This window comes from Salminus brasiliensis, chromosome 7 (assembly GCF_030463535.1).
Source record: "Salminus brasiliensis chromosome 7, fSalBra1.hap2, whole genome shotgun sequence".
Classification (NCBI taxonomy): Eukaryota; Metazoa; Chordata; class Actinopteri; order Characiformes; family Bryconidae; genus Salminus; species Salminus brasiliensis.
Genome location: NC_132884.1, coordinates 26,025,501 through 26,313,858, shown reverse-complemented (window position 1 = coordinate 26,313,858; position 288,358 = coordinate 26,025,501). Strand labels below are relative to the sequence as shown.

At 39.2% G+C, this 288,358-nt stretch overlaps 5 protein-coding genes across 8 annotated transcripts; 4 read left to right on the top strand and 1 right to left on the bottom strand.

Annotated features, from left to right (window-relative positions):
• Positions 1–33,776: 33,776 nt before the first annotated feature.
• Positions 33,777–51,573, top strand: rgs8 (regulator of G protein signaling 8). Of its 3 annotated transcripts, XM_072684361.1 has the most exons (7): positions 33,777–34,006; positions 34,101–34,231; positions 35,553–35,922; positions 45,970–46,074; positions 46,213–46,274; positions 49,185–49,351; positions 49,806–51,573. In XM_072684361.1, exons 4-7 carry the CDS (start codon positions 45,974–45,976, stop codon positions 49,998–50,000), a joined length of 525 nt encoding a protein of 174 aa, XP_072540462.1. In that variant the 5' UTR covers positions 33,777–34,006; positions 34,101–34,231; positions 35,553–35,922; positions 45,970–45,973; the 3' UTR covers positions 50,001–51,573. The 3 variants fall into 3 exon arrangements, with proteins under 3 accessions (XP_072540462.1, XP_072540461.1, XP_072540460.1); XM_072684360.1 differs by lacking the exon at positions 34,101–34,231; XM_072684359.1 differs by lacking the exons at positions 34,101–34,231; positions 35,553–35,922 and having other exon boundaries at positions 33,778–34,006.
• Positions 51,574–59,003: 7,430 nt separating this feature from the next.
• rgs16 (regulator of G protein signaling 16) lies at positions 59,004–60,907 on the top strand. The gene is made up of 5 exons (XM_072683041.1): positions 59,004–59,103; positions 59,321–59,401; positions 59,522–59,583; positions 59,850–60,016; positions 60,149–60,907. Exons 1-5 carry the CDS (start codon positions 59,060–59,062, stop codon positions 60,350–60,352), a joined length of 558 nt encoding a protein of 185 aa, XP_072539142.1. The 5' UTR covers positions 59,004–59,059; the 3' UTR covers positions 60,353–60,907.
• A 36,890-nt stretch (positions 60,908–97,797) lies between these two features.
• On the top strand, positions 97,798–109,351 carry rgs5a (regulator of G protein signaling 5a). Its single transcript, XM_072684358.1, has 5 exons — positions 97,798–97,934; positions 99,779–99,892; positions 103,712–103,773; positions 106,652–106,818; positions 107,354–109,351. The coding sequence occupies exons 1-5, from the start codon at positions 97,891–97,893 to the stop codon at positions 107,513–107,515; spliced, it is 549 nt and encodes a 182-aa protein (XP_072540459.1). The 5' UTR covers positions 97,798–97,890; the 3' UTR covers positions 107,516–109,351.
• Positions 109,352–120,749: 11,398 nt separating this feature from the next.
• rgs4 (regulator of G protein signaling 4) lies at positions 120,750–123,597 on the bottom strand. Its single transcript, XM_072683039.1, has 5 exons — positions 123,478–123,597; positions 123,105–123,215; positions 122,725–122,786; positions 121,917–122,080; positions 120,750–121,820 (listed from the first exon to the last, which is right to left on the bottom strand). Exons 1-5 carry the CDS (start codon positions 123,519–123,521, stop codon positions 121,575–121,577), a joined length of 627 nt encoding a protein of 208 aa, XP_072539140.1. The 5' UTR covers positions 123,522–123,597; the 3' UTR covers positions 120,750–121,574.
• Positions 123,598–156,064: 32,467 nt separating this feature from the next.
• nos1apa (nitric oxide synthase 1 (neuronal) adaptor protein a) lies at positions 156,065–275,922 on the top strand. Of its 2 annotated transcripts, XM_072684356.1 has the most exons (13): positions 156,065–156,583; positions 156,890–156,961; positions 189,798–189,890; positions 190,741–190,794; positions 192,807–192,865; positions 220,720–220,828; positions 225,103–225,244; positions 226,713–226,870; positions 248,732–248,893; positions 255,736–255,901; positions 257,676–257,825; positions 268,739–269,015; positions 273,199–275,922. In XM_072684356.1, exons 1-13 carry the CDS (start codon positions 156,479–156,481, stop codon positions 273,818–273,820), a joined length of 2,169 nt encoding a protein of 722 aa, XP_072540457.1. In that variant the 5' UTR covers positions 156,065–156,478; the 3' UTR covers positions 273,821–275,922. The 2 variants fall into 2 exon arrangements, with proteins under 2 accessions (XP_072540457.1, XP_072540458.1); XM_072684357.1 differs by lacking the exons at positions 268,739–269,015; positions 273,199–275,922 and having other exon boundaries at positions 257,676–262,708.
• The last annotated feature ends 12,436 nt before the right edge of the window (positions 275,923–288,358 follow it).

The following is a 288,358-nucleotide window of genomic DNA, read 5'->3' as shown; positions in this document are numbered from 1 at the left end:
GAAGATGGTCCGTGAGGGCAGGAGTCTACCTATTAGAGGCTGTTTTTTTATTTTATTCCCCACCGCTGGGTCCCATCGTCGCTCCCCTCCTTTCCACAAGAGTGCTGAAATGAAACTCAAATAAAAGTTTGCTCATTGCTCACTGAAAGCAAATGCCACACAGCTGTGATTCACTCTCGCCAGAACAATAATTAGCCCTGCTATTCTCCACTCCTGCACTCCTGCCTGTGCTCGTCAGGTGCTCTGCTACACTTCCAGTCCTTCAAAGAGAAATGGTGTCTCGCAGCTCACTCATACACCACATGTCAAATGAAGGAACACTTGTAAGCATTTAGCATTAGAAACCCTTCATTAAGCCTACTCTATATGTATCCTTTCTAAGCCTACACCTTTCTGTAAGTTAAAAGGCCTTGGCATAGCTTTAGCTATTATAAATGACCTTTTCATTCTCCAAGTAATTGATGTGGTGAAGCTTACTCTTTACAAAAGGATCCTACTATATGGCATGAATATATCACGATACTTCAGGAAATACACAAATTTTTAGGGCAAGTTTTCATTTAAAATGTATTGATTTAATCATTTTACATACTGTGCTTGTGCAAAATCTTGCTTAAAATGCAAGGAAAGTTTTATCTTTAACTTTCTGCCTTGGTAATCAGTTCATCTTTTACTGACTTAAATATTCCATAAAAAACATTTTACCATGGGTGCACTTTTTAAAAACTATTTTTTCTATTTACCTACAGTTCATGGTCGTGTAAAAAGGTAGCATCATAAAATAAGATCTATGACAAGCCAAATTATGTCTAAAATGGAAAAAAGTAAAATGTAATTTGTACTGGAAAAAACTCAAAATTCCAGATTTCTGTGATGCATTTTTGCCTAGTCGAAATTCTAATTTTAAATATCAAGTATTTATGTACATATCAATGTGTACAAATCTATAAAACCACTTTTACAAGTTCTGTTGGTTATATAATGAGTTATATGGTCAGCATATCCTTAATATCCTTTACATTTAAGATATGTTTATGTTATATTTAGTAATTCATTCTTAACTATTAAGTAATCTATAATTACATGTCATAGTTTAGTTATCTACAGACACTTTTTTTCAAGTAAAAATTGTAATCGCAGATATCTAACCTTTAATTCTGATATCTACACTTCAAAAGTCCAGATCCACATATACTGACTTTTCTGACTATTCAAATGTTATGCTGATATAATTACTAGTTAAAATTCTATTGAGAGACAAAACACTCATATTTAGAGAACAGCCAACATGGTTGTCTGTTTTGCATTTTTTTTTTTTTTTGTGAAAAATTGCAGTTAATTAAACAAACCAATTGAACTAATCCTGGATTTGATCATTTCTCACATGTTGATGTGAAATTTATTTGCATATTGGGCATGTCCCCACCTCTTCACTTACTGTCAGTATGTTTAAAAACAGCCTAAATGATTATGTATCTTTACGACTCATTTACCAACCACAACTCATCCAGCAATTGAATATTATGTGGTATTTCTGACTAACCAAAGGCACATTTAACTAGCAAGTGTTAATGCATGTGGCTAAAATCTTAGCAGGGTCCAGATACTGGTCAGATGAAGTGACCAGTAGGGGTAATAAGCTAAAGCAGCTTGCCACATACATAGTAAAATTAAAGGAAGACCCTGCTTTTAATGACTTGAACAGGTTAAGTAGAGTAAAAGTGCACAAACATTGGTGACTACTGAGTCTTCATATTAGATCGGTATCAAGATATATTCATGTCATGCAGGTTCCAGGTTAGTGTAGTATTAGCCTATCTGGCTAATACCATACCATCCTGTCTCCATGTCTCAGAACTGTTGTAATATCTATGTCCTCTAAATCTCCATGAAGACTGCAGGGCTCTAATGATTACTGTCGAAACAAACCCTATAATACATTTCCTCCATATACTCCAGACATCACGTCAGATGTGAGAAAGCAGTCGAGAGAAACAGAAAGTGAGTGAAAGGAAGAGAGATTGTCAAAGAGTGTCAAAAGCAACCTGTCTAGCAATGAGACAACTTGCTAATGAGGAACTTCCTCACATGCTTTATTAATTTACTGCCTAATTGCTTTAATGGAGAAAATCGGTGAAAGGTTAATGTTTCCTCTACATTCTCAGTATGCATGTCCACCCTTGTTACACTCCCTGAGAGAAACAAATTGGAGGTACATGCACTCCAAGTTAGACTGCTCAGTCCAAGCAGGAGACCAACGCCAGCTGAGCCTGTCCAGACAAGACTGGGCTACATCTCACTGAAAATACTCTCCAACAACTCGGGCCTGCAGCTCCAGAATTGCCGTAGAATTTCATCTTGCCCTGCCTAGCTTTGACAAAAACAAAGGAAAAAGAAAATCAATTATTCATTATGTTGAGATAATGCGTATAATCTGACGATTTACTCTCACTCTTACACTGTGAATATGAAATAGAGGAGCCCCGCTGTATCCAGGATCAGGTTGCCATGGTTAAATCTTTACCTTGTGATCACACCGTTGATATAGACCCATTAGATTTATCTAAATTGCCGGTCAATGTGACTGCTGAACACTGATTTGATTTCAGAACATAATAATCCTTTTTTCTTTAGTGGTTGAAATGATTGCAGATGCTGTGTACCTGCTCAATATTGTATCCCCCCAAGCAAAACATTTTAAATCAATGCTGCTTTGTAACCTAAAGGAGGCTAAATTTACTCTGAGCTTTTACCACTTAAGGTGTAATAAACACAATTGTGTATTTCAGGCCATGTGTTGCTCAAAAATTGTTTCCCAGAGCTAAATAAATCCACCTATGAACTCTGAAGATAAAGGAGCAAAAAATATTGCCTGTAACAGCCGAGACTTGAAGGTGGAATCTTGGACGTGTAAAGTGCATTAAACCCCAGTCTAACAAATACGATTACCAAAGCTACATCCCAGGCACCACAGTGACTATCTGTAATCAGGGCAAAATTAATTACGTGTTTACATAGCTGCAGCTTCTCAGGTGTTTCCAGTGATTAGTGCGCACTGCTGGGGAGTGGGGCGTGATGTAAGTGGCACGCAGAGAAACGAGCAGTGAAAGATGGCCTGGCTCGATGGAAACTGACACACAAGCTGACTGCGTGTGATGTCCTTCAGTCATCATTGCACAGGACATGAGTTACGGGCAACGTGACACAAGACACTCAACGAATGTCCACGAATATTAGACTAGCAGGATTTCTTCATCATTTTTGACAAAGGAATGAGGCGAGTGGAAACAGTGGGATTAGATGAAAGCCCGTCACGGAACACGGATAATCAAATGCTGCAAATGTGTCGATCTGAAGGAAAGCCTGAACAGATGTCTGCGCTAGCTTTACATTACTGTACCGTTATGAAGAAAGGATTGCAGCAGACAATGAATCACTGTTGACAGGGCTAGACTGACATTCCATGAAATGTTCTGGAAATGTTCACATTTGCAAAACTTAACAGTACGGCCTTGTGCACATTATTTAATGACATGCCCAGAGGTCTTATGTCTAGCATCATGATTAATCACACGTCCTGTTGAAAATGTTGTATTACATCCAAAAATAAATCCTTGTATGAATTTAATTATGCCCCCCAATTTCCATTTAATCAAAGGCCACTTACAGATGATGCAAATCATGTTGGTTACCTCCTAACAATGATGCATGTCAAAGTCTAGGATACATTAGACAATTAATGTGTAGTCAAATCTTTCAGTTGACATGCTGGATGGACAAATGGCTAGTCAAGAAAACCTTTGACAAGGGTCAGTTATGACCAGATGGCTCCACTGGAACATCTTACAACATGAGGTGAGTCTGAGTAGGTGCAAACTATTAACCGATAAGGCAAGGAAAATGAAGGCTATCCTATCCGGTCCCAATTGACAGATAAGCTACTGTATGCCCAGGTCACAGAAATGTTAATGACAGTTACAATAGGAATATGTCACAATGGGCACATGAGTATCTGAACAAAAGAAATATGCCATGAATCCTGTTTTCTTTCATATTCAATGGATGGCTACATTACCTGGGGAACAGATGGCAGAGACAAGCCAGTGGAGGAGGTTTAATGCACTGCTGGACAACCCTGAATCCCAGCATGCACGTAAATGTTAATTTCACACATACGAGCTAACTAAACATCACTGAAAACGTGGTGCCCCCCTAATGGTAGTAGTATTCCCCAATGGCAGTGACCTCTTTCAGCAGGAAAATGCACCCTGCCACACTGCACACAAGGTTCGGGAATGATTTAAGAAACATGACATGTTCAAAGTGTTTCCTCTGCCTCCACATTTTCAGATCTGTGGGATGTCCTGGAACAATAAATCTGTTCTGCAGTGGCTCCACCTCACAACCAAATAGTGGTTGGTGTGGCGCAACAGATAACCCCACTACCTGCCACTGAGCTACCACACCATGTGGGAGACTGGGGTTCGATTCCCAGGCTGGGTGACTATACTGCGCTACGCCAATAAGAGTCCTTGGGCAAGACTCCTAATACTACACTGAGTTACCTTGTAAGTCGCTCTGGATAAGAGCGTCAGCTAAATGCCATAAATGTAAATGTAAACCTGGACTTTGAGAGTCCATGTCTTGGTGGGTTAGAGCTATTTTGGGACAAACCAAGCATATGGCCATGGTATATTATATATACTTATACATCATATCTAAGTCAGATAAGATATAGTTACCGCAACATAAAATGCAATTGAAATTATTGTTTATTTATTTTTATTTTGTAAATCTAACCAACCCCTTTCATTTCATTTGTTGAGTGTACAAATGGTCCAGTTCCACAACCAAGAGTAATGAGGCCCTAAAGACAGACATGGTGGCTAACCGATGCACAGACAGACCAAACACACAATCAATAACAACAAAATCTGTCCTGACGTCTGTGCTTTGGATAGTGAACCAGAGAACAGTGCAACTGGCCTTTGTTTGGGGGTGGGGGGGGGGGGTAAATAATAATAATCCACTAGTCACCTCTTGCCAAAATGTATCCATCTGGGTCTGCCCAAACCAGTCTGATGCCCAATATGGTGTGAGGCTGTAATTAACCAGAATGTTGTTACATGTTTGATGAAATTGGCAGAAAGAGAGGCCATGGCAGCTCAGATGAGCGCCGCGTTATGAGTTGTCGCCCGCCCTTGTTTTTATGAACGCCTGTGGATAGCACTGATCTGGCTGAGGAGCGACATGACAGCTGTTGACGGGCATGTTATCTATGACCTACCTTTGAAAAGTCTCCAACACGGGAGGAGGAGGAGAATAGGGTATTTAAATGCGGAGATGGAAAGCATAGACTGGGAGTGGCTCGGGAAGAAATAAAAAAGACAGAAAGTGTGATAAAAAAGGGAAAAAGGGGGTCGAAAGAGTAATAGAATGAAGGCCAGATGAAGCGCAGGAGATAGCGGCAGCAACGTGGAGATAGCAAATAGATGAAGGACAAAAAGAAAAAAAGGGGGCATTTGGGATGAAGAAAAGGGAGAGCAAAGGCGTGAGAGAGGGGCTAAAAGAGGAGGGGTTGGGGGGAGACTTTGTGGAAAGCTTCGGAGGAAGAGCAAATGGCTTTGGCTTAGGAGGACAGACATCAGAGAGGAAGAGAAACAGCCAAGGAGTAAAGTGAGTCCTGAAAGTTAGTTAGCTTGTAGGCCGATATGATGGCAGAGATATGGAAGCTGGCAGCTGTTGAGGAAATCTTGCCAGCAGACAGCCCAGTGTCCCTCACAAGACCTGGCTGAGGAAAGCAGTTAGAGTCCTAGATTTAATCAGCATGTCGTAAGAAAAGTCCATAAAATTTTATGCGAGCACCTCTTTTTATGCTCCTGCGCAGCATTTTTTTTTACTTCATTAATTCAAATGCCCAAAAACACTGGAGGTCACATTTAGAAGAGAGATAGATGCTGTTGAGTTGATCAGTGTTCTAAATCACGATGACCTACATCATTCATCATCATTCATCATCATTCATTGGCCTACATCACTGTCATTTATTACACATGTGCAGCTGATATGGTATACACCACACTGAGTACTGAGCACTTGGTTATATGGACAGGCACATTCTCACTGTTGGGCTCTATGTATCTATGTATCTCCTGTCATCATAGACACCAGCTAAAGGGGTGCATTGGGTCATTCACCTCCACAAAACCTAAGCAGGGATGCAATGCCCCTGCCATTCGAGCACCAAGCTCAAGAAAAGCTATGGCAGTGAAATTGCTTGGAGAGTTGTACAACAGCAGCAAAAGTGAAACTGTATTAAACAGCTGGAGAACAGTAGGCCTTTTAAGCTGCAGAATCGCTGCGGCAACGAGAAGCACAGCACTGTTCTCCATGTGCACACATTTCACTTGCCAGTTCTTTCTTCTGCAGTAACATCAGCCAAGACATGTTTGGTATCTGATAGGTGCTTCTTTAGTTTAGAATGGGACATGCTGGACTAACATTGCTAACAAATACTGGCCTTAAATACATACTATGATCCAAATTAATATAATTCAAAACTATCTAAAAAAATACTGTATTTTGTAAAACAGCATTCATGTACAGACCTAAATCTAAAATAGGAACAGTAGCTAAAATAGCTGTCCTACAATTTAGCTATGCATATTTTATAATATTTTATTATATAAATATATTTTATAATAAATTATACTTTATTAAATAAAGGCATACTGTTTTATGAACCAAATCAATTTGTCATAAACATAAAACAAATGAAGATCTGGATGTATTTTCAGAGGGCTGAGAGCCATTATTGAGTAAGTATTTATCCCAATAAGATTGATGAAAGTCCAAGTCCAGTAATAATTAGCAATGTAAGCATAGCATCTCCCATTCTATGCTAAAGAAGTAATCCTCAGATACCAAATATGTTAAAGGTGCTGCTCTGTGCTACATGGTAGGCAAGTTAATTGGCTAACTGCACCAAATTAAAGACATTTTGGTGGCCTGTCTTCCTGTCGAGTTGTAGGGTGGCTCAAAATGTCTAGTTTAACTGTAGCTTTATTTTTGAGGCACTTGTCAAATGACTATCAGTTGATTCTGCTAGCAACCTAAAAACAGACCGAGGGGGCAAAAAGGCAGCTTTGCTGACATGTCGCTGATAGCCAGCTTAAGGCCAACCTCATTTGAATCTCTGGTAAAAATGTGCTCCAAGCGTTTATGAACAATTCAGCCTAAAGTGACATGCAAACATGACAACTAACCCCACAGGTGCAGTTAATGTGTATAAAATATGTGCATCAAAATACGAAATTATTTAAATGTTAAGAGTATTAAGCAAGTACATTATTATAAACTGAACAAAAAATTAGCAGCCCCCCACCCCTCCACACACACATACACTGCTACACAATGCATCACTTTCAGTATAGCTTAAGATGGATGCACCTGAGTTCATTAGTCTTCTGTATCAAAATGACCCCCATTCATCGCATGAGAGTAAAGCTATGTGTAGTTCACACCACATCTTGAACCAGCAGAAGATACTAAAAGCTCTTAGCAATCTGATGAGACATGGCAAGTACATTGTAATTTGGTTATTGTATCGACGTACACAGACACATTGGTACACAACGCATTACGTACTGTGCAGCTGCAAATCCAAGATACCCTTCTTTATCTCTCCACTTGCAGATACATTTAATGGATTGTTGCAGTCCTCTGTCACCCATGCAAACATATACAGAGATGATTTAAAGCCCCTGGTCAAACCCATTGTTGCAAAAATGATGTTTTACACCCGAGTAATGAAGTATTACCAAGCCTTTCTTGGCCTGCAGAGTTGGCTCTCCAGGTTGTTTTTGTCCATTGTTCAAATTAACATAATCGTGTTTATCAGATCCATGATTCATATGATGGCAATTATGTTAAATAAGGAAGACAAAGGATTCCATCAGTCACTTCTGGCTGCCCAATACAAATGACTTCAATTGCAAAACATTTAGTTTCTCTCTCTCTCTCTCTCCACAGCCCCGTCCTGCAGCAATGTTTCAGAAACTTACCGAGCGTGGGTAATAAGCAAATATGTTCACACTGCGTCGAATACTGTCACACTCCACAGCCATGGTGGAAAATCATTTAACCTTTTCTGGCAAATTCTCAAAAGTTTCATATAACAAAAAAAAAAACATTGCATTAAAAGTTTAATCTGCATTTATACGGAATGGAAGGGTGGAGAGTGTTTTTCATGGTGAATGAAAGAATTCAGGTTTCCTCTCTACTAACAAAAAGACAAGGCAGAATTAATGGCTGTGAAACCGCTGGACAACAAGCTACATCCATGCTGCGCTGCAAAAATAATTGTGGCCTATAATATATATCCACCTATCCCTCGGGCGAAGGGAAATTAATGAACAGGACATATCTCCTTGCTTTCATTTATGGGATGGGAGGAAAACATTTATGAATCGTCTTAGCCTCATCACCGGTCGGAGACACATAAATCTGCCGGTGAGTGCATGCCACAAAATTAATTGTTCTGACTCAAGACTGATGGCTCAGATGAAGTCTCGCGCAGGGAGGCTAATTTCAGCGCCGTATCAACAACAACCTCTGGTGAATTCAAAAGGCTCCTCGCTCGGCGAAGGCTTAAAATGCATTATATATGCTCTCATAGATTTAATTGAAACTGAAAATGTTATGTTCCACTCTAGCGCTCCTCTAATAAGCAGGCAATCGCCAACCAATGTTGTGGCGCTATTATAGGCCCCCCTCCTCCCCCCTCCCCAACTTTACTTGGTCAGGCAGATAAGACAGCAGGGGGAGGCTCTCATCTCTACCTGACTGAGCTCATAGGGGAGGAAAAGAGGCTGAAGTCCAGCACTATTTATAGGTCCTTTACCCTTATCTGGCAGAACAATTCATCAGTATACTGTGAGTGTGTTCACTGTACTGGCAGGCTTTATAGTGGATAGCCTATCGGCTTTGTTGCTTTTCCCCAAAAAAACAAGAAAAAAAACAAAACTGTGGTTTGGAAAAAAAACTAAAGGCCTAATCATTATGAAATGAGATTGTATGCCTTTGCTGCAGTGGGAAGTAGAGGACGGCATCAATAATTGTCAGATATTTATAAAGGCTGCTACACTAACCCAGTGCCATAAGCAGTGATGTAAAATGCATGAATGCTCTGCCACCACTGGAATGTGAATGGCTGTGCCTCTGAAAGGACGTGGGCAGGTCTAAGAGAGAATGTGGGGGGAGTGGAGCCATCAATGTCATTTAGCGAACTTCCCTAAATACCTGGGCCACTTTAATGAAAAATCTAATGCTGGCCTGAGAGAGAATTCGCAACCTCAGTGAGGCAATAGAAAAAAAGAAGAAAAAACAACCAAAAAAAAAAAAAAAACAGGTAAGTCCCCCTCAAAGAGTTGAATATGCTTAATTAATGGTTTATTCATTCAAAGTGTATCTGCCCCAAGCTTAATGTGACCTTATGATTCAGCGCAAAGTCCATTTAATTATGATAATTAACATTCTGCAGATACGCATTTTTCCTATTGATTGTTTCTCTCTCGCTTTCTTTGTAACTACTTCCAATTATCATTTATTATCAGAATTTAGTGTTCAGTTCCGTTGCCTAGAGAGCCAAATAAGAGACGCAATGTCCTGTTAAAATCCATCTCTTTGCTCCTCAGCTCCTGAGACCTACTCTCCAGCACCTTATGCAAGATTATTAAGAGCGCTCCTTATTTATAATATCAAAGACTCTCAAATGAAGCAAGCTGCAACTCTCAAAGGAAAGAATGTGGAGTGATCTTCATCATACTGCAAGAACTATCACAGCGGATTAAAGCAGAAATCAGCCACTCCATTCATGAAGATCATACAACCCCCCTCGGTTTATCATACAGTATCTCTTTCTTGTGTAACCCATAGGCCACCCGAGGAGCAAGGGAAAGGTCTCAATCAGACATCAAGGCGAGGCATTATTTATGCGGTGACCTTGACTGATTGAGTCATGATCATCTGCCGCATATTAATAATCTGTAATGAAGTTTAATGCATGACTTCTAATAAACACTGTTAACAGGCGTGAATATCACCATGCAAAATCTATTTTACGAATCATTTGCAGATTAAAAAAACTTGTAATGCTTGAGGATTGGGGCAGATCGTATTGACTTAATTTGGGTAAATAACACATTGAAGCTGGCCAAGACTGACCGCTTAAGGCCAAAATATGATATTTTGATATTTTAATATGTATTATTCAGTGTTAGCCACTGGGGGCAGCAGGTTGGCGCTACAGTTAGTACATGTGCCGCACAGCTCCAGAAGCTTGGGCTTGTGGGTTTGATCCCTGCTCTGGTCACCGCTGAGAGGAGTGTGCTATGTTTTCCCTGTCTCCAAGTGGGTTTCCTCCAGGGCTCTGGTTTCTTCCCTCCTCCAAAAAACCACACATGGTAGGTAAATTAGCCATGCTAAAGTGCTCCAACGTGCAAGTGAATAAGTATGTGTGCTGTACCCTGCATTTGACTGGTGCTCTGTCCAGAGGGGTTTCTGCCTTGCTCCAATGTTTCTAGGTTGCCTCTGGACTGATTGCAAATCTGACCAGATTTATAGACAAAAATATTGGGACACCTGCTCATTCATTGTTTCTTACCAAATCAAGGGTAGAGTTTATCCTGCTTTTGTTGGAGTAATTGTCTCTAATGCCCAGAAAAGGCTTTCTACTAGATTTTGGAGAATTGCTGTGAGCATTTGATTGCATTTAGTGAAGAGTGTTGGACGATCACTATCCCTCTTAACCCCGGCCATGCATTATACCCCTCTAGCCCACACCTGGAATTAGGCATGGGGCTAATAAGTTCATGATTATCTGCTCCAAAGAGTCCTATTCTATTGGCAGTACCTCTGTACAGGGGATAGACAATCGATGTGAATGCATTTACACAGCTGTGTCAGCAATGGGTACAACTTTAAGTAACTGGGTGCATTTGTTACAGGGAGTGTCCATCTTATATGGTGCTATGGTGACTCTTTTTTATCAATAATTTCCAAGTAGTTAGGAGCAAAGGAGGATGTTATCTCACTTGTGAGTCTTGGTTCCTCCCAAAGTTTCTTCCTCCAAGTTTGAGGGAGTTTTTCCTTGCCTTTGGCTTGCTGACTTTATGCTTTTTTATGTTTTATGATTTGTTAATCTCTAGTCCTATCACTGTATTCCTTTAAAGCTGCATTGTGACAACATCAGTACAAATAAATTGGAAAAGTGAAATGGAGATTGGATAGGGTGTCATTGCACCTTCAAGAGTTTATTACACCTTGCCCCTTCAAGAGTTTCTCCACGTTTTGCCGCACTATTGACTCTCAGTACTACTCTTAACTCAAGGCTGTTTATTTGAAATAATAATAAGCACCTGTTTCTGGTTTTCCATAGAGCCTGTTCCATACAGGAGCAAAAGAAGGCTGGGGAAAGGTGAGCATTTTGTAAACCTATCGATTAATAATCCCCTCATGCTTTCTCCACAACTGTTTGTGCAACGTTAGTCAGGTGTTCAAACATTTACTCCCTTACTTTGCTCACTACACACACACACACACACACACACACAGACAGACACACACCAGTCACATCCATCACATGCTCTAGATCAGTCGCACTCAGCCATCCTCGCGCTGGACAAATACCTTGAGTAAGCCTTGCCACACAAATGCAGGTGTTTGTCGATAAGTGGCACTCACAGCAAATGTTAACTGACCCTATGGTACATCAAACAAAATGTCAAAAGAGCTTTTGCTGGATTCCATCGCTGCTGTTTGCTTAGGTTTGTTGTTTGTTCTCATCCATCGCTGTGGACTCAGTCAATACTCAACCTCTGCAGTATTCCATAAACATATTCTCTTCAGTCTTATGCATGATACACTACAGCATAATAAGCACAATCTCACCTAAATGTGAGACCTCCAGAGGGGGAGCAGCCCAAACGGACAGGCCACACTCCTCTAATTCAGTCACAGAACAACGGTACAGTTAGAGCACACTGAAGTGAAATTACTCCACCAGATGGCCCAGACTGCTTTTGAAGGAACACTGGATCTCAAACAAACATTTGGAAATCAAACGTTTGTTAAGCTCTTCCCGTGCATATCTGTGGTCGATCCACGGATGTTGGCAAGCTTGTCCCACAAGGTGTCTCAACAGCACCCCCTTGTGAAAACAAATGGTCTGTGAGGCAAAGTTCTGTTCCTTGTGAAAATGTTATTTTCTGATTTCTTTCCAGTGAAATCTCACTTCTCACAGGGAGGCTGTTCTACAGAGCTTTGCATAATTACTTTAATTACCGGATAATTGATTCACCTTTGTTTCAGCACTGCAAGTGATATAGACAGATGTCCAGGGCTGTATCTGAATAATGTTTCTAAAAAATTATATAAAATATAGTACATGTGAACAGCATGTAGTATTTTAGATGTTTCAGTATATTCCAAAATGTAATCCCCACATGGCAGAGGAAGGCCATAAGAAGCCAAGAGTTTGTGCTGTGGACTAATAAAAATCAAATTAAACTTTTGGCCACAATCAGGTACTTTAGGAGATAAAAGAAACTGCATTTAATGAAAAGAACATCTTGCCAGCTGTATGGATCTATCATGCTTTAGGGTTGTGTTGCCTCCAGTGGCATTGGCAATATTGCATGGGTGAGGGGAACAATGAATTCTCCAAAATACCAGCAAATTCTGGATGGAAACGTCCATCTGTTAAAATGTTGAAGCTAAAAAGAGAATGGCTTCTCCACCAGGGTAATTATTCAAACTATACCTCCAAATCACCATCGACTGCCTGAAGAGACACAAGCTGTAGCTTCTTAAATGGCCCTTACAGTCCTCTGACCTGAACTTGCAGGTTAACCTTAAATATGCTGTGAATGACCCAATAATATCTCAGAACTAGAGGCCCCCTGCAAATAAGAGTGGGAAGAAATCCAGCAGAATTAAAAGCACTTTCAAGGTGTGATTTCTGCCAAATGGGTGTTAAGTAGTACTGACCTTGTAAGGTGTTCAAACCTTTGCACACGAAACATTCACAATTTATATTTTTTTAATGAAAAGAGTGAAGTAACTGTCTATTAGGTTTCGCTGGACACATAGATTTTAATGTATGTATAGTTATCGAGGCTGTGTTTACTACTTCATAATTAAAAAAAGAAAAAAAATATGACAAAAACATGTTATTTCCTCAACCGTGTATAAACATATGCATGCAACTTTATATAATGATCTACCATCCAAGTACTAGAACACACAGAAATGCTCCTAATTATAATAATTAAGAATCCTACTCAAAAGTATGATCAATTAACCAACAAATGCCACATTCAATTTGTTCTAACAGACTTATTGCAACTTATAATGAAACATTACCAGTGTCTATTGTTAGCCATGTGTCTAAGCATGTGTCTGAGTGTGTGTATGTAGGGGAGGCTTTGTTCTCGAAGGCTCTCCGTGGGCAGACTGTCTGTGCACATTCTAACACCTGCACAAAGCCATCTGTCCGCTCTAACACGATTGTGGCGACATATCATCAATTTGAGAAGGCAAAGCAGGCTCGCGTCACGACCAGCAGCTGACAATTGCCAACAGAACATGGACAATGTCAGGCGAGAATTTACAAAAAAAACAGCCCCATTCATCTACAAGCTTCCTCTCAGTGGGCACTCACGGTTCTGCTTGCGTTCTCACCTCACCGTGACAGTTTATACCTCAGGCTCCAGAGTTTTCCGTCGGACTGGCGTATGTCAGGGCTGGAGCGAGGCCAGTAGGCAGGGGGTGTGATAGGTGAGGTGTGGAAGGTGACGGGACAGGCACTCCTCGACACACTCTGCAGCCGAGAGGTGCGAGAGGAGGTTGCTGGTGTCACCCTGTCACCATATAAGTGATTATTGAGTCAAAAGGGAGCAAAGCTATTGCCTTTTGAACAAGCCTTGACACATTTCACTGTTCATCTTGCTGGGTAAAGCTGCAAAAGTTAAGAAAAAGGAACACTGAGAGACTTTGTACGATGGTAGTTGCAACTCAGTGTTTAGTATTCTGCAGGAGGTGCTCAGAACAAGATGTTACCGGTAAAATACTCAGGGGGGAGATGCTTTGGATATTAAGCTTAAAAAAACAAAAAAAAACAGACATACCACTTTCATGTAAATACTCCCAATGAGTGTCCAGCTAATTCACCACATCTGCTCCATTTGAGTGGCCCAAATATGCAGAGAACAGACTTACTCCCACCGGAAAACATCAAAATGCCATAATGGTAAAATGTGCAACTAGTCAAGCACAGTGAGGCCTGAGTCCAAAAACAGCAGGCAATAAATAAACAGGTTCCCTCATCACAGCAAAAATTAAATGCACAATTTCCTGAAACCATCTGAACATTTGATTCAAGAACCAACTTTATGGAAATTAATTCCATTATCCTTCTCTGAAGAGTTTAAACACTTTAAATTAAGTTCATCTGGGCATCTGTGCAGTCCATACACATGGAATCTATGCAAACAGGTCAGGCATGTTTGGTTCAAAATGGTTGTGATTTTAAAACCATGAACACAATTACATATTGCCTGGTCAGCCCACAGAAACTTAGCCAGCTGATCATGGTAAAGCATGCTCGATAAGGCGTGTTGTTACTGCAGACAATCTGAGGCAGAGTTATTGGAGCAGAAGTTGCAGGATGTTCATTCTGTCAAGAGAATTTATCACAACTAAAGGGTCTACAGAAATCAGAGGGATGTTTTTTTTTTTGTCTCTGAAGATGTGTTTTTATTAACCCTTAAGTCACACTAATACATACATTTGTGACAAACATTGATTAAATTGTGTTCTTGGATCTTCATTTACCAACTTTTTTTCAGATAACTCTTTCAGAAAGCAGATACACAAGTCAACCAGCTGGCTGACTTACAAAATTACGATAATTCTGGGCATGAACTTTCAAGCATTACAGACCAATCTTTAATACAATAAAACTACAATATAATCAATAAGATTTGTAGCTTCCTACCTATCTAAATAACTGTAGCTATAGCTATTTAATGCACATTGTCCTTCAGTGAGATTCAGCTATGATGGATATGGCAGAAATAATAAATACTACTAGCTCATATTTTATTACGTAAATGGTTTTGAAGAAATGCTAATCGGATGATGAAGCACATACTTTTCAGTCTAACAGGGAAATTTGTGATATGATCTTATACAATATGCTGTTTCCTCTAACTGGGCAACCCAACTAAGCAGTCACACATGCATTTTGGGCTAACATAGAGATACATTTTATTGTCACATTTCTGCTATTTAACAAAAGTCTAATTGTTAGGGGTTGTAAAACATGACATTTTATCATTTTATTTTCTTATGTCAACTTTATGTGTAGCTTGAAGTAGATGTCTGAAGAGACACATGACACCAAGACACATCTGAAAAGACTAAGACACATGAGAAAAGCAGACAATTGCAAACCAATCTTTTTGAGTTTAAAGATTTGGCAAAAGGTTTAAAGAAGACAAAGTGTAAAATATAGCTGATATAATTGTCATTCTCTACTGAACTTTGCCCCACATTTTTCTTTTATTTTATTCATTTTTTTATTTTGAGTAAGGTGTGTAAGAGCAAAAACAAGAGCAAAACACAACAAGAAGTATGTTGTGTCAGAGGTTCACAGGCCTGATTATGATCCATTACTAGAAGATCCATCAGCTCACTGATGTTCTACCCTAGAAGAGCTGCTGAGTTATTTCAGAGTCCATGGACAAATGCGTTTGTTCAGACATGCCCTTGGTCTCGGCCCCCCAGCTCTCGAGTCCATTTAGAGGGGGACTTTGTGAGTTACTGAAGAAATTTCTGGTTGGAAAACTGCATTGCCCACAGATTATGACCATCTTCCAAGTCCATCTTCAGCTAAACGTACCACGCTTTGTGGTCTGTGCAGATGCAGACGATCAAGGTCGTTAAACAAGGTAGAATTAGCACTTAACTAAAGTAGGTAAAATTAAGTTCTGCAACATATATCCAGAATGATGACCTACCATAACTAATCACCACAAATGTGCCTGCGCTTATTTGATTTCGCTTAATGCTATTATCGTATTCTTATGAAGAGATTAAATTCAATGAGAGACTATTAGTAGCTCAATCTTCTGACCCAGTTATTGCTTGATCTTTGTTGCTGAATGAGATCATCTCCATTAGTGCTTATTATTTTCATCTGGGGCATAAGGATTGATTGAACACACTTCTAATAGCATGTGGTCAGTGCCACTCACCATATGCAATTACTATTGATTTGCTGAGGTGGGATGGGACAAGGAAAAATAAGATTTACTCCCAACAACTGGCAATATTCCATTAGTATCAAAGAGCACAGAAGAAATGTAATACGTCTTGTCGTTCTTTGAAAGTGTATTTCTTTCATGCTTTTTGGATTATGGATTAATAATTCATGCGGAATGAAGACTCAGTGTTGTTCTTATATAGAGCCTTCAGGGTTTAAATAAAACCCTAATCAGAATTTTTTAACTGGCAGGTTGCAACAATAGCAGCTTTCAAGAACAGCAGTGTCATGTGAATTCAACCAGGATATTATATAAAGAATATTTTTTGGAAGCTTCCAGAGGGTAAATCATGTGTGTATGCATCCCAGTGCACAATAAAGCTTTAGAACTTTATTAAACAAAGCTCAAACCAAATATCAGTATTCATCTGTTTGGAGAACTGTCTCTCAAACTGGAAGAAAACAGAAATATCCAATTAATTTTATACTCTAACACAAGCATTCCTATTTCTGTTTTTCTGACTGTATCATGCTGAGATCACATGACCAACTGCTGTGAAACACTGTCACTGAACATTTTCCCTAACATTATGTTGCAATCTGCTATTTTGCTGTCACTTACTAAGTTGTGTATGCGGTTGCAATGTTGCAAGGAACGTTAATACTGTCATGAGTTACTTCATGAGCATGTAGCTGTTTTCAGTAACTGTGTGAATGCATAAAAGAACAATCCACTATTCACTGTTTTTATCACCATTGAATCACAGCTGATGCAATTACGCTTTGATTTCTTGCTGTGTGAATGCAAGAATAGGAAAGTATGGAAATGAATTCCTTCATCAGTTATCAGTCCCTATGCTCCCTGTTACAATGCTAGGGTGGTCATTGTACTATTACTGCAATTCTTCTGGGCACATCTCAAAACAACCTCAAATTATTCAGTGTTTCCCAGAGGTAGTTTCACTAAACCAAACATTTCTAAATGTTGTTCACTTTGCAATTCCATGACGGCAGACAGCAATTAGCGAAGTTCACTAAGAGCTTAGCACTCCAAATGAGTTTGGTAACACTTAAGAAGATGAGGCGTGACATTCATAACATTCTACATAAAGCCTTCTTCATAAATTCCTGACTCTTGCAAGCCAAGAACACTCTCAAGAAGGTAGGCATGTCATTGTTACAACTACAGTCAAAAGAAGCCTCCATGAAAGTAACCACAGGGTGCAGAATGCAAACAACTGGTAACATGCCTAGTTTTGAACAGATGAATCCAAGTTCTGGACTGATGAAACTAAGATTAACTCAGTCAGAAATGGTATATGATCTGACGCTTACCATATCTGTCAAACATAGACTGTTATGGCATGTATGGATGCCATTAGAACGGTGTGACTAGTGTTAATTGAGGAGTCATGTCAAAGTTAAGTCAAAGTAGCAGGAAGACCTAAACCCAGCTGAGCAGATTTTCACTGAATGTAAGCAAAACTGAAGGTGAAAAGATCTACAAATAAGCAGCCAGCTGAAAGCAACTGCAGCAAAAGCCTGGCAAAGCCAGGAAGGAAAACTTCATGGGTTCCAGACTTCAAACAGTCACTGACTGCAAAGTATTTGCATCCAAGTATTATTTTTATAATAATATTTGTTTGTCTTTTAATCACATATTGCTCTAATTGTAATCCATTGAGGTGGAGGCCAGATGTTTCTGCAATTTAACATATGGTGGGAGAAAAGGTTACAAACTAACATAGGGGACAATGTAACAGATTTTCTATATAGTCAAACATGTCCAAGTAGAACATCCTTTTGGACAACAGTGCATATGTTTTAAGCAACATCATAATAAATGGCAGCCATACGGACAAACCAACTCCAATGAAAATGCACCAGTGTGATTATTACTAAAGATACATGTATAAATAACAATGTACCATGTGGGTTTTGGAAACTGGTTAAACTGATTAGTATTATGGTGATCTCAGTTGATGCTAAAAGTTTGTGAAGAGAGACTCCTAGTGGTATATATCAATCCACACAGGCTCTCTGTTGATCTATCTAAGTATGAAAGTATGTTCATACTTTTAATGTTGGAGAGCAGTCATGCTGTGGAGTTGTACCACTCTGCAGAGCTTAGGTCCAACACACCTGACCCAGCTGGAGGGGAAAATATGTGAATAATAGAAGCAGGTGTGTTACATTAGGGTTGAAACTAGAGGTGAAGTGAGGCAGATATCCAGGAGCATGGGGTTGGGCATTTGTGGTATAGATGCCAGAAAAGCTTGGCTTAGGGGTGAGAAACAAAGCAGATATGTGTTGTTCTAGTTAGAAAGTGCATACCTTAGTAAACACCTTTTGTCTCATTGGTAGAAATATGATTAGAAATGGAGGATCCCAGCTTTTGGGTTAGTCCTTTGTAACTCCCACGTTAACTAGAATATCTAGTCTTTAGAGTAGTCGAGACAAATACATGTTCATGATGGCTGTAGTGAAATGCATGCCCACCTTGTTTTATATCACAGTAAAAAAGCACAATGCACATTTATTGTTGGATGCACTTGTGTGTGTTTTAGAGTGAGTGCACATACTTCCTTAAGAACAAATTCAGACAGCTAGGGGCTTATTTACTGACTTCATTTACTATGACTTTCATCATTGGCTAAATTCTGAGTGACATGCTGTGACACCGAGAGACCGAGCAGTGCAGGAAGTCACCAAATGTTCACTCAACAGCAGTGCGTGCACCTTCATTGACCTCCTAAATTCCACAGAACCTCCAGAGGTTCTAGGCGTAAACTGCTCACTACTTTAAATTAAGAAGAGCTGCATTGTTGCATTGTCAGCTTGCATTGTTTCCCACAAAATTACTGATTAAAAGTTCATTATACAAGTCTCTAATTTAAAACAATGGTTGGACATCACACAGCATGTCCTCTGCAATAACCTATAAATATGTATCTCTAATATTTTAAGTTCTAAAACACTAAGGAATCTTGTTAAATGTATAAAAGCAGCAATACTTCAGCACTAACGTGTGACTTAAGGAGAAACTTTCAAGGAGACATAAACCCTTAACAACATGTAACAAAAAAAGATGATTAAGCTGACAACATGCTTAACCGAATTCTGCTTAATTTTTCACGCTCTCACTGCTACCAAACTATTATTCATCTTTCTGTCACTGAGCATGTAATGTGGAATGTGGGTTTACAGAGAGATACGCTGTGCATAACAATTAAGCTCTTCCCTCTAATCAAACCAACACAAAAATGCTGGTGGGGACCATTCCTCTGCATGTAAAGACACAACAGGACATCAAATATGACATTGGGTGAGTGTAAGAATTTTAGCAGCAGAATGGATGTAGCAGTCATTTTGACGGAAGTTTGCATGGTTATTTAACAACTAATAAACAATAAAAATAATGCTTTATGTTACTATAATACAAAAAATATAATAACACTGTAATGAATGTCAGGGAAACAGTAATGCCATTTAACATTAAAATATATCTTTTTGAAACCACACAAATCTCAACACAAAGACCCTGACCAGGAAGAAGCCGATAAAAAGATGAATTAATGAATGAATGAATAACACTGAGAAAGACAAATATTTACAACTGAATGGTTTAGTTGCAAAAAACTTTTTCATCAAATTCAATGTTAATGTCAAGTGTAATATGATGTCGGGAGACAGATTTCAGCTACATGATCCTTTGGAGCATTCTGGGACAAGCATCACTCATGCACATATTCACTGGATACAGTAGCTTACCTCTGGAACACTGCTATATGTAATGTCTACCCGTACCCACAAGAGTGCAGAGCAGCTTCAAGAATCACCTTGATGTTCAAGAGTCAGAAACATCAGTAACATTAGTGTGCTGCACATACTGCTCTAACAGTGTCTAAGATAGACTGAAAATAGAGGTTTATGCTTGATCCTCTCGTTTACAGTAATGATGAGTCTTAACAGCACTGTTCAACATCTTTAGGTTATTTAATTGCAGGTTACTATAGTACAATTGATCCCTCCTTAGACTAGTAGTAAAACTGTTAGCACTAATATAATAATTAAGTTGAAAATTCATTCTTTTCATCCTTATTCTCTACTCATTAATCTCTGGTTTCAGTGGTAAAAGCTTAGCAATTGTGACCAAAAGTGTAGAATTAGACTCTATTTAGAATTAGACTCTAATTAGACATCTATTTCTCAATTTATTGAATTCTATTAGTTATTCAGAATATAGGGTCTAGCACTTATTTGGTGTGCTATCTGGTGTCAATCAGAGCAGAGTCTTGGTTCCTTTCAAGATTTCTTCCTCTAATTCTGAGGGAGTGTATAAGCCACTGTTACCACTGGCTTATGCACTTAGGGCTTGGAGCCAGATATCTGCAAAGTATACTGTAAACACGGAAAAGGTAAGAAAACACAACGTTTCAAGGCAACTTACTGCACTCGATTTTTGAGTTTTGAGGCCTGTTTTACAGGAAATCACAGACAGTTGTGCCAACTAATAGTCTTTTGTTCAGATTATCTTTCACATGTATAAACACTTGAAATATTAAGCTTGAAATATTAAGAAATCTAAAATATTTTTCTTACATGTGCACTATATCAAAATCAGTTTAGTTTTTAGTTGGTTTAATTTCTACAAAATGTGCTTTATATGTCCTGCAGACAACACTAGTTAGTGCAACTAAAGATGTTACATAAATTTACTGACTAGGCATTTCAAGGCATGACTTTTCACTTTACTCTTTAATTGACTGATACCTGACCATGTTGTCTTGTGACAATGCAAGAGTGACCTACTTAGAGCTTAGCAAGCAACTTGCTCTTACAGCCTACTAAACTTTAGCCAACAATCAACAATAACATGACACAAGCAAGCATATTTAGGAGAATTTAGCCTGTGGGGATGACAACAAACCGACGGCGAGTGAGCCAAATATGCAAATAACTGGTGCCAGGAGCCAATGGGATGGGTGTGAGTTTTACTCTAATAGATTGTATTGCACACCCAAACCCACTGTATATTACTGGGACTGAAGCACAGCTGATTCAGTTCCAGGTATTTGTTAAGAAAAATCAAACTGAGAGAAATGATTAAATCCAACCCGCCAGAATAACTCAGAACCTGTTCAACTAAAGAGTCAAAATGAGCATGTGCAAAGTAGTTGGCCTGGCCTCAACTAGGGTTCAACCACAATTTGTATTCAAATACACTACTCCCTACAAATCCTCTAGTCTTCGTTCATTCATGCTAATCGAAGAAGTCTATATGGCCTTTTTGTGTATTAAAAAAAACAAACAAAAAAAATGGCTGCTAAGTTATAAACACTGTGAAAAGTTAAAAGACTATTCTGAAGTTTTATTTTCAGGAAAGATAATTCACCTTTATATGTGTAATGGAAAAAGGGAAACACCCCTAATTCGGCTCCTCAAATTAAACCACCTAGACAGCAGCATTCCAACTAAATACTGCAGCATATGTGTTTCTGAAATGACTCAAATATCCCATGCCATGGAAACAACAGCTAATTACATTCATGCTGTCATTTCTTTCACAATGATACTTAATAGTTGTCAAGGCGACTACAAATCTCGGCCACATTTCAGTAAGAACTTTTCTTGAGGGAGCGATAGATCTAAAAGGATAATCAGTGTGGAAATTATGTATAGTCATGCTTTACACATAATTCTCCATTAAGATCTATGCTCATTATGTGGTCTGTGGGTGTGCAAGTGCTGTGGCTTATTATACGGCCAGGCAGCAGGCACCCTCAGGAGAGAGTCTACATGCATTCACTATTCACATTCTGTTCATTAGCATCAAACTGCCCCTTATTCTCTTCACCCTCCTTTAAATCTGCTGGATGGGTGCATGACACTATTCAATTGAATTTGTTGCTCATAATAGTTAAAGATCTTCTTTGAGTATGGTGTTACCTAAATGCTATTATAAAAATGCCCCTTACTTTACAGCATGAATACAAACTGCCCCAGTCCAAGACACGTTCAGTTCAGTAGTTTGCCTTCACGAGGTACGTTCTGGCAGGCCACTCCTACACATAACTTTCATTGGCCCCTGATGGTTTGGGGCTTTTGAGGGTAGCAACTTTGATTAGTCAAATACACGCCTTTCCCATTAGATATAGGAGCTACCTATTTGCATACTGGGTGTGTCCTTCTCTCCTCACTCACCATCAATGTGAAGTCATCCCCCCGTGGTACCTTCTCTTAATCATGCACCAGTATTTTCATCATGACAAGATAATTAGTTTGTACTTGCTATAGTGGGGCTTCTGTGTTTTAACACTAAAGCTGATGAATAGTAAGTTGCATCATATGGGTTTGAGCAGGCAAGTTGCTTAATTGGCCTGGAGATTATCTAAGACTAGAATAGAAAACTCCTACTCAATACTACTAGTCCGTAATGAATTTTAAAGCCTTGTTTGCGTCCCTGCGTTGCACTGCTACTAAATCATTTAAGGTCAAATTGCATTTTTGTGTCCCAGTACCCTTGTTGTTGTATTGTTTTTACTAGACGATGCATGCACAATTATATTAAGACTTGACTTTAAACAGAAACTGGCTTCCATTCAGTCCAAGCATCCATTCTTACCAATTTGTTCATGTGTTAATTCTTTACTCCTAACGTAATAATAACATTTGCATTTGAATAATTGATAATGCATTATTAATAATATGTTTAGGATGTTATGAGCTGGTATATAGTTTATAGATCTATAAAAGAGCTCACCATGATGCTTCTGTAAATATAACGTCATTGCATCTGCCTATTGTTTGTCCAGTGATACTATAATGTTATGGCAACTAAAGGTGGACGTTCTCATTGCGTCACTGAAAGAAGAGCCAAAAGTCACAGAGGAACTATCTGTCAAAGCAAAGCAGCTTGCCTCAAAAAGGAAAGGTATTATGGAGAAGCTTTCTTTGATGGGACAAACCACCATACAAAACATTCACCCTCGTCCAGAGTTTCCTGGAAGTGACACAAGGAGCCCCCACACACTACAGTAATATTTAGAAACATGGATAAGACTTGGTTTGGGGGTTTCCCAGTGCAAAGTGTACAGAATGTCTTTTCCCATTTTGTTTTCACTCCCCACGTGTGGGTGAAAGGACAGCTGTTTTCTTCTGACTCCAAGATTCCAAGAGCCCCCAGCATTCACTGGAGATCTTACAGAAGACTACAGATACCAACTGACTGAACTCAACAGCAGAGTTAATGTAATGTCTCTGTGCTTGTGCTAATTATAGAGCGAATAAATACTCGTCTTAGAGTGCAACCCCAAATTAAAGCGGGGAGTAGGAGGCAGTTAAACACTGTGATCGATGGGCTAATAGAAGAAAAAGAGTCGTGATAGGGGAGCACATTGTTGCGTAACAGGTGCTGCTGTTTTATGTAGAGTGTCACATGAGCAGCCGGATTAAACTAGCATGAGCTTCGGACTGTTGGGCATTTTGATATCTGTTCTCTTCATTAATGAAGGAAGCCACTGGAAGTCACTTTAACTGATATACTCAACAATTGCTATAGAGTCTGCCCTCCATATGGCTGTGGTAACATTTTCAATGCTACCTTCAAGAAAATGTTCTGGCCAAATGCAGCTTACTAATGCATCTCTTCCAGTGTTTAAACTAGAGGAGAGTAACAAGTAGCACAAATATTGTCCTTTAAAAAAGCATTCCTAGATGACCTGCAGATTCTAACTCATCGTCATATCATCGTCATATTCCAAAAACAGTGATGAATGCTCTCCTGCACACATGTGAGTAATAAAGTTGTTTTTATGAAGTTTCCACAGTGATGTTTAGTATACCAGTCACTCTTTTGTGGTTGGTAAAGCATAGTTTTTTATATAGCCATTTTTCCCAGCTGGACAAGCACACCACTCTACACCAACATCCTTGGGCAACACTCCTACATTAGGCTACCTCTATAAAACATTTCAAATGTTAGTTGCTCTATATGAGTGCCAGCCAAATGCTGTAAATGTAAATATGCATATTAATGACCAACATAGTTTGGGTGCCAAAATGGAATAACTGATCATTCTACAGCATAAATTATGGTGTCCATAGATTGTGGAGTGAAAAATTGTCAAACCACAATAACATAAATATATTTGCCAAAACATGCATTTTATATGTTATATTTTTATTGCAATATTAAGCTGTTTTAATAAGCATAGCAGCTCTGCTTTCGGAAAAAATACATTGCAATAAAAAAAATAATAAAAATCAAATAATCAGAAAATATATGCCCAGTATGCAAATAGATGGTCCCAGTAGTCAATGGGAAAGGTGTGAGTTTTACTAATCAAGGTTGCGCAGCTGAAACATAAGGCACATGAAATTATCACCAAGCCGAAAATGCACAGCCAATGTCTAGTTTGCAAATAGATAGTGCCAGGGGCCATTTTGTTTGTGTGGGCCATTTTAAACTCAAAAGAACCAATTACTTTACAGTTGTCAGTGGACAGACTAAACTTAGTCTGTCCAAATTATTATAAGTTGATTCAACTTAAAGATCTAAAAAATGACCTCAAATATTCACCTAACTAACACAGTTTTGTTAGATATGGGATGTATCCACATGACAGACTTCATTTATTTGGGTTAAAAACAACATTTACAGTGTGCAGGGATTACAGTGTATGTAACAATTATACACATTCATCATAAAGCAGAGCCTTGCGAGGGATAAACCACCTTTGAAGCTGATTGAAGTGGGTGGCTGTTATGTCTGATCAGATAGCCCAGCAGGCCTTCATCTGTCTGAGTGCTACTCTACTTACACTCTTTGTCTGGCCATATCTCTGTTGTGCTCCCGCCTACAGGGTGCTTTGCAGATATTTCCAACACGACTTAGTACCAGGAGATTTACCTCTAGCCTATGTTTGGAACTAGGGTTATAGGATTGTATAAGACCATTAAATAATGAGAAAAAGGCATAATTCCACATTTGATTCAGCCTGCCATCAATCCCAGGTCAGTAAAGCAGTCAAGCAGGTGAACCAGTTAGTTTGTTTTTCTCTCTCTCTCTCTCTCTCTCTCTCTCTCTCTAATGCATTTTAGAATTGTTTAGTGAAAAAGTGTCAAACTTTGATAGTAAAAGAAATACATTGTTCCAATATTAAATATTCGTACACTGTATTTATAACAGAAATATTCCATAATATTTATAGAACTGCCAACATTTTTGCATTTCCATGTTTTGCATACAGTTGCATATATGTTTTGCATACAAAAATACATTAAAGGCTAGATAAATAGAACTAAGTCAGCCGTGCTGTTTCAGTAATATACAAGGGTTTGAGTGTGCATATTGGGCACCCCCTTCACTCAACATCAGTGTATAGTGATTGTATTATCATTGGATAGTGACTGTCTGGTCATAATATTGAAGGTTGAAAGAGCACATTGCATTTTTATTTTTATTTTTAATATTTTTTTTTGGGGGGGGGGTACTGGCTGAGTATTGCAGTAGGTATTTGTTTTGGGCAGCTACTTAAAACCAATCAATGATTGGTTGGATATTTGCTTCACATAATTCTTTTTAGTATTTTAATTTGATCTTTCATATCACTGTATTAAATATGGATATATTCCTCCAATGTATTCATTTGTATATGATGATCTGATGATCTCAAGAAAAAAATAATATAAAATATTTTTAAAAAATCCTCTGGCACACAGTTTATAATAAAATATTCCAACATTTTTGGCTGTTTTGCATTGTTTTTCTATGTCATGCCATAGCATTAAAATGTACAGTTGCCAAAAAGCATACTGTAATATCTTATCTGGATTTTCTTGTAAATGAGAAGAAATGCTGAATGGGTGCATTTCAGTCAGATTACTGAAAAATATAGCAGATTCTATTTACACGTAGTATTCATTCCAAGTATACATAACTTTAGACTATTTAATCTCTGTGTATTTGAGTATTTGGTATATGATTGTATTTGAATGATGTTACTATCTAGAAACTGCAGATAGTCTAGACTCTAGCAAAGATATGGTATTTACACAGCCATTTTTTAGCTTTTGCAAGTGCAGCAGCTCAGTTGTCTGGTGTGCCCTCGAGCATGGCTTGGTCAGTTAGCTGAGTTACCAGGGTTACAGCCTCAGTAACAGTACAGTCACTCATTTATTGCCTGTAATAAAAATAGCAAGGCAGTAGTATTCCCACACATGAACATAACTAATATCAGCTTACCCTATGATTGCACATTTATTGTACCTTACAGATGTAATTGTTGTAGGAATACAATTCACAAGGTAGAGCAAAGGCATTATCCCAAACTTATATTTCCCCCACATTTGTTCACAAGAGGACGTGTCACTGACACAGGCCTAAGGAGTGGCGTGTTCACACTTATTTAGAAGGTGTGAAACAAATGTTCAAAAAAGGCCATTTGAGTTATTCTGTCAATGTCGAACATGACAGCAAAAACTACATAAAAGTTAGAGCCCAATGCATCTGGCCACAGAGAGAGGGATGCCATGTGAGCTATAAACCTGTGCCAGTGCAGCAGAGCAACCGCACGCGTGACCCTGCCCTGAGAGAGAGAGAGAGAGAGAGAGAGAGAGAGAGAGAGAGAGCAAGCTTATTACGCCTTAACATCTGACTCAGTTGAAGATGCTTCAGAAACGAGCAGCCTGGGTAATTCGACCGCTGGGGAATTTTCCTCGTCCATTAGTCACCCCCCCGAGAACCCAGCAGAGTCAGGATTTAAAGGCTGAGGTGAGCACACACGCAGAGCCTTTCAGAGGCTGGCCTTGGGAAGCCACAGTGGCAGCCATCTCGCATCACTCCTTTTGTGCAGAAACACCTCCCTCCATCATTCACGCACACCGAGCAGCCGTAAAGACGTAGGAAGCTCGGACGCTAGTGCTCAAACGTATCGGTGACTTGCATTGATTTTCAGGAAGGTAACAACTGCGCCATTCAAAAGGTCAAAGTCAGAAAAACAACACTGCGCTATGAAACAGCACAGGGTGCTAGTTGGGTGGGAGTGTGCAGGATGCCCTGAAAATGACACAACAAAAGATTTTGACGTTAGCAGCATTTCTCTCACTCTGGTATATACTGCAAGGAAAAAATCAATGTCTAAAAGATCACTGCTCCCACGCTGCGGCAAATACACATTTCAGAGGCGAGCAGCCGCTCTGTTGCTAGGCGATTAAACAAACTCTCAGTCCAAAGGCCTGTATCAAGTCAGATTAGATGACAAGCTAACCTGTTTGTATTGAGACGTCCACCAAGCGACTGTTGGAAGTGACCATGTACCCGAACAAGACGTGAAAGCAATGTCTGCAGAGCAACGTTTGTCATACTTCTTTTTGAAACTGAATATTTCTGTTTTAGTCATGTGATCTTTTGGAGCAGCCAAATTGATGGCCAGTCTTCGGCTGTGTCTCAGTGGGAGAGCACACAGAAAAATCACCAGTGTTAAATCAACATTCACAGAGTTGATTTGAACACTCTTAAAGTGTTTCTATAATTCTCACTGGTTGGAGTTTATTTAACACTCTTGTTAGTGTTAGAAATGTAACTCTGTGGTAGTGTTAGAATAGAAAGTCTGGACTCACCACATATCAGTTACAGTTTTTATTATAACAATTCTAATGCTTTTGCAGTGTTTATATACAATTTTCACTATAATTTTATAATGTATGATTAGTTGCTTCCACATACAACAGCACATTTCATTAACTAAACCAGCTCCGGACAATTAATGCTGTGTTTTAACTAATTGGCTTTTCAACATCCAACATCTAAACAATATGCGAGGGTTTAACACCACAATAGCTCATAAGTGGACACATGCAAGCCGCCTGCACTGAAAGCAGAAAGTGTTAACACTAAAGCCGAAATAACACTAAAGCAGATATAATAAAACGTATGTAGCATACATAGGTACCCCGATGATAAAGTAGCCTAGAGTGGATGACAACACAATGATGGTTAGTACGAAGAAGGAGAGACACACCCAGCATGCGAATAGTTGATGCCAAAAGCCAATGGAAAAGGTGTGAGGAGTGTGGGAGGAGCCTAAACTAACTAAACTCTGCAACAGGTCTAGAGTAGGTCACACTGGTGTTTTTGCAGTGCAGTATATAATAACTACTTATATATATACTTATATATATATATATATATATATATATATATATATATATTTTTTTTTTTTTTTTTTTTTTTTTTTTTTTAGAAAAATATATATTATAAACTAAAAGTCTACATTCTGAAAAACTGACATGTATAAAAAAAATTACAATTACAATTATGTTTTTTGTCAAATGTTACAAGCTTTCAACTGTTTGCAATAAACCAATTAAACAAGAATAATTTAAACAGCTCAACACAACTAATATAACAAGTGCTTTCAAAATGACAACCGACTCAATCTATATTGCTTCGGAAAAAACAATACAGTCTTCTGTTTCTTTCCCCTTGTTCTCAAAGGCTTCTTGGAGCAATTGTGAAATTATTCAGCCTCTGAATAGAATCTCTCATAAAAGCACACATTTGCAAATTTTGGGATTCTGTTCTGTGGAACAATGAAACATGGGCCTAAGGATCAACACCCAACACCCGTACAGTGATGCATGGCTGTGGCTGTGGAGCTGCTTTCATCTGACACTGGAAACCTGCAGCATCTGGATGGGAAATTTGATTCCATCAAGTATCAGGAAATCCTTGGGTGTCATCCGACCTTCCAACAAGACAGTTTTCCCAAACATACCTCAATGTCTACCAAGGATTGATTTTAGAAGTCCTAGTTCCTAGAAGATTCTGGAGAGGTCATCACATTTTCATTGCAACTATAGTTCTCTGTAGATACTAAAATTTGGAAATATAAAATGGAATGAGCTGCTCTTTTCGTCCTCTGCAAATCATATCATAAAATCCTGCAAAAAAACCTGCACCAATTGAGAGATAAATTGTTCAGTAAAAAGGGATCTGTTAAATTTAGAAGAAGAATTAATGTCACTGACTCAAAGTCAGGACCTCCAGAGACAGGTGCTATATATATATATATATATATATATATATATATATATATATATATATATATATATATATATATATATAGTGGAGTACAACTACCTACCATCGACAAGCTTCAACACCAGCACTGTGTACACAGAGCATGCAGCATCATTAGGGTCTCCTTTCACCCAAGCCACTCACTGTATAACCTCCTAGTCTACCCTCGGGGAGGAGATACAGGAGCATCCATGCCAGAAGCATGGAACAGCTTCTTCCGTACATCAGTTACACTGCACTGAACCCCACCCCACACTGCCTCATTATACTTATGATGCACTACTCATTTGGCAATAGTTCCTTATTTATTATCATTTACTCTTGCACTTTGTTCTATATATGCACAATTCAACAATTTCTGCACTGTGTGTGACTGCACTATATGTTTTGCAATTTTTGCACCATATAAGTCATTGAACAATACTGCCACTTTCACACTGTCTGTCATTGCACAATACTGCTATGTTGTCTTGTACTTGTACAGAGCAATTACAAAGCTGAATCGATCTATCTATCTATCTATCTATCTATCTATCTATCTATCTATCCATCTATCGATATATATATCTATACACATATACATAGATACATACATACTACTTTGTTTCACCCAATCTTTCTGAAGATTGCTGTACTTTTTGCATTAACCATGCTGGTTCCTGCTTAATTGGTTTTCCTGGGCATTTTCAAATCTCATTATGCTACAGATTACAGGTTCACACATACATACATACATATATAAACACACAACTTATGATGTCTCTGACATAGTTGCTGTATTTGTTTTTTGTTTTGTTTTTTTGCATTAGCCATGCTGGTTCCTGCATGTACAATGTCAAAACATTGTGCTACAGTTTCCAGGTTCAACATCATGTTTTGTCAAAACGGTCAGAAACAGAATCTGAGGTAGGTTTACTCTTGTTTGATGGGTGTGTCAATGTTACCCAATAAGCAGTGAGAGGCAGAGCACACAATGAATTTTAATAACATCCTCAACAAATGAGTCCACTGCAGAGCAAATATGTTCAAAGGACCACCATTTCTGTTTAAATATGCAATGTGTTACGTTTTGTTGGTGCTGAATACAGCTCTGGTTTTTGACCCTGTGATTTGTTGGGTGTGGTTGTGTGGTGTATGTTTTTGGTGGGTGGGTGGGGTGGGGGTAGTTATAATCCACTATTTTAACAGCAAAGGGAAAAACAATTGCACGCACAATATGTAATGTTATTTAGATTGCTTCAAATTACATTGGATGTCTCCAGCTCTCTTTCCCAACATGCCAAGATCACCTGAAGCGTCACATTACTTACACTATATGGCCAAAACTATCAGGACACCTGCTCATACATTGGTTCTTCTAAAATCAATGGTTATGAAAGTTTATCCATATTCTTTTGTAACATAAGTAACTGTATCTACTGTCCAGGGAAGCCTTTCCACTAACTTTTGAAACATTGCTGTGAGGATTGAATTGCATTCAGCAACAAGAGCATCAGTGAGATCAGCATTTTGGATGATCACTACCCCACCCCAACTCACCCCAAACGTTTTATACCCCTTTAGCCCACGGCTGAAATTAGGCCAATATGTTATGTTAATCTGTGTGCTATTCTATTGGCAATACTTCTCTACACTGGACTGGACAAGTTGTGTGTGCATTTGCACATCTGTGTCAACAATAGGTGCAACTTAGAGTAGCAGAATACATTCTTTAGAAGGGGTTTCCACAAACTGTAATGTATCAGTCATTGACAATATTGTGTTGTCTTATTACCCATTTACTAGAGATATTGGCCTACAGCACGTGGTGGATACACTTGCTTTAGCTGCCTCTAATCTGAGGTGAAGCTTTTTCACAAAAGAATATTTATGAGAATATGAAACACGTTTGAAACCACAACTTCCATTCTGTGCAGCACAGTAGCAGTGAACAGCTGCTCCACATGTGCCTTAGCATATGAGGCTATACATCTATTCACACATAACTACACCACAGAGTTCCCAGAACAAAAGCTGCTTAGCTCCGATGTGCAGAGCAGGGTGCATTCCCAAGCAGACCACATACCACTCTTATCCTTAAGAAGAGCTGTCAAATGAGGCCAGCATGTCCTCACTCTAAACCCAGCACCAAGGGGAAGGTGCTTCATAGAAAGCTTTGATGCCTTAGCCACCTTGTTTTGTTCTCACTCAGCAACCCATATTACCTCTGCAGCAAAGCAGGGACATGTCCTCATTTCCCAGCACACTCAATCATGCTTTTACAGCATTTAGCAGACACTATACTCCACAAAACTTTTAAAAAGTACAGTTGTCCGCGAAAAAGAAATTCCTAGCATTACAAATGGAGGCTAAAGTCTCAGAGTGTTTTCACACCTGCACTTTTTAGTAGTGAGAAAGTGACCTCGAACTGGCCAAACTATGAAGTGTACTCTGCAACTTTAGGATAAAAGGCTCCCACAGCCATTAACCGAGTGGTCCAGTGGGCTAAGACACTGTCACTATGGTCGGAGGATTAGCAGTTCATTTCCCAGTATAGGGAACATACCAGCACTAAAAACACCATTAACCTGATATGTTACCCACAATTACCACAGCTCCTGCATTTAGGCAGCACAGGTGTGTTCAATTAGCAGAGAGAACATTCTCATGTTTGTGATGCAAATTGGTTTTGCTTTTGGGTGGGAAAAAAGTAGATAATGCTCCAACATTACAAATGAACATTTAGAACAGAGCAAAACAAACTATAGGTATGAAAATGCACTGGCAGTAACTAGTGTTGAACCAACTTTAGTTTTGCAAGTCAAACCAGCTTTGGCTGGTAACTATTAAGATTCAATATGATTCTACGATTCATATCGGGTAATCATTAGATCCACAGGCATGTGTGATTTCAGCCATATTAACATTATTAGTCATATGCAACACTATGAGATCAACTGTGAGATCAACATGTGACATTTTAAAGTTCAACATAATGAACACAGAGGAAAGTAGTGAGACAAATGCTTAACAAAACAACAAAGCGACACATCACAAAAAGCACACCATGAAAAAAAAAACAGTTCCACACTAGAATCACTCTAGAAAACAGAAGACAACCACACTTGGGGTGGCACCCATCTTTTAGTCTAGAAACCTAAACAGAGCAGACTTTCATGTTGTCTGGAAAGTACAGGTGTCCCTATCTTACTCATTTTCAGATTATTTTAAGATCTGCTTTTCATTTTAACAAAAGCAGATAGAATGATAAACTACAACTAATATGGGTCTTCATTAAGGAGAAGTTGGATAATAGTTTTTTAATGAAGATTTTTTTGCTTCATTACTAACTACTTGCATCGTTTCTAACACAAGTCTTTCCTAAGAAAAAAGCTGTTTATTTTACTGCCCTGGTAAACAACCTTCAAATACACAAAAATACAATGTACCTACATTATTTTTTTTTCCGGTTGGCTTTTTACTGTAAGATGTAGCATTTTGTGAGACACTCCTGCAAGAGTTTAATGACTATAATGACTAATAACAATCAAGGACAGAAAAATATGTAAAAAAAAATATCATTATGTGTGGCTCTTATGTTTTCAACATCGTTTAGGATTGAAAAAATACTAAAGTGTGGCCAATCATTAGGGGTGTTCTTCAGAAGTTCAAAATGCTGGCCTACTTGAGACTTCTTCTGAGATATAGTTCTAGCTAATCCAGCTCCTCAACCACTGCACCTCAGGTTTCAGCTTCTCTCATCAAGGAATCACCAGCACATGCTGTCACATTGCTAGAATATAAAATAAAATATGTTTAATAGGTTTATAATCCCTCATTTAAATGTTTTCCCAGCATTTCCCACCATTTTTGTAATCACTGATCGACTTTTATTCATGAGAACCTGAAACAGGCTTGAAATTGCAACTCCCGTTATGTATATTCATATTGATTAAGATTCATTAAGATGAGAAAAGCAGGAAGTCTGAATTATAGGGCATAAACAATATAATAGTCCTAAAAAAAGAATGGCATTAAACAGACCAAGGAAATCAACATAACTACAGAACCAATGAGAAACCTTAAAACAACACCAACAACCTTCACAAGGCAGGGGTGAAGGTATTACCATCAATTGCTCCAAGAAGCCTTTGAGAACAAGGGGGAAGAATCAGAAGGCCATATTGTTTTTTCTGAAGCAATATAGATTGAGTCGGTGTTTGACGACAGTAAGGGTCTCAGGTGTTCCGATAATCAGGTTCTTTAGACAACCAAAGGTGGTTCTTCTATAATATTGTCCTAAAGAACCCTTTTTGGTGCCTTTGCTTTAAAGAGCTTACAAGGCAGCGTGAATTTCCAGAGAGACCAGCATTTTCACAAAGCTTCTCGCTCTTCCACTTCTCATCTCTCTCCCTCCTCTCCCTGCTCCTCGCTCCCCCACGCTTTCACACCGATGAACACACCGCGTTCTAGCTGCTATATGTGGGCAACTGTAGATAGCACGCTAGAGCAGAAGCAGTGCCTCCACAAGCCACAGAAAGCCAGTAGGAGCCAGGCAACTACAGTACATCTGGATTCAGAGAGTAAAACCGAACCCTGCACAACAGCACACGGCTAAGGTAAGGGTGCATATTCATAACCCTCTCTAGCTGTTGCAAATGAGGGGTGTAGCTGCTGCTCACTGGTTTTGCCTTTCTCGGTTGTTTATCACAGCACACCATCTGTCTAGCTCTCATCTCAGCCGATATCTGATGTGCCTGCTGTTGCCAAGACGGCAAGAGAATATCGAGAGAGAAAAAAGATTATGGTCCTTTCCACAGAGCTTATTAGTTGCTCTATGAATGGTACCCGACTTTGCTGTTAATTAACTTGATTGAGATTCAAATGTGATTATGAGGAACATATTTAGATAATGCATTGTGCATGTCAGGAAAAAAAAACAGCAAAGTTTTCCTGCGTGCACGTGTTCATCAAATGCACATCACCATGATTTGCTTACAGAGCTTTGAGGGATAGTAAATGTCATGAGGGAAGGTGACAGGGATGGGGATGGACTTTGATGCACCCACTCATGCACCCCACAGCTTTTTTTAGCCAGGCGGGACAGTGGGGGGGTTCTCTATATTTTGTAGTAGCAACATAACAACTGCTCCCCCGTTTGGAGTAATGTTTGAATCCAATGGCATTACATAATGAAAATGGTGTAAGAGGGCTTTCCTATTGAGAACTGCTGTGACGTGCATGTTCAGAATAATCCTTTCTGAACTGCATACAACTACACTGATTATCATAATGTAATGACTTTTGTATGGGGTCATAAATGCACATTGATTATTTTAATGCAATAATCTGTGTATGTTCAGATGCCACAGAATATCGCCAGTTTCACACAACAACCTTGTATCTCCAAAATGGCAACTCAACGAAAGAAACGTTCAAAGGACATCAGTTTAAAAAAAAATTATCTCGATTCATTATGCAGCATTTCTATTGGGCCATTCATCATGAAAATTTAGCATACTTTAAATAACAACTCAAACTTATGTTAAACAGTACAATAACAGCAAAAATGGACAATGTTTTTTGAGTGACAGCAATAATATATTCATCAGTTTAATTACTGAGAAAATAAGTAGTCTATATTATTCTGTCTAAACACAAAATCCAACTATGCATCTATCCTCTACTGAAACCCACACAAATGCAGCACAAACTGACAGAACATTACAAATGATCTCGAGGAGTACAAGGGCAGTTCACTGTGCTGGATTATTCTGGGCCTTGGGCAACCTCATACTGTAATAGTGAATAGCCTAACAGTGCCACAACACTACCACAGGTTCTCCTCAAGCAAGGCCACCATCCAACAGGACAGTGCCAGATTTGCAGTATTTTGTCTCTGTACTGTAATATAGTATATTTTAAAACAAACAGTGATTGTAAGCTTAAAGAGAAGAGTAAAACCTAACCTTTAACCCAAGGGCATTCACATCTTTACTGACAGAACCATACAGGTAAACTACAGACCTTTTTAAACACAGTCACACATTGCAAAGGTCCTTGAATAATTGGATTTGCTGCTCAGTTGTTTTGTAGCCAGCTGTGTGTCATTACATCATTGCTTTCGCATAAGTGCACTAACAAATGGACTGCACTTCGTTCCAGATGTGACATTTGCATCTGGAGTCTGTTGCTGTTGTCTCTCAAAATGAAGACCAAAGAAGTGGCTGTGGCAGTGACAGTGGCCATAAAGCAGACCATCATTAGACTAAAAATGAGAATAAACCTATTGGTGGTGTTAAAATCAAACATTAAGATTTAAGTTTTAAGAACAAGAATGCATTGGTAATTATATAGCATTATCCAACAACCTTTAAGTCCACTAAATAATAATCTTGGGTGATCTAAGAATGCTTATTTAGAACACTAATCAGGACATAGACTTTGCTGGGTGAAAGCCTTCCATAAACTGAAGCTAAAATTACCTCAGAAGGTTTAACCACAAACTGCAAAATACTGTAAGAGAGAAGAAAGGGTAAGTATCCATTTTTTTCTATCATTGTGTTATAATACGAATGTGAAAGAAACACATGGGAAATATTTTCTGTTGAAAACAGTGCAGTGGTCAGTGCCTATGCAGTGGTCAGTACCTACCAAAAGTGGTTAAAAGAAGGACAACTGACAACCAGGGCTCACTGGACATCCAAGGCTCACTGATATGCATGGCGAGCGAAGGCATACCTGTCTGGTCCATACACACAGAAGAACAACTGAAGAACAATATGATAAAATACTCTATGTTAGCTATGACTTGTGGAGTTCATGCCTTAACAGGTGAGAGCAGCTTTGGAGGCACAAGAGGGACATACACAATACTAGGCAGGTTGTTTTAACATTATGACTGATTAGTGCATATTTTTCAGAAGAGATCCCACTGTAAGTATTGCTAAAATAGAGAGTGTAATACTGTGTGTGATTATTAGCTGACTAAACTTAGTTCTAAAAATAGAACAAACATCCTTGTTACAAAGAAAAATTTTAAAAAGTTGTTACCCCCCCCCAAAAAAAAAAAAAACTTTTTATCAGAAATGTATTGAATTGAAATTACATTGCAATGAATAAAAGCAGTGAATAAAAGTATATTCCTGCTAGTAGATAGTAATCATAGGTAGATCACAAGTCATAAGTAAAATATATAGAATTACACACAAGTTATAAGTAAAAAAAAAAAAGTGCATGACCCTTTGCCTCCAGTAGTTTCACACACAGAAAAGCACTTCCAGATGTGGCATGTGATTTTCAGCAAGCACAAAGACAAGCACAAAATCTCATTATGACAAAGACAAGGACAATTTGATGTTTCATGAGTTCTAAATATAACACAATTGACCTCGGCCACAACATTCTGTTGAGCAAAATATGATGTGAAGTGCCAACGGCCATCATGTGTCATAGGTGGGCATCACGTTGAAAGGGCAATGCCAAAAATAGAGAGAACAGCAACCTTAGGAGGGCCATGACCCAGCCCTACCCTGCTCCTGTCATGATAAAGTGTGAAAAAGGGTGAGAATGCAGGCATTTACTCTGAGGCCTTCTGCACCTGGCTAATGGAAGGACTGATGTGAGAGAACCTGTAAACCCAGTGGTGATGACCTCTGCGCTTTGTATACACACTTATGGCAAGTCATGTAAGGACTTGTGCACTATTTTGTCTTTTTTTTTTTTTTTTTTACAAAATAAGTGCTAAGTGTTGGAAATGAATAAAAGTGTGAATTGGGCTAACACATAATGTGAACACTGTTAGCACTTGCTATATTGCAGTGCCGTGGGAATGAAACCTTCAATATGAAAACCTTAAACAATATACTGTTGTTTAAGATTAGCCGCTAAAAGAACAAATACATTTTAAGGAGGTTAAAGAACAGCTCTATAAACAACCTGCTTTCCCAACCCTTGTTTTAATTGTGTAAAACTGTCTGCAGTGGTAATGTTCATCTACAGAAGCACTTCAGGCACAATTTTACACAAAGTACTAGAGCTAAACTTTCAAAATAAGTTAACCAAAATAAGTTGAAAGTGTCTTTAAATGGAAGAACATAACTGAAAAGTACAAAAATTAGGATAATTAGGAATAATCAAGTCAAGCTCATGACAGATTCTAGACAAGTTAACACTTCTTGTATGCAAAGTCAAAATGAAGTTAGATAGAAACTAGTCAACTGGACTAGTGCCATAGTTAAGCAATCAGTAACAAGAGATTCTGTCCTGCAGACTGATGCTCATGCCAGCATCACATATAAAAAAAGTATTTAATAGAATGTAATATTATATTATTAAATTAAAGGCAAATCTGCATAGCAGATTAGGAATTTAGAAGGTTAAAATAAAACTGAGGTCCAGAATGTTTTTATATTTTAAACATGGTGATCAAATCTTGAATAAATATCTAGATGCATATCCCTTGAGCTACTGTATATTCTTTATGAATGAAAAATACTGAATGCATTAATTAAACATCCATGCTGCATAGATTACACAAATTAAATCTATAATAATATATATTTAGAATCATCATTGTAAATAAAATAAAGATTATTGCGAGTTTATTTAATTTAGTATTTATTAATAATTATTTTAGCATTTAGTTACAAACTATCTAATCTATGTTTAAACAAAAAATAAATAAATCTATTAATGACTGAATAAGTGTTTTATATAACAACATACTCCAACATGATCATGGTGGTGTTCAACCATACTGTGTTGTTGAAGCAATGTTTTAGTTATATAATATAATATAAAATAACACAATAAAAACAACATATCTGTGTGCATTTCAGACTGATGTGTTTCACCTTTTAACATTATAGCTAACTAAAACTCTATGTGGGCATGGCTGGCCATAATACAGTTCCTCCATCTCCAATATATTTTATTCAGTAAATCATTCATTTTACTCTAAGTACACAAAGTGTATTTAATGAACAAAACTCCAGTTCATTTCTGGTCTAGGATTAGTTGGTCTGTTGCCGGAAATAATGGCACCCTAAATTCAGAAAAGGTTTCCCTCAGCCGTGGAAGCAGAGCTCAGAAATAGCCTGAGCGAGGGAAGGAGATCAGATGGCATGACACATTAACAGTGGGCAGAAGAGGCTCTGCAGAAAGTAATCTTGCATCAGAGAGTCACACTGCAATGGGTTCACACTGACTGGAGAATATGATGTCGTTCTTATAAGATGAGTTAGCTGTAAGGGATCCCTTAAATTGGCGTGCAGAACCACATGCATCATTTGTCACTGATTAGGCATTCTTGGTCCATCAAGTAAACAAAGTTAGCTTTGGGCCTTATGTCTAAACGGCAAAGTCATTCCATGTCTTTTAATACTGTTTCTGCTCATGTGCATTTGCATTGAGACGGATTAGCCATGACAAAATGCTTCAGTTTAGTGCACTGAATCAGAAAATGACTCAAGGATACAAATTATAATACATAATCATACATTTCTCTTAATGCCCTAAGATCCCACGTTTACTCAAATCTACAAATTCCATTTCAACAAGTCCTGATAGAGAAGAATATTATATTTATCAGTATATTTATAGTTATCAGTGAAGAAGAATGAATTGTTCTGTCTTAGGCCTGTCTTTGCCCTCTTGCCAGTTTCTTCTATTTGTCCCATATCAATGTTTCAGATCATCTGACTAATTTTAGTAATAGATAAAAGCAACATGAATTTATTGAAGATTGACCGTTGATGACCATTTAACCAAATTCAAAACAAGGGACAGTGGTTAACTTTCCCAGGAGTGACCGGCCTACCAACATTTCTCCAAGAGCGCACTGATGAAACATCCAGGGGCTCTCAGAAGAAAAGAACCCAGACAAACATTTAAAGAACTGCAGGCCTCTCTTGCCTCAATTGAGAGCCATGTACATGATTCCACAATAAGAAAAACACTGGGCAGAAATGGCACCAATGGGAGAGCTGCAAAGCGCAAACACTGTTGACCCAATAAAAGACAATGGCTTGTCTTGCATTTGCCAAAAAGGATCTAGATGATCCCCAAAATGTACATGTAGCTTTTAGCATTTTTAGTATTTAGGATAGTATTCTGTGGACTGATGAGTCAAAAGTGAAAGACATGAGCCCAGTTACATGTGGAATGCAGCTAACACCCCATACCACCATATGAACATAATATTAACTGTCAAACATGGTGTTGGTAGTGCGATGGTGTTTTGCTTCTGCAGAACCTGAACAACTAGTCATAATTAATGGAACCATGAATTTGGAGTGGCCAAGTTAATGTCCTGACTTAAGATGCTGTGGCAAGACTTTATAAGCGCAGTTCATGCTGAACCCTACAAAGTAGGTAAATACAATCAATTCTGCAAAGAAGAGTGACCCAAAATAGAAAAGCCTCATCTTAAAGATTAGATTGACATAAGTGTTGAAACCTTTATCTCCAAATATCAATGCAATTATCAATTTCTATGTGTTGCCTTTATCTGATATCAAAATTAGTTGGATAATCTGAAATGTAAGAAATCTGAAGAAATACAAGAAATTGGGAGTACTGTATGATAGAGCTTGACGTGCTGACAATACTGAAGAGAAAAAGCATCAATATAGAATGAAAATCTAGGACAATCCACTGGCGATTTGCATGTTGCAAAACCAAAGACTTTAGCATCCCTAGGCAGCTAAAGAACTGCAATGCGCAGAGCTCACATCAAAGAGAATTTTTGACTATCCACTTGCTGACAAGCAAGATCTCTCCAAAAAAGAAAAAAAGAAAAAAGGAAGGAAGGGAAACGTTTGTCGGATTTAATTTTTATGAGACATCTCATGAGAATTTCATAAGGACGAAATACTCAGAGCATCTTTTTATAGAAGCCCCTCAAGTACTTATTTTTGCCGCATGGTTGAATAGTACATGCACTGGGTTCTCTCTGACTAGATGGATTTGTCAGTGTGCTTTATAAATAGCATGGCACGTGTCTGGAGTGCGAGGGAATGATGCCACAGCCTTGAGTACTCGGCTGGCTGAGAGAAACAGCTTCATCTGGAGACGACTGGGATTATTTCAAAGGATTATTAAACTGCTCAGTTAGAATACTTCTTACAGTGCCAACACATCTTTTTTCACATGAAATGTTTCCTTTAGCATGAATTTTGTAGAGAACAGCACATGAACTGCATCTTAAACCACAAATCACTTCATTGCAGTATCAATAAACTTGGCATTGACCACCATTCTACAAACACATTTCTGCAGTAAACAACTCTAATGTATGCTGCAGAAACTGCTGCAAAAATAACCTTGACGATCTCAATTCTTAAATGCCTAATAATGAACAAAACAGAACATAAACAGGAGAATAATTCTAGCACTGCATGTGTGAACTCAGGGTGGTAGGCTTTCATTTCACACTCAATTTTAAATACCTAACCTGTGAAACAGGATAAACAAGAAGCATATTATTGAAATTATGCAGAAAGCAGGCTAATGATGCTTTGCCATGTTTTTCCCAAATTACCCAATTAGCACACACACGCCATATGCCTAAGGCTTTAGTATTGTTGGCACTTATAGTGCAGTCATTTTACATATTATGAAAGTATTATTATAAAATCTGTGATTTCTTTTTCGAAAGCAACATTGTGGAGCGTCCGTTCCCTAAAACCGCAGCTTCAGAATCATTTTGATGATAGACTGACTTATAATAAGGAGAATGACATCTCTGTCATTGCTACTTCTGTCCAGAATTCCAGCTACTGTGCTGTGTAACCTGACTAAAGCTGCACAAGACCTCTCGGCAGAACTGCATAACACCGCTTGACATATTAGTGTCAAATCTTGAAATATTACTCTACCACGTCAGTCCACATGCTTCTTTAACTTCATATACCAGTTATGTGTCTCTCAGCTTGCCAACAACTGCATGTTTATAGATGTCCATAAGGGCTGTTCTTAACACAATTTGTATTGACGGGCAGTGAGGTAAAAGCGAATTACCCTCCGCAACTGTAGGGGGAGGTAAAAAAAAAACAGTTATCATATAATACTGCTATAAATAAAGTAAAAACAAAAAAGGAAAGTGTAGAATTGCTTTGTGCTTTGTGAATACTAACAGAAATTCCAGGGTAAATTGCAGGTATTTTGCACTGTACAAAAATGGTGATCATGTCAAAAAATGAATGCACAAATCTTTTTTCATGCAAACACCAGGGCAAAGAAAAAATGGTCAATCAGACTTAAACACTAGAAAGTGCATCTTTAAAAGCACAAGCAAAAGCAATATTTGTTTAATCACTCATTTTTTTCAGTTTGAGGGCTGGGTACAGACAAAAACTGCATGATACAACTAGTGGTATAAAGAATTAAAGTTGATCTGTGATTCGTATGAATTATTGCCCAAGGTTCAGGCAAGCATGTGGTTTGAAGATTAACTGCCAAGTTTACCATAGCAATGTGGAATAGTTTTACCACTGCTGCTGTAATGTTTCACTCTGTTTATTCAAGCAATGATGTTCAAAAAAAGATGTTCAAAAATATGTTTATTGAAACAGAACCCACTTTTACCTTTTAACAAATGTGTGTTTCCGTCCATTTCGAAATAACAAGTGTTGTGGGAGGTTTCCAGACTGTCATGCGCACTGTGCCGAACAAAACATCCCATCAGTCTGGCAGTTATTTATAATACTCAACTCAAATTTAGCCAAAACAAGCTAGTGGCAACATTTTGTCTTTTTTGCTGATGCACAACATTATCATCAACAACATCATGTTGGGGATAACATGGGTGGAACGTGGGCTAGTTCCAGTTGGGCATGGACTGGGTTTGAGTGGGTTTGTACATGTGTTGTCACTGGGACTGAGTTGGGCTTTCCAAATAGGCTCTATTGTCACAGCCCACCTTAATCTCACATGGGTGTCATCTAGGCCCTGTATGCAGTGTACAACCCAGATAGGGCTAATGTTTAACCCCTCCTGGTCCCATCAATGACCCTGGTAGGCATCTATTCGAGGGGCCAACATAGAATCCACGGACAAAACTCTCTGGTACCCATACTGGCCTTACATGGGCATGTTATCTGAATACATAACTAGTATTAAAGAACTGTACTAAAGGTCTAGTTCACTCTATAGGGTTCCTCAGAGCACAGACCATCTGTGTCAGGCAGGGGTCAGTGTGGTCTGTGGCTCTAAAAATAATGAAATGTAAAAAATTTAATGATGAGCTTTTAATACTCTTAAAACGATCTACAAACATGCAAACAGCTAAGTGATTTTTAGAACGGCCTACACCTTCAGCTCTTTTTGGAGATTTTGGGAAAGTTCACATCTCATAAATGATTTTATTTTCATTTTGATTTGTTCTAGTTTTAGAGTGATATAACACCAACAGTGTCTCTCAACCTTGGTTCTGATCTCCTAAAACTCTTTCTGTTGGGGTGTTTGTGCAGGAAAACACTAAAGTGTGCACACCGGCCGTATAAGCTTATAGGTTATTTCTCTTGTTTATCATGTAGATGAGAACAGGCTGTGCTGGGAACTGATCCTTTAGATGAGTACAGAACTGTCTGATGTTTTGAAGTGCCTTTATGTGTGTATGTGTGTGTATGTGTGTGGGGGGTGCTATGAAAGGGTGTGTGTGTATATGTGTTCTATGAAAGAGTGTACTTGAATGCAAAAGCAAAACAAGGGGAGTGTGACAATGGCCAATCTGGCATCTGGCAAGGTGCTAATTGAGAAACACAGAAATGGTGTGTTTACTAACACATATTATGACCCCTCCAAAAACCTAGGGTAAGCACCTACTGTTGACTGACTAATGTATTGACTGATTTATATATATATATGGTCTCTATCATCAGACAGGTGGATTATGCTACAAACAATCCACTATACTTTTTTGAATGTTACTCTCACCTGTCCTTAACATTGATCCACTGTTTACATCCTCTTCCTTGCATGTGTCACTGAGGGCCCGCTTATGCATTACCTGTTTGACTTCATCTTTTATGTGTATATGCCACACTTGTTTTTAATCTGCCATTTGCTTATCAAGAGCATTGTCTGAAATCCGCCTCTCTTTGACCCTCTGACGGAGGGATCTGTTAAAGCACGTCAGAGCATTTAAATATTTACATTCAAGTTGGCATTTAAGCAAACAGGCACTTGTTTTTACAATAGGATTTTCTGTTTATGAACCTCTGCTTCCTATATTCCTGTCACTTCGAATGACTTCAAATGTAAATGCATGTAAATGTGCAGAAACATGTAGAAACATCAACCCCTTTATACACTCAAAAAAAACTAAACATAGTAATGCTTCCCTAAACCAGTTAAATGAAATTAAATTACAAAGTAAATTAGGCTCTCTGAATGTATATATACATTATATGCACTCCCAAGCCCCAAACTGTCAGTGGGCAATAAAATTAGTTGTGGACATGACCATGTCAGACCGTACCATACCGTAATTGGTATTACAGAAATAATGAAGTATCATTAACAGCTTGTTTATTTAGGTTAGAAAAATACTAAATGTTCAAATGCAAAACAACCGATGTGTCACACAATCATATTTTCTTTGTTAAAAACCAACAGCCACGCAAGACACTTTTTTGAGTGTACTCAAGAAAAAAAAACATTCTCTATTAGTATTTAACCATCTGTTACCTTGGGGTGGATTTGACATTTTAAAAATGTAAAATGATAAAGTCACTAATTACAGGAGTCACTTCAACTAATTTCTTCTAACTGACATTTTCTTTGTTAGAAATGTGAGTTATTGGTCAACAATTAGCTTTAAAAACTTTTAGTAAACCTGCTACAGCTAAACCTTTCTATCTGCTCTATAAGATTTTTAGTCTGTGTTCCTCTCCCTTAATTTGTTTACTGTACTATCAGTACTATCAGTCTAACAGTCTAACGGCCTGCTCATCGAGTGATACTCACAGCACTTTTACAAAAACGGTTCTTTATGGAACTAGAAGTGATTCCACTATGGCATTGCTCAAAGAATTGCCCTTGAAAGCAGCTTTATTTTTGAAGAGTGTCTGTTCCGTACAGCTTCATTCTGGACTTATCTCAGCCAGGTCTTCAACTGATAAACACTCCATGTGCAAATGTACAAATAAGTCACATCTTGACATAATTTGCTAAAGGAAATGACTGAATTATATTTAAAGCATGTGCTTCCTTTTCCTAATTCAATTACATTGTTGCTATCAATCCAAATTAGAGAACTGGCTGGAAATCGAAGCTCAAAATAAATGTTCAGAAGCTGCATTTGTTTCCTTATAATGATGGAATTATTTGTTTGATTGAATCCCTGAATAGATCAAGATTTTGTCATAGACGACACCACTGTTCTTGGTATGACAAGCTAACTCTGCACATTGAGCATGTTTGAGCATTATAATGCTGGTTGTGTCCATGGATTCTTGCTGTTGGCTCCAAATTATGTCCCTGCTATCTTTATGACTTGGCTGAAGTCGAGATTCATCAGACCAGGCTATGTGTTTTCTTCAGCTGTTCAGTTTTGGTGAGCCATGCTAACTGCAACCTCAGCTTTCTGACTGTGGCAGACAGAAGTGGAACCTGACATGGCTTTTTGCTGTTGTAGCCCATCTGCCTCATGATGGCCTGTGCTGGCCTGTAAATTGCATAGATGTGTAGGTAAACAAGTCTTAATTAATTAAGCTGAAGTACTAAGGCTGAAGTAACCTTCCAAAAATGTACAGTATAAGAAAGTTAATCCAAACACAATTCAGACATGAGACATGTTAATGCAAGGTGTAAACAAACTCTAATTTTTAAAGAGAGGTGACAAATGTGAGGAACACATCACTGAGATTTCAACCATTGTTGAGAGCATTTAAAAGATTTTTTTTTTTTTTTTTTTTTGTCCTGAGCACCTTTCGCCCAGGACATCCATCTAAGCCTGGAGTGTTTTTGGAGGTCATCATAAAAAGCACATAATCCTTGTTGCCCCTAATACACAGCTGCAGAGTACATTTATGTTCCATGTACTGTATGTCTACTCTCATCTGGCAAAGCAGAGGGCAGACAGTAGTCTGGGAAACGTGTGGCATTTCTCTGGAAATACATCCAAAGCAGACAGATTTTTTCAGGGTCTTTTTTTGCCATCTTCATCTGCTTATTCAAATGGAACACAGACCCTTTGATACCTAAACCTAATGCCATAGGTTCTCAGTTTGGGTTCAGCACCATGCAGCAATAGCAGCACAGTTTGATTTATAACCAAGTCAACATCATATGACCTTCATTGCTGTGAGGTATCTAACCTGATGGCCAACTGGCCATAAAATAAATAAAATGCTCAGATGATACAGCCCACAGTGTATTATTTACTCTCTCAGTTCCCACTGGTATGTAATGTAAAGGGTAGAGATGAGTTCAATCCATTTGTTCATTGCTCAGTTATCTTAGTATCACTGCAACTCTCCACATATTTGTCATCTGTAATGTTTCCTGTGGTCAGGGCTTGTGTCCTGGCATCCTTTTTATGTTCATTATCTGACAGTTTCTCCTTTTTCATATCCAGAACCATGAAAACCAGACTTGGATGTTTGTCCAATAAATCTGACTCATGCAGCGACTTCTCTGAATTTTTGCCTCCTGGGCCAGAAAGATCCACAAGATACCTAAAGTAAGTAATGATCAATAATGAATTAAGCAATGAATAATAAATATGGAATTAATGAGGTTTATTTACCAAATGCAATGATAAATATAATTGCAATGTGTAGAGTAGAATTTTCCTCAGTCATGTTTTCCTTCTTCTCAGGTTGTCCCCAGATGAAGTAACTAAATGGGCAGATTCATTTGATGTTCTTCTGTCAAACAAGTGTAAGTTATGCTAAGTGCAAGTTTAAGTTATTTCTGACCAACCATACAACAACGTCTCAACACTGTAAAAGCCATGTGTTTATTTATTCCCACTTTTATATTTAGCTGATCCAGAATCATTCAGCACAAAAATGTAAGAAGGTTCAGAAAATTGATTCAATTTCCTAATCCTATGCATCCTGAGAGGCATCAAAATGTCAGTTGTTTATATGCTTGGTTTTCTCATTGGTTGTCTCACACATCTTGTATAAGACATTTACTCTCTATACTGATGTCGAGGATTTCAATTTCACACTGACTCATGCATTTGGCAAAGAACGCTGTCAATCTCACTCAAAATGACAGATTTAATTTGCTCAGTCTGTTTCCAGCATCAATTAGAACAGCATGTCTGTATCCTTTTCCTGGTACTCACACCCATTTGACAGTCCAGAAAAGAAACACAAATAGCCTCTTGCTGTGCAGCGAGCAGCAAATCGAGATCACACTTAAAGACAGCTTAGAAAACAGCTAAGAATCTCAGGTCTGCAGTATTATTATTATAAGTGTAAGCAATTCCCATGGGAACAAATACAAAGATTCGATAAGAATTGAGATTAAAAGTTCAATTAAAAATGAAAATTGAGTAACACTGTAATCTTTGGAAAGCTTTGGAGAGCTTTTTTGCTCTCCCTTTTTGACACTTCATTTTGTCACATAATGTGAATCTGGCAGTTGTTTTTTTACATTGTGTCAGAATTTCATAACATACAGTCCAACAGAAATTCTCCTATTTTTTAACATTGACTTTTATTGAAAGTTGCCACTTATTATACACAAAGGTTTTGCATCATAGCAGCATTATATATAAAAAAAATGAATATTTTACACAATGTAGCCCAGCAATAACAGTTTTACTTGTAAAAAACAAACTCCAGATCACACTAGAACAGATGCATGTAAACATAAATAAACAACAAGTAAAAACAATTTCTCCTTTTGAAGAAAGTAGTTGATGTCATATGAGCTAGATTAAAGAACAAAGCTTGGTTTTAGGGCAGCCAGAGCATGGATTTAACATAATCAAGCACTAATTTAGCAAGCCACATCTGGGATGAAATATAAATAATACTAGACTCCCATGAGGAGAGCTCTGGAAATGTTTTAATGAACACAGTCACCAATGTAGAAGTACTAATTTTTGTTATTATTATTATTATTATTATTATTATTATTATTTGTGTTTTTACATTATACAGCAAACAACATGCACAGTCATTTGTGGTGTGGCAAACATATGTAAATCAAAGAAAACACATTTGTTGAGCAATGTAATAGGTCTTCTAACTGACATGTTAGAAAGGCAGGAATTTTACTCCCTACAAACAAGTGTATCTTTAAAAGGTTAATTATAGGCCACAGAACAATCATGAGCCTGATTTCATTGCACTGTGCCTTAAATACAGACAGTCAGGAGGGCAGAACAGGGCACAACAAAGTCCATTCTATTTAACATAATAGTTTTATGTGTGTACTATAACATGACTTTGAGGCTGTTATTTTAAACTATTTTTGTTGCTTTAAATAAACTTAATAGCTGCCCAAAACTGTGCCCTATTCATTATATAGTACACTATTTTGGGGTTCCGCCATCCCATAATGCTTTAATAATAATTATGAAGATTTGTGAAGATTTGCTTCCGGCGTAGACCGACATTCAGACTGTTTAGAACATTTCTGTTGGTCTATTCATCCAGATTATTTACACAGTGTACAGAGCAGCTACAGGGTTCAAAGGTGGAGAAAAACTAGGGTTAGGGATTAGGGACTAGAGATTTAATCAAATGTAAGCAAATCTGCCAAAAAGCTAGTTGTGTTCAAATGTATGCTTAGACTGGAAACATAATTACCTGCTTCCAGTTGCTATGGAAGTGGCAAGCTGGAAAAGTGAAAAGAAAATGAGTTGAGAAATACACATATTATTAATGCAAACTGAGTTTACTAAGTTGACTAAGTTGACTGATTGAGCTTTGCCTCAAATGCTCTTTTATTAACAAAGATATAGGTAAAGAAGTCACAGTCTGGATCTATGATGCTTTGACACAGTCTAGAGAAAACAGAACTATTTGTTCCTTTGGTAGCCAGGGGACACAATGCCACTGTTCTCACTTCTTGATTGTCCTTTTATTGAATTTTCGGAACAGCACTGTAATTACATTTACCAGCTCTACCACTTGTACGAGATTTAATTGTATCTGAACGAACTGGTCCTTACAAATAAGCCTCAGAGCATAAGATGTATGCCTTTGTCCTGAACGGTCCTGAATACATAGCGTGGAATCAATCAATATTTTCTGAGAATAGTCTATTGAAAATATAATTCAAAGCTGACATTATTGTTCTCCCAGCTGGTACATCTATGACCAGGAAATACCTCTCAGACTGAGAGTTAAATTATGACATAACGAAATTCGAATACCATTCACATAAGATCTGTGTTTGTTAGACCCATGCCGAGCTCCACTTCCGTAAGAACAAAAAATCTTTGATTGATGAATGTGAGTGTAGCACTCCCCTAAATAATGGGAAATAATGAGCAATCCACATGCTGGGATGCAAGCACTAAACAAACAACCCCCTGCGTAAGGACGGATGAGGAGGAAACAACAAAACTCCAGAAAATCAACTGGCAAAACATGACCTCCTAACATGCTGTCACAGATGTCACATAGATAAATGAGAACAACAACAATTGTGCCCTTGTGAGCATTTCCTGCAACCAATATAGCCTAGTCTAAATGCAACCAAGTGTAATCTTTGATGAATGTGACAAGGTTTTGAGGCATCTAATCAATAAGAAATGTCCAAGATCACAAGATTGAATTGTTATGTTTGTATATTTCCTGAAAAATGCACATATTTGTTTCGCAGATGGCCTAGCAGCGTTTAGAGCGTTCCTCAAAACAGAGTTCAGTGATGAGAACATTGAGTTCTGGTTAGCCTGTGAGGACTACAAAAAGATCAAATCACCTGCTAAGCTGGTGTCTAAAGCCAACAAAATCTACAAGGAATTCATTGATGTTCAAGCACCTAGAGAGGTATGTTGAGTGTGCTCTCTTAAATGCTCTTAAAAATAAAGGTGCTACCTAAACCTAAAGGGGCCTACATGAAGAACCGTAGAAGAACGACTTTGGTTACATAAACAATATGCTTATAAAAGAGATGTGTGAGTGTGAAGAGCATTTAAATGGACTCTTAAAACCTTTAACAGGTTCACACTCACACATCTAACACATCTCAATACAAATATTTTAAGACTTTAAAACCAAAAGTTGCTCTTCTGTGGCACCCCTTAAAGAACCATTGTAGTACCTTTATTTTTAATAGTATGAGAAGAAAAATAACTGGTAGATCAAATATTTATTTTGAAAATGTTTATGGTTACTAAAATCACTAAACATAAGGGTTTGCGCTAGTCTCTTAATACAGTCATTTGTTTACACAATTCTTCATCCTTGATCATTTATACATCACTTGTTTCCTTCCATCAAGGTTAACATTGACTTCCGGACCAGGCAAGAGACCAAACAGAAGCTTCTGGAGCCAACCTCGTCCAGTCTTAATGAGATCCAAGCCAAGGTGTTCAGCCTAATGGAGAAAGACTCCTACCCTCGGTTTCTGCGATCAAAATTCTACCAGGAGCTACTGAACAGAACGCAGATGTACTGTCAGAGGAAATCTGTTTAAGGATCGAGTCTCTGGATTGTTTTGCTTGTGTGTAAAACCTATGGAGATGTTAGTACAGACCTTTACTGTTAAACATATCAAAGAAACTCCTGGGTTTACTGAATAAGTCATTGAATATGCATTGTAGAACTGTGAAGCTAGTTTGCACTTGTATAGAGTATAATCCAAACTGTTACTGTGCTCCTGCACATGTGAATTTAACCCTTTCCCCCCTCCCAACAGTAATGTAGATTGATGTATTTTTATTTAAGCATGTGTTTTAAACGTGTATCAAACTGGCAGCACATGTCAGTGGTTCTCAGTTTCAGTGTTGGGCCACTGTTTACTGCACAAGCTCAATGTTTTCCCTGCTCTAACACACCTGCTCATGAAGAGCTTGAAAATTGCCAGGTGAGCTAAATCAGGTGCATCAGAGCAAGTTTGGGCACCCCAGATAACTTTTACCCTATTCTTAGAAAACATCATTTAATTTGTTAGAGCTGTTTTGTGTTTACAGCTACCTTTAGACAAATCAAGGTAATACAAATTTCAAAACTTTTTAAGTAGTGTCTTCCTCAGTGTATAATATAATTAAGAAATAACAGTTAACTGAAATGGCGAAGGCCACATTAAAGAAGACAAATTCAGGAAGAACTGATTGTTACAAATGCAAATCAGGAACTTAAGGAAGGAAGTTGTAGACACTGAAATGGTGGTGCACTATTCTACTGTGCAGTGACATATGCACAAATATGATCTTCTTTGAAGAGTTAATAGCAGAAAACCTTTCCAACTGTTAAGAACAAGGGTCGATTGATCATGCTACGGGGCTTGCACTGGCACAATGGACTACCTCAACATAAACTACAACTTGATTAAAATATTAAAGAAATTTGCCTTCTTTAACTTTATCCCTTTTGAAAATCAGGTCATCTTTTACTCGCCTAGCTGTTCACAGTAACAGAGGGTTTGACCAGGGGTGCCCAAATGTTTTGCACTGTATATATCCATTTAAATACATAATACTTCCAGGTCACAAAACAGCTTTGTGTCAGAATTTTTGCCATTCAGGAAATCTGATTTATTTGTTGCTGCATGTAAATCTCATAAATGAATTCAGTTCAATTCTTTATTCTTTTATTGTAGTGTTTTATCAGTGTTTGTGAAGCATGTCCTTCCTAATGACCAAAATCATTGGATATGGCATACGCAGAGTGAATCTAGGACAAACCTCAATATTCTCATAAGATTGATCATTTTCCTTCACCTACTAATGGTAGTCATTTTGAAGCTGAACGCCAATGACCAAATGTGGGACAGGCAGTCTTCTTTTCACCAGACACAGCATGTGAGCATATGTAGGTCAGCTAAGAGTAAACAGAGTACAGTTTTATCACAGTCAGTTTACTAACAATTCATTCTAGTGTCAACTGCTATTTCTCTTGTGGCGGTTCTTGTGGCCAATAATATTACAAATTAGTAGTAGTAGAATAATCTGATACTGTTGTTCAGATGAATGCACAAATGTTTTGACTTTGATGTATTTGATATAAAGTAAATATTCCATAAATGTAAATTAGAATGCTTACTGAAATGTATTGTGTATGTGTGTGTTTTTTATAGTCACAATTCTAACACTTAACATCAAGGAATATTTAGAAATTTGATTATTCATGTTAATTCACCCATCAATTAATTAACAATCCACAAATCAGTTTCATTCATGTTATTTATATTCAAAATCATATATAATAATAATACTTGCACACAATCTTCTGTACTCATTTTTACTTTGCAACATTCTATAGAGCGTCTAAAATACAACATAAATGTATGTACTAAAACTTCAACCCCAGATTAATATATCATTGTCGCTATACATCTTTTACAATTGAGCAATCAGAAACATCCATAATTGTGTATTCACTGGAACGAAAGCCAATCTGCTGTTTCAGAGTTAGTATAAAAACACCTACATGAGCTAATGTACATAAAGAATCTAGCAATCTAGCAATCTTTGACTGTGTAATGCAATAGTGACAGACACAGGACTGAGGATGCTAAAGGAATTAAGGAAAGCACAAACATTTTTTTCCCTGGATGCATCACATACATGTAAAGCATTGCAGTTGATTCTCCAACAACACAAGAAGTCTATTAACAAAAGTGTGTTTTTAAACTGAGCAATTGTTTGCAGGTCAGCTATTATAATGACAGATCCCACTGTCCTTGTAAACTTAACTAAATCAAAATGAAAAAACACTGGTGAACACCAGGAACTTCATGAAAACTGTGCAAGACATTTTTTTCTTAAGAACAGTTGGTGAGTAAGGCCCACTGATCTTCACAGAGTTCACAGCTCTGTTTCCAGGCAGCCCCCTCACTTGGATGCTAAGCTAGGTTGTCGACAGTGAGTGCTTTTAGTGCTGTGGACCATCCTGTGAAGTGAACTGTTCAAAATGTTTAGTGGAATAATGGGGATTTTCCTGAAGTTTCTCATAGGCCACCATGTCCTACCTGATGAGGCAAGAGGCCAGACATGTGCTAGTCGTTACCCTTGTAGTGTTAGGGGCATTGCTAGTGTTGGTGTAACATTACAAATACATAATTTTAAATATATATATATTTAAAACAGGCCTGATGTAAAATTGTTTCCCACTAAGAACCTGATTTCACAGTGTTGTTGTTCAAATTATTTTATATGCAGAAAATATGACCCAACAAAGCCAAAAATCCAGTGTTCCAACATGAGAGTCATCCTGCTGTGTATGTGATCAAAAACCCAGAACTGCTTAGAATCCAGATTTGACACAGCCCTTCTGGAAAACCACAGCCATGGCTACAGTAGACATGCACCAACTTGTAGCAGATTTATGCAAGTGACGCAAGTATAAGTGCAATGGGTTAAACTACTAAACTTATTATTAATTAGATTTATGATTTAATAACTACTATAAACAACTACCATAAAACAGTATACAAACAGTGGTGGACAAAGTACACAAAGCTTGAGTGTAGTAGAGGTCGTCCCCTAAGAGTTATAGTTGAGTTAAAGAGGAAGTAAACAATAACAACTTTTTTTAACAACATCTACAGGCATTTTCACATACATTTCCCCCCGATGAATTTAGTTTAAACAAGTGATTTGTTCAAATGAAGCCATTTTATGGCGATATAGCCTGGCTCATGCACCTCCGAAAGGTTCAAAATTCAGATTGGCTTTGTCAGTAACTTCACCTCAGTTGATGATGAAATACTGAGAATCTTACAGTCTATTGAGTGGCATTACAAGGTTGTTAAAAGAGAACTACTACTAGCTTTCTAGCTTCTGAACAGGTGCAACAGGTTTAACAAAAACAAACCCTTCCTTCATCTGATAAGCATAAGAGCACACCATGTCAACAAACAAGTTTTTAATGACCAAAGTACACAAATTAGCATGTGAAAGTCTTAATAATGTTAACTGTTGAATCAAAATATAAAAACTTTCAGAAAATTAGATTACATACATTTATAGGTTACATACAAAACACTGTAGTAATTTTAATTCAACATCCTATATCAATTCAGATATCAGATTAAACAAAAAAAACTACTTTTAAACAAACAACAGCTTTAGAATATTTAGAAAAATCAGTGTAAGGTTCGTTCAGGTTAATAAGTACCAGAAGCAGCATTTCTATGTACAGTATTAAAGTACATATGTACATACACACATTTAAAACTGTGCTCAAGTAACAAAACATGAATTAAAACATTACTCAATTACTGGAATTGTAAGCCTTTATGGATATTACATATTTCTGAATGAACAGGTGTAGTTGAAGCTTTTGCTAACAAACTGGCATTCAAGGCTTCCTAAAACAAACAGAAAAACAGTGATGGGAAGTGCTGGCCTGGCCTTTAGCAGCTGATTCAGGAATATTCCCGTAGAACTTCTCACTCACTGCCTTTCCCCACTAATTCACACCATTTAACAGGCATTCGAGCTGACAGTGACCTTGAGCTGTGGCTTAGCACTCAGCTGTTTTTTTTTCCACATTGCTAGGAAACAGGAGGCATGGCATGAAAGGTGGCCGACAACTGCACTGAGCCTAGAAATCAATTTACGTAAAAGAGGGTCACGTACATTATAAAAATAAAATACTGATTCCAGTATCTAACTTTAGATGACCCACTTGAATACATTTGTATGGTGAAGACACAGCCATAGAGTAAATAAGAGCAACTCACTGGCACGTTGCAGTGACACACACAAGGCTTTTTGTGTAACTCTGTTGTATAAGCTAAAAGACAGCATGAAGCAGCAGCCTTTTCAGCTTCATGAGATTTATCTAAAAATCTTAAAGTGCTGTAGGGATAAATCTCACAAGATCAGGAAATAGTGTTCCCAACATGCCTCGAAGTGCTTAAAACAAGCAGCTTTCTGTTTAGAAAGGTTATTTCTTATCAGTGTGGCCCACAGACCACTCATACGGAGGATGCTAAAAAAATGGGCTCAAACAAGTTGAACAAACTCTTGTGGTCTGGGCTTCATATGGTTGTTTTAATGAAAGCCTATAATATTGGATTGGGGTTTTAGCCATATTCAGTTTCATATTCAGAATTCCTCAAGAGAAAGAAAGCAACAATTCAGAGTGTTAGACACCATATGGCTTGGCTGCAGACAATGGAGAATTTGCAAGACAAATTTGGCATTGTTCAGGGTGTGTTTTCACACATTAAGCATTAACAACATTTTAGAATCCGCAATCTTTTAGTTGCTGGTTTCAAGCACTGAAGACCGAGCCAGTGGGAAGAACAGCGAAAGAACATGGTTAGAACATTATTCAACAATTTAGTGCAAACATTTAACAAATGTACTGTTAGAAGGTTGTTTTACATATTCATGCTTCCCTCTATTCTTGTGCATTACCTTAAAGTCAGTAGCCAAGATTCAATTCAGCTGTCGAAATAAATTAAAACAAATGGCTGAAATGGCTCCAAAAATGATGTGAATAAGGCTGTCTGCATCTGTAAAACTGTATGTCGCATTTCTGAGAAATATCAAGTGAGTTTACTGAACCATATTTCCCAGATAGATACAAAGATGGCTTTATTGTCCATTTCTGGAACTTTGCCTTTGGCTTCATGTTAGCTATATCAAGATCCAGTTTGTGAAAAGCTTCATTTTATGCATTTCATGGCTGTATTTTACATGGTAAGAATAAGTCAGGCAGGAAATGTCGGCAGCAGACAGCTGATCATCTCTGTCTAATGTCACTGTTATGTATTTTTTGTCTCTGGTAAGATAAAGGATAAGATAAAATACACTTTTTTTTGTTTGGCCAAAGGCCAACTACCCTCTGCCATGTTTTGTAATGCCTAGACACAAAACCAGAAACACCTGATCAGTCGTATGACTTTTTTTTTTGCAGTTTAATTCAGAAAAAGGTGTTTTCGACTTTATTTATCTATTTTTTAACATATGTTATTCAATATTTGCCATTTTAGCTCTTTCTATCCAATATATCCAATTTTCCAAGAGGCATATAAAATATAAGGATGGAACTGGATGAATCTATTTTCTAATTTAGTTGTATCGCTTCAGCTGTCATGCTGCTGCCATACCAAACTAAAACAAACAGTTTTCCACTATGATAGCTAAAGAGCACTCAGGTTAGACAAAGACACACCACACCAACAGGAGTGAAAGGTCAACACTTGTTAAGTATGTCTAAGTAAAGTGTGAAAATCAAAACATGTAAAATGTAACAAAAAATGAAAAAATAACATAAAAAACATCAGAAACAAATGAATTTACATGGGATCTCTGGGTAATTCTCTCTTTCACAGGTGCTTCTTAATGATTGATCATGTCTGTGTTTTTCTCCCTCCTCTAAAAAAATTACAGGCTGAATTACCTACTGTTTTTCACTGAACACAGCAGTGGTCTGATCCTTTTAGTCCCGTCTGGATGCACATCTCTATGTTTTTCCAAGCAGATGTCACCCTGTGTCAGAAAAAAATCACATATTTGGGCCACTGCAACATGCTACAAGTTGTCCAACTGTTGTGGAAACGTTGCTTTGCTCCAGTTGATATGAGGGACAGTGTTTTGCTTGTCCTGTGTTGATTTAAACCTAACTACAGGGACTTCTGTACAAACTGGTGGGGTTATTCTTTGGTAATAGGGGTTTGTAATAACACTTGTATTAACAGGTTATTAACCCTAGGCTTTTTAAGGGGTTAATACTTGTCCTATGGTGATATTTTTATCACTGAGGACGTTCTCCTGATAAACTAACCCAATACAGTTTTCATCCAATAGGTAAAAGAGAATAAAGCTCTCTATGAAACATCTGTAACAACAGTTCTGAGAAACATAGAATGGGTTTACAAAGAAATCTTTTAAGAGACAGATAGATGGGATAGATAGCTAACTTTATTATCCATTTCTGGAAATATGCCTTTGGCTTCATGACAGCTGCATCACAATACAGTGTTGGACAGGTTCTCGTTGCCCTTTTCGTTTTATTTTATGGCTGTATTACACAGAGTAGATGTTTTCTTTGCTATAAAAAGTTGGTGTCATTGAATTCGATTCATGTACACTTAGTTTCATATTAAAAGACTCTTTATTGGTTTTCTGAATAGATACGAACCATCACGTTTATTTGAGGCCTCTGTATGATTCGTGAAATAATGTCATGGAAAACAGTACTAAACACTTCCTAATTTACAACAGGTGATTTCCAATATGTCATAATTATGGGCTAAGGCTCACACCCACTACAATGTCAACACTTTACGATCTGCCCACCACTAAATGTATTAGTGCCAAGACTTGTTTACAATGTTTAAGGTGGAAGCTTTGCTTTAGTTTCTGAAAGTGCGAATATAAATATACATTTATATTAAAGAATTAGTAAGAATTAAGGAATGTTCATTTTGGATAATTTGGTAGTCGGGAATGAATAACCCTTGCTACAAACCTGTAGTACACTCAAACTAACAATGCCATCCCTGATCTTTCTGGCACTGACACTAACAGAATTATAGAAGTTCAGATAAGGCTGACAGAGGCATTTAAGGTCTCTCCTCAGATGGACTAAACAAGTCTTTATCCTCACTGTTGGCCTTCTCAGAGCCATCTCCTCCATTTCCTGCAGCAGTAGGTGATCCACTCTCAACAAGCAAAAAGCTCCAGTCGCCTCTCCTTACCATGACTTTGGTGTGTCAGTATAATTGTCCTGATCTAGGGCACATTATCTCTTGGAGGAAAAGGGGCCTTTGGAGGAGGAAAACAACATGGTTATTTTCCACGCTCTGCATGTCTCATTCGGGTTCGTTTTCAAGCATGAGGACGATGGTAAGGTTCTTACATCACAGCAGATGCGTAAACATCTCAAGGCCAATGTGTGCAGGAGTGCCTTGTCCTAACATAAGCATATATCCAGGTGAATGCACAACAAAGCATGTCAGGTGAAATTGTTTCTGTGTCCAGTGACAACACCTCTGACCACCCACAGGTTCATTGGTAGGATTCCCTGAAGCCCTGTTCTATTATGGCACATTAGAAATAATCAAATGTTCCATATTGTGAGCACAACCTGAACATGTTAGGTAAGTCTCAAATCAGTACCCCTCTCTGGGCAGTTAAGCAGTGGTTGAAGGTTGGCACAAATCTCATCTTAAAAGATTAGGCAAAAAGCTCACATTCACATGTGGCTCTCAGTCTATTTTATATACTTTTTACGGACATTCTTTATTTATTAATTGACTTTTGGATGCCATTAATATAGTATGATCTCTATAGACCAGTAAATGTCTTCAATTGCACTATCAAGCCAAAAACAGTCATCGTTGTAAAACACATTAGATGTATATGGGCTCTACTCTGATTGGCTGTTTTACAGCAAAGTACTATAGCAGTCGCAACATTAGCCTTGTCAGAACTGCCAGCACAAGTCTTAGCAGATAGTGCTGCTATCTGTGTGGTTCACCCGGCTTGCTGAATGGCATCGCCTGGACTTCTGCTAGGCTAGGGTTAGCTTTTAGCCCAGCAAGGATACCTGCTCACTTGCTGCGTATTCTTTTCCCAAGCTATTCTCATCACACAAAGACTGGTTCATGTAGCAAACCCAGGTCATGTGTTTTACCATATCTTGTAGAGACCAGTGTTACTCATGCACATTGTGAGCATTATTGTCAGAAAGTGGCAGCTGTGTTTTTACCACATCGCAATCTTGATTGCTAGTGTATGCAAAATGTAGGGAAGTAAATAGTAAAGAGTCAGAACTGTTATGAAACAGTTTTGATGTTTTGAAATTGTCCTGTTTTCCAGTCCTTTTTGTTTTTTGTCCTTTACCAGTTTTTTTTTGTTTGTTTTTTTTTTTGTTTTTTGTTTTTTTGCTTTTCAAAGAGGACACATCTCAAAGAGAATACTTTTTCATGCACCGAATTCTGCTTATTCAATTATCCCAAGGTGAATACAGGTTCCCATTCTAAGGCCCCTTTAAATTACATTTTTTAAATCACGTTCTAGTAAACTGTTGGGAGTGAGAAAGGTTAGTGCTGTAAAATAGTTCCAATGTTATCAGAAACAAAGATGTTTTTGTTGTGTTTAGAGGCGTATTACACTCTATATTTAATACCATAGGATTGAAATGAAACTTTAGAAACTCAAACATAGCATTCCATCCCATTTAGGTTAAAGAAAACTGGGGGAAAATGATAAATATGTTACATATATAAATTCATATGATAAATTGACACCTGAGTGAACAAGGATTTTCCAGTAATGTTGTTGGCATTTCCCATTTCCCTATTTACTCCTTTTTGCACCACACACACATGCACACACAGTCTCTCTTTCTCACACACACACACACACACACACACACACACACAAACAGTACACACTCTCAGGCAGTGGGGCAGGGAGGGTGCAGCCGTCTGATTGGCTGAAAGGATGGATGATGCTTTGCTTTCTGCACTATATAAAGCCCCCTCCTACCGCTCTATAAACCAGACCACTGATAAACTCTCACTAAAAGCAACACCGTTCGAAGGATATTCATCTCTTCTTTGGGTTTACAATGTGCAGAGGATTAGCAGCACTGCCAAATACTTGCCTGGAAAGGTACAGATTCCATGCTAATGCTTTACCGAAGTTTTTTTTTCACTAGTCTATTTGTTAGGAATATTTTACAGTATGTCATCTGTATAAAATGGATCATTTTATTGCTGTGTAAAAGAAAAATCAGTGAGACAATATTTAGAAGTGACTGGCATCAGTTCTGTGTTCTACATGGCAATGAAAATGTATGTGTTACAAAAGTGTTTTCTGCGCATCACAGGGCTAAAGGATTAAAAGCACGCGTGAGCAGCTTTCTGGACTGGAGACTGCTGTGCTACGCCTACAAACTGAGGAAACCAAGGTACAGTTGGACTCTGCATCTGACATTTGTTCCTTGTATTTTGTATAAATGCCTAAAGAATGAAGCTGACATATTAAATGCAATGCAGCAAAGCTGACCAGACTATGTCTTGACTTGCAGACTGACCTTGGAGGAATGCCTAAGGTGGAAAGAGTCTTTTGAGAAGCTCCTGTCCAGCAAACGTAAGTATTATATTATCTTCAGAAAGAGAAACTCTAAAAACAGATGTTGAACTGTGCAGATAAAAGAACTTTAGAGATGACACTATGCCTTCAGACAGGGCTAAAATAGGACAAGTAGAATGTGCAATGGTGTGTGGGTAAAAATCTCATCACAGTAATGGGGTTGCTGCAGTGCACAGATGTGTGTGTGCTGTCTGATCTGTGTGGGATGCACTAAGCTGATGCAGCATGTTACACAAGTAATCTCTTTTTTTTCCCTCCATCAGATGGACTGTATGCCTTCAGAGCTTTTCTGGTGTCTGAATTCAGTGAGGAGAACATTGCCTTCTACCTAGCCTGTGAGGACTACAGGAACACAAAGTCTCCAGCCAAGCTACGGTCTAAAGCCCAGAGGATTTACAATGAGTTTATCGGAAGTGAAGCACCGAGAGAGGTGATGAACATTTCGTGTTAAATTCCCCTTAGACTCAAAGTGCCTGCACTGGTGACTTCTTCTGGAATTAATATTTTATGGACCCTGTCAGGTAGAATTAAACTCACTGTGCTTCTTCTTCCTGTCTTCCAGGTTAACATTGACCATGAGACTCGAGACATCACCCAAGCCAATGTAAAGAGTCCCACACCAACCTGCTTTGACTCAGCCCAGTACAGGATCTACATCCTGATGGAGAAAGACTGCTACCCACGATTTCTTCGGTCATCCGCATACCGGGATTTGGTTAGCCAGTTAACCAAGAAGAACGCTAAAGCTGCCACCAAAAAGGCCTGAAGGACTTCAATCTCCAGGAATCGTAAGGAGCCTAAAAGGAGAGTTGATGTTACGAAGGGGTGTCCGTCTGATGAGGTAAAGGTCCAGGCAGTGAGTTGGAATGGTCGGTATAGAGCCATAAAAAAAGACAGAGCAGGCCTGTGAATGAAGGAGACGGCAGATCAAGGTTATGAAGAGTACCAACACGGAGCTGGGAGAAGATTACCAACCTACCACATACAATTGTGCCCCACTAATGGAATCAAATGGACTTGAAAAACCTGGGATTACTAAGGAGATTATAAAGAGGACTGTGAAGCACCTAAATGACATTAAAACCCGCCGGTGGAAACACACCATTTTTAATATGCACAAAAGCTTGTTATTTCTTTTCTATTAAAACACATTTTTAATAAATGTTCAACTATTTATTTATTTATTTCCCTTTTTCCATTTGCAATTCTACCAGTACACTGCTGTAATTCTCAAAAATGTGTCTTTGAGAGGATGCATGGAATGCTTTCTTTTCAACCTTCTGTACTCTGTCAACATGTGTAAATAAAATTTTGGTTCAGATATCTGTGAATTTTTTTCACTTATGTTATAAAAGACACATCCCGGTCTCACAGAGTCCCATAACATACAAGAACGTAAAGCTGAAACAAGCACATACAGTGGTAACCAGTTAAGCTAAAATATACACACACAAAATGCTAACTTCATTCCACTTCATTACTCTTTCTCCTTTGAAGCCACACAGCAGTGTATGAGTAATTTTACTGCTATGTGAGAGACCATACCACACATTTTACCTTGTGGTAAACAAGCTCATAATGATGGAGCTGCTAGCTTCTTTCATATTAAATCTCCACTGTTCAATAGCAGAAAGGGTTGTCCAGTTTGGGTTTACAGAGTCACCAAGGCAACTGTTTGAGTCTGGTTTCCAAAGCAGAAAACACACCATTTCCTCACTTGTCTTTCTGGCCTTCTCTCATACAGAGACATCAGTGAGAAAAAATATATAAAAAAAAGATAGTGACTCAACACACTGATTCTTGGAAACAGGAAATCCATTTGATAAGGTATTTGCGTCTTTGAAAGTGCTATCACAAAGGCCTGTCTGTGTGAGTGTTTGCTCAAGCAACAAGTCACCAGTAATTACAGAAATAAAGCTGTCATGTCCAGGGCTTGCCTATGAGCCAGCGTGTCACGTAGAGAGTCATCCAACTGTGTTCACTAATTTTAACTCTAAAACTCACTCTAACTCTTTAAACATGGAGCCAAATTTCAAGCTCACAATTGAGTATGGTCTGCTCTCATGATTCATTTATGGGATTAATCATTATTATTAACAATGACATTATTTCTGTCTACAACAGCCAAACAAAAAACAAAGCCCAAATGCTCAGACATTACAAATCAGACTCGTGAATATTTCAATTTCATCAGTTAAGAGGGCAGTAACAGATGGCACAGTGGACAAATTTGTAATATTCAGCATTGGCCACAATGAGAACATGTAGTCTATGGCCTTGATGCCATGTGTATTGTCTGTGGGTTTCGACTGAAGGCATATCTGCTCCCATTCAGATGTTCCAGTAGATTACAGGATACACACATATTCTGGAGAGCAGAATGATGATTGGTAATCTTGGTAATCTTGATCACTGTAAGAATGATTTTTAACATGATGGGGCTTTAGAATATATCACCTAAGAGTTAGAAGAGTTATGTCATGTAAAATAGGGGGTGCATTTTAAAGCACCTCAAAGAAAATTCGTAACATTTTTAAAATAGTGAGTAAAGTTGGTGAAATGTCTTTTTGTGATATATTATATATATATATATATATATATATATATATATATATATATATATATATATATATATATAATTTATATTCTTAGAAGATATTCTTCAGAACCTGCAGTGCTATAAATTCAGTCAACTGAAGTTCACACTACACAATTTTAGCTCTGCTTTTCTGCTCGACAACAGGTTTTGGAAGTTAACAAAAAAAAATCAGCTTGAAGGCAAATCTGTGTTTCACTCGGAGCTCAAAAATAAGCTATAGATCGCTATATGTTCAAAGACACAACCCAACTCACGTTAACAAAAATATCTAGCATGCTAAATATCTGGACATGCCATCGAGTCGAAATCCTGTTGTGTGAAAAGTGTCAGTACCAGGTTATGACTGGCAGTGAGTGCGGTGTCGTGCTCCAGCCAATGAGAACGCAAGAAGAGAGGAAGCTGAGGAAGTAGGGAAAGGACTTCATTAATCCAGTCTTATCATGCATCTACATGTGTGTGGTGCAGGGGTGTAATATAGTTTCTATCAGAACACATTGGCATACACTTAACCATATTACCTATGTTTTCATTGCAAAAATGTAGATTTATTTAACAGGATTTAACCATTCGCTTCTTGCGGACATCCACATCCATGTTTTCATGCTCTGCTTCGTGCCATGTTCCGGCACTTCTCGCGTGTGTTTTCATGACAAATCTAGAGCAGACAGACTCATCTGCGATTTTTCCAGGAATGGCCGTGTAGCGTGTGACCTGCTGTCGTTAAACAGTCGTGTAATGTGCAAATCACAAGGAGTTGAACATTCACAATTACAAGAGATCAAGTTGTGTGATTTGAACAGTACAGCGACCTGACGACTCTACAAGTCTGATGTCTTCTTTTTCTAAACCTACTTACATTAGTACTCAAGAATGCTTTGAAAAGCTTTGAAAAAGTGAAATTACCATGTTTTCCAATGTTTTCAATAGTTCAAAGGCTTTCAGTACATACAAATAAACTAAAGTGCTAAAGAATGCATTTATTTAGTATTTTGAGTTGTTCTTTGATGTATGAATTGGTTGTGGCTTTGGTTGAGATGAAATGTCTACTTACCACCCCGTTATTGTAACTCATATTTCCATAACTATCAAAGTGTTATAAGTAGAGATGTGCTGCTCCCAGGATCAACAATTATTATTAACAACATCATATTCTCCTGAAGTTGTTGACGTATTTCACTGCTTCACCAGCTTTGAGTGTGTCTTTCACTAGTGGACTGGGTGTATGTTATCAAAATGTCTTGGGGTTTTGCAATTAGTGGTGGAATTGGCAGCCTGGTTTTCTTTTCTTCCCCACTGTTTCTCTGAAGCACCAACCAGCTGTAACTGTTTTATCAGAGCTTATTAGCTGTACAGTTGTGTTACGTTGTGGTACATATGCCTCATTGTCCTGATTGGTTGAATATTTGTCACAGTATATGATCAAATGGTTCCCACATCCGTAATCTCTAATGCTCAAACTGGGAATGTCCCAGTCCAGTTTATTTCTCCCCAGTTTGGTTCATTTGTGAATTGCATTTGGTTCATTTGTAAGGCTTACTGTACAAACACAGGTGTGGTGAACGTAAAAGAGGGTACAGGTCTCTACCAAAACTTAAACAACATAAATCAGCGTTACCCCAAGTGGACTTGAAAGTGGATTCTTAGGTCTAAATGACTTGTGGTGTGAACAGAAAGTGGTCTGAGACCTAATCAGCGTTGAAGAAGGACAGAAAGAGAACAGAATCATTTTTGGAGTTTATCAACTTCAAGTTGGTTCTCTTTTAGATTTAATTTAAAGAGAACTGGGTCTCATACCATAAGATCACACCCATAAGATGTCACACTGAACTGTTGCCTTGCTTTGTTCTTAATGTGGGTGGGGAAAATCAAGCACTTGGGGGTTCTGATATTGGAGAGATTGAGAACACCTTAGGTAAGCTATTTCACTAGTGGTTTTGGTCCTTAAAGAATTATGTTGATCGGAAAACAGCTTGCTGTAGCTTTGGTGGCTAAAAATATGTTTAATAATCAAATCACTGTAATTTTCAGGTCACATTACACAGATACAAAGGTGAGTGACAAACTTCATTTAAAGTAAAAAAAACATATTTACAAAATAATACTAAATAATAAAAATATTAATACTAAATACTGGACATGCTAAATATTTATACATTATCCTATACTATACATATACACATTTTACACTCTATACATACTCTCTATTTGCAATATTCAGAATCAGAATCTCTTTACTTCGCCAAAGAATTTTACTTAGTGAGAGCAACACAAATATGACATGTAACAAACAAACAAACTGTTAACAAGTATTACACTGAGAGAGTGAAAAAATGAAAAATAAACAATAAATTAATTAAGAATACTAAGTTTAAAAAGAGCTGAAAAAACTATTATGTACAGATATAATTATATAAACAAAAAATTAACATCTGTACAGCTGTGAAAATAATCATAGTGAAAATGTTATGCATGTTATGTAGCAGTACTGTGTTGCAGTTAGGTCCAGTTCAGTGACATTTAGAAGCTCAGTTCAGTTATAAATTAGGTTTATAGATTATAGTGTAAGATGTCCACTGTGGTTTAGGAGCTGTTAGCATGTCGTGTTGTGTTGGTTTTGATGGAGTCTACCAGAGGGGAGTGTCTGGAAGAGGTGATGTCTATATTGCACTTTAAGTGAGTTTAAAGCAATTTAAATGTACAGGGTTGATATAATCTGAATGTTTACATTATTTACAAAAGTCACTGGACAGCTGTGAATACAAGTATAGTGTGTGAGGAGAAGTCTTTATGGGTGTAGTGTGAAATATAGATATATCAATATAGAAATCTACAATATAGAAAAGCATTCCAGGCTGTGTTCTGCTTACTGATGTGTTTGTAGTCCAGCAATAACAAGCAGCTTCTGCATTTTTTACATCATTTTCCGGACAGAAGTGAATACAGTATCATCCTCTGTTTTTTTGTTTTGTTTTGTTTTGTTTTGTTTTAGTGACTCATGATTCAGAGGTTTGCAAACACATGAGGTTAAGGTTCATCTAGATAAAATTAGTGCAAAATAACCACTAAACCACAAAGTTAACCACTCCCAGAAGCTAGTGGCTTTTTCATGTTTTACATATTGTAAATATGCTTAAATACTGAAACCATTCTATGACCCTCCAATAAATAAATAAATAAATAAATACTCCACATTTGAGAAGCAATGTCATGAGCAACAGTCAAATGCAGATATTTGTAACATTATGTCTTTCAACAATGTTTCTTACATATACAGGGATGAACATATCTATATTTGTAATATAGAACAAATCCTCCCACAAACAACACGAAGAACGTGGGACAACAGGGTGAACAGTAATAGTGTTTTTGGATATTTTGTGAATATTATGAGCTCTGTTCTGACTGGCTAGTTCACCAGATAGTTCTGATATCTTGGCATGGTATGCTTTTAGCTGGCTGAAGAGATGGTAAAGCCAGTCAACTAGAGTTAGCTTTTAATGCAGCATGGATACCCTGTTTCTACTATAGAATTCTGAGCTCTTCTGTGGACACCAGCACAGGCAAAGCTTTGGCCACAAGGCCTGATTCATGAAGCAACCCATTTTCTGATATCCAGCAGTCTGGCAGTGATGTGCGTCTTTCCAGTGTCACTGATGCATAATTGTGACAAACACTGTCTCAGAAAAAAGACAAACACCATAGTAACAGAAACAGCATATTTTCCCGAAGTGGCCTTTGCATTTTACTCTGTCACAGTTTTAGTAGTCGAAAGGCTTTTGCTAGTGAACTGGGTGCATGTAAATCATGGGAGCTTAATTAAAATGAGCTGTTATGTAACAGTCTTGGGGTTTTGGAAAGGGCACGTATTTACAGATTTGTTCTGGTTATGCTTGTTTTTTATGTGAATAGACAGTAGTGATAGAGGTTCACAACATTTCAGCTTGGTGTATAGAACTCTTATTATTCAACTATGCCAAGTTTAAATATTCATAAAAAAATAATATAAACTATTAATAAAAGTTTGCATGATTGTAAAGACTGCTTCAACAAACATGGAACAACATTGCCTCCCAGTGGGAAACTGACAATGTAGCACCACTTTCACAGTACAGGAGTATTCCAAAATAAGGATGCTATTTTAAACTAAATCACTTTGGCTGATGCTGGTCTGCTTTTTCTATTGACCAAAAACAACTATTTTCTATTTTTGTAATGTTTCAGTATATTTCATAATTTATAATACATACAAAAAATAATAGCAATAATACAAAAAATAACAAGACATATATAATATCAAAATAACAAGACATGTTAGACCCCTGGAAAGTTTTTTTTCCGAACAAGAGTGTGGAAATGTGATTGCAAGGAACATTTGTGTCAGTCGAAGTGAGTAGGTACTGTCTGTCAACTGTATCTAATGTATTCTTTGTACTTTGTGCCTAATATGTGTAATGTATTTTGTCACTGAATGAGTTCCATGGGAATGCAGGTGGATTGCATTATTTAAACTACTTTTAAGAAAGGAATTAAGCAATTGACCTAAAGATTGTGCATGGTGCCCAGAAATTGCCCAAAACATACTTAGAAGGGCTCAAGCAGGAAATAAGATGTACGTCCCCTTTAACTTCATTACTGCTATTCTTCAAAAATCTTCTGAAGATTTTTCAATAACTATAACTAGTGGAAAAAAAAATCTTAAATAGCTTCACAATTGTCTTGTAGACTGTAAGAGTTTAGAAGGTATATCTCAAAATTTATCAAAGCTTTATTACTAGAATTATTGTCTACTTTGTTTCTCAAAATATTTCAGCCGACTGCAGCCTTGCCTCAGAGGAGAAGATGCAGATGACCAGCATGCAAATGTAAAGAGATGTGAGCCAAGTTGTACAACTGAGGGTAACAAACTTAACTAGGATACCACTTCCCAGCCTACTGCTAACAAATGTCTCATTTGTCTGGAGAACAAGCTGGACGGACTGAGACTCAGGCTCACAACAGATCGTCAAACCAGGAGTTATTGTGGCTTCATAGCATTCCAGACTTTGCCATAATGCTACCGAAGCTAACAGCGCACAGCAGCTTCATTCAAAACAAAAGACTGTGTGTGTTCATCAATGACCAATAGTGCACCAACTCAGCTGTTGTTGAGCACCCTGGACTTGTAGCAGGTGCACAAAGCAATGCTACAATAGTTCTAACCATGCTAGCTGAGGCTATTATAAGCAGCAGTTCTGCCACCCCACTCATCATCTTGGGGCATTTTAACCAGATGGATCTTAGAACAGTGCTCCCCAAGCTCCATCAGCACATCTCCTGCCCTACACAAGGGGAAAATGATGGATCACATCTAAACAAACATCAGGGAGGCTTACAGCAACAGCCCCATGCCTTCATTCGCTAAGTGTGACCACATGTCCCTTCTGATGAAGCCCACATACGGCAGCTGCCGAATTGTGTTAATGCAGTGGTTAGGACAGTGCATGTGTGGCCTGAAGGGCCAGAGTGAGCGTTACTTGACTGCTTCGAGTCTGATGACTGGGATGTCACCAGTGCAGCCACTAGTGAATCTCTTGTTGATGTAAATGAATTTGCAACATTTGTCACTGGGTTCATCAAGAAGTGTGTGGATGATGTGACTGAGATAAAGCTAATTTGCACACTTCCAAACCAAAAACCATGGATGAACAATGAAGTCCGCTGTCTGCTGAAAGCACGCTCTGCTGCCTTCAAATCTGGCAACAGTGAGGAACTCAAAGCTGCCAGACGCAACTTCAAGGCTGGCATTAGAGCTGCTAAACACAAGTACAGCACACAAATCACAGCCAACATCAACGCCAACTCAGACCCCGATGTGGTAACGAATCCAAGAACTGATTATAAGAGCAGAGTCTGCAACACCGCAGCGTCCACAGATGCTCAGCTAACGACCACTGCCCTGCCCTCCCCCACAGATGAAAAATGTACACAAAGATTAGTTTATCCTAATGTATTTAATAATTTATAATACATACAAAATAATAGCAATAATATGCAAAATAATTCAACTATACAAAAAATGAGTTTATTCTGTATTTGTTTTCTCTACTGCCCAGGAAAGACTTTCTACTAGATTTTGGTAGAATTATTTCACTATTGATTTAATTGCATCTAGCAACCAAATCAATAGTGAGGTCCGGACCAACCTCATCCTCAATTCCCCACATCATCCAAAATGTTTTGGATGAAGCCCCATCATTCCAGTGAACACAGTCCTTCACAGTCCATCATTCCAACTTTGTACTCCTCTAACCCATGTTTGTCATTAGACATGGTGTCAATAGGCTTATGTTTATCTGCTCCAGAGAGTCCTGTTTTATTGACCATACTTCACTACAGGGACTAGACAAGCTGTTTTGTGTACATTTAACGTCAACAATGACCACAGAGTAAATTAGCTGAAAGCATTCATTAGAGGGGGTGGCCACAGACATTTGTGTATGTGCACAGTGTTGAAAACAGTGAATTTATTGAACTTATATTTAATTAATCTATTTTTTAATTTTTTAAATGATGTAATAAAGGATATTGGACAAAAAACATCAGTTAAATATATATAAACATATTTAGTATACAATCTTTTGATGTTTACTTAACTCAAAATATGTACTGTAAAAAAGGAGCTATATATTATATAATATATATTAACAGTGAAATACTGTTATTACTTTTGTTATGCATACTGTATCAAATGAAATCCTTCATCAAGGTGTGTAACAACTGTTGCCACTGACCATTCCAGCCAGCATGATGAAAGAATGACTCTGATTCTGGTTGTCATAATGATGATGAGCATGTGTGTGTGTGTGTGTGTGTGTGTGTGTGTGTGTGTGTGTGTGTGTGTATGTGCTTGTGTGTGTGAGAGAGAGTGCACTGGGCTACAGTGTGTTTTTTGTGCCTAATCTGTTCTTTATGGGGCTGATATGATTTTCCTACTGGAATTCATGGTGAAGGTGTAAATAGAGCCGTGTGGTTACATCTGCAACACTGGGCCATGGGACCAAGATCATTTTGGGTCCTCCAAATCTACAAGTACAAGTAAGTTCATCACAATATTCTTCCATTACATTTTAAGGGAAAAGATCTTTAAAGGAATCCTAGCTCTGTAACCCTCAACATGAGTAAAATTATCCTCAACTATGCAAATATCAAGATGTTTGATGTGCCTCACTTTTGTACACAAATTGTATGTTGTAAGAGAAGTGCCATTTGTCTTTGTTGTCATTCCTGTACTTTTAACCTAAAGTCAAACAGCAAACATCTAAACACAAGATGAAGAATTTCAAAGAGGCAGATCTGAAGAAAAAGAAGATGCAGAGAAAAGAACAGGAACAGCTGCATGGGAGTCATTCAGCAATTAGCTGTATATTGATGAAGTTATTAAGTTGGAAAAGATGCTTTCCTTATCTCAGAGGATGATAAAGATTGCACAAATGTTTTTTTTTTTTACAAATGTTGCACTGTTTCCATCTCCCACAGGCAGAGCATTTCCACAGACTTAAAAATAAAGGATGAATGGTACTGACAGCCCTGACTTCGTATAACCGAAGGATGTCCGCACTAGCTTGACGTGGATAGATCTGCATCTGACCATGCTAGACAAGAAGGAGGAAAACATGAGAAAGCAGGTAAATCCTTTTGATGCTTGTTAAAACTCTATGTCTCTATTTAGCACAGCATGGTCTGACTCATTTTAAAGCAGCATGTTCTTCTGCAAAATAGTGATCTCATAAAACAGTGTAAATGATATATGAATAATACAAAAAATGGATCAACTGTACTAGATGTGTAATTGCCCACTCTGCTCTGATAGAATGCATCCATGTATGCCACTCTGATAGCCATGTTTATACACCCTGCCCACCTTAAAGAATACATTTTCAATACGTCATAAGTGTCCGTGGTACCAGAGCACTTTAAGCCAAAAGCTCAGTGATCAGATTCTAATGTCATATCTGATGTGAGGCCATATGTTTCATATGAATTGTGCTGTGCTGTCAACTGATCAACATCTGATGATCAGTTTCTGCTGATAGCTAACAGCAGCCAAAAAAGGTTGCAGTTTTGGCAGTGGTAGAAGTAAAATCTAGCTAATAGGTTGAGTTCAAAGAGCCCACAGAGAATGACTTTCAACCAGCCTTAAGGATGTTCGGAAAAAACACTCTGACAACTCAGGCTAGAAAGCAGGGACTCTGTCCAACCTGTGCTCAGTAAGGGCAACGCAACTCTGACTTCAGCTCAAGATATTGTCAGGTGCTGGAACATATTGAAGAACTCCTAAACACAAGAAACAAGCCTTCTGGAGGGTTCCAGGGAATGAGAATCCAAATCCATTACTCTGGCTGCAGTCACTGAGGTAGTTGGAAAGCTCCACAGTCGTAAGGCACAGGGAGTGGATGAGATTTGCCCAGAATTGTTGAAGGTTTAGGAAACTGAGGGTCTGTCTTGGATGACACGTCTCTTCAATGTTGCATGAATCTTGGGAACAGTGCTTCTGCATTGGCAAGGTGGAGTGGTTTCAGTTTTAAGGAATTGGGGCCGGAGTGTTGGCACAAATACTAAGTTGTCACACTTCTCCCTAAGGGTACAAGAAAGTTTCTTGGCATCTTAACTATTCATTTGAACTTTGATGAGTTCAGGAGGAGCAATGCAGATTCTGTCCTGGCTGTGGAACAGTGGACCATCCCTTCACTCACTCTGATAGATGAGGATGAATGTGGGTTAACCACCCCAGTCTATGTGTTTTGCTGACTTGGATGCTCTGGTATAGGGATGGCGGAACTGCTAATGCAAGCCATCCTTGTACTCCTGCTGTCAGAGCTGTGTCAGTCTTGGCTTCCACATGCAAAGGCCTTTAGCATGCACTTGAACAGTGTACCAGGAAACTTTGGAGGAGACCCTGAGGATGACCCAGGACTCACTGGACAGATTAAATCTCCCAGCAGGGCTAAAAGGACCCCCGAGAGGAGCTGGTGGAAGTGGCTGGGGACAGGGATTCCTGTGTTTCTTTGCTTGCTCTATTGTCTCCATAGCCATAAATTGAACTAAGTGGATAAAAAATATGACTGTGAATCAGGAGGATGGGTTCCCCATTTTAGACTTGGATTCTCTAAAGGTTTTTTCCTCCTGCTCTGATGGAGTTTTTCCTTGCCACTGTTGCTTTTTGCATTTTGCCTTACTCTTACCAACAATGTGTACCAACGATGGAGCTGATGGTATATATGTTTCTTCATGTTTTAAGCCTATCTAAAAGTACCATGATTCTGACACTAGAGGGCAACAATCATCACAAAAATGTTGAGTCAGACAACACTTCTTGAAATTCAGTAACTAAGTTTGCCTTAAATTGCAACACTAGAACTATGTATGTATGCATGGTTTGATTGGTCTTCCAGAAGTCTCCAGTCTCATTTGGGCTCATAATGAACTTCTTCTCCTATTTTGTTCTCATATCTAGCCCATGGTATACATCACTCACAGTCAAGTTCAGAAATGTGCAAGGTTTATTGCTGGTTGAACATAAGTTTTTAATTTTTACTTTTATTTGTACTTTCTGCATTATCAAAAGGGGCTATAAAAATGTCTTGTCTAAGTTTTTGACCCCACAACACTCAGTTTAGCTTTTCATTCTCTGTGTGGAACAAGGACAGCCTGTCATATCATTTCATTCATTGCCTTAATGGAAGGGGGAAAAGGTCAGTTTGTTTTCTCACAGAATCTGAATTACACCTATAGCACCTTTTGAGGGATTTTCTCAACTGCAAAGGCAATTTTTTATTAAAGTTAAAGTTGCACACTGAACACTGCAGTACTCAGCCAACACAGGTACACTCAGCCAGTCAGAAAATGGTAACTTGAAAAGGTAGCCTGTGTGGGGCAACCACACACTGACTGTGAGTGAAGGGATGTGGGGACACATCCAATGTGCAAATACATGATACCAAAAGCCAGTGAGAAAGTTTCAGGAACTGCTGTTTAAAGCTCCTGGTGTGCAAAACTAAGAAGCCTTGTAGAATTTGTCCATGTGCTTTAGTAACACAGTGGCATGGTGCAAGGCCCTTAACTGTGAAGGCTGTCCATCGCTTCAGGGATGTGTGCTCACTGTTCATTGTGTTTACTTACTAGTGTGTATGTGTGTGTTTACTGTACGGACGGGTTAAAAGCAGAGGCCAAATTCCATCTGGTGAACATGGTTGTCTTTGTCTTTATTGGAACTAAAACATGGTTAAAGGTACACATATTTGTCACTGTACAGTGAAATGTGTCCTCCGCATTTAACCCATCTGTGGTAGTAAAAACACACATAAGTGAACTAGGAGCAGTGAGTACACACACACCCAGAGCAATGGGCAGCCAACTCCAGCACCCGGGGAGCAGAGAGGGTAAAGGGCCTTGCTTGAGGGCCCAACAGTGGCAGCTTGCCAAGCCCAGGAATCAAACCCACAACCCTGTTATTGATAGCCCGGCACTCTAACCGCTGAACCACCACTGTTCTTCTATGGCTTCCCTCAAGGAATCCTTTGTAGCATCCTTATTTGTTCAAGAGTTTGTTTGTAATTTTGGAAAATACTTCTTTCATATAGGATCCCTTACCCCTGCATTTTATAGAGCCTTCGTTCTGAATTGTAGTGTAGTGTAGTGTAAGATTTCCTTCATCAACAAATCTGTGAATAGGAATAGGTCGGAGGAGGAATTAGTGTTTAATAAGTTCTATAAGGATAATACTAAATAATAAGTTTAATGTAATAATATATCTAAATATCAGTATAAGATGATATTTCATTATTTTGAAAGCCACTGCATTTATATAAATCAATTAAGATTTCTTGGCACATTCTGCAATTGCAGAATCACTATTCTGCAATATACCCTACTACTTCTGCAATCCATTATAACTAGCATGGGACAACACTGTTACATTGTCCCCAATGGTGGAAGGTCAAATTGAAATGTCCAACATTATCCTTTAGTTTTTGGTCTTGGATTAGTGACATTTTCAGATATCTAACACCAGAGGGCAGCAAATATCACACATTTAAACTGTTCAGTCAAGACTGATTAAAATTCAGTAACTAAGCTAGAATTCCATTTATACACAAAGGAATAAGATGTGGGGTCTGAGACTATATTTAAAAAAACAAAAACAATGTTATCTGACCCCCAAGTGTGGGAGTGTGAGAAACCTGTCCAAGTTTTTAGTTTTATTAAAAAGACATATTTCTTTTGTAAATAAACCATATTTCTACTGTAAATAAATATAGTTATAACAGAAATGTACGTAGAATTTACATATATCTAATACAGTCTAGTCACATCAGTCTCATGTGGTTCATTCTTATTAATGAATGCAGGCACTCCTCAATTTCAACCATGGATGACCTTCTGAGAACAGGACACGGACACTCTAAGAACAAACTGTATGAAAAGATACAACAGTCCCTAGATACCCATAAAAATGAACATTCCAAGATGAGCTTAGAAATTGTACTCTATCTATCCCATCACATCACATCACATTTCCTCATGACGCTGTGCTCTGAAATACTGTGATTCCTTCTCCATGTTGCATATCTCCCATAACACTGTGTGGATGATGCACTATGGTGCGTTGTCATACCAATTATACAAAGCTCCCTTTGGGGGTCATATGTTCAAACAAATGGTGCTTGTGAGGATCACTAGTTTCATCAACCCAGGCCCCAAGAGACGGAGTCCACTGCATCTTGCACTCCAAGCGTGGGAAAAGGCTTCTGCTTGTCCCCTGTGAATGAGGAAAACGGTGCTATCCACTGACCCTGCTCCTCAGGGTTTTGGAGCCTGGTCTCCAGTGGATTATGGCTTTCACAGTCAGAGTTCTAGCCTCAATTTCCATGTCTCATTTCTGTTATGTCATCATATTAACCCAATGCCCAGGACTAAGGTATGAATGAAGTCTACATTTTGAACACTTCTGTACTTTTTAAAAAATTGCTTAATAACATATTGAGTTAGGAATTAGATTCACATTTGACTCCCACTCTGTATTTATAGTATATTATTGACAGCATTTATTGCAATAAATGAATTAAAAAGTATCTAATGTGACCTTGACAGTGCCTTTCATTGATTTCAGGCTGGTGAGATTTTACTTTTAGTCACCTACAGCCTGCTCTGCTGCCTTAGTCATAAAGTAATTAAGAATTAAACGAGCGAATCATAAGTTCTATTAGCAAATATTTTTTTATTAATCTGAACGTTTTCATTTCAGAACAGTCGGATGTTCCTCTTTTCATGAGGCTTCAGCTGCTTTTTTTCCCCAGTCCACTTAAAATGATGAAGCAGTTACACAAATGCTGTGCAAACACTACATGATATTGTTCATCTTAATCATCCTTTTAACCTTTGTGTTGTTAAGGTTCAAAAGGTGACCTGCCACTATGTTTAGCAGCACTTTTTCTAGTGACCCCAACGTTAGAGAAAGTAAAACACCACCAAGGTACATAGACTGTCTTCATTTGTGACCCAGAGGACAAGTATACAGGGGAAGTATACAGTATGTTAGGACCACACAAGGGTTAAGGTGGAACGTTATGCTAAACGTTAAATATCTAAATAGTAGCAGTTTAACTTTGTCACCCCAGCTTAGTATAAATATCTAAAGTTCTCTGGCTCACTGTGTCAATGAGCGATTGAACAAAGTCACAATACATGTACATACTCTACTTCATTTTTCAAACCATAAACATCTTAGAAATTGCTGGCATGATGCAGGTGTGACACAAAGGCTCAATTGACACAGGTAGACAAAGTCTAAACCTCTGTGGTTTTAATAGATTTTTGTAATGTTTTTGTAACATACCTTCAGTCATGAGATTCAATAATAGCTGAGAGAAATCAGTACAACTGCAACTGAGCTGTACAAGCGGAGTGGAGTTGTCAGCTTCTACATCAGATATTTTCTCAGTAAACATTATGAACTTTTGGACCTCGGTGGTACTCGTTTTGGGCACAAGCAAGCTCCGGCTGTTTCACCCATGATTTCAAATCATGCAGAAAAAAAGCGGTTTGCCTGCTAACAGCACGGCGGTGGCACATGACAAAAAGCAAAAAACAGTAGACTGCATTATATTGTCACAAATCTAAATGACCACAGCATTCCACAGTCAGTTATCATCCCCCTAACTGACAGTTTCAAATACACATCGCAACTTTTTCCATTTGTTGCAGTGCCGTTAACAACAAATGTGGCACAAATGTGAGGTATATTTCACTTTCCACAAAACCTTACTGTACCTATAACTTTTGATCAAATTTAAATCATAATAAAGCCACCTTTCCAGTTGCCAACCTAAATATGGACTGCAGGTTTAGTTGTCAACAGCACTAATTTGTGAGTAAATATGTGTTCTCAGCATCTTGCACTTGATGCATGTTTTTAATTTGAGCTCAGTACTGTAACAACGTTTCTTCCCCATGTAGGCATCTGCATGAACCTGAAATCACAGTTTGAACATTTTGTTCTCAAAACATTGCAAAATACAGCCAAGAGACCACCGTCATACTCTGTCGGTTCTCAAGGCAATGATTTCCTTCTCCACCTGAAAGAGTAACGTCAACAAAGAACCTCACAACACACCACTTCAGATCACTGGACCCTGATAATCCGCTTTCAGAACCAATCTGGGAAGCATGCGACACAGAGGAATGTTTGCAGACAGCATAATGGAGAACATATGTTATTTGAAAACAACTGCTTTGAATTCATGCTTCATTTCTACAACAAGCGCGAGCAGACTTTGAGTGTTTTCAGGTTGAGCACCACAAAGAGAGGGTGAAACCCCACTTTTGTCCAGAAATCACATTCTTATGCTGCAAGTATCAAGGGGCCTATTTACAATTTAACGCTACTTCCATTGACATCAAAGAAGAACATTTTTAATTATCTAATTAATCAAAGTTTTACAAGGTTTCAGTATTAAATGATCATTATTTAATGTTCCAAAGGTCTTGTACATCATGTACAATTGGAAGAATAAAAAATGGACCCCAAATCAAGAAGAAAACGCATCATCCATCACATCCTCAGAACACGTACTGTGTGTTTTCTAAAGACATTACAATGCAATCAGTGGAGGCACTCTTTGTTTTAGAGCTTTTTTATACTCAAAAAGTGAGTCACTAAATTCCAGCCCGAGATGGGAGATTAGGGAGGTCCACAGGGTGGGAGATATTTATGTTTCCCACAGTGGGGTTGCTGGACAGAGATTAGACTTCCGTTGTTGGCCATCTCTTCAATCTAATGAACACTAAACCAGACTGCACTGATTTTCCATAATGGATTACCTTCAGTGTCAAATTTAGTTTGGCATCTCTTTTTTGGCAATGTGTCATTTCTGCTTCAAAACTTTTACCTTGGAAATCCTTAATCAGCCTTAATTACCACAAATGCTAAAGATATCATGTCTTATTCTTAACTTGAAAAGCCACCAGGATATGCCGGTATTATGTAACTGGAGATGTAGGCTTGGTAAAGTGCTGATCAGTTCTGACAGAGCGTATGTGTCTGTCACAGTCAGTAACCCAAGCAAATGCACTGAAAGTCTTTATAATTAAAATGATCTTCACCCGGAGCAAAATAACAGATAGTCAGGGCATCCTGGTTTAGGGTTTTCATGCCTCTGATTAGAAAATCTACTTTGTCAATTAAAACTGTAGATGGAAGGCCTGCAACTCCATAACTGATTAGTTGGTCAGCTGGAAATTCTATTAATCAATTTTTGGTAAGTAAGAACACATTATTTTAAATGAACTTCTGAGGAAAAAATGTACTCTTCACTAATTTTGTAAATACACAATTTCATTATTACAAGTCTGTTAAAGTGATTTGATTTTCAATAACCAAAGATGAATGAATTTCAGCATATTGTCTCAAGTTTGCTCTGTAAACAGTCTGTAAACAGTCCCCCATTATCATGAATTAACCTTATTACATGGGAGTTTTCACATATTGTCTAGCACATATTGTTCTAGTGGTGCTTGGTTACTTCTATTCACTTTTATATAACCTGGTTTTATCTGATTGTATTCAATCTGTGTTTGAACCCTGCAATACATTAATCAATGAGTGTAGATTAAGTGTCATTTCAAGTCCAACAGGTTTGATTTAAACCCATGTTATTACATTTCACACCATTATCATGAATAAAAATGTTTTACCTGACTACGTGTGCTAACACATTCATTGCCCTAATTGAACCTGATATTACCTGATTTTACTGTCTGTGCTTGAATCAGTTTAAATTTTTAGATCAGATTTAAATCCCTTGTTCAATACATTTCACCCCATTATGATTTAAATAGTGATAATAAAATCAAGTTGGCTCTAAAATGCCTGGGTTTTAATCTTGCCTGAGCTGCTGTTACTAAACTCAAACTTGAATTCAAATATTTGTCTATATATATATATATATATATATATATATCTTTATACCTGTGTAAACATGTTCTATAGAATTATATACATATTATAAACTTTTATAACATAGATAATTATTTATAATGGTTTTCTAAACTCGTGATTGGTTCCTTACGTTTTCTATATTTATACTGTCTTAAACAATCAGTGTTCATTGGGACTGTTTGAATTTTTTTTATTTACATCAATTTCATCAGTGGTAATCTGACTGTAATCAAATCATGTTTAAATCTGTTAATTAACATTAGCATTATACAGCCTAAACCCAACTTAGCTGTTTGACATGAATTCTGAGTGGCAGAGAACCTGACTGGTGGGCCAATGATTGTGGGTTCTGTGAACTAGAACATTCTCTGTTTAAAACCCAATTTAAGTTTCATTTCATGTCTAAGTGTCTAAAGTGTCTATTTCTACTAACAAATAATATATTTACTAAAATTATGGCTCAGTGGAAGATTATCCATGTGTTGGCTTAGTGGTTTTGGGTTGGAGTCCCAGGTTGGAGTTGCCCACCAGAACATTTTGTTTTTGACTGGCTTATGGTTCTTGTTTCAATATGATATAATATGTTTTTTCAGATGATCATGGAGTGTTTTCAAGTAGTATCTATTGTGACTAGGCTAACGTGATTGTACACAATTTTAACCAATTGGTGCTTGGACCCGTTGTATTGCTGCTTGCAGTTGTATTTCCTTTTCTAACTGTTTTAGTAATCTAACATATGTTTTGATTGTTCTCCATCAGAGCTTACCAAATCAGAGCTTAGAAAGTGTAGACTATATGATTTCTCCTAAAAAAAATTTTTTTTTAAATGTCTCACATCATAAAATGAACAGTAGTGGCAACTCAGTGTTCTGTTAAGATTAAGGTATACGTGTAAATATATTTGAGATGTACTTTCGATGTTTTTCTTTAAACCTTTAAAAGTTATTTTTGCACTACTACGCATTTGATATTCACTTTTCATTCACTTCAAATATTTCCATTTCTACCAGCCACAACAAAATGCCACAATGCATTCAAGGACATCTCATTGCAAATCTCCTCTAGTGGAAACTCATTATTTCAGTTGGAATTCATTTGTTTCTCTAAGGATGGAACTGGCCTTAACTCCTCTACGCTTGTTTATTTATTTATTTATCTATCTATCTATCATGTTGCATAATGGAGCAGCATTTTAAATTAAAACAAATAAATTTGTGAAGTGAATTCTTAATTTATTAAGATGGGGTCCAGTAGAAAATCCCTGCAAACAAACGAGTTAACATAAACAATTATTGGAGCTGTGGGAAAACGATGTTAATTTCCTCCGGGTGCCGTGTGATTGTGCACAGTGTGAACTGAGACATGCAGGAGCATCCAGAAATGACTGTTGACACTGAAGAGCAGGCAGCAGTCACTCTGACACAGTGGGTTCCTCTCAGCATGCAAACTTTAAAGAAGGATGAACACTGGAATAAAGAAATTCTTCTGCCTGAACTTTGCTCCTTGTCTGGGCATGTTCCACTTTAAATGTCTCCTGCAAAAGAACACAGGTTAAAATAACAGCATCATAGTTACACTGTGCTCAGCAGGTGATCGTAATAATCCATCAGTTTTAAAAATGAAGGTCCAACAGTACCCGCATTTAAGTTTAACCAGAACTAAGAAGTGTGTTTGAGTCATATTGAAGAAAAAAAAATACATCCAACAGCCTTGACATCCCAGCACATATCTCACATGCCAGTACCTATTATGACAAATCACTTACTGACAGACATTATTGAAGCAGTTCCATTCATAGGTATGTTTACACACTTCCAACATTCATATCTGCTTAACAGAAAAGGAGAGTTAATTATGGGCAGTCAATGACATGGTCTCAAAAGATTCATACCTGTATAAGGATGAAGGCTACACATAATCAAAACATACAGTTCCAACTGTAGTTAATGAATTTCCATTTGTCATCTGTTTGACATTTCTGTAGCAAACCCCCCCCCAAAAAACTTACAAGCAGTTTGAAAAAATGTGGTCAGACATATAAGTATTCTTTGAAAACTATTTCATGGATCCACTTCATCATTAACTGTGGACTGACCTTTTATTTTCTGTCGCACCATCTACTGCTGAAAAAAATATTTTTGGACTAATCCATACACAGCACAGTTGGAGACGGCTGTTCGAAATATGTTGTATCCTATTAACACGGGGTTGGCTGGTCTCATAGCAACACAGATATGGAAGTCTCACACCATTCAACTACCAAATAACTTAATAGCAACGGCACACTGGACGCATGAGATTCCAGAGATCAGACATGGAAAGAGACATTAGTCAACTATATTATATATAACCATTATTTCTTTGAAGTTGGTTTAGGTCAGTGGGAACTGCTTGATACAAGCAGGGCAACATTTAGACGTTTTATCTACTAGAAACAGTAAGGCTGGAGTTAGATTCTGATGTACCAGCTTTTTATCAGTTTGTAACAGTTTTTTTGCCAGCTTCTTACAGAATCCCATATCTTTGACAATAAAAAAGGGCTGGTTATCTAACACAAAAAATCCTTTACCTTTCTGAATTGTGTACTTCTGGTTTTGGTATTTACAAATTCTGCAAGTAGCTTTGGCTAAGCCTAAGGCAGATAAATATTTTTGGACGATGTATTCCAGTTGTAAGTACTCTTGCATAATAGTCTTAAATAGTGTGTTTATAATAAAAATGTTTCATAATTTTTAAAGAACATTGGATTTAATCATTTCTCACATGTCGATGTTTCTCAACAAGTTGAGTCAGCAGCGTTGGCTGTGCTGTTTCAATAATATACAGTGGGTTTAAGGGTGCAACATCGTGAAGTAAAACTCCTGTTATCCTATTGGCTCCTGGCATCATCTGTTTGCATATTGGGTGTGTCCCCACCCCCTTCACTCACCGCCACTGTGTACTCTACTTTTAGGTGTACACTTGCGTTTAGTTCAATGGTTGACTGTTAAGCCTTGGTGTTAAAGCTTGTAAGGATGCGTTGCCATTTTCTGTGTAAGCTGTGCAGTGTGTCCTTGTGTATTATGCTTTTGCATTATCACAGGGTTATTCAGTCAGTCTTGATACTAATGTGCCAAAATGCTTCTGTGTTTTTATCTTGGATTTGGATTGTTTTCAGCAAAGGCTGTCAAAAATGCTCTGTAATATGATTAAAACTGTACCAAATTCAAGTTCCAAACAATACAGAATAACCATGCAAAATAAAAGAGCTTTTGTGTACATGAGATATGTGAGTGTGAAGAGCCTTTAAAAGGTTTTAAGAACTCTCACACAATGTAAAGATTTTCTACTACATGATGATTCTTCCTTTACCACATGTGAGGGTCCTTTAAACTTTAATGAGTTTCTTCACAATCACATGCTTCTGCAAAGTGTTTAGGTAACCAAAAGCGGTCCTTAGCAACGAGAACCTTTTGTATTTTTTATTTTGTAAAGAGTGCATACTGCACAGAATTAGACTTAATATGACATATCCCCATGCTATGCAAGTATAACACTAAATCGCTTTAATTCTGGACTAGATGTTTCGTTTATAGCTCTTCTTATCATAATTTTTATGTTCCTAAAGTAGATCCTGTACCTCCCTGCATCCCAACAGCAATGCTCATTATTTATCAAAAGTTCCTGCTGTTTACATTTGATTTAAAAGGGAAATGAAAAAAAAGTCTGAGGGTCAGCCAAAACCTTGGAGATCAAACCAAAGGGTGATGTTTAGGCTGGCTGGAATTCCCAAAGACATGTTACAACAAGATTTTGGCAGCAGCCTTTTTTTGTGAACATCTAACTAGTTTGTATCTGATAAGTGCATGTTTTATTTAGCTGCAAGCAATACGGTAATTGTGGTACCCACAAATTTCTGCACATAATTGGCATCATCATTTTAGCATGATGTAGAATGCACTAAAGTCTAGAAAGTTCAGAACCATATTCGGAGCAGTGACCAACCAAAGAGTTACACAAACAAGATAAAATCTCCAGCAGGTTTCAAGAATAAGTGCACTGTCAAAATAAGTACACACTTGGCTTGAGTGAGAGTACACAATGTTAAAATCTGTCTCAAAAGGTAAAATACTGAGAAATACAATCATTACATAAATACACATTTAAATAGTGCTTAGGCGACAAACATAGTGGATTATGGCCACGGCGTTTATAATAAAGTCTTCCTATTCATATTCATCCCATGAGAAAAGAAAGAGTGTTTGAATATTGTACAGAACAATTCTGAAGAAGAATATTACCTAATATGGCCTAAATAAAATGTAATAAACATTAACAAACTCTTACCTTGGAATGGTCAAAAAGGAATGAGTGATGGACCATTTAAAAACACTGTCAAAAACTATATTACATTTTATGCACCATTTCTCACTGCACTGCACTGTGATTAAACCTCCACTACATGCTACAGAAAGTAGGGATCACTTAAGCTGATTAAAATAAACAAAATCAAAACTGAATGTTTGAGATAAACACTGTTTATTTGTGTAATATTAACTTTTTGGCAGATTTCAACTTGGTGATTTGAGTAATTGCGTTATACTGACCGAGTTAACTGAGATGTTCCTGCTGTGTGTGACCTTCTGCTGACTGTGTTAGCTTTTACCACAAGATTATATCATCAGTAAGTTTTATAGATTGATCAAGTCTAGTCAACAAATCAATTCACAGTATAAGCTTAGAGCCACATGGAATTAAAAAAAAAATAGTAATAAAAAAGTTTCATAATAATAGATTTTAAATAAATATATATAAACAACTAAAATAATTAAGAAGTTAAAAATATGATGAAGATTAATATGAAATAACATATTCAAACAAAACATTTACAAACACAACTAGTAAAACCCTAGGAAAAATGAGCAAGTCAAGCTACCTTGTTTCAGCTCACTGGTGCACAATAATTAAAAGCAATATCCAAAATATACTGTAAGAAACAAAATATCCATCTCTACTGCACTATGCTCTGTTGTTAAACTCTATTATTAAAGATAAATTAAAATAAAACAAATAAATAAAGGATACATGAAAACAATGAGTTTGGAGTGGACATAGAATTTTATGTCACATCACTGTCACTGAGCCTGTTTAAACCTGTCAGGAGGAGAAGTGATAGGGCATAGTGCCATTTTCACATTTCTTCCTTGTCAATAAAAATGTATCTGCTTCAACCAAGTGTAAAAACCTTTCTTTTTTGCAGAGATGAATGGAAAAGCCTATATTGATTGGCCCAGTTGTTGACACCATCTTTGACAGCATTTCACCAGGAGAGAGTCCTGTGGAGTCTTCATTGTGTTACTTTGTCAAATAAAGTCTAGAAGTAACATTCTAAAACTAGGTCTAAAACCTGACTGTGAATTTACAGCCAACGGTCGAAAACTTTTATGTATGAATTGGTATGATTATTTACCAACATGAGTATTTACACAAGAATAGTATAAACTGGGGTATTTCTACAGTTTGTTTAATAGCAAGTAAAAGCTGCTGGAATCATTACTGACATGGGGGTGCATAGGTCATGAGGAAAAACTGACATCACTGAGTAATAATACCAGTAATAATACCATCACTGCACCTTTCCTTGTAAAGCTAATCCTGCTTGAATAGACTTTATAGAATCTTGTCTTGTTGAATAAGTCTGAGTTTGGCTTTACATGCTCAGTTCATTAGTAAAGGTCTTGCTAACTGGCTGATGAGTAAAGTAGAATACCATATTCTGCACTGTTGTGGACCTCCACAGTTTAAACAAAAATAATTATATAAAGTCTTGAAAAAGAGATGGGTGACTAACAATAGTGGAACACATTATGCTATAGAACCCAAATTAAAAAAGCAAAACAAAAACTCCTGGACTAAACCAATTCTGTAAGTAAACATTTTTATTGTCTATATAACTTTCAAGACAATTTAATAGAAGACATTTAACCGCCCATGATGGAGGTAGCCTAGGGGAAATGTCAACACAATGATGGTTAGTGAGAGGAGAAAGACATCCCCAGCCTGTAAATCGGTGGTGCCAAAAGCCAATGGGAAAGGGGTCAGGAGTGTGGGAGGAGTCTAAACTAATTATCATCTTCAACATCTGCTGCTGATGTCTTTTAACACTATGTGTTGAGAACGTTTAGAGCTACTCTGACATCATCACTACACAACTCTCGAAATTCAACACAGGTATTTTTATTGTGTATAAAGAATCTTCTACAAGGGTTTCTTTGTATTCGGAGGACCAGTCAAAGAGCCATTTGCTAAAGAACCTGTGAAGAACCCCCTTTTTTAAATTGCAAGAGTCTGACACCCCTGCCTTGATTCGTGAGTAGCTCTTTCCATCACACTGATACAGGTAAACCTATACGTTTTTTTTAATATATTTTTCATTTTATTTCTGCATGTTGATCTCCCATCTACACAGGCTCAGCATTTTAGGTCACTGAAGTTATTGCGTTTGACATGACAGCTAAATTTGTTCTGATCCATGTCACCTATCTGGTTCTGTCTTATGATCACCATTGATTAACAAACTTGAGTGTCCTTACTGTTATTACTACCCTGCAATGCACATGATTGGGGCTTGCTGCATGCAGCCAGCATAATTATAACACAAGTGCGCTCAAGAGCATCTGCAGTGCAGAAATGGAGTGGCTACCACTTCAGATCTAAACATACTTTGTTTAGTTTTGTTTTTGATTGATGCTGTTTTATCACAGCCCACTCGCTCCCACACCCACAGTATAAAAAACACTGCATCAGATCACTTAAGCATGTGTCATGAGCTACATTTCCATCAACTTGTGATACCCCATGTGTGTCACAAACTTGCCACGATTGGCTTCCTGGACTTCCCCTAAGTCACTTAAAAGGATTTCCTATTTCCATTTAGAAATGCTGTAGCCTTTTCTGGACCTCTCTCTCTTTAACCCCTTGAAAAGCCTATGACCTGTCATCAGGCAAAAAAGTGTATTACAAACTTCTATTACCAAAGAACAGCCCCACCAATTTGTACAGAAGTCTCTGTAGTCCCCAACAGTGACAGGAAACGTATATGGCATCTACGCCCATTCATCCCACCACCTCTCTTTGGGGGTCACAGCACTGCAAAGTTTAGCATTCTGCCTCATTGAACACATCTGATTCAAATCTAATCAGCGAATCACTTGCAATGACCTTGAAAATCCGCAGTGACCATTCTGTTACACATGCAGTACATTAACTGTTTGTTTGTTAGTATAAATAAATCAATTAACAACCGCTTTTGTGCTGTAAGCAAAGAGCTGCACTGATCCCACAAGAGGATCCACTTTTACCTCTCAGTCCAGGTCAACAACAGCACAGAAGCCTTCCTGTGTTTTTGCTCCATGGTTAAAGATGCAGAGCCTTTCCTTCATTATTTATAATGCTCGGTACAGATGGCTATAATAAAATATGTCTATAATGATTTAATGATAAAATTATAAACAGCAAGAAAAGAAGTTTTCTGTATATGATGGACACTCATACAGAGATAAGCAGTGGTTGGTATCTACCATGTATTTGATTATTTTACTAAGTTTTTTTTAATAAAACTCACTAGCAAACAATAATCTCTAAATAACAACTCCCTAAATAACCAATCATATATTATTGTATATTAGCAATAACAAACACTATATAACTCATCCAGGGTCAGGACATTTACATTTAAGGCATTTAGCAGACACTCTTATCCAGAGCAGCTTAGAAAAGTGCTTTGCTGTTTACTCAGATAATACCCTTAACTAGCTTGTATAGGCTAAGGTCCAAAATACCTCTTAAGTCTACATATTACTAAACACAAAAGTGAGTATGGAGACCATAATGCTTGACACTACACTTTGCCCAAGTGTTCTTAGAAGAGGTGGGTCTTCAGTCTGCGTTTAAAGACACTGAGCTACTCTGCCGTTTGGACACCCAGGGGAAGTTCGTTCCACCACTTCAGTGCCAGGACAGATAACAGCCTGGACGTCTGTCTTCCGTGGACCTTGAGGGATGGCGGGTCGAGCCGAGCCGTACTTGAAGCTTGAAGAGCTCTTGGTGCAGATCGGCTTTTGACCATTGCCATCAAGTATTGAAGAGCTGATCCTTTATTGGCTTTTTAGGCCAACGTCAGGGTTTTGAATCTGATGGGGCAGCAGCTACAGGAAGCCAGTGAAGAGAACGCAGCAGCAGGGTTACATGGCTGAACTTAGAAATATTGAAAACAACCCCATTCTGGATTAGTTGCAGGGGCCTGATGGTGTGCAAAGAGAAACCAGCGAGGAAGGAAGTTGCAGTAATCAAGTCTTAAAGTGACAAGAAACAGAACAAGCACCTGGGTGGCCTCTCTAGAGAGGAAGGGTTGAATTCTCTGGATGTTAAAAAGGAGAAATCTGTTTGGGACACATCTCACACAATCCTAAAACTGACAGCATGCTACAAACTACCTGCTAACACTAATGCTAACTTAGCACTAGTTATCTAGTAAAATAGCTGTTATTAAAGGAAGGTAAATCATTAGTCAATGTGGTTTACCACTTTCAGTAGATAAAGCAATGTCTGGTTCGGTCTTGCATCTGTTGATTTCATGTTGAATAAACCAAAAACCTTCTTAGCTTCCAATGGAAATAAAGTGTAAAAAAGTCTTATTCCAAGTCATGTGGTGTGTTTCTCTTGGTAAATGTTAAGAACAATTGAAGAACAGCTGCTAATTATTTATTTATTTATGTTTTGCATTCAGTCATAAAATGCAATGGCAGATTTACTGTGAGCTTGATAGTTCATTCATAAATAAAAATTACTAGTAGTTTTATCCAAGGTTTGATCATTTTCCTTCCACAATAACCACACCATCATGCACAAAAGACCCACATGGATGAACCTGACGGCATTTAGCAGACACCCTTATCCAGAGCTGCTTACAAAAGTGCTTTGCTGTTTACTCAGATAATGCCCTTAACTACCTTGCATAGACCAGGGTCCAAAATACCTTTTAAGTCTACATACTACTAAACACAAAAGTCAGTATGGAGACCGTAATACTTGACACTACACTTTGCCCAAGTATTCTCAGAAGTGGTGGGTTTTCAGTTGGCATTTGAAGACATTGAGCAACACCCAGGCATTTTTTTTTTTTTTATTCTGTCATAAAATGCAATGGCAGATTTACTGTGCTCCTAATAGCTCATTTGTAAATGACAATTACTAGTAGTTGTATTCAAGGTTTCCTTCCACAATAACCACAACATCATGCACAAAAAACCCACATGGATGGACCTGATGGTAAATGTGCTGGCAAGCAGCCAAAATGGATATAATTGATGCACATACCCACACACAGCTGATTGACATATATATATTTCCAAACACATTTTAATCTGCTTGAATTGAGCATTATTCCTGAGTAAGATTCTCAAGTTAAGTCTCAGATCTGATGTGTGATTTCTCAGAAAGGAAGAGTGTATTTCTCAGACACAGCCTTCAAGGACGCTAGGAACTAAACCTAAAATCAATGATCAAATAAAAAATCAGCACCAAAGTGGAGAACACATTAAACTCCTCACATCACCCATGGCTAGGATCGAACTCTCAACCCCATTTATTATTAAAAATCCATCCTGAAGCTGAGTACAACAGGTCCCTCTGTTTCAGGCTGAGGGTAAGATTAAGGAAGAGCAAAAGCCTGTAGGTCTATAATGAGTGTATCTATAAAATGAATGGCTTATATCACGGTTATATATGGATATATTGAAATAATTAATAAAGAATCGTTAGACTGGAACTGGAAAAGTTTAAACTGTATGAAACAACTGAGTGGCTCTGCTCTGACTCACTGGTTTTAAACTTCCGTGATGGCCCACACCAAAGCGTCATATTACTTTTTACTGTAACAAGGACGTTGTAAATATTTATATTGATATGATTATATAATTTTCCTGGTTTACAGCACCATGATTGCTCACACAAAAGCCACATAGCATAGCATAGCATTTTGTCCTTTTGTCATTTTTATCATTGTTTCAAATTTTTATCATTTTTATTGCTGTACGGGACAGTGATCGCTTACACAGAATCCGCATAGCATTGCATAGCTTAATCTTACTGGATACTGTTGCTGTCCTGTCAGAGCAGCACTAAATAGATGGTAAAGCCATTCAGTTAGGGTTAGCTTTGAGCTATTTATGAGATTCCAGAATTCCACAAAGCTGTCATATGAACAAATATGACAATATATAGGTCGGTGGTTCACAACCTTGGCATTCTTCACTCAGGAGTACCCCTGTTCTGTATTTTCAAGCTCTAACACACTCATTTTAAAAATCTTAATTAGTTGGACTAGATGGGTTCAGAGTTTGGAATGATACACTTAGTATAACCCTGTGAGAGCTCTAATAATAGTGACATTGAAATACAATGTAAAGCATAGGTTTATGGGACTCACAGCAGTGTCAGTGTCTAAATCATCACCAAAGGCAGAATCATTTTACACAGAATTTAAAAAGAACTATAGAACTACATATGAGTAACTCCTAACCTGTTATTGAATCATCAGCAATAGCATTTCATTACACAGTTAGCGATGAAGGGACTGTAGAAGAGCCTGTAACATATCTTGTGTAGAAACAACTTGTCTGAAGCTGCAAATCAATACAAGATATAATGCTGTTTGAGACATCTGTTTATTTTCAGTTACAGGGAGCTCCACTGGTGATGATTTGGAAGCTGACTAGTGACATTAGTTGTTAACATTATGCTGCACTGCTGCATTCATATTGCAAGGCTTATTCACTTATTATTATTTCCAACCAAACCCTCAAGCCTTGGCTCCTGGGGTAGGAGATGTTACTGAAAAATGAACACATCATGGTAGATAATGACTATCCACCTTTTCCATATCAACACCTGACAAGTGTAAAAGCTGAGGATCTATTTTTAAATAAAACTGAATCGAAATGACACAGTAACTCATATTACTGTTGTGTAAACTCATGAACTCATGCAAAGTTGTAGACAATAGTAAGTGTTCTGTATATGAATGGCTATAGTGATAACAGTGTGTAATGGGAATTAAAAAGCTGATTTATTTTTTTTGTGATGAGTCCATACAGTAGAGGAGGACACTCAGACCTGAGTCAGAATTTAGTCACAATTTTATGACTTTGGTCTTGAAACATCTAAAATGCTTGACACTTAAGTTAGACATTGACTCAATTAAAGAGATGAGACTTCAATTGATTTGTTGGAATTTAAATTAAACATAGATTCAGGGACAGTGGCAGTTCTGGCACAACAGTTATATGGCACAAACCCTTCCTTCATCTGGAACAGTTCTAACTGCATTAGTACTGTACAAAGTTAGAGCTGCCATATTTAGAGGATTGCTTTTTGGTGGTTTTATATGAAGAGGATATTATTGTGGGACTTATCTATTAGGTTTAGGATGTAAATATGAATGCATTTGTAAGCTAAAAAATGAGCTGCTCACAATAATTCGTTCTTTCTTGTAAACAGAAAGTAATTTGTTTGAGTCAAAACTTCCATGCACAAGGTAAGTTCGAGAATGACCAATGAGCGTTTGTTTGGATAAAAATAATTTAAAAATTCCCCAAGGTGACTATAAATTTTTTTGATTATTATTAGATTATTATGACCACCCCAGATTTGGAATGAACCATTTACATTTATTTTTTAATGGTCAGGGGCCCACAGGACCACCACAGAGCAGGTATTATTAGAGTAGTGCGTCATTCTGAGCACTGCAGTGACACTTACATGGTGGTGGTGTTAGTGTGTGCTGTGCTGGTACCAGTGGATCCAGTGGATAATAGTCAATAGTCAATGCAATACACCATATACAATATTAGATGTAGGAGAATCATGAATCATGAAAGTGAATGGAAGTGTTATATTGTGGTATAGAAGTGCTCCCATGATGCTTTGGGTGTCTTTAGAGTTTGTACTTAGTTAAAAAGAAAATACCATAGTAGTAGCATTATTAAACATTGTTGTTGTTTAAGTAATTATCAGCATGATGTCAACTAAACTGATAAATAGCCTCAGGGTGCAGGTAATATCAAGCTTAGTTGTTTAGTTGTGAGACTTTAGTTGTTTAGTTGAAAATAGCCAATATTGTACAATGGGTAGCTAATAAGTCTCATTATACCTGCATACCAATCGTGTTAATTTAAACAACATAAATGGGTTTTGAGTTGGAGGACAGAACTAAGTATACTAAGGCTTCTTGATGCATTGGGGTACGTATTGCTGCAGAAGAAAGCCATGGTTGCACTCTAAGCAAACTCAGTTTTGTCTCCCAAATCCAATCAAATTTGCTATGGAGATCTTCTGCCACTAGCTGATTAGCATCTGTTAAAAGATTAAAGAGTGCTGTAAGAACCTGAAGTTAATTGCAGTGATTGCTCCCCAAAACTACCCAACCAACTTAACCAAAACATCTCTCAGAACACAAAGTAACGCAAAACAAAACAAAACTAAACTAAACTAAAAGTCTGTTGTCATTAACTAAATATAAATCATCATGGCATCATTTCTTGGCCACACTACCATGTCACTAATAGCTGCTATTGACCAACTGTGGGTTAATATCAAATGTCTGCATCAGATTCAAAAGCCTGATGCTGGCCTACAAAGCCAAGAATGGATCAGCCCCTCTAATATTTGATTGCAATAGTCAAAAGCCAATTTGTACCAAGCCCTTTGAGCTTGACCCACCATCCTTTAAGATCCACAGAAGTCAAGCATCCAGGCCTTTTCTGTCCAAGCACTTAAGTGGTGGAACAAATGTCTCCTGGGTGTCTGAATGGCAGAGTCACATGTCGTTTTCAAATGCTCACTAAAGACCCATCTCTTCCAAGAGCACTTGGAAGAGGTGCAGTATTGATTATTGTGGTCTTTTGTAGCATCTAAGATTAGAAGTATCTTTGGGATCTTAGCCAATGCAAACTTGCTAAGGGTATTTTTGTAGGCTTCTCTGGATAAGAGTGTCTGCTAAATACCTTAAATGTAATCATGTCACTGTGTGGGTCAATTAACTTTGTTGGAGTGGAATTCCTGATTCTGGTTGGGGACAGTGGGGACAGTGAACAGAAGAGAATATTAGTGTTCAGACAAGTTAGTGTTCAGGCTTAATAATAATAATAATAATAATAATAATAATAATATACTTTTAAACTGATTTGAATACATTAGCAGCATATCTGGTTAATTAGCATGTTTCTCCTCTTCTTTCCTCTTTCCAAACTGGGCTCTTGATAGCTCAGAGCTTCTCTTATTCATTTATGTTGGTTATTAGGGTTTAAACTCAAGCATCAACATAATTGTACAACAGCCCCAAACAGTGTCAACCAAGAGTCAAGACTAAACCAGTTTACCTCTGTGGTTTACCGTCCATGCTTAGTTTATATTAATTTCAACAATTTTACTCAAACCAGAAACTAAACTCCGGTCCACTCTGACAAAATTAATTTACCAACTTGGTACCATAGTGGCACTGTGGCACAGTGTGTTCCCATGATGCTTTGGGTGACTTTTAGATTTGCTTTGAATTTTTAGAAAAGACATTTAGTGGTAGTTTTGTTAAACAATGTTTTTTTTATGTTTTTGTATGTACGCATGTTTTTAATGAGTTGGAGATAGGGGCTTCTAGTAGATCTTCTTGTAAACCCTTTGGTATCACTCTTGATGTTCACTGCTACTCTGATGACATTCAACTCATTCTTTCTTTCCCACTTTCATCTCAGCATGTATTGCTGATGTCTCTTCTTGGTGGTGTCTCACCACTCCAAACTCCACCACAGCAAGACAGAGCTGCTGTACATCCTGGGAACTGCTGGAGTTCCCAATGATGCCATCTTGCCATTTAAGAACTTGCTGGTCACTTCATCTACAGAAGCACGAAGCCTTGGTGTAGTCATGGATGATCAGTTATCGTTCTCAAGTCATGCAGATTTCTCCTTTTCAGCATCCAGAGAATTCGACCCTTCCTCTCTAGAAAGGCCACCCAGGTGCTCGTTCAGTCTCTCATCACTACAAGACTTGACTACAGCAACTCTCTTCTAGCTGGTGTCCCTTTGCGCACCATTAGGCCCTTGCAACTCATCCAGAATATAGCGGCACGGGTCATCTTCAATGTTTCTAAGGTCAGCCATGTCACTCTACTGCTGCATTCTCTTCACTGGCTTCCTGTAGCTGCCCGCATCAGATTCAAAACCCTGATGCTGACCTACAAAACCAAGAATGGACCAGGCCCTCCATACTTGATGGCAATGGTCAAAAGCCAATCTGCACCAAGAGCCCTTCCAGCTTCAAGTGTGGCTCGGCTTGACCCGCCATCCCTTAAGATCCATGGAAGACAAGGTAAAGGTGCACGTATTTGTCACTGTACAGTGTACACTGTATCCTACAATGCGTCCTCTGCATTTAACCCATCTGTGGTAGTGAACACACACACACACACATACACATACACACATACACACACACTAGTGAACTAGGGGCAGTGAGTACACACACCCAGAGTGGTGGGCGGCCAACTCCAGCACCTAGGGGGCAGAGAGGGTAAAGGACCTTGCTCAGTGGCAGCTTGCCGAGCCCGGGAATCGAATCCACAACCCTGTTATCGATAGCCTGGCGCTCTAACCACTGAGCCACCCCTGCCCAGGCTTTTTTTCTGTTCTGGCTCTGAAGTGGTGGAACAAACTTTCCCTGGGTGGCCGAACAGCAGAGCCACCTTTTCTGAGAGAACTTGGGCGAAGTGTTGAGTAATATGATCTCTATTTGGACTTGTGTTTAGTAGTGTCTGGGCTTATAGGTATCTTTGAATTTTTGTCTATTCAAACTAGTGAAGCACTTTTGTAAGTTGCTTTGGATGAGAGCATCTGCTAAATAATGTGAATATAAATGTTCAGCTATATGCCATTTTTGTGGGAGCATGGGGGTTGGTACTTACTATATTACAGCAGCTGTGAAATATGAATGGTGGTTGCATTACTTTAACATAGTAGTAATAAAGTAATGAGGTAAAAAGTAAAGTAAAAGTGCTTAAAAATAAAAATAGTGTTAGTTGGTTAGTTAGATAAAGTAGTGAAGTACATGTTGCACCACTGTTTATGCTACTGATTTTACTATAGAGGTGATTCCCGTTCAATTAAAAGAAAAACTGGTCCCACAAGCCTATAGGTCTACTATTCAGAAAAAAGTACAGATAAAAAATGAATAGGCCAGAGTTCTTCATCCATAGAAAACAGTACTTTTCTGTGAGGGTTTTAGATGTATTCCTCAGCAGACATGACCTCCAGTCAAAAGGTTTGAGGTAAATGTGTTTTGAAGCACTTTCATGGCAATAAAGTTGTGTGCATTAGCTTCAAACTTAATGTCTGTAAAATATACAGTTATAAAACCATGAATGTGCCAGCTGTTTATTTCAGCCATAAACGCATTAAAGCAAAGTAACTGGATTTGGAGATGCTGACTGGGGACTCACTGAAGACTTAAAATATGTAACGCTAAAGACTTACTTGATACTAAAGTGCAGCTAAAAACCTAGAACTTGCGCATACACCCCTGCTGTGATAATTTAATTTCTTTTCTCCAAGCAATGGTTTGGTTGGTAGAAAAGAAAACAACTTTTATTTGCTTGTTCATCTCCACAAAGTGGAAGTTAAACACGTTTCCTCTGAGCTCTCTGAAAGCACACACTTCACAGTTGAGTGGAGCCACACTAAGCAGTCCATTTCCATTTAAACACTCACTCCTGTAAAGCACAATCCATCCACACTGCCTCTAATGGCCTATTGTGGCAGTAAGTTGGTTGGTATGCTCTGCAAAGAAGCAAACAAACCACTCACTAGCCAACTGCTCCATGTTTATCTAGTCTACGTGACTGCAGCCACTGGCAGAAAAACATTACCCTATAGTACATTGATTGCTTACACGTGGTGAGCCCTAGCCTTCACTCAATGATTTTATGCAACTCCGTACCTTTATGATTTCCTTGTTATTGTACTCAGCAGAAAAAAGAGAGTCTGCTCGCAGGAAAGGTTATATTTGTCTGGGAAACAATGCTTCTGTTTCACACACAATGTCAGAACTTTGAAGGAGACGGGTGGTGCTGCAGACACATTGTTCATGCACAATCAAGATAAACACTTAAAATCACTTAAAATGCGAACAGTCCATTAACAGAAGTATGTAGTTGCTTTACACAGTTTCACGTTTCCAGATTTGGCTCATTAGCTAGTGGTTAAATCCTTTATAAGTTAATTAAGACCCAAGAGAACATTCAACACAGTAGTGCTGCATGAGCAAGACTGAAAACACTGAAAGGAGTCTCAAACCAATGCAACCTTCAAACATTACTGTTCACTTAGGTTAAAAGCAACAACTGAAGTTAAATGTGAACTTCAGTTATTATTTAGCCTACATGTAAAGAGCAAAAGCTGAAGTTAGATGTAACCTCCAAGTAAAGGTTAGCTGTATTCAGGAAACTAACAATAAAGGCTGCTGTAGTGAGTCTTAGCACCAAGGTCTGGTATTTAAAACAGATATCATACATGCCTTGAGGTTTTGTAAGTGTAGACCTGAACAAAAATGGGCACCATCATACTGAAATGTTTGCTCACTAAATATACTCTACAGCCAAAAGCAATTTCTGTTACAAACCCATCAAACCAGAGCCAAAAGCAATCTGTGCGTTTTGAAAAGCCATCAAATTTAAAACCTCATTTATCATCAAATTTTTACCGGGTTATCAACAGGTCTTACAGGTAGATACTATTTAGTTATGTAGGTGATATATCTCATGAACTAAATCAAAAAATGACTTTCTTATAAAAACAGATGTGCAGCTTGCATATAAAAAAAGTAAAAGAATTGACACCCTCCCATTGCCAAGATAATAGCACTGGCTTATACATATAATACATATAAAGGGATCTAATTAGGGGTGCGCATAAAGTCTGCAAAGACCTGCCATGAGAGGAGATGATGGTCCATGAAATGTGTTTGAAATGAATGATGCTCCAAAAATGAAACAGGTTATTCAAAGAAACTGTAACACTGTGCACTGTAAGCCTGGAAAGCTCTTCTAAGTCAGAATTCCCTACCTTAAATAAGCTTTAATTTTGTTTTAATTAAGACCTAAACAATCCTATGTTGAACTTTTGAACAGTTTTAACTTCTTAACTTCTTATATTCTTAAAAAGACTGTTATGAACCTGTGAAAAACACAAAGGTTATTCTTAACTTCAATCATATAATGAAAATAAAAATATATTTTTCAAGTTGTGTCTTATGTTTGGGCAGTGCACACTTTAAATGTTACCCAATTAAAATTACTTAATTATAATTCAATTGAATTTTTATTATTTATTTATTTATTATATTATATTATTTTCACTCTAACACATAATATGAAAACAGTTGATTTTACATAATGATGCAAACATATGTCTCCACTCAGTGTTTCTATACTTACATAACATATTACAGTGTTCATTGCAATACTGCAACATACAGCCACACTTAATTGCATGGACAAGGAGACGTTGCTCACACAACCTTCAATACTGAAAACAGGCAACCATACCACAACATAGATTCTACATGCTCACATAGGGCATGATTGGGCAGAGTGACTTCACATTGATGGTGAGTGAAGGGGGAAAGACACACCCCATATGTAAATTGGTGGTGCCACGAACCAATGGGAGAGTTTGACCAAAATAGGGTGTGTTCCACACACAAACTACTGTCCACATTTGTTTTAGTGTGTGCTGTTTTAGGCTTGCATGGACCAATCACTGTCCACTTGCCAATGGCAACAAATAATGTGCATTATTATAAGTTGATTGAACTCAAAGATCTGTAAAATGATCACCAAACTCAAACCAGTTGAGTGATATGTGCTAGATAGATGCTGTTTTATTCACAACAGGCTTAATTTAATTGGATACAAACAACATTGTGGATTACAGTATCCTTACATAATTTTATCTGATATTTCAAGAGTGCTTTAATTTTTAACATCCATACAATTGCTAGCAAATTGACAAAATACTTTACAAGTCTCAATGTGTTTTAAATACAATGACGTGCTCTGTTTTTCACTAGGGTAGGCATGCAGTGTGGGCTGCCTGAGAGTGATTTCCAACAACAGCACATTTCCGTACGGATGCTAGATTACAATCACAGATCCTGAGTGGCTGTTGGTTTTACATAAAAAAAACATGCTGGTGTGACATACCAATTATGTTTTATGCTTCATGATACTTCATTATTTCTTGTAGATACAAAGTTATTTCTTTGCATTAAAACTTCCACACACAAAGCATGTTCTGGTATGGCCACGCCCACAACTAGTTTAACTGCCCACTGATGATTTGGGGCTTGAGAGTGCATTTCTGGTCTTAGTGATGAAGTTAAGTGTTTTATGTTTGGGTAAAAAGTGTAGTTGTTCCCTCCAGGCTGCCTAAGGTATGCAGTTGAGCTTTGTGTAATGATAGATTGCTAAGCAGCAATGTGGATGGTTGTGAAGGCAAGCGGCAGAGGAGGTTTCTGCTGCTGTTAAGACATTAGTTTTTGTCACACAAAGGTTTTTGCTCCAAGAATATATTTTAATGTTGGAAAAATGCAATTCAGTTTTGTGGAACCACTGTCCATGATTAAATTAAGATCATTTAAAGAGTTGTTTTTGAGTGTAAAGATATTGAGCCTTATTCAGTAATATCTTCAAATACTTTAATCCATCAAATGTCATTTGTTCTTGAGAATTTTTTTTTAAAAAGTCGTTTACACACACACACACACACACACACACACATATATATATATATATATATATATATATATATATATATATATATATATATATATATATATATATATATGGGAAACTGTGCTCATGTTTTGTTTTTGTTTTTAGTTTGGGGAAGATAACCAGTAATTAAGTAATCAGTAATTAAGCAATAACCTGCTGTGCTCCACATAATATAAGCAGATGCCACTGATATAGTGCCATATCAGCATTATGTCAGTACTATGTGCTCTAGGACTGAGAGCCTATATCGTAATCTTAGATCTCTGCCAGCCAGGTTTCCTTCCATCTGTTTCCATTTAGATTAAAATGACCCCTGAATTCTTCAATGGTGAATAAGACACAACAAAAGTACAAAGACTCTCATACCTTTTCAGTTAACTCCTTGAACCCAAGGCTTAGTACCTAACTGTTAGTGTTAAGGCATATTATTCAATAACTCTGATAAACGACATAGTAAGTACTATAAAAGTTGAGTGATGTGAGTGTTTAAATGTTCTTGACTTCTCAAAGAATAATCTCTTTCTGTATGTGGATAAATGATACTTCAAATGCAAGGCTAACCATTTGTAGATGGTTCTTTATGTAACCTTTTAAAATGGCTCTATATAGCAACAGAAAAGGAATAAAAAACACAGTTTGCAGTACTACTTACAACTTACAGCACTTTTGATGTAAATGCAGTACATGTTTTTTCAGTTGTTCAATAAAAATGCTCTTTTTTGTTTGTTTGTTTGATTTTTTACTGTCAATTCACATCAATATCTGGATTAATAAGTAACCATCTGGTTATGATGTTCTTCTCTAAGAATCTGTTTTCTTTTAAAAGAAGAAAGAAATGTGTCAAATGATGTATGCAAACTACAGAGGCTTGACTCACAGCTGAAACTTCACTCCCAGACCAAAAAAAAAATATATATATATATTTTGAGATATAAATCTGGACTGATAAGTATACTTAGAAAAAAATGTCCGTAATCTGTGCCAAACTGTAATCAGTTGGCTTAATATTAAGTTTCAGAAGTACATGAGGGACATTCCTTCATTTTATGTAAACTGTGCTGAATATTCAAACCACATTCACAGTGTTGTTGTTCTCCCCTCTAAATTCACGTCACAGGACTCGGGTCAGTTCTCGTGGATTTAAGTAGATTACAGCGTCTCTGCACTTGTTGATCATCTCCAGAACACGCTTGGCCCTGGCTGTAATTGTAAGCTGCCACTTGATTGGCTCTGGAGTTGCTGGCTCAGGGCCAGTAAGTCATCTCCATATAACAGCGCAGAGCAGGGAGACAAATTCAAAAAGAAAGCGGAGACAGGAACTCATGGTTGTGGAGTAACTCTGAGCACGAATACTAAAGAGTCTGAAAAATGTGTAAAGGATTAGCTGCCCTTCCTCAGACATGTCTGGAAAGGTAAGCACACTCTGTCTTTTTTCAGTGGTGTAAACTTACTAAAGAAGAAGGAGTAGAGGATCTAAAGTCTTTAGATGTTTAATGTGTTAGATTTTTTAATGTTAGATAAATGTTATACAATAATACACTACTCTAATAATACACACCACTGTTCCTGATACACTGTTAAAAAAGTAGTAGTTCCTTTAGGAACTTTTGGACATTCTTTCATTTGAAACTGTGGAGGAACCTCTTATTATGTGCTTTGAAGGACCTTTAAGAAAAGGTTTTTAGAAGAAAAAGGTTCATCAAAGCACCTTGAGAGTGTCCTCCACAGTTTCCTTAAAGGTTCCTCAAGGAACTCATACTTTTACCAGTGTGTATTATATAAAGGGTTGAATTGAATGAATGTTGCAAATGTATGCTAGAGTCAAATCTTCAGATGATCCCTGGTTTCAGCACTCCCACTACAAAAACCCTGTCCATATCTGATCTTAAAACCTGAGATGCCTTTTTTGTCAGCAAATCTAAATGCATTGCTTTACCTATTTTTTCTGTTTGCAAAATAAATGTACTGCCAGCTTTGATAATGTGTTCAATGTCTCATCAAACATCCCAGTAGCTGCAAGCTTGTGCAGAAAACTTCTTTTTCTCTGATCAGAAGCTGTGTACAAGCTGCTCCTGAGTCTCAACTTGCTGCTCTGTGTGTGAATGGAACTGATGTTTAGTGAATCTACGCTGTAATAAATGAATTGTTGTTCTGGATTCTTCTTTTAAATGTTCAGTTCAGTTTAACCTGTAGAAAAAAAATAATCACATATTATTCTTCTGTTCATTTATCAATAGGAATCCAAAGAATCCAAATAGTTCATTTACTATTTTAAGTAACAAAAACAAACAGTTTTATACTTTTTTCCAGGCTTGGTGTTTTAATACACCATTAAGAGATCTAATGAACTGTATCCTGTGTGCAAAAAAAAAAATCAACAATGGGGATCAAGGCAACACTTTTTTTTCTTTCTCTTAAAAATGGAAGAAAATGGTGTAGCGTCTGTTTTCAATAGCAGAGGGTTCAGTTTTCACAATATGGGGCAAAAGAGTATTTCACATAAAAAAAAACAAACCAATAACAAAAATTGAATTAATGTAGCAAAGGCTAAAACTCTGGGCCAACTGCACTCTAAATAGTACTGAAAATTGATTCTTTGGCCAACAAAAACAGAATCCTATCCATATTTAAGGAGGCTGTATAAAAAAGGTTTTTATTTGATTTAAGCCTTCAAGTGGTTGTAATAGTTGTCATGGTTTTTATATACAACCATTGCCTTTACTTACGGACCCTTTTTTGTGGGTGCAGCACAGCACTGTATTTCTTGGGACACAGGCCAGCTCTTTAAAAACTGGGGACTGTTCATGAAGGGAACAAGTAGCAAAACTGTGAACATATGGAGAACTATAACCTTCTTAAAAGCAGATGTTGTCATATCCAGTTTGGTGGAACAGTTGTTTACTTTTTCATTTTAAAACTAAATTCCTGGCTATATTATCCTGGGGGGATGGGAAGTATAGAATTTTCTCCTATTCTCATGAATATTTGTATTTTTGATATATTACTATATACTGTATATTACTGAGATATTAGTTGAGGTATTAAAAGTAGAATTTTAAACAAATGAAAAATTTGGATATACAGCAAATGCTAACATACCGTACATACCTACTCTAAATGACTCTCTTTAAATTATTCTCTAAATAAATACCTCTCTGAATAACTGCAGTTCTGCTGCAACAGAGACTGTCTGAAGTGAATAATCTGATGATAAAATGAATGAATTTGGACGTAAGGGTTTGGTTTTGTGTTTCAGGGCTAAAGAGATCAAGACTAAGTTGGGAACTCTGCTGCAGAAGCCAGAGAATGCCATTGACCTCATCATCCCCTACCCCGAGAAGCCTGAGAAGAAACCAGAAAAACTCCAGAAGTGAGTTCCTGTTTGTTCTGCTCTCTCTCTCTCTCTCTCTCTCTGTCTCTCTCTTTCTCTCTCTCTCTTTCTCTTTTCTCCCTCTTTCTCTTTCTGCCTCTCTCCCTCTCTTCATTTCCTCTCTCTCTCCCTCCCTCCCTCCCTCTCTCTTTCTCACTTTATCATTTTTCCTTTTCCCTCATTTTCCCCTTTACCTCATTTTCCACACAGACACACACTAACACACACACGCACACACACTCACACAGACTGTATTCCTGTTTTTGTTGCATTTCATCACCTTCTGAATCTAAATGTTGCTGCTCTACACAAAGGAAAGGCATGTTTATTTATAGAGCACATCTCAAACACAAAGGCAAGTGAAAGTACATTTAAAAAGCAAGCATTTAACCATAAAACCAACAGAAAAAAAGTAACCTAGCTTTGGCCTTTTCTACTAAAGCCAACTATTTAAAAAAACTTTCTTTTTGGCAAGCTGCCAGTGGTCACATTTTCAAGGTTTCCCAGATTTGTATTTCATTCTAAACACGGTCTAAACACATTTTTCTACCACACTATGACAGCCACACATTGTGGATCATTACTTGATATTCCTATTCACAGTAATACAGTTTTTTCTGTGTTACAATGGGTCTGACGTCTGTTTGTGTCATAAAGAGAGAGGAGGAAATTAATGCGTTGTCAGTGCAATAAACCTATACATCTCCCTTACATTCATACACACACACACCTTGCTCATGGGAACAGAAGGCAAACCTAATAAAATGTTGTTAAATTAATAAATAATGACACAGTTATAAATATTTATGCAAACCACACACACGTGATAATGCCTGGGAAACATGGTGTTGAAAGGTGTCTACAATGGCAGCAATGACAGACGATTTACAGGCATACTATTCAGTTATCTTTCTTTTATTCTAGGTGTTTCTTTCATTGTTACAGTTTATCAAGCTTTACAGAATGTTGTCAGAAAATGTTGTAGCACACAATTCAGGTTTTGTAAAAGAAAAATTATGTTTTTAAGTGTTAATATTTAAAAATTTTAGTAACTTATTCTGGAAAGACACATGTTTACAGGTTGAAATCCTTGAGGAATTACATATCATTAGCACATTTTGGCTGAAAGGTGCTACTCTCTAAGCAAAATGGCTTCAATATAGAACAGAAAAAGGATTTGTTCATATTGCTCTAACCCTTTTTGTTGCTACCTTAGTGAGGCAGCAGTAACAAACACTGCAGAGAACCTTCATACAGTGGGGAACATAAACTGTGACCAAGTGCATGAATATTAGTCAGTAAGGGAGAGATGTCACTGTTTAGGGAAATTGTTAAATAAATGTTTTAAAATAGGCTTTTTTATAATTAGAAGGAAAACTTTCAGTGGAAGCCAGTGTAAATAGTTTTTTTCCAAGGGAGTTTGGATCTGCCAAAAAGTGTTATGTCCAAAGTCAAAAACAGCTAAATTGTAGTGGTGTTTGCATGACAGCAATGATGTAGCACTTTGAGACATATCAAAACACCATAACAGGCCTCAAATGCTAGAGAGTTTAAAAAAAAAGAGGCCTGAACATAATCCAAAAGTGGTGAGGCGTTGCTTCAGTGCTCTGAAAGTGGTGCATGAAAGGCCTGTTTTCCCCTGTTGTTCCTGCAGCCATGAGAGCATGGATTCCAATTTCATTTATTGGCCCAGATTAGAAACTTTATCCATGGGGCCGTAAGTTTGGCACCACTGCTCTTACAGATCAGTAAATCAATCTACTCAAAAGACACTGAAATTGTAGCTCTTAATGAAAATTGATTGAATTGAATTGCCTCACAAAATCTCTATAATGTCACAGAATGATTCAGTCACGAACACTTAGTGTTTTCATAACATTTTGTAAAGCTTGTCCAGCCCAGAAACAGTTGCTACTAAAGACCCGAGCAGAGCATGGGCTGGCGAGTGTACTCATATGAGGTGTGGAAGTCCTATAAACTCTTAACTCTCTACTCTAAAAAAAAACTGTTCTAGATAGTGCTGCAAATAGTTCTTTAAACTGTAACAGTAGTGAAACCCTTTTGGTGTTATGTAAAACTTTCTCTATTAAATTTTTTGTAAAGAAACTTTCCTTGTGTGTGAACAACCATTTTAGCAGTAAAAGAACTACTTAAGCCTTAAAATATGTTGCTGTTGTTTTTTTTTATGTTTCTACATAGAACCATTGTGTTTCCTAACGAACTCTTGTAGAACTCTTTTTTATGAGCGTAGTACATCTAAAAAAGTTACTCATGAATGTATTTACATCATCTAGGCCATATAAAAGTCAAGTAAAGTGTATCCAACAGTGATCAACAGCAGTACATTTGAAATAAGGTTGCACAACACTACTCTGAGAGGTCTGAAGAGAGGCTGTGTGAGTGTGTGTGTGTGTGTGTGTGTGTGTGTGTGTGTGTGTGTGTGTGTGTGTGTGTGTGTGTGTGTGTGTGTGTTTCAGTGCATTTTGTAATGGAAAAGTGCAGAAGGATTGTTTATAATATAAATCGTGTTCAAAAGCACGCTTTGCTTAACAGCTCATTTCCCACTGTCTTCTGTAATGGATTTTACAAGTATCATCTGTGGGCTGTTTCACACAGGGTCAAAACACACCGATAGCCAGGCAAGGCTGGATTGGATGTATTAATGACAGCGACATTTCTAGAAAATGAAAGTGACTTTACAGGAAATGGACAACATTCTTAAAAGATCATTAGTCAGGATACAAGAAACACAACCTCTAGTGGTTAAGAGGTGTGAAACACAACATACCGGAACCATTTTCCCCTTTAGATCCACCTTTCATTACTGCAGATTCTTCTTGGTGCAGCAGTGGCGTTTGGTCAGAGAGGGCATCAGACTTTCTTGTCTAAGGGTTGTGATGGTGTTAGTAAATTACCCTGATATGTGGTGTTACCCACTACAACATTTAGCTTCTTGACAGTGTAATTACAGAAAACACTAATAGATAATGACTTCATGCTGTGCGAAATAGTCAATTCTCATTGCTGCCCAATATTTCTTTGCAATAAGCTTCCATAAGATTATCAGTCACTACCAGTCTTAGCAGGTTAGCTGCAGCACACCAGTATTGCATATATTTCTATTAAGGAGGTATATCTGAAGCTGTACTTTACTGTTTGAGGTTTAAGAATAAACACATTATACAAATGTGCAGCATTTACTATAATCCTTGAAGTTATTGAGCAATACACCTTACTGTGTAATAAGCCTTTCTCTACATTTTCACAGGAAGAGAAAATCGGCTATTGCAAGAGTTTATTTCATGTAATTTCGTACCATTTCTATCGGCCCACTTTTGTTGTGACAGCTTTAAAATGCTGCTACATTTGCTAGTCGGTTATGTACGTCCTCTGTAGTACGCCACAAATAAAACGCTGATGAGTTAAAGGGCAGATTTGACTCATCACTCAGTCAGACCAACATGGGAAAAAAATCTATTATTGCTGGACTAAAATCTTGCCAAAGGCTTAATGTGTGTCACAAAAACAGCTCTGCAACATAATTGATGCATTTTGGGGAGTGGAGTAAAGTGCTTAGTTTGGCACTAAAGCGTCATTTATTTTCTTTTATTGCCTCAGTGCCATTCACGTTTTACATAAACCCGTCACTCTCTTCTGCAAGATAAAACTGAAATGCATACCGTATTCTAATGACCTCACCAAACTCAAAATAAACCATGATGAAAGCACCAGATTTGATTATGAGGGCAGCCTGCTGTTGTTGGACTGTTTTACGTGTGTACTGAGTGACAGCTGTGTGCTGTGGTTTGTGTCATTTAGGCCGACCCCTGAAGAGGCTGCTCAGTGGCGTGAGTCTCTGGACCGAGTGCTCAACAACAGCTGTAAGTGTATATTTGTCCATCTTGGTGTTTATATATATATATATATATATATATATATATATATATATATATATATATATATATATATAATGTAAAGAAACACTTCTGTGTTATTCATGTGGTTCTGATTATCTCTGAAAGGCAGAGGCAGTTCTGGTCAGCAGGCTGTACCAAGCACCATGTTTACGCGTGCGTGTGGTAAAACTTGCAGACGTTCATGTGGACAGACTATTTGGAGTGTATTTAGAGCGGTATGCGTAAACCTCCCGCTTCTGTATGTAACAAGCGGAGGCTTCAAGTAGACAGGTTGACCTTTAAAGGCCATTACACATGGAAAAGGTTCTCCTGAGTTTTGAGTTCACTTACAAGAAGTAGACCTGCTTGCACACATGCATGTGCACATGCATACACAACACGTGCAAACACACACACATTTGACCATGGTTTAGTCAACAGTGTGACATTTCCAGGTAAGATGTAAAGTTTATCACTCTAAATGCTAAGGGGCTGCTGAGGCATATTTAGGAGAGGACTCCAAATGGGTTGATCTACTTATTCAAATATCCTTTAATAAACCAGCCAATGACTGTAGTCGGCTGTAAAAGTCAAACTGTTAAATTCCAGCTGTTAGGCCAGAATCTCCAGAGAGCTGTTTTTCAAATGACCCTGTCCTGCATGATGCCTCAAAGATCAGCCAAACACTGTTTCGCGGGAGCTGAGATTTATTGAATTAAGTGCTTCTATATTTAAAATTAAATGTGGTTTCATCATGGAGCGGCTCTCTACAGGCCAGCATTTCTGAAGCTCTCCTTAGAGAGGTATACACTGCTCAAACAATATGGGTTGGCCTTCAAGGAACATAGGAATATTAATGTAAGATTTTCACTTACCTATTTAAATAAATCTGACATGTACCCAAAATCTAAATGTTCTAAAAGTGACAACGCTTGAACACTACCAAGAGTCATTTGCATAAAAGGGTGAAACATTGAAACATCCCTCAATAAAGGGCACAGGATTTTCTTTTTATATACAGAATCTTCTGGACAGGACAGAAAAGCATGGTATACACAATCCATGAAAATAATCACTTACTGATCATAACCCTTGTACTATTAAATCTTACCATGATCTGACTACTCACTATTATTGCAAATGGACCAACTTCCACTAAGCAAAAATACATATTGATGGTTAATATGATTTTAAAATATTTGAATTTGTCAATTTTAACAATGTAAATCCACAGCATTTAGAGTTATTAATAGTTAAGTTGTCATAAACAAGTACCATTAGCAACTGATGCAGTTTTTTAAAAGGGGTAAATATTTGTTAACAACTAAAGTTCTACGTAAAATCTAATTGGTGCAAGACCTGATCATTCAGTAATGTATTAATTTCACCTTAGCAAACATTACAAAACTAGCCATCATTTAAACATACGTATAAATAAGGCAACCGGCTCCAGATTTACTAAGCAAGCGTCCATATTGCAGTATTATAGTCAAGGTTCCTCTCCAACACTTTTCCTAACAAGCTGCATCTGGTGCGCTACCATGGGGAGGAGTAATTAGATTACAAGAGTGTGCCCTCTTTCCACAGCTTGAATATTTACAGTATTTTGAGTATGTACAATCAGTCCTTTTAATATTGTTCATTGCTCCCATTCACAGCAAACCAGAATGTGGCAGCTGTGTACTTTTTACTTCTGTTAGAAAGTTACTCATTTCTCAGAATAAATGTGAACAAGCCTGAGGGTACTTATTTGTCAGAACAGCAAACTTGTAACATGCTATTTTCTAGTCATTATATGATACCATATAGGTATTCATTGCCCATTTGTCACCCATAAAAACTGACATGTGGGCTAGGAAAATGTAAGTCAAGTCAAGAAACATACATGAAGAAAATGAATTGTGTTATGAGGAATGGATTTAAGCAAAATGATTAAGATTGCATTAGTACATTAATGATTCAGCTAATAATCCATTGTGTATAATGTGTAATTTTATTTAAAAAAGGAGGGGGGGCATGCCACATGCCTGACTAGTAATAAAATTGCAACATGGATAAATTCCATTAATGACACAGGAATGGGATGTTATCTGGATAACGATGACATTTTCTCAGAAGGTTAAACTAAATGTTGAGCATTAGTAAAGCACAGATTGTCAGAGAGAAATAGATTAAAGCATATAATAAAAATCATTTTAGTGAGTAGAAAGTAAACAGTGTCTGAATAGATCCGGCTTCAGGAAACATTCCCATTGCAGAGCTATAATGGCATGAAGTCCCAATGGAAATGGCTCAGATGAGTGTTTGTCGTGCCAAATGAGCAGCAGAGATGGTTTGTTTGTGATAATTGGTATTTGTAATCTGGCCACGTTTTGTGTTCACATAGAGCAAGCAGTCATGCATTAGATTTAAATAAAAGAAAACATCTACCATTCGATTTTACACAAAGCCATTTGTGTCTACAGTTATAGTCCAGTCAACAGATCAGTCATTTTTGCAATCAATTTGTTCATATTAATTGAACATGAGGCAACACCAGGAGGGCTATACTTAGTCATGTAGGTCTCAGTGCTGCTTGTGCTGAGTGCTGAATGTTCCAGGAGTGAGTAGAAGCAGGAATACTTAGACAGGCATTGCTTGGCTGAAAAACTAATGTGTAATGAGCTTTGTTGATTCCCTAAAGAGCCTTATAATGAAAAAAAAAAAACAGGTAGGAAGTGGGAATGAAGAACCTTTTAAAAGTTAAACCTAAAAGAACCTTCATTTGATTTCACATTTCTAAGCCAATTAAAGGTTTTTCCTTAGATCTGTATGTCTAAACCATGAACTAAGTTCTATCTGTGCTATGCTGTCTATATTCTAGATGGTCTGACTACATTCAGGGGCTTCCTGAGGTCTGAGTTCAGTGAGGAGAATATTGAGTTCTGGGTGGCTTGTGAGGATTACAAGAAGACTAAGTCCCCCCTGAAAATGGCCACCAAGGCCAAGAAGATTTATGAGGACTTTATACAAACTGGTGGACCCAAAGAGGTTGGTTGATTCCTATCAGCTGCTTTCTTTTTATTCCAGCTACAATGGGAAAGCAAGACCCAGAGCATGATTGTGTGCATCTCTCACGAGGACTCTTAGGAATGCCCGAAACACCTTTAGGGTGAACATATGAAACACCTTTAAGGGCATGTGAACGTAGCATTTTAGCCTTCTAGTAGTAATCATTTTGCTATTGACTGGGCCTTTGTGTTTAAGAGGCAGTCTGATCTAATTGGCCTCCTGTGTGCAGCAGGCAGACAGATTTGGCAGCTGTTTCACCGCCCTTCTGTAGCTCTCACAGAAAATGAGAGTTGTCATTTTCTGTTCTTTTGTTCTGTTGTCCAGTTGATGAGGATGGCTACTTTTAGCACTAACAACCTTCTGTTGAATGCTGTGAATTAACGTTTTTTCCATGAGATTTTCTGGAGTGATTGAAAAATATTGCATATCTTTAGCAATTCACGTTGTGCCAACTCTGCTAGTCATTCAGTGTCTGCTCCATAATATCTTTAATGCTACCCTCTTCATTTTTCAGGTGAACATTGACCACTTCACCAAAGATGTGACCCTGAGAAACCTGGTGGACCTCTCCCCAGCCACTTTCGATCTGGCCCAAAGCCGCATCTACACCCTGATGGAGAAAGACTCCTTTGGTCGCTTTCTCAGATCTGACCAATACCAAGAACTGATCAAGTAAACCGAGTCATTCAGCTGCAGGGAGACAACACAAGCAAATCAGTGTCAATCTATGTAGCTCCTAATGTATGGGCCTCAGGCAAATAAAGTCCTTCATATAAACCATTTGTCTAAAAATATGACATTGAGCTTATTTGAAAGATGTCATTGATATCCTAATGTGTTGAAATTGGAAAAATGAAAGATCTAAAAAAGTCTCCCTGCAGCTTGGTATGTTGCCCTTTTCTGCCAGTTTCATAACCTCCACTTTATGATTACTTAAAGGAAATTATACTATTAGTCATTAGTAAAAAGAAAAAAAAAAGATTGTGACATTAGTAAACCATGCAAATGCACGACGCAAACAATTGGAAGCACTGTTCAACAGTTTGGCATGCATAGCCTGTTAATTGGAATGATATTCTTCCTTGTTCCTTTAGGACAAAATAAAATGGAAAAACATAGCCAAACTGATCCCCACTTGTAATTCATGGCTTTTCTTGGAAATTAGACAAGTGGCTCATGTTTTTGAAGATGGCAATTTGACCTCTAAGATGCAATTAGTCGAAGTTCCTGAGCACCATGTTCGTCTACTGCTTGGAGAGATACAGGACCGTGTGTGGGAGAGGAGCTAACGGCGAGGGCTTTTTCTTGGAAATGTCCACATAAATATTAACAGTCAAATGGTATACCGGGTAAGGGGGGGGATTGGTTAGGTCACAATTAAACTTAAAAAGCCCCATCAGTCACAGTAAGAGAAAGAAAGTGACATGTTTAAATGCACTGGGTCCCTGGGAAAAGCCAGAAAGGAGGCTAGTTGCAGCATAACAGCTACATTGTAAGTTGCTAAGATGGAAATATCAAGTAGGAGTGGATCTACATAAGGCTTTGGAAAACAGTATCTTTTTCAGCCAGAGGGACAGCTTTCCCAAGGGAGGTCGAAAGCAAATTTTCTCAAACAGTTTGTTTGGATTTCAGAAAAAAACATCCATAAGGCCCCCTGATGAGTTTCATCCACTAATTATCACCACTAAGAGAAATAAGTGCTGAGTTTATTAACAAATTTGAGATATTTACCACACAATTATAATGCATAATATGACACTACAGACTAAAAGCTTTTTATCAGCATGACTATGTTAAGGACTAAGGATATTTTTTGTTATTATTGCATTACCTTTAGAAAAACAGTTACTTTTTTAGTCATCCAGAGATTGTTGCCTTCAACATAATTTTATGTTGTGCATTATTAAAATACCCTAAAATGATTTCCTATATTAAAGTTTGCATTTGTGATCTCACCAGATACATATATACTATTGTATGTTTTTTTCTTTCCACCTATTATTGTTCACTATATCTATCAATCTACACCCATTTATATATATATATATATATATATATATATATATATATATATATATATATATATATATATATATATATATACCACATTATATACAGTGATAGGTGCTGTTATAAGTCCTTACTATTACCCCGCATAACCCAAAGTATTAGATCACTGCAGGTCAGAAGTAGAACAATGTGGTAATACCGATTTATTTACCCTAAAAAAAATAAAACATTACTTTTGGACACACAAATAAATCCATTTTGAAAAATTTAAGTATGTTTAAAAAATAGACAATAAAAAAAGAGATAAATAGAATAATGACTGAAATGACTGAAATGAAATACATTTCAACAAAATTCCACTAAAGTACTATACAAATCATAACTAAGGACTTATTGAGTGCCTGTCATTTACAGCAAAGCTGCGTAAACATATATGTGCATGTACTATTGTAGCTGATTACATAAAATGCATAACTCCTTACATTAAAGTTCTGAAGATGTATTTATTTTTCATATGTAAATAATTTACTACTATCTTATTTTAAGTTATTCAAGATTGCCTGTCTGTGAATACATAAGTGGAGGAGAATGAAGAGGAGAGCTTGTTCCTTTGTCCCTTTCTTTTCCCATCTATTGGAGTCATACTACAGAACTATCAAATATCTTAGTGTGAAAATGTATGTGTTGCTTTGTCACTACCGTATCAAAGTGTTAACATGCACATCACTGATCATGAAATTAAAGGCGCTATTTAATGCTTTTGTTCAGTATTTTAACTTGTTCCTATGTATAAAGAGCATAAACAGTAAGTTCCTTGGTTGGAGTGAAAAAAGGCCTAGATACAGTTTTGCTAGCGTATTTACTACCCCTGTTTAGACCTGTCAGAATGAAAAACACTGATCAATGGTGGGCTTGTGAAAAGTTCTACTGTTAATGGCTGGTTTACATTCCCTGAACTGCTCGCTAAAGCCACCTAGCATGACATTGCCTTGTTTTCAACTCTTTATTAATGTAAGTCTTTCCAGATAATGTTACTTGGTAGTGTTGCTTGTCTTCTCTGGGTTCTCTTGGTGTCCAGTCAGCAGGGTGTTCAGTTAGCTAGATTGTTGTAGCATCTGCCAAGATTAGTTTTTAGCCTAGTACCTGCTTGCTTCACCAGTTTCACAGCATTATTGTGAGGATATCATTGCATTTAGCGACAAGTGCGTTAATATGGTCAGGATGTTGGATGGTCACCAGCCCACCTCATCCCCAACATCCCTACTCATCCCAAAAGTATTGGATGGAGCACCATCATTCCAGAGAACACTGCTCCACTGCTCCACAGTTCAGTGCTTGCAATGTCAGTTTTTCCCAACATCGTGCAGCCCTAGTTCCAAATACATGAAATACTGTATACAATCCAGCTCTCCTAAAGCCCAGGTCGCAACCCTGCTGTAAACAAGAGATATCATCTGTAGACTAGGTGGCTTTTCATGCTTCACTAGTCCTATGTGTGTGTGTGGCACATTTCATTGACAGATACGAGAATCTCCCAATTCATCCCAATTTCATATTCGCTTTGCATTGTTATTCAGATAAGTACAGACAGATTCCTCTTATATCATTTATTTTTCCGGGTTCTTGTCTTTATTTAAGTCTTTTCGGAAAAGCAAAATGTGATCTTAGGGAAAATCAAACAACCAGCTTCCTCTCTCTGTGCCTTCTTGTTTGGTCTCCTCAATTTTCCACACTAACAAGGTGTTATTTTTCGTGGAACAAAGAGGAACTGTGACGGAGGGAAGGAGAGCCGAGATATAGAGTGAAAGAGAGAGAGAGAGAGAAAGATGGATAGAGAAAGATAGAGATGAGAAATTAGATGAACCAGATGGACAAAGGAACATTGCCAACACAAACAGTGTCCGAGGTGAATACACGCATTACAGCGCTCACTCCAAAAGCAGGCTTACGCAGTAGTGCATGTATCTTGCGTCCACAAGCAGACTCCCCTATGTGCTGGAGTAGCTGACAGTAGTGATTTCTGCTGCCTCTGAATCAGATGATAAAATACAATTTGTGACTGGCGCTCTTAAGTCTACATGTTTTTTTTTTTTAAATAAGAATCTCTACACCCTAATTCTGAGCCACAGTAGTGATTGCAAATCACATATGAACCTCACCTCTATTACTGTCTGCAAACACTAGCGGCAAAAAAATCATCATTCTCATGCAAACCTTGTATCTATATTCTTTCAGTTTGGATTTTTGTACATTGTATGAACATTTCACAATGAACTGTTTAAAGGAAATGGTTCAGAATTAAGTAATTAAATATTGATCCATTAACTTTCAGTTAGAGTTATGCACATTTTGACCATTGCAAAGACACATGGTTCTGTAGGACATAACATGAAACCCAATCCTAAAGAATATTATTTTTGATGGCTTTTGTGTGCGTTGTAAGTCCCTGTAAAGAAGTAGTGCCAGACCAGGACTCTCTGAAGCAGATAAACATAACCCAATTGGCACCATGCCTAATGCCAGGCATGGGCTAGAAGGTATAAAGCCCTCCAGCATTGAGCTGTTTTCTGGAATGATGATGGTCCATCGAGGACAGTAACAACAACAAAAGCAGGAAAAATACTTTTTAATATCCTTGATTTTGGAAGAAATAATGTATGAGCAGGTGTCCCAATAAATGTTTTTGCCCATATAGTAAATGTGGCACCAGGAATGGCTAAACATTTCCTTTTAGATTTTGATAGTGATATTACACAAGATCAGTTGGTTGGGGGTGTGGCATATTTGTAAGGTTTCACATAGTTGAACCTTAGTTAAACCTTTTTATTGCTATATAGAACCATTTCTTTTAGTAAAGAGTACTTGAAGAACATTTGTAAGAGAGGGAGTGAGGGTAGGTGAAGATGAACAGCAGTAAAAATCTCTTCACCATCTTTCATCAATGTTGTATCAATGTAAGGTGATTACTGATAAGACTGGTGACACAGTGGACGCTCAGCTCACTACGCCAGCTGTGGAATTCACAACCACTCCTGGACTGAAGGGTCCTGTCTGTCTCTGTGCCAGCCTTTTCCACCCCTGTCTGCTTCAATACCAGCTCCAGTGGTTTTGGCTGGACCTGCTACAGTGCCAGCGGTTCTGGACACTTTTGCCCCTGTCCTAGCTACTCCTGTCTCTCTGCCACAAGCTATGCACTCCAGTGTGCTTTGGCTAAGCTCTGCTTCTCACCTGGGGCTCATCAACAGCCTCAGCTGTGGCTCATCTCAAGACTCATTAGCCTTTCCCTGTATTGCCTGTTTCCCTCTGCTTGCTTGTTTTTGACCTGGATTACAGATATGCCTGCTCTGTACCTGCCTGCCTGCCTGTTTCTTGACCCCTGCCTGCCTGCCTGCCTGCCTGTATGATGATTATTGGACCTAATAAATCCACTCTGCACATGGCCTGCCTCTATCTGTTAATTATTAGAGCCTACATACTGAATCATAATATTGCCTATTTATGTATTTTACTATTGACACCATAGATTTTAAGAAAATATGGTAATTCACCTTGGCTTAGCTGTATGTTGGCTATTGACTACCAATGTTGTTTCCCCCTCCACCTCTCAGGTCAAATTTGCACCCATGGTAATAAACCTTAAGCTCAACACTACAAGGTCAGCATTGTGGCTTGTTTTTCTATACCATCAGGATATTGTCCTGGAAATCCTTGCAAAAAGGGAGATTCAAGCTTGCCATTAGTATGTGTCTTTAACTAAAAACAAGCCAGGATGTTCTCTGTACTTATCAAAGATATACTACAATTATACTTAAGTATACTTGGCTTATACTGACACATATTCAGAAGAGTTTAATTATTGTACTAAATCTTGTACTAAATTTTTTGCTCTTAAAAAAGTATAACTAAGTATTCTGGCCATGTACATGAGGTTTTAGTATACTTGGTTTGTGGTTTGAGGTGGGGTGGATTTCAGAGAGGCTGCATAAGACAAATTTTAATATTAACCTTCTCTAAAGACTGTGTATTTGAGGTGTTCTGTTTTGAACTTGAAAGCCAATTTAAGTTTAGTTAAAATGCTATTATTTTTTGGCATGCAATGCAATATTTGTTTAAAACATTCGATTCATAAAAAAAAAAATACGTTCTTAATATTTTGGCCTTTTAAATTTTAGTCCACTGGTAGTGTTTATAATAATTAACATCAAACTTATCTAAAGTTAAAGGTAGATTTTAAAATAAAGAAGATGATACCTAAATAGAAACTAGTAGAACAATTTACTGTGTAAAAATAAAAAAATCTAAATAGTAAACATGTCAAGTTACAGTAAGTAGACTTAAGTGTACTTCCATAAGGTAAAAAAAGCAGGATTAAAGCATATAACAGATAAACTAACAGGAAACCTACTAAAAATCACTTTTAGTAAAGCTGCATTACAAAATAAAATGTACTTGCAAACTAGTTGTGTACTCAAAGTTTACTGCTCTTACACACGTAGTACACCTAAAAGTATGCTTTTAGAAACTAAAACATGGACCAATTTAGTCCTAAAATAGTACACTTACAAATATACTACTAGTACATTGATATTAGTGTACTTACAACATCATGTATACTGATTTAATTTATTCACGATTACAATAAAAAATGAACTTTATTCTTTTTTGTTAGGGAATACACAAAGCCACAGTTATTTGGCTTCATCAATAGGGTTCACCATGGCCTAATGCAAAGCCACCAAAGCAATCCAAGCTCAATGTTCACAAGCACTTCCTACTCTCACACACACTACATCACTAATCAAGCTGATCAACAGTAGTGAGGAAGCACATGTATAAGAGAAAAGGTCAGAAGCTTGGTGAGACAGATTGTGACAGATCAGATTTAAGATTTATGTCTGATGAATGCAAGTGCGGGTGTGTGAGCGTGTGCATGTTTCACATCATGAACTGAAGCCCTCAAAGCTTGTACATGACAAATTCATTACAAGACCTCCCAAATGGAAACCAGTGAGTTCCAAAAACACACAACCAGAACCAGAAACCAAGCAGAGAATGCACAGGGGCCAGATGTGAGGCTAGATAAACTGCTGTAAATGTCTGCTTCTTTTGTATAAAGACCAGACCACTCACTGTGCAGAGTGAGAGTAGAAGTACACTGAATGTACTGCTTACCAGCCTGATTTAGGCAGAAAACAGGTTAAGTCTCATGTTAATTAAGTAGGCCTCAATGTTAAGAGCAAGGCCATGTTTTCAGCCACATTAAAGCCAACCTTAAAACAAGGTTGGCCTTATTTTACCTAGTTAGTTTAGATCCCTGATCATATTAGGCACAATTCATCAGGCCATAAAATGTAAAAGTCAAACTTCTTCAGTGTAATCTTTGATCAAAGTATAATGGCATTTTCCTGCCTCACAAATGTCTTCTGATTACATCACCACGCACCATGCACATGCAGTTCATTTGTAGATGATTAAAAATCTCTCAGACTATCAGTAATATATCAACGTTATATCAGAGAAGTAGAGTCGGAACACATTGAGGTAAATATCTTTGTCAGTTGGTAGACTATGCACTTCAGTTGCATAGTATTTATGTTATATACAACATACCATATACAAATGGTGGACTAAAAACTAAAACTAAAAACAATAGTGGAATCTCGGCACTGTCTCGGTCTTGTCTTGGACTCAACCTCAATTGTTGTCTTGGTCTCGAAAAATCACAGTCGAGACCACCTCACAATGCATCTATCATTCTTGAACAATAGGCACATTTAAAAGTGTACAAATAAATCAATGTGTTTAACAGCTCAACTCTCTACTTCCTCCATTATAGCCACTGTACACCAGTGCAGACACACTACACGGTGCCATTTAGAATCACATGGTATAACATAGCAGATACTGGACAAAGCAGGCCTATCTTAATACTAATGTTATTATTATGTTTTCACAAGTATTAATAAAATGTGAGATGGTTGCTGTTGTGTTATATTCAGTTGGCTTTATGTGGTGATTCACACAATTTATGAATAAGGCTATACAATAATATTAATTAATCATATTTTAGACTAGGTTTTATTTGACAGAAATTGTGCTGAAATATAATGGTATTTGGTTTTTTGGGGTTTTTCATATTATGAAAAAAAACTCCCAGGTCTTGAATCCAACTCAATGTGTTATGATCTTGGTCTTGACTTGGACTGAGCTCCAGTGGTCTTGACTACAACACTACTGTATAGACGCCTATAAAAATCTTTTCACTATAAACTGCGAAAAAACCCTTTAAGCATAAAAAATAGTGCTGTGATTGTCAAGAGTAAGAATATAAGAGTAATAAAAGCTAATAACTAGAACCCTGGCCCTAATCTGGCCATGGTATTTGTTTTTGTAAGTGTGTGTGTGTGTGTGTGTGTGTGTGTGCGTGTATATGTTTGTGTGTGTTATGGGGCTGTTTTTGCAACCTGACCCCCTTCCCCCCATGTAAAGCATCCTTGGGTTTGTAAAAAAACACTTTATAAATTGAATGTATTATTATCATAACCCTAACCTTAACCTAAACCTCACCCTAACACTAGTTTAAATACTAACAGTAACCCTAACGCTGTTGAGGACCGACAGTTTCATGTCACCAGGTTTGTTAATAATTTGTGCATATCTCAATCTATCTAGTCAATCTATAAGAGGTTGACTACATATTTTTATTACATACATATTACATGTATGTAATTATTACTACATATTATTACTGCTGCTTCCCTGTTTTGCTACTGATATGTTACTAAATACAACCACTGAAAACATTAGGCACATTTATCAACCAATGATGTCAAGTTTTGTGTCCAAATTCCTTCCACAACCCCCCCCCCCCCCCCCCTTTTATTATCAAGCATAAAATAACACAGCATTACTTGAAAATACAGGAGAAAGGAAGGAGAATATGCATAATTGCTTTTATGACTTTATGACTTCTTATTCATGTCCAGTGTCATTTAGCCTATTTGTTAGCATTGTGGTACCATACTCAGTAGACTACAACACTGCTTGTCTATGCTAGTTGGGTTTTAGCATGTCAAGGAGACAACACATACCTTTTAAATCTTGATCACTTTAGGCATTTTTTCTTCAAAAAGCCGTCGTCATGACTGTGCTAATGTACACGGAACCATCAAAAGCAAGACTGCAGTTTAAATCAGAGGAAATGCTACATATGATTTTGTTCTGACTGAATCTCTCATTTTTCCAGGCTTGTAATTGGGTAATTGCCTTTATTTAACTAACTTAATGGATATCTGTCTGATTGACTACATTGCTAAGTTCCCATATGCACTAGGTTTAGCTGGGTGTGCGGGAGTGTATGTGTGTTGCAGGCTGACATTTCAAAAGCTGCCTACTCTAGTGATCAAGCAGGTCCTGTCACACCTAAGGCCACAGGGCAGTGTGTAATTACATCAGGCCCTGTGTTGCACTGTAATGAGTAGCCTGCAGTCGTCCAGCAACATCCAGGCAGAGAATAGAGAACAGAGGAAGATAAGCCTTTCAGGAAGAAAAAAAAAACACCCAGACCCTCTGTTCTGCCAGACCCCTATTTTTTCATCCACTTAGCTGTTCAGGCTGTCTTATTTCCTTTGAAGCTGTACAGAGTGCCTTTGACCTCACAAAGGTACTTGAAACAAAGATGAACCATCTACATGTAGTATCTGTGACTGGTTATTGGGGTTGATTTGATAGGCTTATTAACTATTACAATGTCAACATACAAAAGAAACCTGAACCATTATCATCCTTCAGTTCATTATTTAATGGATAACAGATCTGCACTCCTAACATCTAGCATCCAGAAAAGGTTCTCTCGGGCAAAGGCACAGAAGAACCTCAATACCTGATCTGTATAATAATTTATTTTATGAACACAGTCCAACTGTTTACCAGCCTATGACTTTGGTGGGTGCTTTCTAAGAAGCATCAATTGCTAGATCCTTAATTGTTAAAACCTTGAGACAGATTATGTATTGGTCTACCATTTCTGTCCTATCAAACCCTGCACTGGATAATGCTATCATTGTGTTGATTTTAGTTTTTTTATTCTAAATGCAACCAATCCCAGAGGATTCCAACATCCCACTTTGAAAACCATGGCTCTAAAGAACCTTCCATTAGCTGGGTCTTTAAAGTCCTGCAAATGATTGTGTGAATGTGAAGGCATGTTAATGTTTTTCAATACTGAAAATATCAATATTGAACCTTCCCCTGCTCACAAGCTAGCCTTGGCTTAACTCAGCACAAAGGTTCTGTTTAGTATAAAATGGCATTTTCAAAATGTTTATTGCTTTCCTTGGTCTGTCACATTTTCTCAAATCAATATCTTGTGTCAACTAAATTTGTCCTGAAACTGAAAGAAGCACATCCTGCTTCTTTTAAAACAATGAGACGTGCCACATAGTCTTTTAAAAGCCATTGCCTAAAGGCCCTTTAAAACCTCTTTCCTCAAGCTCAATAGTAAATATTCCATAATCCATATTCCAGAATGGAAATTGAATTGGAGTATATATGTATGTAAGTGGATAAGTATAAGTGTAACAGCATAAGTGATGATCATGTTGTTACTAATAGAGAAACATAGATTAATCTGAAAATATTTTTGTGCTTGTGGAAAGAGGATAAGCAGTAACTAGGGTGAAGGGTTAGGAGTTTTACGGGCCTTTTTTCTTACACTTTACATTATAATCTTTTGCTCACGGTTTCAGGTGTGCGTTATGATGTGTTTAATGCATTTTATCTTGCCAATAACTGGTAACTAAGACCCTGTACACCTGGTCACTTTATGTGACTACAGGCAAATTTCCCTATGTTGAATCAACACTGTCGATGTTACACGGCATTCAAATATAATCCACGATTACGGTTTAAAATGTAAAATTAAACGGATTACCATAATAAAAATAACTTTACTTTCCATTACTTTTGGAATACTGTTTAGAGGCCATATATTCAAACAAAGACAAATGAAAAACGTAACATTTACATTCAGATGAAGCTGTTTTTTGTCTGCCATACAGTCTCATGTCCACATCAAACAATCTTGTGTCCACATGAAGCAAATCCCTTGGCTATCTGTAACACTGTTACACGTATTTCATTATTACCCAACCCTGACTGCTAATTACTGGCTGCTACTTATTACATTACAACAGTGGTTATAAACTTCATGTATCACTGCAATAAGGCCATTAATTTGTGGTTGTATGACTGGTCTTAAGTGACAAGACTATATAACAGAATATAAGTCAAAATGATCTGGGAGGTTTAGTTCAGTGCTTAGTTGTTACTGTATAGAGGTATATATTACAACAAGTACATGGTATAATTCTGTATAATAAATTTATAGTGTAACAAGTACAGTGTTTAATATTAGCAGCTAGCTATTTACAACTATTATCCCTTAATATAATACCTCTCTACGCCGAAGTGTCATGAGTTTTTGTGTTGTATCTGTCTCTGTAAAAGGCATTCACACCTGGATCAAATGTATGTTGTCTATTCATTTGCAGTTCATTTATGACCAAAAGGCTACTGTATGTTAAACACTCTGGAAATAGCGTCAGACCTGATGCAATGCTTACTATTTGTCACGCGGCACACTCTAAACATCCGACGTCTCATTCCCAGCAGTACTCATAGTGCACCGTCTATGTGAACAAAACAAATCTCCAGACCTTTCCGCCATTGCTGAATCATCATGCGGCATGGTTATTTTTTCTCCTTCTCCAAATTCAAAAGAAGGACACACTAGAAGGAGCTTAGATCAAAACATTCCCATCACAGAGGTTTCTCTCATTAAAATGTTTTTTTTTTCTCATGCTTTCTGCCCATGGACTGCCTTTTCCCATCTCTCTGCCACCCACTAGAGTCTATAATCTGATAGACGGACGTCCTTCCCTGAATATCCCTACTATATACACACACTCTGAAAATCAACATCTCTCCACAACAAGCCCACTCAAGATGCTGGATATAACTGAGGGCCTCCAGATAAATATGTTGTTGTGCTGAATACAGACAGGTTGAAAAAACAAAACAAAAAAAAAGCTTTAAACGTTAATGTTTTCTGTGTCATGAGATTACAGAATAGGATAATCTCTTTATTGAGTTGTGTCTATTCTTTACTGCTGGAGAGAAACTAATATTTGGATGGGTCCAACTCTTGCATGAGACTTCCACTCTTGTACGTCATTTGGAAACAGTGGTCATCACAGGCCAGAAATTACGTTTAACCCAATTTAGGCATTCTAAATGTGGGTCTTTGTAGTTGTAAACATATATAAATCTGTAATGAAAGGCCAAAAAAGGACAAGACGGGTGAGGGTAAGTGTCTATAAAATACAGCTGTACAGTCACCTCACAATAACAAAAGGCAGGACTCTATTCAGAGTCTATTTTCAGCAACAGCTCCGCTTGTGAAGAACACTTGGAATCAAATCAAATTTCATCCACTGTCCTCTAGTCCATGGAAAACCCAATGACGTGTTGTTGGTGTTGTATCTCAGGCTATTTTCTTTGCTCATTAAACTGACTAAAATACCAACCTTTAAATCAAATCTCAGCAAATCCCCAAGTGCCTTCCCAGGATTGTGTGTGGATCAATCCCTGTCTTCTTTATCTCCACACTCCAGGGTAGCCACAACCTTCATGAGTGCAAATGTCCAGATCCTTTTAGTGAGCATGTTGGGGAAACTTAAAAGAACCCTTAGCTATAGGAGGTAATATTCAGGCCAGGAAATCTCAGTCCTTGCTGAGATTGCTCATTATTTCCCTTGTTTATAAATAAATGAACTACTATAAATCGGAGGCACTGAAATATTTTCAGTGTATGACTTTGGTGTATAAAAATCATCACTGGAAAATATCAGTGAAAAATGTGGAAAGAATGGAAATGGTGAAAATGAGGAATTAAGTCCATTTTGGGATGTGCTTGTGTGCCTTTGTCGCCATATTGAACTGATGCCTCAATGTATGGCATAAAATAAACCCAATACATTCAAAAACTTTTTTTTTTATTTATGAATTATGCACTACTGGTTTAGGCTATACACCCAAAAAAGCTGTTAAAAATCTTATGCCATTCCTCTAAAGCAGTAAGTCTCAAATCAAACCACAGGCACACCCAGGTGGCCTGCATTTTTACTTTATCTCTGTGTGTTGTTTGTTGGGTTAACGCAAAACATCTGGACCATCTTAGTCTTTCCTGAGAATCAGTTTAAGAACCACTGGTTTAGAAGAAACTGATATAGTGGCACAGAACTTTTACATCATGTAAATATGTTTTCAACTTTAAAAACACTCATTGCAGAGGTTATGACTAAAATTTGGGAACAAATTGGAACAAAATGAACAAATTAAAAGGTTCCTCGATTTCAAACAACAAAGTGTTTTAGAAGGAAGTTAAAATTGTTCATTCCAACCATCATCATATTGCCTTAAATCACTGAGCTAGTTAAACTTAAAAGACTGCATTCTTGTTCTGTTAACTTACTATTTTACGTTCATTGCTAACTGTCTAAAGTAAAGCCCCTTTTTTTCACAGTAATACACTCAAGCTTATTTTTAATTTCTGAAAGTGCAGTAAAAAAAGTGTGGTACACACTCCATAAGTAAACAGAGAGCTTAACTAGCAGACAGTACAACTCAAACTACAAGTCACATTGGATTGATTGTGATGTAGTGTTTATCTATCTTTAATATTTTAGTGTTATTTTCAAGATTGAATCTGGATAAGCCAAGAAGATCTGGTAACTTTATGTAAATAAGGATCTTTTATACTTGGCCTCTGCGCATTGCTTACTGTTGGGAGTTTTTTTCTTTGTTATTTTATCTTAGACACAAACATTTCAGAGACCAACTTGAATTAGATGTTTTCTTTTATTCATAAATATTACAATAAATATGTGTAACACATATCAGTAAACAAGTATGTAAACGAACAAACACCCATTTATTCTTTTGAGTAAAGATGAAAGTGACATTACAAGAGAAGAAGACAGAAATAACATCAGAATTCACAGCACTGTGGATCGAGCTGACGTTGTGTAAATACAGCTTATAACATTCGTTCTGCATTAAGATTTTTTCATTTAAGGCCCATATTTTTTTTAACACCCAACTAATAACAAACGTACTAACACGTGTTAACTCACAATATTGAAAAGAATGAAAAAGATGAGAGTTCACATGTGTGTATTAGATGGGTTTCTTCCTCCGACAGGACTGTCCATCAGCTCAGACAATGACTCAAACACATGCGGATTAAACACAGATACTGCACCTTGCCAACCTTTCTCCAATCTGTAACAGTCACTTAGTTGTAAACTCAGTCATTGTAACTCGTTTTTTTTCCACTTTAAAATCTGATGGGGTTTAGAATGTGACTAATCTTCCTGTTCAGTGTGTACTTTCCTATTGAGAGCAAATTTACCTAAATAATTTATAGAGATGGAATTTGTGAATTATTTGGTCAAACTGAGAAAATACTTAAAGCCAGAAAGCACAGCTGAGAAAACAATCAATGCACATCCTCATCCATTGTTTCTGCTTCATAGTCGGGGAGTTTGTTAAGCGCTGGCTTATGCCTCTATTGGCTCTCCTCACAGAAGTGAAATTGGTCCGCCATCGTCAGCCTGAGAGGTGGTTCTCTTCTCAGGTTGTGGTTGGAAATGAAGGATTGAAGTTTAAGCACAATGAGGCAGGAGGCATTGGCTGAACTCTGAAAGGTTGCCTTTCCTCTCCAAACCACAGCGTTTTTCATCGCTGGGAGGATGGCACAGGTCAAGGTACAATTTAGACCTCAGAAAGCGCCTGTACGAATCGTTTTCCATCAGCGTGAATATCTTATTCTGGGCTTCGTCAAAACAGCTTGCGTCACACTTTTCCAGATTCCTTCTTGTTTCTTCCCTTGTTGCCGAGTCCAAGTTGACCTAAAAGGTGTTGAGATCAGTTGCACATTTGAGTACATTGAGAACATATGATGCACTTTAAGAATTGGCTCACCCAAGCAAAAGTTGGCATCTCACCTCTTTTGGAGAATCAACGCTGACATACTGGTCAAAGACCTGTTTGGCTTTGGCTTCCATCTGTTTTGCAGGAGTCCTCTTAAAGTCCTCGCAAGCCTCCCAGAACTCAATGTTCTCCTGGCTGAACTCCGACTTCAAAAAGGCTGTAAATGCGGCCCGCCCGACTGAAAGAAAGAAACAAAGATTTGATCAGTTGAATCCCGTCACTCGATTACACCTGCCTTCATGATTCCTCTCTCAGCAGACCAGGCTTTTTTCCATTAACTCGGAGCAAGTCGTAAAATCTTACGTCATGTAAACGGACTTTGTCTCTGACTATCTAACTTAATTCTCTGGGGAAAGGGAAGGGTGACGGGGGTGGTGGCGTAGGGGGGTCTGGAGGCCTCTAAGGACGTTTAGAAAACGAAGGGGTCAGCGTCCAAGGTCTGGGCAGATTCTCAGAAAGCCACGGCTCCTCAGCTCTGTCCCTCTGGTGGTTGACCCCTAAGGGCCTAACAGAGCAGAACATGCAGGCTATTTAGGGGCCACCCAGGGCAGGCTGTGGACACGTAGCACACGTTCAGAAGCCTGAGAAAACAGCCGCAAGGCGAGCTGAGTCAGAGCCACAAGCACACGCTCTCTTAAAACAAGAACATTAAATGTGTCAAGGGCACCGTGACAGTGAATCTGAGTGTCACATTAATCAACAATCATCTCACCACAGCGACTTCTCCTTTGAGCCCCGTTATGGCTCTGAAATTACCTGTCTAATCAGGATTATTTTGGTTTGAATGATTCATTTTTTTAGTTTCATGAATGTGACACTTACCTTCATTTTTAATCAAGGTGTTAAATGATGTTTTCCATTTCTCAGCATCAACAGGAGTGATACTATAAAAGCAGGAAAAACAACATGTAAACCAGTGTTATTGTTGCAGTATTGTCTTACAGGATAAAATGCAGGAGATGTATTAATGTTATAAACTGGAAAGACTTTGAGTTGTTATTTATCTCTTCAATTAATTTCCAATTAAAGTCTAATTTCACTGCTAATTCTAAAATCCTTCATTCTCCTCAGAACCTAAAGCCATGTAAATCACAGCAACAAAATTCCTCTAAAATCACCCGTGACAACTTAAAAACCATGACTGATTTGAAGGTTGCACTGCGCTCTTGCTCTGTATGGCAATGTGTTATTTTAAGCGTCACCTTTTCACTGCAGTTGCCTTTTCCTTTTCTTTTTCCTTGGCATGCTTTTGCTCTTGAACAGGCTCAGGCTTCTGAAGCAAGAATCCAATCTTGTGCTTTATGTCTTTGGCGCTGTGGAAGACATATGCGTAAAAAGAAAAAGGGCCATCCGAACATTTCAATGGTATTTTAGGTCAAGATAAGCTCACTTTGACAACTCCTCATGAAAAAAGAAATGCTGTTGGAGCTCTCACCATCTACTCAAGAAGCACAATCTTGTGTGCCGACTATATCTCTTTTCTATAGAGAATAGATATCTCCTACATCTGCCATTTCAATAAATCACATATATCCATGCAAGGCTAAAGCCACAAGGATGTGAGGAGGTCCATACCTTTTTAAGCATGTTGCAGGTAGTGCTGCCAGTCCCTTACACATGCTGGCGGTGAGCAAGAAATATCCAACCAAGAGAGAGAAGCGTTAGTCGGTCAAGGAAAGGATCCTCACAGTCTTAGAGCAGTCTCCTCCTCTATCTCTTGTTTTATACTGCTGAAGCCCTGACTACAGTGCAGCGAGCCAATCACAGCCCAGGTTCTCTGTGAGTGTGTTTACACACTGCTGCACAAAGGAAACTAGAAGTGTGTTGCATTCACTTCCAGAAAGAAAGGGTTATTTGTACTGCTATTTGTAGAGCAGATGATGACTTTTGTTTTAGGAATGACTACTTAAGCTGTTACTATTATGTTTTTGTGTGTGTGTGTGTGTGTGTGTGTATGTGTGTGTGTTAGTGTGGACAAGTCTAAGCCTGGAAAACGGCATTCATTCATTTGAGAATTGTGTATGAATAATTACTGTACAATAAAAATAGTTTTTTAGCATATCAAAGTTTATTGGTTACATACACAGTCCGACACGGTACAGCCAGTAGTGAAATGGTTTGATGGCAGTCCAATTATATAAAAGCAAGATTATATAAAAAGACAAACAAGAGTTCAAACAAACAAGTAGGTTCAAAATAGAACTATAAGACATAGAATATGACGGAACATACAGACATGCAAATATATAAAGAAAATTATTACAAATTATTTGCATTAAAACTGTAAAATGACATTTTTTGAAGATTCGTTCAGAATAAATTAAATAAAGACACAATAAAAACACGCATCTTATATATATGATATTATATATATATATATATTTATATATATATATATATATATATATATATATAATATTTCAGGAGAAATAAAAGCTCTAGGATTGTCTACATTGTCCTATTAAGATCAATGTAAATGTACAAATGTAAAATACCAGTCAAACCCCTTAAAGAAACTAATTTATCTGACTGTACCGTGTTTCTAGATAGTAGATAGTTTCTAGTTAGCTTAGTTAGTTCTGTGTGTAGTTTCTACCTGTTTGTTAATTATCTTAGCTACAGTAGTACAATAAAGCTAACAAAACTGGTAAGTATATTCTATCTACACAATCTTTCTAGCATGAGCTCAGAGCTCACACCATTTCTGTATAAGTCTGTATGTATATATTTATTCCCCCTTTTTTTAATATCTTATCCCTACATTTCAGTTTTCTATTTCTTCACAATTATTAAATGCTATATTAAGCAATCCAGGCATAAAGTTGTCCACACTTTTCCTCCATGGCGCTTCACTCAGATCTCTATTTCACATCTTAAACACATTTCCTCTTTTAAATACCATGCTGTTACAGTGTCCTTTCCCACTAGACTCTACATCAATATTCTCTTTCGCTCTCCTGGTCCATTGGGCAATTTCATTAATGAACTGGACGTTCTCCTGAGTAGCCTAACTTATTCTCCTTGGCGAAGAAGGAGAAGAAAATGGAGGAAATCACAACAAGACTCTGACCTCTGCTTTTATCAGGCTCTCCTTTCTAGTGTTACAATGGGAGTAATGGCTGTGAAATCGTTCTTCTACAAAGAGAAACTGGACGCATCAGCATCTGATCCACACAAGCTCTTCACCATTTTCTCATCTCTCCTCAACCCTCCTATTCTCATCACCCATCCACCTTCAAGACAGCCAGAGTGGTACCTATCTTAAGGAAGCCAACTCTGGACAGCCTTGACATTTATAAACCAATGTCTCTTCTTTCTTTCCTCTCAAAGGTCACTCAAACAGTCTATAGGACCATGTCTGGCTTCAAAGCGGCGCACTTCATAAAAACTGCTGTCTCCACAGCTTTTAATTCAGTGGACCACAAGATCCTCCTTGCTCTGCATGGCGATGGTTTGTATAGTACCTGGAGGAGCACTCTTAACTCGCAACATGGCAGGGGGTACATCTGCTCCATGTAAAATCTCCACTGGTGTTCTACAAGGCTCAGTGCTTGGTCCTCTTCTTTTCTTACTCTACACTCACTCTCTCTGAGAAGTAATATTTTCTCATGGGTTCTTTAACCACTGCTTTGCTAATGACACTTAAATCATCCTTCGTTGATGTCTTGTCTTGGATGGCAGCTCATGACATTAAACTCAACCCAAGCAAGACAGAGCAGCTTAAGCTTCAAGTATGGCTCGGCTAGACCCACCATCCTTTAAGATGCACAACGACGAGCATGCAGCAACTTTCTGTCCTGGCACTTTCTGTCTGTGATGGAACAAACTTCCCCTGGGTGTCCGAACAGCAGGGTCGCTCGCTGTCTTCAAATGCGGACGAAAGACCCAGGAGTACTTAGGTGTAGTGTATGTGGAGTACTGTGTATCAAGGTGTTCATCCTGACTATCCTGACTTTTTGATCTAAGCTTAGAGGTATCTTTTGGATCCTAGTCTACACAAACTAGTATATTAACTAGTACATTAAAAGGAAACAGTGAGGCACTTTGTAAGCCGTTCTGGATTGGAGAGTCTGCTAATTGGCTTAAATGTGAAATGCGAGGATCCAGACTCAAATCTGAATGAGGGTTGGCCAAGTAACTTACATTCCAGTAAACATTAAGTAAGACCTTAGTCAGAATAACTTAAATTTGGTGGCTAAATGGATTGTGGGACAGTGTAGTGTGACCTAATATGCTTGCCATGCTGTACAGATTTTGTGTGGCAACAATTGCTGATCTAGCAACAATTGCTGTGAGCACTCTTCTCGGTTGTTTTGACAAAAACAACAACAGCAGTTAATTTGCACAGTATGTCCTGTATTATTCCTGACATGAAGAGTTTCAGAATGTAGGGCATAATAGTGTTTGAAGGTATTAAGTGAAGGCAATATGTATCTAAGATTAAGGGTGTGATGTCCGTTAACTCGCCAATGTTCTGGGACACCACAGTCTAATAAAATTGTGTGTGACTTCTGTGACCTCTCATGACAAGCCTGTGACAAGTCATTTAACTGACATATTAGGACAGAATAACAGTGATACAGTGATACTTACTGAAGGTAACCGATGGCCTCAAAACCATCCCTTGAAGGTAATCTGACTGTGCAAAGTAAAATATGCTCTTTAGGCCATGAGACCTGGAGATGATATCATTATTAGACAGCCTCTATTACCTCAGCAAAGTGCTCCATTAAGTGTGCATAAATAAGAGCTTTCTCCTGAACCAGCCTGCTCACTGACTCACACGTCTCCCCCACACATGTGTCGAAAATGGTGCTGGTGGTGTTGAAAAATGAACCACTAAGCCTGAGGGCGAATAGATAGATTTGACCTAGAGGTGATGTTCTGGTTCAAATACACAGTGCCATAACTTTAATTGAGAACACTATGTATTTCTGTATTACCACATTGTCCCACCACTGTTGATTCTTAGCAAATGAATTACCTTACTAAGATAATAGAATCATTTGGTGTTTAAATATTAACATAGGTTATATTTCATTCCTTTAATCATATCTTTCATAAGACATAATGAGATGATGTTTATTGTTCTATCCCATGTTCCAGGCCTCACATTCATAATGTTGTTTGCAATACAGAGTGTTTGAGGTACTGTACAATAATGTTGAGATGGGATTTAGTATTTGATATGATCTGACACTCTATTTCAATTCTGTCGATATTGTTGCTGTCACAATATAATTTTAAATTATTAAATTACTGTCATTTTGGGACATTTTTATTGGCCCATTCACCGTGAAATATTAACACAATTTGAAACAACAGGTTTAACTTACATTTACATTTACATTTACAGCATTTAGCAGATGCTCTAATCCAGAGTGACTTACAACAGTGTTTCACTATTTACTCAAGAATAACCTCCGCTAGTTTGAATAGACTAAAAATTCAAGATATCTCTAAGCCTAGACACTACTAAACACAAGTCAATATGTAGACCATAGTACTCTACTATTCGCCCAAGTACTCTCGGAAGAGGTGGGTCTTCAGTGAAACTGCAAAACCACTTTACTAATAAATAAATAAATAAACCTAATTTACATCACATCGAATGCAATGACAATATACAGCAAATTCAATGAAAAGGTTTGCATTTGAATGTGGAAAGTGTCATTTTTATGTGTATTGTAAGCTCCTTCTGCATCTGCACTTATCATGATTTAGTCCATGTGTTGGCTACCTAACACTAGGCTGACCAGATGTCCTCTATTGTCCAGACATGTTCTCTTGTTGAGATGTGAAAAATGCATCTGGTTGGGATTTTTAAATTGTGTAAAATGTCTGGAATTGCTCATTGTCTTCATATCAGTTTGGCTTTTTCTTATTTATGTATTTGTTGTTGTTTTTTTACATTGGCATGACAATAAAAGGTTGTAAAAATAAAAATATGATTTCTTTTTATTATTTTATTTGTGAGATACTTAAGTTAAAATAAAACTAGATAATTTGGTCATATAGGCTAATAATAAATGAACATTTATTCGTTTTGGTAAATAAGTGTTTATGAATTAATTTTCATTAACAAACGTTAACGTGCATGGTTTTAGAGATATTTAACTCCCTCCTAACCCTCATAAACACACACACACACATACACACACTGCCACGGTTCTACAAGGCCTACTTGAAGCCCCCCAGCAACAGCATCCTGAACATGAGGGATGCCCATGTGTCCCCAGTTATCCCGTAAAAGAGCATGCCACTGCTGACCATACATAAACCCCATACAGTTTGAAATAGGTATTTAAATGTATTTTAGCCACGTACACTCTGAGTGTTAGTTGATATGTGGTGTGTTTAATTTAATTTAACAGTAAAAGACAGTTTCTCTGCTTGTTTCTATGCTCTGCTTTAGTTGTAAGTCTGTAAGCCAACACTTCAAATTTACACAATATTTATACATGTATAAGCTGCTAGTTTAGTTACTTCAGAAAAGTTAGCTAGTTTAAGCTCTACATGCTGCAACTGCCCACGCTAGTTTCAAAAAGTGCACACAGTTCAGACGACCACTCGCAGTTTCACTCGCCTTTAGCATCACCAGCATTGGGGATTTTATGGACAAATTGTTCTTATAAATGTGAAAAAAGACAGCTGTATCTTTTGTGATGACTAATGTATCTTTTTAGGCACCCAACTCATCCCTTCAGGCTGGGAACACTGTATGCTTTTTGGGGGTCCTTGACATTTTTGTATTTTGCATTGTCCTTTCAAACTGAATCAGGGGGCTATGCGGCTATGCGCTCATTAGTTTCGGCAAACAAGAGGCCCTGTCATAAGTAACAGCCTGACGGCTAGTCTTGCTTGCTTTTGTTTATATCAACATTACATGACTAATGTCTAGCAAGACTACAAAACATTTATGCCTGGACAACTAGCTTCTCAGAAAAGGTCTGCCTTTTAGTTTCCTCATAAGGACGTACAATACTTAGGTGCATAAGTATTTGGGCAGTGACACAATTACTGTAATTTTGCCTCTGTACTCCTCGTTAGTTGATTTGAAGCAAAGGGTCATTCAAGAAGTAATTGAAGTATGGAATTCAGCTTTAACATACAATGTCAAGCAAAAATATTGCATTAGGAATTACAGCCATTGTTTACATAGTCCCTCCATTTCCACAGGCTCAAAAGTAATTGGACAAAAGAGCACAATTCTAAATATAAGCATTATTTTTAACATATGGATGCAAATATTTAGTAGACAATGACTGCCTGAACCCATGGACATCATCAAATGCTGAGATTCTTCGCTTACTGTAGCTGCTTTAGTTGCTGCTTGTTTGTAGGTTTATCTGCCTTTCTTTCTTATGTAAGTGAAAGGCTGCTCTATTGGGTTGGGGTCAGGAGAACATTCCACATTTTTGCTTAAGAACCTTTCAGGTTGCTTTTGGGGTAAGTTAGCTAAATCTGAGCAGTAAGTACAGCTCTAATACTTCAGAGTTTATCCTGCTACTTCTATTAGCAGTTTCAATGTCGATAAACACCAGTGACCCAGTTTCACTGGCAGCCATACATGCTCATGTCATAACACTGCCTTCACCATGTTTAACAGATGATGATGATTATGCATACTTCAGATCAATAACCCTTCTTTTTCTTTTCCACACTAAAGCTAATCATGGATTCATTTGTCCAACGATCGTGTTCCAAAATGAGCCAGGTTTTCTAATGTCTAATCTAATTTCTAATCCGGTTTGCATCTTGAGTAAGTGAAATAATTCCTTTGCATTTACTTTCATTAAGGATTGTAGACTTTAACAGTGATGCACCTACTTCCTCGATTGTGTTTTTGCTGTGACTAGTTGTTTTGAAGGGATTTGCTTTTCTGTGACCATCTGCTTTTGTTGTCGTCTGTGGTCCTCCAGGCTTTGGGTCCTACTCACACAATAATTTTAATCTAGCAGCTGTTCTTTACGAAAATATCATGATGAATAGACCAAAATACCAGTGAACCAAGGTACCAATGTACATTTAGGGACAAAAATAAAAAGTAATCAACAGATACAACAAACCCTGCTCAGAAATAGGCTATAACATGTCATCTCGGTAGTATATTAACTGTATTGGTAGGCATACTTTGACATGTGTTTACCAGTATATGGACTATAGCCTCTCTAAGTTGGTCCCCCCTGAAATTACACCTCTGCTGAATGACTACTTAGTGCAGGAAGCAGTTTACTGCACTTATCTTCTTGAACAGGAATGTACTAAACATTCAAATATATTTGAATAGTTGACAAACAAGCAAGGGGAAAAATTTTATAATTTAATTTTAGAGCCAAGCTGACAGCCTTACTGCACACTGCTTCTACAGCACAAACAAATTTGCCTGCCAAGACAAATTCCTAGTAAGTGATATCTTACTTGGCCAGTGAAGCCACTACGAAACCTGCTTCTGCTTCTGATTAATGCCACTTACTAAAGGCAATTTTGTTATAATATAAAAAGACAGCCACAATTTGGTGAAAGTACAACCTGTTTTTCTTATCCCTCCGCATTCCTCCAGCTAAAACTAAATCAGATATTTTAAGCTCGTCCGGTAGTTTTCTCAATCACAGCAGTGTGGCTTGTCTGCACTGATAATGCAACAAACAGTGCAAGAGGGGTCAGTGGAAGGAGGTCATAATCAATCATATGTGCTGCAGCTCACACACACACAGGGTTGGAGTCCACCCACCCCATCATGCTTTATCATTCATCACCTGATCCGAGATGTGACTCAGAGCATGTAGGCACTTTGAAAGAACACTATAGTCCTATCTGCTGTCCAGGAGTGCCATGCCTGATAAAGGCATGCTATGATGCTTGGAGCTGAGCCCAGCCACTGGGTTTGAAACAAGCCTGTGCTATGTGTGGCACTCCCAGATTCTGTGTGTTTTCATTAGTAAGGGAGATGGAAGAGTCCCTGTCTCTGAGCAAAGCCGCATTCTCTCAGGAATTGTCATTTTCAAGGCATGAAGAGGTGCTCAACATTTCGCCGTGCCAGGCTTCATAAACATAACAGTATGCAGACTTCATCACTTCCACTGGCAAAGCTGATTTGTGGTGAAATAGACCTGGGACCTGGTTATGAATAAAAAATAATCATAAAAAATATACTGATCTATTATGATTAAGTAATATAAATATACATATTCAGTCATATAATGTATTGAAGTACTTACCTCCTGAGATATATAGCTCAATTCTTTATTATATTTAAATTATATGTTGAGAGTGTATTGACAATACATACATATAAATATACACACACGTACACACACATACATATAAATATATGAATATATATATATATGTGTGTGTGTGTATGTATGTAGTATAAGTGTATTTATATTACTTATACTACTATGTATATGTATATATACACATATATGTGTCACTGTCACATAAAAATCTCTACTTTCCAGTCTGTAGGTCTTTACACTGTGTCACAATTTTACATTGAATGGACTAATTGAACTACAACCCAAATGAATAAAATCTTTGTACACAGACTTCCATTTATATGTTTATCGAGTCTAATAAAAATTGTTTGGTTATATCTACACTGCATATATTTCTTAAATAAAGCAATGCAACAAAACTATAATCATGAGAAGTGAATCCTTTGTGAAAAAGAAAATAGAAAGCTTTGAATGGTAGTGTTGATGTGTTTATGTCTTGTCCTGGCTACTGTATAACTACAGTTTTAAATGTTTTAAAATTTTTAATTATACATATTTTTATATTTTTAGCATTATACTAGATATCTATAACTAGATAGCATTGTATATTAGAGTTTTATCAGAGACTGAAATACATGAATGAGGAAAAAAAGGGCATACTCTGCACATATGACCTGTAATTGGATAAACATGGTCGAAATCAAAATAGAGCATGTACGCTGCATACCTTCATAATGCACCGATACACTGGTGCATAACCCTTGTCTAGAAAACTGTCCCCGGATGTACTAAATTTATCACTTGTTGTTAGCTTAGTACAGCATAGAGCTATTAAACCCTGATTACACTATACTAAAGCAGGCTTTGTTTGAACATGTGTGTTCATACGTTGACTCAATGGAAATACTTCATTGAAAAATAAAATGTCCTCAATCCCGTTCTAATAGCTGTGCAATTATCGACACTAAACTCCATAAAATATTCTTACCCATTATTTTTCTCCAGCCATCCTCCCATTGTGGAGCTCAGAACCATCAATCAAGCTTTTCACATTAACTATCAACTGCAATCTAAAGAATCATTGTGTGGCTTTGATCTAGTAAAATGCAGCAGGCTTTATACCTTTGAACACCTTTTTGGTGAGCATATGCAGATGTTTAAAAGCTGGATGTGATCCCAAAACAGAGAGGGAGGAAAAAATGGTGCAGCCCCGCAGAATGGAGCCTATTTCTGAAAATTGCTGTCTGATGGCACTGGCTGAATGAGAGAGAGCAAGGTATTGTTGAAACACTGAGAGATGCAGCGCTAATGGCCAACTTGCCCATGGCTGTGCACAGACTTTCTAGGGGGCAGATGCTCACAGTATAAAATAGCCACATTATTGGACAGGTAGGTGGGTTTCCCATTACATGAGTTCCATTATATGCTGCAAATGTTTTTATGCATTTAGTGACTCTCTCTCATTCAGAGTTCCTTTGTTACCTCATGGTCTCAAGTGAACCAAACTGTAAGTAAGCCTTTAACCATTGGATCCAACTGTGCACTACAAGTCTGGACCTGGAAATGTTGATAATAGTTAGATCTAATATGATTTGCTTAGTGCCAGGAACAAACAAAAATGTTGGTTTTTAATAAGAAAAAAATGGCAGTTTGGGAGCATTTCTATTGGTCCACTCATCAGGAGTTTTGACATAATGTAAAGAATAGCTGCCAATTCACATTATGTTAAAAAGGGAAAACAGCTAAAATGGAGATACAAAGTTTTGCATATAATTATATACTATATGGACACAAGTATTGGGACACCATGCTCCTTAATTGTTTTTAAAAAGATTAAAAATAGTTCATCCTGCTTTTGTTAGAGTAAGTGTCTCTACTGTCCAGGCGTTAGATGATCAAAACTTTACTCTATTCCCAATGCCACAACTCTTCCCAAAGAAAATCATTCCAAAGAAAACACGGTTCCACAGTTATAGCTCTTGTCATTAGGCATGGAGCCAACAGGTTCATGTTCATCTGCTCCAGAGAGACTTATTCTATTGACAATACTTCTCTAAAAGGACTAGGCAAGCTGTGTATGTGCATTTGCACATCTTTGTCAGCAATAGGTGCAACTTAGACTTAGTAGCTTAATACATTCATTTGAAGGGGTGTCCACAAACATTTGGACATGTAGTGTATAGATAAAATGAGCTCCTCAAGGGTTTCTTAAGTAAGGCCAGTGGTTCTACATAGACAAATGTTGATGCTTAAATGGCTCTTTGCTTAATTAAAGGGTTCTTCAGACTGGTAGAGAACATATTTGTAGATGGTTCATCATGAGGGTTGAATTATTATTTTCGAGTCAAAGAACCCTTTTCAGTAATATTGCTTAGAATGCACTATTTGGAAAATTTAGGAAGTTGAAATAATTAGTTATTGCATAATAAGTTGACTTGTAATTTTGTGTTAAGCTAACCTTATATTTTACCCTGCTGCTTCATCTCATGCTAACATTTGGAATTCACTTCTAGCTGAACTACAAAAGACCCATTAATAGGATCTTCTAAAAAGAAAGCTAAAAAGTATTTGAAGGCCAGCCAATCCTGTACTCCTGTGAAACCAGCTTTTTCCTTTTATTAAAGGCCCATCTAAAATAAACACTGCAAATTAGCATCCAGCTATAAATGCTACAACATATGGCATCGGCCTAGTCTTTGTAATTTGATATGTGCATCTAACTGTGTAAGTTCAACCAACATGAAATAAAATAAATAATTAAATGCAGTGCTTTTGCTGTCCTGGGACAGGGGGCATGCGTTTCAGCACGTCTTGGGATGTATCTGTACATGAGCCTGGACTAGCCATTAACTTCTGGCAAGCTCTCTGTTTACATGTGGGGACTTTTGCTTACTGTGGCTGCCCACTGATCCCAAGCACAAAGAGAGGAACCCCCTCTTAGAGTAGGGCTTCCAGACACAGTTCACCGTGTACAGTGATTCAATTCCGATTGAATCAATTAAGCTCTAGCTCTGGAGATTGTCCCGACCTCACTCGGCACATGGGAACAGAATTAATTTGGGCACGATACGCCATTTCCGTGCCGTACTCAGATTATGGCTAAACCGATGCAGATCCGGTGTGCTGATCAAAGAGCAAGAGTTCAGGCTTATGAGGAGGAGGCCTATGAGCTCATTCATCTTCATGTACGCACTGCACGGCTCCGCCTACTGGATCGTGACAGCTTGATTTGAACGCAGATCACCTCTAGGTAATGCTGTTGGGTCAAATCAGCTCCAGCTGTGAGGAATTGTAGGGGGAATCGTGCCACAGGGTTCATTTATTCTCCTAACTGATAATTGTGTGGAGGTCCAGAGATAAACGAACTGCAGAGTACTAACATCTGTTAAAAACAAGACAACGGACGAGGCGTGACACATGCTCAACAGTGTGTTAGTTTTAGATAAAAGAGGAAGCCATAAAACATCAGACAAAAGATAACAGAGAGCCCAAGCATTGATGCTAATTGGCTGTGTGTTTTCAGATTACATAAAGTTGGATTTTTGACAAAATCAGCCTCCTATTCTTATTCTCCTCCACACTTCACTAGCACTCCAAATGAGGTCTTTTGTGCGGGCAGCACTGGCCTATCAACAGTGCTTTTATGCGCATACTCTGGGCTGATTTCTAACACACGGACCAACTCGAGTGAGAAACAGGTGCTATTCAGGGGCTCGATTTTATCAACAGAGACAGCAGCTCTGCCTGTGACAGACAGAGCCACGGTGTTCAGCACTCAATCAGAGTCTGCCTGGGAGAAGGCTGGCCTAATCAAGAATTGTCAGGGCCATAATGTTCAACGATTGCCTCACACCTGTCTGGAGGCCGAATGAAGGAAGAGTCTCTCAGGCTTCAGCGTACGCTTATAGATTTTTCCCAGCATTCTGACCTCTGCGGGTGTGCTTGCATGCTTCTCCATCAGCTTATCTCTATTCCTCACTGTCGGAGCCAAATGGCATTTTGGTTTGGAATGTAATTTTAAAGACTGCGAAGGCACATGTACACACACACACACACACACACACACACACACATTCATTAACTCATGCCCCTCTATCTCTGTTTAACTTATAATTCTCAAGTGTATCATTCAGTGGTGTCTTAATGTTTTCATATGTGTATAATTTTGATATGACAAAAATAATAAAAACATGTGTGACAGGTGTGACTGAAAATATGTTACGCTCATATTTACACTTTCTATTTTCTGTTTATTGGATTTTTTTTTACTTATTAGAGTAAAACTGCTGTGTGGTGCTAGCCACAAGCTAATGTGTTAGCCCTGAGTTAACCCCTTAACACAAAAAGGCTTAGTAAGGTGTATTACTCAGCAACTTTGTAATAACACTTTCGGTCTACTGGTGGGCCATAGGTTGTTTAAAAGGTTAATATACAACTGCATTTTCACACACTTGGGCAGTGGCGGCTAAGTGGTTAAAGCGTCGGGCTATCAATAACAGGGTTGCGGGTTCAATTCCCCGGCTTGGCAAGCTGCCGCTTTTGGGCCCTTGGCTGCCCACCACTCTGGGGGTGTGTGTTCACTACCACAGATGGGTTAAATGCAGAGGACACATTTCGCTGTACAGTGTACACTATACAGTGACAAATACATGCACCTTTACACTCTTATTGATTTTGAGGTGAAGAGGAAGTGATTTTCTCAGATGATTATTTGACAAAATGTGAATCTGGCGATTGTTCTTTACATTGTGTCAGAACTTCATGATGAATGGACCAATAGAAATTCCCCAACATGTTTTTACATGAAATCTTTTTTATATTGACTTCCACTGAATGTTAAGAAGGTTTCTTGCTTTCCCTGTAGCAATTGCGATTGTGGAGATACAATGTTTTTTTGCGTGACAGTGTGGTTACACATATCTACATCAGTTTAAATTAGTAGCATTATTTTAAACTGATTGACGAAAGTGTCCTGGGCAGTGAGTGTATTTTCGCTGTAAACATGTAAACATATTTTGAAAAGATATTTCAAATATTTTGTCACAAGTTTGATGCGCAAATTAGGTGAACTTTCGCACTGTGTGAAAACTTCACAATGAATGGGTTTTCCTTAAAGTTACTGTTTCAGAGATATACAGAGTGTTTTTGTTACAACAGTGGGACGAAATGTCCTGAGAAGTCCCCTTTCTCACTGAAAGCACAACCACAATTCACAAATGCTGATGTGGGGTAATGAAATCGTCACTCTGTTTACGAACACAGGACTCCACATGAGGGCAAAACATTAGACTCATCTGTTTTGATGAAAATAGATCTGAGAAAAAGCACAGCAACTCCCAGAAATACTATATTTACCAACACTTTTGAGCGGTGAGATATTTCCAGTCAGACAGTTAAGTGTCATCACAGGTCACCATCGCCGGCAGTCGAGCTGATAAAGGCTAAAGACGCTATCGCATGTTGGGGTACAAAGTTCACTTTGTTTGAGAAACTGATGTCACAGCCGGCTCAGGTAGTGACACAGCAGGGTTGTAAAGTGGGCAGGCTACCAGGATACAACTTCTGCTTCTGATATAATTTTCCCGTTAATGACACATTGTATTTAATGACCTCAAGAAGATAAATTGATTTTGTCATCATGAACTGAAGTAGTGCAAGAAGAACAATTCTGTTTCCGTTCTTGAAAATGCGGTCCAGTCATTTAAGAGAGCTCTGAATGAGCAGCAGTTCATCAGTAACTGTGTCTGAAAAATGGGATCTTTAAGAAATATATTATTACGACATGTAGGTACTTACATATTGTCTCTGACACGCAAAAACCTCACATTTTCAAAATGGCCACTTTTCAGAAGAAGGAAAAGACGATGAAAAGAGAGGTCGATGGAAAGGGTTTTATTTATTATTTATTTTGTGGCATTTCTATTGGCCATTTCTTTTATCAAAGTCAATATGAAAAAACTCTCAGACAATGTCAAAAACAACTACCAGGATAAATTATGTCAAGAAGTAAAAAACAAAAAAACAAAAATTGAGGTTAAATAAACACAAATACATAAAATATAATCATAATTGTATAAGGACATATAGATATTTACATATTGTCATTGTCACACAAAAACCTTATCAATTGTCAAAAAAAACTTTAACTTTAACTAAACTTTAACTAAAAAAACATTCTCAGTTGTTGACATGTTTAAATGTTTTTGCATAATGTGAACCTTTATATTGTGTCAAAAATGGTCATTCTTATGATTTATGATAAATAATAAATGGACCAATAGAATGACTTGGAAGTTTTTTGCATGACAGAGACAATATTATTATACACAAAACAAATAGAACATATTAGTGTTACACATGGATAAGTCTATATACATAATACATATCAGATGTTTATTATGACTGCATAATGAATTATATTGATTTATATTGATTAATATATGCATCAAATTGGAATGCATTCCACAAGAATTTGGTCCATGCTGGCATGATTGTGTCACATGATTCCTGCAGCATGTTCAGGAACACTTTCATAAATTCTGTAAATCTAGCACTTCCTAATACTGGATCCAGATCTGGTGACTGGAAAGGTCACTGAAGAACACTGAAATCATCACCACCTCCAGCCGTCTGGACTGGCAACACAAAGCGAGTTAGGTTCATGGATTCATGCTGTTTGTGCCAAATTCTGATCACACCATCCCCGGGGAGTCTGTGCCTCAACAGAAACTGAGATTCATCACAGGCTACATTTTTCCAGCCTTTGGCTGTCCAGTTGTGGTGACTGTGCCCACTGCAGCTTCCTGATTTTGGCTGACATGTGGTTATGAGTGGTTATCTGGGTTACTGTAGCCTTTCTGTCACCTCAAACTAGTCTGGCCTTTTCTCTGTTGACATCTCTCATCAACAAGGCATTTCCGTCTGCAGAACTGCTGCTCACTGGGTGTTTTTTTTTTTCTTTATTGCGACATAATGAGTAAACTTCAGAGTGCTGAAAATCCTTCCAGAGGATCAGCAGTATATATATTCCTATATATATGTATGTATTATATATGTATATATATGCATTGCCTCTTTTCATCTCCAATAGTGTGTTCTGTTCTTGTGTAAGTGTGTGTGATCTGTAAGTGTATGTTTGTGTAGGGGTGAGTGAGGGGACTCCTGCAAGTTGTCTATCCTCTTCAGGTGTCATTAGAGACCTTAGAAGGACTAGACCAGAGACAAAGTGGGTCTAAAGGCTCTGACTTAAAAACACCTCTCTTGGTGAATGGATAAGCTTTGTAAGTTCCCTTAAGGGAAATAATAATGTAATAAAATCTGCCTACTCCATTATAGTCATGCAGATGTTCTTGATTAGCTGAATAGTGTATTTGGGTTGAAATTGAGACCTTCTGGAAGGAGGGTTGTGGACCAGTGATCTGGCATAACTTGAATATGAATACATAGTTATTGAAGAATAAAGTAAAATGAAATCCTGTGGTCGATATGTTTATTTCCGCCTTTCTAAATTCCACTCCAAATTACACAGGGGAACACTTGATATACAGTATAGGGAGATATTAGTTCAGCGGCCCTTTATATCCATTATAGACTACCAACGCAGAACAAACTCAGAGCTGTGAGATCATAACACAGTAAAGCTGAGAGTTTTGCAGTTGTAACAGACCTGTTGTTTGCAAGCCTCTTAGTTAAACTCACTTCCTATTTCTAACTGAATCTGAATCTGCCATGCCTTTCACCTGTATTCAGTATAAACAAACATCACACCGGAACCTGTCAGCCTAGTATCGGCCAGAAAACGGTCAACACATTTCAGACTGTTGAGACAACTGATCAAGGTTAAAACCCGTTACTTTCATTCCTGCGTTGCTCAGTAGAGGACAGTAGCTAAAACGATTTTCACCTTGAAGTTAGAAAACATTCCAAAGGAAATGCTCTGGAATTATTTGAAGGGAAGATGTCCTACAGTATTCACATATTTTCTCCCACATGATTCATTTTTACATGACTATCTTCCAACCTCTTTGAATCCCAGGAATGGAATAGACAATTGTTACAGTGTTTTTAATACCTCTGTTCTAATTGGATGTCCTGTATTGTGCTTCATTCGAAAAGTGTCCAGGCTGAAACATCACATATCTTTAGTTTAGTATGAATGGGTGTAAAATGCGATGGGCTGAATAGATAGTTTTATATAAATACACTACACAGTAAATTTGCCAGTGTTAAATCAACACTGGAAGGGTTCATTTTGTACACTTACAGTGCTGATTTGACACTGGCAAATTTACTGTGTAGTTTTCATGACATTAAAATAACAAAGAAATTTAACGTAGGCAGTATGTGTTGAGGAGAGAATGGAAGTTTTGAAACGTTAATAATGTATGAATAGTACATACACTAAGGAACTTTTGGAGGTCATTCCATTTGAAACTGTGAAGGATGCTCTTAAAGAGGAGCCTTCAAAAATGTTCTTTTAGAAGAAAAAGGTTCATTGAATGTTCCTCAAAACACTTTAAGAGGTTCCTCCACATAACCTCCAAAAGTTCTTCAAAGGTCTTATACTTTTAACACTATACTAAATGTTTACACTACATTTTTATGGTACAGGGCCATTTAAACATTGCCAAAATCTTTGTGTCGTCCCTGGGCCAAATTGGATATTTCTGTCTCCCTGGTGGTGCCTTCCTTCATTTGACATCAATGTGGTCATTTCTGGGCCGCTTCAGCTAGAGCCAGTGACAGCACGAACCAATAAGACAGGAATATACGCCAGACACAGTGAGTCTGTGACAAAAACTGTCTGGATGAGACACATACTGAATGATCCTCTTTTATGCAGGCTCACCAAGCACTTTATTAGACACATCTGTCCACCAACTCATCCATGCAATTTTTTAATCAGTCAATCGTGTGACAGCAGTGTAATACATAAAATCATGCATATATAGGCCAGCAGCTTCAGATAATGTTCGCACCAACTATCAGAACAGGAGAAAATGTGATCTTAGTGATTTTGTGTGTGACATGATTGTTGGTGCCAGACAAAAGCTGGTTTAAGTTTAAGTTTCTAGAACTGCTGATCTCCTGAGATTTTCTGCACAACAGTCTCTAGAGTTTACTTAGAATAGTGTACTAAAGAAAACACATCCAGTGAGAAAGAATTGATTTGTTGATGAGAGCAGTCAATAGAGAATATTCAGACTGGTTTGAGCTGACAGAAAGACTACAGTAACCCAGATAACCATGCTGTACAATTGTGGTGAGCAGAAAAGCATCCATCCATGTTGAGCCTTGAGGCAGATGGGCTACAACAGCAGAAGCCATGTCAGGCTCCACTTCTTTCAGTCAAGAACAGAAAGCTGAGGCTGCAGTGGACACATGCTTACCAGAACTGAACAGTTGAACCATGGCAAAACACATCAGGGTTGAAACACAAGTAGTTGACATAGGAAGATTCATTGTGGTCCTAAGTAGGGCAGTAGTCTATCACACTCCATCCACCTTCAATATAATAGGACAATTAGGAGCAGCAACACATGAGCCCTATGTTACCTAGAAGGGCATAGTGCCTGCCAGAGGTGGACTGCAGAGCAATGGACGTGCATTTTCATGATGAGCACCACTGAATACTTTTGGCATGAGTTGGAGTACCATTTGGTGTCTATAAACTCTGGAATAAGCTTCTAGATAATGTTTGGGACTCAAGTGAAATCTTCAAGTCTAGGTTAAAAACTCATTACTGTTTAGTTCAGCTTTTGGTAATTATCATTTACCTTCAGAAAAAGGTTGCAGGTCCAGGGGTTCATGGACATAGAGAATTATGGTGAACCGAGATGCTGGAGCTGTCTTTCCTCCACTGCATGTGATTTAGGGTGTTCCCATGTCTGTGTTACCTTCTGGTTCTCTCCTTTTAGTTAGACTGTTATAGTTAGATCTATCGCTAGCCACACTCTTTGAATGTTCACATTATCTGTACACCTTAAATCCAAACAGAACTAATTCCATCTATTTATTATTTAATTTATTAGTTAATGACTTGTCCGGCCCACCTATCTGGCCTGACACCAATGGAAGGCTTTCCATTGGACTTTCCTGCTACCTGTGTCCGACCAGCTGCTCACCCTCCAGCTACTGCTATCTTCCTCAGACTAGTTGCCCAAGTTTACATGGACATGGCTGTTTACTACTGTTATTATTACTATAACCACCATTAACCATAGTTAGTACTTTCATTATTCTCAACACCTCTACTATGATTCTATTATAGTATAATATATTAATATCAGCATACCTGATCAGAAGAACATTCTTATGTGGTGGTACAGTGACTTTTTATTAATAATTTCATGTAGTTCCAACCAGAGGAGAATAGGTTCCCTTGTAAGTCTTGGTTCCTCCCAAGTTTTCTTCCTCCAGTTCTGAGAGAGTTATTGCTTTTGTTTCATTGCTGGCTTCCTGTAATGCTGCTTTGTGGTGTCAGTTGTAAATAGTACTATATGAATAAATAAGGATTTATTTTTACAACGAATCGTTTTTTATAAGCAATCATAAACTAATAAACATCAATACCTGACAAAGCTAATGACATGAGCCTTCATGGATTTCAAATAACTATTAGGAAACTGAGACTGTAAAAAACTAAAGTTAAATATATCAACAGAATAAATGAGCAGTAGATGATACTAAAATGACAGAGACAGAAAATAGCTTTAATAAAAATTAATATTCAGAAACCCTCATGTTTCAAAAGTGGTGATCAAATCTTGTGACAGAAAATGATTCTGAATAATACATAGTTTTGTTGATCTTTTTTTAATTGATGGGCGACACAGTGGCGCCGCAGGTAGTGTGTGTGTGTGCGTGTGTGTGTGTGTGTGTGTGCTGCACAGCTCTAGGGACCTTCGATCTCCACTCCGCTCTCTGTCTGATAGAAGTTTGGTGTTTTCTCCCTGTAAATAAGTGAAGTTTTCCCTTTCCCTTCCCACCTCCCTAAAACACACATGACCATGCTAAATTTCTGAATAGAGTAAACGGGGTTTTTGTGGTATCCTGTGATAAAATGACACTCAGTCCAGTGGGTATTCCTACCTTGCTGTACCGTGGTTCTGGATAGGCTCTGAACCATCCATGGTCCTGTCCAGGAAAATGCGTATAAGAAGATGGATGGATTGATTTTAGAATTTTTAATATACTTATAATACTGATCAGAAAGAAAACATCAGACGTATAAATGTGTGTAATTTATGGCACTGTAATCTACAAATTCATTCATTTTTGTTAAGTTGATTCATGACATGATTCATATGACATGTAATTTGAAACTTGTAAGTCGCATAGGTAGGTTTTGGATCCAATCTGGAAGGTGGTGGATCCGGATCCAGCTTGTTCCGGCACTTGTTTCATACTTTTTAAAACCAATGTTACTGTTGAGGTTTCTCTTCTATTTGTTGAGCAGGTTTCTATTCAAGTCTAAAGAAGTAGCACCAACAACAGTCGTCAAGGTTGTCGTTTCATTGCTGCTAACGTGAAGCGTGACATAACTGAAGGAAATGACGGTCTCACCATCAGTGCATCTATTTAGGCCCATTTCAGATAACAGTGAGAGGAAGTATATGGCGATTTACTGCTCTGTGCTTTCAAGCAACGTCTTTATGCCATTTCAAGGACCACCAAAATTCTTAGAACTAGAGAGACATCCTGTGGCAAAGCTTCGAAACGCACCAGCTCGTGTTCTGGAATAATAAGGTTTGATGGACATTTTGATATCACAGTTATATAACCTCAGATGCAAACCATTACATGCTTAAGAGTGTTTGGACATGGCCATAAACCTCGATCTTATTCAGGTCAAGGCTGCCGGCCTATCCTAGCATGCCACTCTCTAGAATGATTTCCTTTCAGTGAAACAGATGTAGGTGCGATTCACTTTATTTTCTAAACCAGGTACAAGGATACAAGGACAGCTTGTTTGAAGTGCCGTAATTTAAAATTCTGTCACTCAAATATAATTGAATTATCCAGGCTGCCCTTGCTGTGTCTACAGGAGCGAGACCAAGTTATTTGATTATCTGGTAGCCTTGTTGGGTCGGTACACACTTTGCCTTGAGCTAGAACTCACTGCCACCTAACCGCATAAGAAATTAGACCGAAAGGCAGAACTTCAAGGAAAACGAATGCATCACAGTCGCAGGCATGCAAAATATGATTAATGACAGGTCATAACGAGAGGAAAAAAGAGAATTCTTAGAATGACTTACTTCAAAGTCTGATAAATAATCAGGCAATGTGGGTTAAGGCTGCTAAGAAGGATGGCTCAAACGGTGTGAGCGTTTGTGTTGATCCTTGCTGCACACAGCCATGAAGTTAAGGATGAAACATTAATGTCATATTTTAAACCAAGCTTAATTTTTTTATTTCCATATTTTGCAAGTTTACAATAAATATGTATTAAGAAGGCCTGAAGCAAAAGTTTGGGCACCCTGCATGGTCAGTACCTAATAACACATACAGGCTCTTTCAGTCTTTCAGTTTTTTTTGTTTTTTTTTTTTGGTCATCCCTTCTGCTTTGCAAAAAGCTTCTAGTTCTGTGAGTGTGTTTAGCAACTTTACAGGAGAAAGAAAAAAAAACCTTCTCAATAAAAGTCATTGGAGCATTCATATTGGTCCATTTATCAAAAAATGTCTAACACAAAATGTAGAATCTGATTCAATGAGTTTTGAAGATTCAATGATAAAAAAACAAGTGGATCGTTTAAGGCTTTTAATGCTTTGTGGTAATTTACTGGTCTTGGTAAATGAGTACAGTGCAGGTATTTGTAAGGTAAGGTATTTGCCACGTTCGAGCTATGGATAGAATGAGAAATAGCATTGGTCTGTAACACAAAGAATGTGCACACACAACCATTAACAGCAGCTGCACTGTTAAAAATAAAGAATTATGGACTGTCCAATACTGATTCTGTCTTCCATGTTAAAAGGTTAAAGCTCAACTCAGGAACTTGATCGTCAGAATTATCTCAGAATTTCCCACAAAAAAAGACAACTTGAGGGGGTGTTCTTAAGCAATTTTCAAATCAGGACTCGTATTTACCATAATTCCTGTAGTATGTGTTTTAAACACCACAATATGGTTATCCTAACTTTACACAGTGACCGTTTAGATGTCAGTTTGTATTGTTAATTGCTTTTAAATTAATTCTGCTTAAAAATCTATCAGTAACCTGTCACTTTAAAATCAGGCTGTACCATTTCAAAGATGGGTTCTTTCAAAATTCATAGTTTGTTTTTTCAAGTATTACTAATGCCGTTTCATTCTGTGCTGCATGGTCCCAGCTGATCTTCCTCAGCTCTTATATATCAGCACCACATTGTGGTATCGGATGGCATTGCATCATTCTTTCACACTTGCCAACAGACTAGTCAGAGCTGTATATATATATATATATATATATATATATATATATATATATATATATATATATATATACAGCTCTGGACAAAATTAAGAGACCACCCAACATTATAAGTTTCTATATATATATATACAGCTCTGGACAAAATTAAGAGACCACCCTACATTATAAGTTTCTCTGGTTTTACCATCAGTGTGTTAAAAATTAACATTTGTTAGCGTTGTATTTCCTAAACCATGGACAATATTTTCCAAAAGAACTGATCAAATAATGCAAATAAATTATTATAATAATTATTATAATGCAAATAATTTTTCAAATTTAAACACACCTTTACAACATTGCAATTTGAAAGTATGGATGGAGCACACATTATGTAGTCCTTGATAGTGATACATTATGGAGACAGCAAGTTCTGCTCTCTGCTTATTTTGAGTCTTTGCAGTGTGTTGCCATTAGGTCCCTCCCTAGAGAGAGGCTTAGCCTGTTTTCACATCTTATATGCCCCACATTCCTGCAGAAACATCATGATTAATTCAGATTAAACAGCATATTTGCTGGAATGGATCTCATGAGCAGGCTTTTAACCCAGTAAACCCAGTTTGTCTGCTGGTCTACTGACCTCTTTTTGACCAACGATATAGTACATTTGCATGGTCTCCTCTTAAGAGCAAGGTCAATTCGTTCGTGTGCTGTACACTGAACTCTGACACTTGTCTGAAGACAAAACCTGAATATGTGACGATAAATCCAAATTTCAGCAAGTTAGATGATTTAGAACAGGTTATGGATGTCAGTAGACCAATCACATTTCAAGTGAGTAAACACATATTAACAAATACCTCTTTAAAACAACGATTGCAGTAACGTCAAGCGAGCGATCCCCTGACATCCACAAACTGCTAGCATTCTTCTTTTGGACTGCTTTTCCAGGTTTTAACCCCAACGTCTTTTAGTTGTACGTTTTGTTTTGGTGGGTGGGGGTTCTCTCTTCAGCATGGTCAGGTGGGTGAAGGTCTGGTTATTGGTTAACCAATCAAAAGCCCTTCACTCCCCCCCTTAAGAAGTATTTTGTTGGCATCGCTGCATGATGAATGTCCTCCTGATAAGATTAGGATGCATCTTGCTGTAGAATGCTGTGCAGTCTAGGTCTGGGCTTAATCATTGCCTGGAAACCGGCCCATACGTGCTGGATTGGAAACATATATTGATATTGATATTAACACTGTCATTTTTTTGACACACACAAATGCAGCAATGCTTTATTGACTACTTCAAAAGCAGTTCTTGATTATTCTATTCTATCTTTCTAGTCTTGTTAAATGGCTAAAGACTCAAAGTTGGAGGGAGGTTGCCTCAAGTTTAAACGCATTCACACACTGATTCACTGGTTTATGATCTGCAGACCTTGCTGTTCTTGCTGTTCTCTTTTTACTACTATTATTAATAATTCTTGAATCTAAACCTCATCATATTTGGTAGAGCCGCTTCCATAATACAATTCCTTTGTACACTGCTGGTCTGCGGCTTTCTGACGGATGGCCGGGTTTGTCTGCATTGCAACAGAAATCACAAAATAATGTTTTAACTAGAAACAAAACTTCTCAATATCTAAAAATATGCAAATATTTTTCTATTGATAGTCCTTTTGAAGTCTGGCATATCCATACCCATACCATAACATACAACAAGACTTGTGCTGCTTTTACACTGCTCCGGCGTGCGTCGACTAACTGCAATGTATCCTATTCATTTCCAATCAAAAGCGCTGGTTCTATCAGATGCGACCGTGCAGTTCATGATGGGTCTGCATGAGAGTCGAGTCTGAGGGATGCAGTGCAGTGAAAAGTTGAGTCGACTGGAACTTTACGTAAGGTTAACATAACTTTACGTAAACGCAGCACAGTTGAGGCTTATTATTATTACTTATTATTGTTTTCCATATGTAACACATTCCTAGTTTTGCGTTTTTTTGGTGAAAAACAAGAATCTCTGACACTAACAAAATAAAAGTCTGTGAATATTCAGCTCTGTTAGATCTTGTTCATTACGTATCAAGTAAACGCAGCAACATTACGCAAGGTCCTGCAGAAGGAGGTTCATTAAACGTTTAATGGTAATTTCACAGAACACTTCTTCTATGAAGTTCTTTGAGCAGACAGGTTGGCGTATGTTTAGCTTATTTTTAATCTATAACTCTGAATCTGTTTCATCAGTACAGTCAGTTACAAGATAAAACCGTCATTTGTCATGCCCTTCCACTCTGTAGGACTAGATATCCTCTGTACTGTACTCAGTCAGTGATGTGTTAAAGATGAGCATTTGATGTGCACTAGTTCTCCTCTCTTCAGAACTGGGTTATGAATAGCAATCATAGCATGTAGAAAAGGTGAATACAATGACTTTCAGTTTTATGAAAGGTTTGGGCAAAATGGTAACATGAAAGGCAGCATCCAGTGTTCCTAAACAATGATTTGGATTTTAGTTTTTCAGGATTCTTGGTTTACAATTAATGGCACCTACGACATGAATAACAGCACTGAGCCTTTTCCTCCAACAAAGAATACTGGATCATTGTGCTCAACATTGTATATCATTGGTTTCTTTGATTTTTTTATTTTGTCAGAGGTCCAATCATGTCTTTTTTCAGATTTAAGCTCGAAAACTAAGATGAAATTTAGATTTTTTTATTTGTGGTGTTTGATGCTAACCTGTAGCCTGGACAAATTTAGTCTAGAATTCTCTGATATCACATTGTACAGTGCATCCGGAAAGTATTCACAGCGCTTCACTTTTTCCACATTTTGTTAGGTTACAGCCTTATTCCAAATTGTATTAAATTAATCTCTTTCCTCAAAATTCTACACAAAATACCCCATTATGACCATGTGAAAAAAGTTTTCTTGAGAGTTCTGAAAATTTATTAAAATTAAAAAACAAAGAAATCATATTTACATAAGTATTCACAGCCTTTGCTTAATACTTTGTAGAACCACCCTTGGCAGCAACTACAGCCTCAAGTCTTTTTGAATATGATGCCACAAGCTTGGCACACCTCTCTTTAGGCAGTTTTGCCCATTCTTCTTTGCAGTACCTCTGAAGCTCCATCAGGTTGGATGGGAGACGTCTGTGCACAGCCATTTTCAGATCTCTCCAGAGATGTTCAATCGGATTCAAGTCTGGGCTTTGGCTGGGCCACTCCAGGACATTCACAGAGTGGTCCTGAAGCCACTCCTTTGAGATCTTGGCTGTGTGCTTCGGATCGTTGTCCTGCTGAAAAATGAACCGTCGCCCCAGTCTGAGGTCAAGAGCGCTATGGAGTAGGTTTTCATCCAGGATGTCTCTGTACATTGCTGCATTCATCTTTCCCTCTATCCTGACTAGTCTGGCAGTTCCTGCTGCTGAAAAACATCCCCATAGCATGATGCTGCCACCACCATGCTTGACTGTAGGGATGGTATTGGCCTCGTGATGAGCAGTGCCTGGTTTCCTCCAAACATGACGCCTGGCATTCACACCAAAGAGTTCAATCTTTGTCTCATCAGACCAGAGAATTTTGTTTCTCATGGTCTGAGAGTCCTTCAGGTGCCTTTTGGCAAATTCCAGACGGGCTGCCTTGTGCCTTTTACTAAGGAGTGGCTTTCGCCTGGCCACTCTGCCATACAGGCCTGATTGGTGGATTGCTGCAGAGATGGTTGTCCTTCTGCAAGGTTCTCCTCTCTCCACGGAGGAACGCTGGAGCTCTGACAGAGTGACCATCGGGTTCTTGGTCACCTCCCTGACCAAGGCCCTTCTCCCCCGATCGCTCAATTTAGATGGCCGGCCAGCTCTAGGAAGAGTCCTGGTGGTTCCAAACTTCTTCCATTTACGGATGATGGAGGCCACTGTGCTCATTGGGACCTTCAAAGCAGCAGAAATGTTTCTGTATCCTTCCCCAGATTTGTGCCTCAAGACTATTTTGTCTCGGAGGTCTACAGACAATTCCTTTGACTTCATGCTTGGTGTTTGCGCTCTGACATGCAGTCAACTGTGGGACCTTATATAGACAGGTGTGTGCCTTTCCAAATCATGTCCAATCAACTGGATTTACCACAGGGGGACTCCATTTAAGCTGTAGAAACATCTCAAGGATGATCAGTGGAAACAGGATGCACCTGAGCTCAATTTTGAGCTTCATGGCGAAGGCTGTGAATACTTACGTAAATGTGATTTCTTAGTTTTTTATTTTTAATAAATTTTCAGAACTCTCAAGAAAACTTTTTTCACATGGTCATAATGGGGTATTTTGTGTAGAATTTTGAGGAAAGAGATTAATTTAATACAATTTGGAATAAGGCTGTAACCTAACAAAATGTGGAAAAAGTGAAGCGCTGTGAATACTTTCCGGATGCACTGTATGTTGCCATCAGTTTTCAAAAGCAGTCTGAAGCCAGCGGTAGTATTTCATTCTGATTTACTCAATTTTCGAATCCTGTTCTGCTGCCAACATCCATCAATGTTGTAAGAAACAAGTTCTCTAATGGCAACATAGTATGGCTTTTTCTTAATTTCTCATTATTATGTGCAGAAATGAGTTAGGCAATGTTGTAAGCCTCTTTTTTTGCATTAATATTGTATTTTATGTTCTATGTTTTCAAATTTACTTTACGTATAGTGCAGATGGAAACACATGCTCTACAACCCCACATTGTTGATTACTACTGATTCCATATGAGCACTTCTTAAAATTACCCGGTGAAGAGTACACCATACAACATCTGCATTCCATTCTAAAGATGAATTACAAACTCATCCAAGCCCTCTCAAACACCTTTGATGGTATTATGTCATTAATCTGGTATAATGTCAAGGGCTCTGGCTTTTTCCCTGATTCCCACAAATGACAAATGGGGATCTGCTGCATGTCCTGTTCAGCCAGCTTCTACCTGAACAAGACTTGGGATTTGTATCAAGTATTTAAAGCACTATGCTATAAACAGTATTATTATTATTATTATTATTATTATTATTATTATTATTACTGTTAGTAGTAGTAGTAGTTGTTGTAGTAGTAGTAATGCTGGAGGTAGTAGTAGTAGTAGCAAAAGGGCACCGTATGGGCCTGTGACTAAAAGGGGCTCTGAAAATGTAAGTATTAATTGAGTATTTAGGCAGAATTGTTAGAATTGTTCCTGGCAGCGCCGCTCAGCAGCATCAGTGGTGTAGATTGAAAAATAAAGTCTTGGAATTACATTTTTAAAATGTCAATTTGTCACATTATTTTACATCAACACAATTCTTGCCTTAAAAACGTATGTATAGTAATTATGTTGAACGATAGTAAATATTAATGCACTAAAAGAAAGACATACTGTTCTTATAAGCAGCAAAAGAGTCAAGACAATAAAACAATATGCCAAAGGAAACCTCAGAAACCTGCGTGCCTTACTAGTTTTTCTTGAGGTAAAAAAAAGTCAGTGGCGTTTTAGATAAAAGGCTGTTCTTGTGTCCTGTGGTAAGTAAAATGCTCCAAACCTGATATGTTTTGTGCTGTGTTTATTTTTTTCCCTTAATGTAACTTGAATATCACTTCAGCAATGTGAAATGTCTTGCTTTACATTTTAGCAAGCTGTTGCAGCAAGCGTGCAGGTGTTACAGCAGAGCGTCCCAGATTCCTCCCAGAAGTCATGCAGAATTTAGAGAATGCACAAACCTGAAGGTGAGCAAACGCAATGAATGATGATTTTATTAAGCACAGCAAAGTAACAAACTTGACTATTTATCTATTTGGAAAAGAAATGCATTAACAACAATGATATTTCTGGTATAAGGCCACTGTTTAATTGGCAATATTCAATATGTGGTTCATAGAAGCTACTAGATCATTAAAAGATTAATACATTTTTATTACCTGAGGGATTTCCAATTTACCAAGTGTGGTCTCAATGTTAAAATACATCTTATACATGAAATTCTTTCTGAACGCTTTCTGAAAATGTTCATGTTATTTTTTTGATCCAAAAAGCCACTCGCCAAAACTCTGAGCTTTGGCAAGCTCTGATATTAGCCCAAATGGAAATAGGACTTAATTATTTTGCGTGTGTGTGTGTGTGTGTGTGTGTATATATATATATATATATATATATATATATATATATATATATATATATATATACACTTTTGATGGTATTATGTCATTAATCTGGTATTATGTCAAGAGCTCTGAAAATATCACTTAGCCCAAGGCTTTTTCCCTGATTCCCACAAATGACAAATGGGGATCTGCTGCATCTCCTGTTCAGCCAGCTTCTACCTGAACAAGACTTGGGATTTGTATCAAGTATTTAAAGAACTATGCTATAAACAGTATTATTATTATTATTATTATTATTATTATTATGTCAATAATAATAATTATTATTATATTATTATTTGACATAAATATATATATTGTGTGCAATATGCACAGTAGTAATTTGTCATTATGCCAGGTCTGGGTCTGAGAGTCCAGCCGGGATGGGACCAAGTGTTGAAATGTTTTGCATTCCATTTTATTGAACACACCCGACTTAGCGCATCAGCTCATTCCCCAGGCCTTCATGAGCTGAGCGGAATGAGTTAGAAGGAGGGGAACCAGCTCTGTAAAGCTGCGGCCACCAAGGACCTGAGTTTGACACTTCTGTTCCAATAGGCCACTCTTACAGTCTACAAGCTTTATTAAAATGCTGTGAGCGTAGTCATGTGTGGATACCACAAAAAAAACACATACAGGCCTTAAAGTTAGCTGGCTTTGTTATTATGACTTATTACGGTTATTATGGCTTTGTTAGCTGGCTTTGTTACTATTATATTAAGTTTCCTTTTTATCCAGCTTCCTTTAAGAGCTGTGGTATTGACGCAAAGCAAATCATGATATTTTCCAAACACATCACAGAGTTACTGTCTCAAATCCTATTAAGGTTTGCATTAATAAAGCACATGACATCATGACCCCATGCTTCCTTAGTACTGCTTCACTGGGGTAAAGTAAGATCTTACAAACTCAATGTAGTCTGTTTTGATGAGATTTGATGAGCACTGGACAGTACTGTAAACTAACCAGACATGAAGCACCTTTACAGAAAGGCTCACTATTTATTCACAGTTCATACTATAAATTAGGTGCAACAGAGTGCATTATTTTGTAGGCATTATATCATGAACATAATGATTTCAAATATGCTCACAGGAATAATACACAGAACTTCAGCATCCGACACTAAAACTATGCTTACAGCAGCCAGCACACACCGACACATCCTAAAGCAGTTGGCACACCACCCGGCACATCCTAAAGTAGCCAGCACACCAACCGACACATCCTAAAGCAGTTGGCACACCACCCGGCACATCCTAAAGTAGCCAGCACACCAACCGACACATCCTAAAGCAGTAGGCACACCACCCGGCACATCCTAAAGTAGCCAGCACACCAACCGACACATCCTAAAGCAGTTGGCACACCACCCTTCACATCCTAAAGTAGCCAGCACACCACCGACACATCCTAAAGCAGTTGGCACACCACCCGGCACATCCTAAAGTAGCCAGCACACCACCGACACATCCTAAAGCAGGTGGCACACCACCCGGCACATCCTAAAGTAGCCAGCACGCCAACTGACAAATCTTAAAGCAGGTGGCACACCACCCGGCACATCCTAAAGTAGCCAGCACGCCAACTGACAAATCTTAAAGCAGGTGGCACACCACCCGGCACATCCTAAAACAACTCACTCACCAATCGGCACACCTTAAAGCTGCCGGGACACTAATTGACACATCTCAGCCGGCACATCCTAGAGCAGCCGGCACATCAATCAGTACATCTTAAAAGCAGCCTGTACACCATTCTCAAAGGATGCAAAGATAAGGCCGTCTATAAACAGTAAAGAGCATATGTGTCAGTAAGGTTGGGAACCTGTAATGCGTAGGAGTAAGTGTTTTTTTTATTATTTACGAGACAGCGATCTTAGAAGTGCAGTTTTAAATGTAGATTAAGTTGAAATGAAACTAACAGCAGTGTTAGTGGACAGTCCGTCTTGCCCTGTACTGTCCAGGATAACAGGCTCCAGATCCATTAATCAGATTAATATATGGTACTTAAACCGAGGTGTAGTGCTGTGTTTGTTTTTCTTTCTACAGCTGTTGTGACTTTACTTGGAGCGCTCTCAGGGGTGTTTACGCATGCCACACATTTTTACACATTTTGTGGGTTTTTACATTTTTACATATAGTGTGCGAAACCAGGTAAACTGACTCAACAATGAAAGCTCTTTGCTCTCTGTGTGCTGTAACATGTTGATAAATGTGTTGATACATGCTTCACCACCAATACGCAGCCCTACTAACGTGGAGGATACCACCTAAGCTCCCCTAAAACGTAAAATTCAAGTAGATTGACTTTTGTTTGATTATAATTGATAATATTAACATTTTAATCGAATTTTCACTCATTTTTTGCACAACATAAAAGTCTTCTTCTTTATACAGAAATCAGTTCATACATGTGTGTGTTCACAGTGTGTTTGCTAAACAAAACAATTCTGTTATATTTATAGAGCTGGAACTTTAACCCTAGAAAAACCTTCGTAAGTTTCAGTGTAAATCAGTGTAAATCATAAAATCATCACAAAATCATCACTTAAAAGTGAAACAATGACGCATTAAAACAAAGCACACAAGAAGCATACAACAACACACATAGATCTCCTCTCCCCCTCCCGGCGACCAGGTGCTGACACTGTCCTCAGTCAGCGTGAGGCGATCATTCAGCATGATTAATGCCTGAAAAGCCCCTGGTCCTGACAGCATACCTGGTCGGGTGCTGAGGGACTGTGTGGAGGAACCTGCAACTGTCTTCACAGACATTTTTAACATGTTGCTGAGTCAGGCCATCATCAGGCCATCATAACATATTGCTGAGTCAGACAGTGCTCCCCCCTATACCCCTATCCCAAAGAAGGCATCGCTGTCCAGTCTCAATTACTACCTTTTGGGGGTACTCACGCCCATTCTTATGAAGTGCTTTGAACGAATAGTCATGCCACACATCAAGTCTGCCCCCCCCCTTGGACCCCTTCCAGTTTGCATATCTGTCTAATCGTTCGACCGATGATGCCATCTCCACTGCCCTCCACACAGCCCTCACACATCAAGACAAAAAAGATTCTTATGTTCGAATGCTATTTCTTGATTTCAGCTCGGCATTCAACATTATTATCCCCCAACAGCTCATTCTCAAACTGGACAGGCTGGGGCTGAACACCCCATTGTGCAACTGGCTGTTAGACTTCAGGCATGACAGGTCAGCAGTAACACATCCAGCACCATCACACTGAGCACGGGGCCCCCCAAGAATGTGTGCTGAGCCCCCTTCAATTCACTCTTCTGACACACGACTGCACCCCATTGTACAGTTCCAACACATCTGTAGTAGGTCTCATCAGGAACAGTATGCTTCTCTGACCATCAAGGGTACTGCAGTGGAGAAAGTGAGCAGCACCAAATTCCTGGGAGCACACGTCTCAGAGGACCTGTCCTGGAGCATCAACTCAGCATCATTGGCCAGGAAAGCTTAACAGGGCCTCTACGTCTTCCACAAGCTGAGAAGAGCCAGAACCCCAACCCCCATCGTGTGCACCTTCTACAGAGGTGCCATCGAGAGCATCCTGACCAGCTGCATGACGTACACAGCACCCGCCTCACTCGGAAAGCCCTCTGCATGGCGGGGGACCCTAGCCACCCGCTACACAACTTCTTCAGCCTGCTGCCATCAGGGAGGTGACCACGGAGTCTCCAGGCTAGAACCAGCAGACTGAGGGACAGCTCGGCCCACCAGGCAGTCCCTGCCCTGCCTCCCTTTTACACTCCGTCTGCAGTAAAATATGCTGGTTGGTGTGCTGACTGCTGTAAGATGTGTAGGTTGGTGTGTTGGCTGTTATAAGATGTCTGGTTGCTGTGTAATATACTGGTTGGTGTGCTGGCTGCTGTATTAAATACTGGTTGGTGTGCTGGCTGCTGTATTAAATACTGGTTGGTGTGCTGGCTGCTGTAAAATATGCTGGTTGGTGTGCTGGCTGCTGTAAGATGTGTTGGTTGGTGCACTGGTTGTTATATGATGTGCTGGTTGGTGTGCTGGCTGCTGTAAGATGTGTTGGTTGGTGTGCTGACTGCCGTAAAATATACTGGTTGGTGTACTGGCTGCTGTAAAATATACTGGTTGGTGTACTGGCTGCTGTAAAATATGCTGGTTGGTGTACTGGCTGCTGTGAAATATACTGGTTGGTGTGCTGGCTGCAGTATTAAATACTGGTTAGTGTGCTGACTGCTGTAAGATGTGTTGGTTGGTGTGCTGACTGCCGTAAAATATACTGGTTGGTGTACTGGCTGCTGTGTAATTTACTGGTTGGTGTGCTGGCTGTTGTGTAATATACTGGTTGGTGTGCTGGCTGTTGTGTAATATACTGGTTAGTGTGCTGGCTGTTGTGTAATATACTGGTTGGTGTGCTGGCTGTTGTGTAATATACTGGTTAGTGTGCTGGCTGTTGTGTAATATACTGGTTGGTGTGCTGGCTGTTGTGTAATATACTGGTTAGTGTGCTGGCTGTTGTGTAATATACTGGTTAGTGTGCTGGCTGGCTGGCTGCTTGTGATGTGTCGGTTGAAGCACAGGGGTTCTACTGAGCAGAGTTCATCATTTTTACAGCACCCACCATAAAATTAGTGTGGTTCGTTCTGAGTCTAAATAACAGGGTTGTAAACAGGGTTGTAAAATCGCATCTGAACATGTCACGCCAACCAACCTCAAATACTTACACATCAAAGCACTACGCATCTAAAAACACTCAATAGATGGATTCTTTGGCACCTGTAACCATGTACAGTACTACTTTATTTTACTCCACGTTTCAGCTGTAAAATTAAGTACACATTGCATGAAAATGAACCAGTCAGTGTGATGCGATGAGAGCGACAGCGGGCTTATTTTCCTGAATGGGTTTCCACATGGCAGCTTTACGACTCGAGCAGCATTCCTGCCCGAGACTCCCACGGTACACCGCCGCACTGACACGGCTGGGGTTTTGGATCCTACCACTAGGTGCCATTATCAGCTCGCCTACACCGACCGAGAGTTCAACAAAAGCGGCGTGTTTCTTTTTACCACCACCACCACCAGTAGTCCTCCTCCTCCTCCTCCTCCTCCTCCCACAGAAAGCTGTGCTCCAGTGAAAGCAGGTGGAATTTCCCCCTCCTCAGTCCCTGCCGCTCTCCTTTCTTTTATTTACTTTCCACCCGTATTCATAACAGGCCCGTCCATCTGAGAGGGGGTTGGCTAGCACGATCAGGCTGTTTGAGCTGGGATTGGCTACTGGTTCCCATTCGCAGGCTGTTTGCCAACCGACTGTACGAACTTACTAACCAATCAGGCGCACCGAGGGCGGGGCTAGTCGGAAAACGGGTGGAGTACAAAGAACGCCTCTCCAGTAGTGCCTGCGCACAGGGATGTGTGTGTTAGGGTTATGGCGCTGGCGTGAAGTTGTTTGGCATGGACGAGGCCAGGAAGCAGGATACTCTTGCTGCTCTTGTTTAAGCCTGCCAGGTTAGCGGGGAATTCAACAACGGAAGAGTCCTGCTAGTCAATGGAGAACGGGTTTTTTTTTTTTTAGTTTAAACGGGAAATGACCGAGGACCAGTGAGGAGCGGAGGAGAGCTGGACTTTTTGGGGGGAGACAGATTTTCAAAGCCGGGACTTTTTCAAGTTGAGCTGGAACCGAAGAGACGACATGGAGCGGCGGAGCTGAACTCCAGTTCTCCACGTCGAGTCTCTCTTTCTTTCTGTGGTCCTTTCTGCTTGTTTATGTTAGCGAACTGACTGAAAGAAAGAAAGAAAGAAAGAAAGAAAGAGCAGCAGCAGCAGACATGCCGGCCAAAACCAAGTACAATTTAGTGGACGATGGGCACGACTTGCGGATTCCTTTGCACAACGAGGAAGCTTTCCAACATGGCATTAATTTCGAGGCGAAGGTGAGTGTTGTCAGTTGGCTGAGGTTTGTTCTACAAGGACATGTGTTTTAGGGTTGAACTATCGCTGGTTTTAGGTTATGGGCTGTAAAGTAGCTGCTGGTGTGACAGGGTGGAAATGGAGGGCTAACTTAACCTACCTGTTCACAACGAGCGGGAGACGGGAAGTTTACCCACCCGGTGTGTGTGTGTGTGTGTGTGTGGCTAGATGTGTGTTAAGTTGGTGTAAAATAAGCCTAACTGGATGTTATCTAGCTGAATGAGTGCCGGCTCGGTGTTTAACCTGCTGTTTGTTATTTTTCTTGTCAGTACATTGGTAGTCTGGACGTGGCGCGACCCAACAGCCGTGTGGAAATAGTTGCTGCCATGAGACGAATACGGGTAAGTAAGTCGGACCCTGTTAAAAACACTACAGGATCCAAACTACAGGATCTGCAGGGAAAAGTGCACCTAGACCTAGTGAACCTAACCAATCCAGCCTCTAACAGCCCATGTGTGTTTTCCTGTAGGGGATCATTGCCTGTTGTAGATGCTCCTCCACAGTGAAATGCTCCTCATTTCTGATGAATTTCTAATGTCAGTTATCAGAACAGAGCTGCAGTATCAGGCCGTCTCTAATATCTTATGTAGCGACCATGCCCAGACGTTCAAACACCCCTATCCATCCAGCCGTGCTGCTGTTTTGTGGTACCTTGAGATTACAGCATGACTTATTTGACTTTGCTGTAAGCGGCAAGAAACTCTGAGCTACAGTCTAGATTTGCAGCTGAATCAGATGAGTTCCTCTTTCCTTTGACATTTAATCCAGCATTTTCGGTTGATGTTGGCCTGACATCTTTTCCCTAGTAGACCTAGGAGACCTAGTCTTGGAGTACCCCCTGCTCTTCACGTTGGCATTTTCCCCTGCTCAAAACATCTGATCCACCTGATAAAGTGAGCGGGGGAACTCCAGGACCAGGGTTTGGAGCCTATGCAGCAGCAGTAGTAGTAGTAGTAGTAGTAGTAGTATCCGGCTCTTTAAATTGTGTGTGTGTGTGTGTGTGTGTGTGTGTGTGTGTGTGTGTGTGTGTGTGTATACCATGCTCAAACTTTCTTACTATCCCACATGGCTGTATCAGGTTGTAACTTGATGCAACACATGCCTGATTTTACTGTCTTTACACTCAGAGCTGTTACAGAGTAGGAGTCAGATTTATTCCTTTTTCCTTTGCATTTGATCCAGAGTTTTCTGCTGATATTGGCCTAAAAACTATACTCAACAGTGATGGCTTTTTCATTTTCCCTGCTTAAAAACCATCTGATCCAACAAATCCGCTAAAAAAAGCCCACAAAATGTGCAGCACTGGGTAAGGTTTGGAGCTTATGCCGCAGTAGATAAGTGTTTTCTGTAGACTAGGGCATTGCTGTTTGCTAGAATGGCTGTATAAAGGTATTTTAATTGCAGGCGAAGCTGCATTTGGTTCCTGAAAGGCAGTCGTGCAGGAAAAGTTGGATGCATAAATCCATAAGCCAGTCTACTTTTCCTTTGCGTCTCTTTCCTTCCTTATTGTTTGCTGCCTTGGCCTTACCGCATGTACTTTCTGACTGCGTTTTCCAAAAAAGCTCTTGACTCCTTTTGTTGCTGTTGCTGCTTACTTTTAAGTCGTCATGTGTCTCGGCTTATTTCACAGTCCACCTGCAGAAAGCACTCGTAGAGATCCGTGAAGCACTCCTGCTGCTTCAGTTTTAGCTAAAGTGACGTTCTCGAGTACTGTGAATCTGACAGCTGTGAAAAATTTAATGTCAGACAGTTGTTTGTGTGTTTGCTCTTTTTCTTGTGCACTCATTTCGAACCCCCTCCCCTTTCACCAGACCCTTGTTATGGCTTTAAAGGATTGAATGTGTAGTCAGGTAGTGTGAGGTGGAGATGTGCCAGGAATGAGATGGTTGTAAAGGCTTTGTTTTTGCAGCATTGTGGTTTCCATCACACCAGCACACACTAGGTGCAAATGATCCTATTAACCTTTTCAATGTGTCGGACCCCCTGCCATGCCTTGGCAGCTGCAGGGAAAGGGACAGCCATTTGTAACACATGCATTTAAAGCAGGGAAAAGTTCTTTTTGTCTATTAGACACTGTGGACTTTTAGAGTGTTATTGTCTAGGGACAACTTCACAAGTAAAAACACCACAAGTAAGACAACATCCACAGGTGTTAGATGTTAGAAATACAAGGAATTGTACTTGGTGTGAGCAACACAAGTATGACATGTAACAAGCATCCTGTTTTTTTGTTACTAAACTTAAATAGAATAAGAATAAAAAGAAAAGAAAAGTACTAAAAGTAATAAAGAGCTGTGGAAAACAACTAAAGACTATTATGTACATATATAATGATAAACATTTACAAAAAATTAACATCTGTACAGCTGTAAAAATAAGTATAGTGAAAATGTTATGCTTGTTATGTTGCAATTGAATCCAGTTTGGTTCAGTGAAATTGAAAAGCTCAGTTCAGAACAGCTAGGTACGATTCCCAGACAGAGAGAGAAAGAGGCTTTGGGGGCAGTGGTGGCTCAGTGGTTGGAGTGCTGGGTTATTGATCACAGGGTCGTGAGTGAACTAAGCTGTCACTGATGGGCCCTTGAGCAAGCCCCTTAACCTCATTGCTAATGGGGCACTCTTAACATGACTGACCCTGAGCTCTGACCCTGACTCATGGGATAGATGAATTTCATTGTACTGTACAAATATAATTACAATAATAGTGCATTAATTAATAATTAATATGACCATGTAGTGAGGAATGTAATAATAATCATGAGAATTGAATTTTTGGCATTGCAGCATTAGGCAAAGTGTTGGACACACCTAATTGATCATCATGAAATGTTGGCACAATGAATATTAAGAAACTGACAGATTTACATTGTATCAAAACATCCCACACATTTGTGGATGATGGTGACCATACTTAGCTTAAGGAACTTCCAGCCTGTTGGAAAAGGGTCTAAACTTGTGTGTATGTATGTGTGTGTGTGTGTGTGCACTTTCAAGTCAACCAAAAGTAGGAAATTCTTTGACTTGTTCATCTGCTACAGAAGAGTTTGAGCTGATATCTGTGCACATTATGAAGGGAGACCTTTTTAATAGCTTAAGGGATTTGCTTGGTCTAATCTAACTATGCCCTGTTAATTGCCATTGAGTTAAAAAAAAAAAAAAAAAAAAAACATGGGATGAAGAGATTAGACAGTCCGTCGGGTCTTCTGTCTTTGGAGTCTATTAATTGGTTAAATTAAGGTTGGATACTTGATCAAATATCTCTTCCTTTTTTTTTTCTTGAAAATGTCAGCAGGCCTGTGGAAGGAGGGCAGATGTGGATAGCCATAATTAAATATTTGAAATTTAAACCTAAAAGGCCTCCCAAATCTCTGTGCACAGGAAAGGGTGGGAGAAAGAAAAGTCTCTCACACTCGCAGTTCACTATTTATAATGTAATTTATAATTATAATGTGTAATCTCATAGTTTAGAAGGCAAACTGCCCTGGTCTCTAACTTGGAGAAGTTATACACTGTACTGCATTCTTTTATATTTCCATTAAATTAGTGAAGAACATCAAGATCATCTGTGTTTCTGACAGACATAGTGTTGCTTTTGTGAATGTTTGACTTTCTGGTAATTGTATAGTATTTTCTCTAGTTCCATAATTAAGACTACTAGTAGGTGAGGTGGGAGTGTTTGTTCTCTCCAACAGATATAGAGTATACAGCATGAACATGTGATCCAGAATATTAAGCTAAGAGTAGTTAGACAGTCTGTCTTTTGTATCGTCTGCAGTTTTGAATATCATGTTATCTTGATCATGAATCTGTGTTGCAGTTTTTGACCTGAATTCCCTGACTGTCTAAACCGGTTCCTTTGGGCTAAAAAGTTTGCTTAAGACTGCAAACATAGACTGGGTCAATAACTGTACCGTCCAAGTCTAGTGGCATCCTGCAAAGTAAACTGCAGGATTACCTTTTTAGTTGACAGTATTACCCCATTAGACTCATTTCCAAGTTTGCCCTAGAAAAGACGAAAAATAAAAAGCATCTAAAATCATCGTGATATAATAGAATTATGCCCTTCTTTCCTGCACTATCAATCCCTGCCACCCTACCAGAGCCATTTTTCCTCCCTTTGATCTCTTTCTGGAAGCTACAAAACAAGCGTGGCTCCAAAGCTGTCTGGCTTTAACCTGCGGCGCCCTTCCAGGAGGGTTTCAGACCCCCCTTGTAATTCCTTTGTCTGGAATTAACTATGGAGGATTGGTTTAAGCAGCAGTGGAGCTTTGCTAAACCCACCATGTCAGAGGTGCATGTAGTGAGGAGCAGCTATGAGAGTTATGCCAGTCAGTTGATTTCAATAATTAAAGCGCTGTCTGTCTGTTGGTTCGACATTTGAGAGCCCTGCAGACACATTCAAACAAGGGAAGTGAAGGGGGGGATCACTACATTCCCTTCATAGGGATTACCAATATAGTCAGATTCCGGCGAGGCTGTTTTATATGTATGCAGAGCTGCTTTTAACTTATTCATCTGTCCTGTGCTCTATTTCATATCAGTCTTCAGGCAGTAAAGCCTCACATTACAACTTAGCAGAAGAATTTGTCATAAGGTGGACCTTAACCGGTCCAGTGGCGTGAATCGACACGTTATCATTGGGTTGGAACTCCCATGAGGTAATATGGAGCAAGCAGTATATACTCTTAGTTGGATAATAAGCACTGTATTGAATTGTATTGAGTATATTTGTATCAATATGGGTGTTATGAGCCGATTCCAATATCTGGTATTTTTGCATGTACATATCTGCCAATTCAGATACATGACATTTGTAATGTAGTCCTTCTATCATTTTTTTGAGAGTTACAAATGCAGTAAAAATAAATCCTTTGTTACTTTCTATCAACTACAATTTCCTATGAAAATATTCCTGCATTGGCAAACTGTGAACTGATAAGGGGGACAGTTGGGGTTCTACAGTGTCGTGGAACCATACATGGTTCTCTCATTCCCGTAAAGGGAATCAGGAAATGTAACAGAACATTTAAACCGCAAGGGAACAAACTCTAATCTTGCTCTCTATCAGTAATAAGTACAGGCATGAACACACTCGAGGGAGGGAGGGAGAAGCCCAAAGCCACAGTAATTACTACTTGTATTCAATTATTTTTTTCTGACGACGTACATAATTCTGCTTTCCTAATGAAATTAGACATGGAATGAATTCTCCAATGATCCACTGTAGTTGTCTTCTGTGGTCTTTCAGGATTTCTGCTGTTCATCACTTTTCAGTTGTATTATATTCAGACCTTTTATCTTCTTAGTTTGTCATTAAAAAAAGAAGAAACTGGCCACATCTGCCCATAAATCTGCTTCTGTTAATTGAAAGACTGTAATTCCTTAATAGTTAGTGCAATATTTTTGTTAAAACTCCTTCAAATTAAAGCGTACAGTCTACACTAAATAACTATGGACCAGACTGTAGCTTAAATAAAAAATGCAAGTTTTGACATAAGGGTAGCAATGTGCTGCATTTTAGTTCTATTGAGTTTTATTCCTGTGTCTGTAGACTGGAACACAAGCTACTTGTTGAGCCCTGTCGGTTGACTGCATCACTTTAATGGAGCCATATTGAGCAGAGTGTTCGATAAAGACAGTCTCAAATCACAGTCCATTGATTGTGTCAGATTGTTGTCTTTACTAACTGAGTCAATTTCACCCCGGTGTTGTTGCTACTCCACTCTACTCGAATCATCTCTGATATGAGCAGAAAGGTCAGGAGAGTTTGCTAATGACTCTCCATTTCCTCCACATCCCATGTTTTATGAGTGCCCCATCTTTACTCTGCAGAGAGCCTCTATTGGATTTGACCCCCCCCCCCCCCCCTTCATTCTCCAGCTCTCTGGTCTTTTTTTTCCTGCTGTTCTTTTTTTTTTTTTTTTAATTCCCAGTCTGTGTCACAAACTTATTTACTATGGTACTTCTGAGGTCTCTCTCTCACGAGTGCATGCACACTCTTTCTCTCACTCCCTCTCACTTTCTCCCTCTCTTTCTTTTCTTTCTTTTTTTTTTTATTTTTTTTACCCCTCTGTGGCTGCCGTCTCTGCCACTGCACTTTTTCTTTTTTATATCTTCCTTCAACTTCCAACACAATTTATGCTCTCTTCACTTTTTCCCCTCTCTCCTGCATTCTTGCGCTCTCGGTCTTTTTCTTATTTTGTGGCTCTCCCTATTTCTGTCATTCTTTATTTCCTTTTGCTCTCTTTTCTGTCCCTCTGTCTCTTATTTACTGCTTTCTTGTGCCGTGTCTCTCTCTCTCTCTCTCTCTCTCTCTCTCACTCTCACTCTCAGTCTCACTCTCTCGCCCGCACCCAGAGAATACCGAACGGAGCCAGTGGATTGTCCAGCCAGTTCGCTCCTTAACCATAGTAACAGATGCAAATTTGCTCTGGATTTTCCCGTTTTTAGCTTCTGCATATTGCTTTTTTTTCTTTGGATCAACCCAAACCTCATATTGCTTTTTGTCAGAGCCTTTTCTTTGGCAGATGGAGCTTTTGTCCTATTTTCATTGAAATGTTTTAATTAGGCAGTGTATAGAATTACAGCCAATTCCCTGTGATCTCATTTCTTCTCTGGACTCTCCTCTGGAACCATCATTTAACTGTAATCTCCTTGCTGCCAAGAAATCACTTGATAAATTAAAAAATGTTATGTTCCATTCCGGTTTGTCCCAACCAGTACTGACTAATTTCTGTAAATTCCCTAAACATGGCCTCGCTGTACCATTCTGTGCGGTTATGGGCCCATTAGGCTACCATTTTTTTTCCCCCCAATCTTCTTCTTCTTCCCCAATTTGCTGTGGACGTGCACAGCACCTTGTAATAATTATGCATCAGATTCTCTCAAGTCTATCACTACAAGTGCATAAATTGCACTCGCCTCAAACCACACCAATCCGGTCATGTTATATAGTATGCCAAATAATGTTGGAATCTATATGAAACAAGTCTGTGTGAAACTAACTTAGTGGGGTTTGACAGAAGTGCATGGTGACTTCGGCATGCAGTTTTCACTATGCTAATGAAAAGCTATAGCCATGGTCCTGGCATAAAAGACAGCATACAGTCATAAAATAATGAACATAGTCCTGCACAGCTATTACACATCAAACCCAAAACAGAAACCCTGCAAGTCACTTTTAGGTGTTTGCCTTTAAAGGTAGTACTTACTTCCACCAAGTGAGCCAAGCCATGCTAACACTGCAGTACCAATGCAGTACCATGCTGAAGAAATGGGCCTGAGCATTCCGTTCCAAGCCGTGTCCGTGTAGAAAAGCCCCAGAAATAGGCCCCTCTATTCCCATAACTGTTCAGTCCTGCAGAAAGCCGCCATTCGGTGGGGCCACCCTGGTGGTCCTGCAGTATCGCTGCATTTCTAAAGTCACACAGTTGTGTGAGTAACAGTCTGTTGTCATAAGAATCGCTGTACGTCACTGGCACGTGCACAGCATCGATGCATCATACATCATTTATCCACCACAGTTTGAGTGTTTTGCCATTTTACTGATGCAGCTTTGTTGGTCCAGTCCGGGCTCTCTTTTTGAACACCGACCAAATTGCCCTCCTACTCTATATTAATGCTTTTACTTGTTCTGGAGCAATTTCCTATCCTCTCATGATTCTCCAGTCCTGGGTCATTTTTATTCAGTACATTCATTTTTCATAGTGTGGTATTGCTTCTTCAGCTCCTTGCTTGAAGCTAAACTAACATGGTTAGTGATTAGGTTAGACTGATGTGAGCATTTTTTAGGAGAATGGATTGTTTTCCATGTTGTTGTGTTTCTGATCACATTTCTCATCACTGATTAATGTATGAATGAATAAAAGCGATACATCAGTAACAGACGCTCCTGCAACCAGCACATGAATGAGCTCTGTGTTGGTTTTGATCTTCAGGCCTGTGTTCATTGCCTGTGTTACTGTAGGTAAAAAAGTACAACCTTCTGATTTCAGAATCATTTGAATGAGGCAGTGAATAATGAAGTAAACAGCAGTAATTCTTCCGTTTTTGCAGTGTTTTTTGTAGTGTGGATTGAGGTGTTTTGTTCTATACCCTGCTTGGAGTCAGGGTAGAATGTGATATTTTTGTTTTGGACAGCAACATGCATCAAGCTCTAGAGGCTGAAGAGGCTCTTCATGTGGAGGGAAGTGTGATTCAGAGCAAAAACAATGTGCCGAGTATTGTTGAACTATGATTTAGAGCTACGACAGGGTCTTCTCTCTCTGTCTCCCAGCTTTGGATCAAGCTCTGTTTACTGTATTGGATGAGCCATTAGGGCACGCCATTTTAACAATGCAGTAAAACCATCAGCAATATATTACTTTAATTGCTGCTGCTCCTTATGGCCTGCTCTTGTTACTGTAAGATGTACTCATGTTTTTGCAAGGATTTATTACACAAAATAAGTACAGCACATAATTTCAACATTTACAGAGGTGGACTGTATGAATGAAAATCTTTATGGTATAATAAACTAGTCAGTTCAATATCATGGTGTTATAGTATTTAGCAAACATTTAAAATGGAGTATGTGGTGAAAAATCTTATATGAATGAGTGCTTTTTTTGTTGTTTTTTTTTTATATTTGTTTAGTTTTTCTAAATGTACTTGGGGGGGAACTAAACTGTTTGGTGGGAAGCTTAATGGTGTAGGAAGCCACTGATTTGGCTTAATATTTGCATCACTCAGTTTTGTCAATACAGGCTAAAAAGGCACTACCTGTCTGATGTCCCTCTCACTTGTGTGGTTGGCAGGCACTGGCGTGGTTCGTCTTTACCTTAGGTAACTATTTTGCCTATGAGTATTACATGATGAATGGCTGCCTACGCTGAAACACGCACAAACTATGCAAAGCGATTTGGTTTGAGTGATTGACTGAGTTGTTCTCTAAAAGAGTGTATTTATGGCCGATATAATGCCTTGTGTCTGTCTGTTTGGTAGCAGCAGTGTGTGATATTTCTAACTTCCAATACAGTATGTGTTTATAACAGACATGGACTGCAGAGCCAGTCTACTGGTGTGGAGAAGTTTCTGTCAACAGTGCATCCCGAAATATAAATAAGGCTTATGTCAAAACGTTTAAAACATGTATCTCTGACACCAGAACAGACAGAAATGCATTTTGAATGCCATTTTGGAAAGATAAGCAGTGAGGAAATTATTATTTACCTTGATTATATACCTTGACCAACCATAAAACCGTGACATAACTCAAATCTAAATGTACTATAATCGAGTTATTTAATCCATTGCAAATACAGTTGGACTGAGCCTTGAGAAAGTGCACTTTTGCCACAGAGCACTTTTATCTGAAACCATGAACCTCTTTGTCAGTGTTACAAGAGCCCAGCTGCTTCTCTTCCTCTGATAGTGCTCCTAAAAACGGGATCCATTTTATCAGCAATTTCTTAGAGTAAGGGGCCACCTGCTAACTTGCTAACTGATTCATTGTGTTTACAGTAGCTTCTGGGTTTCTTACAGACTTGCCCAGCAGAGCACAATACAGCCATCAGGCAAGCCAGCAGCCCAGGATTGACAGTAGCTGTTCCACCACTTCTATCAAAGATCACAGTTTTTGCCTAAAGTATAAATAATAATAATGTGATTAAACTACAAACAGGGTGCAAGTGTTCTGTGTAATAAATAAAGACATTCCAAATGTAATTTTCACTATCCATGAGTGTTCTCACTGTTAAGTTAGAAAATCTGATTAGTTAGCGAGGTCAGGATGTTAGATAACCACCATCCCACTCCACCACCCCACTTAATCCTCAATCCTCAATTCCCCAGCTCATCTCAAAAGTACTGAATGAAGCACCATTATTCCAGAGAACACAATTCCACTGCTCCACAACACAATGCTGGGGGGGGGGCTTTCTGCCCCTCTATTGGCACCATGCCTAATGCCAGGTGTGGGCTAGTTACATGTATGTCTGCTTCAGACAGTCATGTTCTATTGGCAGTGCTTCTCTACAGTGACTAGACAAGCTGTGTATGTGCATTTGCACATCTGTGTCAGCAGTGGGTGCAGCTTAAAGTAGGTGAATGCACTGATTAGCACTGATGTCCACAAACATTTGGGCATTATAGTATATATCAGAATGTTTAGTGTTATTTGAAGTTCAGTGACATGTAAAAGATTGCTAGAATGTATCGCAATAAAGATACAAATCATTATTAAATTACCCAACTCTAATTTGATCTTCAGGTCTTCAGGTGACCTCTAACTTTTTCCATTAGCCTATGAATTTTTTTTACTGCTTCTAAACTGGCTTATAAATTATAGGGCTACCACGATTAGTTGCCAAAGTCGAATACATCAGTCATAAAGTTGGTGATGTGGACAGTGATGCACAAACCACATCAAATGGAAGTAAGTGGCCTGAGATCCAATGCGTTATCTGCTCCTGCTGATAGTGGATACATGCAAGCTTGTGGCTAATGGCAGCAGAGTAAAGGTAACGTTCGAGCACATGTTGGGAAAGAGGACGTCTCGGTCAGACAGACACGCCCCCTCAGAATAATGAACAAAAATGGTAAATGATTGGAAAACAAGAAAGTTTAAAAAATAGATAATACATAATATAAAGTAATATAATTTAAAGTTGGGATTTTTTAATTGTTTTTTTTGATTCAGAAGAAACTGCAACTAATTGGCTTTAATGGGAACAAAAGCAATTCATATTTTGAATGATGATGATTCAGTTTAATTTATTTATTTACATTTAGATTTCACTGAAGCAGAAATATAATAGCTATTATTAGCCAATTAATCAGAACATTAAGCAGTAGATTAACCAGTTCTAAAAGTTATCAGCTCTAATACATTTCCTGTAAGGTTTCCTAAAATCATGGAGGAGAAATGGGTCCCGTCAGACGTGTTTAAATGGCCATAGGGTATTGGTGTTTCCCTGAGGCTTCTTTTACCTCAGTTCTTGCTTTAGTAACAGATTTAAACAACTGTTAAAGAAATGGCTGCTGAACAGCTTAAACTGCTTGTACTGCAACTACGGTACAAATGTTTGGTATGGGGCTGTGAATTTCCCAGATACATTTTTTTCCGGGGTAACATGTTTAATGATATGCCTGCAGCAAATCCTGCAGTGCAGGAATATCCTAAGGGGGTTGGCTTGTCTTGAAATGAGCCCTGTCACTCAGTTTTATGCTGCCTTTCTGCTAGTATAGCTTCCCCAGAACAGAGCTGGCTGTTGCTGTTGTTGAAGTGAATGATGAAGTAATTCACTTCAGATCAAGCACCCTTGTCAAGAGAACAGCCCTGAGGGAGTTAGTACACAGCCTTTCCTCAGAAAAGGGGTGTAAAGTAGCCATTGTCTTTTCTTCTTTTTTTTTTTCCTCCTGACCCACGATTCAGTCTGATTGGATGAAATTGTTCACTGTTTATGGTTTATACAGAAATTGCTTTTTTCAGTTTTCAGTTTGGTGCCACATATGAGCAGACAAGTAATGATACACTGTGAGAACACGGTCATTACAGTATTCAGTGACCTCCTGGAGTCCTTTGTAAATCTGTCAGGCTTGACAAACTCTAACAGTGTTTAAGGATGGCTGCTTTTCAATTATGTACTAGCATTTTGCCAGAGAAGTTTGTGGATGTTTTTTTTTTGTATGTATTTTTACGTGACATGATGTTTTACCATGTACTGTTGCTATCCTTATCGGTTCAGTGTTGCACTTTTTTTAGATACCCTTTCTATTTAGTGAACTCTGCTTTAACCTGACACAGGTTTTCAGTTGTTCACACAGTTTGTATAGTCCCATACGAAACCATTTCTAATAGAATGCAATGCTTAGGAGTCCAAGGTCCTCGCTCTCAATGCCAGGCATCGATTTAAGGGGTAGAAGGCTTCCAGCACTCTGCTTTGAATCTCTTTAAGATGAATACCATGAGTACCAATGAGTTGGGTTGGTCCTTTTTAATTTAGAGCTAATTGTTCAACTTCAGTACTTGACTTCACTTACTCTCTTGTGGCTAAATGCAATCAAACCCTTACAGCAGTGGTCCAACATCTAGTGTAAAGCCATCCCAGAAGACTAGAGGAGGTTGCTGCTGCAAAAGAGAGGATAGATTCCTTATTAACACTAGAAAGACTGGTGTTACATGACTTGCATAACTTCCATATTAGTTACTGGAAGTTACTTAATAGTAATCGTACTTAAGCTCTGATTTAATAATTGAATTATAAGCCTGCGGTGAGATTGTGACCTCTGATTTGCCATATCTGTCATTATAATGTAGGTAGAGGCCGTCAGCCCCGCTCTGCTGCAGAAACGTTACCATCCATGGCAGGATGACCAGTCCATGGGAGAGCGCATTGTAGGCTCCCTCTGCACACAGGCTTCAGCAGAATAAGGGCAAGGCTTTTATTTCCTCCTATTACTCATACTGCCTGCCACGCCATCACTCGTCCACCATCGCCATTGTGTGACAGGCCTGATTCATATTCCCCCGTTGTCTCGTTTGCACAGCAGGAAGAGAAGCGCTTTTAATTTATAATAGTTAAGCGGACATGAGATCGCACTGTAGCCGCTGGCTGTGATTGACATGCAGAGTTAGAGGCTAGCTGGCAGAGTGTGACTCTCCGCCTCTGTGCCAGCTTAGCTCTGCCGTGGCCCTCTGAGAGCTCACCTCTGCTTCAAGGAGACTGCTAACCATTGATTAAAAAGCTGCATTGGCACAAGGGTGCTGACTGTGGTGCGCTATATCCAAGCAGCTCCGCTCTTAACAAGCCGCCCACAGAGCAGCGGTAACTGTGTATCTGTTGACTTTGAAACCAAAAGTTTCCCATTTAGATGTCTACGTTTAAAATTCAAGTAGTAGAAGGAAGCAGAGAACGCAGAAAACTTCAAATGTGAAAACAGTGTGACTGAATTTGCTTTGCTGCAGGCCTCATTTTGTGTCCCAGTGTCTAGATAAACGAAGTCTTCACATCGCAGTTTGCATATGAATAATAGAATAGAATCAGTCTGAAAAGTAATTAAAAGTTAGGGAATTTTAGAAAAATTCATAAACTCCTGAACGTTGGTTTGTTGCTGGCTCTTTTGGTCGTTTTACCATCCTTGCCAGTATATTTTAACAGTACTTTAAGCTGTTTATGTAACATTTAAATATAATGAGCTAGAGCCAATTTTAAGGCATTTTCTTGGTCCCACTTGGAGAGAAATAAAAGGCATACCCAAGTCTTTATTGCAGTAGCAAAAAATGTAAGTGTAAAGTGTATCTACTGAGCAATGCAGCCTTCAGCCACTTCATTTTCTCTTGTTTCATACCTTAGGGTCAGTGATCTGTTTGGTGATCAGGAAATTCAGATGTGGAACGACTGACACTGTTAGACACTGTAGAATTTGCACATATTTTAATTGTGCTTTTAGTGACATTGATCCTAGTTTTGTGGGTGGTTGACTGTGAAGGCATGGTGAGAAAGGGTCTTGTTTTTGTATGGCTGATAGTAGCGAGATGCACGAGTACTGAAGTGCTCAAGTTAACTGTTCCAGGAGCCAATTTTGGAAAAACTGTCTTTACTATTGGATTGGGGTGTAACAGTATGCATATTCGTCCCAACCCACCACAATATGGATGGACATTTAACACAGGAGGATTTTTTTAATATACAGGACATATGGCAATTTTATGGTTTGACAAAACAATGTTTTCCCTTGTATTTGTTAGGTAGGTTTTAGTTAGATGTTCATTAGATGTCTGCTGTAGCTGATGTTAGTCAGATGTCATTTACACTAGCTGATGCTTAGGTGTTGTCTACTCTAGCTGATATTTATTAGATCTATTGTTAGTCTACTCTAGCTGATGTTGTCTACCCCAGCTGATGTTGCTTAGATAATGTCTAGCTGATGTTGGTTAGATGTCTGCTCTAGCTGATGGTAGTTGGTTAGTTGTTAATATAGGGTCAGTGAAAATACATTATTACTTATCTGCATCCAGTACTGTACAGATGAGCTTTTAGAAGATTGCTGTTTTGCACATGCCTTTTGCAGTGTTGTATTAGGTATTGTATGTATTTAGAGCTGTGTGGAATCAAGACATTTTAACACAGATATTAAAAACATCATCACACCTCTAGTCAGAAAGACCAATTCTGCCACATCTGGAGTCATCCTGTTGGTTTTTTGACCTCATTACGTATCTTTTACAGTCAACAAGTGCATGAACTTGCTTGTTGAGTGTGGATAGCATTTCTATATAATCAATACATTGGATATTGTGAACCAGCGCTTCATAAAATTGTTTGTTTTTCTTATTTTTATTTAATTGAATATCATATTAATTTTTAATTAATTTAACTTTTTTTACAGAAAAGGTCTGTTTAATTTTTTTTGTGGTTTATTTTGGCACATTTAATAAAACCAGACAGGCTCAGTGCCTGATCTCTTTAATTAGCATGGAATGATAACCCAGACATCAGCCCAAAGTAGCTCAAGCACATGTAAAGCCCTTCTTTTTTGATAAAGTAATTGCATTGGCAGATGCTCTCAGAATTAACGCAAACTAGGGGAATGAAAGAGTAACATTACCTCCCCTACCCACACACATACACTCACACGCTCATGTTGCCCAACCCCCAACCCATCTGCTAGTGCTGTACTCTTTGGGGGTTAGAATATAGGGAGCTGGAGCAGGAAAGCTTGACAAGGAGAGGAAGTGGAAGAACAATGAGACAAGCTAAAGCAAGCTGAGGGAAGGCGTGTAGATATATGCAGTCACACCACTGGAAGGTTAGGCCATCAGACCAGCCAGGAAGGAAGGAAGGGGATGAAGGGCTCAGTGACTTCACTTTAGTTATCTTGGCCCACAATGTATTTGTTGGAACAAACCACCAATGGCTACACCTATATGGTCTCTGAATAAGGGCGGGGTTCAGAAATATCCCATTAAATATCCCATTTCTGACACTACCCTTTAGGGGCAGTTGTGGCACTGAAGGTTTAGACAAGTGAGCTTGGGACTGGAAGGTCACAATTTCGATCCCCTCGCCCAGCAGGAGGTGAGGGGCAGGAGGACAACACCTTTCTGCACCCCCAACGTTCGCAGCCATGGCCCAGTTCTGACTTCTGTGTGCCTATTGTCAGTGCTTTCAATGGTGGACAGGTGTTAGCATGGGCCCTCTGGCCACCATTAGAGATATCTACAACTTGTGCCACATTTCTACAACCAGAAGGGCATCAATGAGCCTTTGGTACCAAACACTGTCACACTGTCATTGTCCCTTCTCAGACCACTATCAGTAGACACTTCCCACTAATGGCAGAGCATTGTGAAATGAAAAATACTCAGTTACTCAGTGATTTAATGATGTGGCCTTCAGATCTTCACACCTGCCTATTTTTTGTAGTCAGTGTGTTGGACACCACATTCCGTAATGGTCAGACAGTATCAGGTATCTCACAGACCTTATTTGTGCATAGACAGAGTGCTAGTTTTAATGCTTTATTGGTTTCATATTACTTAATCAATACTCACTAATCAGTTCTCACTTTTTGTAAGGTTGTGGAATCTTGTTTTGATAAAGCTGAATAGAAAATCACCACAGATTCCCAAAATAACCACAGTTGCTTATAGAGAAAATATGTCCAATAGTCGAGCAAAACTACACTATGAGGATCCCTACCTGTACCATCTCTTACCTTTCTTTGCTGGCCATTATTTCCATTCCAGAGAGAATCATTTGCTTATATTGACACAGTCACATCATCAGTTGGAAGTACTACTGTGAAAACAATCCAGAGCAAAATATCATTTTGGCCCCTGTGATATGCAGTGGACACTTGTTTGTACTGTAACATTTGTTTTTGTTCTCTTTTCTGCTTTGTTTACCCATTTAAAAAGCTCCCCGCTCAGTCTCTGTGGGATTTAAATCCCAGTGTTTTCTCCCCTAAGGCTTTTACTGGACACCACAGACCTTTAGAACACTGTCCCATTATTTCTGTGAGTAATACAGCATATTCCAGTTAGCATACGTCGTCAGAAAAGGGTTGTAGCTTCTTGAACAATAACAAAACCTGGTCGACCAAATCCTAAACCATTTTTACTTGAGAGAGGATTTGGCTAATCTATAAAGTATACAATCTATAAAATATATTATGTATGTAAAGAGTAGAAATACTAGAGAACCCAAAATTGGTATCAACTTCTGCAAGTGCGTGTCAAAGATGGGAAAGAAAGACAAATGTGCAGTTGTTCTTTAAATGGCCTTTAGAAAGAGCATTTAGTGACTAATATGGATGAAATTGAAATATAATTGGTATGTTCTTAATTGTGCTTGAATCAGAAGTATGCCATGTCATCAGATTATTTCTGCATGTCTGATCAGCCATTTTTAGTCTTCTGTTTCCGGTCTCCTGTAGAAGCGCTCTATAATCCCATAAATCTTCATTTTTTGGATTCTTCTCTGGCAGTCATGCTTGAGAATACCTCTCTTCCAGGTTTCCCCACAGTAATATTAAGCAAAAAGTATCAAGAAAGAAAAATTAAGTTCAGGTCTTCAGTTTGTGGGTTCAGCAGTTCTCGCTAACGCCAATTCATTAATTTCATCAAGCTAGACACTAAGGTTGGAAACTTGCTGCAGTTGTACATTTTACATTACTGGCAGGGGGTCATTTTCTAATCTCAGTCACTTTACATTTTTACTCATAACCTAGTCATTTTTATTGAGTATCATCCTACTTTATGCAGTTTTTATGTGACACATATAATCACACCACACTTCAGCTGAATCCATTACGTTATTAATGTTTTTTGCAGATCTAATTGACCAGAATGTATTATGCTAATTTATTTATTTTTATATATATATATATACATTCCACATTTCCACATTTCTTCTAAACACCTCTTCAGAAGAATGCAGACAAGATTTTCGCACTGGGTGTATTTTAATTCCAGGTGTTGATGGATTCAATAAAATATGGCCTAAAGGGGAGAAAGCAGCAACTAGCAGGACAATAACTCATTCAGTCACATAGGCCTTGATTGCACCTCAATATTTGATGTGTATTCACTCTGTTTTTAAACAGGCCCTTATGTAACAAACTGAGCAATATACCTTTCTGGAAAGTTTGTCCCTGTCACAGTACAGCTTGTTGGTAGAGGTAGCTCTTGTCAGGTCTTGCTCAATGGGTAGCAATAGTAAGCTGTATTTTAGATACACCAATCCGGTTTAATATTGTGTAGATCCCCCTCGTGACACCAAACCGGGTCTAATTCCTTTATAATTAATAATTAATAATAATAAATATTGCCAGCATTAACTTTACTTTTCCAGCATAGCTCTTTTGTGGGACCAGACCAGACGGGCTAACCTTCACTCTCCATACCCACCAGAGAGCCTTTGGCGCCAATGACCTTGTTTCTGGTTCACAGGTTGTCCTCTCTTGGAGCACTTTTGGTAGGTACTGTCCTCTGCATACAGGCCCACAAATCATGACCTTTAGGAGCTGGCCTGACCTGGTCAGCTAGCCGTTACAGTTGTTGTGAGCCTATTTGTCCTGCCTCCAATATACCAGCTTCAAGAACGATCTGTTCACTTGCTGCCTAATATCCCATTTCTGGACAGATTTAATGAGGTAATCAATGTTTATTCACTTCATTTCACTTCACCCGTCAGTGGGTTTAATGCTGAAGCTAATCTTGCAAAGATGTTTTCAATATGACAAATTAAAGTAGCAAGAAAATTATTGGGACATTTCAGCCTAAACTAGCATTTAATGGTATTTATTGTGTCGTAGCACATAGTTTTGTCCCTCAGCCTAATTGGATTTACAGAATTTGATTCTCGTTCTTCAGAGTTCCCTCTCTACAGTATCCAGCATGCACAAGACGAATAATTCATACAACATACTTCATACAACCCTTGGGAATCCCTGTGGTGCCCCACCCGTCCTGACTCCTAACCTAGGTGCTGGTCTGTAGCCTAATAAACACAACCTAGCTAGGTGTAGCATATCTTTTCATTTGGTTGAACAATATACAGTCTTATTTCTGCATTTGCCAGATTGAGCCTCCAGTTATAGTTATTCAAAAATTTCTTCTCCCTTCAAGATATGTCATGAGAAGGGTGTTTGTTTTCTTAGCCCTTAAAGCAGAAAGTCTGGCTATGTAGGAATGACCACTGTAGGGATGAGTGTTTACAACAGATGTTCCAGATGATCAGAATACTCTTCTTTAATCAACAATGTTTGGATATGGCATTTAGGCAATGAGAAGCTGTTCCTCTTGATCAGTATACTTATTTATGATTCTGAACGCTGCACCGGTCCTGGGTGGCTATATGGTGCTGGGATTTGGCATTTCCTGTCTGCGGCCGAAGCACTGAACACCACCCATTCATTCTCTCTCTTCTACAAGTGTGATAATATGCAAATACAGGCTCGTGGGAATTAAATCTAGATGATTACAGTGGGGGTTTGTGCAGTAACCATGGTAACCACAAGTGAAACTCTGTACAATAACAGTAGGAGCTATGGAGGCATGAGTGATACAGCGTCTTTTGATTAGCTCTGTAGACAATGACAGATAGGGCCTTCAAAGCTGGGCATGCTGATCAGTTAGACAGCAAGGAGACAGTGTCTCTTGATCACAGCCGTCGCCATCATGGTTCCTTTTCAGATAGCTAGTTGAACTCTGCAAATTCTCATATATGAGCGATCACAAGCTTGGAATTCATTTACATGCTAAATGTTTTTTTTTTTTTTTGTTCAACTACAATATGGACTGAACAGTACGTTTTAAAAAAGTAGGGATGTCCCAATCTGATCCTTTGTTTTTGGGATTTGTAGTGCGTCAGGTATCAGCTTTTTAAAGATTGATGCACTTCCGAATCTTGGTCTTGTTGTAGTTGCATTATCCTGACAAGATTCTCAGCTACCGCCTGGCACAGCGAGGAACGTTTATATTGCCATTCAGTGCACACATGCTAGAGGTCAGGGAGGCCAGTTAGACTGAGTTCGAAGATATTACACACTATAAACATTTGAAACCATCAACTCTATAAATGGTTTGAGACCAGTGTAGCTACACAGGGCTATCTCACATATTGGTACATATTGCTCGTATATCTATTGATCTACACACAGCTGTGTTTAATATAATGTTAAACATTGATTCCAGACTATTGAATGCTAGCAGCACACAGTGCTCATCCAGAACATGCTTTTTGTCGCTAAATATTGTACTTTATTGATCATTTCAGTTGGCTTGTCTATTTTCCACAAGCCTTGGAGTATGCGTGCATACCCACGCCTCTTATCTTGAGTTTTTGGCTCAGTGTCAAGAGCTTCTGCACTCTTTGGGAGCAGTACAAATCCTGCTTGCTGACTGCTTTGATACATTACTCACATATGGCAGAAGTGTCTTTGAAAAGCACTCCAATTACATGGGTTTTCTTTTGTAGAGTTGCATCGCTAACTTCCTGCCTCGTCTGCAGCACGGTTTCAGGGCCTTGTTGAGGCAGGAGGTGGGAAGGGAGGATGAAGAGGTTTGAATGGCAGTATGAGGCCATTTGGGGATGTTTCTGTCAGCTGTTGCCTTTCAGAGGAACTCCTGACTCCTAACACTTAGCTAGTAGGGCCTGGGTGTTTGCAAATGTGCCTAGGAAACTTTGGAAGGCAGCTGGGGCACTAAGGGGAGTAGTGTGAGTCATAGGTTCAGTTATACGGCTCTTCTGGAGCTTCGGAAATTCAATGTGTATCTGGTTTAAACGTCAGAAAATTAAGAAATATGATGTGAGGATTATCATTGTGTTTTCTGACACTCATTGACAGCTACAACATTGACCGTTATGAACTACCATTTGATTTCACAAATTATGATTCAGAAAACGAGCTCATTGTGTTTTAGTTAATGGCACCTTCTTAAAAGAAGTGTTCTTCATCGCTTATTTGAGCAATGCCATAGAAGAACCACTTTTGTTTCCAAAAAGAACCGTGTTTGTAATATGGCGTAAACAATCTATTGATGTTGGTTAAGAACCTTTACATAAAGTTGAAGGTTCTTTAGACCTTAAAAGATCTTCCCACTCAAAGTATCTGGTCTAAAAAACATACAGCATTCATGGTAAGTAGAGTGTCTCTCTCCATGTCTAGTCACAGTTTCTAGTGTTTGTGAAACCAGTGCCCCTTTATCACCTTAATCAACCGGCTTTACCTTCACACCAAAACTGCTTGAATGCAGAACAGAGCAATTCTCTGTTTAATTAAGCAAGGTTTCAGCATCCCTCTCACAAATAATTTCCACCTCAAACAAGAAAGCTGTTTGGGTTCCCCTGACCTACTTTGCAGTAGTGTCTTGTTTAGTGTCACCCATTCTGCCTTTTTACCTCTTTTCCATAGACCTGTGTAATAAGATATTGTCTTCTTGTTTGGTGCTGAAAAGCCCGAAATTAAAATATAGATATTTTGACAAGGGTCAAATTGATATGTTATGCAGTGGACAGATCTTCCAAATTGCATATTGTTATGCAGTGGACAGATCTTCCAAAGGTGTCCAAGGAAGGGCAATGAGCAGGATGCGATCCATGAGGCGGGGCCTCCACCTCGTAACTTGAAACACTTTAGAGATCTGCTGCTGGAACTACAGTGTTATTCAGGTGGTATTAATGTTACTGCCGATTGGCCTTCCCATCTCTATATTCAGTTTTAACTACAGTTTCCATAGTTTAAAGGAATTTGTACCAGCAAAATCCTGCACGTTTCTCAAAGTCAGCTTCTGTTATCTTACTTCGCAAAGACTGCAGCATTAGGAGGTGGTTCAGCCTCTTTGTGTGAAGTCAGTAATGAGAACAGTCAGATCCAGAGTTGCTTTATTTAATGCATCACACTGGTTCAGTGCAAAATCCTCATTATTCTGGCTAGTAGCAAGACTGTGCTGTATGTCTGTAAGTAGCAAAGAATACATTTGGAGAATAGAGGAGTTCTGATGGTGATCTCTGGATTAGTCATTGCGGGAAAAAGGGAATTTGTGCATGTACCTAAATCAACCCTCACATCTTAGCAAAACTGGGCATATTCAGACTTAATTTAATATAAGAACAGTGTTGTGATTTATTGATTTATTTTATTATTTATTTGTAATAAAGTGATACCTTTAGAAGCTTACATTCCCGGATGGTCATATATTTACTATATAAATACCAAGATGCCATGTGTGAGATTGCTCTGGGTGGAGTGAAGGAACTGGGCTTCGGTGTGAGTAAAGAGTGAAGGGATTGTGGTTATAGTAGACGAAGAACTACTGGGTTTTGGAAAAGTCTGATCATCAGTAATGGTCTGATCATCCACCTGCACCAACCATGAAACTCTGACACCATAACAACTGTAGCGGAGAAGCACTTTGCCTCTATGTTCAATTGGAAATGCTCTGCGTATGTTTCACAGAAAATAGACAGCATAGTTTAAGGAAAAACATCTTGGTAAGAAAACTGCCTTGTAGTTTCTAAGCACTGGCTATGTAGACTTTACAATGTTCAAATTTAATGTATTTTAATGTAACTTATTTCCAGTCCTGTTCTCACAGGAATGATAGGAATGTGGGTATAAAGCTACAAAATGATTGTAATTTCTTGGCTTGGTAACCTTTCCAAAATGCTGTCACATTTCAGATGGTCCACTGACTGTAGAGGGACAAAAAGATATGCTGTATTCATTTATGCAGGTGAATGCTGCTGCTGCTGCTGGTATCGCACTCATTTGCTTCAGATAAGGCCTAGGAGACAGAACTGCTTCGGATCAGGACTGGAAAACAGGGAAAATGAAATGTATGCACACACAGGGGTCCAGCTAAAATAAGCAGGCAGGCAATACCCATTTGTATTTGCCACGAGTGCATTTGTAGCTTTGAAGTCTCATTCATCAGGCAGCTCTGATCACACTTGCGCTTCGGTGTACATGTAATTTGCTGTATTTTTGTATATGTTTGGTGTTATCAGGCATTACTTTTTGACCACAGTTTCCCTCATGTCTAAAGGGTTAAAGGCAACAAATCTCTTTTACGACTCTGAAATTGGAAATGACTAAAATGATAGCAAATGAGTTGTTTTTTGTGGATAAGAATATAAATATTGCAGAAAAATTGCCTCCGGCAGTGGAGCCCATGATTGAGAGCCGTGGGTGTGAGCCCTTGATCTGAATCCAGCTCCTGTCTCCTTGGAGTGGCTCTGTTGTGCTGACCATGGAATGTTTGTTCTTCCCACCTTTTCCTATTTGGAATGGACAGAGCAGATGAGAGCGATGGGAGGCATTTAGGGTTATAATATCACAGCTGGGAAAATGCTACACACGTCAGTGGGCATATTTAACGTAGCACTGCCCATTATCAGTGTGATCCAGGTGTTATTGCAGTTCAGTTGTGGTCATGGAAAAGGAGCTCTTGCTCTCTGGACTCTAGGGCCTCTTCTTTCACTCCTGTGTCAGTGGGGAAAAAAATCCTAGTGAGCTCGTTCATCCTTGATAATAGAACAAGCTTTTCTTCTCTATCCCAGGGGAGTGAGACAACTGTGGTCATCGTGCTGATTCTCAGCTTGCTCACGGTCTTTCTCATGTAGTCAATTAAAAAACAGCCCTAGACGTCTTTGCCTCGTCTCCCTCAGATTTCACAGCGGTGGTGACAGTTTTAATATCACAGGGCACTGTTGTAATGTCGCTGTGCTTTTGAACTCTCTGGGAATCTCAAATCTTTTCAAATCATGCACTGTGTACTTGAGATTCGGGAAGTGGTATGAATGTTATGAATGAAGGTAGCCTCTTAAATCCTTGCAATAGCCTGCTTTTGCAGATAACAGGATTGAGAACAAGGTTAGGGGTCTGTGCGGTGATAATGTTAGATATATGCTATGAATTCTTATGAAAAAGAGACCCAGGTATAAATCTGATAGTTTGAAGCCTAAGCTGTGGCAATGCTGTTTTAGAGCACTTTCCTTACAAATGCTGGACTCTCTCTGAAGGCTGGAGAGATTATTTTCTTTTCGTCATGGTAGATTAGTCACTTTTGACATCCTTAGTCTGGTAGTGTTATTCTCGTTGATGCAGCGTAGTGACAGCCCTTCATGTTCAGTTATGATAGAAAATAGTCTTGATGTTCTCAAATCTTGGATAAAGGCTGGTAGCTCATTTATTGGCATCTGTACACAACCATTTATCTCTAACTGTAGTGCAGCTTTAGGAATCCATGTATCAGACCAGCAGGTATTCAGATTAGCTATTTGTAGTCAGGCAGTATGTTGACATTCATTATAAGTATTTGGGGAAAAAACATTTTCTTTGCTTTACAGCCTCATTTCAGTATCCAAACAAAGACAGATACTAGAAATGAAGACATTAGCATTATTTATTTTCTTATTTTCTGATATTAAAATACCAACACTTCTCTGGTCTAATATATATTTTTGTATAAATTGTCCTTTAATTGTATTATGTTGATGACAAACACTGGACCTACATCATAACCCAGTGCTGGGCAGAATGCTGGTTAATTTGGTGTGTCATATAAAATTTTAAATACAAAAAATGGCACAGAGTGAAATTTAGGCGCATCACAAACAGCACAAACATTTAGCACTATTGTGTTGCTGGTATCAGTAGGCTAGCCCTTGGGCAATAAACCCAACTCTCTACTCTCGCTAACCTGCAGTCACAGAGTAAGTTAAGCCTAACACAGCTTTCACAAACCTTAAATCCTAATAATGCAAATAAAACAAAAACAAATGAGACTATAGTAAAAATGGTGTCATACCGTGAAACCACCAGAATCCTAAAAAGACTGTGCACAAATACACATTATTGGTCATACCACCTAGCCCTACTGTCACCAACCTAATCCCTGTAAATATGCCCCCAGAAATGGCCCTCTCACTAGCTTTAAAGCATCAAAATCTCCATTTGATTCACACAGACACTTTTGTCTATAAACTTTCCCGTTTTGAATTTTGGTAAATTATTTTGCCTAGCTTTTTTTTAAGAGTTGTAAAGTAAGTATATTAATTATAATTGATTCCAGCTAGTATTTACTGAGCCGAAAATGGTGACCGTCTGAGTCCAGTGTACCTTAGCAACCTTAGCCTAGCATCTCCTGTTATAAACTAAAGAAAGGCACGTCATATATGTCTGGGGGTCGGTGATGAACCATGTTAGACCTTTTTCTTTTTTTAAGGTGAGCTTGTGCTCAAACTGCTGAAACACTCTTACTACCTCACAGAAAGAAACACTGTATACACCGACATCACATCACACAGTGTGTGTGTGTGTGTGTGTGTGTGTGTGTGTGTGTGTGTGTGTGTGTGTGTGTGTGTGTGTGTGCTGTTTCAGGCTGGATATGTTACAGGATTGAGTTCATTCTTTTTTTTCCCCCTCCAGTACCCAATCCAGCTTTTTGTGCTGATATCGACCTGACACTGATAGCGCCCATTCCGATACACCAACTCAGAAAATAAACAGCTTATAGTAGCTGTGCGCAGTTGGAGTCCTACAGAAATGCCAGTGTGATCTATTGCAATTCTTCTGTATGTGTCAAATCAATTGCCATACGTTTGTTTGTTTGACCATTGGCATCAGTCAGACCTGTAGTCTGAGGAGTTCACTGCGTACTGCCACTACCATGTTTACCTGCAGGCTGATTGTGTACTGTCCCTGGGTACCTTCGTACATAACCGGCAGAGAATGAGGTAGCCAGCCACCCACCCACACACACACAAAACAAACAAACAAACAAGCAAACAAACAGACAAGCTTCAGGAGACCATTGGAGGAGGCCGCTCTGAAGTAAGTTGCCTGTTAATTCATAGGCTTTCATTGTGATCGTAGGCCTTTATGATTACGTGTATGTCTTTAGATTTTCCGCTTTCATTCTGAGCTCTTTTATGTTCGTAGGTAAATGTGAGCTGGAAGTGGCACTGGTGTGGTGATATATGGAAGTTGAGGCGGATCAGAGGCGACGGGTTACTGTTAGACTGGCTACAGAGACCTTTTCACAGTTCAGTTCAGATGTAAGATTTGAGTCACTTTGTGATCAAATCCTTTTTTTGTGGGATTAAGCCAAAGGCCAGTACTTTCAAGTTTATAATGGAATTGCTGGCAGGAAATCTTGATCAAAATCACTGCAAGACTTCTCCATAATTTTACATTTTGATGAAGTTTCACTGAGGGAGGCTGCCGGGCTCTTCTCCCCATTTTATCTGCCTCGTCTCTAACTTTGTTTGGGTGAAGCGGATGTTATTGAACGCAGTCTTCAAGGTGAGGCTGTAAACAGTGAAATGTGATGAGGTGCAAATTCGATCTGGCAGGGAGATTTCATTCAGACCCACTTTTGAAAATGGACCAAATTCTTTCCCCTACCCTGTGATCTACAATTTCAGATCCATGCTGTTCTGTTTGCCGGTCAGAGGTTGATTGCATTGATCCTGCTTCATGCTCCTTATTTGAAGTCATGTGCTTCACAGGACGCTTGTTTAAATCAAAGTGATATATAGTTTGTGGAGAATTTCATTCGATCAAATGAACTCAATTTTCAGCAAATTGCTCTCCTTTCCCATTGTTCTGCTGGATGTCTTGGGGATGGCTCAATGGGTCGCTATGGAAACGGCATCCACTATTGTGTCCTTAGTAGCCATGGACACAGAACAAATCCCCCATCTCTCCAAGCCCTATCAGCTTCTTTTATTACGTTCTCGATTTACACCCTGGTCGTCTTTGTCACGGAGATGAAATTAATTTGTTTCACGGTAGCCCAGAAAGATTTGTTTCTATAATGGGCCGAGCGTGCTGCTGGTTTACCTGAGCTGCAGCACTGAAAGTTCACCATATCAGAGAACTATTCTAGAGGAAGGGTGTTTAAGTCTAGGCTTAGGAAATGTCTTATAACCCTGGTTGATGGTTGGTTTGCACTTTTTTTGATCAATGTTTTTTTTTTTTTTTTTTTTTTTTTTTTTTTAAGAATGACACCAAAGGGACTTTGACATAGTTTAGACACATTTAGAAAAATTTAGAAAAAGAAATTTAGCACATTTAGAAAAAGGAAACAGTTGATATTTTGTACTACCACAGTAGCCCAAAGCATGTAGGGAATGATGGTACAGTTAAGTTTCTACTAACCGTTCATACTGATTGGGGGGGGGGGGTCAATAAATATTATTGTGCAACACCAGTACAAATACAGACTGGACCTCAACTGATATTAGTGCCAGGCTTTGTGAATGTTCATTTAATAAACTGTTTAAATTTGTCTTACAGTCCATGACATAATTTAGCACAGCGCAACTTAAATGCATCACTTACATTTTTTACTTTAAGTCCTGTAAGGTCTTTGGAAAAGGTCATCAACTAGCGGACCTTAGCTACAGTCACGCAATGACAAACAGATTTGTTTTTGATGAAATAACATATGAAAAACTTTAAATAATAAACAATAATGTTGGTTATACCTCCCAGCCCTAACTGATGTGAAGGTTTTGTGACTAATATTAATTACATGGTGCTACAAATCCTAATAACTGGTACTATTAGCAGATATAATTTAATATATATTTTTTATATTGAATATTTCAGATGATTTTAAATATAGTATTGGTAACTACAATACAGATCACTGACTGCCTGAAACAGTGTTTTGGCACGAGCAGTATGTGTCTGTGCTGTGAAATATTTCTCACTTCAGGCGAGCAACTGCAAAACTCCGTAATGCCAGTATTTGGAGGGGTGACTGACCTTAAAATACTGTTTATCGACTGTGGCAGTCTGTTCAATCCATATAGAACAGGCCATTCTGCACTGCTGAATGTTTGCTAAAACAAAACTGATTGAACAGTAACTCCATGCACATAACCAGGGACCTGAATGTTAAACTGCTGCAGAAGTGCATTTACTTTCTGAACTGCGGCAGCTGGATTTTCTTCTTCTTTGCTTTGAAATGATGCTTTTAATTTAACTTTGTGCTATTTTGCTCTTTTACTTGCACCTGTTTCTACACTGTGGCAGGTTTTTATTTTTTCCTGTCTCTGAAAGCATTCAGATGGGAAGTTGTTCAACCGTTAAAACTCTGTTCTTTCAAATGATATTTGTGTCACAGTGCACTGCCTGTACCAGAATAAAAAATCTAAAAGTGTAGTAGTATGAATGTCAGGATTGATGCGGCGCTATTGTGATTGTGATTGTAATTAGTAGTTAGGTAGGTAAGATAGAGTTGGTATTGGTATCTATACTCTGGACTGGCAGATATTTCAGGTATTGGAATGGAAAAGTGGTATCTGTGCATCCGAACTTATTTGTAAGCAGAATTTTATTTAGGAACCCACAACGTTGATAATGTTATTGATAAAATGTTAATCATATTTAGTGTTTTACTTTATATTTCTAAAGTACGATATCGTATTTATATGATAATAATAATAATACCAAGAAGAATAATAGCAGAATTAGTAATAGTTGTTATAGCCGAACTATTAAGCTTGTTCTACTAGTAGTGAAACTTACAAATAAATGAGCAAACACAGGAGCTACACTGATTGTCAAGTAAATGAGGTAAATGCATAGTCCTAATTAACTACAAGGGAGTTTATCCTCAGAAACTGAGAAACCCTTGTGTTATCAGTCTCTCATTATATGTAACGATGCCTTCGCTGTAATTAAATTTCAGTATAAGAAAAACTGCAGAAATTCTAAAGGCATTTGAAATATTGAGCCAATGGGGATATTCTCAGCCAGTCAATATATCAGACAGGGTCTATTATAGACACATACCCATACCTATAATTATATGAAAACTGACATCACCACTACTTTTCTTCTTTACTCTTCCTGCTGTGGAATCTTGCCCCTTTGGAAAGCCACAGCATCCTGCTAACCAGCAGTTGTCATCACTAAGATCCATAATGAAAGATGAGACCCTGTCTGTTTGGTTGTCATTCGCTGTCTGGATTGGTGGAGACCATCAGCAGACGTGCCTTAAATGAATAAGCAGTGTGACATCTGTTACTTAAATAATCCAAAAGCATTGTGATGTTTTGTGTGTGTGTGTGTGTGTGTGTGTGTGTGTGTGTGTGTGTGTGTGTGTGTGTGTGATGTAATGTCTGTGAGACTGTCTGTGTGCATCACAGTGGTCTGTGTGAGTGGTTGGATGGAGGTAGGGATAATGGTGGGGGGGGGGAAATGTGGTCTTTTTCAGGTTGAGTGGTGGCAGATACAATAAGAGCCACTTTTCCCTCATGCTCATATTTGCATGTGTATCAAGAGAGGCCCGACCCTATGCTATCCTAAATGGGCTTGTAAATTGCTAGCATTAAGGTGTGGGCCTCATTGACGCTCTCAGTCGCAGTAAAGCCTCTGAAGCTCCAGTCTAACAGCAGCACAAACACATGTCTCTGTGCTCAGGAATGCCATTTCTCAGTTGTATCTATGGTGCTGGTGGATGGGTTCTATTGAAATGAGCACAATGAGCCTGACGTTATGAAGATAAATTGGATATGGAATGTGAGAATGCTTTTTTCAGACGGCTGCTTTAGTATGATGTCCCCGGCGAAACACATACACACGCTCACAAAGAGGGAAAACAACAAAAAGCTAGATCCGTAGAATGAATCTCTTTTCATGACATTTTCCCCCAGTTTGTGACGAGGGTTGATATTGAACTCTGTGAACTACTTTCATGGTTTATTAGACGTGTAATGAATGGCTTGACCTTGTATGAGAGAATAAACACTCAGAACAAATGGGCTTGATTACTTCTTCCCTCATACCTCACTGGGCTATTATAATCAAGAGTTATGTTTGATAACAGATAATTGTGTAATTCTTTAACACAAGCACAGTGTTGGAGATTTCATTTCTCAACGGTCAGTGCGAGTCAGTGAATCACTGGATTTGCTGTGCTTTTGCCGGAGCATGCACAGCATTGTGTGCTCAAGCTTGTCACTGCACTGTGTTTTTGACCTCTGAACAGAACAGAAGCTCCTGGTCAGATGCTGTTTTCCAGCCCTCCTCCTAATGACACCCAGGTGTCAGAAGGTCGCTGTGACCTTGCAGGTTAATCTTGGAGTGGAATTTGAGGCGCTCAGTCCACCTCATTGTTCAGCAATGAGAAGAGGCCTGGGCCTGGGCAGTTTTCAACACATTATCATTAGAACTCACAAATACTGAAGCTGAAGGTCATTAGTTGTGGTGTACCAGAACATGTTTTCATACTGGACCGCCACGATAGAAATGTCCCGGGTTGGTGCACAAAGTCGTACAGAGAACACGTGATGCATGTAAGCACTCATGCTTACTCCCAGCTACGCCAGAAATAAGCCACAATATCTACAGTGACTTGTTATTGGGCTAGGAACATTCCCAGAGGGTTTAGCATGTATTTTTTTTTGGACCCAGAAGCGCTTGCTCTGAGTTTGGTGCATTTGGTCAAGTGTGAAAGCTGTAAGCGACCCAGAAAACAATCTCTGGTCCCCCTAAAATATCTGCAGTATGGGTTTCGCTTCAAGCTGACTGTGGTCTGGTCTGGTAGACGTGTGGAATCTATCCGCTCCTGGCGCAAAGTATGGGGTTGCGTTCATTTTGTCACATGACTGCTCATCGTCTGCATGGCTGAAAACGTTCCTTGTTTGCAGGTGGAAAATAATGAGAAAAGAAAATCGGATGAATGTAATTGTGTAAAACTGCACACAGAAAAGTGGCGTTTAAAATTGCGCAATGGAGCCACAGTTTGAATGGAGTTCTTCTGTGTGAAAGCAGACCAGCAATAATGAGCCCCTCCCTCAAACAAACACAGAATCGGCCCTGGGAGTGAAATTATGTATTTGGAAATTTGAAAAGTGTGAAAACGCCCAGAGAGAGTTTTTAATGTGATGCTTGAGCTACTACTTAACAACAGTCTTTAATTAGTGCTAAGAGGGAAGCCCAGCCCTATAGCTGACAATGCAGATCAGAACAAGTATGATCATTTAAACTGTATTCACCAATGGTGCAAAATGATATGCATAATAACACGCCCCTCTGTCTCTTCCTTGGGTTTTTCATTAAGCTTCTGTGCTGCCTAAATGTTCTTCTGCGGTTGTTTATAAATTGTAGGGTTGCAATTTTTGGGGTTTATTGTGTTGGACATTCAGCCCAGCCAAATCAATCTGAGCAAAAACTGCCTGAGCCAAACCAGTCTGAGCCAAACCAATCTGAGTTAGGAATGCATTGATCATGATTCTTTTTTTATGATCAAATTTCAATTAACAAATTGAAATTACCCCCCCCCTTAAAAAAAAGAGTACCCCTAATCTGAGAAATGTAGAACACATTGAAAATATATAAGAATCATATCAAACCTGAAAATGTCTATTCTCCCCCCTCTGTGTTCATAGGCTGAGGCATTAGTTTGCCGTTAAGGATAATTTTCCATCTTATTGAATTATTTGATGGACAGAGCTCTTCACTCAGCAATGACCTTTGCAGATGATCACAGAACCCTTCATTAGTGACTGTTTTCCATGTTTTGTCCACGCAGGACACTGGGCACAGTACACACATTGGGCACATTGAGCACCTGCTGTAGCATGAGAAATGCAGCGCAGGTGACTAAAATAAACTCAATTAGGGAGGCATCATCACAGATAATGGGGAAGATTGGGAGGGAGCGGCAAACAAGTGGCGTCACCTGGCTAATGTTAGTGCCGCGATGCACCTGGCAACAGCAAGCGCAACATGTTTTTCAGTGGGAGCTGTGCTGTTGTTGAGCTGCTGCTGTGTGTTGGATTGAGAAGTGTTGGACGCTGATGCATGTTGTGTTGCGGTCATGCCACTAGTGGTTTTTTTTTGTTGTTGTTTTTTTTCCTCCCGTATTTAAGTTTAAAAGAAGACTAGGCTTATGCTGATCAGATGCATTTAAGTGAGATAAGACAGAGAGACTCTTGTTTGTGTTCATCTTCTAAAAGGATCTGCAGGAATTGAGCGGTTCTTGTTGCTGAAAGCCTCATCTCTTTATCTCTTCTTTTAGTCTACGAACTTTAGCAACTGTACTTCAGAGATTAGTTCCCTTTTTCAACAGATTAGCTTTGAGGCTTAGAAATGATTAGTTCAGTAAATCATTTTGAAGGTTTTATTATCAGCAAATGTTTGGCAGAGATCGTTCCAGTGTGGGAAATCAATATTTTTATATCCTTTTTCAAAGTGCAGAATGAAAAGATCATTGTGAAGAAGTGCAGTTCTTTCATGACTTTAATTCCCCTGCTTTCTTTTACGCTCTGTTTCTCGCTCACACACACACACACACACACACACACACACACACACACACACACACACACACACACACACACACACACAGTGGAGCCCAGACTAAACTCTTACTCATACCAGGCAACCTCCTTTTCATTTTAAATCACAGGTACTAAGTACTGTGATTGTGGTAGAGACACTCAGCTAAGGGTGAGCGATATAGCCAAAAAAAAAATTATACACATTATGCATCGTATTTTATTTTATTTTTTGTATCACAATATTTTGACATGACAATGCAATACTCTTGAATGTTAGTTCAAGAGTATAAAACTAAATTAGCATCTTTAACTACCAAGGATATTCACAATACTGCCAGAAACTTTTTGTTTATCATGATTAGTGTTGGGTTATGTCCACTCATTTCATATAGTCATACTGCCTCAAATCGTGGTATACAAGGTAATCCCACCCCCACTTGCGTGTAAGTTGCAAAAGTAGCATGGACGAAATGACTCCGGTTGTGTTGTGTCGTGTTTGGACTTGTGGCCGGCTGTCTAGGCTAAGATAAGTTAGCCAGCACGATAAACACCACAGCACAGCTCTAATCACACACGTCTAGAGGAAAAAGCCTCTTTTACTTAAGAGCACAAAGTTGAGTGAATGGTTTTAGTGTGAGTGTTTTGCACTGTTTTCAGGTGCATTTAGTAGACTTGACCGTCCAGGTTTGCTTGCTCTCCCTTTTAATCAAACTTGAGCACGTCTCTAAACATGCAACTTTTTTCCCCACCTGTTTCCAGAGGGTGGCATCACCATTCAGTGACCTTCCACAGCACCCCCACCCTGTGGCACATATCATTTTGGAATTCTGAGATACTGTCAACACTTTTAAATGCCGTGGTGTACGATAATATCATTTACATGTATCACAATAACTATGAAACACCATTGCCATCTCTGCAAGTACACTCTAAAAGTGAAGATATTTCAAATGGTCCTTTTAAGCATTGTTTTGTGTGACTGTGAGTAACTTTTAAATTGGTAAAGAACCTTTTACAAAGATGGCTTTTCTTACCACAAGAAGCATGTCTTCAAAATGGTCAAATAGATGATTCCCAAGAGAAGGCAAAGCATTCTTAATTCGGAATGTAAGTTTGTAAGCAGAGATTTTATTGGTCTGTTCATCATAAAATATTCACTCCATGTAAAGAGCAGCTTCAGTTAAAATGGGCATATATAACAGCAAAGTTCAAATCCACAAAATGTGTTCCACTTTGGCACAGATCTGCATAAATCTGTATAAACATTAGAGCTTTAGCCTCAAAATTCTGGCTAGCTTACTCATCTCCCCAACCACATAAATCAGAACTCCTCTATCTTTACCGTCTGTCTGAATGTGTGTTTATAATGAAGGTGCGAGCTGAATAGATTACATCGAAATCATTTGGAGTATGTAACCATGCAGGACTGCTTTTATTACTGAGTGATAGGATTTAATGACTTACATCACTCCATAAAGTATTTGGTGGGTCACAAGATAAGCATGACTATTATTTCCGTGCCTTGCCTTGACATGAGAATTCTTTAGGAAGCCCTGCTCTTGAGCCACTGTATTTAATGTACATTAGTGCACCCTGATGTATGTTAGACGCCTGGCTGGGGCTTTTTTTTTTAAATATTGCTGCACTGTAGATGAGACCTGGCACTTTCAAAGCAACAAAACAAAACATCCTCCCCCGCATTTTAATCGCCTTTAGATTAACATCTCTGGAAAAAAAAGCTGTGTTGATGTTAGCAGAGGAAAACCAATTGGTTTCCTTCTTCAGCTGTGTCAGATTAAAGTTAATTAATGTCTGTAAATTCATGTCCCAGCAGACAAAAGGACAGTAATTGATTTTGTTCCCCTGCTCTTCTTTCTCCTTTATACAGTATGAGTTTAAAGTGAAGAACATCAAGAAGAAAAAGGTCAACATCATGGTGTCCGTGGACGGGGTCAAAGTTGTGCTGCGTAAAAAGAAAAAGGTGAGTTTTCCTGTTCTCTGTTTTGTGTCTTCTGACTTTGATTGCTTGACACTGATGGCTTTATAATTTGCTTTCCTTTATGGTTACCTAGCATACAATGATGAGCTCTGCAAGGATGGCCATTAGCATAGTTAGCCTCCTTCATTCATATTCAGCCTGGGGAAGAATGATCATAGTGTTTTGCTGGTAAATGGCTGTCCAAATGGAGAATAATTATAGTATAGACGATGTGGTGTAGGCTGGTCAGAAAGGGAAGCAATCAGCTATAATTCGGTGGGGCAGGTGGAGAGCAGTCAGTCTGCTATATTTGTGTAATGTCATCAACCTCCCTGGCTGCATTTTCAATTCTGCAGCGTTTCCTAAACACTCTTCAGGAAACAATCACCTCCCTCCACTTTCTGCAGTATCCTCTTGTAAACAAATTAAATTAACTGGACATTTTCCATTTAGAGGATCAGCTTACAAAAAAGTGCCATTAGAAGAATAGCTGTGGTGCGGAATAGTCTAGTTAGAGGCAATCATTAAAGTACTGGGGATTTTTACCAGACCAAGCCAACAATTTAAAAATTTCACACAAATCCTTTACATATATAACATTTATTAACACATTCACTGCATATTACAGCTTGCCACATTCAAAATATTTGGCAGTTTTCTCAAGCTACACATCTCTGCTACGAATGAAGACGTAGGGCTCTATTTTAGTGCCGGCTCAAATGCAGTGTAATGGAATATAGCCGGCATATTGCTAATTTGGTTCATGGCCATGTACTTCAGCACTTACTGTTTGTTAACAATTCAGCTGAAAGGGTTGAGTGCATGCAACTGATGCTTTTGCATCATCTACTAGGAGACTAGAGCTGGAAGGCGAGAAGAGCGTGGTGCATCACATGGCCGTACAGAAGTGAGTTGTTCATTGGTGCTGCTTGTTTGCTAACTTTGGTGTTCAAGCAGTTGTATTGCATATCTGCATTATAATATCACATTTCCACACAATCATTTATATTGCTGAGCAGAGTGTTGAGATAGAAATGTGCTCACCTGGTCAAAACATCTGTTACTGTGATTAGTCATAAAGTAAAAGATGAAACATATTTTTTGCCTATTATTTTGCACACCCCAAGAGATTTGAGCTCTCAGATCACTTTTTGCCAGGTTCAGACTTGGAGAACTGAGCTTATGAGGTCTATGACTTAGAAAAAGACCATATATCACTTAGAAAAGACCAGGTTATGCAGATTTCAAATACTGCGAGTCCTTAAACCTTGTTTGAACAAATTGCCGCCTTGGCCCCTTTAAGCAGCTGCCTAGCACTCTAGATGTTGAAACAATAGATTATCACTAGAATAGATTATTAGGGGATGCTATGAGAAAACAGCAAAGTGTTTTCAGGTGGCGGTTTCCTCCGTTTGTAATGCAATTGCACTTAAAGAAAGAAAAGGGCACTTAACAGGAATGGTGGAGGTCAAGTTGGGGTCTGGAGGACCAAGACACCTTTCTCCTAATAATCCTACTGCCTGTAGGATTGCTGGAAAGGCAAATCAAACCCTTTAGCACAATTTAGCAGACTCTGGAGTGCACTGTTCTATTTTCCAATACCTTTGTCTTCCAAAAAATCCTTTCCTGTGCCCTCACCCTAAAATTCTCAATTTACAAAGTAACATCCAACAAGTCATTTGGACTAATTGAACTAAAATACAAGCCTTTGGACACAATGAGCCTCTCCAACTGTTACACATAGGACTGGATTGATCATGCTTTGAACTTGTGTTGCAGACCCCTGACCTCATCGAAAGCCCAAAAAAAGAGCAGTGCATGCAAAACGTCCCAAGACCCTCGCAGAACTAAAAGCCTTTAGCAACAGCAAGCAAGCAAACAGCAAAGCATGTTTACAAACTGTGGTACTTGTCGGGGGGGGGGGGGGGGGGGGGTTACGAAGTACTAACCATGCAGGGTGACCACACTTTAGCATTCTTTTTATGTTTTAAACAGAAAAATGAAATTACAATATGAATATTAAGACATATTAAAAAAAATTCCCTCTTTAACTTTTGAGTAAAAGTTTTTTTTTGTTTGTTTTTTTTAAAGTCACACATACCTTTTCATGGCAACAGATCTTTTGACCAGGGGTGCCCACACCTTTGCATGCTGCCGGTTAACCCATGGGTTAGACCTACGTTAACCCACCCACAGCCTGGAAGGTTATGTCTTGGATTTCCATGAATAACTGTAAGCATAATAGAGATAGAGACCCGCTCAACAGACCGTGAGTAACCCATCTAATCAACACGGTCATAAACTTCCAGTATATGTGTGGAATATTCAGAGATTGTTAGACCAAATCCCAGGTGTTCACAACATTGTATAAACCTTACAGTCTGATGCACTGATGAGTATTAGTAGCCATTAATGATCAAGAAGCCAGAATCTTCAGCAGCGCATTAATTTGTGTCTACAAAGTTCCTTTTACAAAGTGTAAAATCTATTCTGAGATTCTCATGTGCAAGACTGTGTGTTTTATATCCTGATGAATTTAGTATTTTGTATGCGTTTTACTTGCTGAAGTTATACAAGTCCGCACCTCTATCAGATTATAGTCATTCTCTGGCCCCTAAAAAGACAGCAGGTGGTTTGACTAAGACCCATCTTTCAGATTTTAATAGTCTCTGAGTGACCATAAGAAGGTGCACTTTGGACAGGAGTTTCAGTTCTGAATTGATCCAGCCACTTAGACTCTATCAAAGTGACGTTATTAGAAGATATGATGGCCTTGTTAGTCTATCGAATCTTTTTCTGTCTTTCCCTGTAGAGGAAGAATAACAGCATTACGTCTCTCTGATTTTTTTTTTATGTTACCCTGTAGGTGAAAGATGTCCACTTTAGTATCTCTGAAATCTTTTTTCTCTTTCCCTGTAGAAAAAAGAATGGACCTGGGATGAGAGCAAGATGATGGTAATGCAAGATCCCATTTACAGGTGAGCGCTCCATCACTGAGATTACAGTTGCAATTCAGTGTTAATAGCAGCTCTCTATGTCCCCTAGTAGCTTAAGTGTCTTTTACCAAGAATGGCAGAGGATTTGCATTCTACTCTTCAAAAGTCACATCACATGGTTACGTGAATAAATTCAATATATTTCAGATCATATAATGTGAATCTGGCAGTTGTTATTTACATTTTGTGTACATTTCTTGAATAATGGACCAATAGAAATGCTCTAAAATGACTTAATAAAAGAAAAAAATAATAAATCTCATACATTGACTTCCATTGAAAGTTAAGTAGTTTTTTTTTCTTCTCCTGTAAAGTTGTTTTCGCCCACATCTAAATATTTCACATATGCTGTATATAGGCACACTTCACCTCCCTCAGTCATTGATAAAAGATCCAATTATTGTCCGTCACTGATAACCTGATACACTGTGATATCAAAATCATAAACGTTTTGATAGATAATTGTTAAAAACTCGATGGCACACGATGTGCTCCTCTGCTGTTGTAGCCCATCTACCTCAAGGTTTGACGTGGTTTTCTGAGTTACTGTAGCATCTCTGTCCACTCAAATCAGCCTGGACATTCTCCACTCACTTAGTTTCTGTCTGCAGAACTGCCGCTCACTCAGTGCTTTTCTTTGTTACACCATTCCGAGGAAACTCTAGAGACTGTTGTGCTGAAACTCCCAGGTGATCAGCAGTCATAGAAATACTCAAACCGGCCTGTCTTGCAACAACAATCATGCCACTCTCAGAATTCCTGAGATCACTTTTTTTGTCCTCATTCTGGTGGTTGATGGCACATGTTTGGCTGATTAGAAAACTGCATGTAGGTGAATGAGTAAACAGTGTGCTTTATGCAATGAACTTTTAATACAATGATTTTCCTTTTTTTAATAATTCTTGTACACTTTGCCAGTAGACCACTGACAGTGTGTCACATTGTGCATGTGAGCAAACCGAATAGTCAAATACTATATCCTGCTTTGTTGTGGAGTAGCGTAACTTAAAATAGCAGTGTCTTATTGCTGACAGATATTAGTGTAAAGTGAAGCACTGGGTCTTGATCACTTGTTAATGGAAGGATTTAAACCTATGACCCTATCACTGTTCTAAATCCTTCCATTAACAAGTGGCCAGCACCTAAAGCTTCACATCCAGTACTCTTAGTAGCAGGTGTGAATTAAGTCCTTGAGGGCAACAGACCTGTACATGCCCCTATACAATGCCCCATATGTGCTCTTTCACAGTGATGACGTGTGAATAAGGTGAGAGCAGGACCACTGTGTCACATGGGCATGTGAGGTGCAATAGTTCTGGCCTTCTACTCAGTACCCCTTATATGGTACACAAATGTGTGTGTGTGTGTGTGTGTGTGTGTGTGTGTGTGTGTGTGTGTGTGTGTGTGTGTGTGTGTGTGTGTGTGTGTGTGTGTGTGTGTCCTTTTGCATGACTGATTTTATTGGCTATTTATTGGCTATTTACAAGTTAGTTCTTTATGTCTTTGTCATTCAGGGCAGTGGTGGCTCAGCGGTTAGAGCGCCGGGATATCGATAACAGGGTTGTGGGTTCGATTCCCGGGCTCGGCAAGCTGCCACTGTTGGGCCCTTGAGCAAGGCCCTTTACCCTCTCTGCTTCCCGGGCGCTGGAGTTGGCTGCCCACCGCTCTGGGTGTGTGTGTGTGTGTGTGTGTTCACTACCAGATGGGTTAAATGCGGAGGACACATTTCGCTGTACAGTCCACACTGTACAGTGACAAATACGTGCACCTTTACCTTTTCAGAGGACTTTTCTCTAGTTCTTGTTTTACACATATGAACATTACAATGAAAGTGTCCTCTATAGAGTTCAGATTTGATTGTTGTGATTGACACAGTGTATCCCTGAAGAAAACCTCAGGAAATGCTGCGCTGGGCTGTATCTAAATTTTGTTGATACACTGAAACAGGATTACTGACTTACTGCCTTTAAGGCTGCTCTCAGATGGTGGAGCATATTCAGCTCTAAAAAAGGGGTTCTATAGCTGTGTTTATTTTGCACCACATATCCTCGTGGATTGGGTTGGAAAACATTCAACTTAAGCGGATAAACTCCACTCATCATGTGTCACTTTTCACAAGTTAGCCAGTCAGAAAATGAGATGGATAAAATTGAACCAGAATGAGTCTAGAGAGACACCAAATTTAGAATAATATGTTCTGCCATTTAAATAGAGCTTACCTTAGAAGTCAAGAACAAGAATACCTAGAACTGGGCAATATGATGATATTTTATAATATTGTGATCAATTTTGCTATAGTGATAACAATGTGCTTTTCTGAGATACTGCTAGTGCTTAATAAACACTGATCAGCTGCAGGTTTCATTACAAACAGTGTAATTAGATTGGTTTAATTAGATGAAGTGCAGCAGATGTTGTATTTTAGTTTGTTTTATTTCTTCAGTTTTCCTCACGCGCAAACAAACTGCTGTTTAAAGCACAAAGAAAAGTTAGAGAGGTTTGTGGAATAGGTGTTTAACGCTGCTGTCCAATGAACACGTCTGTGTGCTTTTTATTATTATTATTATTATTTTTTATTATTATTGCTGTATTTCGTTTTTAACATGGTTTGAATCCTGTAGCTGCTTTGTACAATGTGTAAATAACTGTATATGAACAGACCAATAGAAATGCTCTAAAATAACTTGGGAGAGACTCTTATTTTACTTTAACTTCTCTTCAAAGTTAAGAGAATTTTTGCCTCTCATTTAAAGTCACCATTTTGGAGATAGATGTTTTTCATTGGACAGCAATAAAAACATGTATTATTATTAGTAGTAGAAGTATTAGTAAAATAGTAAATATAGCATTATACTATTAGACTGTTGTGACACATCATATGTCTTTTTTTTTTTTTTTTTCATTTGATAAGTTGAAACAGACCAAAAATATCCCACAGTAGCACTGTTTCTACTACCTTCAGCAAAAAGTATGTGTGATTTTAATAAAACATGTCACACAGCTGGTCTGCACTCAATAGAATTAACCAAAACTAATAATACTCTCCTTAAATTACATATACAGTTAATGAGTGTTCCTCAAGTACTGATGAGATCAGTGACATGCTCAGAAAAGCATATGGTGTAATATTGTGGTATAATTGTTAAAGATATAGTACCGATAAATATCTTCATATTGCCCAGCCTTACTTACTATTACAGTTGCAACACTAGTAGTAATTAATCTTGTAATTACAGAAATGACATAGGCCTGGTATCAATATTCTTTGCTACTCTGTAAGAAAATCATGCCTGTCTGGATTTAAGCTTGGTCAACTGTAGGTTGTCCCAGAACATATGAGTGACCCCACTTCTCCAGAATCTGTTTACTCACTCTTTAATTTCACACATACTTGGCTGTGGCTAATTTGGTGGGTTTCAGATCAATAACTCAAATCCAGACCTACTTAGGTCAGGAAAACAAATGCCTGAGTGCCTGATATGGCTAATGACAGGGAATTAACTACAGATTGAACAGTTTAATAAATGCCCTGAGATTTAGTGGTGGTCTGTTTTTTGCAGTGATTAGAAAAAGAGGAAAGCAATTAACTCAGGATCTGTGCCTTTTGATTATGCAAATGGAGGTAGCCTTGTAAAACAATGGGCTATGCATATTGGAGATGTTCTTTTTTTCAAACACGAGGTCTCCGTTTATAGCAAGTTAATGCTGTCCTTCTTTTTAAATGCGTGTTTGGTTGTTTTTGTGTACCAGTCTTTTACAGCTCTAGAAGTGGATCACAAGTCTGCTGTGTGGATCCTTATTCTCCAGGATGCCTCACAGTGTTTACATCACATTTACATGTAACTGAATGTAGTTGCTCAAGGTGAACAGGAGATTCCAGACAGCCTTCACCACGTAGATGAGTGGATGAGTGGAGCTGCGGGTGGTGTTTGCCCAGTGTGTCTTACAAAGCTCAGATAATGAGAAGCTATGGTCAGGGTTTAAATCTCCGGATTAGCCGAAAAGAGGCCCAAACCTTCAAGGTGGCTGCAGACACCACTGTGAAGCGGTAGAGAATACAGACAAAGATGTAGGCAGACGGTCTGGGGTACACACACACACACACACACACGTGTACATACAGAAATTCTGTTCTTTGTGTATTTGGGGTTTTAGGGACTGCCAGAATTGTTGAAGAATGAGAGAAGTACAGAGTGGGTCGTCCCCATTAATCAGAATTCTTATCATGGCATTGACCCCACACAGCAACGTGTCATGAAGATAATGTTTGTATTACTGGAACATCTTCCACATACCAACAGCTGGACTGTCCTTTGAGACGGCAAAGACATGACCAGCAGACAAATCGAACCATTCTCCGCCTAGCCTTGAGTTTCTGTGCACAACCCCTGACAGGAGGACTGAGAGGCGGCTTTCTGTTGGTGTCAACTATACAAAATGCAACCCACCTGGAATATGACACATGGCCATGCTTTTGTGTCAGCTATACAACAGCCCACCTGAAATATGTCATACGACCATTTTCTCACATTGTGCTGCCTCACATTGCTCAAGGCCACCCAGTGAACGGCATGTAGTGTGAATTCTCTAAATGGAGTCAGAGACCAGTCAGAAATGGCTTTGCACTGTGTGCGTTTGTGTGTATGTTTCATATGAGTTTGATTCAATTGATCAATTCCTGCAAGGAAACTTTTTGACCATTCACATGAATTATTTTATTTATTTTTTTATTTTTTAAGCTTTTGGGATAGAGATTGATAGTGATGAAAGCTATGATCATTTAGAAATATAAATAATGCATTGTTTCTGTATAACCTCCAAACCTTTACACTCAAGGTCACTCAGCACCAAAACCAGATTCTACTAGAAGACTCCATGCATGCGAAAAGAAACTTTAATCTTGACAATAATTTTACCCACAATCACAGCATCTGAAAGCAGTCAGATAGACGTGAAAGTAGAAGACTTTTAAAGTCAGGTCGAAGCTGGTGGTTGCTCAAGGTCTCCCATAGAACTTTCACCAAAGCTTTCATTTCTTATACGCTGCATTCGCTGAAAGGAACTGGCAGTATCAAAGCTACCGACTTTTTGTTGACACTTAGGCTCATTGATCATGCACACCAATACATCTTCATGCTGGTGATGTTGAGATATTGTTATTCATGCACCGCTCACTGTAAAATTAATGCAAGCTCATCAGCGGTTTGCTGAGTTTGTTTGCCAAACATCATACTGCGATTCTCATTATTTATCTTTCAGCATTACTTTTAGCAGTGCTGAATGTAATGCTGAAAGCAATGCTGAAGGCATCAGGTACTCATGTGCTCTAGCCAGAAACTGGCTTGTATTCTGGACTGTAGTTTTGTTCAGTTTGTTGAGCTCTGCAGTTTTTGCAGTGCTAAATAAGTGTAGCATCAGACAGTGATTGGCTAGGCTGCATGGTCAAAACCCATATTGGACCCCCAATATTTCTTTTAACCTATGGTTTATGCAATACTTTAAAATGCAAATATTTTTTTTAACAACTCTGATTGTTTTTAAAGTGTTTTTTTTTCACAGCTAATTTTTGTTGATAAATACTGATTTAGAAAATGACTGAAGTACTGAGTATCTTAAATGACTGCAGTAGCACAGCAGTAGCACAGCAGTAGCACATCCAGTATCGAGCAGCATAGGAACTGACATTTATCAAGCTCTATCCATCTCTTCATAGGTCTGAAGATATGTGACTCATTGCAATACAGTACAGAGGCTCTGTAACCAGAGTAAATCCATTAATCAGTAACATATCAACTATTCATAGTAGAACTAAATTAAAAGTAGATATTTGCCATTATTCAGAAAAGTACTCACACATTTACCTGTAACTAGGTAAATCTGATGAATTGATATTATGTCATAGTTGAATTAGCGTTAGCTTCTTTATTAATGAGATGAAACTGTATTACATGTCTCTCTTGCGACTAAATTGAAATCAGTAAACCCATTAGTGCTTCCTCTTTAGATCCAGTATCTCAGAAAGCGTCATTGTGAGCACTAAAGCTGAACATTCCCCTGCATTTACTTCATTTACCAACATTTAACAGCCTCTCCAACATGGCCTTCTGCAGTCTGTGTAGCAGTCTGAGTATAGTTCATCTCCCAGGCAACATGTGAGCTGCACGTCCCCATTAAAATATGAGCTTGCTTGTCCTTGCTCAAGGGTGTGTGTGTGTGTGTGCACACAAGCTCATGTTTGGAGGACGAGCTGAGCATCAATAGCGTTTTATGAGTCCCATTAATGCCTGTGATCCATTAGAAGCTAACCCAAATCCTACCCATCTTAACCATTTATTTTTGCTGTAATACTGAGGCTGAGACTATAGATTAAATACTTAACGAATAATCTACCATTCTATCAATTATTTTAACAAGTAGTCAACATAACCTGAGCTTTTAGGAAGGTTCAGTTATACTACAGTGGACTTTATCATGACAGTCACGCAGAATCCTTGTAACTGTAGAATATGTGGGGAAATGCATACACATGACTCATTATGAACTGTTATTTTCCCCAATATGTTTAAATTGTTTTTTTGATTCGTTTTCATGTAGTGATGGGGGATGTAATTTTACCACAGGATGTCAGTAATATTTATGACTAATTTACATGGGATACGAAATCTCTGTATAAATGACAGATATGGAAATGACAACTCGATTTATGCATCACTGTCTCTCTCTCACACGCGCACACACACACACACACACACACACACACACACACACAAATCTACATGACAGTTTAGTACCTTTTTTCTTGAGTTTAGAGATACTTTCTTAAACTGCCAGAAGCTCCCCTGAAAAATGTTGTGAAAAGTCTTCTAGATTTTAATGTTCCATCGTACAGCACCTGCAGTTCGCCACATTTTCCGAATACAACCAACTTCATGTATGCTGCAGGTTTCACCCACGTTCACGTCTCCTTGAGTGCGTCCACACACTCCTAAATAGGTAAGATCCTTGAGAAACGTTTTTTGGAGGTTCCTCAATTTGAAAATGGGGAGAAACCTTTTTTAAGGTACTTTAGGGACCTTCAAGAAAAACTTTGAAGAAGCTTTCTTGAAGGTTTCGGAAAAGGGTATTTCTCTTTCTTCAATGAAGGAGTTGGGGCCACAGATGACCGGACAAAACTGTGACATACCACCTGGGGAAAGGCTACCATGACATTGTAGTGCACACTAGCCTTGTTGGGGTTTTTTACACACCTCAGTGTCCCAGCTGGAGAAACATGTAAGATGTCCATTGTTGGCTGGAACGTTTTGGTTTGTGGAGTTTTTAACTTAACACTAACATTAAGGTGGCATTAAACCCCAACAACTTTGCTGTGTCTAAAACCCTGGTGTAAACTGCAGGTGAAGTCTGCGCATGCTTTCTCTGAGGTGTGAGGTGCCTGACCATAGTCACCACACCAGTAAGCGCATCGCCGTGCTTGGAGGGGAGCCCTGATCTCTCGATACAAACAGCCCAGGACCCCCAGCAACAGATGTTTAGAAGCCGTAAGACTTCTCCGCTTGCTAGACGGTTTGTTTACTAATGCCTCACTCGGGAGCGTGCAGCAGATTGCTAATGCCCACCGGCTCTTTGCGAAGTGTCATGTAGAGGCAGTCATTTTCCCCATTCTCTCACTCCATCCTCTGCAGACCTCATCAGTGGAAATGCTTAACCCAGCCATCAGCTGCAGAAGGAGGAATACATTACTGCATGCTCCAGCAGGAAAGCCCATAATCCCAGGATGATAAATTACAGGTGTACTTTATTCTGCCCATGGGCCATGATCAATGATGTTTTTAGGGTTATTGCATGGCTACGTACTCCGTATATCGTATTGGGGTGTTTGCTGCCTTTTGAGGAAATACCTTGTCTGCATTCTGTGTGCTTTAGGTGTGCTTTATTTAACCTTAAAAAGGGGAATTAGGAGATTACACGTAATGCATACAAAGCAGGCTCATAGTCAATATGTCTCCGAAACCCTTTGATCAGGGGAAAATGGGCACAGGGACTGTGTGACCTACTCCTATCTCCCCTACACACACACACATGCGCACACATACAGAGGCTGCATTGACGGCTGACTGCTTAATGGCATTCCTTACCATTGCATATTACCCTGGAGAATTGTACTGAATCAAAACAGGATCTAGGTGCCTTCCCAAATTATGTCTCTTAATGGCACCATACTTTACGACTTTGAATGGCTGACTGTACCGATTAAGCTGATTTTATTAGTTCTTTAATCGTCCAGGTTTGTTATGAAGATATTCCGTCATATTCCGACTGTAATAATTGTAGGAGTCGTGTAGTAAAATGTGAAAAATATCTTTTACATTGGTTTGCCTTAGTTGGAAGTCACAGGAGCTGGTTAACGTGCTGTCCCCAGTAATCACAAACATCTTTCCCAATTTAGGTGTTTGTGATTTACTCGTGTGTTTAATGGCTTCATTAGTGCAGATATAGGAAAGCTTGTGCTGGTAAAAGTCAAGGAAACCATTATGAGGTTATAAAAAGTCACTAAATTAAACATTTCTGTCATGTTTTATGCCTTAGAGTGTAATATACACTTTTAAAATCTGAATTCTTTATTTATAACATAGTCTACTCTACACTCTACACATCATTCTGGACAATTTCTCCAATGTCTGTGTTCTCAATCCTCTGCTAAATGTAAAACTAAGGTATGCTAAGGTTGCATACCTGTTTTCCACAGGCTAGTACTTAATATACTTTATACTTAAATGATAATGAGCCTCTGCTCGCCCGTTTTCATTAAGCCCTGGTCACGCTGGGGTTTTATCTGCATATTTTGTTTTATTTTTTATTTTTGTCCAAAATTATTTTCTGTTAGATTCACCATGACTGACTAATACCGTGTACACTACTTCCAGGGTGCATAAATTCTGCCTGTGAACATTAGCGTAAAGTTCAACTTTAGTGAACTTGGACGTGCAAATTCTTTGTTCTGCTGCTCTGTCTTAATCTCTGTTTAATCTATGATATGCTCTGTACTGTCCAGCATGGAGGAAGCGCTGGTTGTTGCGGTTTCAAAGCAGGAGATATTATACAACTCTCTCCGGCTACACATTCTTAGACTTCGCTAACATTTCCTTTACCTTGAGTTCACACCTTTCTCTCACTCAACTCCAAACATTTTTAAGGTAGCCAAAAAACACACCCCACAACCTCACAATTTTGACCTGTTACTTTTTCAAACTTTGTTTCACCCAAAGGTCATAGGTGGAGCTACTCATATTGTGCGGTATAATTGTATTGTGATGTAGGAAGCCGAGCTAAATCTGAACATGTTGAAAGCTTCTTTCCTAAGCAGCCCAAATAAAACTGACTGGTTCTCATGGTAGGCACTTAAGATACCCAAATGTATGTGCACAAGCACTGACAGCGAGTTTTTTATTTTTATTTTTTCCATTATAAAAGCCTCCCTAAAATATGTACTGCTGATGCAACTGGTTGTTACGCATTCAGAAACAGAAGAGTTCTTATGGTCCCAAACTAAACACATAATCAGAGCCCAACTCACTATATTTCCATAACACACAGCAGGGTCCTATGGTTGCCTTCCTAGACTGCTGGGAATTCTCTTTACTTGGAGACCACCAGAGTGGCCCTCAGCTCCCCTCACTGCACTGTTTGCTTAAATCCTAAAAAAAAAAAAATTCCTAAGGCCTTATTCTAAATGCCATCACACACACTCCTGTAATACCAATGTTATGACCGTCTCTGTCTGTGTGCCTGCAGTCTGCTTTGTGCCTGATTTGAAGTGTGCATTCTTTTATGCCGGTTTGGTTTCTTTTGTGAAATGGAAACATGTCCCAGTGTTCCTAGTCCAAGCTCCTGAGAAGGAGACCTGTGCTGAAATCCTCTCATATGTATCGAGTTACACTTCTAAAGTGCAAACTCCTGTGTAGTTAGTGTGTGCACCTTCAGAGATGTGTCCTGAAACTGGATGAGTTTATACACTGTGACACTAACTGTAGCAGCTTCAGAAACTCCAGAGGGACCAACTAAGATTTCGGGTTTCGGGGACATATATATATATATATATATATATATATATATATATATATATATATATATATATATATATATATATATATATATAAATTATTATTATATATATATATTTTTCTCTTCCCTTGTGACCCATTTCTGATGTTTGGATGGTTTAATGTTCCAAAAACAATGTATAATTTAGAAAGAAATATGTCACTTTTGTTACTATGTCTTTAAGGCAGATAGAGGTAAATGGGCTCTGTTTTGATTGGCTGCAGAACATACTGTATCTCGCTCAAAATGCAGTCCAGGGTGAAATATGTGCTAACCAGTCACAAACTGTAACACGTAACCAGTTAAAACGTTAAAACCAACTTAAGGAATTATCTTTTACCGTAATTGTCCGCAACATCTTTTGTACAAGTAGGTCAGGGGTAGCTCACGAAATAGAGAGGTTTCTGGTAAAACAAGTGAGTGATGACAGTTGGGAAGGAGTTGGGGGGGGGCAGTGGCACTTACTATCCACAAGGGGGGTCTAACACAACTGCTTCTTTAAGACTTTGCACAGAGTGTATTCCTGTTAGATTTCTCTGGCTCTTAGCCCTTCATTAAGTTTATATGTACTAAGGCTTAGTGGACATTGAGTGGTCATGAGGGAAAGGGTGTGAAAGACTAAAGGACTGAGAGAGCAGAACATGGGTGGTGGCTGCTTTGATCTTTATGTAAACTTGGTCATTAAGTAGGAATTATTTTCATGGCTGAGTGTGATTTAGTTCCCCACTGTATACGATCAGCACCCCACTAACCCTGTGTGACCACTCAGGACAAGATTACAGCATTCCCCACAACAATTTCCCCTTATCTCTGCATGTGAACATACTGACTCTGTCTCTCCATTTCTCTTCAACACCCCCCCCCCCTCCCTCTCGCTCTCTCTGTATATTTAATACACATATAAATCTCATGTTAGAATCGTATGATAAACAGGGTGTTAGGAGGCTAACAAAGTATGCAGAGAAACAGATGGACTACAGTCGGTAATTATAGAACTAACTACGAAGTGCTCCTGCATGGTCTAAACCAGGGGTGGTGGTGATATAGGATATGATACATGTGCGTGTGTGTAGTTATATAAATATCCCAATGCTGGCAAGTTTTATCAATAAATGATTTATCATTAACTAAACCAGGAGTGGTCCTAATACTCTGATCCGAGTCTATGCGTGAATGTATGTCTGTGTAATTTTCTCTTTCCCGGGCTGTTCCAGACTTGCTACATGGCACTGGCGTCGTGGTTTTGAACACACCCTGATAACAGATGTCAGAGGTAGACCTGTCCAAGTGTTAATCCCGCCCCACATCCTCTCCTTCATCAGCCCCATGAAAGCTTGGATCATTAAACCCTGACCTGTGTGAGAATGCGTTTCTAAAAGGCAGAGCTTTACTGCCAGAGCTGGGATTCTCTGAAGGCATGCTTTGAATGTTTGCACGGTGTTCCCTCATAGGCACGTTTTGACTGTGCCGATGGAAAACTCGCCCGGGTTAAAGGCACTGTTGTGCAGATGTATTAGATTGTGAGGAATCCAATTTGAGCCTGATTGTCAACACAAGGTTATCACCATACTTCTATGTATGTGAAAGAGTTACTGCCATCTGCTTAATGTTTATTGTCCTTGCTTTCCAAAAAAGTATTGAACTGTCTGGGCTGTCATGAGTATGTCATATCTCATCTATTAAAAACAATCAATGAAAATGTTCCTTCTCCATAACTAGTAATTGGTTGACCGTCTGCATACTGAGAATGTAGCTATATTTCAAATTCTCCGGCTGATCTCTCTGAGTAAGACACAGAACCTTTGGGCACACCCCTGTTTGAATGCCACAGAATTTTTCATCTCTGTGAAAAATGATCTCCGATTTGCAATCTCCGTCTACTCAAATACCCCAACACAGCTACCCCACAGGAGGTAACACACAGCTATCAGCATCATATCACTCTGTGTGAGTGTGCGCTGTTCCAGGCTGGATTTGTTGCAAGTTTTAGATCTGATTTCGTTTTTTTCCACCTTCTGATCCAGCATTATTTGCTGACATTAACCGAATAATGATACCAACCAATATCGCTGTGTCAGTTTGTACTCATTTTAATAAACGCTGTTTCTTCAACCGCTGGAATAATATCAGAGCGTGCTCAGAGTGCATTCAACTGTTGAAACGTCTTGACCCTGCAACTCAATCATGAGCTTGACACAGGCTGATTGGCTGCAGACAGAGTTAGCTTTTCTATTGTTCGCATGTTGTCATCAATTGTAAAGGGATCTCACACACTTTTGCTACCATTTACTTTTTAAAATCACTTCTTATATTAATTAATTAATTGATTAATTAAATAATTATTTTAGTTATGTTATTTTTTTACAGTCTATCTAGTTTTCGCCTAGTTTTTCTTTCTAAAAACTTGGTAGACATGGTCAGTTGTTTGTGTTTTTTTTTTTTGTTTGTTTGTGTTTTTTTTGTGTGTGGGGGGGGGGGGTGTATGCATACTCACTATTCACAATAGGGCACTACAGGGAACATTTATCTGGTTAGGAGTGAACATCCAGTGTGTAACGAATGGTTGCAAACTATTTCCAATTTCCAAACCCTTTGCCTGTATTAAAGCAGTGTTGGAACATAGTGTTACTGCTCTCTCTGCTCCAGGATACGTTGTAAGTTCGGATTGCTCTCATAATGGCTAGGAAACGAAACTTAACCGAGGAAGACAGACTATACTTTTTGAAAAAATTGAGCTCTTTCCTTTAGAGGAACTCCAAATAAAGTCAGAGTGTGGGGAGTACAGATTTCTACACCGTCAAAAGGATCTTGGAGGCTGGAGAAAACTGAAGAGGTCTGGTACAGGAAAAGGTCTGACTGACTCAAACCAGCAACAGCATCAGAAGGCAAGTTTCTGAAAGTCAACAGCTTGTTTGATGGGTGGCTCACATGACATGAACATCAGGTAGTCCAGCTTAACGCTTCACACTGGACCGAGTCTCAGTTTGAACGTCTGAGAGAAGGCTTGGAGCTTAAGATTTGACAGGTGGAGTGGCAGTAAGAAAGTCATTGCAGAGATGGCAAAACAAGAAGAGCAAGCTTGCCTGGATAATACAGCACTGCCATGTATAGTGTGTGTGTGTATATATAGTTTAATATTCACTTCCTACTACTAAAACAGTCAATACTATCAGCCCTACAGCATTTTAGCTCTACCATCTTGACAGCTGGAGCATTTCATGTGTCGCATAAGTGGTTGAATATCGGCAGTTCGTTTTGCAAACACACTGTCCACTTACAAGTAGCACATGTAGGGCTGTCTACTTACAAGCCCTACAAGTAGTGAAGCGGAATTGCAGTGTCCTTCCACAGGCAGCCTGGCGGTGAGTGGACTGGGCAGCTTTGTCTATGGTACACTGCGTGCAGTCATGCTGAACTCTGCATGAGGTGATGAAAAGAGCTGGCTGTTTACCTTTGGGAGAGCATTTCTCCTTTTTGTGCTCTTTCTCCCGGAATCCTGCCCTGCATCCCGAGGGAGAGAAGGATTGCATGCTCTGCTGGGAAATTTTTCACAGTCCACTAGCACGGGACGTCTGCAACGGCCTCGTCTTATTAGAACTCTTGGCGTGGCTCCAAGTCGCAGGCAACAATGAGTTGGCCATTAAATCGTCTTCTTTCAGATTTCTTTCTGCAGAATGGTGCTTCTTGGGAAATGGATGTAATTATTTGATTATGTTAAGCCCCTGAAAACTATTAACTTTCCTGCTGTAAGTGAAACGTGGCATGAACCATCACACCTCTGTGGAGTTTGGGGACGACTGCATTTTTTATTTATTTATTTTTTTTTTTATTTTTTTTTTTCCAGAGCTGAAGGGGACCTTGGGTCCTTTTTTTTTTTTTTTTTTTTTTTTTAAGGCGAGTGTTCAGTATGAAGGGATTGTGTTTTCTTCCACAGAAGGATAAGGAGGTCATGTCTGGAACGCTGATTGCTTTAAAATACACATAAAATTGCATTTTGTTACTTAATGAGAAGCCAAATGCTGCCTCACAAATGTGTCGGAAACTAATTCAGAGTCAAAGAATTCAAAGTCAAAAATCAAGAAGAAGAGATTCATTCTCATGAATCTCAGGTTTTAGGATCTTTTGTTACATTGAAAAATGAAAGGCTAACTATGCTTCTAAGTGTGACACAGAGTTCTTCAGCCCTTGAAGATCACCTAACCAATCGCACGTTTCATAATAAAAAACATATTTAGTGCTGTTGAAATGGATGTAGTGTCCTAGACAGCATAATTGGTCTCGCTTTGTGGGGTGGGGTGGGATGGAAGGCCTGAAGTCCGAACACTTTAGCTGGCTTCATACAAAGCTTAATGTGACTCTGAGGAAGTACATACTGGTAGGACTGTTCAGATCCGATCCAGTGATTCTGTTCCTTATGCCGAACCAGGCATGTTTAATGGATCAGGAATCAGCTTTCAAGGTTCTGATCTACTTTCAATCCCTAGGTTTGCTGTAGCAGAGTGTCATCTAGCTTCTCTAGGCACCGGCAATGGACCATTAATCAGCTGCCGTAGACGAACTTCTAATTTTTTGCGGAAAACCCCTCCGAGACGTTAAATTTTGGTGAGCAAAACAAAAGCCAACATTGTCTTTTAACTCTCCATTCCACCTTAAACAGTGCCACAGATACATTCTGTACATGTTGCTGTTGAATTACGCCTGGTTAGAAACAGAACTACTGTGGGAATGTTCGGTTCTTCCAGCGAGAGAACCGCACTTTTTTCTTTGGTTCTAAACCAGCTCTGAGCAGTGCCTTCATAACGGAGGAAGAGGCTAATTCACACACAGTGATGACAGTTTTAAAGGAACTGGGAGCGGAGTGGTCAGGTAGGTCAGTCATGCTGGATTGTAAGATATTAAACACTATAGAGTCAGCTTAGAGAATTCCAGCTCTAAAAATTACATGGGAAAGAATAACTGTCGTTCTGACGTTCCCGGTGTTGCTTGTTTGAATTTTTAAGACGAAGTAGGGAAGGAAAAAAATCTCAAATTAGACTGAGAGGGGAAAAAAAACTACCTTGAAGGTTTATTTCCGTCGTCCTCCGGGAGTTTCTGTTGACACAGTGAATTTTCTTCGTAAATTATTTGTTTCTTTAGTACATTACACTTTGCTCTCGTTTTAATCTGAATTCCTCAGCAAGCACATTTAACATGTGGTGTTGCATTCCCAATTCTGTAAATGCATAAAAAGCCTTCACATGGGGCTGGTAAATTAGCCACGGGAGAGCGTACACTGGGGCATAGTTAATGAATCGTGCGGAGCAGCTCCTGCGGTTGTGTGCGCGATTATTGTCTGAATGCTCTAAACTGCAAATGATAAAGTAGAGGCAGAGGACGATTTCCTCAAGGAAAGTCTTCTGCTTTTCTCTGTGAATCCTAGTTACAGGAGGCATATTTCTCTAGGAATTTGTTTGGTTGCCATTGCTAAGTGGACAGATCTTGTAAGTTTATTGCATGCAAGGACTGTTGTTCAGAATATTACAGGATGGTGTGTGAAGCTCTCATGACCTTTAGCTATTAGAGACTCAGCCATTTGTTATGTTTTTTTTTTTATGGCTAATGCAGACGTGAATGCTGGAACTTTTGAACTTGACCACTGTTTGCAGAAACACACCATCAGTTCTTTCTCTCAGGTGGCCCCTGCTCCTGTGCCTAGGGCGCTAACAGTCACCGCAACACTGCAACCGCGCAGTGATGGCATGCCGGCTGTGTTGTTGGGCCCACCGCTGCCATAAATATTGATTTTTAACAAGGGCACACCACTTGAAATGCTAATGGTGCCCCTTGTGGAGAATCATCCACCCCCTAAACTTGAATGAGGCAATAAGAGAGTGAGGAATGATCGTTGCCAAGCAGAGATCTTGTGGTATAGAAAGTAAAAGCTGGTACGTATATGTATTTGTGTACAAACTTCGTCTAGCGAACGGGGCAATGCTGGACGAGAGCACAGCTGGGTAATGTGAGTTCCGGCACTGTGTTGTCATTTAAGGCAAGCAAATCACTTCCTTCATCAGTTGTTGATCACCTTGTGTAAGCAAGTAAAAAAAAAAATTAAAAAAAAAGTGCATGCAAACATGCATGGTTCTGAGTCTTGGTGAAACAGAAGTGATGCCAGGCCCGACATTGCTTTTACAAATCAAAAATGACAGCAAATATTAGGGTTGATAATATCAGCATCATATCGGCATATGCAGGCAATTGCTTTTTTTGTTTGTTTGTTTGTTTGTTTTTGTCCTATTTTCTTCCAAATTACCCACCCTTTCGTAGTGCCCCCTTGCACTAGCAGTACTCCCGACACTAGGAGGGTAAGGGCTGGCAATGCCACGCTCAAAGAAAAGCTCCCCTGCACCCGCTAACAGATGTCTGTGCCAGCCAACATGACGAGGGTGATCTGTCCACTCAGAGAGGGCACAGACAGTTGTGCTCTCTCCGACTCCGGCTGCTGATGGCAAGGCCGCATGGCTTGAGCTTCAAACTCTTAAACCCGGTAACCCCAGGCCATAGTGTCAGCACATTACTGTGGAGCCACTCAACAGGACCACTTGCAACCTCACAGACGATTGCTTTTAAAAAGACCATAGCATTGGCCAGATGTTTAGATATTTTAAACTGATATTTGTTGATGTATTTATTGTTTGCTTTCCTACCATTTGCCTAAAGCAAAATAGTCATTGGAATCCATCTAATATTAATAATATTACTTTTTTGTTACTGCACATCCAGTAATAATTTGTAATATTTATATTCAGTAACAGTATTGTAGGTTTAACATTGTAGGTTTACAGAACTTTTACTCAGGATTTGAAGTATTTTAAGAACTAAAAATAAATATGTAATTATATACTTATACTTATATACATATATTTATTTAATTTATTTATGTGAACTAAGGATTTGTTCACAGGATCTGGATTTGCATGGTATTGTAGGAACTGTGGTGGTTTAAGGGTATTGCTAAGGTAACTGTAGTGTTATGTAGGTTTTGTTTTTTTGTTTTCTTTGTTTTTTATTTAATACTCCCAACACTAGGAGGGAAAGGACAAGCCCATGCCTCCTCTGATACACGTTAGGTCAGCCCCCGATCAGATTCCCAGCTCTGATAGATCAGCCATCAGACGCCTGCACCAGCAAGCATCACAATGAGAGTGGTGAGCTGAGAGAGCGTTATCTACCCATCCAGGTACCAATTGTGCCCTCTAGGGCTGCGGCTGCTGATGGCGAAGCAACATAACTCATGAAGAGATCCTTGGGCCATAATGTCAGCATCTTAGTCGCCCATGGTAAAGCACTTGTGTACGCTATGAGGTTGACCGTTTGCATCAGGCCGGCTTGTTCCTGTATTCTCTAAAGCAGCCTGGTATTACAGTAAGCTTCTGAACAGAGCGTATGCAGTGGATGATGCTGACCGTTATATGTGTTAAAGGAGGATGAGTAGAGAGGGCAGAAAAAGGGCTCATTAGATGAGTCAGTGGGAGTGCAGAGGAGTGACTGTGAGACACTTAATTAGTGATCTGCTGGGCAGCTTACCACAATGAGCCCGAGATACCCTCCCAGCCGCTCTTCTGTTATTTCGTACTGGACACATTGAATTAGTGGCAATCAAGTGAAAGACAAAAGTGGTGATTACAGCTCAAGCTGCGTCTCGCTGCTTGGTGTGATGAAGTGGAGCTAATGTTCTGTAGGGTTTTTTTTTTCCGTTTTGTTGGATGGTGTGTAGAAATGCAGACACTGCGTTTACTTAGTTTTCCTCTGGAGCCGTAATGTGCAGTGATGTAGTCAAGTCAGGACTTTTGGAACAAAGTGTGGGAAAAGTACAGCCTTAACCACTAGAATGTGTTTTTCATTCTGTACAACGCGTGATCTTTTGTGTTCTGTGGTATTCTAACTTTTTCAGGTCAAGAATTACAAATACACAGAATATTGATCAGCCCTTTCACACAGTCATATTGCAGCTGGAAAAGAAAGTAGCAGAGATGTTGGTAAACACAGTGCATATTTCTGTGGATTAGTGTGGGTGCATTCTTGTGGCGTGGTTGATGTTTTCGTTATGATAGACAGTCAGCTGTTTTCGTGACTTGTGGTGGTTTATGCTTTGCTAATGAAAAGCATAATGGTTCTGTCACTCTCCTACTGATAACAACCTCCTCCAACCCCCAGTAAAGAATGTCTGAGTTAGAAGACCTTGCCCTCACCACATAAATCACTTTTCCAGACTACAGTACAGGACTGTTCAGACCACAGATTAAAGGCAGATCTGCTGTACAAAACCAAAAGGACCTTTCTGAGAGAAGCTATGTTTAATATGTAAAAGTCATAGTATCTCTAGTAGATTTTCAGGCCCTAATCCTGTATTGTTTTTTTTTAGCCTCGCTGTCATGCAAAAACCTTATCTCCATTTTTGCTGCTTTTCACTCATTGACGTAATGGGAATCTGTCCCCGTAATGGGGAATCTGGTTCTTTATGTTGTGTCTCAATTTCATGATAAATAGATCAAAAGAAAGGCTCCAAAAAAGATTTCGTTTTTCCATCTTCTGTAAAGTTGCCATTTTGGAGAAATTAGGTTTTGCATGACTGTGCCAATATACAATTCTTCCCTCGATGGTCTTTTTATGATGTTTAGGATGCTTTGTGTACTAAAACAGCTCATTTTTACATTAGCATTTTCAGCATTTTTTTTTTTTCCTTGAAATGAAACAGCCTGTTTGGTTACTCTGCATTTAGAACTGATATGTAAATGAGCTCAGTTGTGATCTACTGCCTTGTGTGGCGCTTCACTGATTGGGGGGAAAAAACAGGTGGAAGCACTCCTTAAAACTTCAGATTAGTGGGTGGATTTGTGTGGAACGTTTGATTTTCATCGCATGACAAAAACATTGAATCCAGACCTAGTTGTTTTAGTGCCTCAGTTTCCATATCTGTACTGTACAGAGTAATCAACAAACCTTCGAGTACGTTTACAGTGTGATTGTGAGCGTGCATGTTTCCAGTGTAAGTACGTGGGTGCGAGTTGGCTGCTGCTTTGCGTCTTGTTTTGTTTTTCTTCCTTTTTGTATTGTTTGCGCGCTGTTGGCTGAAAATGACTTTTCCGCATGGCTCTGCAGTGTCCCTACATAGCCGCGCTGTAGTGTTTATATATGGCAGCTATGAGGCTTTCTGGGCCTGATGCCCGAGTAACTGTACATTACGGCAGGCCTGTTAACAGTTAGCGTAAACCTGATTGTTACATCTTCTTGTTCTTGTTGCTAGGTTACAGGCGAGTAAAGTGGACAGATATTTACAGAATTGCGTTCGGAGTGACGTTATTGTGAGATATTAGCACTCCCAGATTTTCTTCAGTCACTCACTTTGCAAGGTCAGAACGAACTGTGGTATAGTGTTGGAAATTGCCAAATAAATCCATGCTCTGTCTTTCAGTACCTTATTTATTTTTTTAAAAGGTGAGGAGTGTGTTTTGTACTGATTAGAAATAGATTTCTTTTTTTTTTTTTTTAAAAAGACTCGTTCACTTGGTTTCTGTGTTCAATGCATTGGATACTTGTTTAATGTAATAATAACAGTGTTCAGATCATAATGAGGATTAATGAATGTAATACTTCACTAAGTGTCACTATCAAAATCTGTATTCTGGTGTTGAGAGATCCTACTGTCAAAACACAGTATTTATGAGTTTATATTAGAAACATTTCATGATAGAATTCTGTTTAAAGGTTTTATTATACTTGTTGTTTCTAGCATGACTGACTTGTCCTGTGCAGTAGTTCACATCTGTCTCCCCAAATCCAATCACATGATGTACCGCAGAAATGACTGGAGTGGAAGTGTCCGATTTCAGGTTACATGGTGCTTTTGTGGCATAGTACATCACTGTCTTTGTTGAGTATGATGAAAGTGTTATGGAAATGTCTGACAAAAGGGCTTCTTCTGATGTTCCACTTTATTGATTTGTCAGCTTTTCACCATGTGTCTGTGGACAAAATTAGAGAGGATTCAAAGTGCATTTCCTCCTGGTGTCTTGTACACTAATCAACTCATCTGTCCTTAGAGTTCTTTTGACATACACTATATATCCAAATGTTTGTGGACACCCCTTGGACAACTCAAGCTGCACCCATTGCTGACACAGATACATACACACACACACACACATATACACAAATGCACTCACAGCTTGTCTTGTCTTAGTAGAGAAGTATTGCCAAAAGAATAGGACTTAGATAAACATTGTCTGGCATTAGGCATGCTGTTGTGGGCTAGAGGAGTATAAAGCCCTCAGCATTGAGCTGTGGAGCAGTGAAACTGTGTTCTCTGGAACGATAGTGAATGGAATCAAATCTTCACAACAATGCTCCAAAATCTCCATACTCCAGTGGAGACACTTACTCCAAAAAAGCAGGATAAACTCCAATTTAATACCCTTGATTTTAGAAGAAAGAATGAATGAGCTGGTGTCCCAATACTTTTGTCCATATGGTGTACTTTAAACTACAGGCAATCAGTATATCAACGAAATTGTATATTCTTTAGACATGTTTAATGTTTGTCATTAAAACACAAATTCATAAACAGGCTCTTCACACCTTGCAGAATGCCTCTTTGCAGTCTCTCTCTGACTGAGCTGCATACAGCTGTTAAAGACAGTGGACAAAGACTAAATTGCCTGGCCTAGACAGTGAGTCATTTCTGACTATTTAGACATTTCTAGCACACTTGTATTAAATTCTTTCAACTTTGCCGTTATAAAGGTTTGAGTCTGTTTAGAATCTGATGAATTTCAGCAGCTCTGGGTCAGAAAATCCATCCATTCTAAAATCCTCTGCAAATACAGAACACTTGTGGACGGACACCCTCAGACTCTTCTCTGCCAAGCCAATCAACATGCATTAATCATCCTTGCTGAGCTTCACTTCTCTAACTTGACAACATGTCCATCCAATATCCTGACATCAGGGGATGAGGTGGCTGAAATGTCAGAGCAGTGTTTATTTTTATCAGGCTGGGGGGCAATTAATGAGTTACTGTATACAACCTGCTTGGTGGGAATTCTGTGTGGAAATTGCTTGCAGCAAGATATCATGGATTTAATTGCCAGTCTCCCCTGTAAAAACAAACAACAAAACTCAAAAATGCATCAATTTGACTTAGTTGAGTTATACGTGTGTGAGGAAATGTGAGGGATTGTGTAACTGGTAGTAGTGTTTACTAATTGGAAGTATAACTTTAATACCCTAAACTTAGGAGACATCACCAACTGAAGTGTTGTTGAATGTGTTTAATTCTATATATAAAGAGTATGACTGAAGTGGAGAAAATCATGAATGAATGGTTTATGGTCTGCGACACGACCCCTGGGGAAAGTGGCATGGCCATAGTGTCCTGATAGGCTGCTGGGCTCAGAGACGACACAAACACAGAGCTCAGGTTAGACACGTACCTTTGATTTGAAAGCCCTCCACCACAAACATAATGGCCTTAGTGGGGCTCTAGCAGTCTTCACACACGTGCACTTTGTCTAGCAAGTCCTAGGCAGCTCAGTCCATGTGTAGACTCTCCCGTGTTGGCGTCTCACGTCGACTGAGCATGCCCTTTTATGCCATTCACCTGGCTCAGTTCCGCCTCCTCGCCGCCACAGGTCGCATCGTATTCAAAGTGAAAGCAGTCTGAAATAGGCTACTGCTGCGGACCCTGATCAAAAAGTAGCTAGCTATGCTAATCCAACATTCCATAGGCTATTTAATGTGGTCTGGAGCAATTTAGAGAAGAGCTAACTAGCTAGCTTTCCTACACAAAAAGATGCGGCACGAAATCCAAGGAAGGACATGCATCTGTGACCACCCAGACGTCCATTACCGCTCTTACCATTTTGTGGAGGGGAAACTCGTTTGTAAAGCTCTGTTGATGAGGACACATCAGGTGCTTGTGAGGCTGTCGGGTAAGATGTTCACCTTAGAGGTAACCTAAGAGCTTAATAACCCAGCAGTTAAGATTTTGCTGTACACTTCAGAATCATCAGTGTAATCGGCTCTATTGTCCATAAAGACAAGGTTCACTGGCAGTTGCCCCCCTCATTTACAAATGAAACCGTAATCTTAGCAGTTTGTTTTGTCCTCCATACTTTAACTTGTCTTGAATTCTTTTAAATATGTATTAATCCTGTATGGAATTTTCTGAGCACACTCTATTGTGCTTTATTTCTGGTGTGTTGTCTCTCTTTGTTTCATTGTTCAGTTACCCTGGTCCTTCTGATTGGAAGAACTTTACCAATGGAGTTATTTCAGTTGGACTGGACTGGTTCATATGACCTGCACAAGCAAAGCTACCGTCCTAATGATGATGGACTACGCTGTATGAATTCAGCCCAGTGGAAATGAAAGCAGTACCTGATTTATTGCACGTTAGCTCATCCATGCTGAGCACTCTGCTCGTCTTCACCGAACCTTAACCAATACGTTATCTAGGTCGTTCACAGTTGACCTTAACGTTGCTCGTAATTGATGTAGCAGATGTGTGTCATTCGTTCTTCATAAGCAGTGCTAATATCTCCAAATCAAAAGCGTGCATCTTGCATTGCAACAGAAGAATGGAAATTCCCTCCTAGGCAGTTTGCAGATGGCCCTGCTCAAGGATATGCGAGCGTATGAGTGTCATGGCATTTACAAGCCTCTCCGTCTCCTCCAGAGGTGTGTAAGCTCATTCCCCTGCTGAGGACCTCCCTCCTTAACGGGCATGATGACATTTCCTTGCCTTTTGTCACTATGATCTGAAAGCACTAGAGGCAGGAGCTACAGACTGTGTTTCATGAGCAGAATAAATCTCAGCATTATTTTTTCACGGTTCTGGTTTGTTGTACTAAGCTTTTTGATGGTGCTTACACCAGGCATCTGAAAGATTCATGAGGGGCTGTCACTTGTATATGCTTTTAGGGCTAGAGAGGGGTCATTCAGTGTCATTTCACTTTAAGGAGTTATTTAGAGATTTCGGCTGCAGCCAGATACACAGATCTCAAAAGGGCTACTTTCAAGGATACAAAGAGATTACCAAAGGGCCAGTTTGAGCATTTGTTTGTCAGGAAGTGTTTACTGGGTATGCGCTCATGCAGTACCTCATTGGGAACACTACACAAATACTGGATTAGGGTCTCCCTTTGCTCTCAAAATAGCCTCCATTTTTCAGGAGCCTACAAAAGAATGCATATTGCCACTGTCCAGAGAAAAACACAACTCCAAAACAGCAGCTTTACAGGAGAAGGGAAAAAAAACTTCTGAATTGAAGTTCTATTGGTCCATTCATCCAGAGTTATTTACACAGGATACAGGGTAGCTACAGGGCTCTGAAAACGGACCAAACGGAGATTCATGTTTTTTATTGGGCAGCAGCGAAATGGTCAGCAATAGTACTCAAATTTGGCATTAAAGTGATGCTAAATCACCAAAGCTATGTTTTTTCGGTCTTCAAAAGAACTAGAGCTCAATAGGCTTATGCTGTTGTTGCCCGTCCGCCTGATGTTTGAGGTGTTGCGCATTTTGAGATTATTATACAGAGTGTTAATCTGAGGTACTGTAGCCTTTCTGTTAGCTTGAACCACTCTAGCCATTCTCTACTGACCTCTCGCATTAACAAGCCGCTTCTGTCGGCAGAACTGCCGCTCACTCAGTGTTTTTGTTCTTTTTTACACCATTCTGAGTAAACTCTAGAGACTGCTGTGCTTAAAATCCCAGGAGATCAGGAGCAGTTCTAGAAATACCCCAGCCAGCCTGTCTGGTACCAACCATCATGCCATGTTTAGAATTACTCATTCTGTTGGTGGATGTGAACATTATCTGAAGCTGCTGGCCCATATCTGCAGGATTTTTTTGTTTTCCACGGCTATCATGGGTTTGGGTAATGGCAGATGGCCTATTTTATTTTATTTCTTACCCAGAGCGTACACTGTGTTTGGTGACGCACACTAGCACATTTCCTGTTTTTTCTTTTAGCCAAATATATGCAAATAGTGGTGACTTTTATTTTTTTATTTAAATATTGGTGGTTTTATTTGCTTATTAATGCTTAATTTGTTTAAATTTGCTTATTGTGGTACCATTAATCGAATAGATTTTGAAGGTAAGAGGAAACTGTAACACCAGTGAGTCTTGTGTAATTATTCAGGGACGTTCATTATCCCTGCTCAGCTCCTATACAGCCTCCAGACTATACAGTTTACGTTTAACTCCTATGCAGCCTAATCCAGCAAGGAAAGCTGGATCATTTTTCAGATCTTATCTTAAAGCTGTTTTCTAAACATCACTGAAATCTGCAATGTTGGACACAGTCGCAACACAGTAAATGATGGCCTGCCAGTAGTAGCCAGTGTAGTTGCATGTCCGTGGCATATATTCAGCACTACATTGCAGTGCGCTCCTGTGGAGTGGGAATCCTTGAATAAATCCTTGTCCTTCAAGGTGCGATCCCAATACTTTGTAGTCAGGCACTATTGATTTTTAATTCCGAATAGCTCAATACCTTGAAAGCCTAATGTAGATGTGCTTTGGCATACTGCCTCTTTCTGTCAGTGTTAAATGCTCATGCCTGCTTAACATAATGTTGTAGCAAGTGTGGCAGGTTTATTAATGCATCTTACAGCAGTGACCCAACCATTAACTTTATTGCAGTTTATGAAAGAATGACACTATCGGTGGACTGTATTGTCACTACCATTACTTCCTAAAGGTGGACGAAATGGCAGGCATTTTTACATTTAGGTTTACGAACAAGCTGAAACTGACAAAATACATCAGCAACATTTCTGTTTGTTCAAAAGGAACATTTAAAAATCTGGTTAATATAAATTAATCCATTCATTATTGTTATCCAAACAGCTACTCTGCGCTGTGCAGTTAACGCAGTGCATGCTGTTTAGTTGCTTAGGTACTGACACTGTGAGGCAATCTATCCATCATTTACTCGTTATATTTTTTCTTTGTTTGTTTATTTGTTTGGTTTTCCTTTAAATATATTCATTTGCAATTTCCACCCACTAGTTAGAACTGGCCCAATCACATGATGCCACTAGTGCCGGGTGGGCGAAGGCCATAATGTGCTTCCTTCTAGCCAAGCCAGGCAACCACATCCTTTCAAACTAGGGATGTCCCAGTCAGGTTATTTTGCCCCCTGATCAGATCAGTTTCTTTTGAGTATCAGCCGATTCTTTGGATTTACATTTTTTTTATTAAGCATAGACATTCTGGACCGATTTTTTTAGTTTAGTAAAGACTCTCAGTCCCTTTACAACACTGCTGTCAAGTCACTGTGTGTGTATATGTGTGTAGTGGTACACACTCTGGACTGATATCTGCTGTTGATGGTCTACTGATGTGAAATAACTGGTTTATAGTGGGTGAATATGCTGGGATCGTGTGTGTGTGTGTGTGTGTGTGTGTGTGTGTGTGTGTGTGTGTGTGTGTGTGTGTGTGTGTGTGTGTATTGGCATTAGCGTTAGTCTCCACTCGGTTCTGAATGCGCTCCTCAAAGCTGGTTTAAAAACAAAGAAAGGCGTGCAGTGTTCCAAACTCTTTTGTTTACCTTCTGAGAACGTTCCACAGTGCTGCCAGATGAGCGGTAATGTTCGATAATGGCACCTTGAGGACACCAGATGGTGCTCTGAACACCGCGATTAAAACACAGACTCAGAACTGGGCGCTTGGAAGAGAACATGAACTACCAATTCTGTTTCATCTGCTAACAGAGGCACATTCTGATTACAACTAAGTGAAGGAAGGTGATCTTATACACACACTGAGAGAGTCATGAGTGGCTGCCGCATCACTGGGGGTCGAAACTGCGATCTTAGCCAGTGGAGGACCCCAGCGATGAAATATATTGCAATAATTAACTGTAGCTTACTGTTATAATGGATAGTGTGTTTGTTGGGTTAAAACTCCAGCTCTTGTTTTAAAGCAGGTAGAAATTTTAACACACCATGGAACACCGGCAGCAGATGGAAGAATTCATTTAGCAAATGTGTCTGATCTTCTTCAGTAGGCTTTCTGATCTGCATTAAGGCTGCAGTGGGAAGTAAGTGAAGCTCACTAGTTTGATGGGTCGTAGGTCATGTGTTTCTGTGTTTAAAGTCAAGAGCACAAAGTCTGAGAATGGATCTCCTGAGTGCTGCAGCTCAGACTGAAAAGGTCAAGCCAGCCTCGCTCTGCTGTGATGGGATGCCTTTGGTATCAGTATGTTACCTGAGATAATGAGGCATGACTCAGCAAGGTGAAAGGCTGATGGAGGTGCTCTGTGAATTGGGACGTGTGTACACACACACACGCACACATGCGCACACACTCATTGACATTACATCAGCGCACAAAGAAAACACCAGTGACGTGACTTTATGAAGTAATTAGTGTGAATGATTAGATGCTTTCACAGCCCATTCATCTTACTCACTGATGAAAGCGGAGTGCTGCGAATGTAGCGCCGAAATCAGCGCTTGAGCTCTAAACACTCTAAACACCGTAGCCCATTAGAGTGTGCCTGTTCCAGGCCAGTGCGTTTTGCTTGCCGTTCACTCTGCACACACTCCCAGCATTTCTCTTCTTCTGACACAAGGCCTATTGAGATCGTCTGAGCTGTTCATTTACCCCGTCAGGCTTCACTGAATTACAAAACTGCACACGGCCAACCACTTTCCAGCCCGTCCACACGTAGCCTAGCTTGTACGCTTCCACCGGAGAAGGTGTTGCACTTTTCTTATTTATTTAAATCACTCCTGATACGTTTGATTTTGTTTGTACTGACGGTCGGTCGAGCGCAGGGAAGAGTGTTGTTGATGGAGACGTTCAGTGTTTTTGCTCGTCACTGGAGTGACATCCTGGGATTTTTCAGCCCAGCGCACTCTTTCACAGCTCTGAGCAGCTGCGCTGTTTATCACTCGATTCTGCTTTGGATAAAAGCCCTCTCTTGCCTCCTCTGCGCTGGAGAACTGCATTGCCATGTGGGTGATTGATTGTAATCAGTGTGATCATGATCCGAGGGAAAAATAAACCTTTATCTAATCTCCAGATGAAAATAACTTTCATTGATTGAATAGACTGCCCACTAGTATACATGCATACTGATGTTCAGAGCAATAGGACAAACTAGGGCATGAGCAGTTTTAGGTTTTTGTTTTTATCCTGTGCTCTTAACTAAGTGCACCTTAAAATGGCTTTAACATTAAAAGGAAATTATAATAATACTATGAATTATATACAGTAAAGACTGTGTCTTCTCTCTCTGTGACTCTAGGGTCTGAGGATAATATGGATTATTATGGTGTGTCTGGTTAACACTTACAGTAATGCGTTTATCTCCCTGTGGTGTTACTTTATATGAAATCAAAACAAGGTGCGTCAGGTTTGTAATACAGTCTTTAAGTATGAAGGAAGCACTGGTTTATTATCCAACTTTTAACCAACTCCTGAGTGAGAAGGCTGGACTTTAGCCTGGCTGGCTCTCTCTGTGAGTTGGCCGTATTCTTTAAAAAGGTGCTAGATTACTAAAATAACACAACAAAACAAACAGCCCCAGTTCCATATATTTAATATCTGTTCTTCCAGATCCCACACACATACAGATGCAATGTGTAGTTCTCTTTTACATCTTTTTATTTTTTCAATCATATTGATGTAGCTCCTGTTAACATCATCCTGTTAACGGATCAATTTCTTGTCTTTTACAGGATATTCTACGTATCACATGATTCCCAGGATTTGAAAATCTTCAGTTATATAGCCAGAGACGGGCAGAGCAATGTGTTCAGATGCAATGTATTCAAGTCCAAGAAGAAGGTAAGTCACCCCTGAGTGCTGTGTTCCAGATTATGCACTAAACACTCGAAAATTTCCATGGATGACAGAAAGCTGTCATTGGAAATACCATTCGGCAGTGAGTGAAGGTGACTGAGGAGATGGAATCTGCTCACTCTCTCTCTCTCAAATTTAGTCTCGTAAATGTACAGTGCACATCCCCTCCGTCTCATTTTGCCCTTTAGGGCATGAAGCTAAAATCTAACCAAAGTGGGAGTGCAGTAGGCCTCAGGACAAACAAGCTTGCTATAACAAGCTGTCCGGAGCCACTGCAACATTCTGTCCAGTCTATTCATGTTGAACACAAAGTGCCCTCAAGCAAGTATGCAGATTAAGCTCTGCTAAGGGCTATTTGTAAGCACAGCAGCTCTGAGGGGACAGAAGGAAATTGTAATTGAGCCTCGAGGAAAGATGGAAGAAAACCTCTTGTTTTACATACATTGGGAGAAATGTTTACTTACTTGTGTTATGAGGGCTAAACAAGACTGTTCTCAGTGGACTGATTTTAGCACTAGGTCAGTGGGACAGATATGTACAGTTCAAGATTTATTCAACAAGCCCAGCGTCTCAGCATAGCTATAAAACAGTCCTTAAGAAAGTGTAGTTAGCATATCTTGAAAGTAAATGTGCCATTTTTCTTTGCACTGTAACATTTTTTTCTGTCAGTGTTAGATAGAAAATAAGTAACCACATAATACATAACTTGTGGACCACAGGTGCACATTTTGTTTAATAAACGAGGGGTACCAACCATCAAGTGGCTTGTAGATGCAGGTATTCAATTTTTTATAGAACCTTTAGAAGCTCTATATTACACACTCAGGGTAGATGTTTAATGAATTGAATTGATGCTTCTTTACTGTTGTACACACATTTTGTGCTGTGAGAAGAAAGAAACCCTGTATTTCCAAATGTATGTGGTCACCCCATATAACGAATGCATTCAGCTTCTTTAGGTTGCACCTATTGCACAGATGTTCAAATGCACACACATACACAGCTTGTCTACGCCCTGCAGAGAAGTACTACCAATAGAACAGGACTCAGAGCAGATAAATATGAACCTATGCCTAATGTCAGGCGTAGGCTAGAGGGGTCTGTCTGGAATAACGGTGCTCCATCCAGTATCCATCCAGAGTGCAATCAAATCAAATGCTCTGAAATCTAGTAGAACTCCTTCCCTGTACAGTAATGGCTGTACTCAATGAATGAGCAGGTGTCCCAATACTTTTGTTCATATTCCTTTTTGTGTGACTTTAATCCTCATATTTGAGAAATGAACACACTTCAGACAGCAGACTTTGTCTAAGAACCTAACGCTTCAAATGTGGACATTTTTGATGCTGGTGTTACTAAGAGGACTAGTCCATATCTACTGTCCTTCAGACCTCAGTTCTCACCCTGACCTAACCCTAACCCTGATTCAGTTAAGCAAGACCTCCAGGCACATCTAAAGATTAGAGCCCTCCAGGGTAGCAGATCTCCCAAGACCGGATTTGGGAATCAGGTTCAGGATTGTTTTGAAACCAGCTAGGAGACTCTCCTGTTCTCACGCTTGCTCGCTCTGGGAAGACTGCGGTTTATGTAACATTATTAATTGCCCTTTCATTATCATGAGCTGTTAAATGCAGGTGTCACCCCGGGGAATCAATTAAAGAGCACAAGCCAAAGAGCAGGAAGCAGGTCTGTGCATTTTAATAGCGTGTGATGGATACAGGCAGGCCCTAAAGGTGAGAGGAGACAGAGATAATGAGGACACTGCCAAAAACCCAGCATCGCCTGCCCAAGATCGTCTGTGCCAAGTTGGACTGGTGTTTTTGGCCAAAGAGTCACCTCCTTTCGTTCAGCATCCTCATGAAAAGCCACCGCTATCTTTGATCCCCAAACATCTGTTGATGTTGATTTGGGATAAACTGGATGATTTAGATGTAGATTAGGATCAGAGTCTTGTTTAAAAAGCAGAGTTTGAGTCTAATTGCTGTTAAAGATTGTGAATTGTGAAGTTTTTTTTTTGTTTGTTTTTTGTTTTTTTGTTTTTTTTGTTTTTTTCCCCTCAGTACCCAGTTTTTCCTACCTAACTGGTTTGGTATATTAATTGCTTATTATGTGAGTTAAATCACATGTTTACGGGATTACAGTGGTGTCTGACATTGAACTCAAAACCTGTGAGCTCGTCATCGGTTTCTCCACCACCCTCCATCGCTTCCTGATTAAACAGACTGGCACTGACCACACGGAACATGGCCGATTTTTCATGTTAGCCTATTTTAATTGGCTTATGATGAGACCTCAGACGAACGTGTCTGAAGGACAGGTGTTTTAATTGAAACCCAGTTTCAGCTCAGCAGTGCGTGTACTCAACTCAGACAGCGAAATTGCTGAGGATTGCTCGGAGCCAGAGCTGCATCACTTTCATCATCTGGGAGCAGAAGAACCGGAGACAGGAAGAAACGTCTTTCAAGCACAGTTTGGTGTACGGCTTTCTTTCCCAGGCTTTTCTTCTTCTTCTTCTTCTTCTTCTGCCTTTCTTTACTTGTGTTTTTTTTTTTTTTTTTTTTTTTTTTTTTTTTTTCTTGACTTCACAGCATGCTTTAGGTATATCCGCACTTATTACGGAAAATGAGGCTCTTATTAACTGGTTATCTTCAGACAGAATGGGCACACTGTCCTGACATCATCTTCACTCCAAATGCAAAGCAAGAAGGATGAAAGCGAGGGAAAGGAGCTCCACTCATATTCTCATTCAGACAAACGAGCGAGTTCAGCGGCTATTGATTTGTTGAGGCAGAAGTATGGCCGTTTGAGAAAACAATTTAGACAGAAGTGTCCCATTATTTTAAGCAGGGCTCCCTGGAACGTAATTGCTCTTCAGAGCCGAAAGCAGCACCTGGCTCGCTTCTTTTTCTCCGGCATGGCTCGCTGTTCGTCAAAGCTAAGCACACTTGCCGTTGTTCAGAGGAATTGCGTATCCCCTTCTCGAACCTTTGTGGCTCTGAACTGCAGGCACAGAAAAGTTGACAATGACATTGCTGATTGTATCAGTTTATTGTTTAAGCTTTTCCATTTGGATTCGTTTCATAAAGGAAACTTTGCAGCTGTCACGCAAAACCCTCACATCTATGAAAAAGTAACTTTTACAGGAGAAGGAAAAGCATCTTTAACTTTCAATGGAATTCATTGTAAAAGATTTCCTTCCCAGTCATTTTGGAGCATTTCTACTAGTGAATTCATCATGAACTTCTAAAACAGAATCTATAAAGAACTGATGGCTTTAGATTGTCGAAAAATGAAAAACAACGTCAGTTTCCTTGTTTATTTTTTGAGCACACATTCGTTTAAATATGTATATCTTCAGCAACCTAGGAATATTTTAAATACAGAGTAGCAAAGATGTGTTTTATGCAACTGTCACTGCACAGCCACATGTATTTTAACTAAGAAAGGCCATGAAAACTCTGCCTTCTCGAACGCTCAGTGCTGGATAGTAGACTGAATTCTTCCTGACACTCGGTGCAGTAGTGCTCAGAGATCACAACGCTCCCATTGTTCCCTCGGATCCTCCCGGCCTCACACACCTGACATGATCAGCTGAATGGTAAAGGGGCGAATGTCATTATTGCTCTGCAGAGATACCGCTGCGCTCTGATCTGCAGAACTAAGCCCTGATGGGTGCTTTGCCATGAAGCAGGAAAAAATGCCATGGACCCTATACAGATTTTCTCCCACGCATTGACTCTGGCCTTGAATGTTAATCATTTAATTTTCCACTTTATTAACTGTTGTGGGTGTGAGTGTTCCCTCAGTCATCTGCTGTTAATAAAAACATTAATCCTCTGCTAACTGCTCTGATCTGAGTTTAGAAACAGAAAACAACTTTTCAGTGAACAAGCTGAGCATTAAAGCCAATCCGAAAGCATTCAAAACAGGGTCAAGCTGGTATAGCCTTTCTCCGTTTGGCCAGGCATATTGTGCCCCCCCCCCCAGATCTTGACTTCAACTCAAGGTAAAATGGGCAGGTCCAAATATCTGCTACCATCTGCCATCTAAAATTCATCTCTTTAATTGACGGCAATGGCATCAGCACTTTCACGGCCAGCATAGGTTAATGTACCAACCAGTTTGTCAAGCAACACTCTCCTCACTGTGTTTAAGGGTTTTCAGGGTGCTCTAACATTTTAAGCCACCTATTCATTTGAGCCGGTCATCGTTATTGTGTTGGCTCAGTGAGCACAGACCTGTATGTGTTCCCTCTGTAGAGCCAGGCCATGCGGATTGTGCGGACAGTGGGTCAGGCGTTCGAGGTTTGCCACAAGCTTAGCCTGCAGCACACCCAGCAGAATGCAGATGGCCAGGAGGATGGAGACAGCCAGAAGACCTGCACAGACTCTGGAGTGCAAGGTAGCCTGCACACACACACAAACTAATATAAACTTTATATTTTCTTTTGACATCGTCAATTACCATCCACTGATTAGGTCCTCCCCTATCCCATGAAAACTACTACATATATATATAGATACTACATATATCTACTGGTTTGGACCCATTATCAGCCCATTATATCAGCTCCACGTACCATATAGGAGCACTCTGTAGTTCTATCATTACAGACTGTGGACCATCTGTTTCTCTGCATACTCTGTTAGCCTCCTTTTACCACCTTCTGCAATGGTGGTGTTCCCCACAGGTCCACCACAGAGCAGGCATTACTTGGGTGGTAGGTTGTTGTCAGCACTGTAGTGACCGAGGCATGGTGATTGTGTGTCAGTGTGTGTTTGGCTGGTGCATCAGACACAGCAGTGCTGCATACATACATACCCACATCATTTATTGGGCCTTTTTGACTTATTGTATATCATATTAATCACACTACATTTAATACATTTATCAAAGTGTTTAAAGGGCTTTAGATATTATGTCAGAACATAAATGTTTAATATATATATTTTTTATATTTATTAATGTGTCTTTGTGTAAGCACCCCTTATAGCTGTCATTAACCAGTAGTGGTCTTTTATAAAGGAAGGTGTGACAATACAGATAAGGTCTTCAAAACTAATGGTTTAACTACCATCAATATCAGCTACAATTTCTGTCAAGCAGTCATTATATACACCTCTGCACTCATCATAGGGTATAAAATGACCAAAATAGTTGTCAGTGTCAGTGGGGTGCATGAATGGGAGTACATGCATAGCTTCTTTAAAGTTGTACTATGATAAATAAAATGAGTCTGTGTTCTCGTCACACTCCCCACAGCATTTGATTTAACAACGTGAAATTTCGTTCCAGTGACACCCCACGTATTCTGGTGCACTAGGAACCAGCCTCTGCGCATCAGGCTTGTGATAGGTGGCGTTGTACGGCACGTGTGACGATCAGTGGCTGAGGCAGGCTCTTTTTTCTCCTGCTCTCCGGGCCGTGAGTTCAGGCTGATTATCCTCCTCCGTGCTCCTCACTGCCTCTGGAGATTCTTCCTTTTGAAATGCAGATGAGCGCCATTTCACCCACGCGCCAATGCACAGCCACACGAGGGTCCCCCAGCCCTGACGGCAGTGCTTTAACCACATGCACATGGATGTGACTCAGTCCTGTTAGCACGGTCTCTGCCACACTGTGAGACTGGCCACTTAAGGGACTAATTGTCAAAGCCTTCGTCGAGACGAACAGCAAACTACTAGTTAAAGTGCCAGAAGCCTCTCATCGGGCTTGAATAGTCCCTCTGGTCATCACCTCAGGCTTTATGCTAGTGTGCTCAAATAAGCTGCACTTTTTATCCCACACCTCCCTGTACATTATTCTATTTTCTGCTTGCAGAGTATTGTAATTCATGTTGAAGATGAAAACAAATTGTTTCTGTGTGCAGACCGGGAGCTGACTGGAGCTGAAAAGACGGCAGCAGAGGAGACAGACATTGATGCAGAGGAGCTGCCTCTGCCTGACAGCACAGTGGATGAATTCAGCCGCGGGGTGACTGACCTGGATGCTGCCAAAAAGGAGGATGATGTCACTGTAGACAAAAACGTAAGCATCTACAGCACTTCTTTACATCAGCACCTGGCTGCTCATGATGTGTGCGTAACATCAGTAAGGCACAGAATGTGTCATTTAACATGACTGCACATTAATTCAGTTATTAACTAAAGGCTAAATACTAAAAAAACAAAGTAATAAAAGTAAACAAAAGGACACTCAGCAAGCTTCACAAGTTCCACAATACAACCTATTATCCAGAGCAACTTCCAAATAGCCTGTACAGGGCAGTTGTTTGCGAAATTATGTCACACATGTGGCCAATTAGTTACCTAATTAATGTGGATAATTTCACTATAAAAGATTTTAGGACCTGTAATGATCACCAGTGGAAATGGCTGATCTTGCGCTGCTGCTGGAGTTAGCAGACGGAGCTCTGCATAGAGAGCACATCTTTAGAGATCGTGCAGATTTATTAGCGGAGAGTGATGACTGACTAGTTCGTCGCCTTAGACTACAGAGACCCATTCTGTTATGTTTAACATTTTAGAACCAGTTTTGAGATTCCCATGCTATTCCCGTACCTGCACAGGTACTAGTCATGCTTGGCAACCAGTAGGATCTAGCAGAAGATTGTTGACAGATCAGGAGTTTCTCTGACCTCAGTTAGCTGCTTCATCCCAGGAGTTTTAGATTGCATAATCTATCAAACACTTTGTTTTATTCAGTTCCCCAGCAGTTTTTCTTGGACATGTTATAGGCTTTTTGCTGAGATTCCTCAGGCCAAAGGTTTCCTTATATTCCATTTGTAACTCCTGGGTGTGACTGTAATTATATGCTGATTGTAAATGAATGTTTTTTTTTTACTAAGGTTTTATGAATGAGGCCCCATGTGTCTCTGCTGTGTTTTGCTACTCCTTAAACTTCATGTGAACTGTGTGTAAACCCACACTTCATTCCCTATTTACAAATGATCCGTTTCTAAGACAGTGTGACAAACCTCCATATTGCAGCTCTGTTGGTACAAACTGTGATTATAATATCACTTAAAATACACTCAAGTCAAAATGAATTGTTTAGATGCTTAGACTGATGTTTAGCAGCAGGTATCCCATTTTTTGGTGAATAAACACAAAAGTGACTTGATTTTGCCAACACAGTCACCACATTTAAATACTACTGAGAACGTGTGAGACTTTGTTGGGAAATGTGTGTAGAAGAGAAGTCAGAACAATATGAGGTCAACATGGCACCAAGAAAATATGGAAACATGACAAAGCCACGCAAGTCTCCAAGGCCTGAAAAAAACCTTCCCTTAGTTGTCATAAAATGTAATCGTTACACATTAACCAACATTTGAGTTACTTTGACTGCCAATAAACATTAAAACATTAGTGAATCCTTAATCTGACATTGAAATCTGCCCCTGCATTATTATTTGACCAATTTTTTAAGCTTCTTGGATCTTGCGATTCATCAATACACCCACAGAAACGTATGGAGGAATCCTGAGATTAGTCAGAGAGCGTAATAAAACATGTCAAGAATGTTCCGATACTATAATAATGGTCAAAAGGTTCTTCTCTGGCCTTGATGATTTCCTAAATTGAGTTTCCCCAAAGAGTTCCATAGAACATTAATGTGCTACAAATGGTTCTTTGAGAACCATGTTTGTAAGAGATGTGCAGATCTGAAGAACCTTTACAACAAGTGAAGATTCTTTTTAAACCTTCACTCTCACATCTGTTTTACAGTTGTGGTTATTTATTTCATCAAAAATGTTCGGATAATGAGCCATTTCCAGCATGGTTACTTTTGAGTGTAGTTATTAAATAATCTGTAGTTGTAGATGTAGATGTCTTTAGCTTAGTTACTTAGCACAACTACAGCAAAGGGTTAAGCATTGTAAAATTCCGATATTTTAGCATATGAGGATCATTTTGTAGACACTTTTCTGTTGAAACTGATATGATACTATCATCATGCATTCTTAGAAGCAAGCAGTAATATGTGAAGAAACAAACCAGATAAGGTGCACATCAGAAACAAGCTGCTGCGACACACCTTGGCCTGCCCTTTGACTGAAAGTGTTGCCCTCAGTATTAGCTGTGTTTACTGAAAGACTTGCCTCAAGCATAATTCAGCATAATTCAGGGTTTGGGCATTCAGACGGAATAGCAAGAGCCCATGACCCTGAAAGAGCATATCTGACTAGCAGGCTGTTTTCACATGAGTATGTATAACCTATTGGCTGTAGAGTCTTGGATAACTGCAGTAATTTACACCTAAAAATGTGATATCGTGTGCGCCCGTGTCAAGTGTGTGTACAGTCGGATGGCAGCGATTTTCGGTGTGTATTACTTGCTGTATTGGGTATTTTGCTGTCTTTAGGTTTTTTTTTTTTTTTTTCTTGTATCGGGACATGGTGCAGAGTCTGGGGCTGATAAGATGGGAATGAGTCCGAGTCCCATTAAAAACACATTCCATTTCTGGAATAGCTTTTGACTCGTATTGAAACTGCTGATGTCCACCGTTCCATGGACCTCCTCATGGCAGAACATGTCTATTAGTAACTGCAGTGTGTTCCAATTCCACTTTTTCTTGGCTGGTGCGTCCTATTGCCAGTCATGATTAATTGCAAATAGATTGAGGCCTTCACCCAGCTCTCTTTAAGATGTTCATCTACTTTAGCCTATTGCATCGAGTTCTAAGATTGTTGCAGGCTCTGGAGTCTGAGAGTGGATTCAATCAGAAGGCCACCGTACTTTATTTTCTTGTTGATTTGCATGCATGTAGTCCTGATTACACCTCTAGGTCTTATTTGTTACTGCGTGAATGAGTAATGATGACGATTTCAAATGGAGTGAAACTGAAATAGACAACCTGTGTGGGAGTGGAACTGAGTCACTCTGCTTGTCAAGAACTTGGAGAGCTTCACCTGCTGGATTGCCTGTAGTCAGTTATGTCAGTAGACAGGAACGTGAAGTATCTAGCCATGCACATTCTGACGAAGTTTGATGTTCACATACCTGTAAAAGTAAACTGATGTATGGTTCATAGTGAGTAAGGAAAGAAAAAAGACACTGGGTGAACTGGTGATGGCATGCTAAAAAAAGAATCAGCAGTGTGAATGATAATTTTGCTGGTCACTGATGTATACATTTGGAAATGGCTTATTATTGAAAAATAGCCAAGGAAAATACTTCAGTCACTGTGCCAAAGTAACAGATGCTGCCTTCAGTGAGCTAATGAGCACTAGCATTAGCACCAACCAGTGCAGCAGTAGAATGTGGTCGGTCTTCAACAAAGATTGATTGATTTCTCCTTGGTGGATTAAGGGCTAATATTCCAGTGTGCAATCACTGAGCTATCATTGAGAACCGAGAAATATCTTTTTTTTTTGTTTTTGTTTCTAGCTGACAGTTCAGTGCATCAGCCCAAACCATTGTAATGATGAAGTGTAAAGTAGATGATGATGATGATGATGATTATTATTATCATTTCTGGTACAAATCTGCATTACAGCACCTTGCATTTGGCAGCGGTCAGTGTAGTGTAATGGGTAACATTGTATTCCCTGTGGCCAACTACAATTTCATTCCCTGTCCAGGCAAGTACGCCACTCTAGACCAATAAGATTCCTTGGGCAAGACTTCAAAGTCTTTATTGACCTACCTGTGTAACATAATTCCAATGTATGTCATTCTTGGAAAAAAGACAAAAGACATAAATGTAACTGTAAATGTGGCTGAGCTTGCTAGAATAGGTACCCTAGTTATAGACAATATAGTATAGTGTGTATATATATAATATAGTAATTGCTCTGCTTTCTCGGTCATGTCCTCTAAAACATCGTCTTAAGGCACTTGTGCTTTGCTGTAACAAAGTGTAGAAATCTTAGGAATACCTTACTTCAGGCTGTCTCTAAACACCAAATACAGGTAATGGGATTATCCGTGGGGGGATTAACCTACACAAAAGTCAGTTATTCGTTGGTATTTTGTGGATTTAATGGAATCCCCTGTTTACAGGTTGTTGTGATGAAGGAATTGTAGAGCAGGCTTTCTGCCTCAGAGAAGCAGTTAAAGGGTGCTTGATGTTGGGGTAGGAATTAATTTTGGGTGTGTTTTAATATTTACATATGAGGCTTTCAATTAGTTCTTAAAAACTGGTTCATCCAGGTTTGCTGGCTCTACCGCTTCATTTGGAACAAATCCGATGCAACAGTGGCTTGAGCTTGTGGCTAGTGCTGGCTATGTATGTATGTATGTATTTATTTATTTATTTATTTATCATGTGACATCACTAAACAGTGAGCTCCCATACCATCCATCATTGAGCTTCTATCCCCTCCACACCAACACGGCCCCCCCCACACACGTATGTGTTTATTTGCCAATTGATAAGATAAACGTGAAACAGAAATTAAATTTATATTTGATTTTCATTTTCAAATGTCATCATTTTTAAATGACTTAAGTTATAAATATTGCAATATACTTTAGAACTGCTATGTCAAACAATCCTACTTGGAAAAACTGCACTAATTTTGCAGTTTGCATCACATATAATCATGCGATATCCCTAGAGTAAGTATGTAAGTATGTAAGTATGTAAGTGTGTGTCTGTGTGTGTGTCTGTGTGTGTGTCTGTGTGTGTGTCTGTGTGTGTGTCTGTGTGTGTGTGTGTGTGTGTGTGTGTGTGTGTGTGTTGAGCCTGGATAATAGCAGTTAAATTTATGTTCTCATCATATGCCTTTAAGCAGGGTTGTAAGTGATATAGTGAGGCATTAATATAATTCATAGCTAGATCCAAATTAGCTGCTATGCTATAGGGCCTTAACACTTACTAATGTGCTAATATGCTCATTGAACGTGTGGCAAATGCTAAACCATTCCGATTCCCTCCACACACTCAGATACCACTGCTTTCATACCACAATTTTATTCAGTATTTATTCAGATCACTGCACCAGTCAGTCACTTCAGAGAACATCTTAACACATACCACGAGTGTAGTCTTAATAAATCAGTATGCAGCATGTATGTTTTAAAGAACATGTGGAATAATGACACTATGGAATAATGATAATAACAGCATATTATTCTTTTACACACCTAGTGAAACTATTAGCTTCATACAGACTATAACTAGTGAGAAAAGCTTTAAATTGGTAATGCAATCTTGACGCCAAGACGAAACTAATGTGCATTTCCTATTTGGATGGTCCATGTCTGGAGAAAGCCAAAAAAGAGCTTTGAGCTCTGTTCCACCTGCCTGTTCCTCACTGTTAGCTGAGATGGGCTTGTGGATGCCTCGTCCAACTTCCCAATGAAATTAGTTAAATTAAATGTGTAACAGTTCCAAGAAGGAGTAATGCTGTTCTGCAGCATGGGAATGAGCTTCATAATTAACCCTCATGTACTGAGCTTAAGAGACACCTCTTTCTGCATTCTGCATCACCTCTTCAGTGCTGTTGTCATGTTTACTTTGGTATGTGAAGATCATGATTAAACAATGCTGAACATTAGTAGAGTTTAGAGGAAGAGGCTCAAGAAACAGTCAATTCTGGCTACAGATGTGCTGTGTGTGATGGTGTTTTTGTGCTCAGAAAAATAATAAGAAAAAAAGTGGAACCAATTCTTCTTCTTGGGGTCACAAAGCAGACCGTATGGGCTGTCTATCCTTCAAAGAGAACTTGAGGTGACATGTCAATAACATTTACATATAAATGTAGCTACTGTAGCTCCCAGGTTTACGGTATGTAAACAGAAGGTCACATAGAGGAAAAACTGATGTCATTCACCATGCAAATGCTCAGGCCAAATAATGTCAAAATGAAGCTGGATTTGTGTAATCTGATCCCAGCATTAGTGATCTGAATTGTGTTTTGAGTCTGTGCAGACTTTCTCGAAACTATGTCCCAACAGCAGAGGCATCCTAAAGAGCCTTTTATACAGTGATCCACAAGAACCATCAGTTCCACACACTAACAGAACATGAGCAACGTGGTTAAAGCATATCCTTCATCCACTGCGAATGCAAGTCTTTAATGATTCAGACTTCATACTGACAGCTGGAATGTCCTAGGAGTTAGTCTGGATATGTGAAGGTATGACCTGGCTTGTGAGGGACTGTAAATGGAGATGCGTTACTTATTGGCCTATTGTACTAGATTCGTTTGGGATTTCTTCCAGGCTAAAATCCATGAATGCACAGCTGGGTGGACATGTTCTTCATCCACTGAGCAAGAATGAGAGTCTGGAAAGTGCCATTCATAATTTACTGATTTTGGCACATGAGGCTTTGTGTGTGGATTAAGGCTGTGAGCTGAAATTAAACTAGAATATTCGTCTTGCTTGATTGTGAAATATTCTAATGTAAGGTAATGATAATATTCAGAACTGCAGGTAATGTTATTTTTCTACACCTGCAGCATCTACCTAGATTAACATTAGAGAGACATGTAATATTTATTTGTTTAGATGATTTTCTAATACAGTAAAATGAATAAAATGCAGGGATTTTAGCATCGTAGCTCAGCATCAATAGATGTCGACAGATAGCGTCTGTCCCATGAAATAACTGAAAAGCCCTGATGTCTTTTACTAAATCACTTTAATTCATTTGAATTCATTCGAGTTTAGTTGCTTGCTAAAGGAAATCCACACTCTGAACAGTTAAACATTGGTTCAAGCTGAATCAATCAGACACTATTCTAGCTGGCGGTGGTAAAACACGGTCATACTCTGAGTCAGAACTTTCTTCTGAATCTCCATTTTGGGAATTTTCCCCAAACAGTGAAACCAGAGGCCAGAACAGTGAGTTCTGTTTCAGCAAGATAACTGCCTCAACTCACTTATCCACTAAATGCTTTTACTGACATATTTATCCAATTGGTCAAAATTGTCTTCCCTTTTTTTTGCGACCTCACCAAGATTGGACGAGCTATTACCTAGCACAGTTGGAGCACTTTGTAAAGCTACAGTTTTACAGTGATTCAGTTCAAGAACAGGTTTATGAAGACATTATTATAGCTCTGACAGAGGCTGTATGTAGAGCTGAAAGTTTTAGTGTTAGTTGATCAGTGGTCCAGTTGTCTTGTTTCAGTCAGAGAAAGTTGTTTTTTGTCTGTCAGTCAGCTGTTGTTCGAATATTTAGGTTGTAAGAATGTGATGCCTGTTTTTAAATGTCGTTTCCATGATGGTTTTATGTAGTTTAATATAATTATATGAATAATAATGTTTATTTATATTAATTACAATGTGAGATGCGTGCACTCCCCAGGTGCATGTATCTGTACCTTTACTATGTACAGCAAAACGTGTGCTCCGCATTTTACCCATCTGTGGTAGTGGACACACACACCCAGCCAACTCCAGCACCCGGGGAGCAGAGAGTGTGAACCCTGTCATCAATAGCTCTGAGCTCTAACCGCTGAGCCACCACTGCCCCCAATGTCCGTTAATTGGAGCCTTGAGGACAGCAGATTGAGCTCCAAACATTGTGGTTAAAACAAAGACTCTGAACTGGCCTTGGATTAAAACAGCATTAAAATAGGCCTGGATCGGACTCCATCCCGATTCACTGGATCCGATTGTGACATCCCAAGTTATCTTAAATGAGTTTGCCACGCCAGATCTAATCTCACGATGGCCAGGCTAATCCACATGAAGAGCGGTTGTTCATGAATGAATAAATAGGTGCTTTCCTAGTTTTGCGTTTTGCCATTTCTTATCTGAAGCCTTTCAGAGACACAGGGCTTTTTTCGTGTGCATGCTCATTTGTTTGATAAGCAAAACAGCAGAACAAAAGACTTGTTGCACGCTTCCTTCTTTACCTCTAGTTGTTAGAGCTGCAAATTCACCTCATCATATTGTTTACAAAGGGAACACCACATGCTCCCTGAAAAGAACAGGAATTTGCAAGGCATAGATTTTGTCCTTGAATGCAGAAAAAATAGGATTCTATCAAACTGACTGGATTCAGAGAGAAGCTGCTATGAAGACAAAGGATTTAACACAGAAGCCATTGAATTAGTTATGAGGATGGATCAGTTCTCACCATTGAGGGTTCTGAACTTTACCCTATGGCTGGCAACTTCACACACCCCAGTCAGGCTGCCTCAGGCCAGTACACTAGTGAGGTCATATCAAATATGGAGAAGGAGTGCAGTGTTCAGTGCAGTGCTCATGTTTTCCAGACTGTTACTGAAAAGTGAATAGCCAACACTGGCCCCATGGGGCATCCTTGTCTCCAGGTGTAAACCTTTGACCACTGATGTACATTAAAACACTGTATATGGACTAAAGTCACATAGAAATCAGATTTTGTCTTAGCTAAAATAGCACACTTCTGATGTCTAAATTTGCTTTTTTTTTTTAGTTTTTTCATGAGTTTTCCAGAGTCGAGCAGTGAGACCAATGAACACAAACATATAGTGTAACAGTTGTCAAGTGAACTGATTCACTGGGGCCAGTTTGGGGATATTGGGGCCACATTTCATTAAGCCTTGTCTTACAGTGCAGTGTTGGTGGTAAACCACCTTTTGAAAATGATTTTCTAGGCTCAGCCTTAATCTAGGTGTGGGAAACTGGCCCTTGAACTTAAGCAAGATATTTTAGGTTCCTTAAATTCAGGTTATGTGATTTCTGACTCTGTTACACACAGTTATCTGTAAAAATTAGCAAATGTACAGGCTAGTTGAGATGGCGCCATACTACTGTACTGCTTGTGAAACTTGAGTATCGTCCAATGCTGATTACCTTCTGATATTTCTGCTTTGTGTGTTCTGTGTATAGGTGATTCTTATTTTACTCCTCTCTGAAGCGTCCGTTCCTGCAGTTTAATCTACTGTCTTGTAGTAACTATGAGCAGCCTCACTGAAGTTGCATTTGCTTGATGTGTAATTATATTATTATGATCTAACAAAGCCCAAAATCAGTGTTTTACTTTTTTATTGTCAATAACTCTCATTTGAATAAGGGAGAAACACATGAAGTGAAATATTACTCAGATTGCTCAGATTAAATGCCTTGGTGTGGCCTGCAGAAAGAGGCTACAAAAAAACGGAAAAGGCATGTCTTGCTACTTATCAGCTACTTTTGAGGAAAGAGTAAAATGTTTGCCAAGCTATTCCTTTACAGGAATGTGGACTGTAAAACTGCACTTGCGAAATGAATTGAGATTCCCATTACCTTGCAGTACTTGCTCAATGATGCATCTGCCCTGTCTGGAGTCTCCAGATCAATGAAAGACACGTGTGCTTGGTGGCGTGTGCTTGGAGAACACTAGGAGCATCATTCAAAAGTAATGACACCTTGTGGATTATTTATCAAGGGTTGAATTCGGCTTTTGGGCTCATGCAACCTTGATTTTGCCCAAGTGCGTGAGGAGTGCAGAGAGTGTGCCAAATATTAGACCATGTTGTTGAAGGGAGGAAAACAGTGTGGGCACGCATCATGATTGCTTGAATAGGTCATTGGAATGCTTTGATTGCACCAATTATTTTTGTTTAGCTGTTCAAATGGAACTTCGTTAGTATCATTTCAGCTTACTGAATGAGAAAAGAGCAAGAAGCACATTCAGCTCTTTGGGAGGAACATTGTGCACATCTTCCTGACTTAGGACATGTTTAGTTGGTCTAATCAAAGCAACAAAAGGGAGTATACCATCTCTTTAGTTGTTTCAAGCAATCACTTTTTCACACAATCACATTATCTCTTGATGAGTGCTCACGTTATTGACTTTTGCCATTATCTCTCAAATTGGCTCCATGCAAATAGGACAAATCGAGCACTGACGCACGTGTTTATGCCTAATATTAGTTCTGAGCGAATAAGCTCTTAAATGAGTCACTTTCTGAGTGCCCAGAAGTAATACTGATGTATAAAAACATGGAGCCTCATTCACCAATATCTTAGGCTGTAGAATTTAAGAACAGCCCATTATAGTTTCAGAAAGAAACTACATGTTTAGTGAAGTAAACAAAAGGAAATTCACATTACCTGGAAAATTACCTAACAAATGGACCTGCATGTTTACCTGTTTATTGCAAATATGTGTTTTGCACTGACCTGCAATTGAGGGTATGAAGTATTAGCATTCAAAGACCCAGCCAGAGAACAGAGATTGAGGTAGAGGGAGCGAGGAAACCGATGCCTCCTACGTAGTACACTCTGAAGCACGCACGACTGTCCTTGATCTTTTTGCACCAAGGCAACCATTGGAACAGACACTGACTCATCTTTGTCCAGTGTCTCTAGATCACTAAATATCTGAGGTCACGAAAAAAAAGACCTGCTGCTCCACACAAAAATTCTGCCATTGTTGCTCAGGTGAATAGCCCCAGCTCTGACTAGGTATCTGACATTTTACTGCAAGGGATCTTTTTCCCAAGTTCTTTTGTTTTCACATACCTCTCAGACAGAGATGTGAACTGCATTTCAAAGGAATGGGTAATTATTCAGAGCATGATAGACTGATACGGAGCCACCTCCATGCTAATGCGCCACAATGACATTTAACTTTAATGCGAATTCAGGGAAGGCTGTAGAAGTGTCTGCCTTTTCATAGGGCTTTTAATCTCTTGAGTGTTAAGCTACTTAATATCAAAGGCTTCTAGCTTTACCCTGTTTTATACAAGACCGGTGAATCTTTTGAGTCCCTGCTTTGGTTTCTCGGAGGTTAATCACAGTGCTGTGCTGCTGTTATACGTTGGGGAAAAAGAGGGGAGTGCTGAAAAGGGTTGCGTGATGAATTAAGGGACATTACGTCTATGCAATATCATTTTTCGTTCTGTGTGGAGGTGAGTTTGCTGTATAAATGTGTTTATTGCTGTACTCTTACAGAGGAAGAAAGGTCAATCAAAAAGCACGTAATAGCAGAAGTCAAATGAGGAGCAAGCAGGAGAATAGAAACTTCTTTTGCAAGGTCTCTGAAGAAAGTCTGCTGTTCTTCAAAACAGATTAATAGGTTACAGGAGAGAAAGAGATTACGGTGGGAACTCACTCCAAATTAATTTGGGACACATTCAAGAAAAGCCTGAATTCATTGAAGCAGACCCTCTAGCAAGCTAGCATATTTCTGGACTTTTGAGATATTGGCTATTCTATTAGTTCTTCTACACATTACTAATGCTTTGTATGTGCTGTAGCTGGCCAGCTGAATGTTTCTCTTACTAACCCAGCTCACAGAAGCAAGAGTGCCCACCTCCCTTTGTGTACCGGTTTCCTGGAAAGTGGAAAATGTTGTTACGCTGTTGTTGTACCACGGTGAGGTTGGGTCACCTAAAAGCTTCCCCACCTTCAAAATGTACTGAACATCACTTCCTCTCGGTTGCCCCATTGTTTTTCATTCAGCGTGGAACAGGGACTAAAGATGCAAAGGCTGCCAGTGCCCTTCAGGGTCAGTCCTGCAAGTTTGGAAAACGATAATGGTCATTTAAAATGGTCTTTTGTGGTCTAGTGTTGTTAACCTGGATCTTTTAAAAGACCATCATTACATTTCACTCAAACAAGTTGGAGCTTCAGCAGAAACTTTTCTGATAGGTTCTTGTTTCACAGGCTCCCACTATGCTGCCAGATTGTGACCCTGTTTTATTGTTCTTGGTCTGACCACCTTCACAGCTCAAAGTAAAGTTCACAGTGCTGTCTTTTCATAGTGTGCCAAGGGTCAAAGCACCCAGCCTGAAAGAAACCGCAGAAACCAAATACATGTAGCCCAGCGGCACTGTTTAATTCATATAATTCCATGAATGAATGAAGATCTCAACATGTATAACCACCAATATATGAGTGGGTGCACACAAACAAAATGTTACATCAGCACAGTTGCTGTCTATTAGTTGAATTGTTTTGGAAGGAATTGTTATGATGCAACCGCTTGACATATTTGTGTGTCTGCAATATTTACTCTTAAAAACAACATTCAAAACACGAATGTACATGTACTGTTTTTCTTTTTTCTCTATATACAGTATCATTGTAATATCAGTGATAAAGAGGTGGGTAATTACATTTATATTTTAGCAGACTAGAGTAGTAGTGCACTATTCTACTGTGCAGCAGCACCTGCACAAATATAACCTTCATGAAGGAGTCATCAAAAGAAAAGGTTTCCTGTGTCCAATTTAGCATCAGACATTTTCAACGGAGCACTCGGGCAACCCTGAGGCATTATGGGAACAGGTCCTGTGGACTGATTGAGATTAGAGATTTAAAACAGAAAATTGCCATTTTGATCAAGAATGCCAGTTTTCCATGGCACTGACCATATAGATCATAATAGTATCAAGTGTTAGTAATATAGTATCAGCCACTATATCTAATCCCTCATTTTTCTCTCTCTTTTTGTACCCTTACCTTTGAGTAGGCCATCACTCTCTTATGGATGTCTTTGTAGAAAGCTGGATGATTCAGATGAACACAGTCAAGGACATGTATGAGCTGATCTTGGCTAAAGGCACAGGCTTTATAGGAGGTAGCCAGCTGTTTAGACACAACTCAACAAAGAGGGAGAGAATGCATCAGTGACTCTTCTCACCAGATTCATGCTGCACATCAAAGAGGAATGTTGCAGATTGCACTTTCTCTTCTTTCCCCTCAAGGGCAAAGATGCTTCACTAGAGCACACAGAGCAGTTGCACTACCTTGCAGAACAGCATGCCCTGCACTGTTGACTCCATCAGTGTTACGTTGAGTGGACTCATCTTGAACACTTGTTTTTTGGGTGGTGTTATTTGCAGTTGCACCCCCCCCCCCCCCCCCCACACACACACACACCCCTTATAAATAGAAATGCTGCTTTACTAAATACTTGGATCAGTGTTTTGTTAAGTATTTTGAAGATGGGTAGTTCAGTGATTTGAGTGCTTTTGGTTTAATGTAATACTCATCCTTTGGTAACACTGAAAAAAATAGTTTTTCTAAATGAGGAGGAGCTAAACTATTGCAATAAATGGCATCAGTGCTGCGTGACCATGCATGCGAAGTTTAGTATATTCATTCTAAAAATAGAGTGGTCTGGTAGGTTTTTGGGGGAGTTTTTTTCTGGCCATGTCATGTCTTTACGTATATACATCACATGCGCAGGCTCTTAAAGACCTGAGAACTGCTACTGCAAACGTGGAGATATCAGAATGGCTCTGAAAGGAAATTACAGTGCACATTTTAAAATCGCATTCTCAATGCAGTTACACATTTTTACCAAAGAGGTCTCTAAATCCCCAAAACGTACGGACTGTCACTTTAATATAAAATCCATCAACACGTCCCCTTCACTTGAGGTTAAAATGAAGGTTTCGTGTGAATGGTGCATAAATTGGTCATTATTGCATTATCACATCCAGTTAATTGTGTGAGAGTAAATATATCTGAAAAGGTTAAAAAGTTCCATAAGTGGACATAATGCCACAGTTGTCAGCATTCTTTAGTGACTCTTGAGAAAGGATATTACTCTAATAAGATACTTAGGGCCCTCTACATTTAGCCACGTCCACAGAAGATAAACACACAAACAATTTGCATTAATTATGTGGTCTTTGCTAAACCCTCTAGGATATAAACCAATACCACAGTACGTTTTCTCTAATTTCCGAGCCTCACGATCATGGCCTGCACATTTCAGTGTTTGTCCCCACTCCCAGCACAGCTGGTCCAACCAATCACTTAATTAACAAGCCCTTTCTGAGTTGAAGTGGGCATGTTGGAGCACTAAAATGTACTGGGCAGGCCGTACTTCACAGCCAGGGTTGGAAACTTGAGCTCTAAATTGTGGCTTCTAATTCACAACCTGACATAAAGGAACAGATGTATGTGTGACTACACTCGGTGGGACTGCAGTGTGCGCTCAGAGCGAGTCCAAAATTAAGCATTGATTTGCTATGGCAGGGGCTATTTCAACAGTGCACAGGACCACCTATTAACTGCACACACCAATGAGTGACAACACAGTGAAACATAGTGAAGTCATCAAGAAGCTCAAAAGAGAAGACATCAGTCACAAAGTGATAGCAGTGTTAATAAATGAAGAGGCGTTGTCAGTGTATATTTTGCACTGCATCATCTCACACAACACTCAAAAGCTGCACCCTCCCGTTCGGCTGTAGCTGCCTGCTTTCTCCTGGGAAAGCTTCCCACTACATTTTGGAGTGTCAGTGGGTGCTTATTCAGACAAAAAGCCATTTGTGAGGACAGACACTGCTGTTGCATGACAAGCTCCAGCTCACAAGCTGTGACATTCCAGCTCCTCCCAAAGGTGTTGAAGTGGGGTCGAAGTGCATGCCACTGAAGTTCCTCAAACCATGTCTTTGTGGACCTCGCTCATTCTAGAACACCCAAAAGACTTATAGTTAGTTAAGTTATAGGTTGAATTTATAGCTTAGTTAATAGTTTAATAACTGACTACCCTCACCATCCTCCTTTTACCGAAATGTACTGTTGGCAGTATGCAGTGCAGTAGGTGGTGATCCCCTGGATCCCCAGACTTCCGCCAAACTATGATTAAAATGATCCAGAGTCCAGCAACGCTGTGCTTTACTTTATTTTGAGCTTGTTCAGATACTCCGCTTCGGACATCAATTAAAGTTTCTGAAAAATGGTTCTTACGCAGATGTTTCTTCCAGAGGCACTCTGTACTCTGTAGTGAGTGCTTAAGCAGAGAATAGGTCATTCTAATGTGCCTCAGTACTCAGCAGCTTGGCTCAATGAGGTTGTTCCTAATATTACAAACTTACTTCTCAGAAAGGTGATATCTGTATCATATGATAGTACTACGTTTACGCATCCTACCAAGGTCTTTGTCTGTAGGAAATTGCATTGTGGTGTGCATGACTTACTGTTTTCAGGTGTATATAGTGTTTGCACCTGAATCGGGCACTAAAGGCATAGTACATCTCAGGATTAGCTATGGTTTCAAGGGTAGAGTTCATTACAAGCTCATCAGCATGAACAAATAAAACAAGGTGATTCCACGAGCTGCCGAACAATAGTAATGCAGCTGAGAAGAATCAATGGGGGCCATAATGATAGCTGACAGCAAAGGGCCGAGCATGGTCTCCGAGGGCAAAATCTTAAGATTAATTTAAAAAACTGAATGCTGTCATTTATTTTCCTGCTCTGCTTGGCTGATGCTGTGAGCCAAAGTTGAATGAGTTGAAAAAATGAAGCCAGTTCTTGCGGAAGAGAAACATAAAACCGGCACCTTCTAAATGCATTTTGATATGGCGAGTGCTTCCTGGTATTTGTGGGTGTTTTTTTTGTATGTATTGTCTATTCTATTCTTGCACAGACTAGTTTGGCAAATATGCATTGTAGTGTAAAATAATGTATCGTATAGTTCCTCCGTAACCTAACCCACTTCCCTAAAACCAGAAGAAACGGCTGGATCAACCTAGGTGATGGCAGGCTTTCGCTCCCTAGCTCTCTCCTCTCACTCTCTCACCCTTCCTCACTCCTCCTCGCTCTCATTTGAATGAATTTTTATCCATCTGCAATTTTTTATTTCTGTCTTTTGCCAGCTATCTTCTTCCTTAATATTTCTTCCTCTCTGTGAAGTCAGAAATACCCCGCAGACATTACTGACTTCATTAAAACTCTTAAGCCTGGAGGAAAGGAAGCAGCAGAGGCGAACGCTGGAGTCGAAGCCCCTGTTTAATGCATGGCTTAGTGAGTAATGCAGCTGCCCCAATGAGGGAGAAGAATCTGGCCAGTCTGACGGACCTTACCGTATTCAGCCTCATTACCCTCTGACCACTATTGATAGTGCTGTCCACAGGCCAACTTGCCACAGGTCCCCACAAACTTTAGCGACACTAGAGATGAATGCGGGTGCAATAACCTGTTATTAGCCCCATTACTTCTCAGTTCACACTAAGGGAGTTAAAGATCATTAAATATTACCACTCTAGTGATCATGGTATGCATAGACATACACAATGGTTTGTGTAATTTAATTGGACGTATAAATACGTAGAATAGCTTGGAACTGTAAACAAAGGTGTGGGACTGAAAGTGTAGGGCTCATATAGCCTTATGGCTTATTAATACCCTTTAACAGTCTATTGTGTTAGCAGGCCTTGCTCAATAGCATTGCACAAGAATCAAGATATCACCATATCTCCCAGCACTTGCATACCATTCTGTGGCTCATATACTGTTTCCACACCTTGTGTGTTTAGTACCGTATTAATGGCCTGCAGCCTGGCCTAAAGTAAAATTCCGGGGAAGTTGTGTGGATCATAGCGATCAGTATCAACTTCCTTAATCTCCTGTTTTGGTGTGTTCCTTGCCCCAGGCTCTGTATGTGTGATGGAAGCTTCTTGGCTTTAGACTGTCTCTATCTCTCCATCTCTCATCGGATCTATATTGCTTTCCCTCTGAAAAGCTCTGGTTTTCATATATGAATCACAGCTGGCACAGCCGTACGTTCAAGTGCAATCTCCTCTTATGGGTCATCATGAGTCAGCACAGCTTTCAGCCTCTGTATTACTCACAAGAGCTTTAAGAATGAGGAAGGAGAGGCCAGTTGATTAGACTGCAAAATATATATATATATATATATGTAGGGTGGTTCCTCTTCGCAAAACTGGAGAAGAAGATTGTCTGATATTCAGTTATCAGGGCACTGGAGTTTAAATCCTGATGCTACAGCTCATTAGACTGGAGTCACAAGCCCTGCTGCTTTCTCATGGATATAGTTCCCCTGGGTTCCGCCACAATAGCAGGATGCTGCCCTGTGATGACTGGAGATTCAGACAGAAGGTGAAAACTGGCAAAATGAGAATTAAAGGTATGTTGGCATGTGATTGTTTTGGGCAAGGAAAGTTTCTTTTCAGTATTTTAGGGAAGATCAATGTAAAAATTTTATATTGTACCATAAATAAGAGAACAAATGTTTGGGTAGCCCTCGAGATTTGAGCTCTTAACTTTTATCAAGGTCTCAGACGTTAATCTAATTAGGGCTATGGCTTGCATACAGCAATCGTTAGGAAAGGCCAGGTGATGTCAAGTTCGAAGCTTTATAGAGACTGTGACCCTGTAGAGACTTCCAACCCTTTTGCCACAACAGTTGGCAGCCACAGGCTCATCTAAGATGTGTAGTTGGAGGAAGTCTATAAAAAGACAGCAAAGCATTTTCAGGTATCAGGTACTGGGCATTTCCCCAGTTCGTAATGTAGTTAAGAAATGGCACTTAACGGAAACAGTGGCTTGGAAGGCCAAGAACTCCTGATAGGATTGCAAGGCAAATCAAAACCTCAATTTGACTGCAAAAGGCTTTCAGGAAGCTGTAGCATAGTCTAGCAGGGTGTTACACTGTTCTACTGCAACATACCGCAACACACATGATCTTCTGAGCAGATTCAAGCCCAAACGTTTCCATGGCTCTGTAGTATGGTAAATATCAGTGTATTCCAAATGGCAAAGGTTTGCCTAATTCACAGTGCAGTAATGGATGGTGTTAATAAAATCAAATGGCTAATATAGTAATGGATGTTTTCAGACACACTACTCCATGCAGCCAGTCAGGCCTTAAAGCCATTAACCTGCAAAGTCCTAATGGATTTAAATTCATAAGTGTTGCCATAGTGAAGGTGATGCAACGTTTCCTGACAGCTTGAACCCTCGAGTGACCACCATTTATCCAGACAGAGTTTGGAGGAGCTCAATTTTCTCCGTGATCAGTTTTTGGCTCTATCGTCTCCGGCTCTGGCCATGGGTATGAAGCAAAGTCACAAACTCGCGAAGTCATCTGCGGGAGCAGGTGTTGTTTACAATGTAGCGTTCTGCAGGGCTGCCCAAATAAACAGCTGTCGCGTAGTACGCTCCCGCAAAAAGCTGGCCTCATCAACATGCTAACCGAGGCCCCAGCCTGCTTTTGTTTTGCCCGCGTTAATCCTACCAGGAATATGAGGAATGACAGTGAGTCTGTAGAGCCGTGGCTTTTAGCAGCACGCTCTGGCGGGAGGAGGAACGGATTAGAGCAGGTGTGTTTGTGTGTGCGCATATTAGCCCTCACCTTGAAACACGCAGTCATCTGTCATATGTGTAGAAGTGTGAGACACTTCTCTAATAGAATGCTCTGCATAAGTAGGCGAGCAGAGTATTGTGTTATTGTGACAACCTTAAGCCCTTTGAATTCGTAGGCTGAGTGTTGGTGTACTTGCATGAGAAGGTGCAGCGCAGAATGGGAATACCCTAGCATTACTAAGGCAGGCAGCCTTAGTCATTTAAACTACTGATTTGAGCATCATGCATAAAACATGCAGTAAGTTAGGAGAAAATGGTTCATATTTTTTGTGTTTTAGCTTTTAGCTTGTTACCTTGGCATAAGCTTAGTGTTGAATTTTGGATGATGACTCCTACACCAATATCAAAACCAGCAAACAGAACAAAAACAGCAGTGAACATAAACTGGTGGCATAAGCTCAGTGCAAAGCCCAATTAATTGTGGGCAATGGGTTGCTGTGTCTGTCTCAGCCAACAACAGATCTTGGGTTTTAGCTTTGCAGTAATGGTAGATTGTCTGGTGCTTGCAGCCATTTTTGCTAAGCTACTTCCCAAGCTATGGGTGGGGATACTTAGATAGCTGGTAGTATAATGCTGTGTGCCATATACCTTGAAGTCGAAGTCGGATGTCACAGCCGAGTTGACCGTGTTCCTTTTGAACGTTCAGACAATTGTACACTTTTCACAAAGTTTTTCACAATTTCCAAAAACAGTTAAAGACTTTGTAGTTTGCCACAACAGGTTTGGCAATACCAGTGTTTTATGGTGAACATAACCAAAACATGTCCCACATTATGTCCCAGGTTATCATTGTTGGTGATACCATAAAGTTGATAACGTTGAATTTGCAGTAATTTTTCATTTTGCACATCCAAACATAATGAAAATGTGTCCACAGATAGCCAGTTGGACAGTACTGTGTATATGACTGAATTATTAAGACACTAATTGTTAGAAGTTCTAATAAACTGTAAAATACTACTGCTTTTGCTACTGGTGATCTGCCATCTTTGATTTTGAACTTGAGATTGGTGAGGTTCTCCCAACTTTCCTTGTAGGAAATCCAACTTGAGGGCAGTGGTGGCTCAGCGGTTAGAGCGCCAGGCTATCGATTCCAGGGTTGTGGGATTGATTCCCGGGCTTGGCAAGCTGCCACTGTTGGGCTCCTTTACCCTCTCTGCTCCCCAGGTGCTGGAGTTGGCTGCCCACCGCTCTGGGTGTGTGTGTGTACTCCCTGCCCCTATCTCACTAGTGTGTGTGTGTGTGTGTGTGTGTGTGTGTGTGTGTGTGTGTGTGTGCACTACCACAGATGGGTTAAATGCGGAGGACACATTTTGCTGTACAGTGTACACTGTATAGTGACAAATACGTGCACCTTTACCTTTGTTCCAGTTGAAATTTCCTACCTGGAACTCAGAACTTTTGTCATTCCAGGGCAATTGGGGTGCAGCATAATTCTAATACATCCCCCTGGGATGTAGAAAGGGACTCCACATCTGAACACCATAAGCAAAAAAATAAAAGCACAAAACTGACAGGGTTGTTTTGTTTCACAGTTTGTGGGTTTGTAGGCTCTTCAGATACAAAAATATTTCAGCACAAACACTGACAAAGTGAGGGTTTTCTCGGTTTACACAGTGTAAACATTCTGTACCAGTTACAAAGTTTTCCTAAACCTCAAAGCATCCAAGCCAACAACTGTTTGAGGATCTTTTTAAGAGTGGATTCACTGTGCGTTCCAGTGTTGGACGTGTGTGGTGGTGGTGGTGGTGTCAAGACGTCCAGAGAAGGAACTCCAGCTTATTTTTCAAACACGAATGGCTTAAAATGAAAATATGTTGCACCTCGGTTTTAAGCACAGTTGATCAGGCTGTCAGAAGAGGTCTGTTCCGTTTTGAACAAAAAGCACTGCTCTGATAATTTCTCTGATCTCGATTAGTGAGTCAGCACTTTGCTCTTCTTGGCAATGCCAGGATTTTCTCCGCTGGCAACTTTTTCATCCGAATAGAACCAAGCTGACACTATAAAGACCTTTCGTCCTCCATTGGCTGGTACAGTGTGTGCCTTCCCTCACTCACCCAAACACACTCAGCTCCCAGCATGAGGCAAGACAGGACAGCCACCATTACTATAATTTTATCTCAGACCTTTGGGGAAAGTAAACAAGTCCGCCTCAGGGAAGAGTATGGCCTGTTGGTCACTGTTACCTACTGTCCCTCTGCTCTGTTTTGCTAGCAGCACAGCTCTGCAACCTGGAGCCACTGCTCTAATTAATGTCACTGTCGATGAATGGCATAGCGTTGATCGTAGCGACTATGGTGTTCCGTGGCTCAGCTTCGCTGCAACAGAAGCAAAAAAGAACTTTGCGAGTTCACTACATAGCCACAGAGAGCAACGCTTTCACACAGATCCTGCTAATGACCATAACTCAGCATGTAAAGCTACTCTCTAAAAGAAGGAAACTGTTTGTCAGTCTCCAGCGCTTCTCTCTGTGCTGTTTGTCTCCCCGATGCAATTATCTGCCACCAAAGGCTTAGCCAACAAAACATTGCATTTTATGTTCAAAGAGAATTTCCAGAGGCTATTCCTGTACTGGTTTTGATCAGCTGAGATGTTTTCATGCTGGATTTCCTTCTTTGAAATGCGGTTCAGTGAAGATCTAGGTTAATTGAGTTAGTTGGTTTAGCTCTAACCCTTTTAGACAGGTTTATTAGCTTTTATTATTTCATTTCATGTCTTTTGATCTTCGAATGTACAGTCTAATCTGGATGTCTGTGTGTGGTCTGGGGTGCTTTTTATTTTTTATTTATTTCATTATTTATTTTTTGTCTAGTTCTGGAAACTCCTCACTCTACATAATAAATTACTCCAATACATGGCAGTTTCCAGTAGATGTAAGTAGTTTCCAGAACCTACCATTTACCAACAATTTACTGGATCCTGTGCACTATTTTGAAAAAAAAAATGATCTATGATATGTTGGTGAGATTCTGGAGATCTATTTAGTCACTGAGATTGCAGATTTTACTCCTTCATAATACTGCACTGTACTCATTTTAAAAATAAGGATGTAATAGGGCACTCTTCATGCACCGTTATCACTAATGAATAAGACCTAGAAAATATTACCCAAATGTGCAAGCTTTCGCTGTGTTCAAGACTTTGTGTCTAACGTGCAACTTACATTTCTATCTATATAGGCAGTACTTAGCTCTCGATCAAATAACACTAGACTGTCCATCTCCACATACAATTCTGAAGCTAAGGAGTTCATAGTGGGCGCTTTTTCAAAAACTGAAGGGTTTTGAATACACATTTGTTTGTATGTTGTCATGTATGGAAATCCTGGGAATTGTTCTCCTATGAAGGATGGGATCCAGGATTTAGCCGTAAGCAGTATGGGTGAAAGCGTAACAACGTGCCCCATAGGCAGAGTTAATTGTAATGACCTGAGATGTTAGTCGTCGTGGTCATTTAAACAATAAAATGATGGGCAGTTAATTCAGTGCTGTGATGTTTGAACCACACCAGTTTTCCAACCAGAACGCACAAAACTATCTGCATCAAAATAAATGTGTGGTTATGTAACAGCTGCATGGACAAAAAGTCTGTTATTAATTTTTTTGTATATATTTATAGCTCACCCAACAGTTCGCTTCAGTATATATCACTGGCTTGTTGTTAAAATTAAACAGTTAATCAGAGTTTCATGATTAACCTTTACTATAATGCATACTGATCCCATTGAGGCATGTTAGAAGAAAACCACACAAAACGTCCCACTCAAGCTGGGGTGATGAACTTGATCAATGCTAATAAAGTTACCAGTATCGTCCCACCATGACATATCTGGACAATATAATAGTGATATTGAATTCCATCAATATTTCTGTTTCCTCCCCTGCAGCTCTCTGAAGAAGTCTCCATCCTGCTAGCCTCTCCGAAAATGCTGCTTCCCTCTGGCAGTCAGCTCCCAGCTGGCACACCACTGTCTGTCCACCACCAGCTCCAGCTCCTGCAGCAACAGCTCACTCAGCAACAGCAGCAGACCCAAGTGGCTGTAGCTCAGGTAAGCTTAAGCACAGTAGCACAGTATTACACCAGCGAATGTGCAGTATTTCTTAAAGGAATATGCTCATGCCTTACAGTGGCAAGATGGCACATGCATTATCTGAAATCATCTAAGAGGCATGAGGCATGCAAGGTTTTCCCAGCAGAGTCTTCAGTTTAAACAATCGGAAACACGTTAAAGAGGAGAAACAAAAGACTGAGAATAATGCTGTAATTAATTTGTGAGGAATTAGTGATTCAGCTCTGTAATTAAGTTCATTACTTCATTGGGGAGCTGTTTCTTTTCCTTTGTGCACTTTCTGCTCTGAAAAAGAACTGTAATCAGTGATCAGGCAATGTGAAGAGGTGAAGAAGATGAAGAGCTTATCTAGAAAGAGGCTTTTCCTGGGTTTGCACTGTCTGCAAATACTTAATAACATCATAGCCAGCGGAGTTCAGATTGCCCCTCCATTTTTGATCCAACCTCAGTGTGGAGTTTTGAGGTTTGAGGTTGATGTAAGCTCATATATCTTACTTATAGAGCACAATGCGATTTGAGGGCTGTGATTTTATGATTGAGCACCCCAATCCCGCCAATCCCACTGATCCTTTTCCCTCTAGCTACTGACCTAGATGAATCCTCCCCTCTCTCTCCCGCACATTCTCTCTATTACTTGTCCTCTCACTCTCTCTCTCTTCCTGTCCTCTCTCAACTGTCCCAGCCCCCAAGCAGAACTTCATCCCTTGTAATCCAAACATAAGAACTGATTCTGCACCGCCAGGGGCGTAAACAGCTGAAGGTTTTGTATGTCTTCAGCATTTTCACCCCTGCAGACAGCAGGCTGGTGTAGTAATCTGGCCTTTCAAAAGCCTGTAGTGATCTCATTCTGCCATGGTTTTAAGCTCTTGGGAAAGGCGATATAACCATAATGTCCAATCACAAGGAAACTGGAGGCTTGTGCCCCTCTCAGTTCGATAGGCTTGTACTCCTCTCAGGTTTATGGGCTTGTGCTCCTCTTGGTTTAATAGGGCTGTTAGGGATGTCTGCCACAGCCCCCGTCAGTATAATGATCTGCGAACACACAGAAAACAGACAGTGGCTACATTCCATCTGCCCAGGCATGGCATCAGTCGCTGAATACGAATGGCACGCTTTGAAGTGTGCTATCAAAGCAGCACAAGCTCAACAGTCATTGTTTATTCATTTTTTTGTCTTTCCATTTGTGTAGCAGTGACCCTCATTCTTGGGGGGAAAAACACAGATGAAAAAATGTGCTTGATTTTTCCATTCTGCAGTTCAAAGTACACACTCTGTGCACCTCAGAGAACTAGAGAAGCTCTGCGTTTTACATTTTACACAAAACACTGGAGCCTTTACCTAAGATTAGCCCTTGCTTGTATCATTTTAAATGCTTAATTGCTAATTCTCAGTGCTCTTCTGCTGTTTTGCATTTGCTCTCAGCCATGACACCAAAGTTAGCTGACTTAGGCCAAAAAAAAAACTAACAAAAAAACGTTCTGCTTATCATATTTCTGCATGCAAATGGTTCATTGATTATATTCTGTGGGCAGGGTGGCATTGGGCCTCTGCCACTGGCAAATTAAAGTAGTTTGTAATGAGTGCTTCTAACGCTTAAAGGAGCTGCTTACAAAACACACTTTCCTTCGTTGAAGCAGAATTGAGGAATCGAGGAACAGCCGCTATTTCTGGTGCGACGTGATGCCTCAGCACAAAAAGATTCACCCATGATCACATCAATGTATTCATTCCATTCCACCAGAGACGGATTTCTTCATTCAATTACATTCCATAGAGTAACAAAAAAGGACCTTTGGCCCTGTATTAGATCAGTTCGCTTGGTCGAGGTTAGTCACGCACATCCTCTGATCCCACTTGACATCGCCAGACTGCCAGATGAGGCTCAGCTCTGGAACGACAACTCAGTGTGGACCCGTTTTTCGGAGACCTCGCAAGAGCAGCAGAGCGGTACACACACCACTACACTTGAGCGAGACACGATGAGCTCTCCATTAATGCACACAGCTGAGTGAGAGGGGCTGTTTGATGATATCCCTGTTGAGAATCGCTTTGCAAAACTCGTCAAACAGCTAATGAGATCTAAATGTCTCTGTTTGGAAACTGGAAAGAGGGAGCTTACTTCTTACAGTAAGCAGATAATAAAAGGAGAAGAAAACAAGCATGTAAAAAGTAGGGCTGCACATTACATTGTTTATCACGACACAGGACTGTGCCATACTGACACTGCAGAAGACTGAAGTGTGGCAATGAGGAATTTTTCTCCCTCTTAAGTTGGATAAAAGTATGCTGATCAAATTTTCAAAATTTCAAAATATTTTCTTTTGGACGGGTGGATATTTTAATGACATTTAATAATTATGGTCAAAATAATGCAGGCCAGTCTTATCAGGGTTTTGTTCAAGCAGCTGAGAAGAATTTCTTAGTAAACAAGCTGCTGTTTGTCTGAAGTCCTGCCCATATCGATTCTGTTCTCAAATTCAGCCAAGAGGCTTTTGTCTCCTTAAATGATCTGGATAAGCCAGATGATCCATATCTCATATTTGTTTTCATTATCCATATTAGAAGTGCTTGGAGGATGGAGAAAGGCTTTCTTTCAAATGGATGGGCAGCTCGTGCAGTCATTAAAAAAGAGGAGAGCACTGGCAGTCAGAGGTCTCTACCTGGTCAAGAGTACAATTTCCTGCACTCTCAATGGGCGGGAATGGATAGCAGAGTTTCTCTCCTGGGTCGATTCTTGACCAGCGTGCTGGCTAATGGAGGGCATCTGTCGGGTCTTGTCGATAGAAATGAGCAGTTAGCACCCTCCTCCTAGTGTGCTGAGCTGCTGGGTGACATTGCAAAAGCAGTGGTTTAAAAAGATGGCATGAGTGGCTTCACGTGCTTCTGAGAATGCTAGTGTCAGGTTGGCAGCACTACTGACCTAAATTTTTTTTTTTTTTTTTTTTTTTTACATCGATGCACACATGCTGCAATGAACTTGACCCACAGCACCTATGTCACACTCTGCTCCACCCCTTATCAGCACATTTGTGATGTCCAGCTCCCCACCCATGGAGCCATGTTCTGCCAACCAGCTGAAATCTCAATAGAAGATATGCCATAGTAGAGAATAGAGAGTGGCTCAGCAGTCTATGGCAGCACATTAGATGAGCGCTAAGTGTTTCATTGACACAGCATCATTTTGGCCTTGTTATGATTGCCCTGTGCCATTCTGAGGGGTGTTTTGGAAAAAGCCCACAGTTGACTGATCATTTTTGCATGTGCTTTACTGAGAGCGAGATAGCAAAACAATAGCACCATGAAATATGAGGCTGGCACAGATGTTAATCATGTAACCTCTAAATAATAGAGCATCTTTTATCACTGATGCACACACACACACACACACACACACACACACTTAATCAAAGGGTTGCTCTGGAGGCACTGAACCTGTGCTAAGCTACTTGACTGCATTTAGAGGGTGGTCATTTTTTCTGTTTTGCTCTTTCTCCCCTGCTTGCCTCCCAGCTTCTGACAGCTCGTCAGCTTAGGCTGGAGAACGTATTGTTCTTAAAGGCCAGCGGCGCGGAGCATGCCCGCTCTATAAGCTGTGTCATAAATCACCCAGGACCCCTGTGTGTTAGGAGGAGCCTGCCATGCCCCTTTAACAACTCATGACAGTCAGAGAGCTTGGCATAAGTCATGACAGGAAATGGATTCTCCCAGCTATCAGTTTGTTGCATCTTTAGGACGCCTGAAGGACACAGCAGAGCCTCATAATCAGGCAGGACGGCTAGCAAGGAGTAAGCCGTTATGGATTTACAGTGCAGCAATACACATTCACACAGTCATGCTTGGCAGAATGACAGTCTTTATTCTTGGCCTCTCTGTTTTGAGGTCCTGTGTTTTTGTTTTTACATAAATTTGGACTAGGGCTGCAAGATAATCAATTGTTTGTTTTTGCAGCAACAGACCCAAGCGCACAGTACACAAGTGCAGAGTTTCAAAGCTGCTCGAACCTTATGTACTAGCCTGTAAAATATTAGGGATGTGCATTCTGAATAATTTCAATATTGGACTAACCACAAGAGTGGATGAACGGATATACCAGCAACTGCGGGTAAGAAAAGTAGGTGATAGCGTCTGTCTTTATTAAACAGTTAACTACACCACAGAAAATGTGTTCTATTGTTTATCTGAGGAGAATGTGTAGTTTTTGTGTTCAGGGAGTACCAGAAGCTTCCATTTACATGTGGGCTAAAACTACAGCTAAGAAGGATGCTAAAAAACTTTTGTCCTTTTGAGTGCAAGTGGATGATGTGCCAGTTTGATGTTAGCTATGTCATTATATTTCTCTGACAAACTAACTAACTAGTAGTTAGCCTAGTTAACAAAAAAAGCTGTTCCAGAGTCAGCTGCACTATCTATGTCTTCTCGGCTATGTCCTGGTGAGTCCATAGTGTGTCCATGGAAGTATAATACATGTATATCTTTCTCTATATTGCTATATTGCAGTGCCTAGATTGTGATTTCAGTATTCATGTACTTGCACCTTAAAAAATAATCCATTGTAAACATACGAAATGTACTATTAGTAATGGATACTGATGCATTAACAAGAGGAGCCTTTTACAGAATCAAATGAATATATTTATTTCTGGTCTATGTAGAAATTAAAAGAAGTGCACTGCATATGCATAACCTGAAATTTCCTCAAACAAGGGAGTTAATTATCCATTTTAACTTTAAAAATGTACTCTTGATTTACTGTAGTATACATTAAATATACAAACCACTACATTATGATGTGTTTAAATATTGTAAATGGTGAGATGCTATTAGAAAGAAACCCCTTTGTGCGGTTTATACATCAAATGTATCTTGTATAAAACATTCAGATATTAATGTTTTAGACAGTGTTCTGGTCTTTGTAGAAATTAAAATAATAATTATATAGAATCATTTTGGCATTTTTGTAGTCTCGAGTTTCACAGTAGCTTGTGGAAAGATTTGCTACAAAATTTCCTGCAAGTCATTAGGTATATAGGCAAGTTTACATTGTAATACATCACCCCTCAAACGGATATATCTGCATATTGTATTGTTTAACCTGGATGTTTTTCCAGACTTCAAGTGTCCAGATATACACAGTTCTCTGAGCGGCTTAGGACTGCTTTTGTGTGTATGTGCACTATAAGCAGAGGCTGTGCTGCTTTGGCACTCAAGACCATGCCACTGAATCTTGAGTGAGTAATAAAGAGAGCACTTGAAATAGGCTCTACCTCTCTAATTATACTGACACTTCTAAACTCCCCTCAAAGCAGGTGTTTCTCTAAAGCGTTTATCTAAGTATGCTTTTGAAATGCACAGGACTGCAGTCCTTTGTCATGACTTCTTTGCAGAATCTGTCCTTTATCCAGTACCACCAACTCAGCTTCATTCACAGATGCATTAATAGCACAGCTGACTTCAAAAACTAAAAGAAAACTAATGATCACCCCCCCCCCTTACTTGTTGTGGTTGCACTGAAGGGAGTCTTAGCTCAGGAGTGCACAGTAGATAACCTTTACAGACCAAACCAGAATACTTTGATCCTGTGTCACTGAGGCTCATTGGGAAGGAAGCCTTTGTCTTTTTCGTGTCAAGATGTTTTTGCTGTATAGTGAAGCATATCCTAAATACACTTTATATAATGCTTAATCTTAGCCTTCACACACCAGAATCAGCCCGGTCCTTGCGTAAACCCTGTGTCGTCTGCAAGAACCTGTCTGATTTCTGCTGCAGAATCTTCCTGAGCGCGTTTTGAATGATTTATTGACTGATGGCTGCAAGTTGTTTCTAATGGAAGCCCAAACTTTCTTTTCTTTTCATCTTTGAAACTACTGCATTAAATTTCCATAAAGCTTTTCAGTTTACATTAATGTAATAGATCACTGGTAGAACACAACGTTCACTCCAGCCATTCTTCAGCCTATTTTAAAATAGGTGAAGTGCACTGCATATGCATAACCTGAAATTTCTTCAAACAAGGGAGTTCATTATCCATTTCAGCTTTACAAATTTAATTTTGATTTACCGTAGTATACATTAAATATACAAACCACTGAATTTTGATGTATTTAAATATTGTAAATGGTGAGATGCTTTTAGAAAGAAAATCCTTTGTGCATTTTATGCATCAGAATGCATCTTGTTTAAAACATTCAGATATTAACGTTTTAGACAGTATTGCTCAACTCTGGCTTGTCCGTTTTTTTTCCTTTTCACTTTAGGCACTGATAGGCTGGGGGTTGATGCCTTTTCAATAATTTCCTAGCTGTATTTTCTAAGGACATAAAATATCAGGATACGCTGTCCTGCAAATTTAGTGATGCTGAACTTTTGCAATATTACACGGCTCAACTGTGTACGCACGTCCTGCTTTTTTACTACTGAGGGTGTAGAAACAGGGTGCTTTTGAAAATGTTCACTGCTTTTCAATGATTCACATAAGTTTAATAACAAATCCCCATGAACTTTGGGGTATATACTCATGTCATCTTCTATATGGGAAGCACATTTTGCCTGCGTAATTATATGAGAGTTTTCTATTCTCCAGATTATTATTTAAAAAGCACATATTGAAAATCCTCTTGCCCACACATGGTTTAAACACAGGTTTGAGGGCTGACTTCACAACAGGGCTGTAACATACATGAGTTATTGAATTGCTTTCAATTACTACCCAGTTAATCATTTATGCATCATAAACCAGCGAAGAACACACTAAAACATTTTGGAAGTCTAGCTAAACCTTATGGCCAGTGTACCTGTAGTGTAAAACCTCTGTGTTCTTTCAGGTTCACCTGCTGAAGGATCAGCTCTCGGCAGAGGCAGCAGCCAGAATTGAGGCCCAGGCACGTGTCCACCAGCTACTGCTGCAGAACAAGGACCTTCTCCAGCACATCTCTCTGCTGGTCAAGCAGGTCCAGGAGCTGGAGCTAAAGATGGCTGGCCACGGCTCCAGTGAGTTTGCTTTTCTCAGCTATTCCTCATTCCATCACTCCATCTGTCAGTGATTCTCTCCCTTTTCATTATCCGCCTCATCCATCTCTGCCATATTCTCTTCCAGCCTGATATCGCCAGCATGTCCGTTCTGCCTGTCTGATGCTCCCTGACTCTGTTCCGTTTCATTTCTTTTAAATGCATTGTGTCTCTATGTGAGACCGGAGGAATTGCTTTTGTCCATTCAAATCGGAGTACATCCTTAGTTTAACAGTTCAGTCCTACATTTAGTTATTCATTAATATCCATGAGATAAATAATGCTCAGTTTCTGGAGACGTGCATGATAAATGCCTTTGGGCTGTACATCTCTTTTCTGGCTATATATCTTTTCTGGCTATAACTCTCTTCCCTCCATTCAGACATCCAGACGTTTTTTCCCTGTCACAAACTCAATCCCTCTCTCAATTTTCTCCGCTCTCCTCATTTCCTTTCTATCATGACCCATCAGGCTCTATTGAGTACCCTGTAAGGCAGTCCAGCAGAGCAGAACCTCACCCAGGTTAGCTAGCACCAATGTGCAGTGCTAGTCCATCACATTAGCCAAACACATCCAGAGAAATACTCGCTGCACCCACACTAATGCGGAGGACTTATTGATGTGTAAACTTCTCCACAATCATCCGCTACCTTCATCCATGTATTGATGGAACAATATGTTGTAGTTTTATGCAGCAGGTACTCTAGGTTATACATTTGCAATGTAAAATAGAGGAAGAGTAGGTGGACTTCAGTTGTTTCTGTTAATGCCATTTCTAGCATCAGCACTCAGCTCAGATCATATTGTGCAACAGTGCTTTTCTTCCATGGAAAGCCTATGTATAATCATAATCCACCCCCCATGCTCTGGAGATCAGATTCTGAAATGGCTTAAAGAAGAAATGGATTGTTCTCTGATCTCCCTGCTTTGATATTACAGTTGCTCTGTTGTTTTTAATAAGTTTCTGTTTATTCAGTATTGGGTATTAGACCAAGCTTTCTGTTGAACATCACTATAAAAACTAAAAGAAAAAAAGTAAGTAAGTAAAGTAAGGATGTCCTGTTTTTTGACACCCCCCCCCCCCCCCCCCCCCTTCTGATCGGATTTTTGTGTTTATACAAAAAATACAACTCAGTTTTTTAAAACTAGTGAACACTAGTAAAATCACTTTATTGTTTGTGATATTAAGTTTCTATAATACTATTTCTATAATAATTCTATAATAAAGACATTCTTATTCATTTATTTAGTTTGGTAGGAACTTTTTATTTAAATGACTTTGTATAGTGGTACACACTTTGAACTGATGGCATGATTGCTGTTTGTTGATTACTCATGTGAAATACTGCATGTGGGCAAAATGATAGAAGAGTTATTTTACTCATCCTTTTTTAACTAGCATACTTTTTTACCTGCATTTCTGTGTACTGTTTTTTGTTGCTGTGTCACGTTTACAACAAGGCTCTGAGCTAAGCCAAGCTATCCGAACTTTCCCGTTTTACCTTCCTGCCAGCCCCTCTTTTCAAAAAGTACATTACTGACTTCATTTTGGTAAACAGCAAAAAATAACTTTGTTTTAACTGATATGTGCCTCCTTCTTGCTCTCCATTCCACCTTAAATAGTACAGCAGTTATTGTGTACATTTCAACAGCAGAACATAACTGCTGCTGCATACTTCCCACCCCTAGACCCAACCAATCTTTTGTTTAATGTGTTCCTTCCAGCTATTCATTTCTTTCTCTTGTATCTTTACAGTGGGATCTCAGGACAGTCTGTTGGAGATTACTTTCCGAGCTAATGTCCCCCCAGTCATCTGCGATCCCACCACCCCTCGGCCCGAGGACGCCATCCTGCCGCCACTGAACGACGGGACGCAGCTCTCTCTGCCTCTGGGCAGTCCTTTAGGTATGGAGCAGGCCTTGGCTAAGTTTGAGTGTTTTCGCTTTCTCCCGGGACCACCCCAGCAGGAGCAGAGTCCCAACCCGTCTTCGCAGGAGGTGTCGCCCTCATCCCGGGACGAGCTTCTTGGCAGCCTGGAGCTGCTGAAGTTCCGTGAGTCAGGTATTGCCTCCGAGTACGAGTCCAACACAGATGAGAGCGACGAACGTGACAGCTGGGGGCTGCAGGACGAAAGCACCCTGCGCCTCCTGAACGTGCTCAACAAGCACGGCCCATCTGACTGCCTGGAAGATGAAATAGCTGTGTAGTCTGGTGATGTGCTAATGGCTAAAAGCTAGCTGTGCTAAATGCTCGTCTATACTGCGCAACAAAAGACAACAGACAAAAACTCCCCGTCACCTTGCAGATTCTCACAAAGTGAGGCAGGCGTTTTAACCTTCGGTGGAGTTTTTGTGCGTCACATCATGCGTCATAACCTCGAAAGCACCATGCTGTCCTAAAGCAGTGTAATTTCTCTGGGTTGAACCGTCTAGGTGATGGTATGTGAACTGGCGTTCAGTAGAAATGTGAGAACAAGGTATAAGTGTATCAGTTTAGAATTCACTTGGTGCTGTGTGGTTTCTCACAGTCTCTAAGCTGTAGGCTTGTCATAAGGTATTCTCATACAGTTCTATTTTACAGAGAAAGACATAAATATGTACAGGACCAAAAAAAAAGGCTTTTTATACGTGCTTGTCTGAAACTGTACCATGTTAGGTTTACAATGCCTGTGGTTTTGTTACTGCACAGAATAATGCATGTATACATTGGCACTCATTCCACTCCCGTTACTGTGGTCATTGGGTCACTTTTGAACATCTAAAATGCAAGCCCTTGGATGAACAATGGTCAGAAAGTCTGATCTATACAACTCTACATGTCAGATTTGTATTATCCATAGAGGTTCTGGTGTGTATTCAAAGATGGGACTTTAATTGCAGAACAGAAGCATATTCTGCTAATTAAGCCCTGAGGGTAACAAGGCGTCTAAACTCTTCACATCAGGGAATCCAATTAGCTGGCCGTGTGAAAACTTAATCAGCCCTCCTCCCCTGTATCTGCTCTTGTATCATCAGTAAGCAAAAGTTCCATAAGTTCTCTGTCAGGGTTTTTTTTTTTTTTTTGGCCTCTCACAGCTGCAGCCTGTGTAACCTGTAATCTCTCTATATTGTACTAAAAGCAATACATGTTTGTTCTTCTTTCCTTCTAAATTAGCTGTTGCGTGATGCCACTCTCCATTTTCTGTCTGTGCATTTGGAGGACCATGCAAGCGCGTGCAGAGGCCCAGGTTGGCTGATAAATAGTGTGTGATGAATGGAAAGCTAGTTACAGGGTACAAAGCAAGAAATGGCTTGGGATGGACCAAGTCGATAAGAATCAAGTTTCCCCCAGTTTATCACTTTTTTTCCCTTTAGGGCCGTACCTAAAGCTTAGCGTTTGCTCAGTACATCCAATACCTCCAGTTTACCATTCACCTTGTAGGCACAGTATCTCCAGTTTAGCATTTGCACTGTACCGCCAGTACCTTCAGTTTAGCATGCGCAGTGCACCTCCAGTACCTCCAGTTTAGCATTCAGCTTGCACATCTAGTACTGCCAGTTTAGTGTTTGCCTTGTAGTCCAGTACCTCTAGTTTAGCATTGGCAGTGTCCCTCATGTACCTCCAGTTTAGCATTCGCAGAGTATGTCCATTATCTTCATTTTAGCATTGCCCTTGCACACCTAGTACTGCCAGCATTTACTTTAGCATTTGCCATGTACCATTCACTGTGTACCTCCAGTTCCTCCAGTTTAGCATTCACGGTGTACCTCCAGTTCCTCCAGTTTAGCATTCACGGTGTACCTCCAGTTCCTCCAGTTTAGCTTTCACTGTGTACCTCCAGTTTCTCCAGCTTAGCAAGCATTGTGTACCTCCATTACCTTCAGTTTAGCAATCACAGTGTACCTCCAGTTCCTCCAGTTTAACATTTGTTGTGTACCTCCAGTTTAGCATTCACCATGCACAGATAGTACTGCCAGTTTAGTGTTTGCCTTGTGGTCCAGTACATCTATTTTAGCATTCGCAGTGTCCCTCATATACCTCCAGCATTTACAGTGTACCAGTAGCTGTGTACCTCCTGTACCTCCAGTTTATCATTCGACTTGTAAGTCCGGTACCTCCATTTTAGCATTAGTCTGCATCTGATGTAGGATTCATAAGCAGTGGTCCGCCAGCATGGTTGGCACATCCACAGAAGGCGTTTTCTTTCTCCTTCCAAGAGTATAGACAACTATTAAGTGTTTAGCAGCAGCCAGAAATCAATGGTCTAGCATTATCCCATGTTCTTAACTAGTGAAGAAAAGATGAGAAATGGTCTTCTGTTCCAGTCCAGAAAGCAGGATCATTACCTTAAATGAAAATGCATTTCTCTAGTGCCAAAAGTCACATCAAATTGATGTAATTAATAACTCTTCATTTAGAGGCTTAAGTAAAAATGCCTAATTTATGTAAGCCTCGCAGTGTCGCTTCCCTAATTTAAGCGACGGCTGCTTGCGTGAGGGAGGGAGCTGCGAAAAGATGTGTTGTGTTGTGCTCCTGGGAGGCAGCAGTGTTGTGCAGCAGGCGACTCCACAGAGGCAGGCGGCACTTTGAATTAGCAGATCAAGGCTCTCTGAAAGTGATGAGGCTCATGTAACTTTTAACATCTGACCACATAAACTGGCCTCACCCTCGCTACCAGGGCGACACTTCTGGTTGAAGTTTCCGCTTATTTAATTGCGTCTTTTGATGAAATAAATATCAGTAAGAATCCGATTAAAACTGTTTAATATTCCTCTTTGATATGGATTGGCGGTCGGGGGGGAAAAAAGCCTGTGTTTGAGCCCAGAGAGCTAAGTTAAGAGCCATGAAAGTGTTTGTTGTACTCTGATGTAAAGTAGTGGAGTAGTTGTGTGATTAAACAGCTGATTCTCTGAGCGCTGATGTCGCTGCTGCAGGTTGAGAAGATAGGTGAATTAGAAATGTAGAAAAGCGTAAGGCTGTAGACAATAAAAGTTACTCTGCGTGTCTCAGGTGTTAAAAATGGGATGGATGGGTTTTTTTCTTTACTGTTTTTGTGCTGGCAGGTAGGCAGTGATTTGCTTTAATGTGGGCTTATAAAGCTGTCGACAGCCAAGGTGAGCAAGCTTCTCTGTGACTAAGGGCTGACAGCTGTGCGTCTTCATTGGCCTTCAGGGAAAATGTAGAGGATATCTTCGCCATCTGTTACTTTGTGATCTACTACTGTATTTTCTCTGCGTCTCATGCCATAGGTTTACCTCATATGCTGTATCGTTTCAAGGATTTGGTTACTAGTAGGACTGTTGTCATGACAACTGAAAGACTATGACCAAAAAAAAAAAAAAAGAGTGTTTGCAATTATCAATTGTAATTTATACGCCGGAAAAACACCTACGATCTTTCATAATGTGCACTGGTCATTAAGCACCACATCTGTAGCTGGTCAGCGCATACAGAGAACGGGCCTGTGATTCATTAGGCGGCTCTATTGATTTGTAATGCTCTCTGCGGACAGAAATGATTGCAATTCAGCAGACATGCTAACTAATGGAATTCATTAATTGTGTCTCTTCACAGTTACTTCGTTTCAGTGTCCAAAACTGTGATGAATATATTTGTGTAGCTCTAATAAGTACAGTTTTTAGATGTTCTTGCCTTACCTTCATGCTTCAGTGAGAGCTCCTGATGGACGTCTTGTTTGTTTTTGTTTGTTATTGAAGAGAAATGGAAAGATTGTTTTTGTTGTTTAATAGACTCTGCTGTTTGAAAGCTAATCAGAGAGATGGGTGAGTGCTAGGAAAGGAAAGGAGAATGAGAAAAAGATTTGACGGGCAACGTCTGATTTCCTGTACTTGTTGATGCGTGCTGAACTCTTGAGGTTTTGGCTCTGTATGAAAAGCAGTATGTTTATCAGAATTAATAAGATAAGAAGTTGATGTTGGGGAAGCGGTTAGAAGATACAGTAATTATATCATAGCATTAATACAGGAAGCATTTTATCCATGGACTTTCTCTCGTTAGTTTCCATCCTAGTCGTACCAAGCTTGAGAGAGTCCCTGCAGAGAAGATGGAGTCACATCAAGAGCTGTGTTCGTCTGTCTGTCGGCAGAGCCGCTCCATAAAGACAAGAATAAGCACCAGTACATCACGAATGCACCTGAAGAAATGATCATCTACATCTAGAGCGTCTTCCCATTTAGCTTTAAGGGTGCTCTGAAGGATCACCGTTTCATCCTCCTCAATTTCACGGGGGCAATCTGCTGGTGGCCCTAGATTGGAATTGAAATCCTCTAAGAATACCCCATCTTGTTTTAGCACAGCTGCCTCTTCTAGGAGACAAGTAGCTACTGTCTCTGAATAGAGGCTAATGCTCCCCATTATGAAACCGAAAACTCTTCAGAATCAAATTCTAGACAAAGCCCTCTTCTGAAGTTTCACATATGCTGTCAAGTTTGAAGGATTCATTTTTGGAGCCAATTAGACAGAAGGCTCGATGTACCAAGCCTTTTGTGGCAGTTTCAGGAGCAAATCAGACACATTCTAACCGCATATTATGTATGAAACTGGCACAGTTCACGAACTACTTACATGGAAGATCACAGGGCGCCTTTCCCTCATACATATGCATTTGAGGTAGAATTGCAAATAAAAAAGGCTGGAGATACTGAGGATGTTACTGATGACGTGTATCGCTCAATTTCATAATGTATGATTTGTAGGCATTCATTTACAGCGTTATCATTGGTGTTTTTATAAAATTTTCAAGATTTCCTTGAGCTTGAGCTGAGTTACTCACAGATTCTTTTTTTTTTTTTTTTTTTTTTTTTTTTTTTTTTTTATGGAATTACACCCCTGTAGAATGTTTTGGTGGGAAGGAACTTCATTTATAATAACGTGGAGGAGGGTTTTTGATTGGTACAGCTCATTTAAGTTCAAACAATGTAACTGCATTAAATGTCATATTCAATAGAAACACTAGGGGTGGAAAATATGGCAAAAATATATTTTGTGCAACGTGATATTTAGACACACAAAGCAGTGCCAGAAGATCTTTGTTTAAAATATTCTGCACTACATCCAGTTAAACAGGACAAATTATGCTCTTTGTAATGTGCAAAGTGTGAAATTTTTAACAGACAAATCCAGGATACACTCAGAAAGGTGTGTAATTTATCATGGTAACAGTTTATCACAATTACAGTGAAATATAATGCTGCCCATTTTTAAGAATGCGTTAACTCCACATTGCATTCTACCATCTCCATGATGCACATGATCACATTTTTGCATTGTAATATCAGTGTTTCAATGCTTCATGCATCCCTGTTTATTAATATCTGCATCAAACTTGCACTTAAACTTTTATTTTCACCTTTGTCTGAGCTTGTTCACAACTCCTGTTTCCCTGCACAGTGAATCGTGATTAGCTACAGCATTAGTAAATCAAATGTTAGTGTCTGTGTACGGATTGCAGTCGCATCAAGGCATGCACATTTTGTGGTGTGTGATTCTCATGCAGTACAACTACTGTTTTTTTCAGCCTTTAGAGTCTAATTGAAACAAAATCTCATTCTCAACCAGTATGAAATAAACATGCAGAAAATCTCTCATTGCACGGTAAAGTGGCAACGACTGACATCGATGGGCCAAATCGTTTAATGAAATATTGATTTAAAGTCAGTCTGACAAGCTACTACTGTCCCCTGAGATTCCTGTCAGTCCTCTAGTCTTGCCAGGCTAATGTAGTGTTGATGTGCAGTGTCTCCATACTTGACTAAAAATATGCCTTTGTCCTTATCTAGATATTACTTTGAATACATTGAACTTTAATTAGCGCTGTTCTGTAATGAAAGAACCCTGTGAAAAAGAAGAAAGCCCATGATGAAAGATCGAACTCCTATGAAGTACTATGATGTGTGCCATATTTTATCGTAGTCGTCATAGTTCTTAGGGTTTGCCTGAGGGTCTTTTAACTACGCAAAATGAGCTTGTATTCCAGATTGCTCTTCAGAGACAGATCCTGTGTGGGACAGGCTTGATAAGGGCAAGTCTCTGTCTCTCTGTAATCTCATTATGAGCTGTGTACGGACTTCCCACTCTGACCTTTCAACCCTTAAGACCCAGACCTAGCTGCATTTCATCAAATGTCATAATGCAATTTCAGACCCCATCCCTATCCCCCATCCTGAGGACATGAGAGTTAAAAGATTCATATCCAGAAAGAAGGTCATGTTAAAATATTAATGTTTAACCCAGCTTTGCCCAACCTGAGCATCCATTAGGGCATCCATGACTGAGAGAATGGGTTAAGAATTTGGCTTTGTTTTTGTTTGTGGTGCAGACGGATCTCTTGACTTATTGCCAATTGTGTTTTGGAAGTGTGTACCTACATTAAGTAGTTAAGGTTAGTGTCTCATAACACACTGTTGTGATTAGAGATGGCATAAAACCACTTGTTTCAGTTACCGATATTGAGTTTCAGTTGATATCGATGCAGTATTTTGTTTTTGGCTGTTTTTTTTTTTTTTGGTTGGTTTTTTTTGTTTTAATAAGTCGAGCAGTTTTTTATTGAACTATTGCTATTGAAAAGCAGCCCACCCAAACATTCTACTACCCCACCGGACAAAACACACAGCATCACATCATGTGGTGTAAGTGTGTGCTGTTTCGGGCTAGATTTGTTACAGGACTGGAGCCAGTATTTTTTCCCCTCTATTTCTGCAGACATCAGCCCAATGCCAAAGGTGTAACAACCAAGGTTTTAAGGTTCAATAGATATTAGAAGTGAAAATCTGAGTTCACAGTTCACAGTTATTCTATTACATTGAATCCTTAGCCAATTATTCATCTCATCATGGACCGTCAAATCACCACACTTTGATTCAAATTATTTTGAGATTTATAAATGTTTAAATATATATGAGAAACCATTTACACAATATCCATTTTTTTACATTGAAAATCAACATACCTCATTGAATTTTAATGTTATAGATCATAATTGATTGAGCATTGAAAATGTATGCAGTCAGATCACCTCCTTCAGATCAATTGTTCACAATGCATTGATGCATTTTTACGCCCCTTTCAGAGATCACTTTAAACACTATGCAGTCTTATGTTTATGTTGTTAGAAAATGCAATACAGGTCCCTTATTTATATGAACCAATTCCGATCATGTCGTTAGGTGTACTGCCCAATGGTGTCCAGTCCTTAACTGAATAGTAAAGTAAATAGACCTACCACACCTATAAATATATTAGTGTTGCATAGGTATATTGTTTTCAGGTTCGGAGGGCATATTCGTCATTTTGTAAACTCATGGTAAAAATATTCTGTTCTCAAACGGACTAAGCTGCATTAGTCAGCGTGGGTTGTCTAATATGGACTGATCAAAGAAGCAGACAAAGTTTAACAGATGAAGACTTTGGTAGGAGGAGTATTTGTCCATTGTGTAAATGAGAGGCGCTGTATATTCAGCACTCCAAACCCAATGACCCTTTAGTATAATTGGGATGACAGAGTAGTCAGTGGACCGTGTCCGAGTGCACTTATGAACTCAGCAGGAATGGTGGATAACTGGGTATCCTGTGGCGCTTGGGAGCCATGAACTTCTTGGACTTTCCTGATTCCTCCAGTTCAGCATCACTCACTGCAACTTCACCTGCTTATGATCACGTCCTCTGTCTCCTCTGCAAAGTGTTTTAAAGAAGTCCTAACTTTTACATTGCGCCTAAACAAAAAGAAACAAAACAGTAAATATCTGTGGGAGTGGAAGTGCACTTACTCTGTAACTTGTCTCTGACCTTGCTTTGACTCAATAAAACTTTATTTCTTTCCTTCTCTTCTTCCTTCTTTTCTTCCTTTGCAGTCACCCAATAGATACCGTCTAACTTTTGCACTGACCATTTGGCACTAACTACTTTATTGGTACTACAGTCATATCCGAAACTATCAAGCAAATAACACTGTACTCGATTCAGTAGTTACTAAAGCAGTTGCCGCTTTGTGATTCACCCATATGCTGCCAGGATGGGTTAAAGGTGTTTTTGTTTTTTTGTTTTTTTTATATTCTCCATCGTGTGCCCACCCCTCACTGGCCAGGAATCTGTCATAAGCAGTGACCCTGTGAGAGTAGAGCATGCCCAGTCCAGCTGCAGTTTGTTCCAGACGTTTCCCACCCACTGGGAGAGATCAGGAGCAGCCAGCAGCTTGTAAATAAGCCTGAAACAGGCCCTGTCAGACATACTACTGGCCTTGACTACTGTGCTGGAGCCTCCGCTAGATATTTTGAACCACAGCCCAGAGCTGCATGTTTGTTATGATGCCAGTGAGCCCTGTGGAGGAGGACTGGCAATGCTGATCATTGCTCTGTTGCTATAATAGGCGCTTGAAAACATGATACACATTCATTCTTGATCACAGTCACTTTCTCTCTTACTCACTGTTACTCTCTCTCTCGCTTTCTCTCTGTCTTACTTTAGGCCCTCAACTGCCTAATCTTTCCTTTAAAGATCTCTTTCCAACATCCCTCTGACTTACAGCAAGGATTGTGCCAAGTCAAATGTAGTTAATCAGCCAAACCAATGTTTGGTAGCCTAAGTTTGTTTTGAACTGTAGCTCCAACGTAATTGTACAGTCTTATGAAAGAGTTTGGCACCTCTGGGTAATTTGTACATTTTGTGGACTTTCAAAGTGTAAATAAGAGAATAAATTCTCTACAGAAATCATACTTCAATATGAACATTGTCTGCTATATATTTTCTGAATAAGTGAACTAGTTCACTGACTGCGATTTCTCAATTGTCACACTTTTTAAAGTCAAATAAGTAGTAGAAAGTCTCCAATAAATCTACACAATATATCATTTCAGCATCGTCAGTGCAGTGTGGGCATTCACAGTAGTCACATCACAGGATGTGCAATATGATGGTTCAGTGTTACACCTGTTTTTCTTGATTCAACAGGTAAATTCAATCTACCAGAGGCAGATCGTTTATTTTACTCCCATCTTATCAATAACATGACATGTTGGATCATGGTGAAACCTGTTGAAAATGTCTGTATTTATGTCTGTATTTAATTATATTGCAACAACAAAACATTTTTTTCCTGAAATCAAGCAGGCCTACTCTCAAAGCGTAATATATGCAAATTTTCTCTTCGAAAATTGCACTTGGATACATTTTAGTTTTAGGTATTTTAAATTTTAACAGTGACCGTAACCTGTTCAATCTGTATTAACGTCAAATAGTAAACATAGATGACCTCATTGGGTTCACCAGTGACACAACTAATTACATCGAAGATTTTGACTTTTGAGAGGTCATGGGTTATAACTTTGTGATGCTGTGATGAGAGAGCTGTAATCATCAGCGATATTTTCACCAATATAAGCTGTGGGTCATCACTATCGCCCAATGTTAGCCAACTGATACATAAGTAAGGTTTTCTTTTTAACATCATGTGGATAGTGAGGTGTATGTTCCCTCCTGAGGAAGATATGGCACCAAGAGAATCACTATAGGGGGAAAATGCAAGCCTGTGGAGGCAGTGTGATGCTTTGGGCAATTTATTTCACATACCTTCTACCTAAACATTGTTGCTGACCAAGTACACCTCTTTATGGCAATGGAATGGTTTCCTGATGGAAGTGGCCTCTTTCAGCAGGATAATGTGCCTTGCCACCATACAAAGACACTTCTAACAATCTAGTCGTGGATGTGCTGAAAAAAGTCAGATTCAGGGAGGAAAAGCAGAAACTAAAGGATCGGCTACTTACAGCTTGCAGCCAGATACCCAAGCAAACCTCCTGAAGTCTAGTGGAGTCTATGTCTCGACGGGTTTTCTTGTACACAGCATCATAAAGATCCTGTTCGTAGCCAAGTATTGGTTAGTCTACTCATCTAAAATATTTTTTTTCCCAGCATTTCAGTGATTCATGTCAATTAAATGTATAACATATCAGACTGTAGTACAGCATATCTCCAGCATGTCTAGTTTTGCTGACAAAGTGCCTCCAAAAACTTTCATTTAGTTAGAATAATGACAGTCCCCTCATTCTCAGAAAGCAACTAAGCATAACAAGCTGAAAGAGGCTTGTGTATGTTACAGCCACACTAATATTTGCTGCTTGGCTTCCTAAATGGCTCCTAACATGTTGAATTGTAGTCGAAATAGGATGTCAACTTTGGTTTTTCAACTTCTCACATGGTTGATGTTAGGCACATTTATTTTCTCCTATTTTCTGCCTCCAATATATGGCCATGTGGGAGGCACCCGTATCAGCTTTTAAAAGGTAATAGTTTTTCATTGTGAATGACCTTGTTCTACATGGGTGCGCACTGGTATGTGTGTTTTATCTGTATAGGTTTAAATATTGATGTGTAAGACATATTAGCAGCATTTGTGTGAATGTACAGTTATTAAGATATGTCCTCTATGTCTTATTGAAATGCTTTCCGAGACATAATGTTCTGAGGTAAGAATGAATCAGAAATGGCCGACGTTACCTGCATAAATGTCCATTAACTTTATAGTATCATTGTGATTGAACTTTGTAAATTTTGATTTGCATGTTTTGGTGTTTGTTTTTTTTTGTTTGTTTGTTTGTTTCCTTTCTGATGCTTGATCGCTGCTATGCTCAAAAGCTGTAGTGCTCTTCATATCATTGCATTTGTCTGATTGTCACTGGTGGAACTTCCCTTACCCCCTTGTTACAAGTGTTATTCATTCCCTTTTAAAGTGGTGTCCTTTAAAGAATGGTGCTACAAATTTGGCTTCACACATTTGGTGACCTGTTTTCTCTCTTTCTATCTCTGTCTCTCTCTTCTCTCTGCAGTTGACCAAAGCATGTTTGAGAATTCCAATGCAGCGGAGCAGCCGAAGCAGAGTTTAAGGATGGGCGGGGTCTCTTCCAGCCCAGCCGGCCAAAAGAGCGGTGGCGGTAGCCAGCACCTGAAGAACCTGGGCAAAGCTGTGGGAGCCAAGGTCAACGACCTGCTGCGCCGCAAAGACCCCAGCAGCCTGGGGGACATCGGAGTCACAGAGGTTAACAAGAACGTGGAGGCAGTGTGGGCCAGCCTGGCTGAGATGGGCCATGGCACAACCGCTAACAGGTAACAGTGCTCACATACAGACAAGACCTGGAATCTCCTTTATCAGCTGTGTGCAGGCCTGGATCTCTGCACAGACTGTGACGAGCAGTAGTGGGTAAACCGACATGAGCAGCATACATTTCCACTTATTGTCAATCAGTTGAGATGGTTGGATAACTTGCTAATGCCCAAGTTGCAAATGACCTCTGATTTAGATTCATAGCAAATCATGTTGTAAAATCATATGAAAGCACATATGTAAGGTTCTGCTGATGCAGACAGTGGCTGCCACAATTTGCAGTTTGTAACACAAATAAGTAACCATTTAAAACCTTCACAAGGTATCTTCAAAAGTTCTGTATAAAACAGACATTAGCAGACATATGCTTTTACCATAAATTTCACACCCAATGCATTTACATTTCCCCAAACAGCTACAGATCGTTCAAAATACAGTAATAAATGTTCAGTGGTCAGCAGATCAGGGTCCTTTTGTTTTGTGTCCTAGTGTTTCCACCTGTCAAAATGGACCGAACTAAAGAGAAAGTTCCCAAAATGAAAATTGTTAAAATTATACGAAAATATTAAATATACAGAAGTTATACTTATAAATATGAGAACAGAATTTCCCATGTAGCTTTTCACATGCTTCATGCTGCCGGAAACAAGCTTAGCCTTATAGCCCAAGACCGTTAAGTCTACCTGAGCCTTTTCAAGAGACGTTCTTGACCATAAATGCCATTAGTAGGTGTTTCTTTATTTAAATATGCCTGGCTATGCATGTAGATGGTGCATAATTTCCCATAATTCACTGCAGAGCTGTGTGTAAATGGTAAAAGGCAGTTTTTCTAGTGCACACTGGCAGTTCTTATGCACAGATTTAGAACATGTTCTACACACACTTTGATGAATGAGGCCTCAGGGGATTTAGGAGTGGGCGAGTCTTGCTTCATTCATGGATGCCAATAACGTGGGAACAAGATTTACTTCATTTGTGCTCAGAAATGGAGATTTCAGCATTGATGAAAATTGCTGCACAGTAGCTCAATTTCAGATGTGGCAGGTGACTCGTTTTTCAGTTAGTCACCTTTTTTAGCTTGTCAGTTAGTTTATTTCTCCTCAGTAAACTTACGAGAACAATCAAACCAGCACTACCAGAAAATTCTAAAGACAAAGACCTCTGCACTGTTGTCTCTCTTATAAAATAATGAGCAGATCATATAGAGATAAAATAATTAGCTAGTCATAGGATTAGGGAAAATATGCTCCAGTACTAATGCCTTAATTGCATCGATGTATTTATTTAAAGTACAGTGCATACATAGAATGAATTCAGCTAAACTTCATTCTGTGCCGGCCAATCAAACATTTCATACTGACTTTCTGTCACTATACACTCCTATTTGTATTTAAGTTGCCAGCTTTTGTCAAATGCTTTCAAACTACCCCCATTTGGAAGATCACTAATATTGCTTTAGGTTTGGGGGCATTGAACAAACTAATGCATCCTCCACCCCTCAGTTGGCACCTACGCTTGTATAATTTTGAGACTCAGCAGAATGACAGGAGGCAGACATGCCATGGGAACTTAGGAGGGAAGGGTGTAGCTGTCATTCAGATTTATCACATTAAATAGATAAATGGATTTCACAGAATTCAGAATGATAGAATGGTAATAAAACTGGCCAGTGGTTAAAATTACAGTTTTTAATAATTCAAATTCAATTAAAAAAGTACATTTTAATAACGGCTGTAGAGCAGCTTGCTGCTAGCATGGTCAATTGATTGTATGTGCTGGGTATGCAAAGAGACGCAGAGTGCCAAAAGTTATTAACATTTTATGTTTTCCATAGATTAAATGGAGTTATTATATATATTAAAATGATTATTTAACCTCTGCTCAGGACACACACTAACGTTTGATTAGAGATTTGCACACAGGCGCTGAGGATCATTGACTCGGTCTTACCAAATAGACATTATATCCATTTCATCACATTTCATTACAACAGCAGCTTGAGAAGTTAGAATTGAGTATGTATAATTAAAACAGAAAAAAGTCACCGGTGTTAAAAATTCATGAGGATTTTCTTCTCAGATAAAATAAATGAATAAGTTAGTAGCAAATAAGAAGATTTCTTAATGGACTTTCTTAAGCTTAGTGTAGATGCTCAACCTCTGTCCCTTCAAGTGGGCTTCTCTGAGGATGCTGCTGCTGCGCCTGCTGTTGTTTTGCTCTGTCAGTTTAATCTTTTTTTTTTTTTTTTGCTTACTGCTTTACTCTGGAGATTCATCTACTTTGTTGAACATTAGCACGGAAGCAGAACAGCTAATCCTGCGCTGCTGCAACGATCGGCCTGGTAGTGTCCCGTGGAGGGTCATTCATTTTGGCTGGTTCCATTTCTCACTGGTGTATCACATCGTGTGTTAGTGGAGCGAATGTGAAAGCAGGATTGTGGGATGTGTGATGCAGGCAAGTCTGGCAGTACTGGGATTGTGATCGACAACTCTTTGAGTGGAAGAAGCCTCTCAGTCAGAGAAATTTTCAGGCAGTCGTTTGCAATATCCCTGAGCGAAACTGTGTTTTGCCATCATTTTAAATGTCCCAGAAGGGAGTGTGTGGGTGTGTGGTGGGGGTGTTCTGTCTGGCTTACAAATCCTGACAATCTTGAATGAATTGTCTAGCAAAGTTAGTTCTGTGTGCTGTCTGATGGGCACACAGAGATTTCTCTCATTTGTGGGCTTTAGGTTTGTTCGTAGACTAGTGTGTGAGGATGCCTTAATTAGAAACTGAACAACAGTTAAAGACCATACATTTCCAGTCTTTGCATAACTATTAAACATTATCAATTGGCCATGCTAGCAGCAAGCTGCTTTATGGCTGTTATTAAAATTTATATCCACATCAGGTCATGACTGAAACCTCCCCTGCCATAAACATATGCGGTATGTGCAATTATCTCTCACCACAACCTTTAAAAAAGGTCATCATTATAGTGATTTTTGCAAAGACCTTGAAATTGTTGATTAAATTTTAATTCTAAGCACTTTGCTCCTAATAATGGTTTGGCCAATACTATGATTTTAGCTCCAGTGTGTAATTATAGTTTCTTATCCTCTGTTACTAAACAAGGCAGGCTCTTTAGCCATGGTTTATGTTCAGATCGAAACAGGCCTCTTCTCCTTTGCCCCATAGAGCGTCTCTGCAACTAAGAATTTGGCAATGGCTTCATCAGAGCTTTTAGGGCATGTGCCAGTCCACATTTGCCCTAGTGAAATGGATCAGTGTGTAGAATTGGAGCTTTCAGTGTGCTGCCATTTTTACTTTCACTGAAGTCTTCTGGTAAGGTTGGATAACGATTATTATTATGTGAATATTGAGATAAAACCTGGATGGATATAGTTTTACACTTTGATGAAGGGGAGCTGTTTACAGGGTTTTTTTCAGCACTCGCAAATAGTTTTATTGAATGAACCTTGCTTACTCCACCCAGTGTCTTTGAACTGTTAGGGATACAGCCATGTACTACTGACTAGATTATAAGTCCTGTACCAAGAGAAGTCAATTAAGGTTTAAATCCATTCATTCAGTACACCAGGCAGAGTGAAACACACTTGTCTCAACCATATCTGGATCTTCAGAGATTTTTGCATAACAGTGTTTGATGAATACACTGATTCATTTACATTTTCTTTTAACTTGCTTAAAATGTGCCAAAATGTCTAAAAGAAAACCTCTAGCTAATCTAGTTGACGACTGTTGATCCTCTCTTTGATTTCCCTTCTTCTCCTCAAAAGTCTTCTCCGATGTACCAGCACCAGAATTCTCTTACAACTCCCCAAACTAACATTCAAACCCTCTAAGGTCTGGAGTACCACTGCTTTAGGGGATTCATCTTCAGTTTACAGATGACCAGATTTTGCATATCAAGACGATGTGTCTAAAATAAAAACCCTTTCTTTAGTTCAGTATTCGTTGAGTTAAATATTTAGCTTTACATGGTGACACAACTTCAAATCAAGCCTTCTCGCCTTGAAATCAGTAGTCATTTCAGCTCCAGTCTGTAATTTAGGCATCTTGACCTCAATTGCTAAACATAATAGGCCCTTTAGGTCGTTCTCCATCAGCAATGAAGATTACAAACTCTCAGAGTTGTTTAACTGAGAGTAATCTTCCGTGTTTCTTCTGTTTTCTCTCGAACAGTCACATTCCCTTGGACTCCTTCCCTCGCTTGGATCCGCCACCTCCAACTAGCAAAAAGCGGCTTCCTCGCGCTTTGAAGACCACTCAGGACATGATGATCTCCTCTGACCCAGTGGTAGCCTCTCCAGAGGTCTCCGACTCCTCCCTCCTGTCTTCCCCAGATAAGAGCCGCCTCATATCATCGGGCAGAGCCCAGGATCAATTCCGGCCCTGCCTCGAGGAGCCTGGTCTGGAGCCAGAGACATCTTCAGGAACCAGCCCGCCTCTGGAGGCCCAGATAAAGGAGGAGGGTGGATCAGAGGTGAAAGGCCAGTTCGGCAGTATGGATGCTGTGCAGATAGCAGATGGGCTTAAGGAGCTTGACGCTGCGAACGAAGACCAGTCTCAACTTGTGCGCTCTGTTCCTGACCTCATTCACAAGGATAACCTGGAGCTCAAGCAGAAACTGAACAGCTCGGAGATGAGAATGGCTTCCACACCATGTCCAGGGAAAGGGGGCTGTCGCATCAGCCTGAGTGAGGGGGAGCTCTTGGAGAACGGTTCAGTGGACTATAAAAGCTCTAGGAGAAGCTCCAACTTTGAGAACGAGGAACCTCACCCAGACCTGCTTTCATTTGAGTAGATTCCCTCTTACCATGCTAAGGGGACAGCGTCAGTCTGTCATTCTCAAACAACCGTTTAGTCTTCATCTTGGGCGTTCGCCTGGTAAACAGTCTGATGCTGATGCTCACTGGTTCTGCAGGTTGTGTGCTTTGAGGGAACCAAGTAACATGGCTTTGTCTTTTTAAACCTTCTCTGAACCACTGTGTATTTCCTGTGTATGCACTATAACGTGTTTATTATGCTGAATTTTATAGCGGATCACTACAGATGTATTCTGATTATATTTTACAGATCTTCTTTCTTAAGTGGAAAACAAAAACAACACTAATTTAGATGTGTTTGTATTCCTGTCAGTAATTTTATAGGCTTTAGAGATTCTATAAGTTTTATGTGTTTTGTGCTAAAGAATTGCAACTGCCAGCTCATCAGTAGAAACCAAAGTCACAAAGTACATTTCATATACTGTAATACCTCTCAAGCTGTTAACGTGCCCCATATCCTCCACGGGCAGCTTTCGTATATAAGATATCTTGTTTCACGCCAAAGTCAGTCAGTCAGTTTGCTTCTGTCAAAAGTACAAGCTCAGCTCCTCCAGAAATTCCAATCACCAGCTATAGGAGTAAGCCTCCAAAACCTGGCTGAGCCTTGTAAAGCATAAAATAGCTGATGGCGGTGCCCCGTTTTGTGTTTTGACTGTTAATTTGACGGAGGGCTATGCATTCGCAGTCAGACGGAACATGCAGGAGGAATTAGAAGGATGGATGAGGAATGTGGGGGCTGAATTCCTAAAGAAGAGAAGAGCTTTTGTCAAGATCTTTACTCTTTTGGAAGAGTCAAACAACCTGAGCAGTATACTAATATGGAGAAAATCTAATGTACTTGTTATTAGTGCTTAGATTACAGTAGTACTGTATACTGCGAATGATTTAATGACTGGAAGAAATGACTTGTGATTTCTTTTTTCTTTTTTTTTTAAAAGAACTGATTCTCATTGGAATCAGTGTGTGCATACAGGCAAAGCAGACCAGGCTAGCCTGAGCATCCAGGAGGAGAACTGTAGTTGGACAGAGTGAGGCACACTAGGTAGGGCGGCACTGGACAAGAGAGCTCAAAGCAGGTTTTTGGCACCGGTTCGAGCTGGATTTGCATCACAGAGCTTAAAGGGTCATACAGTGGCTGTGGGTTTGTCATGGCAATAATCGTCAAAGTGATGGCAGGCTTGTGGAATGGCACTAATGAGGCGTCTGTCAGTGGAAAGGTATGAGAACCGGCTCGGAGGAGCTGCGGAATGTCGTAACTCAGCACGAATCTCAGCTGACCTCTTGTCTTTGGAGGCAGCCTCTGATTCCACAGACCCTCAAGAGATGTTTTCAGTGTCGGACACATTTTTTATCTTCCAGACACACTTCAAAACAAATGTACACACACAATGGCATGCAAAGGTTTGGGCACTCCTGGTCAACATATCTGTAACTGTGAATAGCAAAGCAAGTAAAAGATGACCTCATTTCCACAAGGAATAAAGTAAAATATAAAAATTGAATTAGATTTCTTTAATATTTTCAACAAGGTTCCATTTTCCATCTCTTACAGTTTTTAGAATACTCAAAAAAGGAAAAGACCTTTTGTCCTGCATGGTCAGTACTTATTAACACCTCCTTTGGCAAGTATCACAACAGCTAACAGTCCTTCAGTTCTTGTTTGGAGGATTTCTGCCCTTTCTTTGTGATGTTAAGGACTGTGAGGGCCATAGCGAAACCTTTAGGTTGTCGTTTGTGGATTTTAAGGTATGTTTAGGATTATTATCCTTCTGCATTGATCCTTTTGCATATTTAGCTTTCTTACAGACAGTGTGATGGTTGCTACCAGAGTTACTGGTATTTAATTGAATCCTTTCTACCCTCTACCAGTGAAATGTTCCCTGTGCCAACTCAAACCCATGGTCAAAGTATGGTCCACCCACCCCAAGCTTAACAGTTGGAGAGGTGTTTATTTCATAAAACCCTCAGTTCATCTTCTACTCACTCACGCTATTCTCAGTAAGAGAAACCCTGACCAGGGGTGGCCAAACATTTGCATGCTACTATATAATTACACCATGCCTAGCCACCCCCCCCCCCCCCCCCCCCCAACAGTCAGGCTTTCTGACAGTTGTATGAGAAATATGCAGTGATCAGTAATTAAATTGACACTGGTTACACTGAATACACTTATCTTTATCAGGTGTTCTACATGAAGAGGAGTTGTGCAATCGCAGCAAGTCAACAGAGGGTAAACCGAATGTCAGTTAGGTGCAAGATGCATGGGAAGCATTGCATATCTGTGAAATGCTTAAGATAAGTAAGGGACATATTGTTCATTTCAAGCTCATTATAATGATGGAGATGTTCTAGAAACGTAACTTAAGGATAAAGATCTTGTCATATATGTCTTGCATTTCATGTGTTTATCACTGTGTCTTATTTTCTGTAGTTATTGCGTGGAGGTGACAGAGTTGTCAGGGAGTTCTCTGCCGATTTGAACACTAGATTTAGAACAGATAGAGTGAACATGATGATGATCGGATATTTGCTGTACTAATGCTGGCCTCTCACTGTATGTTGTATTGGGTTATAAAATGTGAAATTTTTAAAATGAACTATTTTATGATACCTTTTAATATTGCTATGTATATGTTGTGGGGCTAAAAAAAATCAATGAAAACCATGTTCAGATTTCTATTTTAGTCATAGTTATAAAGATGATTTTTATACAGAGCTGTGATGAAATAATGGGAATTTATTGTGATTTCTCAGTGATTTTCCAGAGTTTAAGTGCTCCATAATCTGTGGTCTGTTTCACTTTCACAATTTGTTTTTAAATGAAGGAAGAAAAGAGATGCTGAAGGAAAGACTCCTGTTTATGAAGGGTTTATTATAAGCGCACTAAATGTAGTTAAAGGACCTCAAGTGTTTAAGCTTTTGTATTAAAGAGCTTTAAAAAAAAAAGAACCCCTGTGTGCTTGTGAAGCAGTTTTGCTGAATGTGTTTTAGTTTCTGTGCTGGAATCTCCTCGCTGCACTTTCTGCAGCACCTGTCCGCTCTGTCTTATCACACCAGTCCAAAGAAAAATCTCCCCGTCGCGGCGGACACTTGGTGTTGCGGCTATTGGTCTGACGTTATTTAGATCAGTCTTCCCATTTTATGCAGGCCAACCTCGTTTAAGCTTCGTCCCGCAGCTTGTTTAACACTGGGTGTTTTGTTGTTTGTTATTTATTGTTCTTTATGGGTTTTATTTATTTATTTATTTACGTTCAAGAAGAAATATCCAATTATTTCTGAATTGTGTGTAACAGCACAGTCCAGATTGTCAAGCTCAGCTTAACCATTTTCACCCCAAAGCATTCAGCACTTGTTAGTTAAAGGTTTGGACACACCTGTTTATTTTTTACCTTCCTAAAATAATAGTAAACAAATCAAACTCTCTTTCTTCTATAATCTATTTTAGATTCTTCTAAGTAGCTCTTCTTTGCTTTCATGCATGCACACACACGCATACTCTGTCAGCATTCTTTCAAGCAGCTTCATAGGGAGCCACCAACAGGGTCGAAGGAGCTCCATATTTTCTGAGACCTGCTTCAGCTGCTTAAAAACTAGTTGGTGGAAAGTTTGGAATCCATGTGTTCATTAAAATAAAATGATTTTAAGAGGCCTGTACTCTGCAGGTTTACATAATTTTTTCTAAGGTTTACAAATAGGACACTGAGAATCTGGAGTGAAAAGATCAAAGGATGTTTAACAGCTTCTTCTAAACATTCAAGACTGAAGTTTTTCAAAAATCAGAACCAAAGTTTTCACCCTTTGGATTTTGATAACTAATAAAATGTGGACTGATCATTATTCAAGTCACTAGTGTAGACAAACACAATCTAACTAAACTGATGAAACACAAACATGTCTTTGATTGAGCACACCGAGTAAGCATACACAGTGCAGGCTACAAAAAGTAAGTGAACCCTTGAATTCAATAACCTGTAGATCCCCCTATATGCCAGCTTCACGCCACGAGAGTAGTCAGATCGCTGTACTCTTCATCCGATGCACTTTTAGTTTAATCTTTTAGTCGCAACTGATCAACGACTCTGATTACGAATGATGAGATGCCACACAAGGCACATTTATTTTCTTCCAAAATGGAGGTCTGTAAGAAACTAGCGCTGATTTGCAGCGAAAACCGAAGAAAAAGAAAAGAATATGGGCAAGAAAAGGGACGCTTGTTGATGTTGTATAACTCCACCCTCGGCTTTCTTCTAACCCCGTGCCTTGCACACTCATTGGCTGTAGCTAGTCGCTGCACTAACTTCCAGTCACAACACTTTTCACACTACTGCATTTAGACTTGCCGACAGGTCTAGATCTTAAACCTGCTAGAGCTCTGTCTGTGTGACTGTGTCTTTCAGCAGCTCCCAAGTTCAAGCCGATTTGCCCTCCGACCTGAGGCTTTTGTCAGCGACCTCCTAAAGCAGTAGGCAACAGAAAAAAAAAACGGGGACTTCACCACTGCAGAACACATCATCCTCTTTTTCAGCCCATCTTTAGTTCATTTACTCGTGAGCTTTAGGTTACTGTCTTGTTCCATCAGCCAACATCTCTTCAGCACTGCTGCCCTGACATGCTCCTGCAAAATGTTGATGCACCTTAGCCTGGCATTACTGTAGCAGATTTGCATTGAAACTGAGACCACCCTGCAACACAGAGAAGGCCGATATAAGGAGCGAGGTACTGAGGTCAGAGGTACTGCTTTTATTTATTGCAGGTTTGGGTGAGCTAACACACACACACACACACACACTGGATTCTTCATGAGGGAGAGCAATCAAGTTCTAGTTGGTAAAAGCTTTCGCTGAACTGCAGTGAGCATGACTATGGAGTCTGTGTTTGGACAGTAAGGCCACAAGCTCAAGAGAATCATCCGTCTGTAATGAAATGGGAGTGACTTTTCAAGTGTGTACTGACTGTCTTCAGACAATCCTGCCTTTGAAAGACGCTCGTAATTAAGCCCTAATGTCTGTGGAATGAAAAATTACAGTGGCCTGGGTGAATAGCTGCGAATGCATTTCGATGACGAAACCAGAGAGAGCTGAACTTTCTTCTTGCTCGGCTCTGTTCAGTGACTGGCAGACTCCCTGCCTATTTTCGGCATATCCTGTGTTTTACTGTGTCTTTCCCTCGTGCACAACGACCATGGCAGCTTGTGTCCTATTAATCACTGCCAGCCAGACATCCTGTTTAGACTGAACAGATTTATGAGGGAGAGTTTTCCTCCTGCGCCTTCACGAAAAGGCAGAGATGAGGAGTTTATCTACAGCCCCAGTACTGTCGACTGTAGTTATCAAACCCTGATTGCACAGCAGTGTGGAATCAGCAGGGAACCAGAGACGCATTCTTTAATGTTCTTTAGTTATTTTGATCTACTGAAGCTTATTTGGTAAAAAAACGGCTTAGAAGTCGTGTGTGGAGGTGGAGGAGTGTAGATTTGACTGTATTTATATCTGTGTAATAACAGACTGACACTTCTGCTTGTACAGCTGACCTTTTCCTGCGCTACGCTACCTGTATTTCTCTACACAATTCCAATTTGTATTCCATTTGAAACAACAAGAGCATGTATGTGCAGTGCAGTGACTACATGAACGAACTCATACTGAGTAAGGCCTCCCTTTACCCTCAGAGCGGCCCCAATTCGTCATGGCATGGATCCCACAAGATGCTTTGACACTGCCTTGACATTCGGGTCCCTGTTGACATGATTGTGTCAGATAGACTCTAGCATTCAAGCAATGATTGATTGGTATTAATGAGCCCAAAAAGTGCCAAGAAAATATTCCCAACACTGTTACACCACCTCCACCCAGCAGCCTGGACTGCTGTACTCCAAGCAGGCTGGGTCTATGGATTCATGCTGTTGGAGCCAAATTCGGCCAAATCAATCTATTAAACACTTTATTCACGTAAATCTCAGCAATATTCCATTATTTATTATAATTAATCACCAGTTAACATGCGAGCTAGCATGCCATTGAGTTTTTGGGCAGGAGAACAAATAAATGCCTAATAAAGTGGCTTTTCAATTTTCTTATAAAGGTAAAGGTGCACGTATTTGTCACTGTACAGTGTGGACTGTACAGCGAAATGTGTCCTCCGCATTTAACCCATCTGGTAGTGAACACACACTCACACACACACATGTGTTAGGGGCAGTGAGTACACACACACACCCAGAGCGGTGGGCAGCCAACTCCAGCGCCCGGGGAGCAGAGAGGGTAAAGGGCCTTGCTCAAGGGCCCAACAGTGGCAGCTTGCCGAGCCCGGGAATCGAACCCACAACCCTGTTATCGATATCTCGGCGCTCTAACCGCTGAGCCACCACTGCCTTTATAATATCTTATAATATCTCAGTGTAGTTTTGAGGCTTTAACACAGAGGCTTTAATAGAGGAAAAGAGATAAATGGATGGACTATGCAAACTAGGAGAGGAGCAGCTCTGTGTGTGAGAGAGAGTGAGTGAGAAAGTTAGTAGCTATGAGATTTAATCCATATTTCAGTAAAAATAAAATGGAACAGTAGCGAAATTTGGTCAAATGATTCATTTGAGTAATAATAAAAAATTTTTGCAGATTAATCGTGTGGGTTAACGTTAAGTTCTTCTCAAGCCAAACACTCCTTCCTCCCTCTGCTCGGATTGGGGACGGCATTGTCACAATTCATTTCCGTTCTTGTACATCAGTCCGGGAACTGCATAGATTGATTTTCTGCTCGTGTTTCCTCCAGCATTTTACTCCAGTTTTCATCCTAGAGATTTCTTCTAGTGAACAATGCCCTGGGTCCTCTTGACTCTTGACTGCTATTGTGTTCCTGTATAATGGTGAGTAACAGTAATCAAAGAATTAATGATCTAGAAAAGACGAATATTGGTGTCCACAAAACATGTGTCCCAGAACACAACAGTACTCAGAGCTGAGCTTCTAATTGTCTGTGGCAATGGTCCTCCCAACCCTGCCCTGCATTTTTGAGCTAATCAGCTAGTTAACACACTCTTTCGGAGTTGGTGTGTGTGTGCGTATGTGTGTTGGAGGAGTGAAAACAGTAAAAAGTACAGGACAGGGGGACGCACTGTCCAGTGGCATGTGGTACATCGGATATAAAACTTCTGGTCCAGCTCCTCCCTACCTGATGACAATGGTTAAAACCATATCCGCACCTTAAAGCCTTAAAGTTTATCTCTACATTCAGGTTCTAGTAATTCGGTTGCTTGTGAATTGCATTAGGGTTGTGGTGTGGCTCATTTCTAGCAGCGTCAATTCTGGGTCTACTGACACTAGCTTTGGATATATCCAAGGTTATATAAGTTTTAATTAGTTTGATTGTTAAAAATAAAACACTAACACCTTCAGGAACATGGTGTTCCTTTGTTTAACTAAGCCAGAAGTAAAAAGTAACTTTTGTTTAAGTAAAAACAGGTTGACGTACCACCACCATGCATACTGCACACTGGTCTATCGTTAAGTGCTATGTAGCCTCTAACTACATGTCTCTGGAGTTAATAAAAAGATTGTACCATACGGGATGTGGTTGATTTTACATTTCCTTGTGTTGAGTATTCCACATTGAGTGTAAAGCACATTAACTGATTTTTTTTAACAAATAAGGATTTATGAAAAAGATATTAAACAAGATTATTGTGCTAGTTTTGGCATTTAATGGATAATTTTTGAAGTCTTGCTTAAGTGTAGTCATAATTCCTTATACTGATTCATTTTTACAGTTTTTTTTTTTATTTCATACAAATGAGATACAAATAATTTACAATGCAAGATTTTTTTAACAAGCTAAATTTTCTCACTATGTTGGCAGATAATTTGCATAATTCAAGCATTCATTTTCTTATTTAGCTTTTATTTTCTTATTTTTTGCAGTGTATGATAAGTAAGCACATTTATATGTCGCTCTTGATAAGATCATCTGTTATGTGACCAAATCTTCTCTTTTTTCCCCCAGACATGTTCTTTTTTGGGGGATGTAAAAAAAAACTTGAAGGATTTTGAAATTGCATAGAATGTCCAGGATTTTGCATTGGTTTCTACAGTCACCACACATCCTGTGTGCAGACTGGTCTATATGTACCTCTGCACACAACTATTGGTCAAACTGTTGCCCACCACAGTCGACTGACCGCAGCCTAAAATGCCTAAATGCAAATGTAAATAAACGCAGATCAGTTCTAGAAAACAATCCCGCGGTTTCATCTCAGTGGAACCAAATGGACCAAATATTCTGAAAGCACGCAATTACGGCCTGTCGTACACAGCAGCACTGAATGATGAGTAAATTTGTAGTGTCTAGTATATTTTTGCCAGCTGCCTTTTGTTATGTATTTAGTTTTGTTTTTATCATTTGTTTATTTATGAGGATTATTTATAAGGCCCTGATTGGGTTGTATAACTTAATTAGGGATGGTAAATGAGTAAGTGTTAATATATAAATGCTCATTAATAAAACTGCATGCTTTTTAACTGTCCTATAACCCCTGTCCCTCACTGCCGTAAATGTTGATGTACAGTGCATCCGGAAAGTATTCACAGCGCTTCACTTTTTCCACATTTTGTTAGGTTACAGCCTTATTCCAAATTGTATTAAATTAATCTCTTTCCTCAAAATTCTACACAAAATACCCCATTATGACCATGTGAAAAAAGTTTTCTTGAGAGTTCTGAAAATTTATTAAAATTAAAAAACAAAAAAATCATATTTACATAAGTATTCACAGCCTTTGCTTAATACTTTGTAGAACCACCCTTGGCAGCAACTACAGCCTCAAGTCTTTTTGAATATGATGCCACAAGCTTGGCACACCTCTCTTTAGGCAGTTTTGCCCATTCTTCTTTGCAGTACCTCTGAAGCTCCATCAGGTTGGATGGGAGACGTCTGTGCACAGCCATTTTCAGATCTCTCCAGAGATGTTCAATCGGATTCAAGTCTGGGCTCTGGCTGGGCCACTCCAGGACATTCACAGAGTGGTCCTAAAGCCACTCCTTTGAGATCTTGGCTGTGTGCTTCGGATCGTTGTCCTGCTGAAAAATGAACCGTCGCCCCAGTCTGAGGTCAAGAGCGCTATGGAGTAGGTTTTCATCCAGGATGTCTCTGTACATTGCTGCATTCATCTTTCCCTCTATCCTGACTAGTCTGGCAGTTCCTGCTGCTGAAAAACATCCCCATAGCATGATGCTGCCACCACCATGCTTGACTGTAGGGATGGTATTGGCCTCGTGATGAGCAGTGCCTGGTTTCCTCCAAACATGACGCCTGGCATTCACACCAAAGAGTTCAATCTTTGTCTCATCAAACCAGAGAATTTTGTTTCTCATGATCTGAGAGTCCTTCAGGTGCCTTTTGGCAAATTCCAGACGGGCTGCCTTGTGCCTTTTACTAAGGAGTGGCTTTCGCCTGGCCACTCTGCCATACAGGCCTGATTGGTGGATTGCTGCAGAGATGGTTGTCCTTCTGCAAGGTTCTCCTCTCTCCACGGAGGAACGCTGGAGCTCTGACAGAGTGACCATCTGGTTCTTGGTCACCTCCCTGACCAAGGCCCTTCTCCCCCGATCGCTCAATTTAGATAGCCAGCCAGCTCTAGGAAGAGTCCTGGTGGTTCCAAACTTCTTCCATTTACGGATGATGGAGGCCACTGTGCTCATTGGGACCTTCAAAGCAGCAGAAATTTTTCTGTATCCTTCCCCAGATTTGTGCCTCGAGACTATTTTGTCTCGGAGGTCTACAGACAATTCCTTTGACTTCATGCTTGGTGTTTGCGCTCTGACATGCAGTCAACTGTGGGACCTTATATAGACAGGTGTGTGCCTTTCCAAATCATGTCCAATCAACTGGATTTACCACAGGGGGACTCCATTTAAGCTGTAGAAACATCTCAAGGATGATCAGTGGAAACAGGATGCACCTGAGCTCAATTTTGAGCTTCATGGCGAAGGCTGTGAATACTTACGTAAATGTGATTTCTTAGTTTTTTATTTTTAATACATTTTCAGAACTCTCAAGAAAACTTTTTTCACATGGTCATAATGGGGTATTTTGTGTAGAATTTTGAGGAAAGAGATTAATTGAATACAATTTGGAATAAGGCTGTAACCTAACAAAATGTGGAAAAAGTGAAGCGCTGTGAAAACTTTCCGGATGCACTGTAAATGTAAAATGACGTTTAGTTTATCTACACTTAGACTGAAACTGAAGCAATGTTGACTACAAACATTGTCTCCTGGGTGTTGCTATCCGAGTGAGCCGCGATAAAGACCCTGCACTCTCAGGAAATGTGGTGCAGATAAAAGTGGACTAAACTCCATAACAACAAGACAAAAAAAAGGACAAGTACTTAAAGCGAAAGTCTGTTTTGAGGGTTTTGAGGATTTAGAGACCTCTCTGGTGAGAATGTGTAATTGCACGTACAGAAGAGTACTTTTAAAACGTGAGCTGTGGTGTGGTCTCCTATCAGAGCGGATTAATCTGATCATTGCGAGTTTACATTCCTTCAGTCAGTGGAGTGTTCAGAGAAAGCTCAGTCAGATCTCGGTGAAGGAATTGTCTTCAGAGGATGTAAGAGAATTATATACAGTGTCATTCTTATTAACATAACTGTATTTAGTTTTATTCTAAATTCTAAATGCAGATACATCCTGTCACTGTCTACAGAAACAAACATGCATATCCATATTAGTCACTTTTTATACTTTAATGCAGCCTAATATATATCAATATAATCAATAAATCACTGTGTGAAACTATATTCCATTGTTTTAAGTAAACTGTTTTGTTTATTTATGATGAAATACTGTCACAATGTAGACAGCGGTTCTGTCCAACAAATTGAAAACTAAAAATGGTGAAAATGTCTAAAGGCTGTCTCTGAGGTTCAGTGATACAGAAATGAATAGTCACAACAGATAAAACACTGGCTATAAGAGTACAGCTGGTTAGCATGAGTGCAGTAGATATATAGAGAATGGATATTTGGCTGCTCATATACGCTATGTTTACAAAATGACAGGAAGGATGTTAACAGTGTTAACAAGCTAACTGGCTAAGTTACTATACAGGTAATGCAACTGTACTACACTGTTTTGCAGGTACACGCCAAACCCAGCCTGGCTGCCTCTTTAAGTAGCTTGTCTTAAATAAATATACCTTACCTGCTCAGCAAAAAAGAATTCAACTCAGCATCATCTCTAAGTGATTTCAGGTCAAAGAGCTCTCAAGTCTTTACAGAAGACAAGCCAGTCTTCATCAGGGATTTAGCGAGGACTCTCTTAAGTTCTAATTCTAAGGTTCTTTGGTTTGACAGCGAAGGAATGAGCAGTCGAGGACTGAGTTTGCTGTTAGCTGCTTGGATATCTCCATGTTCGCAGTAGCTGTTCTGTTTGTCTCAGCACCAGTAGCAGTGCTGCAGTTTCTCGGTTAACAAGGGAACAGTGCCGAATCCTCTTTCAGAGGCTGTGCATGTGATGTAAGTACATAAAGACATGTGACATGGCCTAAATAACTCCTGTGAACACCTACCAGACCACTCTGTTTTTAGAATTAATATATCAGGCATTGCAAAGACAGTGATGTCACATTTATTCGAATATTGTTTCCCTTCTTCACAGCAGCAATACTGCTGCTTTCAATTTCAACAAAAATAATAATAATGTAATGGCAGCTGCTTTAAATGGGTTAAGTCCTTATTGGGTTTCACATCATACATTCAGAAAGAGGATCAGAACCTCTTTAATGGCTTTTTCTGAGAGCGTGAGAGATAATGAGTTGTCGTGCATTTTGAAGCAGCTCCAGTCGGCTCGGATTCCAGCAGTCCACGTCATTTACATTTCGTTCTTCGTCTCCATGATTAGAAGAGACCCGGCATGTGTCTTGGTGAACGCTACCTCTGTTCTTTCTCATAAACATGAGAACTGGGGCAGCCATGCATGCCTTCATTTTCCACAACCTGAACACGCAAATCCTCTTACAGTGTCAATTAGAGCAATTCTGAATGATATCTGTATCTCTGTTCCCGATCTTCATACCTCCATCTCATTAAATCCACACTTCTGAAATTCCCTGAAACGGCTCCCAAAACCTGTCCTGAAAGTCTGAGACTGAAGCACAGTGACGACCGATATTGGACTTCACATCGCCACAGCGCAGAGCACTTTGTTTTTGTCTGTTTTGATTTTCTCACATGAACTGACAGTCACTTCCATTTCATGCCGCTGTTAAACTCCAAAGACCTTGAGGTTTCATGATGAATTGTTCGGGACTCTAAAATACACAAGTGCAGTTCAAATCTGAGAAGTTACTCTCGTGGAGACGGCAGCAGTATGTTTATGCACAGTCATTCCCAGTCTTCTCGCAGACCTCAATAAGACAGGGTCATCCTCTAGTACATCTTTCCTGTGGCCCCGTTCATAATTCAGGGTGAGATTGTGAAGGGGTGGGATAGTGCAACTCATCCGGTGGTGTGCAGGCCTGCTGATAAATATTCACCAGTGTGTCTCATATTTACTTTCTAGCTTTAGCTCTCCTCCTTGGCAGGGCCAGACGACCTCTGGAGATAGAAGAGAAAAAAAACCCTCAAACTTTATGGAGCTTTTTGTTGTTACAACACCCCTGTGGAGATGAGGAACTACAGGAGTTATAACAATATTCATATGACATTTATGGCATTTAGTAGCTGCTCGTCTCCAGAGTCATTTACAGAAGTGCTTTATTGTGCTTTTAGAACTTCTGCCTGAGCTACTGCAAATAGGCCTAAAGATACCCTTAAGCCAGAACCAGTAGACAATGCTGATATACTATGTGGACAGAAGTTTTTGGACATTTGCTCATTCATTGCTTCTTCTGAAATCAAGGGTATTAAAAATGAGTTTATCCTGCTTGTCCAAAGAAGGCTTTTTACTGGATTCTGGGACACTGCTGTGAAGGTTCCCAACTCTAGTTTCCTCAAGTTTCCCAACTCTAAATCATAACAGTATTGAATGGAGCACAACCATTATTCCAGAAAACACAGTTCCACTGCTCTACAGCTCAATGCTGGAGGGCTTTATATCCCTCTAGCCCACAACAGGCACTAGGCATGGTTCCAACAGATTAATGTTTATCCGATCCAGAGAGTCCTATTCTATTGGCAGGACTTCTGTATAGGGACTAGACAAGCTGTGTCAGCAATGGATGCGACTTAATGGGTAGCCACATGTATTCATTAAAAACCGTGTCCACAGACATTTGGACATATAATGTGCTTCAATTCATAGAAACATAAAACAGAGATTACAGAGGCTTCTAGGTTCATTCTTTGGTGTGCATGGTTTGTGATCAGTGAAATGGTTACCATGGTTTTAAATAAAATGTGTGCCTCTACCTGAAGCCAGTGGAAAGAATACAGTGGTAGTGAATTAAAGAAGACTGGAGGCAAGCTGTAGAGTTGCATTCTGACTGGACTGAACAAGAACCTTAGTGGCCTAGAGGGTCAAATCCTCTTGATGTTGTGCGGAAGAAACCTGCATGACTGAGTGAAGTTTGTACCAGAACAAGAACCGGCCATCCAGCAAAGGACAGACACAAGTGTCCTGGGATTTAGCTTTAGAAGATGGGCTGCTATCCGTGATGAGATGTCTGTCAGGCACGCCTGGCAAGCCTGGAGAAGATGAATTGAGTGTCATCCGCAGAACTGTAGTGGGAAGACTCATATACAATTCTACTTTACCACGTGAGTGAGCACTGAGGGAGAAGAGGACCAAGAACTGAACCTTGTGGGACACCAGCAGAGGGACATTCTGAAACATTTCACATAAATAAATGCTTAGCATGTAAGCATCAATGTAGTAAAACACCACCAAATGTCCTTCATTTATCACTGATCATGAGTTCTCTCTTCTGCCATATGGATGAACTAAAATAAAGCAATACTTTTTAATGTAAGGTTATTTCTTCTCCATGCGAAAGCTTTTCCTTTAGAGAGGTCAAGGAGACTCAGGACTAATGACTGTTTAGCTGATCAACTAGACGAAGGTCTTCAAATCTGGACCTTGATCCTATTCAAATATGTTATTACTGGTAGTTGATATTGATATAATGGTAATTGTTAAGCATATAGCCCTGCTGGTGACATCCTAAACGGTGGCCAGGAAATAAGGTAAGATGTGGAAACAAGATAATTAAGTTAAGCCTACAATTTAGTAATGCGAGGAAACAAGATAAATAAGCCATGGCCATGACTTAATAAGGCGTGGGAACAAGATAATTAAGTTAATAATGTGTGGAAACAAGATAAATAAGCCATGGCCATGACTTAATAAGCTGTGGGAACAAGATAAATAAGTCAGTAATGTGTGTAAACAAGATAATTAAGACATGGCCATGACTTAGAAAGGCATGGGAACAAGATAAATAAGTTGAACCCACAATTTAGTAAGGTGTGGAAACAGGATAAATAAGTAGAGATCGTGACTTAGTGAGGTGTGAAAACAAGATAAAAA

What these genes read in the sequence shown, in the direction of transcription:
- rgs8 (XM_072684360.1), top strand. Translation starts at nt 45,974, where the DNA reads ATGAAAACCAGACTTGGATGTTTGTCCAATAAATCTGACTCATGCAGC. An exon ending in TGTTCTTCTGTCAAACAAGT is followed by an intron (nt 46,275 to 49,184) that starts GTAAGTTATGCT and finishes TTTGTTTCGCAG; the next exon opens with ATGGCCTAGCAGCGTTTAGA. An exon ending in ATGTTCAAGCACCTAGAGAG is followed by an intron (nt 49,352 to 49,805) that starts GTATGTTGAGTG and finishes CCTTCCATCAAG; the next exon opens with GTTAACATTGACTTCCGGAC.
- rgs16 (XM_072683041.1), top strand. Translation starts at nt 59,060, where the DNA reads ATGTGCAGAGGATTAGCAGCACTGCCAAATACTTGCCTGGAAAG. An exon ending in CCAAATACTTGCCTGGAAAG is followed by an intron (nt 59,104 to 59,320) that starts GTACAGATTCCA and finishes TGCGCATCACAG; the next exon opens with GGCTAAAGGATTAAAAGCAC. An exon ending in TACAAACTGAGGAAACCAAG is followed by an intron (nt 59,402 to 59,521) that starts GTACAGTTGGAC and finishes CTTGACTTGCAG; the next exon opens with ACTGACCTTGGAGGAATGCC.
- rgs5a (XM_072684358.1), top strand. Translation starts at nt 97,891, where the DNA reads ATGTGTAAAGGATTAGCTGCCCTTCCTCAGACATGTCTGGAAAG. An exon ending in CCTCAGACATGTCTGGAAAG is followed by an intron (nt 97,935 to 99,778) that starts GTAAGCACACTC and finishes TTTGTGTTTCAG; the next exon opens with GGCTAAAGAGATCAAGACTA. An exon ending in AAACCAGAAAAACTCCAGAA is followed by an intron (nt 99,893 to 103,711) that starts GTGAGTTCCTGT and finishes TGTGTCATTTAG; the next exon opens with GCCGACCCCTGAAGAGGCTG.
- rgs4 (XM_072683039.1), bottom strand. Translation starts at nt 123,521, where the DNA reads ATGTGTAAGGGACTGGCAGCACTACCTGCAACATGCTTAAAAAG. An exon ending in CCTGCAACATGCTTAAAAAG is followed by an intron (nt 123,216 to 123,477) that starts GTATGGACCTCC and finishes TGTCTTCCACAG; the next exon opens with CGCCAAAGACATAAAGCACA. An exon ending in AAGGCAACTGCAGTGAAAAG is followed by an intron (nt 122,787 to 123,104) that starts GTGACGCTTAAA and finishes CTGCTTTTATAG; the next exon opens with TATCACTCCTGTTGATGCTG.
- nos1apa (XM_072684356.1), top strand. Translation starts at nt 156,479, where the DNA reads ATGCCGGCCAAAACCAAGTACAATTTAGTGGACGATGGGCACGACTTG. An exon ending in ATGCAAGATCCCATTTACAG is followed by an intron (nt 192,866 to 220,719) that starts GTGAGCGCTCCA and finishes TGTCTTTTACAG; the next exon opens with GATATTCTACGTATCACATG. An exon ending in CACAGACTCTGGAGTGCAAG is followed by an intron (nt 225,245 to 226,712) that starts GTAGCCTGCACA and finishes TTCTGTGTGCAG; the next exon opens with ACCGGGAGCTGACTGGAGCT.